Source organism: Saccoglossus kowalevskii, chromosome 16 (assembly GCF_978046115.1).
Source record: "Saccoglossus kowalevskii chromosome 16, keSacKowa6.1, whole genome shotgun sequence".
NCBI classification, from domain to species: domain Eukaryota; kingdom Metazoa; phylum Hemichordata; class Enteropneusta; family Harrimaniidae; genus Saccoglossus; species Saccoglossus kowalevskii.
The window spans coordinates 29,548,971-29,837,328 of record NC_140656.1 but is presented as its reverse complement, the minus strand read 5'-3'; the positions used below and the strand labels follow the sequence as shown (position 1 = coordinate 29,837,328).

At 34.9% G+C, this 288,358-nt stretch overlaps 9 protein-coding genes, 1 long non-coding RNA gene and 1 other non-coding gene across 13 annotated transcripts; 6 read left to right on the top strand and 5 right to left on the bottom strand.

Moving 5' to 3' along the window:
* Positions 1–12,972: 12,972 nt before the first annotated feature.
* Positions 12,973–13,073, top strand: Mir278 (microRNA mir-278). Its single transcript, NR_037554.1, has one exon. It is a non-coding gene; the product is annotated as a microRNA mir-278 (primary transcript).
* Positions 13,074–38,285: 25,212 nt separating this feature from the next.
* On the top strand, positions 38,286–51,321 carry LOC100374009 (atrial natriuretic peptide receptor 1-like). The gene is made up of 25 exons (XM_085490981.1): positions 38,286–38,437; positions 39,561–39,670; positions 40,428–40,666; positions 40,753–40,861; positions 41,112–41,311; positions 41,649–41,756; positions 43,507–43,642; positions 43,824–43,951; positions 44,048–44,162; positions 44,280–44,361; positions 44,757–44,886; positions 44,985–45,194; positions 45,520–45,624; positions 46,319–46,390; positions 46,559–46,734; positions 46,867–47,021; positions 47,189–47,381; positions 47,568–47,705; positions 48,707–48,830; positions 48,916–48,984; positions 49,110–49,383; positions 49,576–49,670; positions 50,070–50,143; positions 50,551–50,586; positions 51,276–51,321. Exons 1-25 carry the CDS (start codon positions 38,286–38,288, stop codon positions 51,319–51,321), a joined length of 3,276 nt encoding a protein of 1,091 aa, XP_085347107.1.
* Positions 51,322–58,762: 7,441 nt separating this feature from the next.
* LOC100373855 (atrial natriuretic peptide receptor 1-like) lies at positions 58,763–73,690 on the top strand. The gene is made up of 24 exons (XM_085490980.1): positions 58,763–58,996; positions 60,044–60,153; positions 60,382–60,620; positions 60,707–60,815; positions 61,102–61,301; positions 61,430–61,537; positions 61,695–61,830; positions 63,061–63,188; positions 63,285–63,399; positions 63,513–63,594; positions 64,028–64,157; positions 64,292–64,498; positions 64,871–64,975; positions 65,264–65,335; positions 66,692–66,866; positions 67,998–68,147; positions 68,467–68,659; positions 68,968–69,105; positions 69,386–69,509; positions 69,597–69,665; positions 70,524–70,797; positions 70,978–71,072; positions 71,377–71,450; positions 73,558–73,690. The coding sequence occupies exons 1-24, from the start codon at positions 58,779–58,781 to the stop codon at positions 73,688–73,690; spliced, it is 3,384 nt and encodes a 1,127-aa protein (XP_085347106.1). The 5' UTR covers positions 58,763–58,778.
* Positions 73,691–82,117: 8,427 nt separating this feature from the next.
* Positions 82,118–91,982, top strand: LOC146733822 (uncharacterized). Its single transcript, XR_014926733.1, has 2 exons — positions 82,118–82,211; positions 91,812–91,982. It is a non-coding gene; the product is annotated as an uncharacterized LOC146733822 (long non-coding RNA).
* Positions 91,983–112,781: 20,799 nt separating this feature from the next.
* LOC100373708 (atrial natriuretic peptide receptor 1-like) lies at positions 112,782–126,043 on the bottom strand. Its single transcript, XM_085490979.1, has 25 exons — positions 125,832–126,043; positions 125,577–125,686; positions 125,221–125,459; positions 124,005–124,113; positions 122,581–122,784; positions 122,336–122,430; positions 121,431–121,566; positions 120,545–120,672; positions 119,999–120,113; positions 119,457–119,538; positions 119,041–119,155; positions 118,737–118,946; positions 117,945–118,049; positions 117,508–117,579; positions 116,842–117,016; positions 116,539–116,688; positions 116,043–116,223; positions 115,811–115,951; positions 115,398–115,521; positions 115,101–115,169; positions 114,337–114,610; positions 113,989–114,083; positions 113,345–113,412; positions 113,202–113,231; positions 112,782–112,848 (listed from the first exon to the last, which is right to left on the bottom strand). Exons 1-25 carry the CDS (start codon positions 126,041–126,043, stop codon positions 112,782–112,784), a joined length of 3,306 nt encoding a protein of 1,101 aa, XP_085347105.1.
* Positions 126,044–130,010: 3,967 nt separating this feature from the next.
* LOC100373557 (atrial natriuretic peptide receptor 1-like) lies at positions 130,011–148,283 on the bottom strand. The gene is made up of 24 exons (XM_006814304.2): positions 148,069–148,283; positions 147,861–147,970; positions 147,399–147,637; positions 146,698–146,806; positions 143,286–143,485; positions 142,953–143,060; positions 142,645–142,780; positions 141,711–141,838; positions 141,509–141,623; positions 140,985–141,066; positions 140,472–140,586; positions 140,160–140,363; positions 139,883–139,987; positions 138,470–138,541; positions 137,593–137,767; positions 136,733–136,882; positions 136,278–136,464; positions 135,376–135,516; positions 134,984–135,107; positions 133,872–133,940; positions 132,654–132,927; positions 132,443–132,537; positions 130,751–130,824; positions 130,011–130,053 (listed from the first exon to the last, which is right to left on the bottom strand). Exons 1-24 carry the CDS (start codon positions 148,281–148,283, stop codon positions 130,011–130,013), a joined length of 3,270 nt encoding a protein of 1,089 aa, XP_006814367.2.
* Positions 148,284–153,441: 5,158 nt separating this feature from the next.
* On the bottom strand, positions 153,442–167,417 carry LOC100373407 (atrial natriuretic peptide receptor 1-like). The gene is made up of 25 exons (XM_002733017.3): positions 167,180–167,417; positions 165,998–166,107; positions 164,705–164,943; positions 164,486–164,594; positions 163,877–164,073; positions 163,451–163,558; positions 162,148–162,283; positions 161,506–161,633; positions 160,616–160,730; positions 160,429–160,510; positions 159,877–160,006; positions 159,212–159,418; positions 158,671–158,775; positions 158,369–158,440; positions 157,875–158,049; positions 157,296–157,445; positions 156,408–156,600; positions 156,155–156,292; positions 155,312–155,435; positions 155,137–155,205; positions 154,730–155,003; positions 154,491–154,585; positions 154,318–154,391; positions 153,897–153,932; positions 153,442–153,484 (listed from the first exon to the last, which is right to left on the bottom strand). The coding sequence occupies exons 1-25, from the start codon at positions 167,395–167,397 to the stop codon at positions 153,442–153,444; spliced, it is 3,327 nt and encodes a 1,108-aa protein (XP_002733063.2). The 5' UTR covers positions 167,398–167,417.
* Positions 167,418–182,952: 15,535 nt separating this feature from the next.
* LOC100373256 (uncharacterized) lies at positions 182,953–197,032 on the top strand. The gene is made up of 10 exons (XM_006814300.3): positions 182,953–183,035; positions 183,858–183,999; positions 186,494–186,649; positions 188,230–188,396; positions 188,788–188,897; positions 189,454–189,745; positions 194,539–194,614; positions 195,299–195,962; positions 196,343–196,533; positions 196,749–197,032. Exons 1-10 carry the CDS (start codon positions 182,991–182,993, stop codon positions 197,030–197,032), a joined length of 2,127 nt encoding a protein of 708 aa, XP_006814363.1. The 5' UTR covers positions 182,953–182,990.
* A 2,530-nt stretch (positions 197,033–199,562) lies between these two features.
* LOC100373108 (uncharacterized) lies at positions 199,563–215,687 on the bottom strand. 3 transcript variants are annotated; one of them, XM_006814299.2, is made up of 8 exons: positions 215,520–215,687; positions 209,445–209,862; positions 208,331–208,453; positions 205,131–205,289; positions 203,752–203,867; positions 202,227–202,329; positions 201,497–201,628; positions 199,563–201,075 (listed from the first exon to the last, which is right to left on the bottom strand). In XM_006814299.2, exons 2-8 carry the CDS (start codon positions 209,700–209,702, stop codon positions 201,007–201,009), a joined length of 960 nt encoding a protein of 319 aa, XP_006814362.2. In that variant the 5' UTR covers positions 209,703–209,862; positions 215,520–215,687; the 3' UTR covers positions 199,563–201,006. The 3 variants fall into 3 exon arrangements, with proteins under 3 accessions (XP_006814362.2, XP_085347459.1, XP_085347458.1); XM_085491333.1 differs by having other exon boundaries at positions 199,563–200,920; XM_085491332.1 differs by lacking the exon at positions 215,520–215,687 and adding an exon at positions 210,978–211,002.
* A 1,474-nt stretch (positions 215,688–217,161) lies between these two features.
* LOC102803331 (uncharacterized) lies at positions 217,162–225,062 on the bottom strand. Its single transcript, XM_085491331.1, has 4 exons — positions 224,329–225,062; positions 222,702–222,816; positions 221,050–221,195; positions 217,162–218,363 (listed from the first exon to the last, which is right to left on the bottom strand). The coding sequence occupies exons 1-4, from the start codon at positions 224,697–224,699 to the stop codon at positions 218,174–218,176; spliced, it is 822 nt and encodes a 273-aa protein (XP_085347457.1). The 5' UTR covers positions 224,700–225,062; the 3' UTR covers positions 217,162–218,173.
* Positions 225,063–225,269: 207 nt separating this feature from the next.
* LOC100372964 (centrosomal P4.1-associated protein-like) lies at positions 225,270–282,032 on the top strand. Its single transcript, XM_085491330.1, has 20 exons — positions 225,270–225,353; positions 225,508–225,593; positions 227,661–228,107; positions 233,953–234,153; positions 234,352–234,506; positions 238,647–238,865; positions 244,111–244,242; positions 245,135–245,413; positions 249,171–249,389; positions 251,776–251,880; positions 257,857–258,214; positions 258,331–258,605; positions 259,068–259,265; positions 259,932–260,105; positions 260,678–260,964; positions 262,757–262,934; positions 265,014–265,154; positions 274,669–274,742; positions 275,891–276,086; positions 278,946–282,032. The coding sequence occupies exons 3-20, from the start codon at positions 227,738–227,740 to the stop codon at positions 279,072–279,074; spliced, it is 3,690 nt and encodes a 1,229-aa protein (XP_085347456.1). The 5' UTR covers positions 225,270–225,353; positions 225,508–225,593; positions 227,661–227,737; the 3' UTR covers positions 279,075–282,032.
* Positions 282,033–288,358: the final 6,326 nt, after the last annotated feature.

Sequence of the window (288,358 nt, the reverse complement as noted above, 5' to 3'; positions counted from 1 at the left end):
GCAGTACGTATTTACTATAATTAGACATAGTCTTTACCTTGCCGTTTATTCGGTGTTATTTGCTTAATATGTATTCCCAGTTTATTTTGACTATAGAATATATGCATTCCCAGTTTGTTTTGACGAAAAAAATATATGTATTCCCAGTTTATTTTGACTATAGAATATATTCATTCCCAGTTTATTTTGACTATAGGATATATGTATTCCCAGTTTATTTTAAATATAGAATATATACATTCCCATTTGTTTGACTATGGAATATATGCATTCCCAGTTTATTTTGAATATAGAATATATACATTCCCATTTGTTTTGATTATGGAATATATGTATTCCCAGTTTCTTTTGACGATAGAATATATGCATTTCCAGTTTGTTTTGACTATAGAATATATGCATTCCTAGTTTGTTTTGACTGTGGAATATATGCATTCCTAGTTGGTTTTTGACTATAGAATATATGTATTCCCAGTTTGTTTTGACGATAGAATATATGCATTCCTAGTTGGTTTTGACTATAGAATATATGTATTCCCAGATTATTTTGACTATAGAATATATGCATTACTAGTTTGTTTTGAATGTGGAATATTTGCATTCCCAGTTTATTTTGACTATAGAATAAAACCATTTCCAGTTTGTTTTGACTATAGAATATATGCATTCCCAGTTTATTTTGACTGTAAAATACATGAATTCCCAGTTTATTTTGACTTTAGAATATATATATTCCCAGTTTGTTTTGACGATAGAATATATGCATTTCCAGTTTATTTTGACTATAGAATATTTGCATTCCCAATTTATTTTGACTATAGTATATATGCATTTCCAGTTTGTTTTGACTACAGGATATTTGCATTCCCAGTTTATTTTGACAATAGAATATATGCATTCCCAGTTTGTTATAACTATAGAATATATGTATTTCCAGTTTATTTTGACTACAGGATATTTGCATTCCCAGTTTATTTTGACTACAGAATATTTGCATTCCCAGTTTATTTTGACTACAGGATATTTGCATTCCCAGTTTATTTTGACTATAGAATATATGCATTCCCATTTTATTTTGACTATAGGATATATGTATTTCCAGTTTATTTTAAATATAGAATATATACATTCCCATTTGTTTGACTATGGAATATATGCATTCCCGGTTTATTTTGAATATAGAATATATACATTCTCATTTGTTTTGATTATGGAATATATGTATTCCCAGTTTCTTTTGACGATAGAATATATGCATTTCCAGTTTGTTTTGACTATAGAATATATGCATTCTTAGTTTGTTTTGACTGTGAAATATATGAATTCCTAGTTGGTTTTGACTACAGAATATATGTATTCCCAGTTTGTTTCGACGATAGAATATATGCATTTCCAGTTTGTTTTGACTATAAAATATATGCATTCCTAGTTTGTTTTGACTGTGGAATATATGCATTCCAAGTTGGTTTTGACTATAGAATATATGTATTCCCAGATTATTTTGACTATAGAATATATGTATTCCCAGTTTGTTTTGACGATAGAATATATGCATTTCCAGTTTGTTTTGACTGTGGAATATATGCATTCCTAGTTGGTTTTGACTGTGGAATATTTGCATTCCCAGTTTATTTTGACTATAGAATATATGTATTCCCAGTTTGTTTTGACGATAGAATATATGCATTTCCAGTTTGTTTTGACTATAAAATATATGCATTCCTAGTTTGTTACGACTATGGAATATATGTATCCCCAGTTAATTTTGACTATGGAATATATGCATTCCCAGTTTGTTTTGACGATAGAGTATATGCATTCCAAGTTTGTTATGACTATAGAATATATGTATTCCCAGTTTATTTTGACTTTAGAATATTTGCATTCCCAGTTTATTTTGACTATAGAATATATGCATTTCCAGTTTGTTTTGACTACAGGATATTTGCATTCCCAGTTTATTTTGACGATAGAATATATGCATTCCCAGTTTGTTATGACTATAGAATATATGTATTCCGAGTTTATTTTGACTATAGAATTTTTGCATTCCCAGTTTATTTTGACTATAGAATATATGCATTTCCAGTTTGTTTTGACTACAGGATATTTGCATTCCCAGTTTATTTTGACGATAGAATATATGCATTCCCAGTTTGTTATGACTATAGAATATATGTATTCCCAGTTTATTTTGACTATAGAATATATGCATTCCCAGTTTGTTTTGACGAAAAAATATATGTATTCCCAGTTTATTTTGACTATAGAATATATGCATTTCCAGTTTATTTTGACTATAGGATATATGTATTTCCAGTTTATTTTAAATATAGAATATATACATTCCCATTTGTTTTGATTATGGAATATATGTATTCCCAGTTTCTTTTGACGGTAGAATATATGCATTTCCAGTTTGTTTTGACTATAGAATATATGCATTGCTAGTTTGTTTTGACTGTGGAATATATGCATTCCTAGTTGGTTTTGACTATAGAATATATGTATTCTCAGATTATTTTGACTATAGAATATATGTATTCCCAGTTTGTTTTGACGATAGAATATATGCATTTCCAATTTGTTTTGACTATAAAATATATGCATTCCTAGTTTGTTTTGACTGTGGAATATATGCATTCCTAGTTGGTTTTGACTATAGAATATATGTATTCCCAGATTATTTTGACTATAGAATATATGCATTCCTAGTTTGTTTTGACTGTGGAATATTTGCATTCCCAGTTTATTTTGACCATAGAATATATGTATTCCCAGTTTATTTTGACTATAGAATATATGCATTCCTTGTTTGTTTTGACTGTGGGATATTTGCATTTCCAGTTTATTTTGACTATAGAATATAAGCATTTCCAGTTTGTTTTGATTATAGAATATATGCATTCCCAGTTTATTTTGACTGTAAAATACATGAATTCCCAGTTTATTTTGACTTTAGAATATATGTATTCCCAGTTTATTTTGACTATAGAATATATGTATTTCCAGTTTATTTTGACTATAGAATACATGTATTCCCAGTTTATTTTTACTATAGAATATATGCATTCCTAGTTTATTTTGACTGTAAAATATATGTATTCCCAGTTTATTTTGACTATAGAATATATGCATTCCCAGTTTATTTTGACTGTAAAATATATGTATTCCCAGTTTATTTTGACTTTAGAATATATGTATTCCCAGTTTATTTTGGCTATAGAATATATGTATTCCCAGTTTGTTTCGACAATCGAATATAATATGAGTTATGTTTTGGTCTGTAAAATATGAGCAATATTTATTTGCAGGAGCCACGTTATTATGTTACTATGTAGAACATATATATTATGTTTAATTATAGAGCATGTTGTTTCGTTGAAAAATATAAACTATGTGCTATGTTTTAGTATAGAGGATATACATGTGACATTTTTATAATTCGATTATTAATAATATTGGAATAATTGGATTAATTTTCTGAAAACAGAACGATGAGATAATAAAAAACATGAAAACAAAGTATTCTTCACTTGCATGTGACCTACTTAGTCGTGTAACCTCTATTCCCACACATCAATAATATATATGTCGTTTAAATTTTATGTCCAGTTATTATAAAACAGCATAACGTATGTAGCGTGGTACGAACAAACGGAAATAGCCAAACATTAATATTTGTTTATTTAAATGAAAATACGTGAGAACGACTCATATAACTGATAAATATCTAATTTTTTTTTATAAAAATCGTATACTTCGAAGTATCACACATGTGTTGTCATGGCAACACTTCTGTAGTAGGCAACATGGAAACTTAGCGAGTAGTGATGTAAGAATTCAAGTGTTAATTCGCATGTATGTGGCACGGTCTGGTCACGTTCTCACTGACTACGTATTCACTGGCCTTGATGTCATGCGTGCTAATCTATACGTATTCTCATGCAGTCAAAAGAAATATTTTAAAAATAGAATCCAGGACGTTTTTCTGTGTCGTCCAATACCGTCGACTGTGGAACGTGCCAAGAGCCTATGCAATATATGCGCGTGCGCATCAAAAGTACGATCGGATTATGACAATATGTAGGAGGGGCCTACTGTCTAATAAAAAGTGTAAATAGTCGCGTTAATTTAGTTGAAATAAACTCCTGCTTGCCTTCGTTTTTTTATAATACGATTATTCGTTTCACTAGTGGTTTATTTATTTCGATATCCGACCCCTTTCCGCCTCATTTCCTCTCTTATGTACAAGATGTGTATGCCCCTCCCTTAACATCGCCTGTCCACGCCCCTTTATTTCAATGTACAAATGAAGCAACCGCCGACTCACTGATTCTTCGTTTACGTGAGCCTGAGTGCATTGCCCTCTTTTTGCCGGTATATTGTCACTGTGACATTGCGTTCAAGGTCATTCTTCAGAGTCTCGTCATCGTCAGGATAGGAAGTCAATAAAATTACATTGCTATTGCCAAGTAATGTGAAATGACCTTGTACGGGGTCGCGTTGCAGTTAGGTGACAACTCGCTGCTTTACAATATATACTAAGGTAATTCAACAAACGCATGTATCAATTATTATAAATTAATAAGTTATACGCTGTGCTACTCACATCTCCACAATGACTCTGACGCTTCATCCTTGGATTTTAATATTATTCTAATCGTTTCAACAACAACAATTTTTTTTTTTCGTTTATGATTTGTATATAGTGAATTCCATGACAGCACTCTTTGTCTGGCGTGGCGTAACCTCGTGACCTGGATCGAAAGGAAATAACAAATATGAATAATCTTATCAATTAAACTTCGGGATACATATGATATATATATGTATGGAGGTGAAGTTCACAAAGTTTCGCTTTTATACAGGACTTGCACCCGCCTTCACGTGTGAACAACCAACGAGTCGAGTCGTGCCGTCCTTGGATAGTTTTCACCAATGACGCCATCGCTACATTATGATTGACAGGTGACGAAATTGACACCAGTCGGTTCAGTTAGATGAAATAAGGCAGATCATAGTATACCTGTACAAACGCATAATACCCATGCCTGCCCCGGGGCTATATGCCACGTAGATTATCGTCACACAGGGCAAGTTATCGCCAGATTCCAAAATCAAAATATGATATACCTTATACTTGGCACGGAATTTAACACATATAACAATTGACATTTTTGTAACAATGGTGCTGATGTCCATGACCTTTACATCCGTGAGGTCAATGACCGAAGTAATTCACCTGAACGTGCCGGCGCCTAGTGTATATTAGTTTATAATACTAGCATATTTTCAGATATAAGCATATTTCCACGCTGTTTAACGCACTTCTACCACTGAAGCAACAATTTGATGAAGGTGATGAAATGTGCTCCCGCTACTAAAAGTGTTGACACGACTACTATACCATATATGCAATAAGCATATAGGTGAGTGAATATCTGCGGGAAATATCTTTCCTTCAGAAAACTTTTTTGATTTAGTCGTGTTTAATGTTTACGATGACAAGAATTTATTTAGATTTATTACAGACATGGTTCTCTCCGAAAAGATTGAATAGCTGCGTTATTATAACTATGTTGAGCATATATATTGTTTCTTTTTGCTGTCATGGAAACGCTGATAGATGGTGACATTCGAACAAGATGTTATTGGGAGATTGGTGTGACTTTGTGGGCACATGAAATGAAAATAAGTATTTTTTGTAGAGCTAATTATATGAACATTTGAAAATATTCTTTTCCACAAGCAAATTTTTAGTTATGTTGACATTTCTAAAATTAATTGGCACACTGTACTACTCGAGAATTCCCCAAATTTCAATTTCATAAAGTGTTTAGTTAGCAGTAGATATCACATAGCAGCATAATTAGTGGATAATTTGAAACGTGTATATAAGTAAAATAATTATATATGAATGTAAATAGATGTGGACGTGCTTCTCATAAATTTGATTGTTAAATTACCACTAACTTCAGTTGTTTATCGTGGCTGTTTAGTTCCTCCAGGTAAGTACTTGAGAATGTAAATAATTGTATCTCCAAAACCACGTTGTATATTGATTTCAGGGTATATTGACGTGAAGGTTCATTGTACTTATTATCACAAAGAAATAAATCAATCGAGCATCGATCATATAAATGAGTTCTTAATATGGAAGTTATTTCGGTTTATTTAAAAAATGTTGCATATATTTACATACTGTATTAATGTATATTTTAAAGTTTTATAATTAATTGAATATACATTAAACACTGCATCATTGTTGAAGTCATGATGTTGGATATTATTGGACACATTGGTTCTTGCTCCTCACAGACGGTCGCCTGTAACAATAATTATTAAATAAGAAACTAAATATATTGTTAATTAATTGTTTGCTTATAGTTTGAATTGCTTCTCGCCTATTAGCAAGTATCATATTTAAACATCTACTTGTATGTCCTACAACTCCATGCTCGTCCGATTAAAATAAATGGTATACACATAAATTCTTATGACAGTTACAGACACTATACACCGCTGCTTCCAATCATTTACTTACCACACCCGTGCATAGAACGGGAAAACTAACATTTGATTTTTTTTTATTTCATCGCAGAATAATGTGTTTTGTTAACTCAATATCTAAATCACATGAACATGAATTTTACTAGATAATAACTATTTCCTGAGTTGTCACAAACAATATTTATTCCAGGTACAAGTACTTCTGAGTATTTATGTAATACTCTTACATTGTTAGAGGTATGTCTTTCTTTTTACTGTAGCCCATATTTCTACAATTTCGTATGAAATCTGAGACAGTTTACACACAAATAATTGTGGATTTACATAGAAGGTTTGTGTCTTAATTTCCGCACAGACGTATAATTGTTGATTGATAATACAACACATGATAATCACGTTATTTGTAGAACGGTTATCTCGAGACTCTTTCTAAATATGCATGAATCAGTAATTTTGCTGAATTGGAGCAAATACATATATACGGTCACAAGTCAATTGAAAGATTTTTCCTAACGGCTAATTTCAACCAATATAACTCTATCGAACTATAGTACTCTCCCTGCTTTATCAGCATTACATCATGAAACAACCTCTACAATGTTGTTGGCACACTACAGTAAAAGGCATAAAGCTGTACCTTGTAAAAAATGTAAATACCCAACAAATTTAAATATTTAATATTGATTTGCCCAAACTTTGCATCTTCAACTGCCTATTTATTCAACATGAGGCACATGCTGATTGGATAATGGTGAACTAATTAACATTGATTGGAACTAACGACAGTGTCCCAATACCATATTTCGATTGGTCAATTTGAATTCTTACATCCACTTTGAATTAAGAAAAAATATATAGTTAAAACACATTTATACACAGCTTTATGCCCTTCACTGTATTTTCTATGTTATATTTTAGACTCATGAAATACCTCATTATGGAATGATTCACAAAAACATTTTGAATTGACAGTCGATCTTCAGTTGAATGTGGGATGTAGAAACAGTCGGACAGACAGGCAGCCCTACACAACATTACACGTTGGTCTGTCAAAACAAATAGCCATACATAACACCACACGTTCAACTGTCCAGACAGTCAGCCTTAAAAACACCACACATTGGGCTGCCCAGACAGTCAGCCTTACATAAACCACAGGTTGGCTATCTGGACAGTCAGCCTTACATAACACCAGGCAGAGGGCTGCCTAGACAATCAACCTTACATAACACCAGGCATTGGGCTGCCCAGTCAGTCAACCTTACATAAACCACAGGTTGGCTATCTGGACATTCAACCTTACATAACACCAGGCAGAGGGCTGCCCAGTCAGTCAACCTTACATAACACCAGGCATTGGGCTGCCCAGTCAGTCAACCTTACATAAACCACAGGTTGGCTATCTGAACAGTCAGCCTTACATAACACCAGGCAGAGGGCTGCCCAGACAGTCAACCTTACATAACACCAGGCATTGGGCTGCCCAGTCAATCAACCTTACATAAACCAAAGGTTGGCTATCTGGACATTCAACCTTACATAACACCAGGCATTGGGCTGCCCAGTCAGTCAACCTTACATAAACCACAGGTTGGCTATCTGGACAGTCAACCTTACATAACACCACACGTTCAACTCTCCAGACAGTCAATCTTAAACACACCACACATTGGGCTGCCCAGACAGTCAACCTTACATAACACCAGGCATTGGGCTGCCCAGACAGTCAACCTTACATAACACCAGGCATTGGGCTGCCCAGACAGTCAACCTTGCATAACACCAGGCAGTGGGCTGCCCAGACAGTCAACCTTACATAACACCAGGCATTGGGCTGCCCAGACAGTCAACCTTACATAACACCAGGCATTGGGCTGCCCAGACAGTTAAACTTACATAACACTAGGCAGTGGGCTGCCCAGACAGTCAACCTTACATAACACCAGGCAGTGGGCTACCCAGACAGTCAACCTTACATAACACCAGGCAGTGGGCTGCCCAGATAGTCAACCTTACATAACACCAGGCATTGGGCTGCCCAGACAGTCAACCTTACATAACACCAGGCAGTGGGCTGCCCAGACAGTCAACCTTACATAACACCAGGCAGTGGGCTAACCAGACAGTCAACCTTACATAACACTAGGCAGTGGGCTGCCCAGACAGTCAACCTTACATAACACCAGGCATTGGGCTGCCCAGACAGTCAACCTTACATAACACCAGGCATTGGGCTGCCCAGACAGTCAACCTTACGTAACACAAGGCAGTGGGCTGCCCAGACAGTCAACCTTACATAACACCAGGCAGTGGGCTGCCCAGACAGTCAACTTTACATAACACCAGGCAGTGGGCTACCCAGACAGTCAACCTTACATAACACCAGGCAGTGGGCTGCCCAGACAGTCAACCTTGCGTAACACCAGACAGTAGGCTACCCAGACAGTCAACCTTACATAACACCAGACAGTGGGCTGCCCAGACAGTCAACTTTACATAACACCAGGCATTGGGCTGTCCAGACAGTCAACATTACATAACACCAGGCAGTGGGCTGCCCAGACAGTCAACCTTGCGTAACACCAGACAGTAGGCTACCCAGACAGTCAACCTTACATAACACCAGACAGTGGGCTGCCCAGACAGTCAACCTTACATAACACCAGGCATTGGGCTGCCCAGACAGTCAACCTTACATAACACCAGGCAGTGGGCTGCCCAGACAGTCAACCTTACATAACACCAGGCAGTGGGCTACCCAGACAGTCAACCTTACATAACACCAGGCAGTGGGCTGCCCAGACAGTCAACTTTGCGTAACACCAGACAGTAGCCTACCCAGACAGTCAACCTTACATAACACCAGACAGTGGGCGGACCAGACAGTCAACCTTACATAACACCAGACAGTGGGCTGCCCAGACAGTCAACATTACATAACACCACACATCGGGCTGCCCAGAAAGTAAGACCTCTCATAGCACTACATATTTCGATGCCGAGACAGCCAGATATTTCAAAGCGCTGTACATTCAATAGATGTCCATACGCTGCGCCCTCGCTTAGCACTGCATACTAGTATGTCGATGTTCAGACTGCCATACCTCTCCCAGGGCTGCACATTGGGATGTCCAGATAGTGAGACCTCTCATAGAACTACACATTTGGCTGTCCAGATAGTGAGCCCTATCATAACAGTGCACATTGGGATGTCCAGAATTTCTGACCCATTGAACTTTCAGCTGATCCATGGCCTCGGTTCACCGCGTAATTACACCACTCTCTCCCAAGCTATTGTGAACCGAGCGAACCCTTAATAATGCAACTCTTTCCGCCGCTAATACTTACTGAATTACTCTTATTATTGTGTGTGCGCATGGACGTCACATGGAATGCGTATCCATGGCAATGGGTGCACGGAGTACTTGGTGAGGATGCCTGTAACTATGGTAGCGCGCGTGTATTTGCTTATTTCAACTGGTAATTTTCTCCCACACACTGGACTTCATGTGCTACTGTACATTTTCTCATTTCATTCAGTTGAGCGCCTCAGTTGTATTGAGAAAAAAAATCAATAAATAAATTAATAGATACATCGCAAAATGACTTGGTTGAGCCGGTCCACTCGCTTTAACGGGATAAAACACAAAAGCGGGTACGATTCAAGGTTATTGGCCTCAGACACCTGTGGATTGTCTTTTAATTGTCAAATATTCCCCCTGCATGTAAAGAGACGGTTTTATTGATGGACCAAGTGACGTATACATTTGAAGTGTGAAAAACTCACGTTGTAAAAGCCAGCATCACTGAATCGTAAAATGCTTTATTATGCTCAATGCAAAGGATCAAAGTCGACACATCAAGTCTACGAAATTTACTGACCACTCAACGACAACAAAACATGTCTACAATTGTAGCGTCCAATAACATCTAATTAATTGAACTAATTGGGAAACCAAATAAATGGTTTCAAAAATTTCAAAGCTGTTGTAGTGTTCGGTATAACTACTGAGTACGATAATGATGTAGTTCAGAAAAGTTAAATATAACTATGAAACTGTATATAGGTGGCAAGTCTCATGTGTCGAAGTTTTAGTCACGTGATATAAGTTTAACTCTAACAAAAGGGCGTAATAAATGAGACGAATAGAATTACACTGAACTGCAACAAAATTTGCATGCATATCACCGTTCGTATGACTTGGCATTTTATAAACTTTTTAAAGATAAAGCTGAGAAATAGGGTTAAGATTTACTTTAAAAGATATACTTGGGCGTATTTTCTCGCTGAATTAGATGTTTGTTCTTTTTTTCTTTTCTTCTGTAGCAAACATAAATTCAATTTAAAACATATAAATACTGATTTTGTTTTTGTTCTTATTCCTTGTGTACTTGCCGATAGAAAAGAGCTATGTCTCAATCTATTCATCGCGTGTTAATGTTATTTTAGCTCTCCGGCTCTGAAGAACCGCATAAAAAGACGTAGGATGTATATTGCCATCGGGGTATTTGACGCTGTGTATAATTGGTAACGCTACCATTTCTATGCGTACCATAGAAAGGGGTTTCACATAAAGATCCCTGACCATTTCGCCATAATTGCAAACAAATGTGGACCACAACATGTCTGCTATATTGTCCGAACAGTTGTTGTTTGGCCCGTTTTTTTTTTTCTCCTGTTGACGTGTTCTTAGGAGCACGGCGACAAACCTTAATTTTGAAAGCAGTGTATTATATAATTTCACCTTCCACAAAGCATGTGCTGCTTTAAAGCACGTATACAAATTTATTGCTATTAGAAAAATGCTCTAAATGCGACCGATTCAAGCAAAACACGCCTTAATGTGTTTGTAGCAGATTGGGCTTTAGTCTCTTCTCAGAATAGGGGTCCCGTCCTGTGCTCGTTGGTGGCCACTTTCTGACGTCCAAACTACACACTACAGAAAATGGAAGACAAGAGAAGAAAGAGGATAACTAAAGTAGAAATGAATGGTAGTTGCTCGTCAAGTTACTGTCCCGCTGTGAGATATTGTCAGAACACCTGCCAATCAAATCCCGGACACCACGCTCGTCTCATGGTGCATGATTGGTGTGACGCTTCCCTGGCTGGTTCCACGGGAAAACATTGAGTTGGTACTCGCTTCAGGAAAGCTTTGCAACAATTACATGTTTCTGTACTTTGGCGATTCTTGTGCGCTCTCAAGTTTAGCCGGTCAGTTCTTTCCACAGCTGCAGACTAAAATAACATTGTGATAGCAGAGGTTTTGATGAGCAAATAAAAGACTATATGAATTGAAAGGGGTAGCACCCCACAATGGACCAATAGGCAATGTGTCCAGTTGAGTAAACCCAAGTATATGCTCGACATTGTTGCTACGCTGTACCTTTACAACGCTGATTACAATGCAACCGATTTATATGTAAAATTGCCGCCCTATGAATTCACACAGCACGTTAATTGAGGGGGACATCGGTTCAGATCATGCCAGAGTGACGGCAGCTATGGACACATATCAATTGCCTTCAAAATAACGGATAGTATATGTTTTACTAGAGTGGTATTTACAAAGTGGAAAAAATGACGGATTTTAATCGCCCTGGACCTTACGTCGTATGGTGCATCCTGATTTCTCTGCATACGGGACATCTGTATTTTCCTCCTCCCAGGAAAGTGACATGACGTTTGTCCGCTGATTACGGTAAACGTATGCGTGGAGTCTGTTTGTTCAGTGTCCATCCATTTGGGTTTGTTCTACAGCGCAGACACCAATTATTTCACGCGTGATACGTCTAAAACACACAGATAAATTGTTATAACTTCACATTGGTGGTTTTCGTTTGATCGTGGAGCTGTTATCGTGCTGTCACTCAAACGCCATTCACGTCCGAGTGTAATACAATGTATGTGAGTCATCTGTGCGCACTGACTGGCTCGTCGTGAAACTACCCAACTAGTCGCTGATGACATCCGCTCAAGCTACCGTCATACCATCATTGTAGCCAGTCACAGTTGTCTTCCATCTGCACCTCTCATTGGTTGGATGAATAGGTGGGGTGGGTGACATTTTCCTTATTTTTTTTTTACATTTTTTCAGTTTCCGTATTCCTATTGACTGTCTGCGTATTCCCATTTTTTATTTAACTTTTGATTTTTTTTTTCGACTGTATTTAGCACAAAGCCTTCTCATTGCGAAGGTTGTGTACCCACTGGGCGTTCGTATTGTACTTGTTAGTTAGTCGTGCTTGTCCAGATATTGTTCACACCTGTCTGTGGGTTTATATTAGCTGAGAGGGGGAGGACTTGCTAACTCCATGGTGGTTACAACATTAACAGCGTAAGCGGGCGGGGACAATGTGTCACATGTAGCCTACCCACTGTATGTATGGCAATGAATTGCAATTGGCTTGACATACTCGTCGTAAGTACACCACTCTTGCCACCCAAGCATGCACTCATTCACTGTCTAACGTCTGATCCGAAGGAATGAAAGTCTCGTCTAATCGTGATATTAATCGAGATCGGTGGGACTTTCGTTCGTTTGGAAGAGACGACATATCACCAAGTGCAATGAGCGTTTAGCCATCGATTGAATTTGGTAATTTGTATGAATAATTCTCACAGTTGTGTCTATAGTTAAAAGCGTCGGGTATGTAAGTACCATACACGTGTATGTAATAAGTGATATGCCACATATATAGAAGGTAGTGTAAAGTAACTATCAAAATTGTGTATTTTTTTTGTTTGTATTCAATAGTTTGTAACCATTTGTCTGTACGAACCGACACAACCCGGTGAGTACAATTAAGAATGAAAAAATGGCGACTGTACCATGTGACTCGCCTTCATCGCCATGGAGCATATTGGTCACTACGACATCTCGATTTTTTACTTGTTGGTAATGTTTGTAATATATTTTTTCGGTTTTGGAATTTGAAATAAATGGTGCGGTAATTCAGCCGTTCTTATTGAACAAAACTGGTGTTATTTTTCATATTGTCATTTTTACCGGCAATATAGGCGTATTTAGGGATGACTGGGATATACATCTGTGGACCACGTCAATGCTACCTGCTTGACATGTTCTTAAAATTCAATATTTTTAGCAGTTATGAGAACATCGAAGTATAGCAACACTAACAAAGAAGTAGGTTTTGGACTTACGTTTAATAACTGTATTTAAGTTCTGTTTTGAGTTATAGGAAACTATATTTTAGTTGCTGTTCGACTGTACATGAGAATAATTTGTCTTGAAAGACAGTCAGAGTTGTCAACATTCGGGTCCGCGGTGATTCCTTCATCTTTACAGGGTATACCGATACCCATGAAACAAACTTACTTCACTGTGACTGCTAATTCGATACATCAACGCCGGTCAATCGTGATTTTAAACTATAGTTGGAAAAAGTATGTACAAGTATTGATATTGTTAAATCACTGTTTTCTCTTTCATACGAAGGACTAAATAAATGTATATCCGACTAGATTGAGATTTCAGCACAACTATACAAGTGTGTTTGATTGTGGACTACTACATCATAGCCATCATAGAATACCTTAGTTATTGCTATTCTGGTTTAATTAATTAATTAATTAAATAAATATCATAGGTGTATGCTCAATAATTAATACTCTTTCTTATCACATACACATACAGACATCCAAGCATATAAAGCTATATAGTTTTACAAATGCTACGCAAACGTAGCGAACTTTGCTGCTAGAATAAGCCAAAATGTTGGCTGCCCCTGTTAGTTTACAAGTCGATAACGATAGTCAAACACCTTTGCCATTTATAAGAAACGAGGTCTTGTTATTATACTATTATGTACAATCGTGTATTCCCTCACGGCGTGCATGGTGCCTGTAGTCTGTCTGGTTTGGCCAAGAGGATGTGATGTTCCGTCCTGCTCAGACCAGCCGGACAATCGACTGCAGTTTTTTTTTATCAGGTCCACATTAAGAGAGGGTTGTTTAGCATTCTCGTTCGCGTTTGGTAGAACTCGGACATTTCTGTGGGAAATCTTCTATTCATTAACTAGTCGTGATCTGTGTTTTCTTTGGGATGAAGGTTTTCTATGAGTGACCTTATTTATGAAGCACTTTTGTCTTGTAACACTGACAGTATTTTAAATCAGTAGTAGTCTGCTCAAAAGGGGTCGCACCGGTATGGTCGCCCTGTAAATCGGTCAATACCGTCCCACGATCGCTTTGTATTCGCAAAATTCACCAGTAGTCAGACACAAAATCAAAAAATATATGTATTTAAAAAGAAACACATGAAGAAGAATTAAAGTAAAGAGTGTGTTATACATTTCAAAAAAACAGTTTGACTTAAATACGAGAAGTGGGGTTAGGATCCACTACGCGGCTTGTGAGGGAGATACCTCATCGGCCAACTGGTAGACAAGGAAACCTTACACAGTGAACCACCGAGCTAAAAAATATACTTCAACCGTGTGTTATGTAAACCACACATGTACATAGAAACTATCCTTGGCTGTGAGAAGTGACACAGCGTGCACGTCGCAACTAATCACAGTGTCTGCGTCGTACTGTTGTTACACGGCGATAACCCAGTTGATGCTTCACGGGTACAATACATATTTTTTTATCAATCCAATCAATTATTAGCTGTGTAGAAAAATCCCTCTCAATATCAGGATTATTTGGGCATTATATTTTATCGAGATAGAGGGAGTGGAAAAAAGCGAGATAATGAATCGCCATTTTGGATATAAAACACTAGTAGTCATATAAATTGGGTCGTCCTTGATATCAAACCGTGACTGGACGCTGCAGGTCAATTTACTGGTAGGCAGATACGACAGTCAAATGGAATGTGGTCAGCTTATAATGTCCACGCACTTCCAAGTTGTCGACCTACGATACTTAAAGTGTAGATTTTCCTATTGACAGTGTGGTATGCGCGTTTCCCATCTTGCCATTTTAGTTTCATATCCGGACACCTCGCGAAGGCCGTCCTGTTTCCCGCACGAACGCACTTAGAAGGTACAGGTTTTGATGTGTTTTATACTTTTTGACTTCATAGATGTATTTGTGGAGGGTTTCAGGATGAATTGTTGACGGTTGCATGAGTATACATTGTATGAACACGACACACGTAACCATGGAATTGAAAGTGAACGATAACGTACCTTGCTTGTTTCAGTTACAATAATAGAAACAGGCGATGCAATACGATCAATACGCCGATTACACACGTAAATATTCGATGCTTGTCGTATATTAACTTTCTGTTTATTTTATTTGTTATCAAATTATGCAGACATTTCAGGTAGATACGACCTTAAATGAAACATCAACGTTTGAAGTTTCTGTCAGGGTGCAATTTCAAACCATAATGTCGCCTCAAACGAAAGTGTGCCCAGGTTTTTATCCTTTTCGATTATTTTGTTAAATATACTCATATTCAATATGTAAAGGGCATGCCATGTAACGCATTAGTTTTCAGTTCACCCGCCCGTCAATATGGGGACTATTCCTCGCAGTGTTTCACCTAACAAGTAACGAGACATGTGTCCTCTTCACGTCGCGTTTATTTCATGAAATGAGCAACACCGCGGTGCATGGATGTTTTCAATATGTTTTCAATATGGGCTGGGCTTCGTGTAGTTCATAACACCCTCATCGATTCGCGCAATATATACTGTAAATTATGTGTATATGTAAAAGTTAAATAAACGTGTATCAAGCCAAGTTGAAACATGTCAATAACATCGGTAACGCAGTTTCTTTTCTATCTGTAAATGTATTACTATACCTAATATTTCGGATACACCGTGCGTACCTATCATCACATTTTATAATTACCCAGTAGAATAATTTGTTCTACGCATATACAGTATTAAAAATTGATTTATATTTTTATTTGGAAACATCATGCCTGGCAAAATATGTTATGGTAGCTTGGCTGCAGATAAAAAGATCATTGCTGCGATATGATACACAGCATATTGTGCTCTAACATTTCAGAGAAATATACTACCAACACAGTTGCATATTGCGGGCTTAACTGCTTATAAATCGATCACAGACGAACCGAACATTAACACACACTTCCTTGCTTCGTACATGCATACGCACGTGAGATTTGGTTAAAACATTTAAATATGCGGACTTTAATAGTTCTAGGTTCGCATAATAACTTATGTCTGTTGTATATTCCGTGGCGCGGGTTAGAGAGCAGAGCCGCCGGTGCAATGTAGTTCATACCTCCTGTAATCGAAAAGAACCACTGGTAATAGGACGAGATAACCCGAAGTGAGTTGTTCAGACAAGCAGCTGTATTTCAGCGGATATCAGCCACATAGCTCAACTCATGTCTACAGTTGTGGTTGTAAAAAATATGAAAAATAATAAGCTCAGTATATTGAAGAAAACATATGAATTGAGCTTTTCAATCGCGCCAAATTGTTATTATTTTTCCATATGCTAGGCATTATGAAATATTCAGCAATTTCTATGTTAGCCCTGACTTCATGAAAATCAATGACAATAGCCACAAGTCGGAAAATAAACGTTTGAATTTGGTCTCTGCTAGATCCGCTGGATATGTGTCCAGTTGTCGTTATTTCAGATGTTTCTGTACACTCTTATCCAATAAACTTGCCAATAGCTTGTACGCGAAACCCAAGAAATGTGGTTAGATTTGTTGGCATATAGTCAGGATTCGTGTGTGTGCGCGTATCATTGGTATCAGTTAAAATTGTTCATTCAGTCCAGTATTCGTGGGTATTGCTATTATGGACGGTATATGCACTCTTTGCCGGCATCACATCTTGTGATTAGTCACTCAAAACATATGAATTTCGACATTGCCCATTTTGATGATAGTCATAGTTCTAATAGTAGTCTATATATCATATCCAGAGAAATCTGAATTTCTATTCAGGATTAAAAAGTATCAACAAGAAATACTAAAAGCCCAGTTCGCATCCAACATTAAAAGTGCGTGCGAACAAACAAAAATAGTTGATGAATTATTTAGAAAGACAGGCTTTTGAACTTTTAGAGTTCTGAAACGGGCAGTAAGCTATAAATGATGTACGGAACTGTGACGACATGTATATGTGACTACCACTCACGTGTTTTATTGTTGGAAACCTGTAGGACTGTGCTTTAATTAACGTTTGTGGGAGGGTCTCAATCCAATCATCTATCTATTGTTTTGGTTTACTGTCTGATTAACTTTGGCGTTCATCTGTATTGGTATTGCAAATAGTAACCACCCAGCTAAACAGTGTTTCTTTTATGAAGACGCCCCCCCCCCCGTGTGTGTATCACACCCTCAACATTATGGGGGTCTGGGAATGGTTCTGTTGCATTGTCAATCAAACGCACAAAACAGTCAGTTATCAGTCTGTTTAACATAGCACTCTTGATTTTTTTAGTTTTTTAGTTTACTAAATTAATTTATTTGTCTGAAACAAATTAAAATTTAACGATGAAAATTTTTTAGAAACTTTAGGGAAATAATATGTGAATATATTTTGTATGGTTTTAATGAAAATTGCAGCGCCATAAAGTAACCCAAATCGCTGGCAATAATAAATAATTCTCTAACGTTAATGGCAGAAACAATGTACGGTGTTTGGATTTGTGGTCCCGTGTATGAGTTTGTGTGTATGTGTGCAAGATGGAAAACAAATTACAAATCAAATGCAACTAGCAATTCGAATGTGTTGAGTGATGTACATTTCATGAGATGGTAGAAGGCAATATCCGGTGTAATGGCAGAGGGTCTGCATAATCTATCCTATAGCATTATGACGAATAAATTTGCTTATGTGCACGGTTCTTGTCGTTAACCTTATCTCAGTTCATGTTATATCGATAGTTAATTTTGAGCAATAATAACTCAACAGTTTGAATGTAATATTATAGATCTGAACGAATTCAATTCAGTTTTCTATGTGCAGTATTGGTAGTTTTGGTAGGGGGTTGTGAAACCTTGAGGGAAATATTCTACGTGGATGGACGTCTACATGTCATGGATTTCATAATAGTACCGATCTGTTGGGCTTGATGAGGAAATAAGAATGACATTCATTTGTAGGTATTTAAAGAACGGTATACAATTCGATGTCATTCTTAACTGAGTTTTGTAAAATTTCCTGTGAAATAGATGTTCAAATATAGCGAAATATTACACGTATAATATGCCCTGATTCAGTTACTGAAAATTGCATCAAGTTGTAACGGTTTATGTGCAATTTTTAGTACGTATCTAATGACGTTTGCCGTCGATTTGGGGTATTTTGCAGGTACATGAATTTGGTACATTCATTTAAGGTCCATACAGCGATGTGTGAAATACAGACGCGTCCAGGGTAAAAGCTGACCAGACTTTGTCTTCTATGGCTGGATTATATTAAATAATGTACCATGCTGTGGTATTGTACACATGTAGTCACATTTTCAGGGGCACTTAATTGTCGTGGATGAAATCCGCTGTTACACCCAATTTATATACATGTCCACGTAGCCTGAAATTTACCATACCAGCATGCGTCTCGTGAAATCCATCGATATATAGAGAGGATATAATAAAATCTGGTGAGAAATGTACACGTCGGGAGAACTGAGTTTTCAGGTATGGGAAAAAGTAGAAGATAGCTCCGTGTTGTTTATAGTTGCAGTAACAATTGTGGCTTTACAAGGTAATCATGGAAGTAGCGAATTATGATGTTAGTTGGCGTTGAACTAAAATAACGGTAGATAGAACTATATCAAAGGAACAGAATGTTTTTAAACCAGGACGATATATCCAGGTATCCGTGCTCACAACATGAAACTCTGTCGGTAGATAATATCTACTAAAAAAATAACGCCTTCTATGACTTCTTATTTTGCCTATTTTGCATTTCATGTTAACATCTTTTCCACATCTGAATGAAAACGAATTCCGCCGCATGTCAATGTAACAGCGTGCGATTGGGTTCAATTGCGTCTCATGTACTGGTACTCTGCAGATTGGACGGAGAAGCACGTGGCATCCCTCTATATACACACTTAAGTAAAGTTCAACAAATTGTTATTGTACTTGCTTAGTTAGCGTTACTCTGACAACTTGTCCCGCCTGCTTCATCATCAAGTTCCACAGCCCCGGCAACAAATTGAAACGTTCAACTAACATATTTAAATTCGCACGTAAATCCCCGAATTTTTCAACTGCCACCTCCAATACTAAACGCATTTGTATTGTTCTATTGGCTGTACTCGTTGTCTGAGATGACGGACTACCGGATTTAGCGATGAATAGGTTCTATATCGGGAATAAAATAATTAAGAAAGAGAGGATCCGTGTCCATCCCCACCCTAAGTTGTATAAAGACAAAAACGCGAAATACTTTAATGAGAAAGGCGGGTATTTTCACTCAGTGGAATTGTATAACAATTTCCGACTTTCAATAGATTGGTCAAAGTAAAGCAGACCGTTATTGTCAAAATGGTGGCTATCTCTTCATTGTCACATTGTTCTCGGTGTGTACGCCACAGAATATTGTATGAACGTTGAACCGTGAGTAATGGTTCCACAATCGGACCCCATTCGAGCTTGATGCTAACCACGTTCGTCCATTCACTGGTGGCTCGCAATTGCTGCCAAAATCACGTTCTCCGTTGTCATGAAAGCGCAAGCGGTAAACAAAATCAATGTGGATTTCTTTCAAGGGCGACAAATGTCTAAATGATTTTCCTTATCTTTAGTGTCTGGTCCCAATTAAATGAATAAAAATACACCGTGTCATATAGATAAATTAAAACATTGTTATTTTATTATTTGTTTCGATGTAAATATATATTTGACTACAAACATCTCTGCTTCCCATCGAAAATCTGTTTCTCAAAGCAACGTAAATTTATACGTGTCGGAACAAACCATTTTGTCAAATTATGGTTACTTTGGTAACTGTATTCATGTTTGAAATGTACACATTTGAACAAATTTAATTTCAAACCCACAAATTACTGATATTTTAACGTAAAAACTACACTCACGTTTCGTAGAAACAATTTTTAACTCAATAAATAAAATTTTCCTCTGTTTTGTTCTAAATATTGGTGGTATATATCGAATTGACTATCTATCAACCCCGACCCAATATATTATGTAAAATTAGAATCTTGATGACATCACTAAAAGCAATTACTACATAAGAACAAATAAAGTTTGTTGACCGATGTAATCGTGTTCGTAATTCATACACGTGCTTGTCTGAATCGCCTACGGGGATCCGGCAATTACGAATGATACCACATCTTAATATAGAATTTGTTTATACAAGATCAGATTTCTTACTTACTTATTGTTTCTTTCCGTTTCTCTTGATTATTAGTACATCAACATAATCTTATGACATTAAAACATCCTATCTGTATCAACCTTTTTTCTGAATATTCAGCACCGATGGCGGAATTACAAGTAAAACTGACATTGCCCATTTAGTAATCTCACTGGTCAGGAATACCACCAATGTCCGTCAACAATTATTGGACGAAACAAGAAACCTCCTATTGTTTTGACACCATCATTACTTTTAAAAGCACGTTATTAATATGACTGAAAATCCAAGATGGCGGGCCATAATCTTGCGGTAATCCACGGCAATTACAACCGGTGCTTATAGTCTGACGATCATGAAGCTGATTCCCCACAGAAATCCAAATAATGGAGAATTGTTTTAATCTCTTTTTTTTTTATTTGAAGATATTGTTTTCAATAACCAAAAGCTTATAAACTTTATTTACGTTTAGTAGATTATTTTCAAGTTTAAATTTTCTCTGCTTAAAAAATGTAAACATGGCGGCCACAGCTGGTGACAGCAGAAGTTTAAACAGTGGCTACATGCCTTTGAAAAGTCGCCAATTTGTTCATACACATTTGGTCTCAGTTTACACATCCAATACGTTAAACATGACAGACCTAATGTATCTTTGTTCCCTAATACTGGGGGAATAAAGTATGACTCACATATTACGTACTTTTTTCTAGTAAAATTATTTGTTGATACATTTCCGAAGAGAGGCGCAAACGATCCGACATCCTCGTTTGTACATATATATATAATATACTAGTATATGGAAAGATTTATATTAAATCATTCGGTGAGACGACATCGGCAGCGAAAACGAGGACATAGTGTAACTAATTGACACATGCAGGTGGTGGCTGTGGCATTACGAGTGCGATGCTTGCATTTTAAAGACACTACTAGGGGATGTGTTTTGTGTAATTGAAAAAAATGGAGACTCTATCGCCATACTCTCTGGGTTTCCAATGTACACATTGAACAACGCCCGTCAACATGCGTTCAACGTTTTTGTTGAAAAATCGGTGGTGTTATTATTTAATGCGTTTTATAGGGAAGTGGCTAAAATATTTACTATTATAAATTGAAATCTACTGAAAAAAGTTAGTGCACGGAGTTCATAAAGTAAAACGGTCTGAGCAAAAAACAAAACTTAATATATAGATATCTAGTCAAGCTTCATTTTGAAGCACCGGGTTTCACCGCTGTTCGGCATCAACAAAGCTGTTTACTCTATTTTGTCTTTGTTTTCTGGACGTATTACATTAAAACCTAGTTCCCAATCAGAATATTACAATGATTTTAATTTTTTTCGTTGTAATAATTATTACATATCACGATATGACACAACACATATCGCTACGAAACTAGACAAATAGTTTACTCCCATTTCGTCATAGACACTCCTGAATGAGTCCTTTCAATACTAGATGGCTTGCGTACAAAAATAAAAAAAAATGTCGCTGATTTGAATTTGCTGTACAGCTTGTTAAAACAACGCTTTTAGACATATATTCACTTTTAAATTCGGATTTTTAATAACCCTGTATTTGAAAATAGATACTAGAACGCAGAGAAGGAGAGAGATGACATCGTGCAGGTAATTGGGCGTGGTTTGATATTTCATCCTGCATAACAACATGGAAGGCGTCCAGCGTAATATCCTCAACGCTCTCCATTCTTCTGCACCGAACAGTCTCATGTAATGATAATAATTTATGTCGTCACTTCAATTTTCATGATCTTCAGACGCTCTAGTTACAAATAGTTTTTTACATACTATTTTAAATCATATTTATCATTTAATACATATTTACCTAACGTGCCATGTATTTCATCTATCTCTCTGTAGTCACTTTATATTTGCGATTCCGTATTTCCATTTCAATCAGCGCCCATTTCTACCAAGGTGTTCACTCTTTTAATAACGGTGATATATTTTGTAAGCTAGCGCTTTTAAATCAAGTGTTTTACTCCTGATTAGTTTTTACCATGATTTTTTTATCCGCATATTTTATATCTGTTCATTTTACGAAAGTCTTCTTTGGATATTTCAAACAAATAAAACTGAAATAAATAAGGAAACTTGGATTTGAAGTCAATGGGCAGATATTATTTTGTCGCGTGTATATTATTTGTGAATATCCAAATACGCTACTTAACTTGTCCTTTTCCTAACGCACAACTTTGCGAACACACATGAATTTCTAGTAATTGCCAAAAAAAACGGAATTCAGCGACAAGAATCATAATTTGTCTATATATATCTAAAGTCATCAAGCATATTTTAAAAACAAAACACACAAGATGTTATTTTGTGGTTAACCGTGGTTACAATAATTATGTGTGAGACACACCTTTCATGTTAAAACTTGCAGAATACGGTATGTTGACTGTCAGGGCTCTATGAGGTAATACAGCGGAATTCAAGTGATATGTAGTCAAAAAGACATGTGTCTTACTATTAATGTTGTGCATACGACAATTAGCTGAATTGTGCTAATACACCGCCATGACTCACTACATGTAGGGACTATATGGTCTATTTTATGAAATTGTCTTGCATGGAAATCTTTTATCCATATATATGTGGTAAATACACCAAATCTTTCCAGCATAGAAGCTAAAACATAATTTATTAGTGAAAATTGAAATATAAGGAATCGATACGCATCATCCGTGTCGCGAAGCAACACATGAGGCAATATCTTCAATACTTTGTTCGGTGTCGTAAGTAAGTGGGTGGTTGAATCTCTGGTTATGGTAACTTTCTTCGGTTCACACCACGCACACTGTCGTACCTTTCCATACATCCACGTCAGTTGCACCCAACCAGTTTTCCATGTCACGTATACTTCGTCCAAAACTCTTTCAGATTAAAAAATTCGGTCTTTATTCTCAAAATTCTCGCTGAATAATTAGTTACACACAACTTACACGGACTCAATTTGAATTGCCACCTCTCTTTGACTTCACGGCGAGTGACGAAGTGAAACCAAATAACACATGTAGCACAGTATTATGCAGAGGGATCAACGCTCTAAAATCCATTTGCAGAATTACATCGTGGTGTATAAAATTACGTCATAAAAGGACCGTCTATACTTGAGGAAATATCGCCAGTATTTCATCAGTAATCTATTCTCGTGATATTGCTTCATAACTATGCGAAACCATTCACCTATGGCAGACTTGTGTATTAATCACTGTTTCATTTCACGGACTACCGCGTTACAAGATGATGACACGCAACTACAACCATCATAGTTCAAATTTTTATGGAAATATTTGATAATTTAATAATGACATTTATACAGTTGACGGGAAATATCTACAAAAATAGTGAAGGTAACGAAGCAGATACGTTATTACGAAATTATTTTTTTAAGCGACGTGCACACAACAAGAACAACAAAAACAGAACAAGGACGTCATTATATTATTTTGAAATTTTAGAGAATTATTTGCTTTCATCATTTCAGTGGAATTGCATTTTGAAATCGTCATTCCAGGACACATTTCGATAAGATAATACCTACATCTACAACTGTTTTGTAATTTCAGATTTGATGATTTTTTTTTTAATTCCAATTCTGACCATAATTCGATGCATTTCACCGTTGACCCTAAACAAAGTCACCTCTCGCAATTTCAGCCCATGTGTCAATCCTACATTTTTACGCCCCGTAACGTCACATTCAATTACTGCCTGCTGATTGGCTGTTGTGCTAGTCTGCAAACTGTCACTGTTCGTTGATATCAAAACACATTTTGTCTCCATCGTTGTATGTGTGCGTGTGCTTATCATATATTTGTGAGGTTTCTGTCGAGTGGATTTAAAAATTTTATTTCATCCCCCGAGAATATTGGGCTTCTCAGACATTTGCACTTCCGGTAACCAACGTAATATAACTCATGGAATACACTCACCTGACGAATAACTCGTTGATTTTCACTGGAGCAACTAAAATATACCCCTAATTAGTGACACGTGGGTGAATCCTTGTGGATATGGTAATAAGGCTAAACATAAAAGTATAGTGGTCCATGCCACGATTCCACCACAACTCGATATGAGGACTCAGAGATTGATTTCATTTTTCATTTGACAGAGCACTCCATCATATATTGTTCCGTGTATGCCCTGTTAGTTAGACGTGCATATTGGGTAAGAAATACAATCTCGATGTTTTATTCTGGCGTGGTACAAAACGTGCATGGTTACACCACACAATATGATGTTATACTCAAACATGCTAATATCGAACGTTGCGACAATCTTGTTGTACGCGGTATCGGGATTCGTTAGATTAGTACCAACACGTCATAGATGCTGGTGACTTTATGCAATATGCTACTTTGTCAGAAATAATCGTTTCTCAGTTTATGGTTTCGATATGCTATATACAATCTATATTATCAAATATATAAAAAAAAGTACGAAGAATTAAATTCACGAAACCGCCAAGTTCTGTACAGTTTTTCATCGAGGTAAGGATTGTCTTGTAGAGAAAGTCAGAGTCGTTAAAACTTAAATATGAGCTCACTTGGACGAGGCCCTTTAAGTTCGTGTTAATAATCAATGGTGCAATTAGGCCTAGAGGGACGTACATGTATATCATGTTACTGTTATATAATGAGGAGCATCAGCATAGGGACTTCACATATGCTTAGCCCACGTGTTAACTTACCGGTGAGTCAATCAGTCGACTCCTCTAGGAATGGAACAAGCTGCGATCTTTAGCTTCTAGACATAGAATCCCTGATTGGAATAAACATGCATTATTTTTACACCTGGTGCGACTTTTCAAATGGTTTAATTTTGTAGTGCATATTTAGAGTAAAGCGATGTGTGTTTCAATCGAGCCCCCCTCCCCCCGATATGTCACGGCTTCACGTGTCCCGTATTTATATTGATACCTATGGTCACCTAATTTGATAATAACGTCACAAACACATAATCGTTTGAATCACAATCTATCGAGTCCGAGTTTCACGTTGCTTATAGGTGTCATGAATGAACGTCAATAACAAAATACAACATGAGACGTCTGTCTTTGAAATGAAACTCGAAGGTTTGTTTAATACATATTTATGAAATATAATTCAAGGAGTGTGTGTGTTGCTTCATAGTACAGGATTCACAAATACGAATGATAATATGGGACAACCCAACGATATTTAGCTCCTAGCTTGTTGCCTTATCAACTGTGGAAATACTACTGAGGATTACAACAATTTGGATGTCTTGTTTCTGTACGTACAGTTTAGTGTTTATTACCCGAGACAACAGTTTTGAAATGACATTTATTCTATTGTTAATAAGATTTAAAAGAAATAATTTTTCGTATTTATGGACTGACGTGGCTCAGTACACGTGAGCTCCACTCTCAAAAAGCGCGGACTCTCATGACAACATTGCCACGTTTTCAGATACCATATTTTATTTACAAAAATACTTTTTGTCAAAAATAGACTTGTATTAATAACACAACAGTTATTATGTATGCGAATTTGGTTTTAGTATGAAGTGTGATTTTTTTATAATATTCAAAATTTTGTACTATCCTATATTAAATCAGGGTGGATTTCTATACAGGTATCGTAATGGCAGTCACGTGATGTTAATGATTGTGTGCAATGAGATATTTTCAGTATTAAAAATTTGACCAGCCAGTTGATGTTACACTACTATTGAGAAGTACTTGAAATAAGTGAGATTATATTATTTACATACATGACAATATTCGCTAAATACAAGCTGTGTTTTGTACAACATCATACAACAGGTTGTGGAATTCTTCAATCATCCCGAAATTTAACTTGGTTGGTGGATAGAGTCATCTTATCTCGATAATAAATAACACCACGCACTTCTCATTTCCCAAATTCAACGCAACGATATAAAATTAGCGTGAACACCAAAAATTGCAAAGTACTAGTATTACGTAACTACTAGTAGTACCTGGATGCAGCTTAACACGTCACCATTTTAAAGGCATTACAAATTATTCTGATAATTGCTGAGTGAAAGGTTTCCGCGAATCAGAAGCAAGTAAACTGGCGTCCATTTTGAATTGAAAATCAGTAAAATACTTACAATTGGGATTCGTATTTCAAAAGTGTTTTATTGTTGAGAATTGCAAGTATACACTCACAATGAATAGTTTAGGACAAAATCAAGTTAAAAAAATGTATCAGTCGGTCCATTACTTACTTGAGAAATGATTTCCACACATAAACAAATCAAACTTCAAATCTACCGTCCAGACTTATTACACGTCAACTAGTCCATATTCAGTGATAGTGAGTGAATGCGCCCAATTAGAAAACGTAGCATTGCTCACAATGTCCGGAAAAGTCAAACGCTAGTTTTCATGTTTGTTTGTTTGTTTTATCTTCTTTCTCACAGACCACCTTTTACTGATAAATGAAATTACCGATAAATCTCGATTCTGAAACAGTGTTAATGTGTCACAATCTCCGCATTATGACGTCACCTGCATTAGCCTCGTTCTGATATTTCGACGCTGGCAACATGAAACGTACTAATATCTGTGATATATATGTACTTTTTATCATTAATTTATCATTCCTCGTAGAAAATAATATACAAACTTGTCAATATAATGCCCTAAACTGACATCATAATTATACACAGATGTTCTGATGTATAATAAATAAATGTTACATGGATAATTACCATTTTAAAGTTTTTAATTGTAGTGTATAACTTAATGTCATATTACGTGACTTATAAGATGTAACACGGACAAATAACATCACGGGACCACCCGAATAAATTATTCATGTAATTTACCGGGATGAAGTATAACACTCGACTGATAACGTAATAAAGAACAGATAATATATAGATGTATATAACTGAGTACGCGAAAGAAATTATTGTATTCACTCGTGTAACCGACAAACAAATGATCTGGTCCTAAATGAAGGACAAGACCAGATAACAGAGCAGTTTTATATGTAACAAATAAGGGAGTGATAAAATCCGTGAGCATGCGTATTCATTAGACAATAGAAAACATCTGTCACAAGGCTATGTAATATCAGGGGTATGACGCAACACGTAACATGACGTCATTTAGTCGTTTCAGTCAACCACCTTTAGAACGTTTTTACTGGTTGTCGTACTTAGGGAGAATGACTTGAGGCAACGAATTTTAACAATTTAATTGATCTGATATTTTTTGTCAGAAATAAAAAAACTAACTACATTAATAATTTTACCTCTCGTGGGCCTCTGTTGTCATGACAACGGAATGTGGACAAGCAATTATTTAGATACCTCGATAGCAAAAATCAATAATTATTTGAGCTAAAAATGTGACACTACTTTCATGTTTTATCTCGATACCTACATAATATCCCTGCTGACACGCATTGGTGACAGCCATACTATTAGACCATATTAAGTAAAACATTATATTATATAAACATTACAATGTAAATAAATAAATAAATAAATAAATAAATAAATAAATAAATAAATAAATAAATAAATAAATAAATAAATAAATAAATAAATAAATAAATAAATAAATAAATAAATAAGATTTAACAAATATTACCCCCATGCTGTTTTCACTTTTATGCTCATACGACATTGGCGTGTTTAAATTATTCCATCATTATTATTACATGTTATGTTTTAGATGAAATCCATCCAGCTAGTGTATGTACATACTTCCTTCTATTATAAGGGTACGCAAGGAATCTTAGTCCACCCAATAGTCTCGATGACATTAGAATAATTCACAATAATATCTGACACACAAATATATGTAAAATTATGTAGCAAAGGCCAGTTTATAATCCTGATAATTTAGTGTCTCTATAAGGAAATAACCGTGATATTTCCCTGTAATACGTTAGTGACACAAACAAATAATAAACTTTCACTGATTTAACGTGTATGTGTGTTTTTTCCACCCTGGATTCGAATTATGCCAGCAATAGCAACACAATGCGTACCGATCTGTCTATTTCACATACTTGGCGTTCCTTGTCATTGCTTATTGAACCTTTGTCTCATAAGGTGGTGTGTGAAATCGTCGCACGAGTGTGTCAAAGGGTTGTCGTCACCAGGACACACACATTATTGCTAAGTACATTCAAAGTCAATGGAAAAACATTTTTACCAGCACTTGCCAGAACAGTACAACATTCCACAATCTTTCTCTAGACGTTAAAGGAAACAGTCGATGTGTTTGTGATCATCATGATTCCTTGCTATTTTTGAGCGATTATGTTATTGGCACACCCTTAAAATGGAATATTCCACTACAGGATGAAAATGAAGAAAAGATAACGCGATAAAATTGTCGAATAAATACAACCTGAAGACAACCCTGCGAGTTTCCTTTTTATTTTGCGTAATATGTAATATGAGGCATTTCGCGTACACTTTAAAGGGGAAATATCCTGACTACTGACAGTAAATCTTATCTTAGGAACGCAACTCGCTCAAAGATACAGTAATTTGTTAAGAGTTTGTGAAACGACAATATGCATTTACAGGATGTGTCAATTTCTGCTTGCAACTTGAATGAATCATGATAGGATACATTTCAGCTAATTTACATAATTTTTTTGTTTTTGTAAGAGTTCTAAAATGTGTTTCGAAATACCCAAACGCACTGAGCGCGTGACGCTCTAGCTTCATGATTCAGGACACAGAGTGGCCAAATTTATCTGATAAAATGATCTGCTGAACTGACTTGATGAATGTTTTTTTTTCATCTATTGTAATAGCAACTTCTGAACTTCCTGCACCAGTACATTTGATGATACCTTTATATTGTGATGGGTTACATCGTACGACGAAAAGTTCATGTCCATTTAGAGGTCTAAGCAAGGTATCATATAGGTTCTAATAGCGTCACATGCAACTGTGTCAACTCGATGTTCTGCCGATTTTGGACCTCTTAATACAAGACAGGGTTCCATTTGTAATAAAATACACATCATATATTGTTAATTCCTCTCAATGTTCACACTGGGACTCGCTACACGAAAATGTCTGGTCACTCGTATACAATGTCCGTTCATCTATAAACTATATATTCCCTGGCCACCACCTACAAGCCGATAACAAACTATTCCTGTTCTGTACAAGGCAGCTACCATTGTATGCCTGATAAAACTCCGACTGTATCAACACATTGAGATTTTGACCGTCATCCCTCCCCCTCTTTGGTTCAGGATACATTTACACACAATAATATTCACAAGGACAGTCCATGTGTTTTTAGTCCTATTTTCCCGCCAACATTGTCAATACAAATGAAGCCGGAGTTCAGAGTGTTCAAACTCCGTCTATTGAAAGTTCCGATAATCCATTGAACAAAGACACGAAAAAACACAGATAGCTCGGAGTGAATGGGTGGTAGTGAAGACTACAGCTGTCTACTGCACGACCCCAGACATTCACGTCTTTGTATTCAACAACACACTGTTTTCACCACTATATAAATATTTTTCTTTCTTTTGTGGTTTATATGCGCATGCTCTGTTTAACTCAGTGACAAACAGCCTGCCCTCAAATGCTAGAAAAAAACGAAAGAAGATTACAAGGTAGATTATAATTGAAGTTAATAATAGAATGTTATCGTAAGAGGATTGGGGTTTTCAAATTTCGGTTTAGTTTCTCCTGCCACTGTACAATATTAAATGTAATGTTATCCATCTATGGAAGGATTCCAGTCATAGGAAGACTAAGCCGTACTGTTACGAGGCAAACATAAGCGTTGAAATATACAGTCATATTTTTCCCCGTAAGGAAGCATATTTACACGAAAAAAACAAAAACAAAAAAAAATACATGGAGCCTCGCTGAACGAAAAAAAAAAATGTTACCGGATGATTTGGTTTCCAAAAGTAAGCGGAAATTTTTAACATTTGGGAATAGAAATTCTATTTTTATTTTGACCATGACCTATATCCCGAGCCGTGACCTATATCTGATTTTCAAATTGTTCAAAATATTAAAGTTGGACATTTTTAAGACTGGAAAAGATAAGCGTTCATCTAAAGTTTCACATTTTCCCAAATTTTTTGGCAAGTTTCTCACACAACAAGGACTGTCACGATTGGACTACGTTAGTAACCGCGCACAACGTTTCGTCAATTAATTTAAACCAGATGACAACTGTTCTTGAGTTTCCGACAGCTACGATTATCACAGGAAATGTAGGCTCCTGTGGCGAGAGCAGTGGAAGGCATCGTAATGAATTCATGATAAATGTTTTTAAAAAAAAACAAAGAACAATTACCATGAATTGACAGAGGGCGCTCTTCAACGTGCCTTCAGAATTTAAAACGCTGTTCACATTTATCATTGTGAAAAGATACCTTGTCCGAAACGCCTAATTATTTTGAATAATTATCAAGAATTACCTATAACAATTTTTATATTATATTCATCGGTCAGAGCAGCTTTCACCAATTTTAGAATTTAAAACCGGTAGGGAGGCGGCAATCTCGGGTCACAGTTCGAACGCATCTCACCAGTGAGCACATTCCATTCTGATACCTACTATGGTGCAAATTTTGTATTTACTCTCATTGCCCTTTGAATCTCTCACGCGCGTACACAGACACATCAAGAAACCGTACATGAATCGAACCCTCGCTACCGGCGAACATTCAGTTGTTTGTTTGTCTATAAAGTAGGTTTATTGATGGATTCTCAATACATTTTCTGAAATTTTGAGACAAAGGCAAACTTTTGGTCGAAATGTAGGTCCCCTTGCCATGGGAACAACAGTTTCGGGAAAGTTTTTTCATTTATAACTCAAATTGTTACATGTTGAGGAGACTTTTTTTTCAAAAAAAATATTATTCGGTAAGAGGTTGGTTAAAATCTGGAACACGTTACCATGGGAATAAAAAACATTTTTTTACAATTTGAACTAGTAAACAATGGATAATCATTGCCAAATAACTCCAAAATTGTCTTGATGTTGTCCTCCAAATTCAGACCAACCATTTATTTATTTTGCTATGGTAAATGACGGCCAAGTGTGTTTATCGTTTAACTATGTGTTTGTTCGTTTTACATTTTGTATTTCAGAAATCTTTGAAGTTTTAAAGCGAGGGGGGGATCGTCACCTGCGCATGCGTCAGATGGCCATAGCGTGTCATTGCGTTGTGTCGTCACAGGAAGCGCTGTCCCAGCACAGACGTACAAAACGCCGACCTGCAACGTCAATGGTGTCATTGTTCACAAACAAACGTCTACCCATGAGCCTTTGCGTTTTTAGCGTGTGTTGTTATCATCGCGTGCGCAGGTGACGACCCTCCCGCTTTAAATTTTAAATATATTATACCAACTGCCCGATATCTTTACAATATAATTTTTATATTTAGGTTCTATTTTTGAATATTCAAGTTACTAGTACGCCCATTCCTGTGTTGAAGGGCGACACCACGCGGTCATTGGCAGTTACGATCACTTTTATTATGTGAAGGAATTTTAACACTCGTTACAGGGCCTAACACGCATTTTAATTGAACGCCAACATATTTATGTTTAAAGGTTTTATAAAATGTTGGTCACATCTAAATTTTGGCTGAACAAACTATTTTAATAACATAATGGATATGGTTCTTAGTAGGTTGTTTCGTTGAATCTAGAAGCACAGAGGCCGAGGTGGAAAATTCTTCCACATGTAGCAAGGTTTAAAAAAGATCAATAACAGCGTGCACGTCATGGCATGGATCGTGATAGGTTGAATATTTTGTTTGGTAGGCGTATTCAAATACAATCCATATGCTCCGCCCTCCCATTGAATATTCCTATATTACTCTCGTATTTTGATAGATTACAGTCTTTGCTTTTCTTCTACCCTTGGGTGCAGGTGCACACAAAATTCTCAATTCCTATCAGTTGCCTGATCCATTTACTAGTAGTAAACACTTGTAGGTTCGTAACTTTCATGCCAGGACCGGGTGAGGGCGCCCTTTAATACATGAATATTGGAACCAATGATTGCAAAAAAATCAAAATAGTTGTGCAATATCAGAAACAAATTCCGAAGATGATATTGAACTACACTTGTATCTGCGCCAACAGAAAAATACACGTTGCCTTTTCGATACTATACCCAGTTTTAAAACCGTGCCATGTCATGGCAGTACAATTGCCCAAACACAAGAGGGCGGCATTTACAGTCTGCGTATATATACTAGTATACAATTAGCAAAAAAATCCTTCTACAATGAACAAAGACAAATACTCTGAGAGAAGGCGATGAACAATACCGTTGGTCTTTCCTGAGAAGAATTGACAAACACTATGACGTGTTCCCACAGAATGCGATGACGTACCTGATTTGAGAGGAGACTATAAACTTGACGTACCTGAAATGCTACTACAACGAAATGTATGCAAATTGGTACCGTCTCATGTTGGCGACGAACACTATAGGTTATTTAAATAAGGTTTACTGATTTCAGACAGCTTCGGAAAGTAAGATCAACAAGACCGAATGCAGCTCACTTTCCACACGGATATTTATCAACAGAAAGGCCATCTTCGCCAGCCAAGGACCGGACCATTTATTCGGCCGAAGCCTCAAAATTAACCCTTGGCAGATTTCAATACGATTTACTGTATGCCGCACGCCCTCAAACGAATATAAGATTCACTTCGGCTCATTTGCATCACCCAATCAGAACTCACGAAAGGAGCTTGGTAATGATAATAATAATATCCTTATTGCATAATCGTATTCTTATTAACTTATTGACTAAGAAAAAGAAAATCACAATAAAGACAATAAAGACGAAAATGACGGAATCAAATAAACATGTTACTAGCTTTTTCTCTAAACGAGCTTACTGATCATCGAAAGAAAGCGCTTAGAGGAAAATAACGTGTTTGTTACAAACACAGTCACAACGAAGACCGAATCGAACAAGTCGATATGTTATCAGTTTCGACTGTTTTGTTAATTACTAAAACACAGTTTGAACAAATATTTAGACATTCCTCATTCACTTGCCCACAAACAATTTTCAAAGTTGGAATAAGAAATTTTGAAAACGTGTCAACGAATATAGACCTTCTGTTCTTGACTCCCGGTGAATCAGCAAAACCTACACGCCGCCATTGTTTAAATCTGGATGAGCTCCTCGATCTTCAAATTTATGATACAGCAACTCTGATTGGTGGCGCCAGTTCTTTGGCGCGCCCAATCAAATGACTCAATTTAGCTGCAGTGAAATACAGCGTTTCCTAACATGATCACACACGGGTTCGTGGGCCGGTTATGAATGGCCGGCTTTAGCGAAACTCTGCGATTCGGACGATGCAGAAAGGCATGACTAAGATTTGTCATCATCATTATTTATTTGCATTTGCACTGATTTGAAATTTCATTTCACTTAGCATTTACATCGTGATTTTTGAATTGTATTGATATATTTTTGCTCTGGTATTTTGACTTTAGTAGTTGCGTAACACTTTCAATTGCAATTTCACCCCTGTTATTCCACTCACGGAATATCACACAAATATACGATTTTCGATACATCTTTAATGATTTTAATTTCACTTATTAAACATGGTCGGTATTTATCGCCCGGATGAGACACGTTCGGCGATGACATCATAGGCAACGAAAGTGTCTATGATTGGTTAAATATAATTAGTATAATCCCGATATAATTAGCCACCATTCACTTCCTGTCAAGCACAGGATTAATAGTTTAAGACGCTGTTAGTCAGGCTAATCACCGAAGAATATTGAAATGTCAAAATCAAAATCTCAACGCAAGCCAAAATTTCAGTGCATGCTAATTTTCTTAAAGCGCGGTAGTCGTCGCGCGGCGCATGTGCGAGATATATGGGTCTCATATAAACAAAGATGGCAACTTTGACTGTTGCGCAGATCAACGAGTACGAACTGACACGTTTCCAAGCTTTAATTAGGTAATTTTCATGTGATTGGAAGGTATCGAAGTAGTCACGGGCGGTAATTAGTGCAAGTCTGAGTCGCGCCCAGGTCAAACCTCATACTTGTGATTTCCATTTGAGAAGCGCATTGGATTGTGGGAAAATCAATGTTTATCAACACAAATGTCAAACATGCGCAGCGCGATGACTACCGCGCTTCAACGTCTAACTGTAATTGCTTTTACCGGACATAGACGCTTGGAATCGAAATTCGTACCACGACCTCCATAATAAAAATAGTGAGCTTCATCATTTATTCCGTGTACGTTATTGTATTCATGGTCGAACACGAGATTGTTGACAAACTTGAAAACCGAGTACATGTAGTCAACCTGTATAGACTGGCGCCCTCTGGGGACATCATTCTCCTCAAACTATTATTTTCTAGAACCTAAACCCAGTCTATGTGAATTATATTTTGTAACTGTATGTAGACATTCCCATGTTTCAAAAACATAGAAATAGCGAACGACTTCACACCCAAACATCGTTTTCGCTTCTATAGACGGTACTCTGATTGAAGCACTTCCATCTACATGTTCATTGCAGTGTCCCACCGTTCGAGCTCAATACTTACTCAACATGTGACATAACCATAGTTTAGCTGTCTTCGATGTCATACCACGCTATTGGTTAGAGTTACACCAAACATCTAGTATGTCAGTGACGGGGCACGGGGGGGGGGGGTCGAAACCCTTTGTGTCAGCGAAATTTACCCCTCAAAATGCAGGAAACAGATTTCAAACTTTGTAAGGGGGTGCATGCTCAGACCTCCTAGTAAGGTCGCGTCTTCGGCGCTAGGTTGGTGAGCAGACCTCGCCCTTTCATGTAACATTTCGTGCCGCCGCCCCTGTTTGTAGAAGATTTAATCTGATGTATTTACAACTGTGTAATCAAAGATAGATAAAGATGTACATATAAGGACACACCAATTTAAAGGGCGCCAGTCGTCGCGCTGCGCATGTGCAACATTTGTGTTTATAAACATTGATTTTCCCACAATCCAATGCGCTCCTCAAGTGCGTATCACAAGTATGAGATTAGACCTAGGTGCGACTCGCACTAATTACCTCCGGGAATTCCTTCATTACCTTCCAATCATATAAAAAATACTTAGTTAAAGCTTGGTAACGTCTCATTTTGTACTCGTTGATCTGCGCAACAGTCTAAGTCGACATCTTTGTTTATATGAGACCCATATATCTTGCGCATGCGTGGCGCGACGACTACTTTAAATAAATGTGTAGTGAAAAAAATCGATGAAATCCAGTCTGCCTATGTTCCACGCACGCGTCATTCGAGCTTGCTCTGACCAATAGCACCGCAACACTATTACCAAGGAACATAATTGCCATCACCGCTTTTCATTTATTTATTGGTATATGATTCAATATCCATGTCCGCTGGTTGGTAAGCGAGAAAAGTTCGATAAGTCTTGTTTTTCTTAGAACACTATCATTGTGTACATGTAATATGTATCGATCGCATAGATTAACTATTTTTGAAGTTCTATGTTCGCTGGAAGGTGACTGAGTTGCTACTATGTGTCCCTAAGGTATTATGAGTGTTCAATGTCTATCACCATCATTTTCTTGTCTCATGGTGGAGAATAGGGCCAATGTCTATCATATTGTCAAGTAATTGGCTAGTACATTTGGGTATCATGAAGTATTGAATTCTTGCTAAAAGTTACGTAATTAATGTTGGTGGTCATTCGCAGTTTTTTGGGTGAATTATGTTTCTGTTATGAACTACTTCAAGTTCTATATTTTAACATAACGTGAAAACGGTTTAACTGTCCAAACAAAATTACTATTTTAAGAGAGCAAAACGAATTTGAAATCAAAAATGCCCATCGCATTTTGTAGACCTTGATAATGCTTTTATTTTAATCTGAATCTGAATCTTCAATGGTTCTTATATAGCTGTGCCATGATTGCTGCAACTTGTTATTACGAATTCGACAGTATTCCTCAAATGTAATTACATCGTACATTTGATGTAGTCAGTATATGCTAAATATTTCCTTTACACAACTAAATAACAGGCTATTAATGAAATATTGAAGTTAAGATATAACTGCAAGCAGTAATGTTGGGGAAAGTACATGTTTCGCATAGTTATGTACCAGTACGAATATCAACTTGGTCAACAAGAATGTCAGTTGAATAAAGACAAATGTTTGGCTATAGCGCCCTCTAGCAATTGTGGGGAATTAGCTTTATTTGGAATCCTCTGATTGGATGAAAGTTTGAGAATTAGCCTGTCGGGCTCATAAGCATGAATTTGACAGGGATGTGATGCTTATAATGCACCAAGCTGTTTTAATTGTTTTTGTGATAGAGTTCTTGAATTATTCCTGTCAAATTTATTGTTCTCTGGAAGCATCAAAATAATGTTTCCCTGTAAATTAGACTTATATTGATCAAGACATTTTTAAAATTAGAGATGTTAACTCCCCTCAAGTTATGATCTGTGGTCCCTCAATAAGAAAATGGTTGCATCTATTATTAAAAAAATCAAAAAAATCAAGTCTGTGCACTGCAGATTACTTGGAGCAAATAATGACCTTAGATAGTTAGTATTTATATGCCTGTGTGTTGTTGTTTTTTTCAATGTCTTTGACTTTTTCAATATATTTGTGGCTACTCCTTGCATATTGAATGTATTAGTGTACTTTTGATTTTTGTGATGTAAGCCGTGATATCTGTTCAGGGTACTCCAGCTGGTCGACAACATTACGGTCTTTTCCAATGCTTCGGTACTAGTCGCTGCAGGACTGTGCTCATTAATCGCAGTTTGGGAAATGTTCTCTTCAGGACATTGATTGTGACGTGGTTAGACACGCGTGTGCCTACAGTGGCGAGGCGCTTACTGTGATTACCAGTTAGAGTCATGTGTGTTGTGTATGTTTCTTAGCTTGTAATTACATTTATATTTCTGATGAAATAAATATTCATTGCAACATAAAGCATAACATAATAACTGTATGTAAATGTGGAAAACCTAGTATGCTCAATATTACACAATTATCTAAATAAATATTAGAACACTTATTTGGGGGCATCCCGGACTCATACTAATCGAACTCGTTCTAGCAAGTTGGGAGCTCCTGGGTCATAAATACAGTACCATGCCAACCACAGTCAGTACCAATAAATATGTGATAATTACAAGGTTCCAACTGATAATTTCAACGTTCGTGGTAAGATAATTATTATTTTTCCGTTGATTTCCCCCTCCCGGGGAATTTTGACATTTATCGGGCACCAACCAATCGCTGCGCCATTCAAAACAAGAAAAAACTAAAATCAGATAGCCAAAGATATTAATTTCTAACGACACTGTTAAGTAAATCTGTCTTTTAGAATTTTCAACCGCATTTGCTGGACGAATGACAATGTCCTTTAAAACAGTGTTACGTTTAATTTTCTTCGTGACGTTCAGTATCGTTCCTTCAATGGCCTTACTAAAACTTAAACTAGGATTCCTAGCTCCTTGGACAAACACTCAAATAGCGAAGGATTTCAGTGGAGCAACCAGTGCAGGGGCAATAAACATCGCCATTGATAGAATTAAAGAGATGGATCTAGTTGAAGATCTCGAATTCGAGTAAGTGAATTTCTTTATGTTTTCATGTTTATACAAGCTATATTCAGATTTAATTCGCATACAAAGACGCAGATTTTGACTAATAGTAATCGAATTCTGAATCCCAGGAGAATGGGACAAGATTTATCATTCCAGCTAGGAAAATCTATTCGAATGCACGACGTTTCAAATTTAAGGGTATGTTACACCACATCACAAATTGTAATCCTGATATGTCCATAAAGCTAGAAATAAATAAGCAGTAATATTCTTTCTTTCTTTCATGCATAATATCATCCTATATGAATATATGAAACGATCTTAGGGGTGTTATTCGTAATGTTTTAGTAATTGTGCAAACAAATAACCTTGCTTTTTTACACAGACCCGCCCATTTTACACACAACTGTTTGTATATTGTTTTTGAAATCCCCATTTATTAACTACTTTGCTTTATGGAATTCCGTGGTTTGAAAACTCATATACATTGTCAGACAATGTTTTTATACCCGTATACAGTTTTCATATTATAACTTTATATTATATTTAATCACCAGTAATTTGTTTGTTTGTTGGCAAGGCCTATATTTCCGATTCTGTGAGTCAGGTAGAGCGAAACAAATATGGCATTTGACAATGCCGCCAATTATGAGGGTTTGACCGTTATTCATCGATGTTTTATTCAACCTTTTTCATATTTCGTCCGTCACGTGCTTAGTAAAATCTCTGATGTCTACGATAAGATAACACAATGAATCTGATCAAGGCGATTGTTTATTTTTGAATGTTAGAAATTCAAGCCAATCGCAGTTTAGTATTTTCATAACATCCTAGAACAGAATACAATATTTTGGGAATTGCCATCGTAAGAATAATAAAACAATCAGTAATAGCTATTGATAACTATGATACATATGAATTATTAGTTAGTAATTCTAGTCTTTAGTGACTATAGAAAATGTCCAATATGTCTATGTTGGTGTAGAAGCATGTTTCTTATAGTGTTATTTTATTATTTTTCCTAAAATAAATCAGTTTAACATCACGCGTTGTTGTCTCAATCCCTTATTTGTTTTTTGTATATTTTGTTCCTTATTTGACCAAATCAACGCATTTATAATAATCTTTTGTACTTGTATTACAGAATTGTAACTCGTGATTCGTCATGTGACAGCAAACAGGCTGCCGGGTACACAGTCGATATGCACCTCAAAGAGCACGTTGACGTAATCATTGGACCACCATGCTCCACAGGTAAGTTCATACTTCTAGTCACCAATGTCTGAGTGGTAGTACAACAAGGTGCCCATAACCCCAGATGTAGCTTAAAGGGTGCTGATCGTCGCACCGCGCATGTGCGACATTTGTGTCATTCAATATTGATTTTCTCACAGTTCAATGTGCTCTTCTTATGGAAAATATAAGTATAAGTTTTGACCTGGGTGCGACGTGCATTAATTACCGCAGGTGAACACTTCGATATTTTCCAATCATTATAAAAATAATATAATTAAGGATTGATAATGTCGCAGTAATCGTTAGTCTGCGCATCAGTCAAAGTCGCAATCTTTGTCACATAAGACCAATATTTCGCGCATGTGTGGCGCGACGACCACCGCCATTTAACAAAAATGGCTAAAACACAATTTCATTTCACTTACCGGGGAATACAAAACTTTCACAGCCAACAATCCTTTGGGGTAACATTGAGCCAACTGCTAATCAAATTCGATCGCAGTCGCCGTTTTTGTGTGAAAATACGAAGACCATAGAACACTTACCCGAGGTATAGCCATCCAACACATGGGCCAATCAGCGACGGCCTTAAAGTGAATCGCATTTATTTTGTTATCACTTGTACGCCAGCTGACTGTGTGGTATACATGCCATTTACACTACAGAATTGTTGTGAATTCACCACAACATCCTACAGTCTCGAACTCGAAATGCTCATCCACTCCTTAGCTGCACCCCAATGTGAATGTTTCTATGATGTTTCCTTATATTTCAGCCTGTATGATATCTGGACAGTTGGCAGCATTTTGGAACATTCCAATCATATCATGGGTAGCTACATCACCAGCCTTCAATGATAAAAACATCTACAGCACCCTCGGACGTTCACTCGGACCATTCACTAAACTTGGGGTGTTTCTGATGGAAATAATGGCTAGCTATAATTGGAATCGTGCTGTCATTGTATACTCTACATTTTTGTTGTACGGGGATGCTGGTAAAGCAATTGAGAAGGTAAGAACGCATTTAATAGAGAAAAGATATTTCCTAATTCTGTAAATCTTTCGTTTTTAATATATGAATGCATCTTAAAATTGCAGACATTCAATGACAACAATGTGAGTCTACCGTACGTGGCAGTATACAACAATAATCCTACACGGAAGAAAATTCAGTCAATACTCAACAAAATAAAGAAAGAAGGGAGAAGTGAGTACATTCAAGTATGCATTGTAGTGAGTCAACCCAACTTGTTCCGAAATATATTAGCCAATTAACAACACCGTAGGACTGATTGTGACCACTGGTTAAAAACAAACAATATAATCATTTCTTACATTTAAACATGGGCTACAGATATACTGTGTATGTGTATATGTGGGGGGGGGACTGATCCACTATAAACTTGATAAATTAGTTACTCACTATGAACTAATAAATAAATACATATCTCTCTAAGTTATTGTAATCTGCGTACCACAAGAAGATCGTCGAATGTTATTACTGGAAGCCTATGATATGGGGATGACAAAAGGAGACTATGTATTCTACACTGTTGAGATGTTACCAAGTGATGACGTCATCACGGCACAGGAAACCTACCTCGGATTTGATGGGAGAAACGATGACGCAAGAGAAGCATTTGAATCAGTATTTCACGTGAGTCAAGTAACAGTTGGAATAGTATTTTTTTGTTGGACATCAAATTTTTTTTAAAGAATTTTATTGCATTGCTCAATTGTCAATTCTATTGAAAACAGTCAAAGTAACATACGACATACTATTTGTCATTGAACTAATGATATATGTATACCTGACACACGATACTCTGGCAATAACAAGTTAATGTACTCTATGACTGACTGTTTATTTATTTATTTATTTATTTATTTATTTATTTATTTATTTATTTATTTATTTATTTATTTATTTATTTATTTATTTATTTATTTATAATTTATTCATTTATTGTTACTATCTTCATTCTCAATTTCAGATGTCGTTGGCAAGACTGACAGGAGCAGATGTTGACATGTTTACAAAGGAAGTTGCCAGACGTGCACAGGATCCTCCATGGGGGCTTACATTACCAGCAGGTGTACAGGTAATGAAATATAGTACAATAATTGAAATCAGAACGTCACGTGACATGGCTACTGTTTACAAATGTAGATATAACGATAGCCAACTGTTGGTACATGCAATAGTTTTAGAGATAACACACCAGAAGGCACCCACTCGAGCCAGCACACATTAGCCACAGATTACCAAATTACTTATCTCACCAATACTTGAACCCTATTGTATGTATTCCTATGACAAAACACATTTATCATATCTTTATTTTATCTGGCAATGGCGAAGAATCTATCACAAATTAGTGATCTATCCTAATATCTACTCGTTTGATTTATGTTTAAAAAACGTTTAAAAAAATGTGTCATCAACTTTTCACATTACAATGACTTTATCTGACAATAAATTATCATTTAACACTTTTTTGTTTCCATGGAACGCAACCCATCTTAATATGTCATGAACATCGATCATTTACTGCTCATTAAATGGATGAAAAGTCATTCCAAAAAAATGAAGTTCCCATGACAACCATAATCACATCTCTATCATAATGAAATTTGTGGAACCATGTGTGAAGGGGAATTTCACAAAAATCCAGCAACAACATTTTGAGTTATAAATGAAATTACAATTCAAATAGAAAGCGCCTGAACAAACAAACAGACAGACTATACACTAAATTGTAGTCACCCCGTGATAATATGACACAACCCTTCACCCTCCCCGTGGCTTTCGTTACATATGGAAGTTATTTTCACGAGTGATGCGGTGTATCCTGCGGCCGTACTTTCACGAGAGAAGCGAATACACCGCATCTCGATGTTGAAGTCTGTCTCCTACAAAAACAGTTCTAGTCCATACTTAATTTTTTCAATATTTTCGTAATTGGTACTAATTACATCATAAGTTGGACCATGTGCAGAGTCCGAGTCTATTAGTCAAGCTGATTTCTGACCCTGCTAACGCGATTCGATAAAAAGATATATAGTTATTAAAACGTTTCTATCTGCAAAGAAGAAGTTTAGTATTACTTACAAAGACCACACTGTGTTAGTATTTTTTGAAATGTGAGTCATTTTAAATTTACACTTACTTTCTTTTCCGAACGAAAACTGATATACCACATCCTTCAATTTGAAAATTAAATACGGTTCAGCCTCTGTATTCACTGCATTTAAATTCAGGCCATGTGCATGTACAACATTTTAATGGACTGCACGTGTTCACCAACCATATAATACATCACGTGGCCAATTTTGTCATACAGCACCTTTCAATGACTATATCATCATTATAGCTACACACATAAGATTATTGTCACTGTAAACTGTAAAGCTGATACATTTGAGTGTGTAATGATTGTTCCTATTATTTATTTATTCGTATGAAGTTGAATTCCTAATAGCATTAGTTAAACACACACAGCACAAAAACAAATTCATATTCCGATATATTGATGATGTACTTTCCATAAACAATCCTAAATATAGAGATTTTATTCCAAAGTTATATCCGAAATATATCTCTTCATACTTAAATCTGCACTCTGGTAAGATACTAAATAAAAAAAATGTTCCACAGCAATGGCCCCATTTGCTTTAAATATTTACAAGAAAGAGTATTATGAAAACAAGTTTACTGTGTAAAAGTTTCACACTAACTTTCTGACACAATACCTGACACTTACACATCATATATTCTAAAATGAGAAGCATGAAGACATGCTGCCCATCAAAGTGGACGACTCACCACATGTTTTATATGTTTTTTTAAAGGGCAATAAATATTCAGCGTTTCTTTATGACGCCATTATTCTTTATGCACTGGCACTCAATGATTCTCTATCCAAGGGAAAGGATCATACAAACGGAGTAGATCTCCTTCAATCAATGTCAAATATGTTCTTTAAAGGTATGGTGCGGTTACTGATGTTGTCATGTTTGTCATGTACAGCACATACACATTCTCTATTTTTCACATATTTTGGATCACTTAAACAATTTACTGAATTACAATAGACAAACTGTACAACCAAAATACAAGTAATATGATTGTAATATGCAAATGTGTTTGGGCACTTTTATAACTAAAGGTATGACTGGAATGGTCATGACGGATGCTTACGGTGACAGAGAACCAGATTATTGGATTACTGATTTACAGCCTAATGGAGTTTTTGAGAAAATAAGTGAAGTTGTTAATTTAGAAGACGGTACCCGGGTGAGAAAATTTAAAATAAACGATTATAAAATTGAACATGAGTTTAAATAATTGATATGATTCCTATTAATATTCTTAAACTGACTTTGATTGTAGGAATTTCGACAATTGAGAGATCCTCGTTGGCCAGGTGGTAAAGTGGGACACCAGTACGCACCGCCTGATGTACCTGTGTGTGGATTTAATGGAGAATTCTGTAAGGAAGATGATAGTAAGTAACTAGCAATAATGTAGCATTTGACAAAATATGATATATAGTACTTTTACTTCAAGTATAGGTTAAATAAAAAACAAATAATTATTAATCGCAATTTTGTTTGTTTTGCAGATAGCTATATTTACATTGTAGGGTTTATTGCAGGCACCATTGTCATCGTCATGGTAACGATTTTATTTGTCTGGCTGTACAGGTAAGTGTGATGGTTTATGTTGATTTATTCAACTGACATATATGTGCCCTTGGTTGGCAACTCTATACAAACTCTAAGAATACACAAACTAGCTCCTTATAACCGGAAGTGACCTTTATTCAAAGTATAAACACATTTAAATCTCAATTATTGGACACTGACTTTTCCCGTAGTAGTAACATCAAACAATCAGAGTACATACATTGATATATTTTTGCAGATATATGTCACTGTCTTCGTAGAAACATTGTTGTAGAAATCATACCATGTCATGAATTCTCTGGTCACGATTACATGCGTGATTTTATTGTTACACGTTATTCAAATTATTGCAATTTATCACATGTAATAAGGTTATTTTAGTCTATGACTATTTTCTCTTGTTTTTTTTAAAGACGAAGTAAATATGAATCAGATTTATTGAACATGAGATGGAAAATTCATTTGGAAGATCTGCACTTCACTGGAGGCGGATCACAGAAAATGAAGTCAGGGAGTATGGGTGGTGGCAGCAGTGGCAGTCATGTACGTACATTGCAATAACAAAAAACTAAAAATTCCAATGCTCATAATGACCAACTTTTAACAACACGCCTGACCAATATATAAACATTCGATTACAGACAAGTTTGATAAGTGGTGGTGGTGATTCGTTGTCGAAGCATTCCTCTAATTATTCTTATAGTACCGATGGGAAGAGTTCAGCGCCGTCTAATCGTACACTAAAATACTTTTCCAACACAGCGACCTATAGGGGTGTAGTAGTTGCTTTGAAGAAAATCAACAAAGAGCACATGCAAATAGACCGCAGGGTTCTCATCGAATTGAATGATGTGAGTAGATTGTTACATCAACTTATATTCAACTTTTGAATGATTGCTTACATACATAACATACATAATCATTATAACTGTCCTACGCACTGTGAGTAGGCCTTATAGACAAAATACCCATCCCCCGCAAAATTCATTACGGTGATTTGTTGTCACAGTATGTAAAATTGTAGAACACCCCTTTTTATGCAAAGCATTACAAGAAATACGCAAAAATAGATTTTAATATTTAAATATAAAAAAACTTAATTTGTGGATTTTTGATATTTAAAAATAAAAAAAAAACATTTTGAAAGAATTCTAAGGCATTAACATATCCATCAAGGTACGACAACTCAATCATGAAAACCTGAACCCATTTGTCGGTGCATGTCTAGAAAGCAACACTATCTTCCTAGGATGGCAGTACTGTGAAAGAGGAAGTCTTGTGGTGAGTTTATGTAATATTATTTCATGACGAGTTTTGAATGATTGTGACATTCCCACTAGCATGGTTTTTCAGTTTGGTGTAATACTAGAAAACATGGTCGTAGATTTGGTTCATGAATGTTAATATCAGAATAATATTTGTATGTATAGTTTGTGACAATGTTTTTATGGCTTAATTTAGTTGTTTCACTTTTTACTTATTTTCCCTGACAAGACTCCGGTACATCACGGGTGTGGCATGCATATCCTGCCTTCAAACGTCAAACAGACAATGCTGCTATGCGGCTTTAATTATTTTGCTTACGATTCCTTAATTAATTAAAATAAACAATAATTCCTGTCTATTTTGAGTGTATGTATTTTCTTTACACCATAATACATTTGTTTGTGTATTTATTTCACATTCCACTTCCTCTCAATCGCTACTACTATTTTGAAGAAATGTTGACTGCATAAATATTTGCCCTGGAATAATATGTAGAAGTTGTACTTCCTACAAATATAATTGATATAACGGGTTGTGTTAAAAATGTTAAGCACATATACATTACTGACTTTTTGAAATCAATTAATCTTGTACGCTTCAATTTTGCTGAACATCATCTTGTTTGCAATAAAGGTATTGCACATCCTATTTTGACTTGCTCTTTATTGTAAAATAACAACAAATGTATTGGAATTAACACATTTCACAGGATGTTCTGCAAAATGATGAAATACGTTTGGACGACACATTCAAATTGTCCTTCATGACTGACATTACTAAGGTTAGTATTTAAAGATGATATGGTATACAGCTGATATACGATTTATCCTTTGTGCAAATAACACGTCACATGAAATACTGCCTCTTCATCGTCATTGTTGGATTTACATTTTGATTATCATGACACAATTTCCTATGTATTAATGATATACCCATCGATCTCCGACAGGGCATGGAATATCTTCACAAGAATAGACATGGATGTGGTTCTCATGGCAACCTGAAATCGTCAAATTGTTTGGTAGATAATCGCTGGGTTGTCAAGATTACTGACTATGGTTTGCAGAGTTTCTACTCAGGACAAATGAAAGCTGAGAATGTTGATGATAATGACAAGTTTTTAAGTAAGTTTCCAATCGTTATACAACCGTTGTTACTTTCTAAGCTATTGTATACTCGATGTGGCGTTTTAACATTGAAATCAAGCACATTTGAGTGAGTATAAATATACTCATCTTACATTATGTCTTATTGATTACTATGTAAACTCTGGACAGCTCCGGAAATCCTACGTATGAATTTTCCCCCAGCGTGTGGGACACAAAAGGGAGACGTCTACAGTTTTGCTGTGATAATATTTGAGATTTTGGAACGAACTGGACCTTATTGTTTCGACAATATTACACCTCGAGGTTAATCATGATGAATGAATGAATCAATCAATTAATCGATTTAATTTGAATAAATTCTTTTGTGACCGATTAAGTGGTCAAATACATCGCTTAATATTAATTATTACTTAATGTAATGGTAATTAAAATTGTAATGTGTGTTATTACTACTGTTATTAACATTTCAGATGTTGTGAGTCGTATTCGTAATGGTGAAAGTATTCCATATCGACCAACGATACTGCTATTTAATCCCGATAATTGCGAATATGGATACAACATTATTAATTTGATGATGAAATGTTGGTCTGAAAATGTAGATAGTAGGCCATCGTTTTCCAGTATTAGACTCGATATAAAAAACATGGGCAACGGAAAAGAGTGAGTAAATTGCTGAATAAAGTCTTAGTGCTGTATGTACCTTTATTGGCTTGTTACATGTGAAATAGGCAGTGTTCACACCCGACATTACATCGCTCCATACTTTGATGGCTTTCTCACACTGATTTTACCACATATTTAATCTTATATATCACTAGTATCATCACAATCATCTTTGACTTTCAGAATCAGTATCATGGATAATATACTAAATATGATGGAGAAATATGCCAACAACCTTGAAGAAATCGTTGAACAAAGAACTGGTCAAGTTTTGGAGGAAAAACTGAAAACAGACCAGCTACTTTATAGAATGTTACCAATGTTAGTATATCTCTGTTGTTGCTCATTGTACATATGATATCAAAGTAATACACGTGGTGTAATGATATTACTCTTTTATGAAGACCAAATGAATATAGATTTGACAATACATTTTTACGCGTACACACAATGTTGGTCATCTGTGATAATTGTCCAAATATTTTTCACTGCAATATATACTTGAATTCCCGGTATGTTATATGGAAGCTGTACCAGCAAACATCCATCAATGAAACGTATTGTCTTTGGAAGGCGACGTGCCTGGCAGGCAACCCGATTAGACGGACATGCGCATATTGGACGGTACCTACGAGCGGGTGCATATGGCACGTGGCCCAAATAAACTGACACGTGTACATTGCTTGGTTGAGATCACTGATTGGATGTTACTTACAAACAGGTGAATGTGTCACGTGTTCTGTGATGATTGAACTGCTACTCAGTATGGACACTGCTCATTGGTAGATGTTTGCATATTATATTGGACGGGCTGGTAGTTTTATAAACTGTGTTGTGTTATTTCCATGTCACGCTCGTGTTTGTGTGTTTGTGAAGGTATTGAAGAACTACCATTTCGTACAAGATTACGCCGAGAGTAAACCAGGCTAAATACGTCACTTCTAGTCTAGTCTCAATGAAGCACGACTGTCACAATAAATCATTCCCTAATGTCTGGTTGAGTGATCTTGCGTATCGTTGTGCATGTTTATACAACTTATTTGAACGTGTTCCTTGTAACTGTGTAGGAATATAATACTCACCCGTGTGTTAATTGTGAGTCGCTCAGTAATTTTGTCATGTGATTGGTCATGTAGTATGCATAATTCACATAAGAGGGTGAAAGTTTAGTTTAACCGTAACACCTTATATAAAGACCATTAAAGCTTTGAAAATACATTATGCACGTACACACACATACATACACACATATTTACATATAGATCCCAATGCACTCCAATGTTTCGTCCACTAAATTTTACCTTTGTGCTTGGCGATTTCAGAACGGTAGCAGAAGCTTTGAAACTTGGTAAAACTGTTCCTCCCGAAGACTACGAATCGTGTACAATATACTTTTCAGACATTGTCGGATTTGTTGAATTGACTGCAGAAAGTTCTCCAATGCAGGTGATTGTTTTGCTATAGCGTACATACATTCACGAACATCGAGCAATCCTGATATAGACTTATTCTGACTACCTTGATATTTCAGGTTGTCAATTTTCTGAATGATTTATATGGTTGTTTGGATGAGATTATAGGAAACCATGACGTGTATAAGGTATGTTTTGTCAATCAAGAAGTTTAGTTGTAATACAGGTACAGCATCAGAACCATTCATCGAGTAATCATTTACCGTCACCCTGCTATGCATGTTGCTAACACATAACTCTCTCATTGTCATAGGTTGAGACCATTGGTGATGCTTATATGATCGTATCAGGTCTTCCACAACGAAATGGTAACCGCCATTTAGCAGAAATAGCTAATTGCGCTCTGGATATCCTCAGTTTCACTACCTCTTTTAAAATACGTCATCGCCCAAATCAGAAACTGCAGTTGCGCATTGGTTTACATACGGGGCCTGTAGTAGCCGGTGTTGTTGGGTTGGTTATGCCTCGATATTGTTTGTTCGGAGACACAGTGAATATGACGTCGCGAATGGAATCGACAGGAAAATGTGAGTAACTGTGTTGTTGATATTCAGTTTTGACATTTTGTTGTGATTCACATCTATTTTCCAGTTATATGAATGGATGCTTTGTTGTGTTGTAATATAAAATATATCAGTAATTAGATGTACTGATTACACATTGTGCTATCGAATCACCTAAAAGCAATGTATTGTAACAACACTGATGATATATTGCAGCATGTCATATCCATGTCAGTAAACAACTATATACATCATTGAAAGACCTTGATGAAGGATACAATATGGTACCACGTGGAGAAGTTAAAGTTAAGGTTAGTTTTCATCAGCCAGTGTACTATCAAATATTCCATACTCCAATAAATTTTACTATTATGTCATTTCAAGGCCATTTAAATATGATTAAACTGTGGTTTCGTATGTATGGCTAGATTTTACACCGTCTTGAGTATAACATAATATCGATGTTTCGCTAATATTAACACTAAAAGTTATAAATTATAACAGTTAACTGCACGATTATTTTGTACGCAATTTAAGAAACATGTTATGGATACATTTATTTCACTATATTCGTCCGCTCTTTTACACACAAACATGCTATCTTGTTTATGAAATTAATTTATTAGAATACGACCTATTTTGATAAGGATTTGTTGTCTTGATGGAACAATCACAATATATCTTTTATATATATATATATATATTTGAAGGGTAAAGGACTATTGACAACATATTTCTTATACGGAAAAGATGGATATGCAAAGCCTTTGCCTAAACTGTCAAAGTAAGTGTTTATACCTTCTGAGGACTACATTTAGGATTTTTTTTTCAATCATGCATTTATTGTTGAAGTGGTGTAATCTACATTTCAATTAGGTTTCCAATCTCACTTTGTAAATTGATAATTGTTCATTTGTCAAGAAAGATTTGTACGATCGATCACTATGTTGGAACCATTTATAGCTGGCGCTTGTATGTACTGGCGTAGAAAATACCAAACCGAATGAAGACACACAGACTGTCTAACCGACAGACATACACACACCGATGTAACTTAAATATTACACAAATGGCTTCACACAAATTACAGTGTACCTTCATCTCTTCAATTCTACAAAATATAGTGGCATTGCTTCAAACAATGTGATAGTGACAGCAGTTGCATAATTGGTTAATTATATTTTGTTTCAGTGAACAAATGTCAAGTGAAAAGTTTATAGGTGAACGGTAAGTAACGTATATGCTCTGTTTAATATTGAAAGATTAAACTCTGAGATAATACAGATTTATCTCGAAAAATATTGGATGGTTGCTAGGAATACTTACTACACGTTCAAATCTAAGTGATATTTGAGCTAAAACTGGGAATTGACTTCACATTTTTGTTTCATTCTTTTCAAATAACACTTTTGAATGGTGACCTGACATCCGAAAATTCACAAAGAATCGATTTTATTCTGAATTACTGTAACTCATAATATTCAGGAAAGTCCCCAGTAAAGTTAAAGAAATGTCCTAGAGTGCTTATTTAATGACGGGACTTACCTATTTTGTGAAAAACAAAAGACCCATTCACAGCTGTAAACTGCGACTACTGTTCACCTGACATGATAGCGAATAACGAACAGTGTCAGATGAACAGTCGAGCGGAAGCAGTTAACGGAAGAAAATGAAGCAATATTTGAGAGATACATCTTATGGCCCACTCGCTCTCAACAAGATCTCGGCGTATATTATTATGAATAATTGTGGAATATTTTCATTCGCATTAATGGGAATGTTAATCTGAATTATTGTGAATTTGAATTATTTTAGTATTTTCCCCAAAAAATATTAAACCACAGCAATTGATACCGACAAGTTTTCACGATTGGTCAACCTAGGTGTCTCACTTTTGATTTTATTTCTTTGTATAGGATGACTTCCGCTGATGTCGGTGGAGACTATGAAAGACCTCTGTAAGCATGATTTTACACGTCCGAAGTTTTTCCGGAGTCACTATAGTTATTAACATATTAAAATGATAACATCTTTTTGGACTGCACAAGTAACCTATTTTAACTGGAGCTGTGTGAGGAAGAATTGCTTGCAAATGCTATATTATAGTTTATGTTTAATATATACACATAACATGAAATAATCAACAAATCATAATGATAAAGCTATAATACTGTTATATTTTAAACCATACATAGCGTAAATGCATTGTTCTTCTGTTAATGTGGTTATCTGTCGTGAATATATACAATTTTACAGATAAATGTCGTTCAAGAAATGTTATTTATATAGCTTACCCGTTATGTTAATGAAGGGAAAGATATATGAGGAAATGTAGGTTTCGTCGTCGCCGTCATTAACTTTGTTTTTTAAGGTTACAATACATCAATTCGAATAATTGTTTTCCGATCACCACCACGATTAGATATCATATTAATTAGCATGAAATCTTGCTCAAGTTATATAGTACATCCGGATTAGTAAGTATTTAGTACCCCAGTAGAAAGTATGAACATGAATAAGTAAATATTTTATTGTTTTATTGTGTAACACTTCCTTAACTTTGAAGTTCATTAATTTAGTTAGTAGACTGTGCGCCTCTGACTACACTTAATGTTCAGCACTGACTTGTTTGTATATCTTCTGATTTGTAAATTTAATATTTAGATTCTCAACGGTCAATTCTACAACAGTTACGCTATGTATCGAAATACTGTGAATCATCTTTTTGTACTTTTTGATTTACTGTGTAATTTCACCAAGAGCTTGGTTACAGTAATCAATGGATTTATATTACTTCTGCTAGGTATTAGTTTGATAACTGTGAAAGTCTATTCATGAAAGTGTGTAATTGTAAAATAAAATATATATTTCATAAATATATAAATGATTATAAGATAAGTAATGCAATCCATGTATCTTATCCGAAACATACAATGATGAACATTTAATGAATATGCTTATAGCACACAAAGTATACGTTTCGTTGTATTGTATTGTGTTCGGATATAGACCGAACAATGAACAACTTGTGTGAAGCTGTTAAAGAATTGTCATTTGTCTCCAATATCCGTCTTATTTTAAAATAACAATTCTCAGTACCTTGTTTGTTCGATTCGGCAGTGGACACGTGGTTTCGAACTTCTGTGGTTGACAGGCTCCGTGTTCCACAATACCAATCATTAGCCATATTTATACAATTCATCCCAATTGATGTATTGCCGATGAACAAATTTGTCTCTAGGCAAATCTCAACTGAGTAGGATATACTATGCTTTATTTGTGTGCATATATATATATATATATATATGTTGTTTTGACGTCAGAGATTCGATTTGCGCATTTTTATTTAATTATAGTAAGAACACTGTAAATGTGCATGTATATTGAATATCATCAGTAAAACTATGACAAACAATGCATTAGTTGAATACAGGAATGTATGTGGATCAATATGTCATTTCCTAACCATTTGTTTTAACGATAATATTGACTTCACATGTCATATCCATCATTAGTTACAATGAATGTTTAAAGTTGCACGGTTACAGATTCACACGGTATCAAGAGGATAGTTTAGTTGAGATCACCTTTGAAGTGATACTTTAATCTTGTAATTTAGGAATTGATATGTTGCCTTACCAGTTTGTTATTGTTATTGATAATATGTGTCAGTCGTGTGTTTGTTTGATGCTTTCTGACTTGTAATACCACCAATATACTAATCTTTTCCATAAACAAATAAATATTAACACAATATCACTAGTGTTTATTTCAATTTACATACACAACAATTTTACCGCAGATAACACGTGGTAGTGTGAGAAGCAGTTGGTATTTGTTCAGGTTGCCTCCCAGAATGCAACATGCATTATCACAAAACCGCGAAAATTAACTTTTGACATTGGTGAAGCGTGTGCGTACTTTCTACTTTTGTGGAATGCGCACAAATTGTCCAGTGACCATGGATTCAAAATATATTTGTTTAAGGTAATCATGTCCCAATCTCGCATAAAATTAATTTTATAGAGAAACTTGTAGTCTGAGGTCAGGTAGGTATTACTTGACTTATAACTAACTCCGAATCTCCTATATGCTATATGCTAATCGCTAATAATGCCTAGTACTGGGCAAGTTAATATTAAAACAAATACCATGTGTAAATCTTTAATAACACCCACTCGTATGCACTGATGTAATGTTGTTAGTATTGTTACGAATGGAGCGTAGTGATTTGGTATTTTGACTCGTTTGGCAAATAAAAATTACACTGTAGATATACTAGGTTCGACCCAAAGGAATGCACATTAGCTTTATTCATTAACCAACCAGCCACAGTAACGCGCGGTTGTTAACTGATAATGCACTATCTTACATAGTTCATATAAAACTCTAAGAAATGACAGAGTGAAGATATGTTCAAACAATGGCTGCAGCCATTGGCACGATCACGTGATTACCAGGATAAATCGCAAACAATGTGTTTATAACATTCCTGTAATATATATTTATAATGTTCGCTTTAAACATGCAAGCTGTAAATTCTAAATAACCCCACAACATCATGCAAACCAAACGTGTGTATATGATGTCACTATAGAAATACATCCTCTTACGAACTATTCAGAGATGTCCTTTTTCTCGTGTGGGAGGGTATACAACCTACTTAACACAACTTTGCGTGGATCAGAGGTCAGTGGCTGCTAGTTACGAATGTCTTCACGACATATAGTTAGCGTTGTATATACCTGAGCTTGTCCCGCCAACAAGCGTATTGTATTGATATCAATAATTATTGTTTGTATATTACATGTTAATTCGACACTTTACTCTGGACAATTTAAGCTATTGTGGAAAATCCCGAAATTTGCACCGTCTCCTTTGTACACGACTGCAGACAGTGGCGGATCCAGAGGGGGGGGCAGGGGGCCAGGGCCCCTCCCATACGCATGACAATTCATATCATCTGGATTACGCATAGCTTCTCTGCGATTTACGCTCCGTATATTTTAAGCGTAGCTTGGACCCCCCCAATACATTTTGCCAAATTCGCCACTGACTGCAGACAAGGCGAATGTATCTAGTGTCTATGTCTTTTTTCACGTATCTTACGATCGGAAATGTCATGGAAAACTCAGCAACATTGTTCGGTAATTCGGGTAGTTTTGTGGGAAAGGCTCAAGGCGACCTGGGGCACCCAATGCGGTGCAACGAACAGAGCCAGAAATCTAACACATAATTTGAAATTGTGACGCGATTGTTTAGTCACCTTCAATTACAACAAAACATAGCTCGTTTTAATGACCATAACACTTTTGGTGAACAAATTTTGAAATATCATCAATCTGAATGTTCTTGCTATATACCGAATATGTGTTTTTACATCGCATTTGAGGATTTCGTCGTTTTCTAACTACAGCTTGCCGATTTACTTTTAAAATGCGTAAAAACCAATGGAAGAACTAGTTCATAAGTTAGTTAAACTGATGCCAATGTTTCTCTGTAATCATGAATTATTTGTTTAATCGCAGTCGATAAACTAGTCGCAACGCACGTTCAGAGTTTAACGAAGTTCAAGTAGCTCAAATTCTAGCATTTCACAATAATTTGGCATTTTAAAAACATATTCTTCGAAGAGTTCACGCGGTGCAGTTAATACTGTGACTAGTTTTTATTTCTTTTCGAAAATAGAGGTTGAGTAACCCTTCAATATCAGATATGTAACTTTGATTTGTTCTTAGCCTTTGTGTGCAGAGAAATTGAGATTTGAGGAATTTGAGATGAGGTTTCACATATATGCAGCTTTATATCATACACATCTTGAGCTATTGGTAATTTTGTGGTAGACAGCCATGACGTCAAGGGGGGTAATCTGCTTGCACGAACCAATCAGATTCATTTGCCAGGACTTTTGTTACATAAATATAGAAAATCATTACACTGAACTGCAAATCGCCATACAGATTATGCAACACCGATACGGCAACAACATTAATATACGAGGTGCATACAGTGATATATTTGTATTCGGTACTATTTCAGCAGGACTGTCAGCACTCTGGCGTATCACTACTAGTATGTCATATTGTTGAAATATGCATGTGATAAATAAATAATCCTACAATATTTTCACTCGGTTTCACGTCAGGAGACACGAGTAACTGCTGCTAGTAGAGTTATGTACCAAATTTTGCCCACGTGGGAATTAAAATATCGTGGGAGGATATATAAATACATTATATGAAATCTTAGATATAGGAAAATGCATTAGTTCATATGCCGTATCAATGTTCATTAAGAGGATTACCTAAAGGCCTCTATTGGGCTCGTTTTGTTACAATTCCGACTAAAACACCATTTTAACACTTCCAGTCACGCAAATGACCTGTTGAAAGATGTGCCTATACACAAACTTATCGTACAATGGTTAATTCATCATAATCTCTGTTTGAGAAGTCATTTCGTTTTACATTCTAACCAAATTATGATATAGCATTTACATACAATAGAAATAATTATAATTGAAAATGTTTTGTAATATCATTAGTTACCATGGCATTACATCACTACGAGAGGTGACATCCCATGGAGCATTGCACCGCAGATAATTACAGTGTGGTGTCATTAGTGGGTATCACGTGGTGTATGATTACTGTTTATGTTAGTTACATAGCAAGTGCTTGTAAACGAAATATTGGGTTCATTTTACCAACAAGCGCTCGTACGCTTATAGCGTGTAATACTTACATATCTATCTATCAATTATATAGTGTATGAATGCCTCACTCTGCTTACGCCGCCATGGTCCACGTTACTGTTACTTCAATGGATTTCCTGAGACAATTGTTATACTCCCGATGTAAAATATATAAAGCTAGTGAGAACAAACATACACAACATTTACTAGAAAACGGTTATACATTATTGCATCATTCATCAAGATGCAATTTTTTATGCAAGTACACAGTTAAACAAAAGCATATTATTTATTCGCATGTTGAATTAAATGTCCATCGTTCCTTAATTCTTGCCTTTCTAGCTCCTGGTATATGCTGTACATCCTGTAATTAATGCAAATTACAATTCACCTTTCTCACTGACACACTAGTACTGGTGTAGTACAGTATACGAATAAGGTAGTACCAGTAACATATGAGTGTTCATTCATACCGGAGGAAACCCATCTATACGCTGAGCCAGCATTGATAACGCGTTGATAGAGGTCAATTATTTAGTTAATAGTGTTCTTACTAAAAATTACAGGACGCACGATATTATCTGAATGTGTCCAGTTTTACAACAAACACATCACGTATAGATAACGTTTAAAATGACATCGTTATACTTACAGAACAATAACTGTACCACCTGAAAAAGATTTCAACTACATTCAATGTGCTCAAGAAATATCAACTATTTGAACTTGTTGAATATGTAGGTTGCCAATCTTCTTTTGAACAGCGTTTTTGTCGTGTGAAGCTGCCTTCATAATGTGAGCAAGGAATTCAGCGTATATGTCTACACTGTAGTAACTAAACAATCCAGGAATATACATCAACATCAAACGAAATGTTTACTGATAAACATATTCTAAGAAAACATTCAAGGAATAAAACCTCTTATGGGTTAATTGAATCAAGTCAATATAAACGTATCTCTCATGAACGAATCAAAATTCTGGGATAGGATAGACTCAATGCTCAGTCTTTAGCGAAGAAGGTCAGTATGTAAACACAATAAAACGAAAGGATTTTTCAGACAGAGATTTTGCCGAATTTACCATTGCACGCCATGCAACAGGTAATTCACGTGACAGGAAGTGTTAACATGGTGTTACCAATAGTCGGAAAAGTAAAAAAGCACAATAGCGGTACTGGCCTGCAGGTAATTCCATAAACAAACATTGGCACGTCGTATGAACTACTGTATTTGGCTATATCTAAGCTTTCAGATGATGTATTTATATATATATATTATATATTCTCCCGTGAGTACCTGTGGTGCGGAAAGATAAATGTGTACATAATTAATTGTAAACTAAGCTACTTGAAAGAACAGTATTAGAAAAAAAGTATTCACTTTCGTTTTTCCGTGTTACGTACTACACGTTTAATAATTGTGTTTGCCAGGCATGTCTTCTACAATAAACCAGTGAGCTACTTTACTTGATTCCAGTACTGTGTACGTTTTAGTACGTGTCTTCGAGAACTGGACAGTAAATATCGTTCATATTGTTAAACTGTATAAGAAGGCTTTGACCCAGTGCCGGTAAATTGTATTTAGTAACTGTACATAGATATCCCGATGTTTCAATGAATTAAAAATGACAAACGACTTTTTATTTAAAAAAATACACTGCTTGTACACTCTCGTCTACATCATCGCAGTGTACCCAATGGTTTTACGAAGCGAATAACTGAAATATTGGCATAACGATTATTGATTCGTTAATTACCAAAGACAATTACCATGTATCGGTCACTGCTGTATTCCGGTATTTTCAATATCCGCTGGTCCATATCAATACGTTCGTCGGTAAATGAGAAATGTTTAATTGGAACAAAAATATCAGACATAACATTCTGTTAAAATCACGCAATATACTCTCTCAACAAACAACAATTTAGTAAGAACCTTTTTACATCGTAATTCTAGGAATATATATTTGTGATTTTGTAATATGGGACCTGAAAGGTTTAGTATGTTTGTGTGATCATGACATTGGACATTGATTTAAAATACAATCACGTTAAAGCAATTAAATGTATACTTAGCAAGTGTTTCATCACCATATGTGGTTCTTCGATCGTTAGATGGTTTTAGTATAAAATTTGACATTTTGATAAGTTTACTTCTTACCTCTGCATATTGTCATATTTTAATGGGAAATCTTTCTTGTTTTTTATGTATAGATTACAAATAAGAAGGATATTTACTATCTCTATATTTTATATCTACCCATTTCAAATCGAAGAGCATGTTTGCGTATTTTTTATTTGCTCAGGACTGATCAAAGGCCGGGATTTGTTATTGTTCGTATTTATTTAGGTATTTTCGTACGTGAATTTCGCTAGGCATACACAGTGCATAACCTTATTAAATTGAACGTCCTCACGATGACGTCATTGGACTATGCGAAAACGTGTGGCCAATGCTTTGTACCGTGTCCACCACAGATAGTATCAATAGGTATGTGATAATTACAGTGTTCCAACAGATATTTTCACAGTTTGTGGTAAAATAATTATTATTTTCGCGTTGTCTTCTCCCTCCCAGGGATTTTTGCCTTGCGGCAGGTCCTAACCAACCGCTGTGACATTCAAACGAGGAACAAAAACCAGAAAGCCAAGGATATTAATTTTTAACGACACTGTGGTCTGTGAGTGCATCTTAAAAAATACACGTCGCATTGACTGGATGAAATGACAATGTCTTTTAACACAGTGTTACGTTTATGTTTTCTAGTGGCTTTGGGTATCGTTCCTTCAATGGCTCTTTTAAAACTTAAACTAGGATTCCTAGCTCCTTGGACAAACACTGAAATAGTGAACGATTTTAGTGGCGCGACTAGTGCAGGGGCTATAAACATCGCCATTGATAGAATTAATGAGATGGATCTAGTCGAAGATCTCGAATTCGAGTAAGTAATTTTCTTATGTTTTCATGTGTATACAAGCTATATTCAGATTTAATTCGGCTGTCATAATTAGTAGCACATATAAAAACGGCAAATATAATTATAGAGAATTCTCGAATTCCATTTACCGGGGCAAAGGGCGAGATTTATTACATTGTGTCCCTGGAGGTTTATATGCACGACGAGTCAAATTTAAGAGTTACTACTCACATCAGAAAAACAACATATTATGCATCTATATACATTTCATTCAGTACTAAGCGTAAGACCACCCGATATGTATATAAACTACTTGGCACTATGGTGGCATTAGGGTTACTTTTGTTACTGTTCTATTTATCTGAAACTTGCAAACAAAACATGTCATGTAAATACAACAAATGTTGTTGTTATACCCCATGTACAGTATTTATATATGATGACATTTATATTGACATTTTAAGTAGCTGTTATACATTTGAACATAATTTAGTCGAGTTTCAGACAATAGCAAAAGTTGTTATCAATTATTTAATTATCTGTATTTCTTGTTTATTTTTGTGCCATGATGGTTTAAATTCTAACATGATAACGCTTGAAAAAAAACAAAATAAATGTAAATATGCAATTTCATAATGATATGGATGCCAATTGGAGATATCGCTATTCAATCTTATTTCGTACCAGAAGAATCTGGTGACGTAGAAAACATCGAGTGCTTACTGAAATCCCGAATGCCCACACAATTTATAAACAATTCAAAACATCAATGATTGTTTATTTTTTAATCTTAGATTTTGATGACAATCGTTATACTAGTATATCACAGCTCGTAGAACAAAATACATTACAATAGTAACCAAGACAACTAGAAGTGAATTGACAATTGACAACTATGATATTTTAGTCATTGGTAACTGTCGAAAACATTCATAATAAGTTGGAATGTGTTCACTTTATTATTCATCCTCATATTCATTATTTAACATTACATGGGGTTGTTACTGTACGCCGTATATTTCGTTCCTTATTGACCAAATCAACGCATTTATAATATTATTGATATTTCAGAATTGTAACTCGTGATTCGTCATGTGACAGCAAACAGGCTGCCGGTTACACAGTCGATATGCACCTCAAAGAACACGTTGACGTCATCATTGGACCACCATGTTCGACAGGTAAGTTTATATTTCTTATAGGCCAATTATTCGCGAATATAAAACTGCATTGTTAACTTTGAAATATATACTACTTCATGTTTTTCTGAAAATTGTTCAAATACACAATTTCATCCTACTCCAGTTTAGTATCACTACCATCACATATACGGAAACGCCAACCTGATGATCCGCTCCTTAGATGCACCACCAATCTGAAAGTTTCTATTATGTTTCCTTATATTTCAGCCTGTATGATATCTGGACAGTTGGCAGCATTTTGGAACATTCCAATCATATCATGGGTAGCTACATCACCAGACTTCAATGATAAAAACATCTACAGCACCCTCGGACGTTCACTTGGACCATTCACTAAACTTGGGGTGTTTCTGATGGAAATAATGGCTAGCTATAATTGGAATCGTGCTGTCATTGTATACTCTACATTTTTGTTGTACGGGGATGCTGGTAAAGCAATTGAGAAGGTAAGAACGCATTTAATAGAGAAAAGATATTTCCTAATTCTGTAAATCTTTCGTTTTTAATATATGAATGCATCTTAAAATTGCAGACATTCAATGACAACAATGTGACTCTACCGTACGTGGCAGTATACAACAATAATCCTACACGGAAGAAAATTCAGTCAATACTCAACAAAATAAAGAAAGAAGGGAGAAGTGAGTACATTCTAATATGCATTGCATTGCATCAAAATTCGACATTAACTACACAATATGCATATTAATTATGATCCGATTAAATATGACTGACTGGTGGCTATTATTTAAAGCAAAATTGTTAATTCAAAGGCTGATTTTAATCATTTAAATATAGAACGCAGATATACATGCACATTACTGTTATTGAGCGAGCAATCCACTAGAATCAGCTGGGTAAATTAACGATTCGCTATAAACTAATTCAAATTCATATTTAAATTGGGTTAACATTTATCCTTGCAAGTTGTTGTTGTCTGCGTACCACAAGAGGATCGCCGAATGCTGTTACTGGAAGCCTATGATATGGGAATGACAAAAGGTGACTATGTCTTTTACACTGTTGAGATGCTACCAGGTGATGACGTCATCACGGCACAGGAAACCTACCTTGGATTTGATGGGAGAACTGATGACGCAAGGGAAGCATTTGAAGCAGTATTTCACGTGAGTTGTTTTCTAGTACACTATGCACTGAAAACTAAAACTAATGATGTATCTGACATACGCCTCATATCATTCAATCACCACATCTATACATTTACTATTGTTAGTAATTTCATTCTCATCATTAGATGTCACTGGCAGCGCTGACAGGAGCAGAGGTGGACATGTTTACCAAGGAAGTCGCAATCCGTGCACAGGATCCTCCATGGGAGCTTACATTACCGGCAGATGTACAGGTAATGAAATATAGTACAATAATTGGAGTCAGTACATCCCGTGACATGATCACTTTTTACATTATATTTGTGATTTTATTATATCTCTCCGACATAGTATATCCAGGAAATCTCTCTAATATGTACTGTGTCATTAACAATTTCTCTCACCATATAGGGAAATAAATACTCTGCATTTTTATACGATGCTATGATATTGTATGCTCTAGCTCTGAATGACACATTATCAACAGGTGGTAAATATAACGATGGTCAACTGCTGTTACAAGCAATGTCTTACAAGACATTCAGAGGTAGACACATGCATAAATAACACACCTATTAACATATATATATCGTATTTATTTTTTTATTTTAATTCAATACATACTGAATTTTATTTAGGCATGAACGTATTTTCGAATGAAATGTATAAAGCAATTAAAAAATTACATAGAAAAGATCTTTAATAGCGCTGATTATTCATAACACAGAACGTAGATTCCGCCAAAATGTATCTAAAATGCTTTAAACTAATATATTTCAAGTATTGTATATTGTTTTCTGCCAAACCTTTAAATTGTCATATTCAATTTAGGTTACAGATAAATTGTGTCACTGTGTCAAATGCCGATAGTAATTTTAAAATTGCCAAGGCATTCTAGTTACTTTTATTTTTATTTGAAATGTCTATGCAGTTGATATGGTTCATAATAACAGTACATGCCTAAATAAAATGCAACCGAACCAGCCGCCATTACACAGTTTAAGACGACACCTTGTGTGATACACAAAGGCAATATATTGGCGTGTATAAAACAAAAGCTACGATTTATTAGATTACATATATAAACGAATTAATGTTAGAGATGATCCAACGCACCTTGAAACACTGTCTAGTTTGCACGATATCTACTCGGCATATGCACACTCCCCGAAACAAGAGATGACACCTTTAGCTGAGTATGTACACATGTCACCAGTAGCAATAATAATATTAATGCTGGTCTATATTAAGAAACTAAATTAAAATGGCCCAGACTAATCCAAGTTGCATAAAATGCATAAAATAATAAGGGACATACAAGTGTACTGTACTTAAACTGTGTAAAAGGCTCTACACTAAGCATCTAACACACAATACCTGACACTTGCATATCATACTATAATGAGAAGCATGAAGACATGCTGCCCATCAAAGTGGACGACTCACCACATGTTTTATATGTTTTTTTAAAGGGCAATAAATATTCAGCGTTTCTTTATGACGCCATTATTCTTTATGCACTGGCACTCAATGATTCTCTATCCAAGGGAAAGGATCATACAAACGGAGTAGATCTCCTTCAATCAATGTCAAATATGTTCTTTAAAGGTATGGTGCGGTTACTGATGTTGTCATGTTTGTCATGTACAGCACATACACATTCTCTATTTTTCACATATTTTGGATCACTTAAACAACTGACTATTTACTGAATTTAAATATACAAAATATAATCAATACCTCTGTGTAATGTGTTTGGGCACTTTTGTAACTAAAGGTATGACTGGAATGGTCATGACGGATGCTTATGGTGACAGAGAACCAGATTATTGGATAACTGATTTACAGCCTAATGGAGTATTTGAAAAAATAAGTGAAGTTGTTAATTTAGAAGACGGTACCCGGGTGAGGAAACATAAAATAAATGATCATAAACTTGAACATAAGTTGAAATGATTAACATAATTCCAATTAATAATCTTAAACTGACTTTGATTGTAGGAATTTCGACAATTGAGGGATCCTCGTTGGCCAGGTGGTAAAGTAGGACACCAGTACGCACCACGTGATGCACCTGTGTGTGGTTTTAATGAAGAATTCTGTAAGAAAGATGACAGTAAGTAACTAGGAATATTGTAGCATTTGACCAAATATGGCATATAATTTTTGTTGATGTCAAGTATATTTCAAATTGAAAATAAATAAATTATTAATTAATGTTTTTTGCAGATGCCTATATTTACATTGTAGGCGTTACTGTAGGTGCTATTATTATTGTCACGGCAACGGTACTCTTTGTCTGGCTATACAGGTCAGTGTGATGGTTTATTTTGAGAATGCATTTGACCAATATGAGAGTGCTCTTTGGATTGACAGTTTTCCATGAACTCACGTCTCAGGCTTTGAACGCAAACACTTAGAATTACACACTCTCTATATAATCAGACTTCACGCCGAGAATGACCTGTATTTAACTTCTACAAACTATAAAACAAATGGATTCAAATATGCAGGCAATAAACTTCTTGATTTCAATCATCGAACACCGACTTTTGCTATAGCCTAAGGCTTAAATAAGCACAAAACATTAGCCTTTCAATTCCATAGTCATTGGATTCAATTGAGATTTATTGTTCAGCATGTCCGTTCAGCTCAAATCAGAAACCTTGTCATTTAGGCAACTACAACAGAAACAGTCTAATAATATTTCCATTGTCATTTTGTGCACACTATTATTTTTAAAGACGAAGTAAATACGAAGCAGATTTATTGAACATGAGATGGAAAATGCATTTGGAAGATCTGCACTTCACTGGAGGCGGATCACAGAAAATGGCGTCAGGGAGTATGGGTGGTGGGAGCAGTGGCAGTCACGTACGTATATTACAATAACATGCAACTAAACATAACAACGTCACAAATCACACGCATTTAATTACAATGATCAACTTACCTCCACACACCTGAAGTCTAGTGAAGGTAATTAACTATTTTATATTCCATTGCAGACTAGTTTGAAGAGTGGCGGCGATTCGCTTTCAAAGCATTCCTCTAACTGTTCTCATAGTTTAGATGGAAAGAGTTCAGCACCATCTAATCGCACACTCCAATACTTTGCCAAGACAGCTACTTATAAGGGTGTGGTAGTTGCTTTGAAGAAAATCAACAAAGAGCATATGCAAATCAACCGCGATATTCTCGTTGAATTTAATGATGTGAGTAGAATTTGTAGTAGAGATAACATTTTTATATCATCTTTGATGTGGATGAGCCGATATATCCTAATATCACACAATTTTTCTGGATTGCCCTACCACTTCTGTGTGTTAAAGTGGATAAGATAATCAAGAAAGTAATTCAAACATTTGCTTGTGCATTATATGTGACCATTCTTAACTGTTCAAGTGACCTTTAAACAGCGAACGTTTTCAATCAAGCAGATGAAGCAGAATACAAAAGAAGAAGAATTACAATTTAAATCCCCAAAAGACTTTGTCTATGTAAAAATGATGTGTGATGTTTAACCCAATGATTTGATAATTTGAGTAACTATTTCTTAATTCTATTTATTTTTATATTCAACCAAGATACGGCAACTTAGTCATGAAAACCTGAACCAATTTATTGGTGCATGCCTAGAAACCAGTACTATCTTTCTAGGATGGCAGTACTGTTCACGGGGCAGTCTTGTGGTGAGATGAAAAACATTATATATCGTCAAATTATGGATTACTATACTATAATATACGTTACTGTTTAACATATGTATGCATATACCCTTTAATCCACTTTGTATCGATAATTTTATTACAATGGATCAAAGATATATATTTATATAATGTTAAATTTTATGACAAAATAAGCAGTGTCCTTATTGGAAGGAAGTTCACTACTAGAAAGCATACTTGATTGTCACAGGTTATATGATTTAGAAAAAACATATAGTTATAATAACTGTTGATGTAAAAAAAAATTCACAGGATGTTCTGCAAAACGATGAAATACGCCTAGACGACGCATTCAAATTGTCGTTCATGACTGACATTGCTAAGGTTAGTATTTGATAAAGATAAAATGGTATACATTGTGATAGAACATTGAACAAGACAATTATATATATGAATTTTATTCAGTACAATGGCCTCAGGCCTATGGTACAATAAATCAAAAAAATAGAAAAATAAATACAGAGGGATTCTTTTAAATAATTGTTCAATCTACTAGTCACAACTGATTAAGTAGATTGACTCTGTGTTTAGAAGCGTAGAATACACATCTTGAAATTTGAAGAACAGATAAGTTGTCAAACTGCATTAAACGAAGAAATTTTTTGTAAGTCTGATTGGACAGATAAAATATAGGTAAATATTTTTTTCTAAGATTTACAAAACGTGGACATACAAGGCAAAAATGGTATTCATCCTCAACCAACCCTAAATTACATCATATTCCTCGGTATGTTTAGTTTACGATCAGATTCAACCCGAAGGTTGTGGGATGATGTTCTAAGCTGACATAGCGCAGAACGTAACTTGTTGTCTTTTATTAAATGCAAATATTTTTCACATCCAAAATCGATCTTAAAATCTCTGTATTTATCGAGTTTAGGATGATTGTTGAGATCTGTAAACCAAGTTTGTTTGTACATATCATGAATATAGACAAACAGGAACAGTTATCTTCCACGCCTTGGTTTAACCAAACAAAACCAAAACCGTGCGAAAATAGAAGTTCTTTGACTTGGAAAGCCCAACATTTACGGTTGTTTTCCGCTTCTTTATACTGGAAAAGGTAACATTGGTAAACATAACGCTGTGTTTGCATTTTTAAAATTTTCAACCAACATTTAATAATACGTATGTAACGCAAATGGATTAGTGGTAGTCTGCCTAATTCTCCATAAATTACCGGATTAGCTGTGGTTGTAAGCAAATTTAAAATAAATTTACAAAACTTGCGATGTGTTTCCTCAATATTTACCCCTTTGTCAAAACCCCAAACTTCACTGCCATACATCAATGCTGGTAAAATTTTACAGTCAAAACAATTTAAGTAAACCAACATATACACCTGAAAGTCTGTGCTCCAAATAGTCACCAAGGTCGTTTATAAACAAAGCAAACAGACGAGGTGACAAAATAGAGCCTTGTTGAACCCCACATAGACATTTAAACGTTTCCGTTACCCCTTTTGGGCTTCGTACACGAGACTTTATATTGCTATGCATAGACTGTACAATTTTGAAAAAGCGACAATTATATAGCACATATATAACGACATATACTAGTATTCTCATGAAATACTGCCTGCCTTCGAATCAAAAAGCAGGAGCAATTGTAAACGTGTTTGTATATTCGTAATATGCATGTAATTGTTATGATCTAGATATTCACATCCTCCTCCGACAGGGAATGGAGTACCTACACAAGAGTAGACACGGTGGTAGTTCTCATGGCAATCTAAAATCGTCAAATTGTTTGGTAGATAATCGCTGGGTTGTCAAGATTACTGACTATGGTTTGCAGAGCTTCTACTCTGGACAGATCGAGGGCGAGAATGCAGATGATAATGACAAGTTTTTAAGTACGTTTTTACTGACTTTTTTCTCACCTATTTTAAAACTTTTAGACACGTGAAAAGCAATTGACTCTAATTGCATTCAAAAATGTTTTTTAATGATCGTGTAGGTTATGATATATGGCGGATATCACTTGTAAAGCAGAATGGGTTCATTGCATATATAATATGAAGCCATATATCCTTCTCATACTGATTGACTATGAAGTGTGCCTTACTTCAGAATTGTTTTGTTTTGTGACTTCCGTGTGCAAATAACACACTATATCAGTTGTTGCTTTTACACTGTCAAGGTACAAGCTTGGTTGGTATTGGGTTGAAAATATATTCATATGAAATACCTAATTTGCATAAAAAAAATCATAATTTTCCGACTTTTTCACCGATATCGCAAGTCCTAATTACATTGGAATGAAACTTGGTACATAAATGCTCTGTAACATTGCATATATTAAATATTTGATTTGCAAGTAATTAGCAAGTTTTCACCTTTACCATTAATATCTGAAGTACTAATCATCTTATTTCAATGAATCTTGAAATATAATTACTAATTACTTATGATAATTTACTTTTCAGCGTCAATCAAATTATTATGAAACCTGGTACCTAAATGCTGTGTGACATTGCACAGACCATATTAGTTTTACGAAAAAATCTGCGTATAATAATTATTTGATTATTAGTCAGTTTTCAGCTTTAGCATCAATATCTCAAGTACTTATTTCAATGAATCTTATAAATAAATTCGACGATCTAATGAAACCTGTGCGCCCGGGACATGCCTGATCAGATTTGCGTTAAAATAATCTTCAACTTTATTGAAATTTGGTACATAGATTCAGTAATCCACATTAGTTTAATGTCGAACACTGCAGAATTATTATGTAATTTATTATATAATAGTTCTTTCTAAGTTTTCGTTGATTATGGACTGGACTTGATAAAAGGTCTACAGTTGCTGATGTTATTTTCACTTTTTTCTTTCTGTTCCTATTGTTACGTTCTAAACATATTTGTGTATGTTCTAACATTATCTAAAAAGTCACTGACGTATACATAATGACATCGAATATATTTTATTGTGTATATTTTATACTCATCTTGTATTAAATTATGTGTCTTATTGGTTACTAGGTAAACTCTGGACAGCTCCGGAAATCCTACGTATGAATTTTCCTCCAGCGTGTGGGACACAAAAGGGAGACGTCTACAGTTTTGCTGTGATAATATTTGAGATTTTGGAACGAACTGGACCTTATTGTTTCGACAATATTACACCTCGAGGTTAATCATGATGAATGAATGAATGAATGAATGAATGAATGAATGAATGAATGAATGTGTCACAGTGTAAGGCCTGCTTAAATAGTCGGCACCTATATTTTCTTTACCTTTCTGGCCTGTGCTCCAGAACTGACTATTCTGACTACCAGTGAAAGAACTCACTGTCCAGTGTGAGTTCTGCCCCCTCAATAGCATAAGCAGGCCTGACACTGTGAAAGAAATAATGAATTAATTAATTACAAAAATAACTAAATTACGTCAAATAGATCGCTGAATATTCATTGCTAATTATTGTAATGGTAATTCAATAACATTTCAGATGTTGTGAGTCGTATTCGTAATGGTGAAAGCATTCCTTATCGACCAACGCTAATGCTATTTAATCCGGATAGTTGTGAATATGGAAGTGAAGTAATTAGTTTGATGAAGAAATGTTGGTGTGAAAATGTAGATACTAGGCCATCGTTTTCCCGTATTAGACTAGATATAAGAGAAATGAGCAGCGGAAAAGAGTAAGTTAATTGCTCGATGACATGTTAGTAGTGTATAGTGTAGTCTATGTGTAGCAACAAGTGTTAAAACCCGATATCACTATTCGGCTTCCTGCATTGGATTCCATCATATTGCTTTTTGTCACTGACTTTTTGACTATATTTTGTAGCGAGCTTCTAATAATGGTTGTTTTCCAATGGTTTGTTTTATGTTCTTGGACTTGTAAACCTAAATATTGTTTGTGTATAATCGTATTTCAACACTTATTCATATATATTTGTGGCTATGAATCAGACTTTAAATCATTACAATCACGTTTGGCTTTCAGAATCAGTATAATGGATAATATACTAAATATGATGGAGAAATATGCCAACAACCTTGAAGAAGTCGTTGAACAAAGAACTGGTCAAGTTTTGGAGGAAAAACTGAAAACAGACCAGCTACTTTATAGGATGTTACCAGTGTTAGTATATGTCTGTTATTGCTTGTGGTGCATATTATATCAAAGTAATACACGTGGTGTAATGAGATTCATGTATAATGTACCATATGAAAATTGTTTAACTACAACTATAATACCAATACAGATTTGACAATACAATATTTACTCGCACACACAGTGTACGTGTACAGCGACCGAATATTTTACACGGCAAAACACATGAATTCCCGGTATGTTTTTAATACACTTTAAACATGTATGTCATGTATTCTATCCATCAACATTTACTTTTGTGCTTCAGATCGGTGGCAGAAGCTTTGAAACTTGGTAAAACTGTTCCTCCCGAAGACTATGAATCGTGTACAATATATTTTTCAGACATTGTCGGATTTCCGGAATTGACTGCAGAAAGTTCTCCAATACAAGTAATTATTGTATTTAAATGATTTGGTGTATTTAAATTTACTCCGAAACTCGCAAATATTTTTATTTTGACTCCTCTTGTATTTCAGATTGTCAAATTTCTGAATGATTTATATGGTTGTTTTGATGAGATCATAGGAAACCATGACGTGTATAAGGTAGGTTTTACTAGCTGTAATGTCATGAGTTTTCGCGTATCTGTTGACCGACTTATTTAGCTGTTTACTAGCGAATGGCTGTGTTATATCTGTCATCATTTAGGCTCATGCGAGGTCCTGGACGAAGCTTGACTCAGTGATTTAGAACTAATTACGATATAACCGTCGTCACCCGGACCGCTATTTCTGACAGTTAGTATTTGTAGTTTATTAATATAGTGGACGATTAATCAAAAGATATGACGTGTTCAGTACTTAGTTTGATTGGCTATGTGTAAGTTGAATGTGTGAAGGCCACGCCTTAGAGTCTTTTAACTGCTTTGTAATTGGTTACGTTTTGACACGTGATAAACAGTCTAAGTCCTTGGTCAGAGAGAGAGAGAGAGAGAGAGAGAGAGAGAGAGAGAGAGAGAGAGAGAGAGAGAGAGAGAGAGAGAGAGAGAGAGAGAGAGAGAGAGAGAGAGAGAGAGAGAGAGAGAGAGAGAGAGAGAGAGAGAGAGAGAGAGAGAGAGAGAGAGAGAGAGAGAGAGAGAGAGAGAGAGAGAGAGAGAGAGAGAGAGAGAGAGAGAGAGAGAGAGAGAGAGAGAGAGGGGGGGGCATTCTCGATGTGGCTAATGACTAGCTATTGAATCGTATATAGAGACAAACGAGAATTCCCCCTGACTCGGGTTTGAGAACCCCAGACCAGAAGATATTTCCCCGTGACACGTATTGAACAACACCGACCCCAGAGAAGAAGAATTTTCCCCTTGATAGTAATGCAGTATATGCCAACATCAGAACCATTCATCGAGTGTACTGTGTTGACCGTCACTCTGCTTTGCATGTTGTTAACACACTCCTATCTCATTATCATAGGTTGAGACCATTGGTGATGCTTATATGATCGTATCAGGCCTTCCACAACGAAATGGTAACCGCCATTTAGCAGAAATAGCTAATTGCGCTCTGGATCTTCTGAGTTCCACTACCTCTTTTCAAATACGTCATCGCCCAAGCCAGAAACTGCAGTTGCGCATTGGCTTACATACGGGTCCTGTAGTGGCTGGTGTCGTGGGATTGGTTATGCCTCGATATTGCTTGTTCGGAGACACGGTGAATATGACGTCACGAATGGAATCAACAGGAAAATGTGAGTGATTGTTATATGTTTAATCACATTTTATTGTGCAGTTGGTTGGGGTTTGTCTCGTATTGTAATGTGCATTATAATAGCCAGTAATCAGATGTACTGCTTACACGTTGCTTAATAGGATCACTCGGAAACAAAAACAATGTATTGTAACAAAGAAATAATAATGATATATTGCAGCATGTCATATCCATGTCAGTAAACAACTATATACATCATTGAAAGACCTTAATGAAGGATACTACATGGTACCACGTGGAGACGTTGAAGTTAAGGTAAGTTTTTGCCAGTCAGTTTACCTGTGATACATCTCCTTTAACAATCATTTATATTGTATAAATCATCATGTCACGATCACTTATGGTATCGTAATTATGTCTCATTGACCTGATGGCATATAACTTAATATCGATAACCTTCAGTTGAAACGCTATGATCTGCTTGAAAAGTGGTTAACTGCACGAGACTATTTAAAAACATGTTAGAGACGAATGTTTTCTTTCTGGTGTATTATACATACAAGCACAACATCTTGTTTTAATCCAACAATTATAATATATCTTATTTATATACATGAAGGGAAAAGGAGTAATGACAACATATTTCTTATACGGCAAAGATGGTTATAAAAAGGCTCTTCCTAAACTGTCAAAGTAAGTATTTATACCTTCGTTCAACCAAGTGATGCAAGCGATATTAGTCGTGGTTTATTGTGATATTATTTAATTTACATTTGCTGACAATACAAATCACCAGCTGATGTTTTCTAGGTGGAATACCAAGTAAATTAATTGCCAATGCTCGGATTTCAGTTTCCCGTTGACATCTGCGGCTCTTTCTCAACCATTCAACTGACCGACTCTCTATCTGACATACTACTTTCAAGCTACATGCCCAATGTGAGCAATTTTATGGCATCTCTGCAAGAACCAGACTTATTTTAGTCAAGATAGTTGAGGAGATTATGTGCCTTCAAACAAACATACCATCTTGCGACCTTTTAGACCTAATAATGTTTTTGAACTGTAGACGATTTTTCCATTCACCGTACCAATATCTGAAAACCAACGCCCTGTTCGGCAGAATGCTTGTTATTGTAGCCTCCACTTGGATTTGTTTATAGGGCAACGCCTACACCATGCCGCTTTGAACCTGCATAGTTCCCTGAAATATTTACACTGTGAAACCAAGACTGTCTAAATGACATTGTAAAACATCGTTTTGGGGGATGTAACTATGCCTTATAAAAGTATAAACAAAACACTAAGCTAGTTCCGCCTTCCTTTGCATCAGGCTAACACCGTCTTAATTATTTTAACCAACAATTGGGGGAAATTGTAGTGTGTTCAGTGAAAGCAAGACTGGTGTAAAATGGTTATATAGACCGGTTTTAGAAGGTTGCAATTAACCTCTACCTGAAGTACTTTCCAAATAATATTAGGATCTAGTATATATCCAACGTTTCGTGTTATTCGTAAATATTATAAATAGTACTGAGTTGTAAAAATTTAGGTCATATTATTCAGTGTGAAAACTTGTATACTTTTATAGTACATGTTCTGACTAAGAAACCACGCAACTAATGAAAAACATTCTGTTTCAGCGAAAGCAAAACTGGTGGCAAATGTATTAATGAACGGTAAGAAACATGTTTAATGTTGATTAAAGTTGCACTCTAAGTTTCTAAAGCTTTATTGATTGAGGTTTGGAATATTATTTGGTGGGCTGATTTTCTGCTAGATGTGAGAAATATTTCCTAAACGTTAAAATCTCAGGATTAATATTGCCGTAGTCAATCTGAACGAAGCTGAAACCTCTGCTACTTTAATACAATTCACACATATTCAGACCATCTAATATGTCTAAAAAAGACTAATGAACTCATACTGCAACATTTATGACTTATTTGTTGGAAAAACCTCTGAAAGACCGTTTGCTACCATAGGCCGAGGACACATAAATCAGTAGAACAGTGAACCTAATGCAAGGGTGAGGGAGGGAAACAAGATAGGCGGCACTCGATAATTTGTTCATACTAATGAATTTTTGGTAGTACCCTTGATAGAGAATTTTATCTGAATTGCGGTAGTGTTATTATTTTCCCCTTTGCTTGAAGAAAATTATTACATAATAAATAAACACGAAAAACTACACATACTATGCAGAATATTAACGTCCCTCTTTTGATTCACATCTATATATAGGGGGAATTCCGCTGATGTCGGTGGTGACTATGAAAGACCTGTATGATAAAGTGTCTAAAAGCCGCCGTAGGTTGATATGTAAATATGAATATGGTAAAATTGTTCAGCCTTGGATAAATAACCTATTATAACAGAGGCGATGTGAGAAAAAAGTGTTCGCAGTATTATAATGTTAGATATGTAAATATTCAATCAAAGTGATAAACCCAATAAGAGATATATATCTTTTTTAGACGGATATCCGTTTTTAAAGTGAAAATATGTAATTTTCTGTCAAAATATACCACAGTATAAAGTATGTAGATTATTTTTGAATACATTTATGTTAGTTTGATGTAAGTGTAAAATTGTGTCTTGCCCATGTGTAAAAATATGTAATTATAAATCTATCGTATCAATTATTTCACAATGATTCCACACATTATTAAAAGTTACGCAATCCATTTCATATACTTATATTAAGTTGTATACAAATACGTTTTTGTTGTATCTTTAAGATAGATATAGTCAAAACAAAACATGTAAAGCTTGTAATTGTCATTTATCTTCTTCATAGTCGTTGCAATGAAAAGTCAGATACCCAGTACCGTGAATACTTCGAGTCTGTTCCATTCGACAGTGACCACCTGATTTTCGATCTTCCAGAGACGACATATTTGATGTATTTTCATCGCAGAAATATGATGTAATCAGTTGTTTAGCATAAATGATATGTCATGTTAGAAATAAACGTTTTAAAAAATAAAGTTTGTAAATGGAAAAGTTGATGCGTGCGTTCAATTAGGTGAAAAAACTTCGTGGAAACAAAATGATACCGTCGTACTTACCAAGTGATAGTATACATTATTGCTATGCCCGTGACATGTCATTATTTGAAACAGTGATTGTATTGAAGCAATAAAAACATAGTCGAAATCTTCTTTTGTGTTATATAACATTGAATCAACAAACACTCGCAAATAAGAAATTATAAGTGGGAACTTCGAAATCCAAAATACAAGGAACGTGTTCCTGGAAGCAAAGACATTAGTTATTGTCTTTGCTGGGAGTTAGTATTTGAACGAACTTATTGCAAACAAATATTTTCACGTCGTAAAGTGACTGCAGTATTACACCTACAATTCTATGAGTATCGCCAAACTGAGCGCATGGTAACATCAAGTTACACGCAGAACGAGTATAAGCGTGTATATTATCAAATATACAGTGTCACTATTGGTTTACTCCTTACACCACACTACATTTAGTAGATTACTTTAGTGAATTATATGTACAAAGCATTTTCTATGCAAACATATAACATTACCCTAAACTGTCAGTGATAATATCGCCACACTAATATATCTGTTCTAAACCAATGATGACGGAATAAATTTACCTTCAGTTGTTATTCAAATTGACTCTAATGCAAATTACATCGCAATGTTTTTTTCTTCAAGCATCTATAATCTATACGTTTAACACGTGATCGACTAGCGAGATTCACACCCTCCTACCTAAACAATGCCACCAGATAGAAACAGCGTGGACGAGCGTATTACCATTATAATTATTATAGAGAACCATCGTCTCCTTTCTGTACCTGTTGCTTGAAACCACATCGTTGAAAAATACACTTGAATGTTGTATACCTGTAACACACAAATACAACAAATCAATGTGAATGTGCCGTAGAGATGACAAGACGATAGACAATGTTTCACATTGGTATTTTGCTTCTTTAAAAAAGGGTTCGAAGACATTATTTTTTTTCATAAAAGGCTGACCATCTGAAACAGACGAGTATGATGCAGAATAACTAATTCAATAGATTGTAATTTCAAGTTCAGCTGAATATAAAGTTGGAATGAATGTGGAAATTACATACATAACCATAGATTATGCGTGATCATCAACACAAAACTGGTCAAAAAAGTGAAATCATACACTGAGGTTTACCACCAAAAAGAGATATTAGGCGTCTCGAAAAGAGTAAACATACCCTGTCCACATTTGGCAACCCGGCCGCCATAAATCATTCCGAGCCATAATTCAAATAGTTTCTGCAAGTAACCTGAGGTATACATGAGACATGCTTGCGATCAGTGTAATAGTGTTACCATATTTAACTACAAGATATTATATCTGCCAAACAGTTTATTGAATGTAAAAACTAGTCGCTCTGTACAAAAGCAGGCCCTACGAATACGTATGGCACACACTGTCTCATACTGTTAAAAAGTGAGACTTCTGTATCATTAACAGAAAAAAAACTTAAAGTACCAGGAAAAATGCATATTTTTGAACGCGCTGCATATTTTTCAAGGCGGTACATTATTCATGGAAAATCATTTTCCAGAATCTCCATGTATTTTACTATGAATTCACAAACAACAAAGCTTTGTATGTGAGAGATATGTCCAGTTTATTAAAAATATCTGTAATATGTGCACTGGGTGAATAGTTATGCATATAGTACACAAATAATAGAGCTATTTAAAATTGAACCCTATTCATAACTGAAGAATCGAAACTGTCAAATTCCCATTGAGATTACGATGTATCACAATCGTTTTTTAAAAGTGAGATTGAGATAAAGGAATACATCTGTCAGTAAGGGGACACAGTTTGTACCCATTAGAATGACGAATCTTCCAAACTTTCACAATTATTTTGAATGGCCAGTACATGATTAATGTAGTAATTGAATGGTATATTAGCAGACTCAGCTTCACTTGTTTTACACTTCATATATTAACAAAATTAATTTACCTGTGATGGAAGATGGCACGATTTGTGTTGTTGATGTGGGTTTCCACAAATATCGATTGCAGTGCATAATTTTCAATGAGTTAATGCGGGTGGAGGACAAAGATTCGTGAATGCATAATGCTACATCCTTAGAATTGTAACGCCAATATCACTTAATTCATTTTGCAGTTCCGGAATTCCATGCAGTTTGACCTTGTTGCCCTTCGTATATTGTTCGCGTGGTCTTCCATGTTTGTACTGTATTCATCGAATATTTTGCTAATAAAATTGACAAATGTTTTAACTCTTCTACGTCTTTGCGTATTTATGGTATCTGGTCGATTTTCGGTCCAATGGAAGCAAGTGTTTTATATTTGCTAATTGGCGGTGTTTTTTTACCGTCTAACCCAGTCGTGCCATTATAAAACGTTTTAACGTACATTTCCTACAAAAATCGTTATCTCCTTGGTACAAACTTACACAGTCAGTGTGTATGTATGTGGTCATAACAGATGTAGTGATAACACGTTCTTTTCATTACATTGCTACTAAACCGGAGAAGGGATCGCGAATGAAAATAATGGTTCATGGACATTTTATTAACTGATTCGGCAACCAGAAATTGAGTGTGGAAAATGATAAATTCATTTTGAGAATGTGAACAAAACAAAACAAGGAGGTATACATGGTTTATATGGAGAAAGGGTTATTTCGGCATGGAGGAGTTTCACATTCTAAACTGCAATATAAAAACAACACTTTTACAGCAGTAATTGTTTTAAACATGCTTTACAATACCATTAGTTACCATGACATTAAATCACAACGCAAGGTGACATCCCATGACGCATTGCACCGCAGATAATTACAGTGTGGTGTCATTAGTGGGCATCACGTGGTGTATGATTACTGTTTGTGTTAGTTACATAGCAAGTGGCTATAAACAAAATCAATACAATCCAATCCTGAAGCTGGGTTTGATTTAGGCTTCATTTTCGAGAAACAAGTATTATATAAAATATATAATACTATTAAATGTAATGTATTCGTAATATTGAATAATTCTTTAAATGCTGGGGCCCTTGTTGGATATTCAGTGTATTCTTCACACAGCGCGAATCGTGTTGTCGTCTGCTGTCACTATTATGTAGGTAAGCAATTCACCCTGGTTGTGGTAACTTGGTACTCAACAACATGGTATAACGTAATTTACTCATCACACCACCATTGTAATGCTTTCTGTAGGTAAGACTAAATTAATTAAAACTTAATTTGAATAATAACAATATATTCTGGTTGTTGTGTATATTGTCAAACTCACACAAAGTATTTGGGTTTGCTGATATCTTATTGTATTATATTACTAGTGGTTTTGGCGTGGGGTTTTATTTTCACAGCATATTATTTGTGCCGCTCTGTGATTTACAAAGCCTATTTTGAGGTTACATACCGGTATCTAGTATGTCATTGTCAACAATGTTGTTTACTTCTAACACTATAAGACTAAATGGAATTCCCTATAGCAGGGACCTCCGCTTGGTAGGTCCATGCCCATAGTAAAATCACCATCCACCATGACATTCTCAATGACGAAATCAAACGCTAATTTGTCATACATCAGTGTCGATAAAGAATTACGACTGTAGGAAGTAATGTGGTATATTCGGATTGTGACATTGGGAAGACGAACCTGGATGACACATAGAATACATTGGTTGTCCCTGGGCGTTGGCCAAGCGGCGTGAACTCAGGAATATATGTGTATTTTGCCTGAGTCTGTATGATGTCTTTTTATAAGGTAAATCACGTGTTCCAAATTGATACATCACATGACTCAAAACACCTCTTATTCGCTTATGATAGGACAGTGATTCAATACACTCGCGTAGGTGTCCAGAAAATACATTGAATAAAAAAGTGATTTAACACTTTCACACCGTGGTTAATGCTTCACAAGCTGATTAGTCACAGGGGATAATGTTTTAGGAATTATATTATTAAACGTGGTGCCATACACTGTCAGCTGCTCATATACCACATACTTGCTAAGGGTTCAGACAGTTACTTCGGCCTAGGGGAGTCGGTGGATCAGGGGGGTGCTCTGTTTTTGATTTTGAAAATAGGGGGCTCACCCTGTTTTTGATATTACGAATAGGTGATTAGGGGGGGGGGTTACTATATTTTCCAGAATTTAGACACGCGCTTATGTATATATTTTCAAAAATGTATTTCAGAACAAAAGATAAAAAAGTTAATCGTACAAACGTGTTCTCAATAATTACTATTACCTATATTGCCTATACATTTTTTGATGAAAAAAAAGTTATAGGCTAAATATTTTGGGGTTGACGTTGCCAAATAACAGATTATGCAATGCGGCTTGAACCCCAATGATACTGTTAATCATTCCAAGTCTATGTGCTGCTGTTATCAGATTATTTTATTTAAAGTCTGAAGTCATCATTGTATATTTACTGGATTTATCCAATTATAACAGGAGAGGGAAAGACAACACAACAATTAGTACAAAGAGCTGGGACAGTTTTTGTCAGCAAATCAAAAAAAGTTAAATGTGTGAAAATGCTGATATATAAATTAAAATAAATGATGAAAAAATCAAAAAATATTTTTTTTACCTTTTAAATATGCATATTCTGCTCTGTAAAATGCCAAAATCTAACACAAATTTAAGCATATATCAGAGTTTACTTTGTTTTCATAAGTACACTGACTGTGCTTCGGGTGTAAAGCATTCTTGGTCTATAAGATATACATTTTGTCATCATTTTTTCAGTGGGGTTCAGCATGTTTTAAAATATAATGATGGGGTGGGTAACATACTTTTTTTTTATTTGATAGGGGGTGGGTCAACTGAGATTTACAGCTGGCAAAATGGAATCTGCCGACCCCCATAGGCCGAAGTAACTGACCAATCTCTAAAAGCGTGCCTGCTATTGTTTAGAAACCACGCTTGGTATGAAGATACGCTTGATTTTGTTTCAATACAAGCGTCACCCGTGGGGATTCTGACAATGCCCATGATGGGGATCCGTACGAGCGATACTACAGAAGACTAAATCAATCATAATAGTTTTTGTGTGCTTTGCTAACGCTGGACACACGGTGGTGAATGACCGCGAATTCAGTTTCAATTACCCTTTTATAGAATTTGATTGAATCACTCCCTAGTCTAATGATAAAAGTGTCCACGCTCCAAAATCTACATAACTTTAAAAAATGTACAAATCAAAACCATATGGGCCACGATACAAATTACCACTTCTAGGGTTCACAAAACATCAAAGCATAGAAATGTACATAAATGTCACAGATACTTTATAGGATTATTTATTCAGTTATCTAGAAACGGTTCTAGAATATTCACAGGATGGATGGTGAACCGACTGTGATTTTCAGATGCAGAATTACCACACTCGTATAACCACAAAGAGCCCAGGAATTATAATCAACTGTACGCGCAATCCATTTACGAACAATTAACGGTTACACAGAAAAGAACGGCACAATCGGAGGCGTGACCTATTCAGAATTTGTCAAGACCCAATCACAAGACTGGTTACGACTCGGTTAGCCTCGCTCAACTGGTTTGTAACAAGTCTTGTGATTGGATCTTGACAAATGATACTCTGGTATTCTTCAAGCTGGTATTTTTTATAGATTTTATTTTTTCATTATTTTAGTTTTTTTTCAGTTTAAAAAACATTTATTACACTAGATACCCCCCCCCCCTCGCTCATTGAGACTGCGTACAGTTGATTATAGGTCCTGGGCTCCGTGTGGTCTAACTTGTCTAACGTTGCACCATATGTGTTCACACCTAAAGCTGACCTGAATTGTGTTAACAGGTAAGCTATCAATCTAGATAATCATTAGACACCATTATTCATGCAGCTTATATAACCCGGACATGGTTCATGTTATTATTTACCAATTTTAAATAATATCAAACTAAAGTAAATATGTTAAAAGAGTATTCTTGTGTTTGGTTACTGATACGATATTACGCGTTTTACGGTAATACTTTAATTTCCGCCCTGGTTGTTGCATTGATTTTGCGGTGAAGGATATTATAGTGTAAAGTTTGTGTTTTCATGGGAATATATTTACCTCCCGTTACCTATACCTACATATATTTACCAACGTGTGGTGGCGATTGTATACGTTTTGTTCCGAATGGTTATTCATTAGTTAGTCAGTCGATAACGGTGTTTAAAGCGTGGTGGTCGTCGCGCAGCGCGTGTTCGAATTTCATGTAAATAAACAATGTATTTTACACGCGTTGCATACGTCGCTATGAGTCCCATATCGAAAAAGATGCGGCGCGACGACTGCCGCCCTTTAACAATCGCACTGTGTGTGTTAAGTATAGGGGTTGTGTTTTGTTAATTATTTCCTCCACTGAGACGAGAAGTCTTGTTTTGAACTTAGTTAATTATGTATCTTTATTTTACTTTAATGATTTGAATTCTTTTCTAATTTCACGAAATCAATGTAATGTATTTGAGAGACCGACTAAAATGTGGACTGTTTATGGCGTATAGAAACGTGAAGGAGAGAGGCCTGTGAACGAGGCTGTCATGAAACTGTTTCTTCGCGTGAACGACATTTTAAAAGTGATATTGGCGTTTTCGTTGTTGTGGTAAAAATCAAGTGAAGTGACGGCAATTGAGGAAGGAGGCCGACCTGAATCCGACAGAAGACTCACCAAGGGCCCCTCCATCGATGGTAAGAAATCGACGGGATGGTAACTTGGAATTCGCCGATATTTGTCGTTGACGAGCCTGGTACTGAGAACTACGTGCGCGTTGAGAACTTTGACGTGAGTACACCTGTGACTAGTAGCTGAATCGGTAGTGATCGTTGTTTCAGAGCTCTATGAAAGTGGGTTGGGCTGAAAGTGGTTATTATTTGATGTATTTTAATTGACATGTGTTTTATGAGTAACATTATTTCTATGGTGTTGTGAAGTGTTTTTTTTTTTTTGTGTGGAGAATGTAGATTTGCCTTGTTTATTGCTGATACTTGATAGAATGGTGCATTTATTGTTATTGATGGTGAGTGAATTTGTATGAGCCACTGTGAAACTGCCTCGATCCATCCCGGACCTATCACATTAAAGTGTTTGCCCTGGTTCATGTCCAAGTAGTTTAGAAATTGAAATCTGGCCGAGGTGTGGTATAAAACAGGTCGTTTATGGATTTTAAAAGTGGATTGAATCAGTGGCTTATCACTGTTATTGGTATACATGTGTTAGGAGTTCAAAGGACCCTTACGTTCAAAAGTCTCCCCTGTATATTTTTTATTTCTTAATTACTCACTAATTTATGACTCTTACATTCATATTTTAGCAGAAAGTTGTTTAACTTTATATTATCAACAGTAACTGTTGGCATTTCCTTATTTTTGCGAGACTCTATTTATTATTAATAACTCTTTTTCGTCGGAAACCCCGTTCTACTTCTTCAAACACAGGGAGCCCAGGAACTATAATCAACTATCAACTGTAGTACGCAGTCTCTATGAGCGGGGGGGGGGGGGTATCGGCTGGTATCTAGTGTAAGAAATAGACAAGGGATGAAGGCTCCAGCCAGCTCACATTTTTTAAACTCGAAAAAACAGACGAAAAAAATAAAAAATAAAATCTAAAAAAAATACCAGGTTGAAGAATATTAGTTGCTCCTTCGAATTTCGCCAAAGCCTTACCTACATTTTACCGATATCTGCAGAATAAATCAAGAAAACTACACAAATTGACTCCATTTAGGAATTCATAACGGTTAGTCCGAACGCATGACACCGTTGGAGGCGTGGCCTGTTCAGCATTTGTCAACAACCAATCACAAGACTGGTTACGAACCAGTTGAGCAAGGCTAACCGAGTCGTGACCTCGATGTGGTTCGTAACCAGTTTTGTGATTGGTTGTTGCCAAATGCTTACAGGCCACGCCTCCAAACTTTGCCGTGCGTTCGGGCAAACCATTAGGAATTCCTAAATGGAGTCAATTTGTGTAGTTTTCTTGATTTATTCTGCAGATATCGGTAAAATGTAGGCAAGGCTTTGGCGAAATTTGAAGGAGCAACTAATATTCTTCAACCTGGTATTTTTTTTAGATTTTATTTTTCATTCTTTTCGTCTGTTTTTTTCGAGTTTAAAAAATGTGAGCTGGCTGGAGCCTTCATCCCTTGTCTATTTCTTACACTCGATACCAGCCGATACCCCCCCCCCCCCCCGCGCTCATAGAGACTGCGTACTACAGTTGATTATAGTTCCTGGGCTCCCTGTGCTTCAAACGTGCGAAAAAACCCGTCGATAATTGACTACTAGCCTGAGGAGTATGAAAATGGCATCATGGGAAAACCTTAAATTTGTCTACCGGAAATCAATGGCCGTTCTGTTGCTGTTGAACCGTCCCGCGAATCTTCCACATAGATTGCTATTTTACATCACTGCGACTAAAAGGTGGGTAGTTATTGCATTCAATTTGTTAACAAATATGTACAAATACTAAATAATGGGAGGTAGGTGTTTCATGATTGCAATCGCTTCGTGGACAGTTGTCGCTGACGATGGTTCCAGTCACAGGCGCTCGGAACGTTTCTTGGCTAATAAAAAATGACCTAAAGTGGGATCGGCATAGTTAGTCAGTCGCCGGTAAATTCCCCTACTACTCATATAATAACACAAGGTAGGAAAGCGTTGACACCATGACATCGAAACTTCCCGAAAATAACACGATTTTCCAAATTATATTTCGATCCGCTTCACACAACTCAAGCATGATATCCGTAGAAACTATCGATCGACTTACATTTCCTTTATTCGAACTAAAACGGGTTAAATCCTGTGAAAATCGAAACACCAGAGCAATATGAATCAACCCGTCTACGCGGATATTTTGAAGCAGAGGCCCGAGCATGCGTAAATGTTTGGAACTGCGCATGTTTGGAGCTGCGCATGCACGAGCCTCTGCTTCAAAATATCCGCGTAGACGGGTTGATTCATATTGCTCTGGTGTTTCGATTTTCACAGGATTTAACCCGTTTTAGTTCGAATAAAGGAAATGTAAGTCGATCGATAGTTTCTACGGATATCATGCTTGAGTTGTGTGAAGCGGATCGAAATATATTTTGGAAAATCGTGTTATTTTCGGGAAGTTTCGATGTCATGGTGTCAACGCTTTCCTACCTTGTGTTATTATATGAGTAGTAGGGGAATTTACCGGCGACTGACTAACTATGCCGATCCCACTTTAGGTCATTTTTTATTAGCCAAGAAACGTTCCGAGCGTCTGTGGTTCCAGTGCCAAAGACAGAGTGCTCGTTTACTAGTGCAGTGATGTGATGGTGTGAGCTGCAGTCCGAGTGCTATGAATTGGGAGATACAATGTAATCAGCAATCATAGCTAACATATAAATTGTTCATGTTGCTTCTAAAATATGCCCGACAAACAGCTCGTCGCAGTTTAGTCGGTCGCCACTTATCCTGATCATGGAGGTAAAAAACATCCGTGTCCTGATAGACAATCTGCATGGTGCTGTCTCCAGTGTTTTTGTTATTTTGGTAATGTGTTTTGAGAAATCTGATTTTTTTAAAATATGCCTGTGCGTCGTACAGCTCTGAACACGAAAATTAGAAGCAGACTGGCAACGCAAGCCCCATCAAGTCATTCCAAGTGTGCCTCCAATTGAATGTACAATGATACGCATTATTAACTTGTCGAGATAAATTGATACACTGTAATACCTCTACCCAAAGGAGGGCAAGTATGTTTGAGTTACAAATTTTGAGTTACAAACAAGTCTTATCATAATTTAAAGGTCACTGTGACCTTATTCAAAATTATTTAATTTGTACCCCATAAAAGTATATACTGAACATTACCATATGTTTTGTGTTGTTGATGTAACATTTTCTGTCTGCATTTGGTCAAGATCTAAAGAAAAATATGTTTACTATGAATTTATTATTTTATTCTGTTTTAAAAAGAATGAGAACCTGTTTGTAACATTTTATATAATAAATTTAATTTAAGAAAAAACACAAACTGTACACACTTTATTCTTTTATCCAAGATTTTGTATGATCATATTTTTATAATTTATACTATTTTGAAGTACTGTTTTTGAGTAAACTTAAAAAACATTTTTTAGAGAAATTTAGAAACAATACAGCAAAGGAAACACAGGCGTACACTACTGTACACTATTATGTAACACATATTTACAACAGCATAGTATACAAAACAGAAAATGTTGTATTTAAGTTAAACAATTCTCACATGTTGCGCATCTCCATGCCTGTCATAAAAGTGGTATCTCCCAACTGCCTGCGAAACATGTATCTAAACTCAAAAGGCGCAGCCTTTGATCTGATTGAGTTTTGTCTAAACAATCATGTACATTTCATGATCGACCTGATCGCTTTTATCGAAGGTTCTAATTGGCAAATCTGCACGTCTGTGTTTCCGTGACTGATTTATCTGCATGATTGGTTGGAACTCCATTGACAATCCCTTTTCACAATGTTTGGTCCAGCATATTGGTTACAAGTGTACGAACAGTCATATCTCTGCCATTTCTATGCCAATCTTCTCCAAACTGGGTATGATTAGTGTACTTATGGGTCCGGTGCTGACAACATATAGTGTGTGTGCTAATTTGCATATTTGTAAATTGTAATGCTTATGGATGAAGTCATATCTCTGGCATGGCTGATGTTCTTCACACTTAGCATGATTAATGTAATTATTGATCCGGTGGTGACCATATATAGTGTGTGTGCTAATTTGCATATCTGAATATTATTTGTATATATTAATGTTCATGGACAAAGTCGTATCTGGTGTTTCTATGTTGATCTTCTCCAAACTTGGTATGGTTAGTGTACTTATGGTTCTGGTTCTGACAACATATTGTGTGTGTGCTAATTTGCATACGTTTGCATATATTAATGCTTATAGACCAAATTGTGTCTGGCATTTCTATGCTGACTTTTTCCAAACTGTATTGACTTTCACGCTTATTTTTAAAACTGTTGCTCTCAATTTACAAATTCTCTCTATTCACACTAAAGATTTTCAGTGTTTAACTTAAATTGCAAGAATAAAGAGTTCAAAAATTTCTAGCAACTACATACAGATTTGTTCAGTGTAATCAACCAGATTTAAAAATAGCATACACTGCCTTCTAGTCACTGTAATAGCAATGTAAGGTACCCAAAGCTGTAACTGCTAGTGAATGATTCCAATTTTCCATGAACAGCTTGGGAATCAACCATCTCTGATGGTTTTCTTGTTTTATTTACATATTAAGACATTTGAACAAAGTGATTTATTGAACTTAACACACAAAATCACCATTACCTGTAAATAGCATTTTATCTATTTGGAAACTGTACATGTATAACTAACCGGATGCAACACATACATGTGCGGTCAGAAGGGATTTAAATTTTGAGCAGTCTGTATGAAAAGGGGGATGATTTTTAGCAACGCTGTTGACTTTGTCGAGCGGAGCTTATCATATGAGTGATTGTCTGTCTTCGTCCGTCCGTCGTCCTTGTCAATGTTTTACTTTTTCGACTTCTTCTTGAAAACTACAAGCCTGAATGCTTTGATACTTGGTGTATATGTACCTTGGGTAGATCTCTCTCAGATTTGTTCATTTTGTATTGATATCTTCAATTTTCTAATTTTGGTGAATATTTTTGTCATTTTTGGTAAAAAGTGATATTTTCGGCTTCTTGTTAAAAACCACAAGTCTAATTGCTTTGATATTACATACATGTATATAGGTACTACATGTGGACCACTCTCAAATTTGTTCATTTCATGATGACACTTCAATTATCTAATTTTGATGAATATTTTTATCATTTTTAGTAAAAGTGATATTTTCGACTTCTTGTTAAAAACCACAATCATATATGGTGAAAAATGATATTTTTGAATTGTTGTTGAAAACAAGTCCCATTGCATTGATACTATGCATATTGTTCATTTTCTAATCATATCTTCTGTTCTTTAATTGAAATGTGCATTGCTAACAGCGGAGCTATCTCAACCAAGAGGCTGCTTGTTAAAAACTGCTATCTGAAAAGGGGTTTAGTTTTCTCACTTACAAATGTATTACTACAGCTGCTAACAATATTGTATAATTTTATCTTACCACTTTGTTGTAAATTCATATTTTACCCCCTTTATGCATTTTATCGTTTTTTCGGACTGCTATGTTTTTAGTCCCTGTTTGGACGAAGTCCGAAAACGGGGACTTATAATTCGGTCTCCGTCCGTGCGTCTGTGCGTTCGTCCAGAGTCATATCTCAGAATCCCATGGACCGATTCCGTTCATTCTTTGTATGTGCCCAGTGGTTTAGCGATTCGATTCAAAATGGCCGACTGGCAGCCATCTTGTTTTTTGAAAATGTTGTATTTTGGACATGCTTTGTCAGTTTTCATTCAAACTTGGTACATAGATTATACATGTTAGGATACATGTCCATGACGATTTATTTCACAATTGGATCAAAGATGGCCGACTGGCAGTCTTCTTGTTTTTTGAAAATGTTGTATTTTAAACATACTTTGTCAGTTTTCATTCAAATTTAGTACATAGATCATACATGTTAGGATACATGTCCCTGGCCGTCCGTGAGTTCCTGAGTCTGTCCGTCCGTGTGTCCCTCTGTCCAGAGTCATATTTCAGAATCCTGTGGACTGATCCCGTTCATTCTTTGCATGTGCCTAGTACCTTATGTGGGGCATATGCACATGCCGTGGTTTCGTGATTCGATTCAAAATGGCTGACTGGCAGCCATCTTGTTTTCTGAAAATGTTGTATTTTGGACATGCTTTGTCAGTTGTCATTCAAACTTGGTACATAGATTATACATATTAGGATACATGTCCATGACGATTTATTTCGCAATTGGATCAAAGATTGTTGACTGGCAGGCATCTTGTTTTGTCATCTGTCAGTTTTCATTCAAATTTCGCACATACATGTACTTTATACATGTTAGGAGTACAGTGAAAAAATAAATTATTCCAAATAGCTTTATTGACAGTATGACTTTGTTACTCAGTCAAAAAGAAACAAAACAAAAAAAAATTGAACAAAATTGGTTCAGTAGTTTTCAAGATATCGTATGTTGAATGTACTGAAAAACGTGCATTTTTGGTAAAATTGCTGGAAAAATCGTCAAATCAAGCATTTTCAAGTTTTAGATCACTGATAACACCAGGAAAATGTAATGTGGAAAGATGTTTTTTTTTTAACAACAGCATTATACTTGTTTTAATAAAATTTAACTAAGTAGTCTCTTACAATACACCACAATCTGCACAGAAGACAGGCAAAGTTTGACAAAATTCAGTTGAAAATTGGCATATTCATGAAGTTTGGAGACCTGTAACTCAAAAATTAGAAACTGAATCACAGTAAAATTTTGGCTTGGTGATGACATCAGTTTATAGACAGCATAAACAGTATGTTTTGATTCATAGCATCCTTAGTTTTGTGGAGACAGTTTGTGCAAAATTGAAATAAACATTAATTTGTCTTTTGCAAGGTGGCGGCCATTTTGGATTTTCAACACTTTTGAATGTAAATTAACATTCAATACTTAGAGTCTGCTTTATTAATAAGAAACCTTTATAATATTAAATTAATATTATTCAACTATTCAATTTTCATTTTAAAATGAAATTTAGGGGTTAGGGGTGACCAAGGCAGTTAGTGGGGGGGCACGCAACTTAGAAGGAAAAACCCATAACTATGGGTTGACTTTTATTTCTATCTCATAAGATTTGTACATTTAATTATAAAATGTGTAATTAGTAAACAATTATACATGTGAATCACTGGGCTATACAAAACAAACCCACCCCCTTAATCAACATTGAGGTGAACATGTCTTGTACAACAAGCATATTTTAGCATAGAAAATTTATATTTAACACCGAATAATTACACTTTAGTTTTCTGCAAAAATTGTCAGCCTATAACTTTATGAAAAGTACTTTGTTTTAAAATTGTTATACAGTGCATCAATCCTGGTTACGTTGTCCACTTTCCATGCCCTCAATAAAGAGTCCTTTGGAGCGATGTTAATTTCTGATAAAACAAATTTTATGTCAATGTCATCGATGTCATTACGTTATGGCCACCTAAATGAGTCACCAGTTTTCCTCTCCAGACAATTTACTGTTACAGTGGTAGAGTCAGAAGAAACCCCTATTATTTCACCAGCAAACCACTGTGCTTCATATGCTACAGCTACATACATGCCAACAGTCACATGTTTTATTCCAAAAGTATTGTGTACATTCTTCTTCACTCTTTTCTTGCTCCGTACTGGTACTGCATCATTTGCTTTTCTTTTCCTGATGTTATCATTTATTTCTTTCACATACTCTGGCATGCCTCCATTTGCTCTTATGATTGATTTCAGATTGTCTGTAAGTTCTTGTACAGTTAAAACAATTTTGTTACTTTGCCATTTTGCTAATTTCTTGTTTGGTAGATTTGATTTCAGTACTTGACAATGGTAGGATATTTGATCTTTTATTGCTTTCATTTGTTGCACTCTATTCATCTGTGTCAGCATCATGTCAACTTCTCTCTCTGTTTCCCAAATTCCCCACTTATTTTTTATTCGTAATTCTAATTGTACTTTTATTTGTCTTTTGCGTTCTAGCAGTTTACGTTTTTTTTCCAGTCTTTCAGTCTGCAGCAAAAGTCTTTTTTTTTAATGTTTCTGCTGTGAACAAAATCCTTCTTTCTTCTTTCAGGGGCTTGTTTTCGTGCGATTGATAAATATTTTCTTTTGATGTCTGTTCCCAAATTATAGAGATATAATGAGGTTTTGTTTTTGTTGAAACAGATACAACCAGCTTTTGAAACCCGACTTTTCTGTGGCGCCCTGTGAATGTTGCGATCAAGATCAGAGAAATCCGACTCTGATCTTACATTAGTTAAGGGTGCACTTGCAACTTCTTGTCGCAATGACTCAGAGGGCTGGTTTTCTAAACCACCAGGTAATTGATTACCAACCTGTCTCTCTACGATGACCAGCATAGCTTTGCAGATACACCGTGCACTTTCTAATGTTAATGTGTTTAGTTCTGGACTACATTCGTTGAATAGTGCAGCATAGATTTCATCCTTGTTTATTAAACTGTTGGTAATGTACTTTGTTTCTTTCAACAGTGGTGTTGCATCAATCGCGTTGTCTGCTAGGCAGGTTTTTAATTCTAACCAGTGTATGTTCATATCATAATAATTCATATCTTTTTCCAGAAGTCGCATCAAAGGTCCAGTTACCAGCTTAGAAATAATTCCAAGGGCTCTGCACTCTGCAATTATAACCTGTTCATCCAAAACAGCCTGAACCTGGCTTATGAGTTTATTTGTAGAATTACATCGTCCTGATGACAGAAAATCTGAAATGTGCTGTTTGTGATAGTACAATGCAGCTCCCTGGTAAAATGCAACGTTGAATCTATTGTGTTCAAACTTTATCAATCTATTTTTCTCTTTCAGCTCATCTTCTAAATATGGCCCAAAATCAGTGTACACACCAGATTTTTGACAACCCTCATCAGTAAAACCTTTACTCGCTTGATATAACAAATTAAAACAAAATGACTGATTAGATTTATACCAAGCAAGTTTTTCAGTGTTAATTTGATCTTGTTTTTCCTTTTCAAATTCAATGCATGCTGAACTGGCTGCGGCAGCCATATTTACCAATACATGCATTCCGCATAGAAGATGGTTCACAGTTTTCATTTTTGTCTTTTCATTTTCATCAAATGAGTCCCAGTTTTGTTCAACAATAGGCAATAAAGATTCACGCATTTCTTCCATCTTGCTTTTATATTTTTTGTTCACAACATGTCTGTCACTCATAATATTTTTGCTTCGAAGAATTAGTTGTGTGTATATATTTTTTTTTTCTTCATCGTTTACAGCTATTGACTGAGCTAGTTCTTCAAATGTTTCCATGGTAGCATTCATGTAGTCATCAGCTGACCCACTAAGCAATTCTTGGAAACCAAGAGACAATGATGACCTGTCTGGCAATGAAACCTGAAGGCCAGCATAGTCAATAAACTTTTTTCGAGTGCCATCACTGTGAAGTGTGTTTGGATCCTGTTGCTCAAGTATTGCAGTGGCAGCATGGGCTTGAGCCAATACCAGGGCTTCGACCTGCATCATGGATGTCAGGGACTTACTTGGCAACCTATCAACATCAACATTCAGGATGTTCTTGAGCACTGACTTTACAACTGCTGTGCAGTTTTGTACCGAAACATTGTGTGTCAAAAGATCATAATAAACCTGTCTTATACTATCTGTATACTTTCCATTTTCAAAGGGTTTAATTTCGTTTGCATCCATCAAATCTGGTCAAGGATGGCCGATTGACAGCCATCTGACTTTTTGGCCTTACTACTATATTTCCACAATTTATGTACCATTTTCATTTGTATTTGGCATACATCATACATATCAGTGTGTTTCATAATCAGATCATAGATGGCCGAATAACGACTGTTTTTATTTTTGGCCATATTACTACTACACAGAACACGTGTTTTGATGTAAATAAACAATCTGTTGTATACGCCACTTGGAACTCAAGTTTCAAGGACACGCTCGCGACAACTCCTCCACTTTAATATGACGAGCACAAAGAGAACTTTGAACAATTTTACGGGGACTGTGCAATTTTCAATGACTTGTTTTTAATTGTAATTTTATCATATTATTTCGTAGTCATTTTATTTTATACCCTATTTATGCATTTCTTTATTGTGTTCTCGTCATTTTTGCAGTGGATTATTCAATTTTATGTAAAATTTTATATCTATATGCTGTGCATGAAAAACCATTTATGGATGTACTGTTTTAAATGAATAAATTACAAATTACAATTACAAATTTTGACCTCAAAACAAATCGATTTGTCCATGGTGTCAGCGATTATTTCCCCCAGCACATTTATCATCCCTATCCAACCACATCTGGTCTACTGGTAACTTCACTGTCCCTTACATGTGTTTAACCATTACACAACATAATTTTCAATATGCCACTATTAAACATCTGAACTCTGCCCCCCCCCCCCCCCAACCCTAAAAAGCATGGGCAGTAGAAGCATTTTCAACAAGAGCTGAAGAAAATGCTTCTCAGTGAGTAATATTTATCTATGTACATAGAGCATATTCATTTTAAAAGTATGCAAATTTGAATACTCTTATTAAATAATTTTAATATCATTCATTCATTGTGATGATTGATTATACTATTTACTGGTTGATCTCATTTATTTAATTCATTACTTTTGTTTGTTTACTGTGACTTTTATGACGACTTAATTTTTTTATTTAATATTAAGCGCCATGGACTAGACTAGTCCAAATGGGCTATTTCCTTGGTCCCCACCAGTATTATACAATTTTGTCCCGTACATGAACATGTAAATATTTTGTTTGTATACTGGTGAAATAAATAAATATAACTATAAATCTAGGATCAGTGATCATATTCAGACAAAACTCGGCAATCGGATAGTATGGGACAAACGAAAGGTTTTGTTACAAATCTGTGCATATTTAATCAGGAAAATTGGCATTATAATGAATTCTTCTGGTGCTAATATCTCAAAACAAAATCGCCACATACAACCCAGAACACAGAAAATTATATTTCTAATATCCAGATGAAATCACAGATAATTTACGGCACTTATATAAGATCTAACTAGTTGTTGGTGTCAATCTGTGCATCATTAATTCACTTTAACTTATAACTTTTTTGTATGAATAAATTCTTGTTCCAATTGTACCTTGATAACTAATCTTAAAATTTAAGTAGTAGATATGCAGTAACCGTATGTCAACAAGCTATTCTGATATCTGCATTAGGAGCATATATATTGCATGTTTTATATTATATATTTACTTCTCAAGAAAGCTGGCACAAAATAAAATGTTGTAGTATATTTCTGTACGGTTTAAATTAAGGTTCATTATACATTTCTTTTTATTCACAGGATAAATGCAGTACACCAATTAACTAAGGAGTTGTAATGAAGACCGGATTGGTGGAAATTTGTCAGATCCTGACCCTCCTGAACCTTGCATACATGCAACCTGATATTATTGTTTTGTTTTGCAAATGTGTGTTTAATATTAACTTGAATAAATGATTGTCTCAAATGATACATTTTAGGTGTTTTGTTTCCCCGTCTACTTCACGAATAGTTCAATAATTTATAAAACATGATGTTCGAAAGTGCCCTCAATAAATGTCTACTAATATTAATTATAAATAAATGGAAGTTCAAAAGTATTCTATTTACATTCAAAAGTATACTGGTAATATCTTACAGTTAGGTAATAGAAGATTTCAATAAATGTCTACTAATATTAATTAGAAATGAATGGAAGTTCAAAAGTATCCTATTTACATTCAAAAGTATACACGTAATATCTTACAGTTATGTATTAGAAGATTTCAATAAATGTCTACTAATATTAATTAGAAATAAATGGAAGTTCAAAAGTATCCTATTTACATTCAAAAGTATACTGGTAATATCTTACAGTTATGTAATAGAAGTTTTCAATGAATGTCTACTAATACTAATTATAAATAAATGGAAGTTCAAAAGAATCCTATTTACATTCAAAAGTATACTCGTAATATCTTAATGTTATGTAATTTAAGATTTCAATAAATGTCTACTAATATTAATTATGAATAAATGGAAGTTCAAAAGTATCCTATTTACATTCAAAAGTATACTCGTAATATCTTACAGTTGTGTAATAGAAGATTTCAATAAATGTCTACTAATATTAATTAGAAATAAATGAAAGTTCAAAAGTATCCTATTTACGTTCAAAAGTATACTCGTAATATCGTAATGTTATGTATTAGAAGATTTCAATAAATGTCTACCAATATTAATTATAAATAAATGAAAGTTCAAAAGTATCCTATTTACATTCAAAAGTATACTCGTAATATCTTACAGTTGTTTAATTGAAGATTTCAATAAATGTCTACTAATATTAATTAGAAATAAATGGAAGTTCAAAAGTATCCTATTGACGTTCAAAAGTATACTCGTAATATCGTAATGTTATGTATTAGAAGATTTCAATAAATGTCTACCAATATTAATTATAAATAAATGGAAGTTCAAAAGTATCCTATTTACATTCAAAAGTATACTCGTAATATCTTAGTTAGGTAGTAGAAGATTTCAATAAATGTCTACTAATATTAATTATAAATAAATGGAAGTTCAAAAGTATCTTATTTACATTCAAAAGTATACTCGTAATATCTTACAGTTGTGTAATAGAAGATTTCAATAAATGTCTACCAATATTAATTATAAATAAATGGAAGTTCAAAAGTATCCTATTGACGTTCAAAAGTATACTCGTAATATCGTAATGTTATGTATTAGAAGATTTCAATAAATGTCTACCAATATTAATTATAAATAAATGGAAGTTCAAAAGTATCCTATTTACATTCAAAAGTATACTCGTAATATCGTAATGTTATGTATTAGAAGATTTCAATAAATATCTACTAATATTAATTATAAATAAATGGAAGGTCAAAAGTATCCTATTTACATTCAAAAGTATACTCGTAATATCGTAATGTTATGTAATAGAAGATTTCAATAAATGTCTACTAATATTAATTATAAATAAATGGAAGTTCAAAAGTATCCTATTTACATTCAAAAGTATACTCGTAATATCTTACAGTTGTGTAATAGAAGATTTCAATAAATGTCTACCAATATTAATTATAAATAAATGGAAGTTCAAAAGTATCCTATTTACATTCAAAAGTATACTCGTAATATCTTAGTTAGGTAGTAGAAGATTTCAATAAATGTCTACTAATATTAATTATAAATAAATGGAAGTTCAAAAGTATCTTATTTACATTCAAAAGTATACTCGTAATATCTTACAGTTGTGTAATAGAAGATTTCAATAAATGTCTACCAATATTAATTATAAATAAATGGAAGTTCAAAAGTATCCTATTGACGTTCAAAAGTATACTCGTAATATCGTAATGTTATGTATTAGAAGATTTCAATAAATGTCTACCAATATTAATTATAAATAAATGGAAGTTCAAAAGTATCCTATTTACATTCAAAAGTATACTCGTAATATCTTACAGTTGTGTAATAGAAGTTTTCAATGAATGTCTACTAATATTAATTATAAATAAATGGAAGTTCAAAAGTATCCTATTTACATTCAAAAGCATACTCGTAATATCTTACAGTTGTGTAATAGAAGATTTCAATAAATGTCTACTAATATTAATTATAAATAAATGGAAGTTCAAAAGTATCCTATTTACATTCAAAAGTATACTCGTAATATCTTACAGTTGTGTAATAGAAGATTTCAATAAATGTATACTAATATTAATTAGAAATAAATGGAAGTTCAAAAGTATCCTATTGACGTTCAAAAGTATACTCGTAATATCGTAATGTTATGTATTAGAAGATTTCAATAAATGTCTACCAATATTAATTATAAATAAATGGAAGTTCAAAAGTATCCTATTTACATTCAAAAGTATACTCGTAATATCTTAGTTAGGTAGTAGAAGATTTCAATAAATGTCTACTAATATTAATTATAAATAAATGGAAGTTCAAAAGTATCTTATTTACATTCAAAAGTATACTCGTAATATCTTACAGTTGTGTAATAGAAGATTTCAATAAATGTCTACTAATATTAATTAGAAATAAATGAAAGTTCAAAAGTATACTCGTAATATCGTAATGTTATGTATTAGAAGATTTCAATAAATGTCTACCAATATTAATTATAAATAAATGAAAGTTCAAAAGTATCCTATTTACATTCAAAAGTATCCTCGTAATATCGTAATGTTATGTATTAGAAGATTTCAATAAATGTCTACTAATATTAAATATAAATAAATGGAAGTTCAAAAGTATCTTATTTACATTCAAAAGTATACTGGTAATATCTTACAGTTGTTTAATAGAAGATTTCAATAAATGTCTACTAATATTAATTATAAATAAATGGAAGTTCAAAAGTATCCTATTTACATTCAAAAGTATACTCGTAATATCTTACAGTTGTGTAATAGAAGATTTCAATAAATGTATACTAATATTAATTAGAAATAAATGGAAGTTCAAAAGTATCCTATTGACGTTCAAAAGTATACTCGTAATATCGTAATGTTATGTATTAAAAGATTTCAATAAATGTCTACCAATATTAATTATAAATAAATGAAAGTTCAAAAGTATCCTATTTACATTCAAAAGTATCCTCGTAATATCGTAATGTTATGTATTAGAAGATTTCAATAAATGTCTACTAATATTAAATATAAATAAATGGAAGTTCAAAAGTATCCTATTGACGTTCAAAAGTATACTCGTAATATCGTAATGTTATGTATTAGAAGATTTCAATAAATGTCTACCAATATTAATTATAAATAAATGGAAGTTCAAAAGTATCCTATTTACATTCAAAAGTATACTCGTAATATCTTACAGTTGTTTAATTGAAGATTTCAATAAATGTCTACTAATATTAATTAGAAATAAATGGAAGTTCAAAAGTATCCTATTGACGTTCAAAAGTATACTCGTAATATCGTAATGTTATGTATTAGAAGATTTCAATAAATGTCTACCAATATTAATTATAAATAAATGGAAGTTCAAAAGTATCCTATTTACATTCAAAAGTATACTCGTAATATCTTACAGTTGTGTAATAGAAGTTTTCAATGAATGTCTACTAATATTAATTATAAATAAATGGAAGTTCAAAAGTATCCTATTTACATTCAAAAGCATACTCGTAATATCTTACAGTTGTGTAATAGAAGATTTCAATAAATGTCTACTAATATTAATTATAAATAAATGGAAGTTCAAAAGTATCCTATTTACATTCAAAAGTATACTCGTAATATCTTACAGTTGTGTAATAGAAGATTTCAATAAATGTATACTAATATTAATTAGAAATAAATGGAAGTTCAAAAGTATCCTATTGACGTTCAAAAGTATACTCGTAATATCGTAATGTTATGTATTAGAAGATTTCAATAAATGTCTACCAATATTAATTATAAATAAATGGAAGTTCAAAAGTATCCTATTTACATTCAAAAGTATACTCGTAATATCTTAGTTAGGTAGTAGAAGATTTCAATAAATGTCTACTAATATTAATTATAAATAAATGGAAGTTCAAAAGTATCTTATTTACATTCAAAAGTATACTCGTAATATCTTACAGTTGTGTAATAGAAGATTTCAATAAATGTCTACTAATATTAATTAGAAATAAATGAAAGTTCAAAAGTATACTCGTAATATCGTAATGTTATGTATTAGAAGATTTCAATAAATGTCTACCAATATTAATTATAAATAAATGAAAGTTCAAAAGTATCCTATTTACATTCAAAAGTATCCTCGTAATATCGTAATGTTATGTATTAGAAGATTTCAATAAATGTCTACTAATATTAAATATAAATAAATGGAAGTTCAAAAGTATCTTATTTACATTCAAAAGTATACTGGTAATATCTTACAGTTGTTTAATAGAAGATTTCAATAAATGTCTACTAATATTAATTAGAAATGAATGGAAGTTCAAAAGTATCTTATTTACGTTCAAAAGTATACTCGTAATATCGTAATGTTATGTATTAAAAGATTTCAATAAATGTCTACCAATATTAATTATAAATAAATGAAAGTTCAAAAGTATCCTATTTACATTCAAAAGTATCCTCGTAATATCGTAATGTTATGTATTAGAAGATTTCAATAAATGTCTACTAATATTAAATATAAATAAATGGAAGTTCAAAAGTATCCTATTGACGTTCAAAAGTATACTCGTAATATCGTAATGTTATGTATTAGAAGATTTCAATAAATGTCTACCAATATTAATTATAAATAAATGGAAGTTCAAAAGTATCCTATTTACATTCAAAAGTATACTCGTAATATCTTACAGTTGTTTAATTGAAGATTTCAATAAATGTCTACTAATATTAATTAGAAATAAATGGAAGTTCAAAAGTATCCTATTGACGTTCAAAAGTATACTCGTAATATCGTAATGTTATGTATTAGAAGATTTCAATAAATGTCTACCAATATTAATTATAAATAAATGGAAGTTCAAAAGTATCCTATTTACATTCAAAAGTATACTCGTAATATCTTAGTTAGGTAGTAGAAGATTTCAATAAATGTCTACTAATGTTAATTATAAATAAATGAAAGTTCAAAAGTATCCTATTTACATTCAAAAGTATACTCGTAATATCGTAATGTTATGTATTAAAAGATTTCAATAAATGTCTACCAATATTAATTATAAATAAATAAAAGTTCAAAAGTATCCTATTTACATTCAAAAGTATCCTCGTAATATCGTAATGTTATGTATTAGAAGATTTCAATAAATGTCTACTAATATTAATTATAAATAAATGGAAGTTCAAAAGTATCCTATTTACATTCAAAAGTATACTCGTAATATCTTACAGTTGTGTAATAGAAGATTTCAATAAATGTATACTAATATTAATTAGAAATAAATGGAAGTTCAAAAGTATCCTATTGACGTTCAAAAGTATACTCGTAATATCGTAATGTTATGTATTAAAAGATTTCAATAAATGTCTACCAATATTAATTATAAATAAATGAAAGTTCAAAAGTATCCTATTTACATTCAAAAGTATCCTCGTAATATCGTAATGTTATGTATTAGAAGATTTCAATAAATGTCTACTAATATTAAATATAAATAAATGGAAGTTCAAAAGTATCCTATTGACGTTCAAAAGTATACTCGTAATATCGTAATGTTATGTATTAGAAGATTTCAATAAATGTCTACCAATATTAATTATAAATAAATGGAAGTTCAAAAGTATCCTATTTACATTCAAAAGTATACTCGTAATATCTTACAGTTGTTTAATTGAAGATTTCAATAAATGTCTACTAATATTAATTAGAAATAAATGGAAGTTCAAAAGTATCCTATTGACGTTCAAAAGTATACTCGTAATATCGTAATGTTATGTATTAGAAGATTTCAATAAATGTCTACCAATATTAATTATAAATAAATGGAAGTTCAAAAGTATCCTATTTACATTCAAAAGTATACTCGTAATATCTTAGTTAGGTAGTAGAAGATTTCAATAAATGTCTACTAATGTTAATTATAAATAAATGAAAGTTCAAAAGTATCCTATTTACATTCAAAAGTAAACTCGTAATATCGTAATGTTATGTATTAAAAGATTTCAATAAATGTCTACCAATATTAATTATAAATAAATAAAAGTTCAAAAGTATCCTATTTACATTCAAAAGTATCCTCGTAATATCGTAATGTTATGTATTAGAAGATTTCAATAAATGTCTACTAATATTAAATATAAATAAATGGAAGTTCAAAAGTATCCTATTGACGTTCAAAAGTATACTCGTAATATCGTAATGTTATGTATTAGAAGATTTCAATAAATGTCTACCAATATTAATTATAAATAAATGGAAGTTCAAAAGTATCCTATTTACATTCAAAAGTATACTCGTAATATCTTACAGTTGTTTAATTGAAGATTTCAATAAATGTCTACTAATATTAATTAGAAATAAATGGAAGTTCAAAAGTATCCTATTGACGTTCAAAAGTATACTCGTAATATCGTAATGTTATGTATTAGAAGATTTCAATAAATGTCTACCAATATTAATTATAAATAAATGGAAGTTCAAAAGTATCCTATTTACATTCAAAAGTATACTCGTAATATCTTAGTTAGGTAGTAGAAGATTTCAATAAATGTCTACTAATATTAATTATAAATAAATGGAAGTTCAAAAGTATCTTATTTACATTCAAAAGTATACTCGTAATATCTTACAGTTGTGTAATAGAAGATTTCAATAAATGTCTACCAATATTAATTATAAATAAATGGAAGTTCAAAAGTATCCTATTTACATTCAAAAGTATACTCGTAATATCTTAGTTAGGTAGTAGAAGATTTCAATAAATGTCTACTAATATTAATTATAAATAAATGGAAGTTCAAAAGTATCTTATTTACATTCAAAAGTATACTCGTAATATCTTACAGTTGTGTATTAGAAGATTTCAATAAATGTCTACCAATATTAATTATAAATAAATGGAAGTTCAAAAGTATCCTATTTACATTCAAAAGTATACTCGTAATATCTTAGTTAGGTAGTAGAAGATTTCAATAAATGTCTACTAATATTAATTATAAATAAATGGAAGTTCAAAAGTATTTTATTTACATTCAAAAGTATACTCGTAATATCTTACAGTTGTGTAATAGAAGATTTCAATAAATGTCTACCAATATTAATTATAAATAAATGGAAGTTCAAAAGTATCCTATTGACGTTCAAAAGTATACTCGTAATATCGTAATGTTATGTATTAGAAGATTTCAATAAATGTCTACCAATATTAATTATAAATAAATGGAAGTTCAAAAGTATCCTATTTACATTCAAAAGTATACTCGTAATATCTTACAGTTGTGTAATAGAAGTTTTCAATGAATGTCTAATATTAATTATAAATAAATGGAAGTTCAAAAGTATCCTATTTACATTCAAAAGCATACTCGTAATATCTTACAGTTGTGTAATAGAAGATTTCAATAAATGTCTACTAATATTAATTATAAATAAATGGAAGTTCAAAAGTATCCTATTTACATTCAAAAGTATACTCGTAATATCTTACAGTTGTGTAATAGAAGATTTCAATAAATGTATACTAATATTAATTAGAAATAAATGGAAGTTCAAAAGTATCCTATTGACGTTCAAAAGTATACTCGTAATATCGTAATGTTATGTATTAGAAGATTTCAATAAATGTCTACCAATATTAATTATAAATAAATGGAAGTTCAAAAGTATCCTATTTACATTCAAAAGTATACTCGTAATATCTTAGTTAGGTAGTAGAAGATTTCAATAAATGTCTACTAATATTAATTATAAATAAATGGAAGTTCAAAAGTATCTTATTTACATTCAAAAGTATACTCGTAATATCTTACAGTTGTGTAATAGAAGATTTCAATAAATGTCTACTAATATTAATTAGAAATAAATGAAAGTTCAAAAGTATACTCGTAATATCGTAATGTTATGTATTAGAAGATTTCAATAAATGTCTACCAATATTAATTATAAATAAATGAAAGTTCAAAAGTATCCTATTTACATTCAAAAGTATCCTCGTAATATCGTAATGTTATGTATTAGAAGATTTCAATAAATGTCTACTAATATTAAATATAAATAAATGGAAGTTCAAAAGTATCTTATTTACATTCAAAAGTATACTGGTAATATCTTACAGTTGTTTAATAGAAGATTTCAATAAATGTCTACTAATATTAATTAGAAATGAATGGAAGTTCAAAAGTATCTTATTTACGTTCAAAAGTATACTCGTAATATCGTAATGTTATGTATTAAAAGATTTCAATAAATGTCTACCAATATTAATTATAAATAAATGGAAGTTCAAAAGTATCCTATTGACGTTCAAAAGTATACTCGTAATATCGTAATGTTATGTATTAGAAGATTTCAATAAATGTCTACTAATATTAAATATAAATAAATGGAAGTTCAAAAGTATCCTATTGACGTTCAAAAGTATACTCGTAATATCGTAATGTTATGTATTAGAAGATTTCAATAAATGTCTACCAATATTAATTATAAATAAATGGAAGTTCAAAAGTATCCTATTTACATTCAAAAGTATACTCGTAATATCTTACAGTTGTTTAATTGAAGATTTCAATAAATGTCTACTAATATTAATTAGAAATAAATGGAAGTTCAAAAGTATCCTATTGACGTTCAAAAGTATACTCGTAATATCGTAATGTTATGTATTAGAAGATTTCAATAAATGTCTACCAATATTAATTATAAATAAATGGAAGTTCAAAAGTATCCTATTTACATTCAAAAGTATACTCGTAATATCTTACAGTTGTGTAATAGAAGTTTTCAATGAATGTCTACTAATATTAATTATAAATAAATGGAAGTTCAAAAGTATCCTATTTACATTCAAAAGCATACTCGTAATATCTTACAGTTGTGTAATAGAAGATTTCAATAAATGTCTACTAATATTAATTATAAATAAATGGAAGTTCAAAAGTATCCTATTTACATTCAAAAGTATACTCGTAATATCTTACAGTTGTGTAATAGAAGATTTCAATAAATGTATACTAATATTAATTAGAAATAAATGGAAGTTCAAAAGTATCCTATTGACGTTCAAAAGTATACTCGTAATATCGTAATGTTATGTATTAGAAGATTTCAATAAATGTCTACCAATATTAATTATAAATAAATGGAAGTTCAAAAGTATCCTATTTACATTCAAAAGTATACTCGTAATATCTTAGTTAGGTAGTAGAAGATTTCAATAAATGTCTACTAATATTAATTATAAATAAATGGAAGTTCAAAAGTATCTTATTTACATTCAAAAGTATACTCGTAATATCTTACAGTTGTGTAATAGAAGATTTCAATAAATGTCTACTAATATTAATTAGAAATAAATGAAAGTTCAAAAGTATACTCGTAATATCGTAATGTTATGTATTAGAAGATTTCAATAAATGTCTACCAATATTAATTATAAATAAATGAAAGTTCCAAAGTATCCTATTTACATTCAAAAGTATCCTCGTAATATCGTAATGTTATGTATTAGAAGATTTCAATAAATGTCTACTAATATTAAATATAAATAAATGGAAGTTCAAAAGTATCTTATTTACATTCAAAAGTATACTGGTAATATCTTACAGTTGTTTAATAGAAGATTTCAATAAATGTCTACTAATATTAATTAGAAATGAATGGAAGTTCAAAAGTATCTTATTTACGTTCAAAAGTATACTCGTAATATCGTAATGTTATGTATTAAAAGATTTCAATAAATGTCTACCAATATTAATTATAAATAAATGAAAGTTCAAAAGTATCCTATTTACATTCAAAAGTATCCTCGTAATATCGTAATGTTATGTATTAGAAGATTTCAATAAATGTCTACTAATATTAAATATAAATAAATGGAAGTTCAAAAGTATCCTATTGACGTTCAAAAGTATACTCGTAATATCGTAATGTTATGTATTAGAAGATTTCAATAAATGTCTACCAATATTAATTATAAATAAATGGAAGTTCAAAAGTATCCTATTTACATTCAAAAGTATACTCGTAATATCTTACAGTTGTTTAATTGAAGATTTCAATAAATGTCTACTAATATTAATTAGAAATAAATGGAAGTTCAAAAGTATCCTATTGACGTTCAAAAGTATACTCGTAATATCGTAATGTTATGTATTAGAAGATTTCAATAAATGTCTACCAATATTAATTATAAATAAATGGAAGTTCAAAAGTATCCTATTTACATTCAAAAGTATACTCGTAATATCTTAGTTAGGTAGTAGAAGATTTCAATAAATGTCTACTAATGTTAATTATAAATAAATGAAAGTTCAAAAGTATCCTATTTACATTCAAAAGTATACTCGTAATATCGTAATGTTATGTATTAAAAGATTTCAATAAATGTCTACCAATATTAATTATAAATAAATAAAAGTTCAAAAGTATCCTATTTACATTCAAAAGTATCCTCGTAATATCGTAATGTTATGTATTAGAAGATTTCAATAAATGTCTACTAATATTAATTATAAATAAATGGAAGTTCAAAAGTATCCTATTTACATTCAAAAGTATACTCGTAATATCTTACAGTTGTGTAATAGAAGATTTCAATAAATGTATACTAATATTAATTAGAAATAAATGGAAGTTCAAAAGTATCCTATTGACGTTCAAAAGTATACTCGTAATATCGTAATGTTATGTATTAAAAGATTTCAATAAATGTCTACCAATATTAATTATAAATAAATGAAAGTTCAAAAGTATCCTATTTACATTCAAAAGTATCCTCGTAATATCGTAATGTTATGTATTAGAAGATTTCAATAAATGTCTACTAATATTAAATATAAATAAATGGAAGTTCAAAAGTATCCTATTGACGTTCAAAAGTATACTCGTAATATCGTAATGTTATGTATTAGAAGATTTCAATAAATGTCTACCAATATTAATTATAAATAAATGGAAGTTCAAAAGTATCCTATTTACATTCAAAAGTATACTCGTAATATCTTACAGTTGTTTAATTGAAGATTTCAATAAATGTCTACTAATATTAATTAGAAATAAATGGAAGTTCAAAAGTATCCTATTGACGTTCAAAAGTATACTCGTAATATCGTAATGTTATGTATTAGAAGATTTCAATAAATGTCTACCAATATTAATTATAAATAAATGGAAGTTCAAAAGTATCCTATTTACATTCAAAAGTATACTCGTAATATCTTAGTTAGGTAGTAGAAGATTTCAATAAATGTCTACTAATGTTAATTATAAATAAATGAAAGTTCAAAAGTATCCTATTTACATTCAAAAGTATACTCGTAATATCGTAATGTTATGTATTAAAAGATTTCAATAAATGTCTACCAATATTAATTATAAATAAATAAAAGTTCAAAAGTATCCTATTTACATTCAAAAGTATCCTCGTAATATCGTAATGTTATGTATTAGAAGATTTCAATAAATGTCTACTAATATTAAATATAAATAAATGGAAGTTCAAAAGTATCCTATTGACGTTCAAAAGTATACTCGTAATATCGTAATGTTATGTATTAGAAGATTTCAATAAATGTCTACCAATATTAATTATAAATAAATGGAAGTTCAAAAGTATCCTATTTACATTCAAAAGTATACTCGTAATATCTTACAGTTGTTTAATTGAAGATTTCAATAAATGTCTACTAATATTAATTAGAAATAAATGGAAGTTCAAAAGTATCCTATTGACGTTCAAAAGTATACTCGTAATATCGTAATGTTATGTATTAGAAGATTTCAATAAATGTCTACCAATATTAATTATAAATAAATGGAAGTTCAAAAGTATCCTATTTACATTCAAAAGTATACTCGTAATATCTTAGTTAGGTAGTAGAAGATTTCAATAAATGTCTACTAATATTAATTATAAATAAATGGAAGTTCAAAAGTATCTTATTTACATTCAAAAGTATACTCGTAATATCTTACAGTTGTGTAATAGAAGATTTCAATAAATGTCTACCAATATTAATTATAAATAAATGGAAGTTCAAAAGTATCCTATTTACATTCAAAAGTATACTCGTAATATCTTAGTTAGGTAGTAGAAGATTTCAATAAATGTCTACTAATATTAATTATAAATAAATGGAAGTTCAAAAGTATCTTATTTACATTCAAAAGTATACTCGTAATATCTTACAGTTGTGTATTAGAAGATTTCAATAAATGTCTACCAATATTAATTATAAATAAATGGAAGTTCAAAAGTATCCTATTTACATTCAAAAGTATACTCGTAATATCTTAGTTAGGTAGTAGAAGATTTCAATAAATGTCTACTAATATTAATTATAAATAAATGGAAGTTCAAAAGTATCTTATTTACATTCAAAAGTATACTCGTAATATCTTACAGTTGTGTAATAGAAGATTTCAATAAATGTCTACCAATATTAATTATAAATAAATGGAAGTTCAAAAGTATCCTATTGACGTTCAAAAGTATACTCGTAATATCGTAATGTTATGTATTAGAAGATTTCAATAAATGTCTACCAATATTAATTATAAATAAATGGAAGTTCAAAAGTATCCTATTTACATTCAAAAGTATACTCGTAATATCTTAGTTAGGTAGTAGAAGATTTCAATAAATGTCTACTAATGTTAATTATAAATAAATGAAAGTTCAAAAGTATCCTATTTACATTCAAAAGTATACTCGTAATATCGTAATGTTATGTATTAGAAGATTTCAATAAATGTCTACTAATATTAATTATAAATAAATGGAAGTTCAAAAGTATCCTATTTACATTCAAAAGTATACTCGTAATATCTTACAGTTGTGTAATAGAAGATTTCAATAAATGTATACTAATATTAATTAGAAATAAATGGAAGTTCAAAAGTATCCTATTGACGTTCAAAAGTATACTCGTAATATCGTAATGTTATGTATTAAAAGATTTCAATAAATGTCTACCAATATTAATTATAAATAAATGAAAGTTCAAAAGTATCCTATTTACATTCAAAAGTATCCTCGTAATATCGTAATGTTATGTATTAGAAGATTTCAATAAATGTCTACTAATATTAAATATAAATAAATGGAAGTTCAAAAGTATCCTATTGACGTTCAAAAGTATACTCGTAATATCGTAATGTTATGTATTAGAAGATTTCAATAAATGTCTACCAATATTAATTATAAATAAATGGAAGTTCAAAAGTATCCTATTTACATTCAAAAGTATACTCGTAATATCTTACAGTTGTTTAATTGAAGATTTCAATAAATGTCTACTAATATTAATTAGAAATAAATGGAAGTTCAAAAGTATCCTATTGACGTTCAAAAGTATACTCGTAATATCGTAATGTTATGTATTAGAAGATTTCAATAAATGTCTACCAATATTAATTATAAATAAATGGAAGTTCAAAAGTATCCTATTTACATTCAAAAGTATACTCGTAATATCTTAGTTAGGTAGTAGAAGATTTCAATAAATGTCTACTAATGTTAATTATAAATAAATGAAAGTTCAAAAGTATCCTATTTACATTCAAAAGTATACTCGTAATATCGTAATGTTATGTATTAAAAGATTTCAATAAATGTCTACCAATATTAATTATAAATAAATAAAAGTTCAAAAGTATCCTATTTACATTCAAAAGTATCCTCGTAATATCGTAATGTTATGTATTAGAAGATTTCAATAAATGTCTACTAATATTAAATATAAATAAATGGAAGTTCAAAAGTATCCTATTGACGTTCAAAAGTATACTCGTAATATCGTAATGTTATGTATTAGAAGATTTCAATAAATGTCTACCAATATTAATTATAAATAAATGGAAGTTCAAAAGTATCCTATTTACATTCAAAAGTATACTCGTAATATCTTACAGTTGTTTAATTGAAGATTTCAATAAATGTCTACTAATATTAATTAGAAATAAATGGAAGTTCAAAAGTATCCTATTGACGTTCAAAAGTATACTCGTAATATCGTAATGTTATGTATTAGAAGATTTCAATAAATGTCTACCAATATTAATTATAAATAAATGGAAGTTCAAAAGTATCCTATTTACATTCAAAAGTATACTCGTAATATCTTAGTTAGGTAGTAGAAGATTTCAATAAATGTCTACTAATATTAATTATAAATAAATGGAAGTTCAAAAGTATCTTATTTACATTCAAAAGTATACTCGTAATATCTTACAGTTGTGTAATAGAAGATTTCAATAAATGTCTACCAATATTAATTATAAATAAATGGAAGTTCAAAAGTATCCTATTTACATTCAAAAGTATACTCGTAATATCTTAGTTAGGTAGTAGAAGATTTCAATAAATGTCTACTAATATTAATTATAAATAAATGGAAGTTCAAAAGTATCTTATTTACATTCAAAAGTATACTCGTAATATCTTACAGTTGTGTATTAGAAGATTTCAATAAATGTCTACCAATATTAATTATAAATAAATGGAAGTTCAAAAGTATCCTATTTACATTCAAAAGTATACTCGTAATATCTTAGTTAGGTAGTAGAAGATTTCAATAAATGTCTACTAATATTAATTATAAATAAATGGAAGTTCAAAAGTATCTTATTTACATTCAAAAGTATACTCGTAATATCTTACAGTTGTGTAATAGAAGATTTCAATAAATGTCTACCAATATTAATTATAAATAAATGGAAGTTCAAAAGTATCCTATTGACGTTCAAAAGTATACTCGTAATATCGTAATGTTATGTATTAGAAGATTTCAATAAATGTCTACCAATATTAATTATAAATAAATGGAAGTTCAAAAGTATCCTATTTACATTCAAAAGTATACTCGTAATATCTTACAGTTGTGTAATAGAAGTTTTCAATGAATGTCTACTAATATTAATTATAAATAAATGGAAGTTCAAAAGTATCCTATTTACATTCAAAAGCATACTCGTAATATCTTACAGTTGTGTAATAGAAGATTTCAATAAATGTCTACTAATATTAATTATAAATAAATGGAAGTTCAAAAGTATCCTATTTACATTCAAAAGTATACTCGTAATATCTTACAGTTGTGTAATAGAAGATTTCAATAAATGTATACTAATATTAATTAGAAATAAATGGAAGTTCAAAAGTATCCTATTGACGTTCAAAAGTATACTCGTAATATCGTAATGTTATGTATTAGAAGATTTCAATAAATGTCTACCAATATTAATTATAAATAAATGGAAGTTCAAAAGTATCCTATTTACATTCAAAAGTATACTCGTAATATCTTAGTTAGGTAGTAGAAGATTTCAATAAATGTCTACTAATATTAATTATAAATAAATGGAAGTTCAAAAGTATCTTATTTACATTCAAAAGTATACTCGTAATATCTTACAGTTGTGTAATAGAAGATTTCAATAAATGTCTACTAATATTAATTAGAAATAAATGAAAGTTCAAAAGTATACTCGTAATATCGTAATGTTATGTATTAGAAGATTTCAATAAATGTCTACCAATATTAATTATAAATAAATGAAAGTTCAAAAGTATCCTATTTACATTCAAAAGTATCCTCGTAATATCGTAATGTTATGTATTAGAAGATTTCAATAAATGTCTACTAATATTAAATATAAATAAATGGAAGTTCAAAAGTATCTTATTTACATTCAAAAGTATACTGGTAATATCTTACAGTTGTTTAATAGAAGATTTCAATAAATGTCTACTAATATTAATTAGAAATGAATGGAAGTTCAAAAGTATCTTATTTACGTTCAAAAGTATACTCGTAATATCGTAATGTTATGTATTAAAAGATTTCAATAAATGTCTACCAATATTAATTATAAATAAATGGAAGTTCAAAAGTATCCTATTGACGTTCAAAAGTATACTCGTAATATCGTAATGTTGTGTAATAGAAGATTTCAATAAATGTCTACTAATATTAATTATAAATAAATGGAAGTTCAAAAGTATCCTATTTACATTCAAAAGTATACTCGTAATATCTTACAGTTGTGTAATAGAAGATTTCAATAAATGTATACTAATATTAATTAGAAATAAATGGAAGTTCAAAAGTATCCTATTGACGTTCAAAAGTATACTCGTAATATCGTAATGTTATGTATTAGAAGATTTCAATAAATGTCTACCAATATTAATTATAAATAAATGAAAGTTCAAAAGTATCCTATTTACATTCAAAAGTATCCTCGTAATATCGTAATGTTATGTATTAGAAGATTTCAATAAATGTCTACTAATATTAAATATAAATAAATGGAAGTTCAAAAGTATCTTATTTACATTCAAAAGTATACTGGTAATATCTTACAGTTGTTTAATAGAAGATTTCAATAAATGTCTACTAATATTAATTAGAAATGAATGGAAGTTCAAAAGTATCTTATTTACGTTCAAAAGTATACTCGTAATATCGTAATGTTATGTATTAAAAGATTTCAATAAATGTCTACCAATATTAATTATAAATAAATGGAAGTTCAAAAGTATCCTATTGACGTTCAAAAGTATACTCGTAATATCGTAATGTTGTGTAATAGAAGATTTCAATAAATGTCTACTAATATTAATTATAAATAAATGGAAGTTCAAAAGTATCCTATTTACATTCAAAAGTATACTCGTAATATCTTACAGTTGTGTAATAGAAGATTTCAATAAATGTATACTAATATTAATTAGAAATAAATGGAAGTTCAAAAGTATCCTATTGACGTTCAAAAGTATACTCGTAATATCGTAATGTTATGTATTAGAAGATTTCAATAAATGTCTACCAATATTAATTATAAATAAATGAAAGTTCAAAAGTATCCTATTTACATTCAAAAGTATCCTCGTAATATCGTAATGTTATGTATTAGAAGATTTCAATAAATGTCTACTAATATTAAATATAAATAAATGGAAGTTCAAAAGTATCTTATTTACATTCAAAAGTATACTGGTAATATCTTACAGTTGTTTAATAGAAGATTTCAATAAATGTCTACTAATATTAATTAGAAATGAATGGAAGTTCAAAAGTATCTTATTTACGTTCAAAAGTATACTCGTAATATCGTAATGTTATGTATTAAAAGATTTCAATAAATGTCTACCAATATTAATTATAAATAAATGGAAGTTCAAAAGTATCCTATTGACGTTCAAAAGTATACTCGTAATATCGTAATGTTATGTATTAGAAGATTTCAATAAATGTCTACCAATATTAATTATAAATAAATGGAAGTTCAAAAGTATCCTATTTACATTCAAAAGTATACTCGTAATACCTTACAGTTGTGTAATAGAAGTTTTCAATGAATGTCTACTAATATTAATTATGAATAAATGGAAGTTCAAAAGTATCCTATTTACATTCAAAAGTATACTCGTAATATCTTACAGTTGTGTAATAGAAGATTTCAATAAATGTCTACTAATATTAATTATAAATAAATGGAAGTTCAAAAGTATCCTATTTACATTCAAAAGTATACTCGTAATATCGTAATGTTATGTATTAGAAGATTTCAATAAATGTCTACTAATATTAATTATAAATAAATGGAAGTTCAAAAGTATCCTATTTACATTCAAAAGTATACTCGTAATATCGTAATGTTATGTAATAGAAGATTTCAATAAATGTCTACTAATATTAATTATAAATAAATGGAAGTTCAAAAGTATCCTATTTACATTCAAAAGTATACTCGTAATATCTTACAGTTGTGTAATAGAAGATTTCAATAAATGTCTACTAATATTAATTATAAATAAATGGAAGTTCAAAAGTATCCTATTTACGTTCAAAAGTATACTCGTAATATCGTAATGTTATGTATTAGAAGATTTCAATAAATGTCTACTAATATTAATTATAAATAAATGGAAGTTCAAAAGTATCCTATTTACATTCAAAAGTATACTGGTAATATCTTACAGTTATGTAATTTAAGATTTCAATAAATGTCTACTAATATTAGTCATAAATAAGTTTACATTGAAATTCTTATTTTTCAACGAAGTTAAAAAGCATTATTTTTTGGCGTTTTAACAAATCCTAGAAAGGGTATTGAGACCAGAAATAAAAATCTTGTACTGAAGCTCAAAAATTACAGTTGTACCAAATATGTCAAAACTCAAGATTGTTCTAGTTAGCTCATTGATATACTTAAAATAAAATATTCTGATATGTTTTTCATGCATAGGTTCTCTCTAGAAAATGGGGGAAACATTTATCATTCACCATTTTTCATGAAATTAAACAATCGTTAGTATTGTAATTTGCATATTCAGATAATTACCACTAGTAATATGGATGCAGACTGCATCAATGTATGTGCCTATCATATTTCGTCCAAATCTGTCGAGTTGTTGAGATAATCCATATTTAGTAATGTGCAAATGAATCAATTTACATATGCAAATTATCTCTAAAAGTAGGGGCCATAGAAATGATGTCAATGTATATCCCTACCAAATTTAGTTCAAATCTGTTGATGAATGAATCCAAACTTAGTGAAAAAATGCAAATTGGCTAATTTACATATGTAAATTACCCATTAGTATTATTGCCTGCAAATAACATCAATGAGCACCCGTATCAAATTTGGTTCAAATCCGTTGAGTTTTTATGAGATAATCCCAATTTACTAAAGAATGAATATGGAAATTGTCTAATTTACATATTTAACATGAACAGATTTTGTGTAAGTATTCATGTTTCTTTTCAAATGTCTTCAAATTTCATTTATCTTCCTTTTAGACAACCTCAGAAAGTGAAGTTTATGTGTAAAACGCCTGCATTTGTGGTGAGCAGGCAGTAACATGAATTAAATATGCAGTACCTATGCAGTACCACCTAAGCTTCTGTTCATTGGGACATGGGACCCTTTTGAACACAAGGACCCTTTGAACTCCTAACATACGTGGACGTTGAGGCTACATAACTGGCGCCTACGTGTTGGGGTTATACTTACTCTATTTTAATTGTAAATTGGATTAGGTAATAACTCCTTTCAACATTTGTGCTATTGTTAGTTCTCATTACCTCTGTTTTTTTCCATTGCACCATGATCCCTTGAAAAACACTCAACTAATTATTAGTAAATATACATACTTTATTCGATTCTGCATTTGCAATGTTACAATTTAAATGACTAATCCGCCTTTTACAAAATAAACTCACGTAGGTGTAATAACACATATTTACCGAGAGTGTGTAAAAACTTCACCGGAACCCTTCGGTTGTTTTGCATATATGTCATTTGATATGGTAGATCGTGCGAACGATGCCTTACTTCCTTGATGTTCACATGCAATGTGCAATATATATGTCACAGTCAAATTGGACAAAAGAAATAATAAGAAACTAATAATAACCTGAATGGTAATAATTGCAAAATCATGTATGAAGGAATATTTTCTATAACGTCAATAACACTTGAAAGCAACATTATCATGTATCACCAATATTTCAAAAACTAATATTAATATAATACATAGCAACAAACCAAGCATGTAAATATCAAGAAAACTTTTAATATATAAATATAGTGTGTTTATCTTTAAATTAAACATTAGAAGCACATTCACTATATTGAACTGACATGTCAACACACATCAATAAAAATAGTTTTCATTATAATGTTATAATAATATGATATGGTTCCATCTATTTATGAGTGTGTCTGATGCACTCACATTGGATATCAACTGAGACTTCACTTGTATGTTATGACTTTTGACCGACATTTATTTTCAGAAGTTGGAAGGAACATAGAAGCTAATTACTTCAATTTCCCAAATATACAAAATGTATTTGTCAAATTACGAAGACCATTAATAACAAATCTTTTGAAAACAAGTGATTAACATGTACACATCGAGGACGACGTACAAAACAATACGGATTATAAATTATGATACCGATGTTGACGTTTTTAAGTATCTATAAACGTATTATTTGTAAAATTAAGTTGAAAGTTTTTTTAATTTGTGGCGTTCTAATGATCGAATCCAGACATATTTTCCTGTGTAACGAATAAATAATAAATCTGGCCAGGCAATTTTGCGTCGGTGCGTGCCTAAAATAGCTTTTAAACGGACAAATAGCAATGAATCTTAGTTACGCGCATTTTATAAATACTTGATAGGAAATGCTTCATAAATATTGATTTTGTGTATTGACTATTTTTGGTTGACAAACAGACAAATCCGTGGAATAGAACCTTAAGATGCTGAGACCCAATCATAAATAAATCTGCGATAATGCTACATAACTTTTGAAGCTACTTTCTTGCTGGTTGCATTGTTTAAATTACACAATTGACTAAAAGCTATAAAAAACAATGTTGCCAATAATGCAACTTTAACATTTGTGGCTGAAACTCAATAATGTTTGTGGGCATACGCGATATTGAAATTACAAACCGAATTTATCATGAAAAAACAAGAGAAATCATGTGTTTATAAATGATATAATGGATCTTGATAACATACTACATTCAACACTATTTCCTATATGAGAACATTTTAGTACAATATGACTTGCTTTTTCTCTTTAGTTTTTAATTATTGAGTTAATTATATTTATGCATTGATGACGCTTCATAATCTCCACCATATTCTGCAAAGTTATCATTCTGCCTGTTAAAATAAGAACAACAAAAACATTATTATTGTACATAATAGATTAAAAATGTATCTGAAACGTTATTAATGTGAATCCCCATTAAAAATTCAATTTAAAATAAAACGCTGAGCTAAACTGTGAAAAAATAGTAACATTGATACGAACACGTCCACTGAGAATAATTAAAATGTAGAGAATACCAAAAATGTATAATATAGTGGTCCACAGTGGATGTGAAGTAATTATTCATCTCAGTTCCCAGATTCGTTTGTCCCATTTAATTATTTGTGGGATTGGTTTCTATACAAATATGGTGATTCTTCAAACTCAATTTGTTGTGATTGTTGTGTATGTTAACAATTCCTACCTCATATCATCGCTTTTCTTTATGTCCTCACTACAATGAAAATAAAAATCTTAGTCAAACAATATATGTGAGTCATTCTACATATGGATTATCATTAATTTTAAAGGAATAACCATGTCCAGGTTATTAATTTCTCTACGTACCGCTGGGGAAGCGTTCCTTTGTACCCATCTTTACCGGTAAGAAAATATGTCGGCAATAAACCTCTACCCTGCAGTGTAGTGTATGAACAATGTTAAAAGTAATTAATGTGCATTTATACAAAGCATTGGTACATAACACACATGTATATTGAACAGAAACTATAAGACGATACAAAGCAATTATTCTGAATATCACTTCGTACAAGTGAACAACTATGCACTTATATAAGTAAGACTAATCTTGGATAAGATTATATTAAGCTGTAGAATTTACAGCGGCATCCTTAAAAATTCAACGGCAGATGATCAAGTTTACAGATCACAATAAATAAATGCATTGTGGATCAAACTATCACCGAAAAAAATGGCACACACTACAGATTGACATTGTGAAGAAACAGTGGACTGAATATGTCGTTATTTCTACTTGCTAGAAACGTGATGTTATATCAGACATATTACGAAATATCATGAAAGTATTATTTCATTACTCCTCATAAATAAAAAAAAAATGAACGCCTATATTAACTTTTTTAATTAGTTGGTATAAGTATATTCTTTGAAAGGATCATGGATTAAATGCACATATGCACGATAAGCCTCGTAAATATTATTCATTTTTCATACACACCCACTTAACGTACCTTTATATGCATCTCTCCACGAAGATACATGCGATAACCACAATCCAATGCGACCAGAGCAAGGTAGGTTTGCTTGCTGATGTGAACGTGTAATGCTGATAAAACATAATGGTTTAGAGTGATTATTAAATTATGCAGTTTCACCCACGGTATTAACGCTAATTGCACATATGTAGTCTTAGGCGAAAAGGTGGTTCACGCAAAATATGCGGTTAATTCTTTAAATGTTCTCCATCTGATTTAAATAAACGTCATCTTATATAACTCCAAATGTGTTGGCTTGAATATGAAAATAAGGGATGATAGTAGAAAGGAAAACTGGGAAATTGCAAATATCAAGAAACTCACGTTTTCCATTGGATTCCAATATAGACGCTAAATTGACAGTATCCCCGAACAGACAATATCGAGGCATAACCAAACCAACAACTCCAGCCACTACAGGACCTGTATGTATACCAATTCGCAGTTGCAGTTTTTCGTCAGGACGATGACGTATTTTAAAACGTGTGATGGAACTAAGCAGGTCCAATGCACAGTTGGCAATCTCAGCACTATGACGTTTACCATTTCTCTGTGGCAAACCGGACACTATCATATATGCATCACCAATGGTTTCAACCTATGTGTATACATTTCAGTGTAAGAGATAATATCAATAATAATGATTATATTTTTACAGACTGATCAAGAGTGTATAACAAAATAAATAAGTACTTTACAGCAAAAGTAAATAAATAAATAATAAGTAAGAAACAACATGGCTTAAAATACTAAACTTATAATCAGAAAAATAATGAGGTTCGCGGGTAATAATGGTATTGGTATTGGTATGTTGGCTAAATATCAATGTGACCATGACAAGTGTTGAAACCAAACAACATCTCGATTCCACGAAAACATGTACAACGATCTCAGTATTGTTGATGGACCGGCAGTGATACATTCAGAAAATAATAAAAACAGACGTGACGGTACATAAATTTAAGAAAATGTAAATGTTGTGTACTTAACGTTCGAACACTAAAATTTACACAAATTTAATTCACTAAATAGATAAATTTCATCTGTTCTTTTTTGAACTCTAATCAAAAAATCAAACACACACATACCTTATATACGTCATGGTTTGAAATCAATCCATCAAAACATGTGTAAAGATCATTCAAAAGGTCAACAACCTGAAAATATGTAAAAAAAAATCTGAATATTCGAAAAACGTAATAAAACCAAATTTAAACAAAAATAAACTAATATTGTGATCCAAGAATATATAGATAGATAAATATACGGGTTTTCTAAGATCTAATACTTAAATTTTTTAACAATTAATCTTGTGTTAAATATACTCATTCGTTGCAATGTATCACAATGTTGCCCGCACAATATAATTATTTGAATGATGTTACCTGTTTTGGTGTGCTCTCAGAGGAAAGTTTAGTAAAACCTACAACATCAGAAAAATAAATAGTGGCGCATTCGTAACTTTGTGGTGGAACGATGTTTCCAAGCTTTAGGGCATCTGCGACGGTCCTGAAATAAGCAATGTATCCACACATATCACATACTAACTAACAAGGCATGATTATTTGCAAACAAAACTATTACTACATAATGTAATTTATGGAACAACTGAGACTTTCTTTATTTTTAGAATTTTGGCTTTGTTGTTAGTGACTAGATGATTCACGACACAAACCGAACATGAGCTATTTCTTACACGCCACGATGTGCAAACGTTGATATGGTTACAACATAACAGTAGAACCAATTAAGGTAGAAACCAATTATTTGTACGTAACAAACGAGAGTTAAAACTCACGGAGGTAGCATTCGATACAGCAGCCGATCCGTTTTTCGTTTTTCTTCAACAAGTTGCTCGGTTCTTTCTTCGACAATTGCTTCCAGGTTGTTGGAATATTTTTCCATCATGCTTAAAATATTGTCCATAATACTGACGTTCCTGAAATATGACAATGACATATATCACCTGAGTTATCGAACATTTGTAAATACATAATATATATTACCGACAACGAATATGAAACACTTACTTTCCACCATTTATAGAACGAATAACAGATTTGATTTTGCTGAAAGATGGTCTCTCTTCTTGATTTTCGCTCCAACATTGTATCATTAACTGGCGAATGCGTTCGCCCATAGAATCGTTCTCAGCTGACATTACTGGACGATATGGAGTACTCTCGCCACTGCGAATTCTATTCACAACATCTGTAGTTATGAAACAATACAAATCAATGCGCTGTTGTATTCTGAGTTTTCAAATACCGTTCGATCAGCCAGTCAGGGTCCGTGTTACAAACCATATACAGAGTATTCTGGGGTTTTTTTCTAGTAAGACGTTTTCTAATTGGTTGACAAATTCCGGAAAAGTAGAGCGTTGCTACTTCCTTGTGCCAGGCTAATCAGATTATAACTTATTTTCAAACATCTGAAGAAATAAGAAGTACACTTTGTACACACTTTTATATGCATAGGCACGATTATTAATCAAACAAAACGTTTGTATTGTCGATGGTGTCTTACCTCTAGGTGTTATGTGGTCAAACGTGTATGGCGCAGAACGTTCAATAATTTCAAACAGTACAATAGCAAAGCTGTAAATATCCCCTTTTTGAGTGCCACATGGAGGTGGAAAGTTCATACGCAAAATTTCAGGAGCGGTCCATAATTTACCTGGAACAATTATAACAAATCTTTTTCTGAATATAGAACGTAAACAATATTCAATTATCTTCTTTAGAGACGTGAAACACGCAATTGGATAACTAAATATATGGATTCATTAAATTAAATTATTTACTATAACCCCACTTCGTTCAAACATACGTAAAAATTTATCTTGCTCTTCCGTTTCATCAGATTGAGACTGTCCCTGCATGAAGCTCGGCAGACCATAGTCGCTAATTTTCACAACCCATCGATTGTCTACCAAGCAGTTTGACGATTTCAGGTTGCCATGGGAACAGTACCCATGTTGGCTTTTGTGTAAGTACTCCATTCCCTGTGTAAAACAATGTTAATTTAATTATTCTTGAATGAAATGTATTGCCATCCCAATTCAAATGAATTCAATAAAATTACTGATAGACACGGAGAATTGTATTTGCTTGTTGCTTTTTCATGGTCTGAAGCACACAAAACAATGCAATATACACTTTGAACAATGTAACTCGAAAGTATTTCTCTAACACCGGAATATTATAGAAAGCTACTGTAGAAAACATGGGGAGAAATAAACAACGCATATATAAAAAGAAACATATTCGGCTTCGTTAAATTGAGCATATTCCCCCAGGTGGGAAGCATTTAAATTAGAACTCAATAGCTGCATCTGATTTCGGTCATCAGCCAATTATGTTTTATTGTTTTTTTCTGCCTTATGCGAACTATATTTTCATTGTCAACACATTGCATATTTTAGTTAAATAACAATAACCAATAAAACTACTAATGGTAAAGTGTGTGTACTATATTAACATATCGGTACATTACCAAATCGATATCAGAAATAAAAGACATCTTAAATGCTGTATCCAACTTCACATCATCATTCTCCAATAAGTCCTACAGGAAAAATAAAAGACAAATAAATAAACTTTATAGTAAATAATGCAGCAGTAATTTCTTTCAAACAGCTCTATTCAGTTCGCATGCACTTTCCGTACAAAGGTACCGTAAAAGTACACACAAACGATGCAATGTAGTGTTACGTGCATAATTACAATACATATTATTATGAATGTACATATTAAAATATGCATGCTCACTGTCATATTAGTTATACACTGATGTAATACAACTCATCAGTGATTCCAGGGTGCAATTTTCGTTACAGCAATTATAAAGAATTAAATAATATAACCATTATTAGCAGAACGAGAACGATACAACACAAATACCTTAAATTCAAAACTGGCTTTTAACTATACCTGCAGACTTCCTTTATGACAATATTGCCACACAAGACATAGTTTGGGACTAATTATACAAGCTCCCAAAAATATATTGAGGTTTTCATGAGTAAGTTCACGTATCTGATAATATAAACATTGTTTTCATTAGTGTAACATGAACTACCTGAAGACTTCCTTTAGGACAATACTGCCATAGTACGTAAATGTTTCCCACATCCACCGATGCTCCAATGAATATGTTCAGGTTGTCATGACTAAGTTCCCTAATCTACGTGAAAGAAAATACACACAGTAATCAGACTCATTTCTGTCAAAATAGAAGACTAGTGGAATTATTATATTATAGTCAAAACAGATTAGTTGCTTAGTCTAGTCCAATAGCAATGGATGCCTCAGTGTACCATAGTTCAATGGAAGGTTTTTGATTCTCAGAGCATAGATAATAATTTTGTCGCTTAGGCTTATCGAAATACACACTATAAGTTGGAATGTACGTGACACGCTGTGAAAACACATCTTTGGAATATATCATGTCACATCCTATACTTTGAATTCAAACTGCACATTTGAGTTATTCATTTAGCCATTTCACAAGATGGACATTATGTGTTTTATGTTTGGAATATTCCTGTAGTTGTACATGCAATTTCAATCCCAGAAACAGAAGAAAACATTGGAGTAATTCAAATAAACTGAATTATCGACACGGGCAATAATAATGAGTATAGAATATGTCTAGTGTTTTCTTTATCATGAAAATTGCAATGATATGCACAAAGAACAATAAACACTAGTACTTTGACTTACCTCACTGAATTCAATCAGCACCTTACGGGTGATTTGCATGTGCTCCTTGTTGATTTTTTTCATAGCCACAGTCAATCCCCGATAAACTCCGACTTTGCAGAAGTACTGTGTACTTTTAGCAGTAGTCGCACTTTGTAGCCCACTCGAACATTTCGAAGATAGTTTGGATAATAAAGAACCTGATCCAAGACTTCCAGATTTAGCACTTGTCTATAAAAGCAACATTAAGACATTTCGGTTAAAATACATTTTTTCTTACTCGTTGTCTATTAACGCTTCTACTATGCAAGTGAGTGTATCTCACCTGGCTTCCATGTCCGGTGATCAGTTTCGGGTGTGACGTATTAGAAATCATTTGAATATCTTCAAATTGAATCTTCCATCTCATACTCATCAATTCAGCTTCATACTGACTCCGTCTAATAACAAAAGTCGGAAACATTTGGTTGTATTCATGTTGACTAATAAATTGTTTATTTGCTGCTTACGGATTCATTTTGCCGGTATCGTATTCTTCAAGTTTAAATCGGTTTGGTATATACTAATGTGAAAAAGTAGCCTATCATGGACGGTCACTACTGTATTAGTATGGCTTGTACTACCAAACATTTTCACTGATATTATCGCAGGAAAACACAGTAAACAGAAACTCCATCATTCTTATTTGTCCACCTATCTCTCTACAGCACTACTAATATTTAACACTCAATCAAAGCATACCTGTATAAATAAAAGCCAAGTACTACCATTAGTACAACCAGCAAAACCACAGCAGAAAATGCAATAACGTAAATATATACATCTATTTGAAAAGAAATAAGAAATTAGTCACTGAAGTAAAAAAAGATCATTGCAAATACAAGATACGTGGCAATTTAAAGTCTGGGTCAATTTACCCCCCCCCCCCAACCAAGCAATTCACCGACACACTGTTCACCCCCCCCCCCACACACACACACACACACACGCACGCACGGCAATTTATTCACTCACGACCCAAACAAAAAATATCGACCCACCAACGCCCAACCAACCAACCAACCAACAAACCAGACTCGCAACCATCTGCTCACATTGTGTTCAATGAAGTAGACATTTCCTTTTTTTAAATATATAAATGTTGTTTACATAGGCAATTTAATGTTGCTTTATTTGAATGTTATCATGCTTAGACGATCATCAAATGATCTGAATTACGTAGTGTACATTTAGCCAATGTAATCCTTGATGCAAAAATATCATACAATAATAAAATGACTTACTGCTACTTTCCTGACAAAACTCTCCTTCAAAACCACATACTGGGATGTCTGGTGGTGCAAACTCATGCCCAACTCGCCCGTCGCCCCATTGCGGCTCGCCAATCTGACGAAACATCTGAAAATGAACACAACAAATATAGTACAATCAACACTATATATACCACGGTTGTTCGTGTACAGCAAAATGTTAGTAGATAAATATTATGAAATAATTAATAAAGCAACGAGTATAAGACGATCGAACTTCAATAGAAATATTATTAAATGATACATAACATGATATATAACAGGAGACCACGAAAATATTAATGAAAATAGTATTAAATAATTAATAAAGAAATGATTATCAGAGAATACATTGGCAAACTTATTAAATGAACAAAAAAGTAATGATTATCAGAGGAAACCACTAAAATACTAGTGATCAGATAAGCAGTGAGTATCAAATGAAACAAATGAATCAATCTATAAATAAACAAAAAAGATGAGGTAACCAAACAATAAAATTCTGTTAAATTCATCATATATATGTTAAAATACACTTACCCGAGTTGCATTGTCAATATTGACAACTTCTGCGATCTTCTCAAAACGTCCATTTTCTTTCAAATCAGAAATCCAGTAATCAGGTTCTCTATCTCCGTCCATATCCATTAACACATTTCCAGTTATACCTACATTGTGAAGCAAATAAACTGCATGAATTTCATCACAATGAGAAGCATTACCAACTTTTAATTTTAATAATATTTTTTAACTTGTATCTGATTTAACTCTTGCATTTAATGTGAAAGACTTCATCAATCTTGTTTTAGCATAATTAAAGACACGCACTCTATCAGTACGATTCAGGCAATTCAAATGTTGGTACAAAATAAGAATAATGTTCCAGTGTTATCATTACATTTGTATAATTGACGTAGCATCATAACAATTAAGAGAAAACTAACACGTTTTTGAACACATACAAAGTAAGACAGTTAACTTTCAACCTCAGTATGTTATGTCATTGTACAAACAGTGTACTGCATTCTTGAACACCCTGCTATGACGTAATGTATTAATCATGAGAATTGATTGGACACTCAGACGTAAAGAACCGTACTACATGGTACAAGGCTTCCAGTGAGTACACTCAATGCCATGTTGGTGTCTTCTCACAGTGGTTTCTAGATAACCATAGCCATGTTCACTTTCATTTGAAATTAACTACTTTAAATAACCCCAATACAAGTCTTGCTCAGAGGCATCTACTGCTGCATGGTTTCGCATAACGGTAGTCCTTACAACCCTAGCATTACACTCCAGTCTCCGTCTATCAGCCAAGGATCTATCTTCAAAGAATATTTCTATAAATTTAAAAAAGACATCACATGGTTTTGAACGATTATCATCATTCCGTATGTCTAATTTGTATCAGACAGGCACTCACCTTTAAAAAACTTGCCTGCCATTGCTCTCAACATTACCTCACCATCACGATAATCAAAGCCATTTGACACCGTGTCGTTCAACGCCAAAGCGTATAGTATCATCGCATCATGTAGAAAAGCGGAATATTTATTTCCCTGAATAGAAAAACAACTTTAATCAAAAAGATCCCATGCGCTACTATAGATATTTAATATTAATATTACATTTTAGGCATGCATTCGGTTTTATTACCATTACAAAATGTCGTATTCACTAGAATAATACATCCCATCGTTTATGCAAATCACACTGACGTTCCACTCCAATGGCGTCTGCACAAAGAATGAACAACACCAACACACCGTACAGGCTGTTCATCGAAATGCCAAAACGGAAAACATGAATACTGCGTGGCACGAGTAGCTGAAAAGATTGCGCCTATTCTAATCGCTGGTAACACAACACAAAAAAGTTGAAAAATTGAATACGTAAAAAAAACGTGCAGCCATGTCTGCAGCGGATCGGGGATCGGCAGATGAGTATATGATGTCAGTAAATTCGTTGAAAGAACGATAATATGTCCATGTACAGTTTATATCGAGAATGTTGTGCTAGATTGTTGGATGCCACACTCTGATACTTGCTGGTGGATTCACGGACATTCAAATCACACCGCGATTTTCACAAAGTAAAATTGCCGAATTCAAGAAGTCAATTAGTTTGTCTGGTTATTGCGCATGCATCTGCAAACTGTATGAAATGGTTGGTTCCGGGTGGTTCTAATAATACAAACTTACTGAAATGCATGGTCACATTCTTTAAATTTACAGAAATAATACATGGACCGCCATCAGTCACCCCATCCCTCTTCCCTACAAAAAAAATAAATTTATTCGTAAGACTTTTACAACATCATCTCTATACCTTAATGCTGGTATCCAATGTTATATTCCATGGCGGGTCTTTCAAACGCCGTACTACATCAATGGTGAATTGGTCTACCTCTTCGCCGCTCAATGCTGCCAACGACATCTAAGAAAACGAAAAAGTGCTATATCTATTTCTCAAAATCTGAATACGATATTAGCTATTTAAATGAAATATTTGCTTTTCGTGTGGTGTTCCGTCTTTGCTGCGGAAATTTATTCACCTTTTTCATATATGTGCACTTACATGGAATACGGCTCCAAATGCTTTCCTGGCGTCTTCGTCACGACCATCATCTCCTAGAAACGTTTCTTCAGCAGTGATGACATCTTGTTCAGGTAACATTTCAACTGTGTAAAACACGTATTCACCCGTAGTCATGCCCATATCGTATGCTTCCAGTAACAACATGCGCCGATCCCGTTTAGGTGCACAAATAACAACAACTGTAAAAGCATTAAATAATACATATACACCGCAGATTACTAACAGTCATTACCGTTGCAATACCATTGGTAGTATCAAGAGCTTATATGCAAATGAGATAAAATAGCACGTTTTACAGTTGAGTTTTCTTGGAATTAGGAACAATGAAGAACACTGAATATGACATTATCAGTATGCTGGATTTATTTTATTGACATCATTATCAAGTTTGAAGGATTTTGCAACAAATTATGCTTCTTCATTGACTAATTTATTTCTTTATTTCTATAAAACTGAAGTTCTATAATTAGGCAAATTAGTCACGTGGCGAAAATGTGTTAAACTCGCCGTAGATGTGAAATATATTCTCTATTCATCTCTTTTAATCTAATATGCCAAGCGTAGGGAAGAACCGTTCACGTGAAATTGAGTAAACAACAATTCACCCATCACGTTATGCAAGTCACGCCGACTTTCCATTCTATTGACGTTTGCATTGGTGGTAACACCAAATGAAATGAAGCGCACAATTCGCAAAGAGTGCAACGAGCGCGCGTCTGCCAACGTTTGCATATGATTAGAATAAAAACCAGCATTAACCAATTAATATACAGAAGAATAAACAGAACGCTGTTCATAAAAACTTCTTAGATGATGTGGTTACGGCTTTTTCTATCTAGGAACACTTGTTGTAACAGTGCGCTATGGCCTTTTCCCGACGCTCGTGTAAATATGCCGCACTGCATCAATCAAACTTCTACAATTTGCAGACGTCGGGAGAAATCATTACGTCCTGGCATATATTTACACAATTGTCTTGTGACTTAGCTCTACCTCGAAGATGTTGATAGCTTGGCCAAGAAATAAGCAATATGATTGGCTGTTGGTAAACTGATTCTAAACTGTAAGGATATTGTCACATACACATAGTCCTAATGAAATACGTCAAGGTGATAGTGGAGTGCCGGAACATTCACCTTGAAAATTCAAGATACGAATACAGTAACAAATTGTATTTCGACCACCAAGTCTGGTTTCTTTGATTAGGTTAACAATGATTCGACAAATAAGCGATAGTCGTCTTTTATTAGTCCAGATGGAAGTGTATATGTTAGCCACGAATATGTGCATAATGAATTCATATTTCTTGGATATATTCCATATTCCAAAATATTTGGGAAAATGTCATATGGTAGATGCTGAAATTTAAATACAAGTATATAATTAGATTGTAACTTACTTCTTCCCTCTCTCTTTGTTTTTGTCAAAATATTCTGAATAAACTTCTGTGTTGGGTTGTTATCGTACGTAGCATAATATGCCATGGTTACGTTATTTTCTTGAAATGTCTGTAATGCAAATAATCAATGTCAATAACCTAGTATATAGTGCTATGCTAAATGTGTCTGTGAAATCTACTACAAATTCATCTGTATATGTCCCACAGCAAACATAGATCGTGAAAACATAAAAGATAATAAGGTTATTACACTACAACTTAAAATAATAAAATAATCCCCAAGCTAGCACTCAGTACACATTACACAGTGGCATCGACTTCTATTACTCCCACTGTATTGTACGTCCTTGATATCCTTTCATTCTCATAAACTCAAAATTCTCATATCTATAAAAGATAACAGCTGTGCCTATTTGCAATATCCAACTCAGGAGAGACGCTTATTGAATAGTTAAACGCGTATTTTAGTAGTGATACATTCTCCTTCCCAGAGATCCTTGCGACCAGAAAACCGAAAGTGTCTCTGCCACCATACATCGCCATTGTGGTGAAACTCCACCAGAGTTTTTCCACGCGTATTTGCGTTTTTTTTATTATTATATTATGTATTTTTGTTATTATAGGGCTTTAGTGTTGATTTTTTTACTAATAAAGACGTTTCAAAATATATTATCGATCTCTGATAATGATCGTTTAGTAAACGCAGTGAAAAGTGTGAAATAATTTTACAAAATAAAATGATTTCATCGCGGAATAACGGTTACTAAGGTGTTGTTCCGTTCATCAAGCTGACTGTTCTGTCTATTGCCAGGCGATATAAACAAACGAAAGGTATTGACAGCTAACTCGTCTTACTGCCTCTCCATTTGTGTTACAAAAAGTAAAAAAATGAGCTTCTCACTTTGAAAACATCCAGAATCTACAAACAACGCGTACGCTTTCATTAGGTTCGAAAATCGAAAATATTGTTGTATGTAGTGCCACTGTGACGCCTCGACCAATCAACGACAAGCATAAGATCGCGTGGTGGCAGAGATATATTCGTAGAAATACAAGTCTGCGTGGGAGATTTGTACTGATGTTGAAAAAAGAGATACTAGTTGTTTTATAGGACATTCTCGACTTCTTGCTATTCAAATTTGGATAAGACTCTACTTTAACATATTAATATTAAGATTTAGTTTAATACAAGAGTTAAACCATCGAGTTAACTCACCTTCACGATAGCATTAGCCGCGTCTTTGAACAGAAGGTATGTAGACGCAATAACAACAACTCTGTTCCAATTATATCTTTCCATTATTTCCGTTAAAAATGTACCAAGTTTGGTGAAAGGACCTAATGACCGACCTAGAGTTGTATATCTTGTCTTGTCATTGAACTCGGGATCTGTCGCTACCCAGGAAATGATTGGTAAATTCCAGAATGAAGCAAGTTGTCCGGCGGAAAGACATGCTGAAAAAAATCACACATAAGGTTAAAAAAACACATCACTCCTTCTGACCATTTTATATCGGTTCACGATACGCAATCGTTGTACAATACTTCTCGACAAAATATCTGAAAACTAACCTTGTGAACATGGTGGTCCTATGATAACATCAACGTGTTCATCTGCATATAGTTCTACTAATCTACCACTTGTCTGCTTAGTGTTACACTCTGAATCACGCCAAACGATCCTGTTAAAAAGAGAAAAAACGATAAACCGCAATTTGTCACATTAACTAAAACCCTTCACATTTTATAGATATCAATCAAGGATAAAGTATATATCAGAAATCAATGTGATTTATAAAGAATTAAATAAATAAATATCAGTCTTACTCGAAGTCAAGTTCTTCAACCAAGTCCATTTCCTTTATCCTGTCGATTGCTATGTTTATTGCACCGGCGCTCGTTGTCCCACTGAAGTTGTCTAATAAATCGAATCCTGACGTCCATGGTGCCATAAAACCCAATTTGATATGGATTAACGAGTATGCGGGGATTAGGTATGCAAAGAGAGAGCTCAGGACAAACAACCATGAGAGTGTCATGGTGGAATGAGTATACACTTGATGATGAAATTGAAATCAATTGAAACATTACATGTGTACTCAATTTAAATATCCCTATATCATTTCCAACTTGGTCATAGTGTCGGTTGCATGGTAACGAAATAAAAACAGTAATCATACACCACGTGATAACCACTAATGACACCACACTGTAATTATCTGCGGTGCAATGCTCCATGGGATGTCCCCTCTCGTAGCGATGTAATGTCATGGTAACTGTACATATAGCCAAACACGTTTGTGTCAATTAAAAATGCAATATAGACGCGATAATTATGCTGTAGTATTAGTAATCATTCGAACGTCCGAATTTTATATTGATTAAACTACCAACATTACCGATATTGTTATTAAAGTCACATTCTAACACTTCCCTTTCTTTATGTTGGATGTAGATATAAAGCTATAGCGCGCGTCGGAAATAGAATTCCGTCACTGAACTCAATTGTTCGAACAGCGCAAAATATTTCATTAAAACATAACATTTCCTGATTCGTTATCCATGTTTAGTTATCCGAGAAACTACAAGCATACAGCAACCACAGAGTGTCGATTCAAATATTTGCGCAATAAAGATAACAATTTAATTTAATTTAATTTAATTTAATTTAATTTAATTTAATTTAATTTAATTTAATTTAATTTAATTTAATTTAATTTAATTTAATTTAATTTAATTTAGACATAGCTTTGGTTGCCCTGTTTGTCTTTAAACAATGCCTGACTTTAAAAGTTTACTATGCTGCAATACCTTATTAGTGAAATCTTGATTAATAATGTGTTTGTAATCATCTAAAGTTTCCATACTACTAATATCATTTACAATAGTCTGTGAGAAGCTTTTATCTTCCACGTTAACTTTATTATTTAAACATTTTAAATGATTTAACCATGACTCTACACTGATGTTGTCATGCTTTTGTGGGTTTTTATCTAAATCACCAAGTTCCTCAAGTAACTTCCAGAAACACTTAGGATTAGACTCCTTAAGCATAATGATTCTATTACATAAATTAGCTTTATATTCTATTTTTTTAATTAATTTTATATCGTTCTTGTCTAATACTATTGTCCTTAGGAAACTTGTCTAATAAATGCGAATATTTAATTAGGTTTCTTCTTACCTCACTGACATCATTGTCAAACCACTTTTTATGTTTTGGTTTATTAGACTTTTTTTTTATTTTAGGATTGATAACTTTAAGAGAACTCTTTGCTGCTTTAATAATAATTGAATTGAAGTTAGCCACTGCTTCATCAACATCTACAAAATTAGAACTCTGATAATGTTGAAGTTTTTCCCCTATAGTCTTACTAGAAATTGCTTTAATATAATTTACCCGGCTGTATGAAGTATGCGGTGCTTTAGCTTACTTGAAATATGATACACACCAGATAACAGATTTGTAAGGCATTATGTATTGTTAAATGAAATGTGATATAAAACACTATGACATTAATTATGATATTTCGTGGAATTCACGGAAAGTGACTTTTTATATTTTACTAGATGCTTGCCAAAATCCTCCCTCTCGGTTAAAAACGGAAGCTCCTTAACCATGTGCGGTTGTAACGATAGCAACGTTACCGGTAAATGACGTCGATGTCACGATCTATTTACATACGATTCAATGCACAATAAATACTATTTGACTTCGTTCAAATTGAGCGTTCGTGTTGGATTTGGTTCATTAATCGATGGTTGTGTTCTATCACTGATATGTTCATAACAACCTCATGAGGAAGGGTTCTGTGAACTTCAATAAAGAACCCTAATTTCCTTGTTTTAAATCAATTAATCTATATACTTACCTTCCACCTCACCTCCCCAAACACTTGAATTGAATTTTGCCAATAAATTAGGAGAATAAGTAACTCGAGCAAACTAGTCTGCATTGTCGGAGTATTTACAAAGCTGGTAGGTTATTTTAGAGATATGTTTCTTTGTATGCACTGATATACGTGTAACTGACCCAGATTTATATAGTTACGTGCTGCACTAATGCCACAGCCAGTAATGTTATTAGCACAACTTTAGGCTTCTACGACGAGTTCAAATCAAATTGTGATACGCTACTGTAACATTACAATGTGCGTATATTTCAAATGCATTCTCGTAATTAATACATCAATATGCAAGCTATGGTTTCACTTAATTACCCCAATCGGATCAACGTAGGGATCAATTATGTCACAATTATTTTGTCATTTCAATCCCTGTTCTTCACTTTTAAATGTGTTATTGCCTGTAGAGTATAAATAATTCGTGACCAATCCATTGCTGTCATTACCATAATAAAGTATATACTAACAACATAATTCAAGATGTTTTAAACAACGTTTTTATTTCACAAACTCTATGAATACATAACATACATAGTACTAATAAAATTATTACATGGCAAATTTGTCTATTTTATTAATCAGACAACAAAACTGAAAGCCTGAAAAACATTTTCCAAATGATTGCGTAACATGATTTGTACTATTTGTTGCATTACTGCATATAAAAAAAACTAAACAAGCATGTAAACGAATACACAGTTATTACAACATTAAATACGGGATTCGAACACGAGATCACGATAAGTACCTCCCTGATTCAGACAGGCGCGTTAACTACCACACCATTTTCTCAAATTGACATTTCGAAATGATGACTAGTAAACACCGCCCGCAGCGACGGGATGGTACTGCACAAGCTAAATGTTACCTTTGCCACCGTAAGACGGCAATTTTTATGATTTTTTTCTCCTAACTACATGAGTGATAAACAAAGGAAAAGATATCAAACAATCAAACTTGGGAACACACTCAAGCAGAGTAGAATGAGATATGTCTAAGATTTTTTTCTCCGAGAGATAGACAGACGTAGTGATTAGAAGGGCCATCCTAGCTGGGAGCGGTTTGGCAATAGGATTACAGGGACATAAACTGTTATCTTTTTTTTTCTCATTTGTTTATACACACAAATGGGTGAAATATTGCAGCATTTATGTTATGTAAATACAAACAGCATTCGAATTTTATAAAAGCAAAGCTTCATTTTTCAGCTATTTACATGTTGTTACCATACATGACTTTAATGTCCATTTGGTATAAGAATTATAATTTCCCTCAGAACTACAATTGGCAAAAAACGAATCTCAAGCTCAAGTGACAACTGAGCGAAATCACGCCGCTTACATATATGAAAATTATATAAAACAAACTGACTAGAATGCAAATTAGGTAAAACGATACATATAAAAATCATAAAAAGCAAAACATTTGCAAAATTTAAATGAAATAAAATCAACTAAATTATGAAAAACACTCACGTAATTTATGTATATCAGCAATCTAAATAAGCAGATTATTCTAATCTTCCTAAAACCAACCATCTAAATATTCAACTTAAGTAAAATGATGAAATTACAAGCAAATTAACTTAAATAAATTACAAGACGACATTCGTTGTCTCACTACACACATATAATCTTAGTATCGTGGTTCAATACAAACCTGGTCAGTCAGGATTGTACTCGGAAACTGTACATGTCCACCAGCAGAAACAATCAATCGCAGGTACTCATTGATACAAAACAAGTTTGATCGTATATTATATGCTTCGTTTGCAGGTAATTGACACTGCTTCCATCACACGATTGTGTTTATTAATACTTTTATAACATATTTAATAATAATATCCGATCCTTACTTACTCAACATTATTCACCTTTTCGACCGACTTAGCAAAATCGCTGAATACATTAGCAGCCCCCTACTAGTTGTTGTGACATTATGATTCATATGGATGCAAATATACGTGAATGTTGTTGCATAATGTGATGGGTTTTAGTGACGCATTATATTAAATTATTCTTGTAAAATTATTATGTTTAATAATTGTCTTGGACAGTTGAAACTTGTTTGCTCTTTCTGTAGCTTATCAAATCAATCAAATTTATGCGCAATCACCACCATACTCCCCAGAGGTATCACCTTGGCTGTAGAAATAAAACAATATTATTGTACGTCAAATTAGAGTCATAACTGTTCATTGTTGTATGTCAGTATCTTGTATGAAATGTGTGAATTTCATCAAGTTGCAGGACGTTTTCACAGTCGGGAAATACTGTATTTGCTTCATGTTAAAAACGCTATGTATTTAGTACAGCGATTGAGGTATAGTGAGACACAAATACATAATACAAATATTGCATTTACTATATATATACATACATACAAGTAGTTCCTAAGTTATACCAGTAAATCAGAAAACGATTTGTATATCTAAAACCTAATGGTAATATCAACAAAACAGATTCGAGTTAGTATATAGTTGATTATTTACAAAGAAAGAGTAGAAAGTGTTGTAGGTCGAAACCATCACTATTGATCTAATCAAATAGTACCAGTCATATCATGTTTTAAAGTTTCTGTCGTATTTGAGCACGTGGTGGAATTAAACAAACATATTGTTTTTGCAATATACTAATTATATGGCTCTCAAGACACATCATATGGAACTAGAATTTGCATTTTCTGTGTCTGCCCGTTTTTTCTCGCTTTTCCCGGTGTGTATGTGTCGAGTCTTTCGCCATTGTTAGTTTAAACAAATGGTTTCAAATAATCGTACCCTCACACACATCACCGGATTTGCGGTTGATCTATACTTTGACAAATCTAATTTCACATACATACCTAAGAACTGCAGGCAGGAAACCTTTGTATCCATCTTTACCAGCAAGAAAATATGTGGATAGTAAACCTCTGCCCTGTAATGTAATACCAGTTTGTCAGCGATGTGTCTCTTATTTATTAACCCTTTGTCCGTTAATTGAGCAACGTACACCAATTAACTTTCCATCGATGTTCGATTTGCATCTGATTCACATATATGTGGTAATAATTACATTGACATGACCTCCACATTACCCAGGCCTACTCATTAGTGTAATATATTGATTAGTGTATTTTAAATCTGTCGTGAGAGCATTATCAATAATCAAAAAAACAATGCAAAGCCATATATGACATCAATGATTTTCTTAATTTCGATAATTCAATAAACTCCCACATCTTTTGACATGATAAAGAAATAAGTAAAGAAGTAGTTCCCAACGTACGCGGACTCTGGGCACTTGAATATTGTGTTGTCGATGACAATCAACTTATTTTGTCAAATTTGCCTATCACATTATGAGATGCACTTCGGTGTGTAGTAGCAGGTTGTGACGAATTTAATAACATAATTGTGTACATTTATCTTGCGATATTATTTATTGTGTCAAGTATGCCATTCAGATATGTAAATTCATTTCGTTTTGTACTCTGTGAGCAGTCGTTAAGATAATCAACTACGCTGTCAAACGCTATCTTTTTGTTAAGCTGAAAAGTGTTACAATCAGACCTAGTGACACACCAAACAAACACATGTACAGCAAACCCACTCCGGTTGGCTAGATTCATGTACCAAGTTACGAATGGGAACAATATTTTAATGTGAAAACGCCACTATTTGGTGAGAAAATTAATCAAATTAATTTTAAATAGTCAATTACGGGCGCATCACTAATCAAGTCTGCTGCAGAACTACAGAAATAAATTTATTTCATTGCGGTCCCAATGATGGCTCGCGTGAGATGTACACAATACAGTATACCACAGTATACCACTATAAAATAATAGCTTTGATAGCGAGGGTTTGAAAAATATCTAGTGGACTCAAATTGTACGCTGTTCAGCAAGAGCCTATTAAGGTCTTCGTACATTGATACAATGTTTGTAATGTTCCCTTGTTTAATTCTGGAATTCTTATATATGGATCTTCTCGACGCTAGACAGTTCGCTTGTTGTTTCAATTTTCACAGGTGATCGGCGTTAAACCGATGCCTGTATGAGTATGAGTGTTAGTTTCTACTACGGCCTTGTCAACCGTTGGTTAAATTCACGAAGAATTTTTAATTAAATTACAGCTTCTGAACTGTGTTGTTCACTGGCCACAATGCATTATTCTTCCTCCATACCACACTATCTTATGGGAAGTTCAAATATGTAGGCAATAAAATGACATTTCACAAATGAACGTGCATAACGATTCAAAACTACATAAATGATAAGAAATAAATTGCACTATAATAATAAATCCCCAATTGTATTCATCACTTTAAAATTATGTCAGTTTCCAAAATCTATTACATGATTGAAAACAATTGTCCCTTTATAAAGATCGTCAAATTCACACAAGATAAGCTTTGTTAATTAATTAAAAAGGCTTACTAGGTGTATTGGGAAATGTATTTGACAAGTAGTATGAAAATTACGATTGACTGTCTCATATACCCTCTAGTGTCACATAAATGCTTTTGTGGATTATTTACATATTCAACGTACCTTGACATGTATCTCTCCACGATGATACATACGATATCCACAATTTAATGCGACCAGAGCTAGGTAGGTTTGCTTGGTGATGTGGATATGTAAAGCTGAAAAAAAAAACATGTGCTTATTATTTACAAATGTAAACATGATAGCATTATTTACCAAACGTCTCTTCGAATAAACCGTATACAAAATATGTGGATCTAATTGATAAACTCACGTTTTCCATTAGATTCCATTATAGACGCCAAATTGACAGTATCCCCAAACAGACAATATCGAGGCATAACCAAACCAACAACACCAGCCACTACAGGACCTGTATGTATACCAATTCGCAGTTGCAGTTTTTCGTCAGGACGATGACGTATTTTAAAATGTGTGATGGAACTAAGCAGGTCCAATGCACAGTTGGCAATCTCAGCACTATGACGTTTACCATTCATCTGTGGCAAACCGGACACTATCATATATGCATCACCAATGGTCTCAACCTATTTTTATACATTACAGTGTAAGTATATTAATATCGGAATATCGCGAGACTATCATAAAACAACATATAATTGATATTATCATATACAACTTCCATAAAAAAAACATACAGCAGTTCCGAGCCTTTTACCATCAACACCTAACAATTCAATAAAATGAGACGGACACTTATATTGTCAATTATTTACATCTATGACATAAACGTTTGATAAAACCAATCGCTGTGAACATATATATATATATATATATATATATATATATATATATATATATATATATATATATATATATATATGCGACTCGCTTCGTCACGAAATATCACGATGGTGTCAACCAAAAATATTGCTGTAGACGTTCGATGGTGAAATTAAAATCATTTTGTTGTCATAGAATCTGGTATCTCGTAAATATGTTTTAGGCACACGAAGTTGACTGCATGATTTGATACCTTATGATCAGTTGGATTATTGAATATATTATTGGAAGATAATCACTAAAATTGCGTTTTTTGATACAAAGCACATCAGAAATGTATCTAAAGGTCAAGTTGAAATATTAAGCTTTCATGAATTGAATAGAATTTGATCTGTATAGATAAATATATTGGAGATATAAACAAATATGTGTTTACATTCCACATACTGATAATGTCACCTTATTTGTAGAAGTGTTTTTTCATTAGTTTTGTTCTTATTACAATAGGTATAGTATATTACAGATGACATCAGTATCATCTTTCTGATCTTTTGACAGAGAATGATATGAAGCGTGTGCCACGTGTACGGCAGGTTGTGTTAACACTTTTCTAAACATCTGACCACTTTGTTCACATATCTTGTAGACTGACTGACAAAATAACTACTCGTCTATGAGTTATTAGGTAGTCAAACATGTATATTTTGTTAGGTACACTTTATATGATGAACATGGTAAAGAACATTACCTTATATACGTCATGGTTTGAAATCAATTCGTCAAAACATGTGTAAAGATCGTTCAAAAGGTCAACAACCTGAAAATAATAAAACATTCAAGATAGCAGGTTTTTTTTTTCAATTTCATTGCATCAGCAAGCTGACCGAGTATTATTCACATAGCATTGCATTATAGGAGTGTTCTTGAATGTAACGCCCAATAAATTCATAAACATTGTTTTCTTTTCACAAACTTCTTTAATATCAGCTTAAAAAGAGCTCTCGTGTGCGAACGTTATGGCTGTCAACTAATATAGCTCCGCTCCTTGAGGTGATTCAAGTCATTATTACTAACAATTATAGTAAGGAATGAATTTGAAGTAAAATGAATAATTTATGCAAATTGAGCAATTTATATTGCATGGATTTCACTCCAAAGTAATCTGATATGGCCATTATCCAAGAGAAACCCTGTACCAAGTTTCATTGATATCCCACGTGTAGTTATTAAAGATGCGCGGAAGACTCCCAATATTGCCTATAAAGAAAAACAAGGACTGCGTTGTACCGACTAACCAATGAGAATACGGCGTTTCAATAACTAGCAGAACACGTTTTTGTAATAATATATAAATGGAACGGACAAGCATACGTGCATACATACGGTCAGTCAGAGACAGGATTTAGTTATATCTTCATTTGATTTCCTGTGGCGCGAATTTAGTTTATTTTGGGGGGAAAGTCCAATTCTAAGAATGGCATCACGGTTAAGAATGTTTAATTGAAAATGTTGACATTGTTGTACATAAATGGGACAACATATTCCAATCCATAAGACTAGCACCTGGATTTTCAATATGAGAGCATTCACCATCACTGACAACTACACACACTTTCCCATTTACAGTAAGCCCCAGAGTGCATTATAACGACAAAAGGGCTCACATTAGTTGCATTTTCATTATTTAATAATCTTTGCATCCACACATTCTGTATTCATTGAATACTTTGTGTCGTATTTTGTATAGAAAAAGTAGCAAAAATGTCAAGAAAGTTGTGAATAATAAATAAATCGACATTATTTGAGAAAATTGTCATATCATTATATCCGCCAACGTGTTTTTAAAAAAAATCGTGTTACCTGCTTTGCTGTGCTCTCTGAAGACAGTTTAGTGAAACCGACAACATCAGAGAAATACACAGTGGCATATTCATAATGCTTGGGCTCCACAATTTTCCCCAACTTAAGGGCGTCAGCTACAGTCCTGCAATATATATTGTACATAAGTGTGAGAATACTGCTAAAGTGTATGTAAGAAAAGTAACATCATTCATACCTTTCATGACGGTACTTTGAAACCTACTAAAAGGTGATTCAGGAATTGAGATCTAATCAGATATGTGAAAATGTCCTGCTAAAATCGCTATATATGCTCGCTTCTACTGACACTTGGTGGAGCAGTATGGGTACACTACTCCCTATTTATTTTTCCGCATGTTATTTGCTATTATTACATGTATATTTGAACTTACGGAGGTAACATTCGATACAGCAGCCGATCCGTTTTTCGTTTCTCTTCCACAAGTTCTTCTGTTCTTTCCTCGACAATCGTTTCAAGATTATACGAATATTTTTCCATCATGCTTAAAATATTGTCCATAATACTGATGTTTCTGAAATATAACACACACTGATTACTTTACCACTGTCCACGTTATCATCGTTATATAAGTAATTAAATGCATGCACGGCGCGTTGTTTGATATAATACGACGAAGTGGGCATTTAAGACAGTGAACACGTAAATTCAGAAAGCCTGCTCATGAAGAAATAAAAAAAGTAATTTATTTACCTCGCTTTTACAAAAAAGTGATTAACAAATTTCGTTTATTCACAAGTGACCTAAAAATGTGTCCAACTCCTTGAATTTGACTGGTTTTTCAACAATATTTTGACACATACCCGAGTTATCAGTGTAAATTTGATATACGATTAATGGTATTATTTGTGTAGATAAACCCTGAAAATAAAGCTCTACGTAGATTGATCGGATATAATATTATAATCTAATAATATTATCGGACAATATCAATCTTTTAACAGATTATAAGACGTACTTCTGGATCTATGGTATTGAAAGACATTATAAGTGTAACATATAAGTACACAATGATAGCCATTACACAGAACAAATTTATTAATGATAGTATAAACACATATATTATCTTTGACAGCTAGTATCAACAATAGATGAATATTCATTACTATGACGATAATCACATTGACTTGTTGTAATGATTGAATAATGCAACTCTTGTTGCCAGCGGGGTGTTGAGTAGAATTATGTTTCACCAAACAAGTGATTTATTCAACATTTTCATTAACTAATCTTGTTGTGGATGGATGAATGAATGAGTGAATATAAATCACTAACTTTCCGCCATTGATAGCACGAATAACAGATCGTATTTTGCTGAAAGATGGTCTCTCTTCTTGATTTTCGCTCCAGCATTGTGTCATTAACTGGTAAATACGTTTGCCCATTACCTCGTTCTCATCTGAGACTGATACGACTGGACGATACGGAATACTCTCACCACTTCGAATTCGATTAACAGCATCTAGAGTTGCGAAACAAAATACTATGAACAATACGACACCATATCGATAGTGATCTATCAGTAATGTAATTTCTGAATACTATGTGAATATGTAATGTTCCAGTCAAAAACAACTTCAACCGAGCTTGTTTTTTGAATTAAAATTAGTGTAGCTCGAAGTTACAAACTTCACTAAACAAGACCTGTGTGCGTACTTCCCCCTGTGACTAAAGACGGTTTATTGATCTAAAACCAACTACACAGATATGTTCTGTCGACTGTGACTTACCTCTAGGTGTTATGTTGTCAAACGTATATGGCGCAGAACGTTCAAGAATTTCAAACATTACAATAGCAAAGCTGTAAATATCTCCTTTTTGAGTGCCACATGGGGGTGCAAAGTTCATACGCAAAATTTCAGGAGCGGTCCATAATTTACCTGGAACAGAACGGATTATGCTTTATGAATTCATTAGCTGTGACGTCACATACAATTATCCCATACCCAGAGGATGTGGGATAGTTAGCAATCCCATATCGATCAATAATATTACTCAATCAGTTGAGTGAGAAAAAAAATAACTATAAAATAATATGTAAAAGAAATAATATTTCGTTCTCAATTTCCTGGTGAATTACCAGATGACAATGACTTACTGTGCGTGACTTACTTGTTCAATGTACTAGACCCGCACGCTACTTGTAAATAACTTTAATATACTATTATGTGCAGATTTTGTTTTTGGCAATTTAACAGTAGTTTATATAGACAAAACAGTTTTTAAACCGATTTATTTAAAATTGACGTGATGATAATGATACTGATAATGATACTGATACTGTGGTACATTTTAAATTTACATTTGCATTTTTAATTTTAGAATATTATTCATTCGTTATGCGATATAGAATATTATTATACATCTGTCACCGTAACGTCATAAGTTACAGCGCGTCGTAATTTTGCGGTATTTAACGGAGTATTATCATCCTACCATATTAGAAAATGCGAATTCCAAATATGGAATGTAAGCGTCCTCTAATAATACTTTGAGGTATTCTCGTAATACCTCGTATTACATGACAAAATGTTCACTCTCAGTATCATTCCACTTTAAGCGATGAGTGAGCGCACTTGTAAAAACTTACGTAAGAATTTATCTTGCTCCTCCGTGTCGTCAGCTTGAGTTTGTCCTTGCACAAAACTCGGCAGACCATGGTCAGTAATTTTCACTATCCACCGATTGTCTATCAAGCAGTTTGACGATTTCAGGCTGCCATGGGAACTGTATCCGTGTTGGCTTTTGTGTAAGTATTCCATTCCCTGTTATATACAATGTAAAATATCATGAACACAAAAATTCTCAATCTAAAATGTCATGTGGGATTGGAAATTTTGAACTATTTTGATTTTAGCAAAATACGTGTTTTATTGTTATTCGGCAGATCTTAAGTTAAGTTATGTTATGTTATTTATAAAAATAATAATTTATTTACGTAGAAAATATTTCATACAAAACACAAAATTGTGCATGCAGTCTAGGTAAAATGGAATCTGGAATAGCTTATAAGCTAGTCGAGTCAGATTCCTGACATAACTTGAATTTAATGACTTAATTTTAGACTGACAGTAGGTTACACCTCAATATATTTCAAATACACAAATATGATAATATAATATATTTGCTGTATGTGTGTTTTGCAATATCTATATATTTTTGTGGTGCGTGTGATTCAACTCTTTCGCTTCATGTGATTGTAGTAAATGTGTTCACACCACGAAGATCACCCGTTCATTCAAACAGGCTGTGTTGATACTACGAAAACAAGTCACACTAAAAAGTATCTCCAAAATATAAATTTGCGTGGTAACTCAAATGGTCACCATAGTATTCGAAACAGTACCCTCGATGAAGGGAGACAATAGAAGACAATTTGAGGGCAAAGACGAGATTTCGGCTACCATTTGTCTAACGTCTAGTGTCCAATTAAATGAAACATCGGTGGAATATAGGTAATATATTACCATATTAATATCCGAAATAAATGACATCTTAAATGCTTTATCCAACTTCACATCATCATTTTCTAACACATCCTGAAAAAAAAATAATAAAGAGATAAATAAATCAGTTATACATTCAGTGGATTACAACATTCAACCATTATTCATTTTCTGGCATCAGAGATTTAAAGCAGAAGATTTTCCCACAACAAAATAGAAAGATATTTAATATTATATTAGCATAACCCGACATACAACGATTAGTATTAATTTGGCCACCCTTCTAACGAGACTATCATTGAAATAAGGATGTCAGCTCCCCGGCGGGTAACTCGAACGACCTCACCTTATCATTTTCAGAAGCCTGAATGTCATGTCTATCATCTCGCATCGCAGATTTCTAAGTCCAGTTGCAAACAATTGATACTATATCATGAAACCAACGCCACCACGTATATGTATGAGCATGTTCAATTGATCGAATGGTTGAAGGAATGCTCAATATCAACAACGCCACGTCACCACATTGCCATTGACCACTAACAAATATAATCTGGCTGCATAAGCCTTTAAAATTACTAGCCACAAATAAAACACTGGGTTGCTATAAACTGTCCAATGAGATATGTTCCTATCTACAACGTCTTTATAGACGGGATACAAGCTTCTACTTATTTTCCAGTGAATACATGCATTAGCGTGGCTCAGCAGGATAAACGAAATGACATTTTTATTCATTATTTGCAAGGTTTCACTCTGCCAAGAGAGACACATTATTAGTTTGATGTTCACCAATTTAACACAGTTGTTTAATTCCAAGCAATTTGTCAACATTAACACCGTGATTTAACAAACATATTATTTTATTTTCAGCTAAGGATGCTGTAGAAAACAAACATTTCTTGTAATAATTTGTTTGCAGTTATTCAGTTGCGGAATAATTCTACTACTACTAATAAAAATAATATTAATTTAATATTCCAAATAATAATATACGACCATTTATTATTATTGAAACAACTGTACCATACTTCCTTTATGTCAATATTGCCACACAAGACACAGCTTAGCGGTAATTACAAATACAATATTTAGGTTAAATAAGTAATACACGCCTACGTACATGACAACACTTAATACGGGATTCGAAGCACGTGTTCACGGCAAGAGCCTCAACATTGCACACAGACTATTTACCTGCCATGCTATACTGATAGTTCTAAAAACTGTAAAGAACGACACAACACATATCCTTGAATTCAAATTAACCCTGCTTTTAACTATACCTGCAGACTTCCTTTATGGCAATATTGCCACACAAGACATAGTTTAGAAGTTATTATACAAACTCCCAAAAATATATTGAGGTTTTCATGAGTAAGTTCACGTATCTGATAATATAAACATTGTTTTCATTAGTGTAACATGAACTACCTGAAGACTTCCTTTAGGACAATACTGCCATAGTACGTAAATGTTTCCCACATCCACCGATGCTCCAATGAATATGTTCAGGTTGTCATGACTAAGTTCCCTAATCTACGTGAAAGAAAATACACACAATAGTCAGATTTTATGACATTGATCTGATTACGTATAGTGGGTTGATTGAAGTTCAATCAAATTTATTGATGATATGTTGATTGTTGAATGTCGCGCATAGAGTCTAATTTCGTAACACATGTTCTATTTGTATTTCACTGTGCCTTACCTCGCTAAATTCGATTAGCACTTTACGGTTGATTTGCATATGCTCCTTGTTGATCTTTTTCAAGGCCACAGTCAATCCCCGATAAACTCCGACTTTGCAGAAGTACTGTGTGCTTTTATTAGTAATTGTACTTCGTAAATCGGTGGATCCTTTCCCGGAAAGTCTTGATAGCAAAGAACCTGAGCCCATATTGTTACCACTAGTCTAAGGAATTAACATATACATTCTTGTGGTTACAGCTTCGTTCGCTTTTCTGTTCATTTAAACATGCTGATGGATAATGACAATTGTATAGGAAATACGTGATCTCACCTGGCTTCCATTTCCGGAGGCCATTTTCGGATGTGACGTATTTGACACCATTTGGACTTCTTCCATTTGAATTTTCCATCTCATACTCATCAGTTCAGCTTCATACTGACTCCGTCTAATAACAAAAGTCAAAAACATTTAGTTGTGTTCATGATAACAACGTGCATTGTGTTTTAAAACTGACACTGTTTAACTAATTGAATTGTTAATTTCGGAGTTGTGTTCTGTCTTTGTTTTTCTATTATATACATTTGTATGGGAGGAATATGGTTCTGAGCAAAGTGGGTTAATCAGCTTCAAGACTTTTAGTGCGCATATGTTAGTATTAGGAATTTTGAAAACGCAAATCATGAAGCACATTACCATTGTCTGTTCGCAATTAACATGCAAGAGCATTCAAACAATACAGAGGTAAGAAACAATCTACCATGTCTTACTATGCTCTGCACATTATTGAATTGAATACACACTTGCATACATTTATACAAACCATTCAGTTCATGAATTACATACCTGTATAGAAATAAGCCAAGAATGACTACCAGTACAACCAGCAAAGCAATGGCAGAGAAGGCAATAATGTAAATATATACACCTATTAAATAAACAAAAATAAAATGTAGTTTAGGAATTAAAGTATTTATATTTACACATTCCAATATTTCAGCCACACCGTGAAGTTGTTGAGTTTGATGTCATACGATGTGTACAACGCGTGAAAAATACATTGTTTATTCATATGAAATTCGACTGCACGACTGCGACACGTGAGCATACAGAGTATATAAGTATATGCATATTCAAGATATCTGTAATTATTTTGAAAGTGATTTAATTCCCACGCAATATTCATTCATCTGCGCGGTGTTATTGCAAATTATGGTATTTGAAACATTAACATTCGCTCAGTAATCAGTGTCACAGCTCAAAAAAAGTTACACATGTACTTAAAGTTTTAAACCGTTTAAACATATTCACGATTGTCTCGTTGTTCTAACTACTTTCGTTCTTTATAAAATATACAATAATTATCTTACTACTACTTCCTTGACAAAATTCTCCTTGAAACCCACATACTGGAATGTCTGGCGGTGCAAACTGGTGTCCAACCCGTCCGTCACCCCAACGTGGCTCGGCAAGCTGACGTGTGATCTGAAAATGAACACCAACATTAGGACTAACATAGCGACTACACTGACAATGAACATTTGAGTTTAATATAGTTTATTTTACACTTACCCGTGTCCCATTATCAACATTCACAACTTCTGCAATCTTCTTGAACAATCCATTTTCTTGTAAATCTGAAATCCAGTAATCTGGTTCTCTGTCTCCATTCATGTCTATTAAAACATTCCCCGTTATACCTGCGTGGTTATACATATAAACTGTGACATTCTCACGTCTATAGAACAGTGTCTTTGTATCTGTCTGTGTCTATATGAGACCAGTGTGCGAATAATATGAATCATTGTTTGGTTATTTACAATGTTCTGTTATGATGCTAATCAGTTCAATATCGACTTCCAATTTTGTGTGATGGTTTTACTTTCTATTCGAGTTGTCGAACTAAACACAAAATTGTTACGGTCATCAAAAAGGAAACCAGTACAATACCATTAAGCAAGATGAAAAATCAAGTGCCATCTCGGATTACTTGAAAGGTATGTAATTAAGTAGTTATAATAGGTATTAAGGTGACCAAATATATGATAATATCTAGAAAATATCTGAATTGCAGGAATAGTATTTACAGTTATTGACACCAAATTATTACCACCTGTAATCGTATATAGCTGTTGTCTGCCTGCCCAACCAGCCACAACTCAGTTAATTATCACTGATCAGGCAATAAGGATATCCATTGTGAAAAATATTTAGTTACAAAACTATTTAACATTGTAATACCCCACACACACTAACAAAATTATTATGTACGAAAGAACTGAAAACTTGACGAATCGCCATGATGAATTTTAATTCACACATGCTTTGCTCAATGATTTGTCTTAACACATTGTACAGACACAGGACCTATTTCGTGAAGTATCTTTGACATCAGAAGCACATTTTTATAAAAAAAAAATTTCGCAAACTAAACGTAGTATTATCACAAATTACTATTATACATAATCACGGGTCGTTCTTATTGTACCAATTGGTAACCACTGACCTTTAAAAAACATTCCTGCCATTGCTTGTAACATCACCTCACCATCACGATGATCAAACCCTCTTGACAGTGTTTCATTCAACGCCAGGGCATATAGTATTATAGCATCGTGTAAAAAAGCTGAATATTTATTCCCCTACAATAACAAATCATGTGTAACTATGAATAAAATGTAAATTATGAGTAAAATGTTCATATATCTAGTGTAAGCCCTGGGTGGTTATTGATCTGTTCGATGAATATGACACAGTGTGGTCGTATAAAATAAAATACATGTGTCAAATAATAATGAATTATACACATCTTACCTTAATTTCACTATTTAATGTTAAATTCCATGGTGGGCCTGCTAGACGACGTGTCACGTTTATGGTGAATTGGTCTACTTCTTCTCCAGTCAATGCAGCCAATGACATCTAAGGTAGTGTGAAAATATGCCATAAATTACATTTCTCTTCCCAGAAAAGACAGTTTTAACAATGTTGTCCTAAAAAACTAAAACACTAAAATTTGCTGTTCATAAATGGGGAATATTTAGTTTGCAGAAACCTTATCAGCGAGCCCCGAACACTCTCGAATTATATCAACTGCCATCCTTTCATACGGCCACATTCCAGTGGACAGGTATCTTATGTACTTACATGGAATACTGCTCCAAATGCTTTTCTAGCGTCTTCGTCACGGCCATCATCTCCTAGAAATGTTTCTTCAGCAGTGATGACATCTTGTTCAGGTAACATTTCAACTGTGTAAAACACGTATTCTCCTGTAGTCATGCCCATATCGTATGCTTCCAGTAATAACATGCGCCGATCCCGTTTGGGGGCACAAATAACAACAACTGTAAAAAGATAATTGCATGAATTTTGAAATACATCTGTATATGTAAGAAAACCATTTATTGAAAGTGAGTGTATTCAAAAACGCGAAGACCGGGTGACAGATTGTTGAAACATGATGTGTTAGATATTTTAATGGTTACTAGGGTTATACACATTCGCAAAATGAAATTATTTTTATTCGAAGTAAAGACATATTTGCAATAGATATTGGCATTTGAAGGTAACATGTTCAGATAATAGTTTATTCAGATATCTTTATTTGTGTGCACAATATTCAATTAGCAGTGAATGTGCATCTACAATAAATAATTCCACAACATTCCTGATATTCATGACACAAATACGTGGCGAAATGATACCATGCATAGAAACATGCATTTGCATATGTTTCCAAGTGCGACAAAACCTCATCGAAATATGTGTAACTCAATAAATAACCACACTACTCTTACAGTTCCAAAGATATGAGAATTTCAATATTTAACACATTTCCCATACTATCTAATGGGGAAATCATAATGGCTTAGGGCTTAGGGCAATACATTGCAATATAGGACCATTCTTCTCCCTAGTGCGTGATCAAATACAACCTTGTAAGTTCTTGCGATACATTGACTCTAATAAGGCCTTTCACCTAATTAATTGAAATATCCATTAATTAAATACTATATGACGTACGATACTTTTGAGCAGTTAGAATGTACATTGTGTAAGGAATAGATACACACAATTTAAAATAAAAAGATATGTGGTGGTGGATTCGGCCATAATTTTAAAAAAAATCTTCACATTCTTTCAAACCTAATGGCAAAACTCGTAGGAAATAATTTCAATAATTTATCATAAAAACATAATTACAATACTGACAGTTTTAATTTATGTGAAAATGTTCAATACTGGGGTTTGAAGGAGTTGATTACAAATATAGCGTCTGTTAAGGTACCTAATCTCATCATTTCAAACAAATCCTAATTTCAAACAATTTGGTTGTCTGTGCCTTAATTTTGTATTTATTCTTTTATTGTCTTCTTGGTGGGCAGATTCAGTGTTTTTGTATTGCTGTCTTTGTCAGATGTACCACGAAATGAGTCATTTTTACATCATCAAAATGCATCGATGTGCAGATTTTATGTTAACTAAGTCACACTGGTATTGAACTCCATCGGTGTACCTGCAGCTTGATTATCTTGATAATTGAATATGGATGCATGGGATATGCATGAGAGCCAATCTGGAGTGAAATTATCAGAATCTGTAGTTGGTTGATGTATGTATTATATAAAAAGTGGACTTGTATTGAGATTTTTCTGACATAAAACAGTTTTTTCCTGTTTTTAAACGATTCCTTCAGCATGGATTTGACCCAGTGTTTCTTTCAGCACTCTAATTAGAGGACTTTCTATTTAAATATAGACGTGGTAGCCTGCAAGGCTACAGTGTGTAATGTATACTTATAACCACTGAAAGCTCACATGGTACATAGTTCGTGTAAGTAACATAGACAACCAGAAAAGCTTACCGAACTAGAAACAAAATGTCTCCAGCATTAAGCAAAGTTGTCACCTTGCTATCTAACAAACTTCAGAACCACAATAAAAAAGTGTAATTGATTTGACCTGACAAGTCTATATATATATATATATTATACATATGTATCATAATTGTGTGACACTCATATTTGGCAATAATTTGTCATGTACTTCCTTGTAATCTTGCAATTTGCATAATGACATTTTTTTCTTATTTAGATAGTATTGGTTTCATATCGATAAAATATCATAAGCGATACAAACTGAAAACCATAATCAACTTGGGAGGAATAGTGCAGAAAGACATTTTTGTTGAACACTTCTTTACGAGAAAGTTCTTCCCTAGTAAACACTTAATCTTAAGAACAAAAAAACTGGTAAACATATACTGTTTGGAAAAACGGACTACTTTTCTAGTAAACAGGTACTGTTTGGAACAAAATTCTGAACGAAAACTGTTTGTTAACGACGGTTATTGGACTAGTAGAACAATAATAACAAGCCAAGCAGTAGTAATAATGTGTTGTAACTACCTTGAAATGAGTCTGTAAAATGTATACACTGGCTGAAAGATTATGCAACTTAGTCACTCCCACCTTGTGTTTTACAGTTGGTCAGGAAAGTCCAACATTTGATAGCTGCTATAGATTTTTGTGTTATGTGAAACTTTCACACTATGTTGAAATCTTGCTTATCTACACTTGACCGTCTGGTATTGTTGATAATGTGTTTTGCTATCATGTAGCAAATGTGACGAACAGTGCGATTATCATCTACGTAGTTAAGCCGACTCAAGTATTTCATACTCCTGACATCATTATCTGATAACAGAAAAAAAACATTCTTTTCTGGAGAAATATGCCTATATACGTATAAAACAGAATGGTTGAACAACTCTAGAAGCTCTTTAAGTTTGAAACTTCCCCCACCATCTGGTGAACTGAAAAAAATGATATCCACTTAAAACACAATAAATCATATGTACATCAATGCTGTTTTGATATTTTTGAATATAAATTCTACTAATGGAAGAGCGAATATTGACAAATAAAAATGTGATTTTAAGGTTTCGAGAACCACAAACCTGCAATGGGCAATGTCTAAGAAGTAAAACGTCATACGATCAACATGTTCTGCAATATCGACAAGTATATTCCATAATTCAGAGTGGATGGAATGTCTCTCCGAAAAATATGGTTAATTGATTATTAATTCACTATTTTGTTATCACACTAGTATGTAGCATATAATATGTATATCTATCCTGTAATACATAAGCTTGGCGAAAGTAAAACTCAAATTGAGGTTCAGTTGTACACTTAATTTCCAGTTCTTCCGGGGCACCAATACGCCCAGTCTATGGAGTATAAGTGCTACTAACTACATCAACATCAAATAGATGGTGAACAGATCGACGTTTGACAGACGAGATAATTGGCTATTTCCCTCAGAACTGGATTGTTTTGTAATACAATATTGAGGTGACATGAGGTCGGTTTTGTTTGTATATGTAGCGTTTATGATTCTGTGTTATTTAGAATAAACTCAATGCACTACTGTAAAATAATATTTAAAATAATATTTAAACTTTCTAAAAAGACCATGTTACTTTTAGCATTCGTTTTTTAACAAATGTGATCCTCAAATATGTGAATGGAATATAGAACTAAATCATTACTTACTTCTTCCTTCTTTCTTTGTTTTTGTCAAAATTTTCTGTATAAACTTCTTAGTTGGGTTGTTATTGTACGTAGCGTAATATGCCAGGGTGACGTTATTTTCTTGAAAAGTCTGTAATATAATCATGATTCGTAGATTATTGTTATGTTGATGTTATGCGTATTGTTGATATTGTAAACAGATGTACAACATACGTTGTCATTCAGTAGTTTAATGCGATCAATTATATTTATTGAAGCCACATGAGAAAAGCGGGTTAAACATTACTGAGCATGCTAATGTAACAATATATACATTATCTATAAGCAAATACCATAGTACCGTGCCAATGTTTGTCTGAGGGATAACCAATGTTGTGGGTCAACAAAATCTAAATGTAGTTTTACACTTTACGAGGTTTCCGGCTTTACATTGTTTTTGTGACAATGTATAAAAACCTGTCAAAATTGCACGTTGATTGTCAGTATTGTTGTTTTCACTTATTTGGTTATCATTAGACTAGAAAACAGAGGCAAATAAAAAAAATATCAAAAAACAGTCGTCCAGCACATAACGTGCAACTCACATGCCATTCGCACATGCACTGCCGTCCAGATGATGTATATGTTGTTATAGTAGTATTTCCTCTGTTGCTACTTTATATTATAAAATATATTAAGTATGATGCGCAGTGTCATGAACGGACAACTTGTTTTTATCTTACCTTCACAATAGCTGTAGCAGCATCTTTAAACAAGAGGTATGTAGATGCAATAACAACAACTCTGTTCCAATTATAACCTTCCATTACTTCCATTAGAAATACACCGAGTTTGGTGAAAGGACCCAATGACCGACCTAGAGTTGTATATCTTGTCTTGTCATTGAACTCGGGATCTGTCGCTACCCAGGAAATTATTGGTATATTCCAGAATGAAGCAAGTTGTCCAGCTGAAAAACATGCTGTAAACAAATTCAAGCAATAATTCAAAACACAATGCAAAACACTAGGAGACTAGATGTTCTAGAATAATCATCATTAGCAAAATAAATGTGATATGTCACATTTGAATGATTTAGTTCAGTTATTACAATATTGTTTTAAATCAGCAGTTTTTCGACATAGAATTATTAAATTATATGACTGGCAAATTTTCACTTCACAAAGCAGCATTTAGTAACATACCTTTTGAACATGGTGGTCCTATGATAACATCAACGTGTTCATCTGCATATAGTTCAACTATTCTACCACTCGTCTGCTTACTACTGCACTCTGAATCACGCCAAACGATCCTACATGGACAAGGTGAAATGTATTCGATCATAATAAATAAATCTCACCACCTGATACAATTTGTGTGTCGAAATGTTTTAAAATTAATTAATCTTACTCGAAATTAAGTTCTTCAACCAAGTTCATTTCCTTTATCCTGTCCATTGCTATACTTATTGCCCCCGCGCTCGTTGTCCCACTAAAGTTGTCTAATAAATCGAATCCTGTCGTCCATGGTGCCATAAAACCCAATTTTATATGAACTAACGAGTATGCGGGAATGATTAGGTGTGCAGAGAGAAAACTCAAGACAAACAACCAGAAGAGTGTCATCGTGGAATGACCATACAGTTGGTTAATACTAAAATTGCACAAGTTGAGTTACTATATGTGAGCTTAATTTACATATTCCTATAATGTTTACCATCCTTGTGGCAACGTTACTTCCTGTGTGACAAACCAAAACAGTCATTACTCTCGTAATTCTCACTAATGATACCTCCCTGTGATTATTTGTGGTGCAATGCTCCATGGGATGTCACCTCTAGTAGAGGCTTTATGTCATGACAACTGCACATACTGCCATACACGTTTATACCAATTAATTTTTAATTTGTCTTTTTTCAAAATTATTTCGTAATTCCAAATACAAGTTTTCTCTACTCGGAGCTTGCACATATGTGTATATATCCTTTCCGTTAGTTGAATAACTACTTGTTAATTCACTGTCAGTCTTGCAGTCGTGTAGCTCGACTTTCACAAATATTGTCTTTGTATAAAACCGTGGATCTCTTTATAAAGGTCGAATGGGGAAATTTACAAGTCGAACAACACAAAACAAACTACCACAACATTCGATAACCCACAAAAGCAAAACAAGTGTTCTAAAAATATAGTCAAAACAGTAAGCGAAAGATATATAGACCCCATTGTGTACATAAGCGTACTTAATTAATATTGCACATTGTGGGTGCTAGTAGTAAAAACAGAATACACCTTGTTTTACTCAAAATTTAAATTAAGGTTGTAAATGAGGCTGAATATCATTAGATAATGCTGTCCGTATTCAATTGTTGTCTGACCCTATTCTGAATCAAGTTGCAGATGGTTCCATAGACCATAGATATTGTGGGCGATGCTTCTCATTGACAAATCTCTCACAAATTGACTAAAAATACAAAGCTTTTGAATCTCATGCTATATCTTGTTATTTCATGCGAAAGGTTCATGTAAGCTGGCAACAATAGCTGGTGATGAACAATATTGATGAATGTAGTCCCACAGAAAGCGTGGAAATCAATACTTGTGTATAATTATCCAACATACCCCAAGATAAGCTGGGTAATTCGAAGACATTCCCAACCCCCAAGGGAAATGAACTTCAAAACCTTCAATGAAACATGAGAAAGAGACAGGACACTATAAGGTCGATGTACTAGCTTGGAATGTAATAAAAAAGCTAACTGGGTACACCAGACACACCATATTCATCATGTATTTTAGCAACAGGTTCTGTATATCATTTCATCCAAGTGGCTGGTATCTAGTCAGCCAAGACAGGACTACAATGAACAATTTAACCTAATAAGTGGGGGGATTAATATCACAATCTCTAGTTTCAAAAATATCACATAGTTATTGATTGAGACACATTACTAAATATGTTTTAGCAAAGTAAAATTTCAAAAAAGAATTAATATAATTCATCAGAATTTCATAATAAATGCTTGACAGCAGTATGCATCTTATGTAACCAAGCACAACTTATGTATAATGACACTTTTAGCATAGAAACCAATAGTGAATATTTTTGCAAGATTTTCTGATTAACTGCATAAAATTAAACCATATTGTAAACATCAACAAATGTTAAGGTAGCCAACATAAGTTTAGCTTATGGACTGTTTTAGATGGTCTTTAAGATGGTACAGCTTGGCCACACTGGAGTCTTTAATCATATCTTGGCATTATACGCTCCCACATGTAGAGCACAACATTAAATAACAATGAGAAACAAATACTGGATAAAAAAGATTAATGTATTCCTTTAAGATAATGGTCAGTGATAACGATCACAGTCAGTACTTCATTGAATATTCAGTATATACATCAGAATAGTTAGTATGGATACTTAATACAACACAGAGTATAAGATATATGAAGCGAAACAATTAACAATAAAGATTCAGAATACAGAACATAAAATACAGATCCAAGCAAGTATAGATATGATGTATAAACATTATCGAGGGATAAGTGCAAACATACATGTAATGTGTTGGACAGGAAATGGGTAGGAAATGTAGTAAAATACATTTGAACATTCATAGAAATAACAGATGACACGTTTACCCAATTTAAGCATTATATATATAATACATAATTATATTATATATATGCGCCCTCTAGCATCTTTATTTGGAATGCTCTGATTGGATGGAAGTTCGAGCCTAGCAAGGTGTGATAGAATTGGTCTGTTATGTATTCAATTCGGTTTCAAATAAGCAGGACAAAATGTGATACTTTTTAATCAGCAAGCTGTTTCAATTTCTGTTCTGATAGAGTTTTTATATTATTCTGTCAAATGCATTTATTGGTCCACTGAAAAATCAAAATAATGTTTCTCTGTAACTTAGACATAGGTGTGTCCGCCATAAGATAATGGTTGCCTCCAATATTGAAATAAAGATGCCAAACTATACAGCCTTGATTCATCTCGTTCTACTCTGGATTACTAGGAGCAAATAAAGATCCAAGTAAGTTAGTATTTATATACCTGTGTGTTTTGTTTTGTTTTCACTGTATTTGACTTTTCCAATGTGTTTGTTGCTATTGACAACAATTCAGACCTTTGCAGTCAATGTTTTTCTTGAATACCCATCTCCATGTCGGGAGCTATGTGGCTGGTGTGGCATATTTAGAGTGGGTTTAACCCACCAAATCAACACAGACAGTAGGGAGATTGTCAAATTTAGTGCTCCAAGTAAATATTTTCTGTCCATGTGTATTTATATAAATAGATGCAGTTTCTTTGGCTTGAATAACATTCACTGGCTTCATACATACGGGTATACTGGTTTATCTGTTTCTAGTTAAATGTATCCAATCTTATTACCCAATACAATTGGACTATTGCCACATGTCACAAGACTCATTTTCAAGTGTCATACCTTAGAACAGGTAGTCAAATCTGATATTGGCTGGAGCTTTTATTTATATGGAAATAGACATGGTGAACGGCAAACTCTGTGGTCAGACACTAATAAAAATAAGCACCGTATACTCCGCCCACTGCCCCACTATGAATTGAATGGCTCTTTATAAGGCCACTTTTAATGATTTCATGTTTCTTCTGAATAAAAATTTTAATTCTAAACTTCTATGCTCTTGTACCCAATTGTGGGGATCCATCATACCAAACAACAAGTGTCAATAATACTAAGAATATTGTACTTCAATTTCATTAAAATTACTGATATATATTTATATAATTATTATCGTTCACTATAATATGTAAATTGACAAACTGATCCTCTGGCCATCACTATACTAAACGGAAGGACTTTAATATGTATTTTCACAATATCCAGTTTTTGCATAAATAATAAGGTCAGTTGACCAGCTGACTGTTTATCCAAATATTCACTTAGTAGCAAATCCGTATCTGTAATATATCCCTGGTAATTTATATGATCATAATTTATCAGGTCAGGTGTTCAGCTAATAATCTCTTACCATTTGCACAATACCCAATTTATGAGCAGCTAATAGTTTCACCAAATAGATCTTTTGATTTTTTTCACAAACAACTATTGTCTGGTGTACTTGCTAGTTGTTGTCGACTTTTGTCTAGGGGTTTCTGGTTGGGTATGTTAAGAACAGGGGGGTTGTATACCTGCATCCATAGTTACCATGACATGACAATATACCCTTCAAATATGGGATATTAAATGATTTATTATTCTCGATTATTATGCAATTGCTTCTATTCGTCAAGGATTTAATTAATGTGTATTGTAATTCCATTTCCAGTAGATCATAGTGTTGAATTGAATGAGATACATATGTTTCATACTCATATTAACAAGACATATTCACGCAACTAGATTCAATTTTACTTTACAACGAACAATTTAATTTCTCAAACAACACATCAAATACATTATATTATATTATATTATATTAAACACATTAACATGAACTTTTATTTGACTGTCCATTTTTAGACGAGAAAATGTTTTCAAATTTAATGATTCATTCAATATTTACAAGTGAAAAAATCCCCTAAAAGTCCATAGTTTGTATTTGTTAGTTGCATTGCCTATACTGCACAATCAGAACAAGCATTTGAAAAACATAACATAACATAACATAACATAACATAACATAACATAACATAACATAACATAACATAACATAACATAACATAAAACATAACATAACATAACATAACGCTGGATATGCGTACATGGATAATATTTACATTTCGCTTGTGACAACACACCAATAACTTAATCATATATTTAACATTTTTATATTTTGCAAGTTATGTTTTGAGCTATTCGTTGAAAGTCGTTGCTCTTACAGTGAGATAGCATTGAATACAATGTACAATTACTGTCGCAAGGCACTTGAAACATATCATTCAAAGTGATATTAATAAGATACTATAACAATTTAGAATTAACACAAGATGCAAAGAGATCGAAGCCACAGTATTAGAAAATTATTATATTCATCTCGAATATTGCTATTGTAATTATTTATCTAACTGTGTGGATGAGACACAGTCTTTTAATTAGCTGTGAACATATGGTACACATTATGTATGATCCTGGTCAATTTATTGCTAAAAAGTATAATTTTGTTCAAACGTGGGGTTCATCACAATAGCCTCGTCACTAGCCACGATTTTCGGTTACATGCGTAAAATGCTTTCAGACATTGTTTTCAATTCACCATAGTACGTACACTAGCACTTCTTCTTGATGTTGTTTACTTTTAACGGGAATACAGCGGACATTACTTATTCGAATGATGATCACTTGATGTAATAGTATTTAAAGACAAGTTGTGAAAGCTAGAAACATAGTAATCTATATCAGAATATATATATATATATCAGAATATTTATATGTAAATACAGCTAATCCAAGACATTGCTTTCAAATATGTGTCGCTTTATTGATTCTAAAAAATAATGTCAGTTGCAAGTTTTGACTAGTTGTTTTCCCCTTCGTAGATCATTCTTAGATTATTCTTGGACTAGTAAATTCGTATATACATAATATGTAACGTATCTACATTTGAAAATGTTATTTCTATTTCAAAGTAACAAGGCATTTACAGTGTTTAGATAAGGTAATAATTACAAACTATTTATCAAATTGTTTCTACTACATTACTACTACATTCTTTTAAGTTGAATCGTATGCACATCTTCGATTAACAAGCTCCTGGAAAGTAGTCAAAGTAGATACCTTCATCATGCTCAAGATTTTTCATAATCGCCTCCTGCTTCAGCAGCATGCATCCTGCGAAAGGTAAGAACGAAAATGCCGTAGTAAGTGGACCCGTCATGACAAATATGTAAACAGTATATAATAATATAGTGAAGTGAAATAACGTTCGTTGTGTATTTTAGAAATCAAAACAAAAAGGTAATATTAATGATTTTCTAATATTAATACATTGCTGAAGCATTGTGAAATTTGAGTATGTCGCATTACTGTGGAATAATGAATATTAAATAATGGCCTGAAATGTTTAAGCGATTTATTAATTATGCACCATTTATGAATACTTTTTAAATTGTGATCTTTGACAGTCCACACCTGGTCATCAACATAGTCATAGTTCAATATTTTCTAAGTATCGCAGTGAATTTATTTGTCTTAAATAGGACATTCAATTTCACGTAACATTAAGAAGTGTAACGTGTCTTACCGTTCACCATTAGGTTTTCCACTCAATTTGCTAGCACTGTAATCAAAACAAAATCCATTCATTGGGAGTAAAACGTATATGAGTGATCATATATCTCAAATCTTTGCAATCACCTTTAACTGTAATATCGTATTTTATTTTCAAAACGTTATATAGTCTGTAGTGTTCACGCGTGCATTGTGATGATATTCATGTTGTCCAAATCGGTTAATTTTATATTCTGTTCTCCAAAAAGTAGTGTTATGTTTAGAATATCTGTCAACAAATTCTAAATACGGGAATTCCAAATAGTTTGCAATCCAAAAAATATAATTTAGTTTTTCAATGAATAAAACATTGGAATGTTGGGCTTAATTTTGCTAAACATGCTAAACGTACTTTTGAACGTATGTATTTCATAATTATAATAAAAGTAACTTACTTTGAAAGGTTAGGCAGAGGCTTTTTATAGCCATCTTTTCCGTATAAGTAATATGTCGGCACTACTCCTTTGCCCTGCATTAATATATTACAATTTTTGTATAGTAAATAACATGAAAATATTTTATTAAAATAAAGAGTAAACATCAAATGTTAATAGGAAGATGACATCACCTTAACATTTATATCTCCTCGTCTCGCCAGATGATATTCTTCATTAATGTCTCTCAGGGATGTATACAATTGTTTGCTCACATGAATATGAAGTGCTGTAATTAATAAAATAATTGCATTAATATGTAGTTGTTAAATGGTGTTTGTGGTATTACCCATAGTATTTTGAATGCAAATGTTTCAACTGTTGCAGTGTAATGCACGCTGTACTACAATTTGTAACTGAAACAAAGCCTTACGTTTTCCCGTTGACTCCATTCGTGAAGTTATATTCACTGTATCCCCGAACAAACAATATCGAGGCATAACCAACCCCACGACACCAGCCACTACAGGACCCGTATGTAAGCCTATGCGCAACTGCAGTTTCTGGCTTGGGCGATGACGTATTTGAAAAGAGGTGGCGGAGCTGAGCAGATCCAAAGAACAATTGGCTATTTCTGTTAGATGGCGGTTACCATTTCGATGTGGTAGGCCAGATACGATCATATAAGCATCACCAATGGTTTCAACCTAATTTTAAAAAGAAGAAGGTACTCTATGGTTTTTGAAAATTGTGTATGCAGTAAAATGGCCAGTAAAACGGTCAATGGGCCTGCAAAATGCCGAAATGTATCGATTTTACGTGAAATTGAAAGTCACCTACCTTATACACGTCATGGTTTCCTATGATTTCATCAAAACAACTATATAAGTCATTCAAAAAATCAACAATCTGAAACAAAATAAGCGTATTTACAAGGTGTTTAAATGTATAGTTTGGTGAATAATACATTATTTGTCATATTCGTTAACAATAATAATTCAATTCAAATAATCACCTGTATTGGAGAACTTTCTGCAGACAATTCTGCAAATCCATCAATGTCTGAAAAGTATATTGTACACGATTCGTAATCTTCAGGGGGTACATTTTGTCCAAGCTTCAGAGCTTCCGCCACCGTTCTGATAATCAAGATTAACAAACATAAATGGTATATTTAATATTTCTCCCATATCACCACCCGTTTAACATTTACTCGTAGTGGATTTACTTATTTCTGAATTCTCCACCAAGATTAATAGAAATATATCTCACGAGGCATACACATAAAAAAAATGATTGGTTGAAAAAGAATGTTAAGGTTGGGTGCAGTTAACATATTTTCTAAAGTTTAATTCTTTCCGGCAACGCGCTATTTGAAAGTTCCAAAAAAAAAACTGGAAAAACCAAACTAGTTTTATTTAAAATTATATAAACGCTAATTCTGTGTATTTTGACTACTGTCAATTCAACATGGCCGCAGAATTTGTGGTTTAACGCTAATCACAGTTAGTAGCATTCCTCCTCCTTTTACTTACTAAATTGTTCCTCATTACTCTTTGAAAATAATTTTGTTTAAATCAATAATCTACAACCAAAACCTTGAAATAATTCAATACAATATAGTATATAATGCCAGTAATTTATCTCATCTTAGTGTGCTAATTATTTATAAAAAAAAAAATAGTTTGTGAGCAACACTATTTGATTCCCTAGTCACGGTGAATCCTTTTAAATTAGTACATCCCAATGTCATTACATTTGTCGAGGCATTCATAACATACACGTCCGTATAATTCACCCAATGCAACAGTTACATTGCCGATTCACATTATTTGATGTCATTGATGCTTATACTAACACTGGCAACATCCGATATAATAGTTGATCTGTCTTTTGTTTTTCTTCTAACACTTGACCAGTTCGTTGTTCAACAATTTCTTCAAGGTTGTTGGCATATTTCTCCATCATATTCAGTATGTTATCCATGATACTGATCCTTATTAAGCAAAAAGTGAAAGATTAATATACATTGGCTTACCATAGTATGATTAAAAAGAATTAATAGTACCAACTGTTTCATTATTGAATATTTTATCAAACAATTTACTTACTCTTTTCCTTTACACAAAGCTCTTATTTCGAGTCTAATCCGGGGAAACAATGGTCTATTATCTACATTTTCAGACCAACATTTCACCATTAGATTAATCAATTCACGACCATATTCGCAACTATCGGGATTGTGTAGCATTATCACTGGTCGATAAGGACTGCTTTCGCCATTACGAATACGATTTACTACATCTGAAATATGAATAGTATTGTAATGCTGAATTTATTTGACATTATGAACAGTATTATTTGTCTCATCCTCATTGTTCTGAGTGTATTATTCGATAGCGTTTAGTTTTATTTAGTTCTCCCGCCCGCTCTTACTAGTACAGAACGGTTCCTTTGTTGAAAACAATTAATTACCGTGTATTGGTCGGGAACGCATATACTAGTAATCCGACTAAGTTGTACTTTCAAAACCGAAGTAAAGAGTGCGACCTCCTCCCTACTTAGAGCTAGTGTTTTTTTTCAAAACGGCGATTTTCATATCGATGAGCCATACTCTTGGTTACTCCACTGTCTCAGCGTTATGAATCCAATGGGTGGCTCATTATAATTTAGTCAGGCCATCGGCCAATTGTCTTTCAATACAAGATTAATTACGTAATGTTGTCAAGAGACAACTCCACATAAATCAAGACGGGCCGTAGGAAATGTATATCAAAAACTCGCTATCTCCTGACCTTTGTTATGTTAAATTACATTTATAAGTGCTGATGGTACACATGGTGTATTTGGTTAAAGCGGTGGAGCCGTCACCTGCGCATGCGACTGGTGGTCATAGCGTCTACCCATGAGCCTTTGCATTTTAGCGTGCCCTGTTATCATCGCTAAGAACCCAATTTTCGCATGTACACTGGTGACGGCTCTTCCGCTTTAATGTTCACCTCTTGGTGTTATATGGTCGAAGCAGTAAGGTCCAGTTCGTTCCAAAATCTCGAATATTATCACAGCAAAACTGTAGACGTCTCCTTTTTGTGTCCCACACGCTGGAGGAAAATTCATACGTAGGATTTCCGGAGCTGTCCAGAGTTTACCTATAAGTATTCGGATATTTTCAAATTAAATTAGTGTGCTCACAGTATTCAAGTGTTAAAAATATTCATATTAAGCGTTACGAATAATTATCGTACAACGTTTCAATAAAACAGCAACAATAATGTATGTAAAACCCGGAATTTAACGCATGCAATGTCAAAAAAACTTGTTCTTAACATAATTTTTTTTCAGAGACGTGACGTGAAGTATTTCTAAGAACTTAAACTGATAGTGTCACAAAGTATTTTGTAGTAGTTGTAATTAACATATTCAAATATCATGTATCACTTTTATTCTTTTATTTATTTAATATATCGTATTAACTTGAACATGGCGAATTATCAGCTGGGTGAGTCATGACTGGAACTTGAATTATTTCAGGTACATACATAAATATCAGCGAAAGGGGTAAAAGTACCTGTACTTACGTAAAAACTTGTCATTGTCGTCAGTATTCTCGTTCTCAGTCTGCCCCGAGAAAAATGTCTGGAGTCCATAGTCTGTAATCTTGACAACCCAACGATTATCCACTAAACAGTTTGACGATTTCAGGTTGCCATGGGAACCACCGCCATGTTGACTCTTGTGTAGATACTCCATACCCTATCGAGGAGTAATTATTTTAAAATCACATATGTAGAATTTATACTTATAAATGTATTACCATCTTCGGTTTATTGTTTATATCTCGGCCTGAAGTAGCAATCGTCATTAGGAAATGCAAATAATAAACCTCATTTTTATTTTGTTTGTACATCCAACAAAACAAATGCAGCGCACATGGTTTATTTTATTAAAGTCTGCTCTATAATTGAAATTTACAGAATAAATATCCCAGAACACAAAACAAGGCGTGAATTGATTTCAAATTATTAAATCATATTTCAATTATTAAATCATATGCCTTTTAAATAATACTAACCTTGACAATGTCTGTTATGAAAGACAACTTGAATGCGTCATCAAGGCGTATTTCATCATTTTGAAGAACATCCTGTAAGATATTTACCAAATGTTACGCACTCCAAGCAACACATGAATGGCAAATATTCTGAGTATCATAATGTCATATAATACAAGGTATTTTTAATGCATTTGTACAAATACGACTACTCTATATTAAAATCAGATTGAAACGATCTTGCAAATATAATACACATTGGTGACCTCTTGTGTTAGAAAAGCCGTTCCCATGTAATTCCACATGCCACTCGTTTATCTCACCACAATACTGCCTCTATCACAATATTGCCATCCCAGGAAGATGGTATTAGATTCTACGCAGGCACCAATGAACTGGTTCAAATTTTCGTGGCTGAGTTGCCTCACCTAGAATAAAAGTAAATGTAAAGAGAAACATAGGTATGTATGAAGATTATATTGAATGAACTTGTTGTACAACTCCTCTGTGTATAGGATACGTGACGCTCCATCCTTGCATTTTCTAATAGTTGCATTCCCACTGTGTATTATATACAAAAAACTCACATTGATTATTTCGGTTATTATGAAACATTATAAATGCTCGCCTGCAGAATCGCGGTATTTAATTGCCAAATAAAATATAATTTTACAATGCTTCAAATCGTAATATTTTACTTTAAATACACCTTTAAGTTCAAAACTTGAATTTTCACGTGGTGGATTTCCAACGTCGGATGTGAATAATTTGAGTTATGATACACTGATTGGATTCGAAACTCCAGATTTATGGTAGGCGGCATATATTGGAATTTATTTTAATAAAAATATGAACTTCACTCACGTCATTGAATTCCATGAGAACATTGCGGTTGATTTGCAAGTGCTCTTTGTTGATTTTCTTCAAAGCAACTACCACGCCTCTATAAGTAGCTGTCTTGGCAAAGTATTGGAGTGTGCGATTAGACGGCGCTGAACTCTTTCCATCTAAACTATGAGACAAATTGGAAGAATGCTTCGACAAAATATCGCCGCCGCTATTCAAACTTGGCTGTGAACGAATAAATACAAAGAATTTAGTTCAAGCATGCTGAATTGCACTTTTAAAGCGCGGTAGTCGTGTTGATAACATTTATTTTCTCACAATCCAATGCGCTCTTCAAATGGAAATCACAAGTATGAGGTTTGACCTGGGCGCGACTTGCACTGATTACCGCCGGTGACTCCTTCGATACCTTCAAATAACATGAAAATTACCTAATTTAAGCTTGGAAACGTCTCAATTCGTACTGCGCAACAGTCAATGTCGCCATCTTTGTTTATATGAGACCCATATATCTCGCACTTGCGCAGCGCGACGACTACCGCGTTTTAATGTAATTTGCCGCTGTGACGGAGATTTGCATTCTCAGGGTACCTTCAAGTCCAAACTGATTTATAAGTAATATATTTATTTATGCTATGAGCATATAGCCTCCGCAGTAGAGTTTGTTATTGTAATGTACGTACGTGACTACCGGCGCTACCGCCACCCATGCTCCCTGACTTCATTTTCTGCGATCCGCCTCCAGTGAAGTGCAGATCTTCCAAATGAATTTTCCATCTCATGTTCAATAAATCTGCTTCGTAATTACTTCGTCTTTAAAAACAATAATGTACATGAGTAAATAGTTATAGTTGTCGTAACCACTTTAAAAAACTTTGTTGTGTTAACTGTCCATGGCATCTTGGATGTCCAGACGCTATTTAAACTGGTAATATATGCAATAGCTATAAATCTACAATGTAATCATGTATACATGGAACATCGTAAGATGACTTCTTCGGATCGTTAATTGACTTGTTGTAGCAGTCAAATATCAAAGTGTATAGTGTCACTGTTTAACGCCAACGCTACAGGAAAAGCCAATGCCCAATAATTGAGATTACATATTTTAAATTCATGTTTCATACTTGATAGAAGTTAAATAATGGTCACGTATGGCTAAGGTGGGACTTTTTTGTTCGAACCCTTGGACCGATGTTCTCACCACAATACACTACACACAAAATCTCACTAACCTGTATAACCAGACAAATAGAAGCGTTGCCATGACAATGATAATGACACCTGCACTAAAACCTACAATGTAAATATAGGCATCTGCAAAAAAACATTAATCAATAATTACTTTTTTTCAATTTCAATTTACTTGAAATAAAAAAAATGCATATTTGGTCAAATGCTACAATATTCCTAGTTACTTACTATCATCTTCCTTACAGAATTCTCCATTAAATCCACACACAGGTACATCAGGCGGTGCGTATTGGTGTCCTACCTTTCCACCTGGCCAACGAGGCTCACCCAGTTGTCGAAATTCCTATAAACAAAAGTACCTTTAGTAAGTCAATGTTATATGAAAAGATGTCTATCAATCTGATTGAAATACGATATACAAATTTTTGTGTGTTTTATTTATAATTTATCTTATTTCAGTTACTAATCATTTGGATTCTATTTGCTCAGATCTGAATGCTCGTTCACCACACAATCACTGAGTTTCTTACAGAGTGTATTCACCCACACTATAAGCATGAAGATGATATAAGTAATACGGTTCAACACTGTATTTCTTTAGTGGATGAGATCGTCTTGAAGCTTTTATGATTAGACATATTTAAATCTTCTTGCACATAAAACACTGATAATAAAGATAGCAATGGTCTGATTTAATCTATATGTGTGTTAGGTATTATTAAGTGTTGACTAAATTGAATTGTTAATATAAACGCCCACTTCTCATGCATAACACATGGCAAGAGGAGAATTTGGCTAATGAATTATAATTTACATACTGGTAGAGAAATAAAATAGATGTCCCGTATGATTCATTTTTATAAGATTTAATAAGATTTTTAAGATAAATTTATAGAAACCCAATAAAGTGACAAATGTAAGTATATAACCAAGTAATCTATGTATTTCATGAAAACTTAAATCCTGTAAGTTGTTAAATTTCTCAAGGTGCTCCGCATGTAATATGAGATGAGTACAATTCTTATAATTAATTGGCTACTAGCAAGTTAATTGTAAACTAACAGGCCCGTGACAACCTATGTCGGTTTCATAGTAATATGAACTATATTGTTTCTCACCCGAGTACCGTCTTCTAAATTAACAACTTCACTTATTTTCTCAAAAACTCCATTAGGCTGTAAATCAGTAATCCAATAATCTGGTTCTCTGTCACCGTAAGCATCCGTCATGACCATTCCAGTCATACCTTTAGTTATAAAAGTAATGTGTGTTTATAAACATAGTGCTGCATCTAGACGAATTCAGGTATGAATCAAATCAGTGGATCCCACGCAAACTTTTCTCGCACAAAATGGTTTGAATGAACATATGCAAATCCAAATCAAGCCTTAGTTTTTTTCTAGTGTTTCTAAAATTAATCGCAAAATAAAATCCAGCATATCACACCGGGGTCAGCGTTATAAACTCAAATGGTGATTAATCATTGTATTAGCTCGTATAGTGATGCCGTCTGTTCTATTTCTGTCTGTGAAGACACTTGCATAGACAATCCAATTGATTTCGAATAAAAATCGTTGGGTTTATTCATTTTCATAATTATATTAATAGGAATAGGCATGCTTTTGCTGTTTCACTGTATAACTAACGTAATTATGTATCATCTCCTGTTCATTTGCGCAAATCCAAAATGGCGACTATAACATGCAAATTTATATTACAGTAGTACATTATACGAAATAACAACCCTGTCTGGGTCATACCTTTAAAGAACATATTTGACATTGATTGAAGGAGATCTACTCCGTTTGTATGATCCTTTCCCTTGGATAAAGAATCATTGAGTGCCAGTGCATAAAGAATAATGGCGTCATAAAGAAACGCTGAATATTTATCGCCCTTTAAAAAAACAAAGATATGTCATATAAAATAATGTCGCAAGTCATAAATATGGGTGGATGTTATGTATTCTCGCTATACCGCAGTCGCTAAATGACGTCACTGAGTATTAGGTCCTGTTGTTACATTGATTGTTTAGTGTCATTATGACTGGATGCATGCACCGCAAGAAAAGACGCACTTTGGCGCATCTTTAATCATCTGTGCATATTGTTCGCCGTGTTTCACGCGTTCTCTCGGACTCGGATTTATTTAGGTGGTGTCAACTTGTACCTAGTTGGATTATGCCTCCAGTCAGATTTATGTAAGATGTTCGACAAGGTTCACATCGATATCACAAACTATGTGTAGTAACAAATCCGAAGTTGTACTTTTACTATTTGCAATAAAGAAAAGAACCATAAACGATAACAAATAATTCTAATCTATTAAAATTTATTTTGTTGTTTTTTACTAAAATACGTCAGGCTAGCTTTGTTTGTGTTAGAAGCCTAACCATTTTTTCTGAACTGAACAAGACACCCGAATCCGTACCTTATCTGGACAACTAGGAAGGTGTCATAGGAGGCATTCCAGAAACTTCATGAACTACTCAGACTGGTTTATAACATGTAAGCGTCCTGGGCAATATACCCATATTTCTTTATGTATACGGTCATTTATGTAATATTCTTCATTGTAGTTTTTGAAATGTTGGGGTATAGTGATCCAACAAGGTGCTTCAACGGATTTCTGATCGGATATGAAACCGCGCGAACGAAAGCTACGACAAACGCGAGAATGATATTTAAACGACACATACCTACATGGTATATTTTAAAGTTATACCATGATATATATATGTTAATAGGTGTGTTATTTATGCATGTGTCTACCTCTGAATGTCTTGTAAGACATTGCTTGTAACAGTTGTTGACCATCGTTATATTTACCACCTGTTGATAATGTGTCATTCAGAGCTAGAGCATACAATATCATAGCATCGTATAAAAATGCAGAGTATTTATTTCCCTATATGGTGAGAGAAATTGTTAATGACACAGTACATATTAGAGAATTTTTAAACTAATAAATTTACATATTTCAGCAGGGTCGCATTCATTCGAAATAAACAAACGTACTATGTTTTTCTGACATTCATGTTACGTAATTTGTAGTTGTTTTTACCTGTATTCCTGCCGGTAATGTAAGCCCCCATGGAGGATCCTGTGCACGTCTGGCAACTTCTTTCGTGAACATGTCGACATCTGCTCCTGTCAGTGCTGCAAGTGACATCTAGTAGATACATGTTAAATTTAATAAGGTTAATTTATGTTTCAAATTCTGACGATGATGTCATGAGATCAATACTGTCAATATTACAGTCACAGGACCACTTATGGGAACAAAAATACTGACGTGGTCATACCAAAAACACGTGTCAGACAAGAGTCCAGGACATATATAACATTTATAAAGACCTGACATGGAGCAGTCTGATTGGTACTAAGTAGATTTTACATTAACAGAAAGTGTATTTGTTTCACATAGTATGTCTGTTTTAATACAATGATTGAATTTACGGAATATTGATAAATGATCTATTATACTCACATGAAATACTGCTTCAAATGCCTCTCGAGCTTCCTCGTTTCGGTCAATGCCAAGGTAGGTTTCTTGTGCAGTGATGACGTCGTCACCTGGTAACATCTCAACAGTGTAGAATACATAGTCACCTTTTGTCATCCCCATATCATAGGCTTCCAGTAATAACATTCGGCGATCTTCTTGCGGCACGCAGACGACAATGACTGTAATATGTATAAAATAACCTTACTATTTAGCTTCCACAAATGATAACAAAATATACATACAATTATTTCACTTATAATAATTTTGTCATTACTTAACAAGTCGACTGAATATTCATTTGGCAACTGAAATTAGTTTAAATTGTAAATTGGCTAAACAATATACCTGAGAATGCTAAAAATAACCTGCTTACGTTGGGAATTATGAATCATGGGGATTAACCATGCACAAAGCAATCATCCAATTGGCAGGCATGGCGTTAAATGAAAAATGTATAATTCGGAAAGAGAATACACGAGAAATCAACGTGGGAGTAAGAGAATTAATTTATCAAACTCTATAATGCTCTATAATGCTCTAAGAAAACTGGCGTTGGAAAGGAGCTAACACATTGGTATTTAAATTACTTACTTCTCCCTTCTCTCTTAATTTTTCGAAGTATTGATTGAATTTTCTTCCTAGTGGGATTACTGTTGTATATTGCAACGTACGACAAAGTCACATTGTTGTCATTGAATGTCTGAAAAATTGAAGAACCATTATATTTAATATATTATGAAAAAAAGGATAGAATAGGCGGCGTGGTGATAAGTACGTAAGTACGTGATGATATATTGCACATCTTCTTACCTTCTCAATTGCTTTACCAGCATCCCCGTACAATAAAAATGTAGAATATACAATGACAGCACGATTCCAATTATAGCTAGCCATTATTTCCATCAGAAACATCCCAAGTTTAGTGAATGGTCCGAGTGAACGTCCGAGGGTGCTGTAGATGTTTTTATCATCGAAGTCTGGTGATGTAGCTACCCATGATATGATTGGAATGTTCCAAAATGCTGCCAACTGTCCAGATATCATACAGGCTGAAATATAAGGAAGTATTGGACAACACTGTGATGAGGAGTATGAATAGTATTGAGTCGAAGATTTGGAGAGTACATGGTTAGAGGGCAGTGATCACACCATGCCGTGTTCGATATGGCACTCATACATACGCGTGTGAAATACATTGTTTGTTTACATGAATTTCGAACTCGGGCTGCGCGAAGACCATCGCCTTTTAAAGTCAGTTGTTGAAAGTTTAGAGTAATGTAAGAGAATGACGAGTATACAGTTATAGCATGGCGAACATAGAATTCTAGTACTGTAAAATACTGGAATTCATTTTCGCCGAAAAGATGTTTTGGGTGTGTTGTATGGAATTTATTTTCACTGAGTTTTGGCGAGTTTAATATAAAATATATGACAACAGGTATATTCGCTGGATTTTATTTTCACTGAGTCCCTCCTTCAGCGAAAATAGCGAAAATTAATTCCAAGCGAAAATAAAAAGTATTTCACAGTATATGATTGAGTATAGATTCAGAAAGTGTGGGATATATGGCTGAGGATTATACAATGCAGTCACACTATGGAGAGTGTATCCATTTAGTATGTGTCTGAACAAGTGTACAAGTATGGAATAACAATACAAATAGTATATCTGTAGCGGGCAGGACGCGAAGTCGTACACCTTGTAGTGTTTAAGAAGCAGTGTTTGGCAGCGTGAGCACAGTTCGGCAGTTTATCGACTTACACAAATTAAGACTAATGTAAATATTGAAGTGGATTGAGAGTTCATGTGTGAGTTTAATGGGATGGTGCAATATGTGACTTGAGTGTCGACGCTGTTCAAACTGACTGAAAACAAATACTCTGGGTTAAAATATGGGCAATCCCTCGCATAAAACGATTACATTTCTGGAGATGTTTCACCGTGTTAAACAACAACGCCGTCCATGTACTGGAAGTGCACCATTTCAAACTGTTCGGGTTATTACACATGATATCTGAATATTTTGGTACAATCTATAGGCAAAGTTCAAACATGTTATTTTCATGGCATTTCTGTATGGATTATACTCCATTTATACTCACCAGACGAGCATGGTGGCCCAATGATTACGTCAACGTGCTCTTTGAGGTGCATATCGACTGTGTACCCGGCAGCCTGTTTGCTGTCACATGACGAATCACGAGTTACAATTCTGTAATACCAAAGGTTTATTATTGATTAACCCAAATAATTGTCGAAGTGTAATAAAATATAAACAATACAAAAATGTTCCAAACTGTCTGCTCATGTTGGACAAAAAGCTATATTACTCAAATGATATAAGCAGTATTGATATGGGGGATACTGATTATTTTGATAATCTTGGTCTAAATCTTACCGCCGGTATATCGAATACTGGCGAGTTTAAGCAATGTCTAACTGGAAATCAAAATAAATCCTTTTAACCTGGTTTGTGAGAAACACATTTTTCGTCAAATCAATAGACGCTAAGGACCCGCCGGACTCGACCTTATTCGTCCCACAATTATAGCCTATATCATCAATTATTTATTAAGCTAAGGTGTGTTTCCCGGAAAAGGTTACCAGCGAAGACCGGCAAGTATTCGAATCAGTTGTAAATAAACAACTCGTTGATTTCGTCATAAACGTAGACACTATCAATCACACAATTTGGTTTTCGCAAACAATATAATACTAAACTTTCTATAGCTATATATCAAGTATTGCAAATACACTTTTAATGGTTGCATCACGTTCGAAATGTTATTGACTTTAAAAAAACACAGTGGGTTGGAAATCGGCAACAATCAGTTACTGGTAATATTAAAACATTGTCTTCCTATAAACAAATAAATCCGATGTTCTACAAGGGTAGATTTTGGGTCCTATTTTATTTCCAATTTTGTATTATAAATTTGTTAATCCATTAACCAATTTCCTCTTTTTGCAGACGACACAACTCTATTCAAATCCCTTAAAGGCAACACAATATTTATAAATCACACACGTGGTTTGGCACTTTTCACTGGATAGTGAATGCACAAAGCGAAATGCAAACTTGCAATATCAAGTTCAAATCCAATCAATCTATCTACTCTTTTCTACTTGAACTAGCTTTCGAAAATGACGTAACGATCAGGAATAAATATCTCTATGTCAGTGGAAAACTATTTGTATATATATGCCATGCATTAGTTACTTGCAGACGAATTAAATATGAACATATCTTGTATAAACACGAAACATAAAAGAAATTTACTTACTCGAATTCGAGATCTTCGACTAGATCCATCTCCTTAATTCTATCAATGGCGATGTTTATGGCCCCTGCACTTGTCGCGCCACTAAAATCGTTCACTATTTCAGTGTTTGTCCACGGAGCTAGGAATCCTAGTTTAAGTTTTAAAAGAGCCATTGAAGGAACGATACTCAAAGCCACGAAAAAACATAAACGTAACACTGTGTTAGAAGACATTATCATTCCGTCCAGCCAATGCCGCAAATGGAAAGAACCAGAAACGCGTTCGCACAAAAGTGTCGTTAAAAATCACATTATTTTTTTTTCGGCTTTTTGATTTTTGTTACGTTTCGTTTTGAATGTCACTGCGGTTGGTTGGGACCTACCGCATGGCAAAAATCCCTGGGAGGGAGAAGACAACGCGAAAATAATAATTATCTTACAAAAACATTGAAATTATCAGTTGGAACACTGTAATTATCACATACCTATTGGTACTGTCTGGGGTTGGCATGGTACACAGACTAGTAAAATACTCAACTGCTCGAAAATACCGAATTGTTTACACATCAGACGATTTTGCCTTGCTTTTGAATTGTAATTATCTATGCAGTAAGCTATTGATTCGTGCTAATCTGGAGCCATATTTCTATGAATGGATAGTAATAATAATATAACTGCCTCAACAACAGATACTCTCAATGATAATTCAGGTTGAACTCGGCACTATAACACAGGTATTTTCAATAGCTTCACTACTGTCAACCAAATCATCACTCATTTATTAAACAATTCAATTATTAACACTTTACATTAGCGCCAATAACAGAAAAAGTTGTAATGAAAGCCAAATGGATTGGATAAAAGTCAACAACCTGGCGGTTCAGTTATTTAAAACTCGTGATATAAAATGAAATACGAAATGTAGGAAACATCACGGGACAGACTGGTGATGTGAGGTCGTAACCCCAAACAACTCCCAGGTGTCCCGTGGTGTTAGCTGCTTATACACTGGCTATTAAATAATTCCACCCTCTCAACAATACACTGAAACTTTCAGGCAAACTGTTTTTAAGCTTACAGTGGGGAATTGTGCCCAGTAACACCATGACATGTCCCTCATTAATGCCAGAAATCACAAGCTGCAATTAGCTACACACGCTGTCAATCACGTAATAATATAGAAACAAATACACAAAAGAAAATACGTTGCTATCAGTCACATATATGTTAATATGATGTTTGGTTGGAGAATAGCCAAATTGAGTATCGACAGCTAAGTTGATAAAAAGACGAGACTGACTAAGCTATACTAGTTTGGTTTTGTCAACCGATTTATCTAAATTGTTTAAGAATAATTATAGATGTGATGTTTTAGTATGGCCTACTCCTATAGTTTAGCCTAAACGTCGGTTCTAGCTTATGCTGTGATTTACTGTATTTAATATAAATTATTGTGGTCGTGTGAATGTGAATGAAATGTACCAAATAACATCGTTACATCTGTGAAGCGAGACATATCGCGCGAATGGTCTTGTTATTAATTGATTCTGAGAAGTGGTAAATAAGTCTATTAACTAACACAGCGTGCCCACTGTGTGTTAGAAGTCAACGCGAAAACAATAATTATAACACCACACAGTGCGGTAAACAATGGGAAACACACCATGTTGCACTGTGGCTGGTAAGATACTGAAATGATTGACAAATATGTTTCCCAATTAAATTGTTCCTAATACGTTATTTACCATTTTGCAATTAGCACGAAAATCTTTCAGATGCCGTGACGTCATTCGGGTAATGTTTGGAGTGTTAAGGTAGAAGCCTACTCATAATTTTTGACAAAATTGGTCATAAAACACATGTTCATGTGTTTATTATGTACAATCATGAAGCTAATGTTCCATGGTATAATGAAATAGCATTATTTTGTGTGTTAGTTAAGATTTTTGAGAAAAGTGTCCTAATATTTCTTGAAAATTGCTATTCCATAGAGCACAATGTTAAAGAAAAATTGCATTTTTTGATACTTTTTAAAACCCAGATTTTTTAAATAATTCACAACAAAAAGTACTCCATCATTCACAATATATGATTTTTTCAGCCTATGTCACCAGGTTAGATTTTGAGATATTGCATAATATCTCTGCCATAGAAACCTATGGTAAAAGCATGATAACAGAGCCAAAATGGCGATTTTCAACTAAAATACAACCACCAGTTTCTCGAAAATAAGGCTGGTGACCCCAAACTTGTTTTAAGTCAATAATCTTATATTGCAATGGAGTACACTTGCAGAATGAATCAATTCTGGGTACTAGTATTTTAATTTATGAGTAGGTTTCTGCCTGAAATGTGCATGTCCTAACAAGTACAAATATGTGATTTTGGAGTGTATTATGCTACAGACTATAAATAAAATAGAAGATATTTTTAGAGTCTATGGTTACGCTAACGTGACAGTCCGCGGACTTTTACAGCCTAATCTACCGCCCCATCGGCCAGCAACTAAACGAATATCTACTGTGGGGTTTCTTATAAGTTGCGCCCTCAATTGGTGCATTGAGATGTTATGGTGTAACAACTGAGTAGCTGAGTGAAAGTGTGTCTTTTGTTCCCAGCGGAAAAAAACTTCATAAATTAGTGTGGAGTGTCACCATGCCTACAAAGGTGTGGTCATATTTCTTCCAAGGTAACTTATATTATAATATGCAAATACTATGCTGGAAGTTAAACTGAACTTCTTTGTTCATGCCGCTATGCAATATTCACATACAAACCTTAAAAATATGCCCGTGTCAGAAACTATATCACATATGTACGTGACTGAATCTATATCACCTATGTACGTGACTGAATCTATATCACCTATGTACGTGACTGAATCTATATCACCTATGCCCGTGTCAGAAACTATATCACATATGTACGTGACTGAATCTATATCACCTATGTACGTGACTGAATCTATATCACCTAAGTACGTGACTGAAACTATATCACCTATGTACGTGACTGAATCTATATCACCTATGTACGTGACTGAATCTATATCACCTATGTACGTGACTGAATCTATATCACCTAAGTACGTGACTGAATCTATATCACCTATGTACGTGACTGAATCTATATCACCTAAGTACGTGACTGAAACTATATCACCTATGTACGTGACTGAATCTATATCACCTAAGTACGTGTCTGAATCTATATCACCTAAGTACGTGACTGAATCTATATCACCTAAGTACGTGACTGAATCTATATCACCTATGTACGTGACTGAATCTATATCACCTATGTACGTGACTGAATCTATATCACCTATGTACGTGACTGAATCTATATCACCTATGTACGTGACAGAATCTATATCACCTAAGTACGTGTCTGAATCTATATCACCTAAGTACGTGACTGAATCTAGATCACCTATGTACGTGACTGAATCTATATCACCTAAGTACACCTAAGTACGTGTCTTTCTCTATATCACCTATGTACGTGACTGAATCTATATCACCTAAGTACGTGACTGAAACTATATCACCTATGTACGTGACTGAATCTATATCACCTATGTACGTGACTGAATCTATATCACCTAAGTACGTGACTGAATCTATATCACCTAAGTACGTGACTGAATCTATATCACCTATGTACGTGACTGAATCTATATCACATATGTACTTGACTGAAACTATATCACCTAAGTACGTGACTGAATCTATATCACCTAAGTACGTGACTGAAACTATATCACCTATGTACGTGACTGAATCTATATCACCTAAGTACGTGACTGAATCTATATCACCTATGTACGTGACTGAATCTATATCACCTAAGTACGAGACTGAATCTATATCACCTAAGTACGTGACTGAATCTATATCACCTAAGTACGTGACTGAATCTATATCACCTAAGTACGTGACTGAATCTATATCACCTATGTACGTGACTGAATCTATATCACCTAAGTACGTGACTGAATCTATATCACCTAAAAACGTGTCTTAATCTATATCACCTATGTACGTGACTGAATCTATATCACCTAAGTACGTGTCTTAATCTATATCACCTATGTATGTGACTGAATCTATATCACCTATGTACGTGACTGAATCTATATCACCTATGTACGTGACTGAATCTATATCACCTATGTACGTGACTGAATCTATATCACCTAAGTACGTGACTGAATCTATATCACCTATGTACGTGACTGAAACTATATCACCTATGTACGTGACTGAATCTATATCACCTAAGTACGTGACTGAATCTACATCACCTATGTACGTGACTGAATCTATATCACCTATGTACGTGACTGAATCTATATCACCTATATACGTGACTGAATCTATATTACCTATGTACGTGACTGAATCTATATCACCTAAGTACGTGACTGAATCTATATCACCTAAGTACGTGTCTTTCTCTATATCACCTATGTACGTGACTGAATCTATATCACCTATGTACGTGACTGAATCTATATCACCTAAGTACGTGACTGAATCTATATCACCTAAGTACGTGACTGAATCTACATCACCTATGTACGTGACTGAATCTATATCACCTAAGTACGTGTCTTTCTCTATATCACCTATGTACGTGACTGAATCTATATCACCTATGTACGTGACTGAATCTATATCACCTAAGCACGTGACTGAATCTATATCACCTATGTACGTGACTGAATCTATATCACCTATGTACGTGACTGAATCTATATCACCTATGTACGTGACTGAATCTATATCACCTAAGTACGTGACTGAATCTATATCACCTATGTATGTGACTGAATCTATATCACCTATGTACGTGACTGAGTCTATATCACCTATGTACGTGACAGAATCTATATCACCTAAGTACGTGTCTGAATCTATATCACCTAAGTACGTGACTGAATCTATATCACCTATGTACGTGACTGAAACTATATCACCTAAGTACGTGACTGAATCTATATCACCTATGTACGTGACTGAATCTATATCACCTATGTACGTGACTGAATCTATATCACCTATGTATGTGACTGAATCTATATTACCTATGTACGTGACTGAATCTATATCACCTAAGTACGTGACTGAATCTATATCACCTAAGTACGTGTCTTTCTCTATATCACCTATGTACGTGACTGAATCTATATCACCTATGTACGTGACTGAATCTATATCACCTAAGTACGTGACTGAATCTATATCACCTAAGTACGTGACAGAATCTATATCACCTAAGTACGTGACTGAATCTATATCACCTATGTACGTGACTGAATCTATATCACCTATGTACGTGACTGAATCTATATCACCTATGTACGTGACTGAATTTATATCACCTATGTACGTGACTGAATTTATATCACCTATGTACGTGACAGAATCTATATCACCTAAATACGTGACTGAATCTATATCACCTATGTACGTGACTGAATCTATATCACCTATGTACGTGACTGAATCTATATCACCTATGTACGTGACTGAATCTATATCACCTATGTACGTGACTGAATCTATATCACCTATGCCCGTGTCAGAAACTATATCACATATGTACGTGACTGAATCTATATCACCTATGTACGTGACTGAATCTATATCACCTAAGTACGTGACTGAAACTATATCACCTATGTACGTGACTGAATCTATATCACCTATGTACGTGACTGAATCTATATCACCTATGTACGTGACTGAATCTATATCACCTAAGTACGTGACTGAAACTATATCACCTATGTACGTGACTGAATCTATATCACCTATGTACGTGACTGAATCTATATCACCTATGTACGTGACTGAATCTATATCACCTAAGTACGTGACTGAATCTATATCACCTATGTACGTGACTGAATCTATATCACCTAAGTACGTGACTGAAACTATATCAACTATGTACGTGACTGAATCTATATCACCTAAGTACGTGTCTGAATCTATATCACCTAAGTACGTGACTGAATCTATATCACCTAAGTACGTGACTGAATCTATATCACCTATGTACGTGACTGAATCTATATCACCTATGTACGTGACTGAATCTATATCACCTATGTACGTGACTGAATCTATATCACCTATGTACGTGACAGAATCTATATCACCTAAGTACGTGTCTGAATCTATATCACCTAAGTACGTGACTGAATCTAGATCACCTATGTACGTGACTGAATCTATATCACCTAAGTACACCTAAGTACGTGTCTTTCTCTATATCACCTATGTACGTGACTGAATCTATATCACCTAAGTACGTGACTGAAACTATATCACCTATGTACGTGACTGAATCTATATCACCTATGTACGTGACTGAATCTATATCACCTAAGTACGTGACTGAATCTATATCACCTAAGTACGTGACTGAATCTATATCACCTATGTACGTGACTGAATCTATATCACATATGTACTTGACTGAAACTATATCACCTAAGTACGTGACTGAATCTATATCACCTAAGTACGTGACTGAAACTATATCACCTATGTACGTGACTGAATCTATATCACCTAAGTACGTGACTGAATCTATATCACCTATGTACGTGACTGAATCTATATCACCTAAGTACGAGACTGAATCTATATCACCTAAGTACGTGACTGAATCTATATCACCTAAGTACGTGACTGAATCTATATCACCTAAGTACGTGACTGAATCTATATCACCTATGTACGTGACTGAATCTATATCACCTAAGTACGTGACTGAATCTATATCACCTAAAAACGTGTCTTAATCTATATCACCTATGTACGTGACTGAATCTATATCACCTAAGTACGTGTCTTAATCTATATCACCTATGTATGTGACTGAATCTATATCACCTATGTACGTGACTGAATCTATATCACCTATGTACGTGACTGAATCTATATCACCTATGTACGTGACTGAATCTATATCACCTAAGTACGTGACTGAATCTATATCACCTATGTACGTGACTGAAACTATATCACCTATGTACGTGACTGAATCTATATCACCTAAGTACGTGTCTTTCTCTATATCACCTATGTACGTGACTGAATCTATATCACCTATGTACGTGACTGAATCTATATCACCTAAGCACGTGACTGAATCTATATCACCTATGTACGTGACTGAATCTATATCACCTATGTACGTGACTGAATCTATATCACCTATGTACGTGACTGAATCTATATCATCTAAGTACGTGACTGAATCTATATCACCTATGTACGTGACTGAATCTATATCACCTAAGTACGTGACTGAATCTATATCACCTAAGTACGTGACTGAATCTACATCACCTATGTACGTGACTGAATCTATATCACCTAAGTACGTGTCTTTCTCTATATCACCTATGTACGTGACTGAATCTATATCACCTATGTACGTGACTGAATCTATATCACCTAAGCACGTGACTGAATCTATATCACCTATGTACGTGACTGAATCTATATCACCTATGTACGTGACTGAATCTATATCACCTATGTACGTGACTGAATCTATATCATCTAAGTACGTGACTGAATCTATATCACCTATGTATGTGACTGAATCTATATCACCTATGTACGTGACTGAGTCTATATCACCTATGTACGTGACAGAATCTATATCACCTAAGTACGTGTCTGAATCTATATCACCTAAGTACGTGACTGAATCTATATCACCTATGTACGTGACTGAAACTATATCACCTAAGTACGTGACTGAATCTATATCACCTATGTACGTGACTGAATCTATATCACCTATGTACGTGACTGAATCTATATCACCTATGTATGTGACTGAATCTATATTACCTATGTACGTGACTGAATCTATATCACCTAAGTACGTGACTGAATCTATATCACCTAAGTACGTGTCTTTCTCTATATCACCTATGTACGTGACTGAATCTATATCACCTATGTACGTGACTGAATCTATATCACCTAAGTACGTGACTGAATCTATATCACCTAAGTACGTGACAGAATCTATATCACCTAAGTACGTGACTGAATCTATATCACCTATGTACGTGACTGAATCTATATCACCTATGTACGTGACTGAATCTATATCACCTATGTACGTGACTGAATTTATATCACCTATGTACGTGACAGAATCTATATCACCTAAGTACGTGACTGAATCTATATCACCTATGTACGTGACTGAATCTATATCACCTATGTACGTGACTGAATCTATATCACCTATGTACGTGACTGAATTTATATCACCTATGTACGTGACTGAATCTATATCACCTAAGTACGTGACTGAATCTATATCACCTAAGTACGTGTCTTTCTCTATATCACATATGTACGTGACTGAATCTATATCACCTAAGTACGTGACTGAATCTATATCACCTAAGTACGTGACTGAATCTACATCACCTATGTACGTGACTGAATCTATATCACCTATGTACGTGACTGAATCTATATCACCTATATACGTGACTGAATCTATATTACCTATGTACGTGACTGAATCTATATCACCTAAGTACGTGACTGAATCTATATCACCTAAGTACGTGTCTTTCTCTATATCACCTATGTACGTGACTGAATCTATATCACCTATGTACGTGACTGAATCTATATCACCTAAGTACGTGACTGAATCTATATCACCTAAGTACGTGACTGAATCTACATCACCTATGTACGTGACTGAATCTATATCACCTAAGTACGTGTCTTTCTCTATATCACCTATGTACGTGACTGAATCTATATCACCTATGTACGTGACTGAATCTATATCACCTAAGCACGTGACTGAATCTATATCACCTATGTACGTGACTGAATCTATATCACCTATGTACGTGACTGAATCTATATCACCTATGTACGTGACTGAATCTATATCACCTAAGTACGTGACTGAATCTATATCACCTATGTATGTGACTGAATCTATATCACCTATGTACGTGACTGAGTCTATATCACCTATGTACGTGACAGAATCTATATCACCTAAGTACGTGTCTGAATCTATATCACCTAAGTACGTGTCTGAATCTATATCACCTAAGTACGTGACTGAATCTATATCACCTATGTACGTGACTGAAACTATATCACCTAAGTACGTGACTGAATCTATATCACCTATGTACGTGACTGAATCTATATCACCTATGTACGTGACTGAATCTATATCACCTATGTATGTGACTGAATCTATATTACCTATGTACGTGACTGAATCTATATCACCTAAGTACGTGACTGAATCTATATCACCTAAGTACGTGTCTTTCTCTATATCACCTATGTACGTGACTGAATCTATATCACCTATGTACGTGACTGAATCTATATCACCTAAGTACGTGACTGAATCTATATCACCTAAGTACGTGACAGAATCTATATCACCTAAGTACGTGACTGAATCTATATCACCTATGTACGTGACTGAATCTATATCACCTATGTACGTGACTGAATCTATATCACCTATGTACGTGACTGAATTTATATCACCTATGTACGTGACTGAATCTATATTACCTATGTACGTGACTGAATCTATATCACCTAAGTACGTGACTGAATCTATATCACCTAAGTACGTGTCTTTCTCTATATCACCTATGTACGTGACTGAATCTATATCACCTAAGTACGTGACTGAATCTATATCACCTAAGTACGTGTCTTTCTCTATATCACCTATGTACGTGACTGAATCTATATCACCTATGTACGTGACTGAATCTATATCACCTAAGCACGTGACTGAATCTATATCACCTATGTACGTGACTGAATCTATATCACCTATGTACGTGACTGAATCTATATCACCTAAGTACGTGACTGAATCTATATCACCTAAGTACGTGACTGAATCTATATCACCTAAGTACGTGACTGAATCTATATCACCTAAGTACGTGACTGAATCTATATCACCTATGTACGTGACTGAATCTATATCACCTAAGTACGTGACTGAATCTATATCACCTAAGTACGTGTCTTAATCTATATCACCTATGTACGTGACTGAATCTATATCACCTAAGTACGTGTCTTAATCTATATCACCTATGTATGTGACTGAATCTATATCACCTATGTACGTGACTGAGTCTATATCACCTATGTACGTGACAGAATCTATATCACCTAAGTACGTGTCTGAATCTATATCACCTAAGTACGTGACTGAATCTATATCACCTATGTACGTGACTGAAACTATATCACCTAAGTACGTGACTGAATCTATATCACCTATGTACGTGACTGAATCTATATCACCTATGTACGTGACTGAATCTATATCACCTATGTACGTGACTGAATCTATATTACCTATGTACGTGACTGAATCTATATCACCTAAGTACGTGACTGAATCTATATCACCTAAGTACGTGTCTTTCTCTATATCACCTATGTACGTGACTGAATCTATATCACCTATGTACGTGACTGAAACTATATCACCTATGTACGTGACTGAATCTATATCACCTATGTACGTGACTGAATCTATATCACCTAAGTACGTGACTGAATCTATATCACCTAAGTACGTGACTGAATCTATATCACCTATGTACGTGACTGAATCTATATCACATATGTACTTGACTGAAACTATATCACCTAAGTACGTGACTGAATCTATATCACCTAAGTACGTGACTGAAACTATATCACCTATGTACGTGACTGAATCTATATCACCTAAGTACGTGACTGAATCTATATCACCTATGTACGTGACTGAATCTATATCACCTAAGTACGAGACTGAATCTATATCACCTAAGTACGTGACTGAATCTATATCACCTAAGTACGTGACTGAATCTATATCACCTAAGTACGTGACTGAATCTATATCACCTATGTACGTGACTGAATCTATATCACCTAAGTACGTGACTGAATCTATATCACCTAAAAACGTGTCTTAATCTATATCACCTATGTACGTGACTGAATCTATATCACCTAAGTACGTGTCTTAATCTATATCACCTATGTATGTGACTGAATCTATATCACCTATGTACGTGACTGAATCTATATCACCTATGTACGTGACTGAATCTATATCACCTATGTACGTGACTGAATCTATATCACCTAAGTACGTGACTGAATCTATATCACCTATGTACGTGACTGAAACTATATCACCTATGTACGTGACTGAATCTATATCACCTAAGTACGTGTCTTTCTCTATATCACCTATGTACGTGACTGAATCTATATCACCTATGTACGTGACTGAATCTATATCACCTAAGCACGTGACTGAATCTATATCACCTATGTACGTGACTGAATCTATATCACCTATGTACGTGACTGAATCTATATCACCTATGTACGTGACTGAATCTATATCATCTAAGTACGTGACTGAATCTATATCACCTATGTACGTGACTGAATCTATATCACCTAAGTACGTGACTGAATCTATATCACCTAAGTACGTGACTGAATCTACATCACCTATGTACGTGACTGAATCTATATCACCTAAGTACGTGTCTTTCTCTATATCACCTATGTACGTGACTGAATCTATATCACCTATGTACGTGACTGAATCTATATCACCTAAGCACGTGACTGAATCTATATCACCTATGTACGTGACTGAATCTATATCACCTATGTACGTGACTGAATCTATATCACCTATGTACGTGACTGAATCTATATCATCTAAGTACGTGACTGAATCTATATCACCTATGTATGTGACTGAATCTATATCACCTATGTACGTGACTGAGTCTATATCACCTATGTACGTGACAGAATCTATATCACCTAAGTACGTGTCTGAATCTATATCACCTAAGTACGTGACTGAATCTATATCACCTATGTACGTGACTGAAACTATATCACCTAAGTACGTGACTGAATCTATATCACCTATGTACGTGACTGAATCTATATCACCTATGTACGTGACTGAATCTATATCACCTATGTATGTGACTGAATCTATATTACCTATGTACGTGACTGAATCTATATCACCTAAGTACGTGACTGAATCTATATCACCTAAGTACGTGTCTTTCTCTATATCACCTATGTACGTGACTGAATCTATATCACCTATGTACGTGACTGAATCTATATCACCTAAGTACGTGACTGAATCTATATCACCTAAGTACGTGACTGAATCTATATCACCTATGTACGTGACTGAATCTATATCACCTATGTACGTGACTGAATCTATATCACCTATGTACGTGACTGAATTTATATCACCTATGTACGTGACAGAATCTATATCACCTAAGTACGTGACTGAATCTATATCACCTATGTACGTGACTGAATCTATATCACCTATGTACGTGACTGAATCTATATCACCTATGTACGTGACTGAATTTATATCACCTATGTACGTGACTGAATCTATATCACCTAAGTACGTGACTGAATCTATATCACCTAAGTACGTGTCTTTCTCTATATCACATATGTACGTGACTGAATCTATATCACCTAAGTACGTGACTGAATCTATATCACCTAAGTACGTGACTGAATCTACATCACCTATGTACGTGACTGAATCTATATCACCTATGTACGTGACTGAATCTATATCACCTATATACGTGACTGAATCTATATTACCTATGTACGTGACTGAATCTATATCACCTAAGTACGTGACTGAATCTATATCACCTAAGTACGTGTCTTTCTCTATATCACCTATGTACGTGACTGAATCTATATCACCTATGTACGTGACTGAATCTATATCACCTAAGTACGTGACTGAATCTATATCACCTAAGTACGTGACTGAATCTACATCACCTATGTACGTGACTGAATCTATATCACCTAAGTACGTGTCTTTCTCTATATCACCTATGTACGTGACTGAATCTATATCACCTATGTACGTGACTGAATCTATATCACCTAAGCACGTGACTGAATCTATATCACCTATGTACGTGACTGAATCTATATCACCTATGTACGTGACTGAATCTATATCACCTATGTACGTGACTGAATCTATATCACCTAAGTACGTGACTGAATCTATATCACCTATGTATGTGACTGAATCTATATCACCTATGTACGTGACTGAGTCTATATCACCTATGTACGTGACAGAATCTATATCACCTAAGTACGTGTCTGAATCTATATCACCTAAGTACGTGTCTGAATCTATATCACCTAAGTACGTGACTGAATCTATATCACCTATGTACGTGACTGAAACTATATCACCTAAGTACGTGACTGAATCTATATCACCTATGTACGTGACTGAATCTATATCACCTATGTACGTGACTGAATCTATATCACCTATGTATGTGACTGAATCTATATTACCTATGTACGTGACTGAATCTATATCACCTAAGTACGTGACTGAATCTATATCACCTAAGTACGTGTCTTTCTCTATATCACCTATGTACGTGACTGAATCTATATCACCTATGTACGTGACTGAATCTATATCACCTAAGTACGTGACTGAATCTATATCACCTAAGTACGTGACAGAATCTATATCACCTAAGTACGTGACTGAATCTATATCACCTATGTACGTGACTGAATCTATATCACCTATGTACGTGACTGAATCTATATCACCTATGTACGTGACTGAATTTATATCACCTATGTACGTGACTGAATCTATATTACCTATGTACGTGACTGAATCTATATCACCTAAGTACGTGACTGAATCTATATCACCTAAGTACGTGTCTTTCTCTATATCACCTATGTACGTGACTGAATCTATATCACCTAAGTACGTGACTGAATCTATATCACCTAAGTACGTGTCTTTCTCTATATCACCTATGTACGTGACTGAATCTATATCACCTATGTACGTGACTGAATCTATATCACCTAAGCACGTGACTGAATCTATATCACCTATGTACGTGACTGAATCTATATCACCTATGTACGTGACTGAATCTATATCACCTAAGTACGTGACTGAATCTATATCACCTAAGTACGTGACTGAATCTATATCACCTAAGTACGTGACTGAATCTATATCACCTAAGTACGTGACTGAATCTATATCACCTATGTACGTGACTGAATCTATATCACCTAAGTACGTGACTGAATCTATATCACCTAAGTACGTGTCTTAATCTATATCACCTATGTACGTGACTGAATCTATATCACCTAAGTACGTGTCTTAATCTATATCACCTATGTATGTGACTGAATCTATATCACCTATGTACGTGACTGAGTCTATATCACCTATGTACGTGACAGAATCTATATCACCTAAGTACGTGTCTGAATCTATATCACCTAAGTACGTGACTGAATCTATATCACCTATGTACGTGACTGAAACTATATCACCTAAGTACGTGACTGAATCTATATCACCTATGTACGTGACTGAATCTATATCACCTATGTACGTGACTGAATCTATATCACCTATGTACGTGACTGAATCTATATTACCTATGTACGTGACTGAATCTATATCACCTAAGTACGTGACTGAATCTATATCACCTAAGTACGTGTCTTTCTCTATATCACCTATGTACGTGACTCAATCTATATCACCTATGTACGTGACTGAATCTATATCACCTAAGTACGTGACTGAATCTATATCACCTAAGTACGTGACAGAATCTATATCACCTAAGTACGTGACTGAATCTATATCACCTATGTACGTGACTGAATCTATATCACCTATGTACGTGACTGAATCTATATCACCTATGTACGTGACTGAATCTATATCACCTAAGTACGTGACTGAATCTATATCACCTAAGTACGTGACTGAATCTATATCACCTATGTACGTGACTGAATCTATATCACCTAAGTACGTGACTGAATCTATATCACCTAAGTATGTGTCTTTCTCTATATCACCTATGTACGTGACTGAATCTATATCACCTATGTACGTGACTCAATCTATATCACCTATGTACGTGACTGAATCTATATCACCTATGTACGTGACTGAATCTATATCACCTAAGTACGTGTCTTTCTCTATATCACCTATGTACGTGACTCAATCTATATCACCTATGTACGTGACTGAATCTATATCACCTATGTACGTGACTGAATCTATATCACCTATGTACGTGACTGAATCTATATCACCTAAGTACGTGACTGAATCTATATCACCTAAGTACGTGACTGAATCTATATCACCTAAGTACGTGACTGAATCTATATCACCTATGTACGTGACTGAATCTATATCACCTAAGTACGTGACTGAATCTATATCACCTAAGTACGTGTCTTTCTCTATTATATCACCTATGTACGTGACTGAATCTATATCACCTATGTACGTGACTGAATCTATATCACCTATGTACGTGACTGAATCTATATCACCTAAGTTATTATGACCAGTTTTTCAGCTGACTTTCCATATTTGTGGAGTAAATTTGGTTTAACCATTGTTTAAACAGATTGCAAAAATTTGCCTGATTAGTATCCGTGTTTGTCATATTTGTAATTTGTAGAAGTTTTTGGACAAACTTATACCAAGGATCGTATTTAATAAATGCAGCTTCGATAATTATGTTTGTTTTCTCGTGTGACAACCTTTGATAAAATGTTCAACATGTTCAACTTCAGAGGGCGCAGCACATCACGTGATTTCCGATACCGAGGCAGGCAAATTTCGCGGGGAAATACAAGATGGCTCCAATCGAGCTGAAGTATGTCGTCTCTTTTAGTTCTCAGGTACGTTCAGCAATCCATAATGCGGCTAGTTTCGCTCCATAAAGTGCGTATGTCTACAACTGCTTTAAGAATGTCAAATGCTAGTTTCTTGTCAGGTTTGATTTTCAACTTGTGATGATGATATGGTGTTTGTTTACATCACGCTTGCTGCAGTTTAGCAGCTTTTATTGGCCGCTTAAGCTATTTTGATATTACGTTGAATTGCAGCTTGAGCAGCGTGTAGAAATATATTAATACCTCATGTTATGGTACATCCGTACATGTCCCTCGAAACCTTGCAATGATACTAATACCGACACTGAAAGCGATGCCAAAATTTGTATTCAGACTTGTCTTAGGTCTCCGAATAGGGCTGTGTTATTTTGGCGTAAGCGTTCGTCTGTCACCTTATTCATGTGTAAGATCAAAAAGTGAGACACTTTAGTGACTTGCCGGAAGTCTGACAGTATTCGAATTGTGTGTGTGTGTATTGTTTTCTTGCCAAGTTTGTGAACTTAAAACCCAGAGTAAAATTGCTCAAAATAGTGAAATTGAATGCCAGACAATAAATGGTTTCACAGTATGATGAGGGAAGTCAGGAAGAATAATGGCAATTCAATATGGAGTCTCTAAGACCAGATATTGAATCATGATTGGCTTTTGCTCAGTATACTGTTTCACTACATGTCATGTTATTCAGTGTTTAGTCTTGTGTTGCACTAACTGGCCTCGGTCAGAGGGTCCACATGACCTACAAACAATTGGAATGGTGCAATGTCTTAACCAGGCCTAAATTTTAAACTTTTTCATAAACTTACATTGATATATGTTAATTTTGATCAGGATACTGTACACAAAGCTGACAATTTGCTGAGCAATGGGTCAAGTTGGAGAAAGTGGTTGTGCGCAAAAGATGACAGGAGTGGTCACCTAGAGGCAGAATTTGAATTAAACAAAGTCACAAAAATTGGATATATTGATGTTGGTAAGTGTTTTTGTGATAAAGATATCTACATCACTAAACCAAACATTGCTAACAACAAGTAAAAAGATAAGATCACACAAGTGTTTTTTTGATTGACATCTTCTCGTTCAACCCTATAAATGATATAATTTTTTCAAGGATTTCAATGTGACGATAACTTGCTATATTACATAATGACCTTTGCATGTCATTCGCATTCTTCCAAACAGAAATTATGTTGATTAATATACTGTGAAATACTTCATTTCGCTGGAATTAATTTTCGCTGAAAAAGCTTTTCGGGCATTTTGTGTGGAATTTATTTTCACTGATTTTTTATGAGTTTAATGTGAAATATAGAAACAAAAGTATATTCGCTGGATTTTATTTTCACGGCATCACCCCTTCAGCGAAAATAAAAGTATTCAACAGTACTCATTAAAAGATTTGCAAAGTTTTTACAAAGCTCTATGCGGTATCAAAAGATCACCTAGGTGCTGACACATCGCCCATTGGCCTTCTTTTGCAAAGGCGATTTTTCAGATATTAGAGTACCGTTAAAACTCGATTAATTCGCGGTCTCTATTAATTCGCGCACCCATTTTATTTTTGAACGCTAATTTTTAAATGTATCCTTTTAATTCGCGGCGTTCAAAAACATGTTTAAAATTGTATCCTTTTAATTCGCGGGCCAGAATAAAGTGGATAACTCAGAATATATTGCATGAAGACATTAAAAATATACATTTTGTTTGAGTTTTTATGTTATCAGTACTTGGTGTTGCCGCAATCGCAGATGATCTCCGTCATCACAGCCTTTCAGTTAGCAAGCAGTTTAGGTTCAGTAAAGATTTGACCTGAAAAAATCATTCCCCCACGACACTACAGATGTTGGACAAGATTATTACTTAGTCGATAAAAATCTATCGGTCAGCACACCGATTACAAATTTTCTTGATGGAAAGCTTAGTACAGGGCTTTTCGTCGCTGGTCCACAGGGTTGATTCGGATTCGGTAAAAAACACAGGGTTAAGCGGTCATGTACGTTCTATAAATCTAACCTTGCACACATAATCTTGTACTGACGTATTTTTTGTCCAAGGATAACGTTCCTTTTCATTTAACCCCCAGTTAACTCTTCGCGTCCATGATATTTGTGAGAGTTGAAAGACTTTTTGAACAAACGACAAGTAACTATATTGATTTGCGTCAAGCTGGGTGGCCCGAATTTAAATATCAGTGCATGAACTCCAGAGGTCATTGCCCAACGCCGCACGTAATTCAAACGCGTGGTTAAAAAAAACTAATTATCATGAAAGCAATACATTACGAAGTTGAAATATTCAGAGCCGGTACAATATTGTATACAAATTTGCGTAATTAGAAAAGCAGTGCACTAAGTAAACGATGTTGATATATTCAAAGCCAGTACAGAGTTGCATACAAGTTGCGTAATTAACAGTACCTTCAGATATGATAACAATTTTACTAGATTGACGCGCGAGGCACGAAAGAAAAAGGTTGCTAAGGTAACGCGCCAGTTCAGTGCGTGACTTGGGGTCAAACTTCGGCCAACACACACTTGATGTCAGCATCGCCACGCAGCAAGTTTCGCAAAGAAGTACTTGAAGTTCAATTGTGTCCCAAAATGATGTCGCTGATCACTCAGTTGTCGCAGCGTGTGTTGTGTCATGTCCATGATGCACCCCGTTTCGACTTTGGCTTGCTTTTCCTTCTTGGTGCATGTTCATGTTCACGTAAATTGCGACCTCTCACCAATGTATTGAAACACTTTGAATTTATACTTTGCATGATTATATTTGGTCAATGCGAAACATTTTTTCTAAACATTTTTTGAGATCATTTTTATCAACGCAGGGTTATTTTTCCAGACAAGATGGGCTTCGTAATATCTGCCATAACATCGCCCGGGCGATGCCTAGAAAAATAAAAAAAGGGAGTGCAGCCAGATGGCTACTTTGTAGTCACGTGTTCATTGTTTGTGTACAGAGTGACCTTTGCCATTTCACTGTTTCATTTCAAGTGTAACATGCTGCATGGTCCTTGACGCAGTGCGTGTTCTCTGCCCGATTATACGCCATGATGAATCGATCTAAAAGTACTCTTTTAATTCGCGCACCAAAAAACAATATATTCCGTTTTGATGCTATTAATTCGTGCACTTGAAAAAATAATTATTTTTACTACCGCGAATTAATCGAGTTTTTACGGTAGTAATTTTTGGAAGATAACCTGAGCATTGAAGAAACATTTAACACTTTTCACGGTGATAACAGCTAACTGTGCCCAATTTTACATTATATTCTTGGATATTCTTGAAAAATAAAAACGAGACTCTCATTTTAGACGCCAGAAAAGATTGAAATGTTTTTAAAATGTCTCCTAAATTAGAATACCCACACCACATTTGATCTGCACTAGATATTTTTTGTAATATTCGGCCAATGATACAGCATGTGTTATGTCTGTAATATTTCATGTTGATTTATTACAGGTAATGGTGGTAGTGCATTCGTTGAAATTCTTGTTGGTAGATCGTCATGGCCACGAAATAAAGATTATTTGTGTCTATTACCCGCTACATCTCTTATGACGATAATAGACAGTAAACAAGGCAAGAATAGAGTGAATGTCAGGATGTTTGATAAAGGTAATCATTAGTCATGTTTTGTCCCTCTGATCTGATGACTACATGTACTGGTCTAGTACATGACAATGTGATATCTTGTTACCTCTGATCTGATGACTACATGTACTGGTCTAGTACATGACAATGTGATATCTTGTTACCTCTGATCTGATGACTACATGTACTGGTCTAGTACATGACAATGTGATATCTTGTTACCTCTGATCTGATGACTACATGTACTGGTCTAGTACATGACAATGTGATATCTTGTTACCTCTGATCTGATGACTACATGTACTGGTTTAGTACATGACAATGTGATATCTTGTTACCTCTGATCTGATGACTACATGTACTGGTCTAGTACATGACAATGTGATATCTTGTTACCTCTGATCTGATGACTACATGTACTGGTCTAGTACATGACAGTGTGATATCTTGTTACCTCTGATCTGATGACTACATGTACTGGTCTAGTACATGACAGTGTGATATCTTGTTACCTCTGATCTGATGACTACATGTACTGGTCTAGTACATGACAATGTGATATTTTGTTACCTCTGATCTGATGACTACATGTACTGGTCTAGTACATGACAATGTGATATCTTGTTACCTCTGATCTGATGACTACATGTACTGTTCTAGTACATGACAGTGTGATATCTTGTTACCTCTGATCTGATGACTACATGTACTGGTCTAGTACATGACAATGTGATATTTTGTTACCTCTGATCTGATGACTACATGTACTGGTCTAGTACATGACAATGTGATATCTTGTTACCTCTGATCTGATGACTACATGTACTGGTCTAGTACATGACAATGTGATATCTTGTTACCTCTGATCTGATGACTACATGTACTGGTCTAGTACATGACAATATGATATCTTGATATTGAGTTCATTGTCAAATTATTCATCTTGCATTGTATCTTTCACTAAAATATCTCTGAAAGTTGGGAATTAGTGGAACACATGCCTGGCCAGTTATACAGGTCATGTGTCTGACCTCTAAAGGTTATACATCCTGGTACTTTGTGTGAGTATTGTTGCCCTGTAAGCAGCAATCATTTCTTGTAGTATACATGTTTAACAGTTTTTGAAATCAATGTCAACTGCTAGCATTTTGGGGAAAAGCAGTTGAGAATCTCCCATTGATAGTGAATATGTACCTCCAGAAAGTACTAGTACCAGGATGTGTGACCTTTGGAGGTCGTGCATATGGGTAATTGCGTAAGACCTTGACACTTCATCTTTTTTATATGCCCCACCCCAGATGGCCAATAGCGTCATGAAACATTTCTAATTACTTGTAAACAGTAAATTTAACAAAAAAACTTTTCCCAAATGCTTGAACATAATTATGACATTTTGAAAAAATACCAGCAACTTTCTGATGGCTGGTGAGCACTGTGATTGGCTGTCTCATCAATTTCAAGTTTAGTATGACTACAGCTCAGAACACTAATAACTATATGAATCATAAGAAAACTTCATCACAAGAAGGTGCTGTATTATATGTGAAGTGGCAATAGAATGTAGTGACTAGGCACAGTTGTAAAAATGTGACAATTGTTTTCAGATCACCTCAATATGGACGCTTTGTCCGAACAATGGGATAGGATTCGAGTGATCTGTCGTCAGCCGTACAGGAAAGATGTGCAGTACGGGTTAGCGTTTTTACGATTGCGTACACCAGACGAAATCAATAACAACACTACGGTGTCTTTGTCACCTGTTAATGCTAAGGTACAAAACTGGTGTTTTAGTTGAATCTATTAAAATGTTATTTAAGTTCGTAATTCAGAATGTCTGTGTTGCCACAAAAGTATGTGTGATGGCAAAATATGGCATGTTATTTTCTAAGGTGTAATTCAACTGTTCATGGGACTGGTTTTGCTGATTTTTATTTTATTTTTTGTTACCACTCACTGGGATTAACATACTGAATCCCACGTTTTGCACTAAGTGTCCTTTATATGCCCTTTTTAATTATTACTGTATGGAATCTTTCAACCAGCAAACAAATTTATTAAATTGACTAAGCTGTAGAGCTCTGGACACATTATGAAACAGATGTAAATTATGAATTGTTTATGCTTTCATTCAATAATCTTGTCATACTGTATCCATATTACAGCAATCTCCAGCTAGGCTATCTGGATCTGGCACAAAGAAGAATTTAATGACATCTCCAGCATGGAAAACTGATAGTAAATTTTATTCCAGAATTTTACCTGACCATAGCGAGTAAGTTTCACTTTACCACTAGAGGGCTCTGTTCATTAGAATTAGATACATATCTCAATATTACCAAATGGAGATTTTCTAGGGTCAAATTTTTCAAGAAACGATAGATATTATATTATTCTATTTGAGATTTCAAAACCTCCAGCATATATTACAAATTAGATGAGTACATAAATAGTGGAGAAAGCTGAATTAAAAGACCAGCACAAATATGAAATTATAATTAAAATTTTCTATGAAATACAAATTTGACCCAGTCGTCACTGGATCTCGCCTCATCTTTGTACTGACAACAAAGATGGCTTAACGCAGGATCTCGCAGTGAATGGAAAATGATCATTTATATGATAAGTAATCGCCATGCTAGGTACCATTTTGGGATGAATCTTCTTAGCACTGTATTTTATTAAAAGCAGATCTCCTAAATAGACCAAAGATTTTGTTTCTTGTGTACATGCGCCATTAATAGAGTAAATATGGTATGTGCCACATGTTTCTTACATATATTTGACATTGTAGTCACAATTAATTTTAAAATATGCGTTTTTATGGATAGAAATGAAGGGGATTCTGAAGTGAAAGCCAAGTTATTGAAAATGTCTGCAACATCAGAAATAGGAACAGAACACGGCAATATACTCAGTAGAAGTCATAAAATGGTGATGGCGGCTGCTGCAACTCCAAATATTAAAACGACGATGAAACGTACATGTGGCGAGATTAATGATGGAGCATTAGACAACTCGACAAAGAAGATAAAACAACCGCAACGAATTGTTAACGGTATTCTACACAAACCTGGTGTCTCCCCCAGTGGTGGTTCAAGAAGACGGCAAGAAGGAATGAGCGTAAGTTGGCATTACTAGAGTACAAACGCAACAAAAGGTTACAAAACTGAACTCTGTAAACCTAACTTTATATAACCTAAATTTTACAAATATTTGTTAATTTCATGACTCTTCGAATCTCACTGAATTTTGTAACATTTCACTAGCAGGGTTCTCCTTTGGTAAGTCTAAAACATTGTGGCTCATTTGCATAATAATACACTTTAATTTGCATAAACATTTTGTAAAAATATAGATACTTGACAAATTAATAACTACTGTTTCTTTGAAGTTCAAGTATGTCATTTCTATCATGGTAAAACTGCTATGCTTATAACGTCTGAGGAGAACACTGAATATAGTTTTTAAGGTAGCAAGAAGGGAAATAAAACAGTTACTTCAGACCTTGATACATCATCCCAGGTTTACAAAAGATCGACATTGCAAAATAACGTTGCTTAAATTAGTGTTTTAAAACGCTAGAAGAAAAGACTACAACTGCCGTTTCGTGCATATTTGCATAATGTTTATCTTTGGAAGGGTTTAAATGATAACATCTTATCTGTATACTCTGTTGTTGACGATTCCGATTCTGAACGGGTGATAAGCTTCCAGTTGCAAACAATGCGTGTTTATCTAACGTTCATTGCCAGCATTATTGTCAGTCGTGACTTCGTCGGAGAAACATGGTCATACAGTCCAGGCATGCAGTACTCCTTTCGTCCAACCTTCCGCTTTTACATCGACCGCTTATCGCTTAATTTCCGACCATGCGGTCTTGTCCTACCGCATTTTAATCGCGTTTTTTTTCCGCTAGCTCGCTCATTGAAACACCGACCGCTTTCCCAAACACAGATCACTGGCACATGAGTGGTCGAAATGGTGGTTTTGATAGTAAAGTGTGAACATACAACTAGTATTACCGGTAACTATTATTAAATTCTGAACGACACCTCAAGTCTAATAGTTGTATGACACTTGTATCGTGAAAGCAACTGAACTGTGATCCCTTGTTACATGTTTTGGGTGCTTGTTCTAGATGTACTATTTTTTATTATTTTAATGACAGTTACGTGAAAAAAGCATAGGTAACTCATTTTGACAGAGTAGAGAAACGAGGAAATGTTAATGATTAATTCCGAAAATAACGATACCGAATCCACGTCGGTCCATGTCTGGTAAAATTTGACATTCAATTTTCAAAAATAAGTCACGATCATTGAATGAGTACCGTAAAAGTGTTCCCACAACAAATATTTTCGACTAAAAACGGCCTGAAAAAATCGAACAGACGTGTCAAATTTAGTTATAGTCATAAATATTTGGTGGCCAGTCGATGAACAATTCGTAACTCAGGATTCACACGGAAGTTCTTCAGGGCTGAAAATCATCGACCCTACTCTGGTTTACTTTATTTCCCAACTCGCAGAGATAACTGATTCGCCGTGGACTCTAAATGTATCTAAGCCTAGTATTTTCTTTCTGAACTGAGGTCAAATTCCATCCGTTTGTCAAAATATACCGATGTTTTTCAGCGAATTTTGAAGCCGGTCACAGCACAAAAACACTATGTGAATCGACGCCGGAAATTGGATGTTACGACGACCTTTCAATTAGCGTCAAATATGCTTTGTTACAACATCATTGATTGGTTGAAAGTCACATGATCGGAGCACAACCTGGGTCACAGAACCATATTTGTCCGTATTATCAACAGGACCTCGCAAAAGAACCACACCCACATTTTCAATCTTTTTTAGAGCGGAAGTTGCCAACAAATGTCAAAAAACTCATGAATTTCGTGGATTCGAATAAAATAAAGCAAGCGATTGATAAGAATGATTATTAATATTTTCCCCGATGCTCTTCGAATTTTTAGTAAGAAATGGCTAGTTGCATCGACTTCAAGGCGGTTGTTTCACCGCGAACAACTCCAGCTCTGTTGTAGTTTTGCGATGTAATTAAAATATATATTATAATAATAATAGTACTTGTTAAATTATTTGGGGTCTCAGCCCACAAATTACGGACATGATCCCCATGAATTACGGTAAATGTTTGTCCCGTTTCGGCTGATTGTGTTGATCGATGCCCTTCCTAAACTCAGTATGGAGAAACCAACTGGAATCGACATTCCAAACAAATTATTGGGACACGGTAAACAGACATTCCAAACAATCAAAATTATCAACGAAAACGAGATTTTTCTAGATATTTACAGACATACTGTCATTAAAAACATATGTAAAATAAACAAATACACACTCAGCCCTTGCATGAAACTGCCATTTAGCTTCATGGTCCTTCAGCTTGTCTTTGCCTCGGGGGGAAAAACAACAATAATTATACAAAACACATTGCGAAGACTCAACAATCAGGAAAGAAAACCCAGACAACATGTCGTACTTGTGTTGAAATACATTTCACATCAGAATATTGTTCAAAATAAAATATTCAGTCCAAGCCAAATCGTTGACAGACGAGGCAAAGAAAAATCTGCCACTCAGTGTCGCAGTCTGAAACAGCAATTTTTTTCAAACATCGGCCATTTTGTTTCACCATGAAAACCGTTTTATTAGATCTCTTATCAGAGACACTTGAAGGATTAGCATGTTTGTAAACTGTCAGCGTGTACAGTGGGACAGTAATGTTTGTCAGAGGATTATCCCTCGTTGTGCGTTTGCATAACAATGGAAACCCAAACGTTCCTGGAGTACGGACTCAAATGCCAGCAGTTTTCTTCATTTTTCATGCTCGAGCATGAAATTATTCATTATCTGACATTTTATGAGTTCTATTGTATCAGAGGTTAATATTTTTGGCCATTTTTAGTGTATATTTATAATAATGCAGCAAATCTACAGTGTTTCATTAACCAAAACTGTGCGAAATATGTCTGGGTTTTTAAAGAAAATGCTTTGTCACAGAATAATAGTCTGTTAAAGGTGCCAAGTATGAAATAATTTGGGGACAAAAAAACAAACCTGCATAGAAATCGGAATAATAGGTCTTTTGATTACCGGGGACACATTTCAATGGACTTGATTACGGACAATGCATGACGTAAATTTCACCAGGAAATTCCGCAGTGTGCTCTCGCAATCGCGGACTTAGTCATTTTTACAAGGTTCACCATTTTTGATGTCATGTGATAATTATGTAAACAATGACTGTCCAGTTTGTGCGAACTTGTACCTCTATACTTAGTCTTTTGAAATATATAAGCTAAATTACTGTTCTGAACGAAACAACAGACAGAGAATGTTTTATTCGAAAACGTCACAAAACCTTCTCGCTACCTTAAAGGTACAGAAAATAAAGGTGACAGATTTCACCCTCAGCAATGCTCTCATATAACCTCTTCAAACAGCAGAATTTTTCTGCCAAAATGTTGAAGCAACAGTTTCTCAGTTCCCATTTGATATAATCCATAATTGAATTTTTTATAAAAATTATACACTTTTCAGGGGATTCTCTAGAAAAAGAACTGCAAGAGGGAGCATTGCAATTTAGCGGTGCCACCAAGTGGACGAGGCAGGGTTCTCCCTACCAGTGGAGTTTCTGATAATTCTGAGTTAAAATGGAGCATTCTATGGCTTCCTTGAGACCAAAATTACTATCAGGTCACAGTTGAAGACATGTGATCCCTGGTCAATCAGAATTTTATGGTTGCTAGAGGATCTGTTCCCCAGGGTAAGGGGACGCATGGCATGAGGGCGTCCTTGTTCCCTTGTTTAAAAAAATCCCTGCTTTTGTTTGGGGAAAGGTGACAAAAGTTGACTTCAGTGCTCTAATTATTAATAAAATGTAGTCATCATGTTCTATTACCGTACTCGACCGCGTCAGCGCCCAGGGTCCTCAACTCATAAAATCAAGATTTTTTAGGGGAACTGACAATTTTAATTCACTGTGTGACAGATTTAGGGGGATATCTCGTCTTTGAAAGTTTGAGGGAAAATAAAATTACGAAATTAGGTGAGTCGTCATTGACTCTTACAATGAAGAAACAGAAATAGTCAAATATGCACATTTTATTACAATATTAATTACGTACCATCCGAATTAACAGATTAAAAATATTTGAGTCTGTTGAAACACAGTTAAAGTCAAAATCTTCATAATTATCGCCACTGACAAATGTGTCCGATCGTACGCAAACTCTTTCCGCCATGATGTATTTGCATTTGACCTGCATCAACGTCGTTTGACCTAACAGGTCAAGTCTATTGTTATCCAATCAAAATGCTGTGTGGTACCGGCGCAATTCTTCAGAAATTCCTGAAGACCCTCGGGTAACGCAATGCGAAAGTGAATTATCGATGTAGAAGTACGATCTGTTGGAGTTGATTTCGGCGAATAAACTACATGTTTTTGTTTTTTTAAATGGTAAATAGCAATTTTTATCTGTAAACTGAATACGGCATGAAATATTTACTGCATTTTACTTTTATTAACAGGTCATTGTCGAAGTTTACGCACCGTTACCGTGGTCTACGCATTCACAACATATTCACGGCGGTCGATATCCACGCTGTATCATATAAAAACGATAAATTATTGGCATTTTTAAGGGGTGCCCGCTTTGCCGAATGTGACCCCGAATATAAAAATTGCGCAAAAGTGGGGGGTGGGTGCTTGACCGAGCATGGGCGCTAACGGGGTCGAGTACGGTATGTGTAAACAATACTCATACATTGAATGTTCATGGTCAAACTTGAATGAAATGTTCAGGATATTTAAAGAGATAATAAGTAGTTATTCTGTGTATAAATTTTGTCTACCACTATTTACAATTTACATTCAATTATTTTCAGTTTGAAATGCAAGTTAACACTTATTTGAAGAATATTGATTTTTCCACGATGGACTTTGATAATATTACTTATGCAGGTAAGAATTACTTTTCTTAATGATGCGTAATGTATTCACATCCATTTATTTATTAGCACATGGCACACCAGGTTGTCGATGTCACAGTAAACAAAGACCTCTCAGAAAATACTGAACCTTTTGACATTTTTTTCGGTTTGTACTTTGGGTGAATCAGAGAATCAGATCTGTTGGTTTTGTGTGTAACTTTAGTCATAAAATATTGTTTTTAACTACCGTAAAAGTTTGCAGCAGTAAAAATAATTCATGAATTCATAGTATGTACATATAAATGGAAATTTTGCATAACTTTAAAGGATATTTTTTAGTTGATTCAATTAATAGTGATTCATTATTTTAGGATAAAATCAAATAACATAATATTTGCCGCGATTTGATCGTGTTGATGGCATGATGGTATCAAGTATATATATATATATATTTGTTTAACTGCTCGCCTCATACTAGCTGGTGAATAAACAAGCTATTAGTGTGTTACTTACATGAATGTACATGTAAAAGCCAGTTGAACAATTTATAAGGAGCTTGACACTAAATGTAGTAAAATTACCTTTTTGTACAACTAAATAGTATCGTAGGTAACTATATACCCAGTAGGCAACATACATTACAGACAAACGAGTCTTGTCATGGAGAACCGTTCTCTTTCTGACATGATTGGATTTTTCTTTGTACTTCTGACAGATTTGCGTCGTCGGTATGAAGATAAAGCTCAACGTAAATTCAATAAAGAAGAAAAAAAAATATTCATGGCCCTTGCTCAAGAGTTTGTGATTAATGCCATGGAAACCAGAGACGAAATTGAACCCAGTAACAATACAGCTAGGATAGATTCTAACTTTATGATGAGTGACATTGCCTCCAGAACACCGGAAAGAAATGCCAGTACAAGTAATGCTAGCACTTCTTCTTGTACACCTGTGAGAAATTACAGCTGCCATAGCACACCAACAAGACGTTACCTAACACCTGAAAGAATTGGCCGTGCTATCGGGACATCATTAAGAAACTCTTTCAGTACAACAGCAAGGAATTACTGTTATTCTGATTCACTGACAGAAAATACTTCCAAGACAACAATGAGTAATGACAGCCCTTCCAAAACACCAGATAAGAATGGACTCTCGTCTCGCACACCCAGCACATTCAGAACGCAATCAAATAACACCAACATCACTTGTAGGACACCAGCCTCCAACAAAGAAACCAATCTGAAATCGCCTGTCACTAGCAAGATGTCAACAGATGCAATGTCATTGTGGGATACAAATAATAATACCAGCACTCCAAAAGCAAGGGGGCGTGGCAGGGGTAGAGGTAGAGGAAGGGGGCGTGGCAAACAGAATAGGTGAGTACATGTATACAGCCATCTGGAATAATAAACACTAGCACAACACAAAAGAGATCGTTATATACACTGGTTAGACCAAAAAACTATTACAAATGTGACTTTGAGTATAGGAGAAGCTTAGATAAATATTAATTATTAGTGTTTGACCATGGCTGGTATGTGCCGTTAATTTAGATCATGAAACTGTATATACCAATCTATCTCATTGTAAGTGTCGGTATACAGTTCCTAAATATTTAATCTATATAGTTTTATAAATTGCTGTACATAATTACCGCTATTGGTAGCGCATGCACTTTTAAATATCACAACAGTCTTATTTTATTTCTTGGCAATGACGCTTTTGTAAATCATATTTATTTTTCATTTGTTTGCAGCTCATCAGTTCCATCCCCTAAACCAAACAATACTAGTAGAGGTGGTAGGGGAAGGGGCAGAGGAAGAGGAGGCAATAAAGAAAAACAAAATCAAGCATTCTCAGGTATTGATTTAACTACTGATGATTGCTGTTCGTCTGTATTAACCGATAGCTCGACTACAGACGACGTGTCATGCCCGCTATGCCAAGGTAAGATATTCTGTCACGGGTTCTTCATATGTTCAATTGTACATTAATACTGCTTCAATTAACACTGATCAGACATGTAGAAAACAGTAGAAAAAAACTGTTCACTCAGCTAAAATTTATACTAATTATCTAACCCTTGCATCTTAACAAAGTTTTGATCTCTGACCCAAATTTATTACTGTAAAATTATTCATATTATCTCTTTTTTTTATCAGGTCTGTACTCTACAAACTTAATAGAAGCCCACGCCGCCATGTGTATTGGTTCTCAGCCTACCTTGGACATGAATGACAATCGTGGTGTTTCGACTGCTAGACAGTCAAATACTGGAGGCAATGTTTCTACTGTGGATCTTGTACCATGCCCGTTATGTCAACAGAAATTCCCAATCTATGACATAGAAAGTCACAGTGACATGTGTGCTGATAGGAATATGTATGTGCTCAATGCCGAGTCGTGGAGTGTTCGACCCCCTACGTCGATTACAGTGCCGTGGTAGGCATATTTACGTGCTCAATCCCGAGTCGTGGAGTGTTCGACCTCCTACATCGATTACAGTGCCGTGGTAGGGATATTTATGTGCTCAATGACGAGTCGTGGAGTACTCGACCCCCTACGTTAATTACAGTGCCGTGGTAGGGTTATTTACGTGCTCAATCGCGAGTCGTTGAGTGTTCGACCTCCTACGTCGATTACAGTGCCGTGGTAGGGATATTTATGTTCTCAATGACGAGTCGTGGAGTGCTCAACCTCCTATGTCCATTACAGTGCCGTGGTAGGAACTCGTACGCATTGGTCTTAAAATCTCATATCATGATAGAACTGACTATCCATTGCCGAATGAGATAACCGTTTCTGTTCTATTTCATTTATTTAAGTTATTTCATATTTTTAAATTAATGTTCATTTGTTTTATCTTGTATATTCTAAACTTTTATCTATTTTTCACTCCATACTGCAGTCAAACCTGTTAATACTGACCACCCAAATTACTAGAAAAAATGTCCGTTATAGACAAGAGGTCTTTATATGAAGGCTAATTAAATATTTGATTTATGAATATGAATACTGTGGAGACTAGTGTGAAACACAAAACACCATCTATCATTTTGGCCTACAAAGGTTTATTTGAACAAATAGGCCGGTCACTGGTTCAAGACTGCAGGTGGTCATTAGCCCAGGTTTGAGTGTAGTACTAGTGTAGCATGTGACAATGCATTGCCAGATGGTAAAAAATGTTTCAATCAGTAGAAAAACTAGGTTTTTAAAAATGATAAAAAACGCTATATTATTTTCTTCATTGTAATTTTAAATTTTCTTTGAATATCTGGCTCATTTTCTAAAATTGCAATACTGTTACACACTGGTGCAGTTTCATGTTGCCATGAATATATTCCATATGAATAATAAACCAATGAATATTAACATGCCATTTATGACTAACTTTTTCAACAATTTTGAATATCCATCTTAATCTCAGCAGTATAAATGTGATACGATGTTTGTGTAACCAGTTATTATTTATTTCTGTTGTATCGTGCATTTATCACTTTCTATCACTCTCACATTCTCATCATTATTTTAACCACTGCACTAGGTTATCCATGTGTAATAAAAGAATGGTCCCCAGTGTGGTGCGATACAAGTTAAATAAGGGTGATGTGAAAGTGATAATACACAAGTTTATGGTTAGACATTAGTCACATGTTCATACATTAGATAATTCTAAGCTTTTCTTCAAAGAACAGCCTTTTTTTTTAAATTTTATTACTCATACTATAGTGTGACACTAAAAATTTGTTTTACTTACTTGCTTCTTGTCCCATTACACTGTATGCTCTATGTACAAGGGAGCAGTGCTCTCTTTTTATTACAATAATTACATTATCAGACGATAGAAAATTATTCACTGTGTTCTATTGGCTTTGCATTGCTACATTTGTGATGTAAAAATAAAATCATATTTATTCAAACTAACTTAAATCACTTCACATCGGCTTCTTTTCTGTTTCAGCATAGTCATACAGGTGTTTATGTTGCACAGCCAAAGCGTTCTATGCTGCTTAGTAGCATGGTTTGAGGAGTGAAACACAGGGATGAGAATGAGATTTTCAGCTGAAAGTAAAGTAGCCGGGGTCTGAGAACCGGAGTTGATCAAATCGTTACAATACAGACACTGTTCTCGGGACCTCGCACTTGCCGATGTAGTCACTCAATTTTCCAGTTACCACTTCATCTTTCTTCCCGATTCACACGTCAAAGTCACTTTCTTGTCAAGCCATGCCCATCGATCTTTCGCACAGCTGACTCATTGTTCACCATTATCGCTGCATGAAACTTGTAAACAATGATCCAACGCAGCTAACAATTGAAACAATAAAATTGTGCCGTTGGTGAAAAGAAGAAATGAAAGCTCTTCACTGATTGGCGTGTCAGAGCAAACCCAGTCAATTATGTTAATTGTCACATATTACTTCGAACACTTCAAAACCACTTCGGATTTTACGCACTGATGGAAAGAGTAGAACATTCCGCATTGGAGACGCTGCAAGTTGTCTCCCTTCGACCATACACTGATACAGGCCTCTTGCAGCCTACAAAAATGACATCTATTTAGTGTTTCTGTGAAATGTTTGTGCTTTAAATTTCCATAATGAAATAATGCTTGAAGAAAGACACACAGGCCTGTTACATAGTCTCAAAGATGTACTATATCTGAACATGGTCAATTGAATTGCCAATAACTTGCGTGTCGGACTATACTGTCTGTACTGTACTGTCACTCAACCACATCATGCTAACTAGTTGACCTGTCAATCGACCACATCATGCTAACTATCCCGCAGCCACCTCCCCCACACCTAAATGGCATAGTCCGACACGCAAGTTATTGGCAATTCAATTGACCACGTCCCTATATCTTGCAATTTGCTAACTCGTGTAATTTCCTAAACAGCTCTATAAATTACAATTACCAAAATTCATTAGCTAAACAGTTACATGTACTAGGGATAAAATGACTCATTGCATTTTTACATTGGACATGTAAATAATTTATTTAACAGAATATACAAATCACTAAATCTTAGCTGTGTATTAAAATAAAAAAATACAACTGGGAAGACATTTATAAAAATCAAGATACATGTACTTAACAAATGAATCTATTCAGAACTAAGGAATGGTTTGAAGTAAATTCCACTCCATAGATGGAAGAGCAACAGAATTTTCACTGGATTCTAGTGCAATCTGGTAAACAGCAAAATATACCACACATACTTAAAATTGCAGTAAAATGAGCCATGAACCAAAATCAGTAGCAATGATGTCTGGGTGGAAATTGTGCTGTGTTGACGACATTTTTTTTCTGAACTATGGGGGTACTATTTCTCAGTGATGCTATTTGAACAACATAAAATCCAGTCGTGCGGTTTCATATTCTGATTCGAAACTCGCCCTAGAAAGTATGAGTTATATAAATTTATAAGGAAGGGGCATAAATGCATACGGATACAGGAGTGCCTAAAAGGTAGATGTTTATCGTATTCTATGGGGAATGCTTCACATTGAAGAAGGCCATATTCACCTATCAGTTGGAAATTACATGTGCGATTCAACTGTTGGCTACCGGTATTTGCCAACATCTAATTACTAGTATTGCATTTGGCACATACTACTTCATACAATATGTAATACAATTTCAAGGGTTAGTACATCTGATTCACTTTTTAAATTACAATAATTCTGTTGAATACTGCTTCATGCTTCAGAAGTTCAATACATGTACATGATAATGTGATTAAAAATCACCAATCTTTTTTTTAAATGCATAGATAAATTATTACTGGAAGAGTAAATTCTGTGAAGACAGAATCATTGGGTCACAATTTTATAATGAATCTTAAACTAAATATTAGCACATCATGGACGGAGTGTAATAAACCAACTACAGGCTATGTTCACAGATTTGTTCACGTAGAAATTCAACATGTATTATGAATAATTTAAATAGCTATTTGACATTTTAAATATTCATCAATTAATACTTAAGTTTAATTGGCTTTAGATTCAGTTTTGCATAGTTATGAGTTAATTAACGAATTCGCCAAAGTCTGACCTGAATCCTCAGGTAACTTGCTAAGATTTGGCTCGTGAAATATGGTGAATGTTCTAAACCATCAGTTGTGACTAGCTCAAATTATACTGTACTGTATGGTAACCATACTGATGTTTTGGTCATCATTAGTTGTAACTTGTTATCATCAGCTGTGACTGTTCATCATAGTTTATGACGTTATCAGCGCTGGTCGTCATCATCAGTGACTTGTAATAAGTGAACTTGTTATCAGTGTTTCTGTACCTTCTTGGCAAGTATTATAAACTCTTCCTATGGAAACAAACAGGATTAAAATATTCCTCAAATGAGAATTCCCATGATTTTTCAGAGGAACAACTTGGACCCTTGTAATATGTTCATCTTTTGTTTGGTACAGTCCCAATTTTATAACCTTTGCTGTCTGCCCACTGCTTCAAAAGGTCGTCCTATAACAAAAGGAGACACGTCATCATAAGACATTTTGAAATCAAAATGAATGAAATGTGAATATTGGGATCAGTGGGCAAAATATCATGCAAGGGTAATTTATTTATTCAAATATTTGAAATGAACATGTATTTAACTCTACTTTAGTAAATTTTATGTTGAATAGCTCATCTATATGCAAAGTACCAGAAATCGACACAAGCACCACAATCCTTGCGTGATTTGAATTGTGTGTACACAACATGGGAGCTATATCCATTTTGAACAACCATTTGTGTTGTCTAAACATAAGGGTAATCAGGTAATGAAAAGTATGCACAGATTTCAACCAAAAGATTATTCGAAAAAGAAGCAAGCATAGCATTTGAATGAAGTTAGACCTGAAAGGAGCCGAGTATAGTGTCATCTTTTATATTCTACCTGTTGTGTTAACTGAAGTTCAAATTTTTTGCATAATGTTGCTAGTTGTTTAATTGTGGCTTCTTGGTTCTCAATTGTGGTTCTCTTATGTTCGACTTGTTTCAAAAGATCTTGACAATTCTGACAGTTTTCCTGAAGAAAAAACAAATTAACAAAATGAATAATAATCTTGAATTAGTATGATACTTAGTATTATAATACATCTGTCACCATAACACCATAAGTTACAGCGTGCCGTAATTTTGCGGTATTTTCATCCTACCATATTAGGAAATGCAAATTCCTAATATTTAGTGGTAAGCGTCTTCTAATCATAAAAACAAACATGGCTGCCACCAGGGTTTGAAGTTCGCCGATTCTGTTCTAAACGTTTTGGATTTCGGCATTCCTATGATGTATCATTGGGAGGAAAAGATGTATAATAATAAGCTTATTACGATGATACCTCAAAGTATGCACTCAGACAGTACTCCGCTGCACGATGGTAGATACTCCAGCTGTTCTGTTTTTGTGCATACTTTGAGGTATCCTCGTAATATTATACACCTGTCAGTGTATCTACATGTACATACATTATTATTTGTATCATACCGTATTAGGAAATGCCAACTCCAAATATGGAGTAATTTCGCAATTTTTATAAGGCTTGACCTTTTGCTATGTGTTGTATACTCTCGCTATAAACTATCTTCAGGGGAAATTGTGACAGGGAATTGTAGAGTGAACTCACATCTCTAACTTTTAAAGCTCTCATCTTTGATTTCAGAAGTCTGCATTCCTCATTTATCCTGTTAAGTTCTTTACTCAGCTCTTCCAACTGTTGCTGTCTCTCCCTGTGGAAAGAAGTCATAAAAATGAAATTCACTCCTGGACCCACACATATTAATATGCAGTCCATAATGTGTTTCAGTGACGTTCACGGCTTATTTTTCTCCACAAATAATTTGCAACAATCTTCAAACTGTTCTAGTGTGCAGTCAGCTGCCCTAAAGAACTATTCTTACAGGACAGGGATAATTACAAGTTTTATAGAACAGGTTATGAATATACATCAAATATTGTTGACCTCGTGGTGGTAATAATAATGAAGAACATTTTGTTGTTTCAGATTAAAAATTACAATGGGACTAACATTATTTGTGCAGGAGCCAGGAGGATCAGATTTTGGGGGTAGATTATTTTTTACTTTTTGTTTGTTCCACCTACCCCTCATTTTCGTCATTAACTTATACCTCTCACTTACAGCTTAGCTTAAAGCGCGGTAGTCGTTGCGCAGCGTGTGTTCGAATTTCATGTAAATAAACAATGTATTTTACACGCGTTGTATACGTCGCTATGAGTCTCATATCGAACAGGACGCAGCACAACAACTGCTACCCTTTAACCCATTCCTTCCTTAATTCTCTACACAAACACACAGTAATAATGGTACAGTCCAGGATTGACTCCTCATGTGTCACTACAATTATGCTATCATTTCAATGCCTTGAAAAATGTTTCAAGCTTATTTTGACATGTTTTTGGCATATTATTTAATTAACCTTTTAACTGTCACCACATGGTTTTGTCACTTTCCAGAAGATAGACTACTATCAATGCTGAATTTATAACATTTTGGTAAAAACATTCAAAAACAATTTGTGTTAGATGTCCATTGTGTCCTAAGCTATTATACGAGTAACAATGTTGATCTTGTACACAAAGTGGGTTGCTGAAAATGTGTAACCTTCGTTCAATGAGAATATACAGATTTACACTGTATCAGCTGCAATTTGCATGATAGAACCAATACATTTGAACAAATTTTACCCAAGGACTCCATTTGTATTTAAAAAAACGGCCACATACAGTCAGAGTAACAAAGGATTTTCTGGTTTGCAACTTTTTCATTTGCTTTTGATCATATTGATTCTGAAAGTTCAATGCTTTTTTTGGTAAAATATAAGAAACACATTTTTGTATTCATGTACAAAAAATATAATTTGTGACAACTAATCACCAATTATACATATACATGTACATTTCAATACACCTGGGTAAGGAAATGTTAATTAAAGTTGCAAGTAAACTAAGTAAAATAAACCAGCCATAAAATAAACTTTTCTATCATGGAATCAACAGGATATGTACATTATATTTTATTATTTGTAATTTCAACTTTGAAAGTTTTCAAGAAAAATTATTTGTTTTTCCTTTAAGTATACCATATTTACTACACTGGCAAAAACTAGAACATCACTGCCAGCAATACATACCAAGAATTGTCTTTTAGTGCATCAGCCATTTTCATTTTCAGCCCATGTAGCTTTGTATCTCTTAGAGCAATTTCTTTGTCCTTCTCAGCACGAAGGTCAGCCAAGCGCTTTTCATACTATACACACAAAAAAACAAACAATAAAAGTAATGTTCATTATAAATTAGGCAGTTACTGTTTACCGTTGCCGTGATCTATAGATGAGATTCCCTGGCAACGATCATCAGCAAGGTTAAAAATGTATGCAAACAATAAATATCAACTGGCCTTCACCTGACCTTATCATAAAGTGTATACACACATGGATTTAACTTGTTGGTATATACACATTATATTATTGATTGTTGTTAGCTTAACAGTTATATTCAATTAACGTATGTCAGGTTTTTCCCCTAATGAACAGGTAAACTCTGTAATATTAGTTGGAAATCAGAGAACCACTGTAAATCCATTACATGTAATTATTCACTGGTTTTTCATTTTGTAAAACCTACTATAAAATTAAATTCATTTACCGGTAAACGTTTAATATCACAAGTCTCACTGTTTTACAGTGAAATACTGTAAAACACTTTATTTTATTTGGAATTAATTTTTGCTGAAAGAATAATTCAGTGAAAATAAAATCCAGCAAATATACCTTTTTTCCTATATTTTGCATTCAATTCGTCAAGTATTTTAGAGTACATGTATGTGAATTTAAAAATTATACCAAGTGAGTATATACCAAATAGTAAAATTTATATATTGACGTTTTACAGTATTATCTTATTCTTTTCTTCTTCTAGTTTACTGCCAAAATACACCTTACTTATGAACACACTGTGGAACTGTAATTTAAGTTTTATGCAGTGAACTATGTGACAGTAAAATATGTCATACTCCAGTAGTTGAAAATATGAAATTTGCATATTACCAATTTGGGAGCATTGGACTGTAGAACCCAGGATTTATCTATCAAATGGAAACCAACACGGAGAGAAGATTGAATTGAAAAATTATCATATTGAAAGTCTTGTTATAATAATTTGATAAAAGAAAGTTTTAGGGAAGTGGCAATATATAATGGATGATACTAGTCTTTAACTCCTTGAACATCATCATTCTTCAGCAAAATATTGATGAAAATGTTTTGCACATTTTTATGTGCTTTCTAGATCAAAAATATTTCTTTTTTTTCAAAGAAATAGGTAAACAACAATTCAAGCGTTTACAAGTTTTCCTAAAGATGTGTTTAAGTGAGAAAATGTGGATTGATGATACACACTGTCAAATAAATAGTTTTGTCTTATTTCACACTAAATAGCAGTGATACATGTACATTGAGATAATTTTAGTTTTCAAGATATTCAACTTGTATGATTCAGTCAGTATGCTTACCATAAAAGTTAGATCTTTAAGTTTAACATCATGTGCTTTCTTCATCTCATTTAGAATACTCTCTTTTTCTTTGACTAACTTCAGTGCTTCAGACAGAGCTGTCTTTGTTTTTTCATGCTCCGCCTGTTCCCCTTCAAACAACTGTTTATATTTTTGTTCCTGCAATATAAATAAAAACAGGTTTTCATTTTACATTGTCAGACACAATAACCAGCACAATGGAATGTTAAATCAAAGAAAGCCTAGAAAGAACTCCCGTGTGCTGAGAGTATTGAAGACACAGTAAAAATTAATTCAAAATTACTTGTACTTGAGATATTGATGGAATAGCTGAAAACTAATTATGTAAATCAGGTAACTGATATGAACAGATTTAAGTGTAAAACTAATAAGGTCTGCACAATGTACCAAGTTTCATTGAAATGTGATTAGAACCCAAAAAATATTAATTATTATGCTAATTAGAGAGTTAATATGAACAGATTTTAACCCAAAATTAATCAGGCTGTCTATTGTCCTAGAGCATTTATGTACCAAGTTTTATTCAAATGTGATGATCAATACTTGAGATATCAGTATTAATTAATTATGTTAATTAAGTTATTAAGAAGCATACATATTTACCAAAAACTAATATGGTGTATAGTCCTAGGTTCATTGAAAGTTTCATTGAAATCCAATGAGTGGTTTGTAGACATCAGTGCAACAGCCATAGAACAGCAAAAAATTAACTAATTATGCAAATTAGGTAATTAATAGGCACAATTATTTATTCCAAAATTAATCAGGTCTCTGCATAGTCCTAGAAAATGTTGCAAGTCTCATTGAAATGTGATGATTAGTACTTGATATATCAGGTGAAAAGCTGAAAATTAACTAATTATGCTAATAAGGTGATTAATATGCACAAATATTTACCCCAAAACTAATTAGGTCTCTGCACAGTCCTCAAGTAACTATGTACCAAGTTTCATTGATATGTGATCATTACTACTCGAAATATCAAAAGCTGAAAATTAATTAATTATGCAAATTAGGTAATTAATATGTACTGATATTACCCTAAACACTACCAGGTCTGTGCAGTGTCATATGACATCTATGTACCAAGTTTTATTGAAATGTTATGATTAGTACTTGAGATATCAGTGGAAAAGCTGAAAATTGATTAATCATTATGTAAATTAGGTAATTAATAATATTAACAGATTTTTACCCAAAACTAATCAAATCTGTGCATTAGTTCAGAGCATCCATGTGCCAAGTTTCATTGAAATCCAATGAGTGGTTCTTCAAATATCAGTGGAACAGTCATGGAACAGCTTGGAATCAGTTAATTATCATTCAAATTAGATAATTAATATTCATAGATTTTTACCCAAAACTAATCAAATCTGCGCACTAGTTCAGAGCATCCATGTGCCAAGTTTCATCAAAATCCAATGAGTGGTTCTTCAGATATCAGTGGAACAGTCTTGGAAGAGCTAAAAATCAGCTAATTATCATGCAAATTAGGTAATTAATATTCATAGATTTTTACCAAAACCTAATCAACTCTGCGCATTATCCCAGAGCATCTATGTACCAAGTTTCACCAAAATTTGATTAGTGGTTCTTGAGATAACGGTGGAACAAAAAAAGTGACATACATACATACAGACATACAGACAGGGTAACTGCAAAGACTCCCTTTTGTGCTTCGCACACGGGAGTCAAAAACTAAATCTGCTAATACTTGTCAGGTGGAGGAATTAATTAAACCAAGTGATAAATTTTCCCAGTGATTCCACAGATGTAGATGATCCAAATAGTCAAAACATCTGATTAAACCTGCAACCTTTGTCAAGCTTTCTGTTTAGATTAAAACTTTGAATATTCTTTTAAATCAACTAATTAATAAGGTGAGCGAACTCTAAAGGAAGAAAGTTTGATAAGGAACCTTTAGTTGAAACATTTTTCTACCTATTTTTACAAATTTTGATAAAAGATTTACTGACAAAAATTGTTTAAAGGTATCTTGTAGAAATCTCTTCATGTATGATAAACAACTTATAGAACCTTTTTAATTTTTAGACTGGGTGTGAAACATAAAGTGCTATTCTAGTGACTGTATGAGTATAATATACATGCAACTTTTGTTCAAGTTAGGTATTTTGTCAATTGTGCTATTTAATTCTTTTAATCTATTGACTGAAGCAATTATTTTTTACTCACACTCTAGTTGAAGGCTAGTAAGCTGATGTAAATGTAAGCAACTCATTGTCAGTTGCGTTTATTGACCATAAATGTTTATCTGTCAAAAACACAGTTTTATCACAGTTTCAAATAAAAGACTAAACAATTAATTGTTGTAAAACATCAACATAAAATTATTTCCATAACAACCATGTAAGCTGTTTTTCATTGTTTACTAATTGTAAAGTAGTTTTTCATCCAAAATATTGCCCCTAGTGATGAGCCATGCTCAATTAATTATGACCTGACTCAACCCTGTTTGTCTCATTGCTCGAACTGTGTGGCACGTTTTGTCATTCACAGGACCTGGGTGATTAATTTAGTTAATATTTTACTAACATGACAATTGCAAATGTATACTGTACCCGGTAAACCACTTTTTTTTAGTTTCAGAAGAGACAATGTTCTTGAGTTGGGGATCCCAATAAAATCTTCACAGCTACAAAAGTCACTGTGGCTTACTGTTTTAATGATTCCTTTTTAATGCAAATTAACTGTGGCTATTCCACCAATGTGGTAATTTGATGTAATGTAATGTAGTGAATGACCAGCACTACTAATCTAATACTACTAATATTACCTCTGGGCTCTCTATGGTTTAACATTCTGCTGACCTTCAATATCATAGTCACTCTACTGAATAAACTAAGTAGGTGATTTGTGGTTGAATGCAACAAGTAGCGCACTATGATTTTATTTGGCTCAACATCAAGTCTTCCTGTGATATGTAGTGTTTTCTGTTAAAATAACTACTATTGAAATCTGTAATTTTACAATCATGTTACCAATATCCCCTCAAGCCTTTAAAAAATATAATTTTAATGTTTCTTTTAACAACTGAGACATCTGAACAAATAGTTACTCTTTCAAAATATAATTAATGAAAGGATTATAGTATTATCAGTATCAAACTTCATTTCAAATTTGTACACAGCCTGAAGCAAAAATAGTTACAGAATACTTACAACTTCAGCCATCTTTAAAATAAGATTATCAATTTCTTCTTGCTTGACTTTTAATTCAGCTCTTAATTGTTCTATAAGTTTTTGAAGTGATGATAATTTATTTTTATACTGCTTCTCTCTTACCTATAAACAAAAATTGAAAAGTTAAACCATGGTGGAATACCAGACATTATACTCTTGATATCCAATCCCTACCAGTACATTCCCTCAGCATTTGTACTATCCCCAGCAACTGCCGGTACTTTTTTTTCTGGAGATTATATCATTTGGTATACCTGTTTATTGACTGTTTTACCATCTTTCACCCATTAACAGTTCTCCACTCACTTTCATCTCAGTAATTGCTAATTTCATGAATGTCCTTCCTTCTTGCACTTTTTCTTGGTCTTAAAATTCCAAATATATTCCTTCTCTTTCTCAAGCAGCTTAAATTTTCTTCCCAAATAAACTTCCCGCTCTACTCTTCTAATATCACCTTCCCTTCTCCCAAAATGTATCTGTTCTCCTTCCAGTAACATCCCACCATTATTTATGATCTCAGCAGCTTTCCTACCAAAGCTCCCTCCTCTCAGCAGCTTTCTTACCCAAGCTCCCTCCTCTCAGCAGCTTTCTTACCCAAGCTCCCTCCTCTCAGCAGCTTTTCTACCCAAGCTCTCTCCTCTCAGCAGCTTTCCTCCCCAAGCTCCCTTCTTCCAGCAACTTTCCTACCTTAGCTACCTCCTCTCAGCAGCTTTCTTACCCAAGCTCCCTCCTCTCAGCAGCTTTCCTACCCAAGCTCCCTTCTTTTAGCAGCTTTCCTCCCCAAGCTCCCTTCTTTCAGCAACTTTCCTATTTAAGCTCCCTCCTCTCAGCAGCTTTCCTACCCAAGCTCCCTCTTCCTAACACTTACCCCTCCACTCATTAGTTTTCTTACCCATGCTCCCTGCTCCCAACACTTACCTCTCCACACGGTCATTAGTGTTCCTACCCATGCCCCCTCCGCCCAACACTAACCCTCTACTCATTAGCTTTCCTACCCAAGTCCCCTCCTCACGTCCTCCTTTCAGTTCCTACCAAAGGTCCATCCACCATGCTTACCCCCTTCCTTTCCCCTTCTCATCAGCTGCTTTCTCACCTGTAAATCCTTTAATTCTTCTAACTTAGCAGAACTGATCTCAATTCTAGATGAAGAACTCGCTGTTCTTGATGATGCTGGTTCAGGTGTTTCCGTTTCAATACCCGTAATCTGTAAAGCATCTTGCAGACCATTATGATGTCCCCTTTGACACCGCTGCTCGGACAATGATTTCCTTGACAACGGAGGAAATTTCGTCTTTTGATAAACACTGTTTATAGTTCTTGGTGATCCAAGACGTCTCCTTGGAGATGCCATGATTAATAGTTTATCTTTGTTTTGTCTGTTATACACAAAGACTAGGCATATACAATGTAGCGTGTAAACGTAATGAAAATCATTGAATCTCTGTTACCATGGAGATTAGATATGTAATACTTCATCTTCTGAAGTAAAATAGAGAAGTAAAGGTTGTGATCTGAAAAAGAAAAACAAATGCATTAGCATACCATATTTGAAAACAATTCACAAGATTTTTTTTATTAACATATTCAAGAACACAAAGAACACAGTTTCAGGTCAACATGTTTATAAAAAAACATGGCGGATATCGTATCGCATCAAGCTTACAATAAAACTATGTTGAATTTACCTTACATTTCATAACAATACAGCAAATTTATTTTTTGTATGTTATTATAATCACAACTGAGTCCCAATCAACAATTGCAACACTTCGAAAACAAGTAAGTTATTCACTTGTGAAACACAGCATGACCGGATTGCGCTACTGTACCGTGATCATTTGCTACTAAGCAATGCATTTGTGTTTATTTTTTATTTATTTTACTTCTAGAATATACTATTCGTTAACACAAAATTAAAAAAAAAAAATGCATATTACATTAAATATACTCAGTATTTTTTTGTTATCATGTGAACAGTTTTTTTGATTGACTGCAATTTTTCAACATTTCGTGAAGCCTATTTTAGAACCAAATTAAGGCCTTTCACTCTTCCCTGACGCCTGAATTAGAGTGATGCCTACTAGAAATTATAAAGTAGCCTAATTAAAAAAAGAAATCTACAACTTGCAAGGATTTTTGGGACCAACTAAGATCAAAGAAAGTTTAGAAAGAACTCCTGTGTGCTGAGGTATTGGAAGCATGAAGTAAGTATCTCCAATTCACATAAAGCAAAGACAATAGAAATGTCTAATGTCTTTGCATATTAAAAGCAAATATTGTTTATTGCGTGCAAAATCATTGAAATATGTCTTATTTTGTCTATGCACTTAGCTTTGTCATTCAATACCTTCAATACTGCAACAGTACTTATTATTATAATTATGCATAACATATTATAATTATGCATATTAATGAGGTCATATAACCCCACTATACAAACTAGGTAATTAAATGCACACATTTCAACCCTGAAGTAATCAGATCTTTGGAATATCTGAAAGCACTTATGTGAGTTTCATTGACATTTGATGAGTATGTGGTATTCAAGATACCTGTGAAACACCTGTAAATTGGTTAATTTATGCATGCAAAATAGGTAATTAGTAAGAACAAAATTTAACCTTACCCTAATCACATATATGGCTTATCCCAGAGCACCTATGTAACAAGTTTGATTGAAATCTGATGAAAAACCACTTTAGTTATTGGTGGAAAACGCTAAAAATTAAGCATTTAATATGCACAATTTAAACCAAAGTTGGTGCATTGTCCTCAGGCATATTATTGAAATGTTATTGAAATGCAATTACTAGATTTGAGATATTGGATATTGCTTAATTAACTGCAATGGCTTCGCACACGGTAGCCAACAACCAACAACAACATTGTTATTTGTGACCATACAGATGAGCAAGTAAAGGAATTCAACAAGCAGCCTGTCGGCTGAGATAGCTCCGCTGTTAGCAATGCACATGGCAATTAAAGAACAGAAGATATCATTAGAAAATGAACAAATCTGATAGAGGTCCACATGTAGTACCTATATGTATAATATATCAAAGCAATTGGACTTGCGGTTTTCAACAAGAAGTCGAAAATATCACTTTTTACCAAAAATTACAAAAATATTCATCAAAATTAGAGAATTAAAGATATCATCATGAAATGAACAAATCTGAGAGAGGTCCACATGTAGTACCGGTACCTATATGTAATATCAAAGCAATTGGACTTGTGGTTTTTAACAAGAAGTTGAAAATATCACTTTTTACCAAAAATGACAAAAATATTCACCAAAATTAGAGAATTGAAGATATCATCATGAAATGAACAAATCTGAGAGAGGTCTACCCAAGGTACATATACACCAAGTATCAAAGCATTCAGGCTTGTAGTTTTCAAGAAGAAGTTGAAAAAGTAAAACATTGACACGGACGTCGACGGACAACGACGACGGACAATCACTTATATGATAAGCTCCGCTCGACAAAGTCGACAGCGGAGCTAATAAAGAGGACATTATGATGCAAAAAAGATATGATATGACCTTTGTATGACACCTTAATCCTACAGATTACATGCATTGTCAATTTTACATATTGAAATAACTAAATTGTCTTTGTTTTTTAACAAAATATTTTTTAAAACATAGAATTCAATCACTGTATCTTTAACCAAGAATACTGTTTTTCAAATTATACAGATACACTGCTACATGTATAAATAATACTTTGTGGGACAACTGACTTGTGATTAAACCACTAATGGATGTATATTGACGTGATCCCTGTCAACTGACACATGAATTCCACCCATACAATACAAACATAACCATGCTGTGCTAATAAAACCAAACCATTGTCAAACTAACAACACAGAATTCCTTGTAGTTTTCCGGCTCAGCATTTTTGTGAGCGTGACTATCTTTGGTGTGCATACATGCATGTTTTCAATAGGCTATGAAATGAACCTGACATTTTATCAATTATTCAATACTGATGTCCTCATCAGTGTGTCCTCTAATAGAACTGATTTTGTAGGGATACCCAAAATGGAATCCTACCAATCAAGTTTAGTCAGCTTGTAAAATAAGATCTTCAAGAAAAGAAAAAAAAATTATATGTATGTATAGGGGACTTAAGGCACAGCCAAAAATGTTTTACATTTACAATGTATTTTAAACTTTTTTTTAAATATAAAATGTGAATTTCATTTTACCAAATTACAAATTCCAAAAGGCCAGACTTTTTTTATTCCTTGTTTCTAGAGTTTTTATAGGGCAAAAAAAAAAAATTCTTTTTTTCCATTAGATTTGTGTGATTCTTAAAAGAGTTGTAGGTGAGATCATTGATCGGAGAGAAGAAATGAAATAAAATAAAATTTTATTTCATTTATAACCTTGTTTCTCATCTGCACGAGACTTCGGTACTTTGATCATGATACTCCCACGAAAAATGCAACTTGGGTTTGTTATGCGGCGGGCGGAACAAAAATGAAGATAAAAATAAGTGTTTTAGCAATTTTTTGCACTTACAAGTCGGCGGGTGCGAGAAATTACGCCAAAATAAAATTTTATTTTTATTTCATTTTCGACTCCTGTTCATTCGGCGGGTTTGCGAAACAAGGGATAATAAAAGTCTGGCCTAACTGTACTAAGATGTTTTTTCAAGTTCACTATATCACTGTATGATTTTCTGTTATTGAGAATTAACACTAGTTGTGTCACAGCAAATCTTTGTTTGTCATTGGTGCGTCATATTGGCTTAGACGACACATTGGTTTTCATACATAGCCAACAATGTACAGACTCTTAGACAATACACATACACAAGGTGTACTAAAAATACAAATTCCATCATTTTTCATAGGATAAAATATTCATGACGATCAGTTTAATACATTCTAAAAGCTCAAAGTTAATATAGTTCAGTGTTGCCCATGCTTTTCAGTTACAAGACATCAATCTTGTAATTTGCATTTGCAATTATTTGGTAGTCACATTCTCATTTACATTGTTATTGGATTCAAACACTGAGAATCACTGTACAGTGTATCGCCATGGGTTACAATATTATTAAGGCACATACCTGCAAGTGATACAGGCTACCATGTTTCCTATATGTACATGTAAGTGCAATATTATAAACCCTTCAGTTATAATAACAATTTATTAATGTCTTTATAAAAGCTATATTTTCAAGATATTGATTTAATTATAGACCTGTCTTTTAAGTCTATGATATATATAGTTAAAGAAATATTATTTCAGTCTTTCAGGTTTCTTTCAGTCATTGGCCATGTATCCCACAAGCTGAGTGTGGTGATTAGTCAAACATATATGAATATTTAAAAAACAAATTCATGCCTTCATGAAATGCATAGTAATCAAACAAGAAAATAAGTTTAACATTTATTAAATAGTATTTTTGAATACCTGCATTAAAATTTGATTTAGATCAACAAAACATCCTCTGAAACAGACAATAAACACTGAGGCACACTGGTATGCAAAATTGTCACAACTTTCAAACTGACGAGTGTGATAAAAACCATTAAATATGGGAAAGAGTTATTATTTAAAGCGCGGTAGTCGTCACGCATGTGCGAGATATATGGGTCTCATATAAACAAAGACGGCGACTTTGACTGTTGTGCAGATCAACGAGTATGAACTGAGACGTTTCCAAGCTTTAATTAAGTAATTTTCATGTTATTGGAAGGCATCAAAGGAGTCACCGGCGGTAATCAGTGCAAGTCGCGCCCAGGTCAAACCTCATACTTGTGATTTCCATTTGAATAGTGCATTGGATTGTGGGAAAATCAATGTTTATCAACACAAATGTGGCTCATGCGTGACGACTACCACGCTTTAACTGTATTAAGGTAGAGATGCAGTTTATCTGACAGGTTTTGTCCACAAAACTATATATTTTCGGAAAGCTTATTGTATGAATTTAAAAATTTTGTTAGTATTTTTTTTTATGGACACTGTATTTTGAAATATGCACAAAAATGTGCTTTAAAAAAAATAGCTTCTAAACCATGCTTCTGTTCCCTGTCAAAATTGGTTTATGGGTACATCTGTTTGCTATGAAGAAAGTGCCATCTTGAAAACTGTTTTGCAGGGCAGCAGCTCAAATTTCACTACTTCAAGTTTATGCATAAATTAACACCCAGGCTAGTTGTTGTACGATTGTTGTAACACTGTTCAACCAAAAACAATGCCCCAACGGTGTTTTGAAGATAAACACATTATCAATCATTTGTGAAAATTTCAAAACAAAAGGTCACAGCGTTTAGGAGCTATTTTTTTTAAAGTTCTGGGATGTGCACTAAAAAGAAGCTGAGATAATTGCTAATTTGCATAACAATTCACTCAGTAAGAAGTTTGCTAATGCTCATAATTAAAATGGCTGTAAGAGTTCTAAATTTAGATGTATTATCGTTTTGTAAAAAGTTAAATATAGTGCATAATATGGAGATCCCGTCATTTCTTTTTTTCACCATGTTTTTTGTTAACATCTGGCAATACTTAGTGTCAAACTAAAATCAAATGAATCCACTGTAGCAAGTAACAGTGTTTCCAAGGAGTTCTGTAGTGAGGCACTGATTTTTTTTTAAATTAATGAAAAATTATTATCATTTATAAATGAACTACAAGTTTACTAACGATGTTTTTTTTTCGTTTTTGTAGTGTCATCGTTACAAAAACGTCTATTACACTGATTTTCTATACAAGTTTACTTGGTCTCTTTGATAAATGTCGTATACAACTCTATGTACTGCACCGCCACAAACACAATACATATAAAACAATGCCCAGGGGAAAAGGAGCGACTAAACAGTAAACTTCCACAAGAACAACAAAACAACAACAACACCCGATGACCAACTTGAATAAAAACAGCTGAGCATGGTCGCTTGTTGGTTCAGAAATCTTCCCAAAGTTGTGGTCATTTTTTAAAAAAAATAATAATAATAGTTTTGAATGAAATCGTGCGAATCTAAATTATGGTCAGTGCGAGTTCCAGTTTAGTCTAGCTGGCCACAGTCTATCGGGGCTGTGAGCTGGCAAACTGACGATACGTCTGCTACCACCGCTATCGTGTTCGCTGGTCCCTTTCCTCTGACCGTTGTTTACGTTATCAAACGAATAAGTAGAATTTACCTTTTCAGCACAGGTCGGAAGTCAAACTAACACAGGTGGTTGTCAAAACTATCGTGAAAATCCTTGCATGATACGATGTTGTTGACAATCAGGCTAACAGGAGAATGGATGAAAGAGACCAAGTGTCCCAGAAGACTACGAGTTTGTCACAGTGGAAGCCATTTTGGCGTTGAGTAACTAAGCTCGATGATATTGATATGCAAATGAGGTGTTTATAGTACGAGGCCCGACATTGGTGAAAACATTGAAAATTTGCACTTTTCAAACTTTTTTGACCCAGGAACTGGAGACACTGTTTTTATTTGTTTATAAACTTAATATTTATCAACCTGATTTTATATCATGATATCATTAATAAGGTTGATGGTTTACTGTTAGTGTGTCGTTCTACAATCTGTCGAAAAAGTTCTAAAATTTCCTATATTTTTTATAGCTTTGATTGATATAAAACTTCTTGTGCAAACCATTAAATATATTATTATGTGTAAATATACAACAGTTGAATGACAAGATAATTACGTTATTGACTACGACCTCTGCAAGAGACGACGTTTAATGATTACTTCCCTCTAGTGATACACTATGGATATTCTTTTGTTTTCACGCATCGCATGATTTGTTTTACCTCTAAAATATGCGAGAGAAATAGTAGTGTCTTCGGTTTTATGTACATGATTTCAATGCTATCTTGCTTTATATATTACAGTATCTCTTGACCTACCAAGGAGTTTGTTGAAAATTAAATTTGGTGAAAACTGCAAAAATTATTTCATTTTGTATTTGATACCATGCAAATGAGACAATTTCTATACATAGATTTATTGCATCATATTGTTTTCCTTTTCAGGTTTGTTGGTAATTTCTAATAGAATGTCACAGTCCATTCAGTACTTTAATATATAACAAATGAAATGTCAGTATTTACATGCTTGTTTTTGTGGGATAGTCACATCAAATTATGGGAGCAGAAACACTTTATGATTGGCGAGGTTGTTTGATTTGATCATAACTGTCCCACAATACACTATGATTTGGAATTGTGATTGTATTGAGGCACAAATCAACTGTTGTTGATATGCTAGAACAAAATTGTCTCTAAACCAAGGTTCCACCTATATATATGGATAGTTTTTAGGGTATTTTGGGGTCTAATATGTATCTGAACAAAAAAAAATCTTTTTTTTTTTTTATTAACCATGTACCAAGTTTGGGGTAAATCGGTCCATGAACTTCTGATATAATGTGACGGACGGACGGACGGACGAACTGCTAAATGTTAAAATAGTGAAGACACTGACAGTTTCTCTAATTATGACAAAAGTAAGAATTTTATAAAACTTGGACAGCTTTATTAACTTAAATAACAAGCGGGCACTCACAAACAGAGCTGTTTTGAATACAATGAAACATTGTATTAGCCTAATTATTGATTAGCCTAGTCGTTACAAATTAATGAGATGCTGAAGTGAATGACCCCTTAATCACATCTCCCAACATGACTGCCTGAGGGCATTTGGGACCTGTTAACTCATTTTTCCTTGCGATCCTGTACTGCCGTACTGTATACTTTGCAGTATTCTCTGATAACCATATTATATATCTTTTTCTGCTTGTAGTTATAATAATGCGAACACAGCTTGAATTGACAACAAAAAATCGTTGCGTTTATTTCTGACACATGCTTCTGCGCATGATGTAAACGGAAGGGTATTCACATGCGACTTCAGTGATTTTGAACATTAATGTGTTAATGTTGGTAGTACAGTTTTACTCCAAATAAAGGGAAATTCAAACAAATGCAGATGTATTTTAAATGTAAAATATTGTTTATTATCAGAAAACCTTTCATCAGGCACATCCACCACATTTACCATACTCTTAAAAGTCTTTGCAATAAGCTGTATTGTGTACACTTTGAAAGCATAGAATATACTATTTGTCAGTCAAACACAGATCTTTAATTCAATGAGCGTGCATGTATAAATCACATTAATATAATACTTTGGTTGGCAAGACAACCAAACAAAGTACTAGTGCGACATGGGCTGATATCATTCCGAACATTTTTTCCCCAAGACAATTTCATTAAATTTTAGCGAGTTTCCATCATAATATTTTTGCATTATATTCAATGAAATGTCTCTCCCATCACGCATTGCACACATATTCAGTGATACTCTTACCTGTTCAAAATTGTAATCTTTCCCATTATGCATTGCAAATATGTTTAGTATCATTCTGTCGTACAAAATGTTAATCTCATACAATGCATTGCACATATACCTAGTACTACAAAATGTGAATTTGGATCAAACTTGTGATGACAATTTTCAAATATATTTTCCAATATTCTATACCGGTGAATTGCCATCACTCTACCCCTTCTTCTAAAATCAACAAACATTTGTAGACTTTAAAATCATCATAGTTTTGAATTAAAATAATCCATTATCCCATCCCTGCAAATTTCTATTGTATAACTTTTAAATCGGGAAATACTGTTTTATTAACCAACATCTCTGTATTCAACTAATAATTTGTCAGCCTTTAGTTCAGTGTCAAAGAGCCTGTACAATTCAGTCATTGTGATCTATAGCACAAACCCATTGACTGTTATTCCATTTAATTTAAATAAAACTTCATTCATCGCACCATCATGGTGATTTCAATGTATTGTCTGTGGCAACTATATGCAATATCTCTGAGGTTTGTTTGTTTGGTGCTATGTACAGTCCTTTTCTCACACCATAGAAGTATCGAAGTCTATGCCAAGAGCCTTTGCACATTGTTTGAAGTCTTGTATCATATGCGCTTGCTGCAGACATGGAAAATTCAAACTGCTTCCTGTCAAAACAAAAAAACAGGTATTAGTGGCGATAATTCATTTCCCACTTAATAAATTTGTTTGTTAATATACAAGTTACAAACCAGGCAACTTTCTAAATGTACATGTACCAGTACTTTTGTTAAGGCAGTATTAGAATTTTGCACTATTGAGCATGTTATTGCACATATCGGTATATGAAATGCATTATGGGAGAGAACAACCCATGCAGAACTAATCCTACCAGAAACGTGCAGTTAAATGTTAAAATTTATTTTTTAGTTTTTTTTAAATATTTGAATTTAAATCAATAATAACATACGACTTCTTCATCCCGTGTCACTGAGCAAATTTTCAAGACATGAAGAAATAATAATAATAATAATAATAATAACAATAGAAATCAGTGTCAATCAGTTTTCCATGACATTTTGGGCTCATGTTTCTTGAAAAATTGTCTGGTGATCCTAATTTTTTTTTTTTCGGTTTTGGTATCATTTAATGATCCCATAATAATAAAATTTTGATGAAATGTCTTTAAATTAACCTCTGATTATGTAACATTATATTGCACTTTCTATTTTTTTTAAGCCGTTCCACATAAAGGGTTTTAAATAAATTAACGACATAAAAAATGTCATCTTGTTCAAGTTCTCTCTCACTCCAATTTCAAAGATTATTAACTGGTAAGATAATAGTTACTGTTAGTTACTAGTTACTAATAGTAAATACTAAGGTTTATGGTAACTTAATCTTCTAAACAAATATTAATTCAAAAAGTGCACAATCGTATTCTCCTACATCCTAACTTTCAAAAAATATACATATTGCCATTGTTACATTGCTTAGTAACTGGTGGTAAATGCCCTAATCGCAAAACTATTTCTCATTTTTTTCCCATCTTGCTACTTTAAGACATGTTTCATTGTACTATGTGAACTCTATACTAAAAACTTGGTTGTGAAAAAGTATTTAAACTTGCTTTTCTAAATAGTATATCAATCTGTATACAAGTCATTGAAAATGACACAGTCCCCGTTAAGTTCTCTTTGTGCTCGTCATATTAAAGCGGAGGGGTTGTCGCGAGCGTGTCCTTGAAACTTGAGTTCCAAGTGGCGTATACAACAGATTGTTTATTTACATCAAAACACGTGTTTTGTGTCATAGTAATATGGCCAAAATAAAAACAGTCGTTATTCAGCCATCTTTGATCTGATTATGAAACACACTGATATGTATGATGTATGTGCCAAATACGAATGAAAATGGTACATAAATTGTGGAAATATAGTAGTAAGGCCAAAAAGTCAGATGGCTGTCAATCGGCCATCCTTGACCAGATTTTGAAACAAATTGTCATGGACATGCATCCTAACATGTATAAAGTACATGTATGTGCCAAATTTGAATGAAAACTGACAGAACACGTCCAAGATACCGCATAAAAAAACAAAAACAAGATGCCTGCCAGTCGACCATCTTTGATCCAATTGCGAAATAAATCGTCATGGACATGTATCCTAACATGTATAATCCATGTACCAAGTTTGAATGACAACTGACAAAGCATGTCCAAAATACAACATTTTCAAAAAACAAGATGGCTGCCAGTCGGCCATTTTGAATCAAATCGCTAAACCACTGCATGTGTCCCACATAAGGTACTAGGCACATGCAACGAATGAACAAAATCGGTCCACAGGATTCTGAAATATGACGTTGGATAGACTGACGCACGGACACACGGACGGTCGGACGGACAGACTCAGGAACTCACGGACGATCGGGGACATGTATCCTAACATGTATGATCTATGTACTAAATTTGAATGAAAACTGACAAAGCATGTCAAAAATACGATATTTTCAAAAAACAAGATGGCTGCCAGTCGGCCATCTTTGATCCAATTGTGAAATAAATCATCATGGACATGTATCCTAACATGTATAATCCATGTACATGTACCAAGTTTGAATGACAACTGACAAAGCATGTCCAAAATACAACATTTTCAAAAAACAAGATGGCTGCCAGTCGGCCATTTTGAATCAAATCGCTAAACCACTGCATGTGTCCCACATAAGGTACTAGGCACATGCAACGAATGAACAAAATCGGTCCACAGGATTCTGAAATATGACGCATAGACTGACGCACGGACAGACGGACACACGGACGGTCGGACGGACAGACTCAGGGACTCACGGACGATCGGGGACATGTATCCTAACATGTATGATCTATGTACTAAATTTGAATGAAAACTGACAAAGCATGTCAAAAATACGATATTTTCAAAAAACAAGATGGCTGCCAGTCGGCCATCTTTGATCCAATTGTGAAATAAATCATCATGGACATGTATCCTAACATGTATAATCTATGTACCAAGTTTGAATGAAAACTGACAAAGCATGTCCAAAATACAACATTTTGAAAAAACAAGATGGCTGCCAGTCGGCCATTTTGAATCGAATCGCTAAACCACTGCATGTGCATAAGTCCCATATAAAGTAATAGGCACATGCAAAGATTGAACGGAATCGGTCCAAGGGATTCTGAGATACGACTCCGGACGGATGCACGGACACACAGACACACAAACGCACGTACGGACGGACGGAGACCGAATTATAAGTCCCCGTTTTTGGACTTCGTCCGAACGGGGACTAAAAATGTATTTATAGTATACAAAGTTCACAAACCTGATGATATTTTTGGCTAATTTCAGAAATCCTCTTTGCATCAAACTCTGAGCTAGGAATAACATAGATCTTGCTTCCAACAATTCATCACCTAATCTCCAAGCCAAGCGCAGCTGCTTCAGTGAAATCTGCCCAGCCTGCATTGACTTTGAATAACAGATATGATATACAATCAGTGTTGGCGCCCTCTAGAGACCAATTCAGTAAATCTCTTGTTTACAAAATAAATACTGTAAACAACTTTAATTTTCCACAGCTCCCTTTATAAATGCCATAAAATCCTGAAATCTTAAAAATTTCTAGCAGTAAAACTCAAATAGTTTACAGTAGATCATACAATTATCAATGCAGTTTTTTTATTAAGGGTAATTGGGTGTTTCCTGATGAAACAGGTTTAACAAAATACTTCTGAAAATGATTCTTGTAAATTTGAGCTTATAAGGCTAAATATACAAATTTTATGGTTCCTATAAGATGCTTTTCAAAAATAGAGTAGTAGATAGAGATTTATTTTTCTATATATTTTTTCTTGCGTTTCAGTTTTTGCAGATTGTATGAGTGTCATAATGTTTGAAGTTGTTTACATTACCAAGTTTTGTGAATCACATTCAAAGCCTGCCACAATTCTTTCACGTTTTTTTTTTTTCAAATATGGTCAAAAAGAGGCAGTAAAAAATAGGGTAGGTCAGGTTACAGTAACCACACAATATATTTTTTGGTCTGACATGCTCGCACAAGAAACCTGCTACAAAATAGCTGTTTATATCACGTTGCTATGTGTAAATTTCCATTTTCAATGTCTTTTCTTGGTTTATACTACTATCAAAAGGAGTGACAAAGAGGCATGGTTTTTTAAAAACGTCCAACAGCGTGATAATTCTGAAAACACAGTACCCTGATTCAATATATTGCATTATATAATGTCTTCCACATAGACTTTGGGGTAAATTAGAATTCCAATACATTTTGAGGGGTTAGAATTAACCGCTGTGCAGTCTACATTCTACTTTTTGTATTCCAGGGCTAAAATGCACTCCACAGAACATAGACATAGATGGGGATGGTGCATGAAAGAGTCAATAACAATTCTAGTATATTTCAATGAGCACAGGTCACATCAACTACCACTATGGTTTATATGATTTCTGTACTACCTTCAGGCATATATATGCAATATTCTTGTATCGTTGTACTTAACTGTAAAACCTGTCATTTTACAACAAGTCATGGGATACAAAATACGTTACGTAACATACAATGTACATACAGTGCATGATGTGATAAACATTAGGTCATATAATAAACAATACAAACAAGAATCAGGAATCCTGACCATTATTCCCCATTTTATAGTATAGCGAGACAAACAACTTATAATAAACAGACAAATACATCATGTAACATACTAGTACATGAATGTTATACTACAAGGTTGTTATGAGGAAACCTCAAAGTAAGCATGAAGACAGCTGGAGTATCGACCGAATGCATAATCATTCCATATTTGGAATTCGCATTTCCTAATACGGTAGGATGAAAATACCCCGTAAAATATGCAAAATTACGGCACGCTGTAACTAAAGGCGTTACGGTGACATATGTATAACATGTATATAAGTAAATGTATAACAAAATAGGCAATTTTTACTTACACAATGATGGTACTTGTCCCCTAGAGATGAGTATGCACCTCCTAGTGTAGACAACCAGGAAAAACTATCTTCTAAATGTAGACGTATATAAATCTGTGGTATTAGGCGATAGGACCTGTAAAATATAAAACACTTATTACCGGTACTACCGGTATATGCATAATGCAGCGCTGTACTAGTTAAATTAGGATCATGTGATAGTTATAGGATCTAAACCAAAATTTGTACCAAGGCTGATGCGAATTGGGGAGTTTTTGGCCAATCAAATTAGCACTGTGAATATGCAAAGCTTAATTAGTAGCCAATGTGTTGCATGTTTTCAGTACTTATCTTGTATATCATGCCATAACCAGGTTACAACACAAAATCACAGAAATTCTAGAATATACCCATTGGCCAATTTGAGACAACTGTGGTACAATTAATTGCTTATGAAAGAGTCCCCTATTAACAGAACACCTCTATAAAAATGAACATTTTTATATGCAAAGAATGGTTTCACACATTCACAACCACATTACTGAGCAGGTGTTTCATGCAATTTAAAAAAAGATTGCCATTGCTGAAGAATAATATTCAGTTTGCCTCAATGTACAACTGTATATTACTGAAATTGTGTGATAGCTAATTATAAATCAAACCTGGATGTTTATGTTTATTCGTAGTATAATTTATAAAGATTTTTTGTTTTAATATTTTCGTGACAGGCGACATTTCTAAACATTGGGGTCACTGCTGTCTTAAGTGCATGTTTGCAAATCAGTCTCTCAAACCTAATACCATGTGTTTTGAAGGCAGGGCAGACTGTGCTTAGATTTATACTGCTGAGTGAACAGTTGGCTCCAGGAATCTACCCTGAATCAATGTGCCACTGTCACTGTCACATTGTTCCACATACCAAAACAGAAACATTGCTGACTAGTTTGCTATGGATGTCTGGTGACAGTTACATGATTAGAACCAGTCAGGCATAAATTTATGAGTGTTATAAGCACTAGACACACTAGCAACTGTGTCCTGACATTTCAGATTATGTCAGTACATACATTCTGTTTGGAAAATGACTTTATGTTGCCATGTATTAATAATATATCAATTCATATGACTGAATGAAAAAAACTGCAAGGCAATTGCATCATGCCCTTTTATTTATATTCAACGTGTTCAAGGACCCCACTATTAAGAATGATGTTCCATGTTGTTGACCCAACTTGTCCAATCACGTAACAATCTCAAGATTCACATATAGCAAATCAGTCAGCAACTTAGCTAGCAATGTTGCTGTTTAAGTGTTTGGAACAATCTGTCAATGACAGATTGGAAGGCATGGCAGACTATACTCTGATTTACAATCTACTCCAGAAATTGAACCCAGAAGCTCCAAGATGCAGGGTGAACATGTTAACCACTGTATAATCACCCAGGTCATATGTACCTTATAATATAAAGTTACCAAACCAATTATTACTTTGCCAATAACAACTAAAATTAATATGATCAAATTTGAGTTGACAACTCCATGACTTCATCAAACCACAGCGGGATTGTGATCAAACTTTAAATATTAGTAAAAGTAATATACGAGACTTTCTGCATATCTGCAGCATAAATTTACAGTTTCCCATACCATGTCAAATCTTGGCCTATTCGGAACGTCCTTGGATCAACATCTTTACTCGGTCTTAGTAGCAAAACCAATTTATCGTTAGCTGTTCTCCGATTGCAGTTATATTTGACAACTTCAAATGTTGAATGAGTTATTTCACTAATTCGTCCATCAAACATGAATCTCTTAAAATTGTTGCGAAAGTTTGTCGACCTTTGTATCTCGCACAAAAGACAAGAAGCAAGGATGGGGTCCGTCCTCATCACAATTTTTAGTATGTTTGACGCGATTTGGGACTCATCATTTAACGGAGTGGTGCTAAGGTGAGACCTATTAGTTAATGCGTCAACACCTTGCTCGTCGGACACATTTGTTACCATGGTAACGTTCATGCAAGATTGGGAAACGCTCAAAATAGTCGAACTTCAACACCATTTATCCAAGATGACAACCTCCATAGAAACTGAAGTCTCCCTGGCAACGTCTCAAGACCGGTAGAATTATTTGTTAAACAAACAGAAATTCTGGGTGTGACGTGCACTGGACCACTCCCCGTGACGACCTGTGAAATGCTGGTGCAAACGATACGATACGAGAAATAATTCAAGTCACAAACACAATGTCGACATTTCCCAACCAGCGTTTCTTGATTACATCATCCATGGAAGACCCGAGAAGTTTCTTTCGATGGAAAACGTCAAACGAAGCTGAAGAAGTTTTTCTTGAACAGCGCCACCCCTTACGAGAAACAAGAGGTCATTGGGTTACCCTCGTTCAGAAGAATGTTTTTTTTTGTTGAGCAAAACTTAATGCCAACTCAGATTTCTCACTTTTTGGGGGAGATTATTTGCATATTATTGTATATATTAAATTATAATTTAATTGTACCTGTCATTTGAGAAATTAGATGATAAATTTAAACTACCAAATGCGATGCAGCATTCAAAACTTGTGAGAGGTTCAAAGGTCGCAAGTTGAAAAATGGCGCGGCGTGGTGCGTGTTTACACTGAAACCGTGTGCAGACATTTGAATGCTAATTACGCAGGTAAAATGTACATATCTGTGATTTGATCTAGTGTGAAATCTTAAGCTGTCGCCTGTGTTGCGTACTTATTTAACTGTTTACGACATATCCATATATTTTGTTGCATACAAGTCAATTGTCGGAGTCGCGTGTAACTGTAAGTTAACTTTTACAGAGCCGTTACGAATCTAACCCAGCGTTGGACTATTGTGGTACTTCACTGCCCGGCTTCACTGCCGAGATACCTCCTCCCGACGCAAGGTAATGTCGTAAGCTTATGTTTGGGACAAATGACCAGTGCACACATATTACTTAAATAATTATGTTGTTCAGTGTTTACGTATAAAAAGTTGTAATTGTAAAGTATGCATCAAACTTCATTGAGTATAACTTACACAGCGGATCTCTCTTATGATAATAAAAGTTGGACTCGTGTAGTCGCTACCCGTATGTTGCCGTGTATTGAACCGCTACGTTATGGTCGTACCGCGAATTGCTACTGGTATTACCTCTGTTTAACCATGGATCTAAAAAGAGACTTGCACGTCGCTGATTTTTAAAGTAAACGCTTCTGACTTGCCGAGGAAAAAAAACTTAATATCTGGGAGCCATAGGGTCACTGGTGTAGACTGTAGTGTAAATGTTCATGTACTGTGAACTTTCTCGTTTACGGTATTTCAAAGAGGTTCAGTTTTCCTTGTGGCATTAAGTTACCAGGGCATGTTGTTATAAAGAAGTCAACACATTTGACAGTGTAGAGTTGCGTCCTGGGTATGCCATGCAAAGTGCAGCATTTAGTTCAAGAATTGATCTTTTTAGGTACACATTGAACACTCACAAACATAAAATTGTCAAAAAAAATAATCTTGCATACATATTACATGTAGCTGTCACTACGATAGCACAAAGTGGCTGCAGGAACTGTTTGACTGAGTATGTGTAAATTTAACTATGATTTTCACCGATTTATAAAGGCTTTAGCTGTTAAAAATATTAAGCACAATAGATTTAACTGATCTTCATTAATTTATTTATCCAGGATCTTTTGTTACCCCTAGTTTGTGTTTAAATGCGTTTTGTTTCAGTATAATAGAAATTTCAATGACTTGTAAGATGCCCAGTGGCTGATCAGCTTTACTGAGTCTGTGAAGTAATTACACATGTCACAGCACTGCTAATACTATGTCTATTGCTGAGTTCACACTGTTATCTTTCAATGATATGTACATACCGGTAAATCCAGTGTAATCTCTTGGTCTTTAACCACAGCTGCAGGGATTGTAGGTCCACAATTGAACTTAGGACCAGTTTGAGATTATCAAAATGAACTTACCCTGTCAGTGAAAGATGTAGACAGGCTGGTAGAGTTTGATATACTTGAAGTTTATTATATCAGATGTAGTAGTTATATTTGTCAATTGTCGGCATCAAGATATGAATGAAAATGCAGTCTAGTCTCACTTGCAGACATGTTGTTGCCCAAACTACCTTGTATCTCTTAACCTTTTTGTGAACTGGTGCCAAACTGTCGGAGTAGGTCTCACAATAATGTGTAAATATTTCAGTTTATTAGTGTCGTTGTGTCTGTGTAAATTAAACCCTGCTACATTTATAGTTTGTTTGATTCAAATTGACACTTGATGTTGTGAACTCCTTTTTTGTGATTTTTTAACATTTAACGATGTATCAGGAGATGCAGGGTAATGCAATGTACATATAAGTATTTCTAATAAAATCAATTTAAATTAGAAAAATAACCATATGATAAGAATCAAATGACAATGTTGGTAAAAATATGGTTTAGATGTTTCCTTTGGCAGAAATTGTTGGTTTGGTCTTATTCATTGATAGTGAAAGTACATATAGCCTGATCTAAATGTAATTCACCATTGGTGACTGGTACTGGGCTAAGTCCTTAATATTGATAATTAATTCACAATCACTGTGCTGTACTATTTCATTGTTTTAATAATGAAATACAAATTGGACTGATTTACTTGTTTTATCATTTATCATTATTATTAGTGTTGTTGTTGTTGTTATGTTAGAGCCTATTTGTAATTCTATTATGACCTTTATTGTACTTTGTGTAGCTATGAAATGCATCAGTAACATTTATTTCAAAAGAAAACTAAGGTGATCTTTCTTTCTCGTTCTTGGCTATTGAATAACTGTTGATGCATGTAGACAAAAGTAATATTGAATAGAGATAGGAACCATGAACTCATTGGTGCATAGTATACATTCACATGCTAAGTCATAACTGTGTGTTCCATGTGTTGTGTGTGTGTAGGGGTCTGACTGGACATGCTTTTTTTTATTTTGCAGGAGTTTACCCATAGACATAGTAGCTTGATGAAAACTGAACAAAGCTGACATAATATTGGCATAATGCTCTAATTAAGATGGAATCAGAAGACACTGGCCAAGATAACCTTAGTAGGATGCCAGTAGCTACATCATGTATACCTTCAGGATTTATTACTTCATCATCCAGGTGGACTTCAAATAGCCGAGCTGGTGTAGTATTGGATTTTAACCCCCCTACTTTATCTACAATGCCAACGAAAGATTTGTCACATGTGCATACAAACTCAGGACAAGAAGTAAACTTGTTGCCAAAACAAGTGGACATTAACTCAAAACACGAACCTCTCAGCATGGATGTGAATATCGAAACTCATACGGACTATGACGCGAGTGATAATTTTCAAGGAGCTTTACCGCAGTTCTTTAATAAAGAATTTCAAGAAAAGATAGCATCTCCCAAATTAGGTAAGTGATAATGCCATGCAAGATTGTTCCATTCAAATCGATTCTAGTTGTAGCATGGGTGCGCTGGTATATAGTATATGGTAATGTGAAGTTCACATGACTGAAGATTGGAGAGATTGGTGTGTGACTAACCTTGGGGACAATGGCCCTCAAGTAGGTGTCTGCTAAAATCTGGGTAATTGAAATATACTTGACAAAAGAGTGTATTGAAAGCATTGAATTCTTGGTTTTAGGTGATCAGTAGAATTAAACTGAGGATTGTTATTCCCCACATTCATGCCATGTGAGGAGGACTAATCAGGAATTCAATCATACTATGATGTGTGTAAGAACAAAATTACCCACTTGCTGTGCAAGAATGTAGTCTATGCTGGGGAAAAAATGTAAAAAAAATGGTGCATTGCATTTTGAGACTCTGCCACTCACAAGTTGCATAAAATATGCTTTGAGAGGGATATTCATAATCTTTTATGTATGCTTTATAGTTCTGTTAACTGACTTGCGATGAAATCCTGTTCATTTTCTCTCATTTGATGCAGAACTAAAACAATTAACTTGATGAGGGTATATTGTGTTTAAGCTGTCACTAAATACTGAATAGAAGTAGTTAATGAATCTTTATGTGGGTTGTTTTGTTGAGTTTCTATAAATGCCTCCTTCTCACCTGAGTGCCAATTCTCTCTTAGAACATAGTTAACTTAACAGGAAAATCAGAACTTTATTAATATTATTAGTGATCGTCAGTTTATTTCACAGCTATGCATGTGTTTTTTTATACTGTTTACTATCTCCCGATTGGCAAGTGCTTACCTGTTTTTTCCCAAGGTCGTGTGTGAAACCATGTACAGTATAGACACAAAGGCGGTACATTCATGTATTGAAGTGCCATTCTCACTACCCACAAAAGCTAAGTTTGTTTCATTAAGGCATGGTGGTAGAAGATTCTATCAGTGCTTATACAAGCGCTATGTATGATGTACTAATGAATCCTATTCAACACATGGTCTCTCTCTGATGGCATCCACTCGTGTTATTCACACTTGACTGAAGTCAGAATTAAACTTGGCCATCAAGGTGTATTTTTATTACAGTTTGAATTTCTTCAAACATGATCACAAGTAGCTGACCTTGAATGAGGTCAGATTATACATATACTTGTACATGTATCTAAAATTATGTTTAATAATTTTCACTTCGGGTTTAACAGATTATGTTAAAGGTACAATGCTTTAACTTCAAAATAACAGGTATTTCAGGCAAACCTCACTTCTCATGGTCATAATTTCAATATTTATTGCTGTAGTATTGACATTTCTACATTACTATGGTTGAAATAAGTAATATTTTAATGATATGCACTTCTATTAGAGATGTGCTTTTAATACTATAAAGTTGGAACTATTTTCGCAGAAGGGTTGAATCAGTGAAAATAAAATTCAGTGATAATACCTTTTTTTCTATATTTTACATTCAACTTATCAAAAATTAGTAAAAATATGTTATGTTTTTAAATGATGCCTATTTTCTAAGAGTAATTCATAGTTGGTTACCAATATTTGCCCTAGTGATAAAAATGGTATAATGCATTGTCACCAAATCTAAAAGTAATTCACTGTTGGTGACTGGTGAAGGGGAGTTGGCCCAGGTATTATTCTGCCACTGTACTGTCTTTACTGTGACTCTTCTCTAGTATGCAAAACTCGCTTTGTTGCTAGTGGGGAACATTATTTTTTCTTGGCTATCTAAGTTATAATCAAAACTGGTGCTAACCTAGTTTAGCTTGAAGGTCGTTTATGTATGATGATCGAACAAGGGCGATACAACCACTATTTCAACCATTTTAAGTGTTTGCATTGATTGTAAATGAGGCAGAATCACTGAATAAACAAAACTATAGTAAGCGTCCTAGTTTGCACTATGAGTGTGGCACCTAAAAGCTGGAACTATTATTTTTAGGGGTGGGTAGAAATAAAAATAGAATAAGTTGTTTGCACTGTAGTTGAATACACTCTTTCGGTGAAAGTGAATGCCTTGGAAATGCAAACTTTTAGCAAAAAGAATCAAATTCTGAAAGGGAGAAAAAATGTCATTGCTCTATACAAAATAATCTCTTGGCAATTTGGTAGAAGATTATCTGGCTTAAACTCACTCAATCTTTTTAATGGATAGTCTAATATACATAGATAATGACATTGTGATTGTTAGGCAATAGTGGGTGGAGTTTTCTCACTTTGCAAGACAATTCAAACAGTGAATGGTTTCGCCATGTGTTCTAAAACAGCACTTGTTTTAGTTTTTGTGTGCTTCACTTATTAAACCCTTATCCTGCCAGCTACATGTACTTTTACATTGACTTGACCAGATAGAAGTTAAGGCCAACAATATTCCCCTAACTAAAACTGGGCTTCCACTGAGGGTGAAATAGATGTATTGGTAGTCATGATGACTTGATTATGGTGAATCAACATAAAAAAGTTAACATAAATAATCACAATATTCATATAACAAATTAAAATATGCTACACTGATGATGAATTTTCCTTTTTGTGTGAATGACATATTTTTAAATGTCATTGGTGGTGAAAAAGACTTGTAGCCAAATCTCAAAGTATTTCACCATTGGCACTGAAGTTATGCTGTTGTGTCTTCATATTATAGTAGCTACATGTGTCACTGCTGGTTTTCAGTCTTTGTTCATGAATATAAAAAGAATAATAGGGAGACGCTACATGCAAAGACAAGTCAGTATGTCAGCTATTGATCTCAAGGTAGGGAGGGGGGGTTACATGTGTAAAACACTGGTGTTCTAGTCCTTCCCCAAACTGGCTTTTTTATCTGGGTTCAAAGGTCAGCTTACATCATTTCATTGACTGTGTGCAACAGTTACAAACTGACAAAAAATGATAGCAACACATCATCCTACATCACTGAAATACGCCCACTGTCCCAACATGACGTGGAAAGCTAACCAATCAGTGCAAACATTCATTATCATTATTTACCTAAATTATTTGATCTGATTACCTGTGGTAGTTTATAACCGAAATGTTCAGAAGTACTGTAGGTTTATTGTATTGCATAGGGTGGGAATATTATCAGAAATAATAATAATAATAATAATAAATTTATTGCATCCTTAGAAATAGTTTCTATTGGTTGACAACAATAAAATGTTAGTAATAAAATAAATTCCATATTGACATGATGATCCAAGAAATATTGAATAGTAGTGCTGATCCAGTAACCAAACCTTTTAGAAATTTTATGCAGGTGGTTGATAAATTTACAATGTCTGTGTCTGGTGTTTTAAAATATGGAGACGATTTATTGAAGAAGATTGTAGTGTTGCAAGGGGATCTGATCAGTTTTCTGAATTGATGAGAACTTTGAGAATTGTATAGACGATCGATTACATATGAAACTATATATAAAAATATATCTCAAGCGTTTTTTCTGTAAATGCGGTTATAGGAACATTGAGAACACTATGACAGATGTGTGGGCATTAAAAAGATTAATTTTGGTAGTGACGGAGAGATTGGCCTAAAGTAATATTGCTTACTGCAATGAGTTCGCCAATATTCTTCGCATCATAAACCCCCACAAAGATGCAGTTTTTGAAATGAAACTAGAGTACGAGTTAGTGACGTAGAAGGGCATAGTTTGCTTACATTTTTTTGACACATCAACTTTTCACAATCAAAGTTTCATGACAGATAGTGTTCAGTTGCATGACAGTCAATCGATTCATCAGATATGGCCGTTGCGAGTCAACAGTTGAAAACTCAGTTTAGTAGTTTCTACACTAATATTCATCACTATTCAAGGGCAATATCACTTTGTAAATATTTTTTATCAGTGGACTAAATCCGTGTTCTATCAATATGTCGCAGCGGTTTATATTTAACTTTTATTCATACATTTTCAAGCCACATTACATAGGGTCAATGGAAGTTGTTTTAGTCTTGAGATCTTGTTCACACATATCTCACCTCGGGGTTAAACAGTGAATTCAGAGTTGAGACCAGACCTTTGATTTAGCTGAACTAGCCTGAGTCAACACTTGGTTAATTTGTTCACACATGTAAACACCATAACAGTTGGTATCTATCAATAGAAATGTAAATAATATTTTATCTTTAAGTCTGAATGTGCATTTATTCCCTTGATTATATCCCCTGCTTATGTTTTTGTTGATCAGTCTATGTTAAAGAATCAATAAAGCAAATGCAGTTACCATTTATTGTAGCATGGCCTTATTTTTAATTCGAACATTCCTACACGTCATAGCAAGATAAAAACCAATATTTCACTCATCGTGACTTCCTAACTATTGTGTGCACTACTCATTCAACCAGGTATTCAATTGCATCTGCATTGCTGCTGTTTGTTTGACTATGAGACCCTCATCTGTAACTGAATAAGTGTGAATGCAAGTACTCCATTTTGTACATTTTATTTTGAAGACAACTTTTAGTAGGGGATTGCCTGCTTGTATTTCAAAAATTATTTAATACGATATCAGTATAAGTATCGTCTTAGATTTGTTACTGGAATTGACACATTTTATTAACACTTCAATAACTTGTTATATGAAACAAAATAAAAGCAATAATGAAAATGAATAATATCAGGGTTATTACGAGGATACTGCAAATTATGCATGCATGAAGGTAGTGCAATGATCGTATTGATCAACGAGTAGCAGAGACTGATGCGATACTGTAATTTCTGATTGCATAGTTAAGAGTAACTGTGGCTGAAAGTAACATTTACTGTGTGTATTTTGCAGTTTTTTCAGCAAACAATGTATGTTTACTATCGAGTATTAAATGTATCACTTGTTATAATACATGAAATAAAATATTGCATACTTCAAATATAAGTGTTATTTTGTAGGAGAGCGGGTGTGATGTATGTATGGTAGATGTGATTGTACATGGTATATGTGATTGTACATGGCAGATGTGATTGTACATGGCAGATGTGATTGTACATGGTAGATGTGATTGTACATGGTAGATGTGATTGTACATGGTAGATGTGATTGTACATGGTAGATGTGATTGTACATGGCAGATGTGATTGTACATGGTAGATGTGATTGTACATGGTAGATGTGATTGTACATGGTAGATGTGATTGTATTGTACATGGTAGATGTGATTGTGCATGGTAGATGTCTATTTGATGTGATAAAATAATAACACATGGTCATTCAGACAAGATCATGATTGTTTACTGCTCAGGCTGATGACAAATCATATATAAACTTTAACATGACAAATTCCAGGAACTCCTCTGTCTACTCAGTTGTCAGTTTGGTGAGTTCTCATTATTGTATGCATGATGTGCATCTCCACAGTGTGGCATAATACAAGACAGATCAAAAATGCATATCATATGCACAGCCTGCATGCACGGTGTATTAACTACAAATTTTGGTTAAATTGGTTCATTTCAGCAAGCTTGTGTGTAAATTTTCAGAATTATAATTCAGTAATTCAATTCTTCAAAAAAAGATATATATATATATATTTGAGCAAATATCATGAATGAACAGAATCGTTACATAGCGCATGTAAAGCGTTCATGTGAAAAAGAACATAGGTGTTGATAAAATTAGCATATGGTGCACATGCAATGATAGTTCCACTTTCAGCACTTCGCAGTCACATTTTTCGGAACATGGAACTCTTGATTACCGTTAGTAGCCGGTAGCATCAATTCTCATCTGTGGCTCAGATTGAATCAAAACTCTGGCAATCACTTGTTTCTGCTGACATCAACCTAGGAAAAAATATTGTGGGATTATATATAGTGATCTAATTTCTTCTGACTACAGATACAAGTATAGATGTTCTAGAACACCAGGCTTCCAAAGAGCAAGCTAAATTATTACAGAGATTTAAGCAGCTGAAACAGTGGCAACAAGAACAACAGGACAAATTACTACGGCAACAAAAAGATCAGCTAGAGCAATTTAAAAATGAACAAGAGAGAGTAAAAAGTATGATAGCATTACAACGACAGATACAATGGGGAGGTAAGAAAAATGCTTTGTACACTCATTTTGTCACTTTCTGCAATTATTCCCAATGTTATATAGCAACTTTTGTCATGTTAAGCTTATTATATTTCCCAGATCAAAAATACAAGTTGATAGCATTCTGTGACATTTTATCTATCAATGTTTTCCTCCTTTCTTGCTTCAAGGGTTTGATGCTATCTTGATATTTTACAGGTTCTTCTAGTTCTCAATCATCTCATAAACCAACACAGTTATCATCACAGAACCCTAGTACAATACCTCATATTCTTGCCAATGCTGCTTCTGGTGGTGCTAAAGGTTTATTTCCTCCAGTGCAAGATGATGTCTTACATCAGTACCCAGCACAGGTGAGTTATCTAGATGTATATCAAGGTATAATACAGATAATAATTAGTCCCCTCAACCTCCAGGTCTTAAACTCTAGTCCTCTCAACCTCCAGGTCTGATACTCCCTCTAGTCACCTTAATCTTCGTATCTTTGACTCTGTGTCCACACCACCACTAGGTTTTCCACTCTAGTCACCTAAATACGTTGGTCTTCCACTCCTGACATTTCAACCTCTTTTTCTGCTGCTCTACTCACGCCAGTGTTCTTTCTAGTACAGTAGATTACTGTAAAAGCTAGGATGTAACAATCACATACAAGTGTGGATTGAATAAAGTTCAGTTCATGAACAATGCTATTACCAACTATAAACCTGTCTGAACATGAAAAATTCAAATATCAAGTATCAAATAATTTATGTTAATTAATTATAATCTAACATTTCATCGTTAAATGACTTTTACACTCAAGTAAATTGTGTGTACAAGGTTTGAAAGTTCGTCTTCATTATCTGTTTACCTTTTTGAAATGAATGGATATGTGTGGGTGAAAAAATGTGTCACATTGTGTAACACTGAACACTATGTTGCCATGGTTTCATTATAGACTGTGTCTAAGAATGTCTAGAACTGTATGTTTGTTGAATGATGTTGATATTTAACATGGTGTCTACTCAGTAAATGCTGCTATGATAGGGATCGTTACGTTGCCGTCCTTTACCGTTATTTTAATTGCTCGCCCTACCTGCATACAATCTCGTTTCGCATTCTAAATCTTCACTATAAGTAGTGATCATAAAAAAAAGTACAAAGTAAAGGAGGTTAAGCTATAAACATCTGAGAGTATTTGAGGGCTTTCAATCTTATTCATGCGTTCTATTCATCATGCCTTTGTTCGTTACCATCTGAGCACATGGCTCTTGCCTTGCAATGCACATCTTATTTCCCTCCCAAACACCTTCACCCCTTTCATCCAGGCATTGTCTGTTGGTATTTCTCGTACAACTATTGATTTGATGTTGCAATATATATTACAGGGCTCGAAATAAAATTTTTCTTCATGGAAGCCTGACTAGGCAACTGTCGAACGTCTGGTAGTCTGACATTTTGTAGGCAACGAATGCAAAAATTTTAGATAAATAATCTTCTCATTTGTGGTAGAACATCTGTAAATGTTTTGTATATCTACAGTTTCTCTTGCAATATTATTTGTAAACATTGTTTTGACTTTCGACATTGAAACACCAACGCTCTGGACAAAATTCAGTCACTATTTTCAGTCACTGTAGATTAATTTATGTATCATTGCCACACAAAAAATGTTGCTATTTTGAATATCAGGGGTGTGTAAATATATTGTGACAGATGTAATAAAATGTATGGTAGTGTCTGATGATCAACCCTGACTTGATCTGAAGGTTTTTGACATTTGACAGTTTTTCTATTTCAGTTTGTCTATAATTCACTAATTATACTGATAAATGTTGTCAGTTTGCAAACCATTTTGTACCATTTTGCACGGCTAATCCAACAACATTGAGTATATCCCGTCTTACCGGTACACATTTTGTACTTTTTTTAGTTGTGACTGTGTAACAAAGATTATACATATAAAGGTGATTTCATAGCTTTAAGACTATCACTATTCTTACAGTATCCTATTCTACAACAACTGGACATTTCTTTAATTCCGATTTGCTCTCGTCCAGCCCGTGTTTATCTGTTCTGTACGTATTCACTGACCCTGCTGCAACATGTGCCTGACCTGGTTAAGCTTCAGATAATAAAGTTTTTCATACTGAAAGAAATCAGTGGAGCATGAAGAGATGACACTTTTCTTGTCTGGTTGGTTCAATAACTAATGATTTGGACTTTGAATACGACCACTGTGTATGCTTTATTCTGTTCTGTTTTCTATAATGGCAAACTCATTGCATTAATTCTCAATTCGTTCAAGGACTTTTCCAGTTCACTATGTTATACGTTTTATTTTAATTATTCGTTATTTTCCATGACTTGAAAATTTCAAACAAACTACAGTGTAAATTTTGTGAGATTATGCTTTTTATGGCATCGGGGAAATTAAGTAAATTGGATCAGTGAACATTTCCATGGGTTTCCCCCGGACATGGAATCACAGTGATTGTTCCGAATTTTACTCCCCAATAATGCCATCAAATTACTAACAATATCTAACATTCAAGTATTGGTTTCTGAGGGTGGTGATGACATAACAGTTTTCTCCAACAATATACGCAAAATTAATTATGTGTATTTTTTGTATGTTAAAAGTGAGACAAGTAATGACATAATAGGTGATTTTCTGTTCACACCTAATTTCTGCTGAAAATATTACATTTTTGAGTTTGAATTTTATAGCTCAATATGTCAATCATTGTGTGGGGAATATTGGTTTGAAATATCCTCCCTTCATCAAAATTGATCATTATCAAATGTGTACATCACATTATTAAGCGTGAAAAAATCCCAATATATTTGCGTATTTGTCAAATCCCACAGAATGCTTTGACGTCATTACAATGTTTGTCCTGTTTTTACATTCATGCATTATACAGGATCTTGCAGCGAATGGAAAATGGTCTTGGTGGTGCAAAATTTTGTACATTTTAATGAATTTTTTTTTTTTATTAGTCCCCGTTCGGACGCAGTCCGAAAACGGGGACTTATGTTTTGCCCTGTGTGCGTCCGTCCGTGCGTCCGTGCGTCCGTGATCACCTGTATCTCGAACATGCATGGACCGATTAAGTTCAAACTTCACTCATACATCACACATTATATGGGACATATGCACATGCATTTTTTTCATGATCCGATTAACGATAGCCGAATAGCGGCCATTTTAAGGCCGAAAATGCATCAAAATCGCACATTTTCACCATTCCGGACCCGGATCTCAGTTATGCATGGACGGATTTCATTCAAATTTGGTACATACATTAAACATAATAGGACCTTGATGCACGTCATTTTTTTTTTCGGATCAAGTTCGAAATAGCCGACTGGCGGCCATTTTGTTTTAAAGAATTCAGTTCTGGATCCGTATCTGAGACATGTCTGGATTGATCAAGTTCAAACTTCACACACACAAGGTACATCATGTCACAAATATGTATGTGCATTTGTTTCATGATCTCATTAACGATAGCCAAATGGGGGCCGCTTTAAGGCCGAAAATGCATTGAAATCGCACATTTTCACCATTCCGGACCCAGATCTCAGTTGTGCATGGACGGATTTCATTCAAATTTGGTACATACATTAAACATAATAGGACCTTGATGCACGTCATTTTTTTTTCCGGATCAAGTTCGAAATAGCCGACTGGCGGCCATTTTGTTTTAAAGAATTCAGTTCTGGATCCGTATCCGAGACATGTCTGGATTGATCAAGTTCAAACTTCACACACACAAGGTACATCATGTCACAAATATGTATGTGCATTTGTTTCATGATCTCATTAACGATAGCCAAACGATAGCTTTAAGGCCGAAAATGCATTGAAATCGCACATTTTCACCATTCCGGACCCGTATCTCAGTTATGCATGGATGGATTTTGTTCAAATTTGGTACATACCATTAAACATAATAGGACCTTGATGCACGTCTTTTTTTTTCGGATCAAGTTCGAATTGGCCGACTGGCGGCCATTTTGTTAAAGAATTCAGTTCTGGATCCGTATCCAAGACATGTCTGGATTGATCAAGTTCAAACTTCACACACACATGGTACATCATGTCACAAATAGATATGTGCATTTGTTTCATGATCTGCTTAACAATAGCGAAATGATGGCCATTTTAAGGCCGAAAATGCATCAAAATCACGTATTTTCACAATTCCAGAACCGGATCTCAGTCATGCATGGATGGATTTTGTTCAGATTTAGCACAATGTGTTGTACATATGCAGGTGCATTTCGGTCATGATCTGCTTTGAATGTATATGTCACTCAAATATGAACGGAACGGGGACGTGTCATTGACAATGACTTGTTTCTTGTTAATTTTGATTGTTGTGATAGTTGACAAAAGTGTTGTATTCATTGGGATGAAAAGTAACGTGATCCAAACTTCCAAACTGTTTTGGAAAGATTTAAAAAGTCTGTTTCTGCCAAACTGATTTCAGCTCTTCCATTTGCAGCCAACCTTCCCCTCATCACTGCCTGTTGAGGATGACCAAGAAGAGTCTGAATTTGATTCAGCCAGTGATATACAGAGTAGCACTGTAATGGAGGGGGTAGAACCACTCCCTGACACAGCTTCTGAATTCAGTGACATGCCTTCAGAGGACAAGCATACCAAAGAACAGACACAAGTAACCATGGCAATCAGCTCTGATAATGAAAGGAATTTGAATAAGGTATGTTTGCAATCAGTTGGGCAGTTCTATTTCTGAAGTATATTCTTGCTACTTTTGCTAACTCATTCTTATGTAATTTAATTAACTTTGGGTCAATGCTTGTACAGTGCCAATGTTGAAACTTGCATAAACTTTTAAAATGTTAATGTTTAATATATTTAAATATGTGTTTATGCTGTGTGTAATATATGACAGTATTCCTCATGGTTAGAACTTCAAACATTGGACAATAATTTAGAACTTTGTTTTAATTCAAGATTTTTACAAAACTGGTTTTTAATGAACATTGTTGTTGCCAGAATTGTTGTTGTTTAATGGTTCCTGGCTACATATCGGTTCAGATTTCTGGGTAGAGAAAGGTCTAGATTTCTGGGTAGATAAATGTCCAGATTTCTGGGTAGACAAAGGTTCAGATTTCTGAGTAGATACAGGTCCAGATTTCTGGGTAGATAAAGGTCCGGATTTCAGGGTAGATAAAGGTCCAGATTTCTGTGTAGATAAAGGTCCAGATTTCTGGGTAGATAGAGGTCCAGATTTCTGGGTAGATAGAGGTCCAGATTTCTGGGTAGATAGAGGTCCAGATTTCTGGGTAGATAGAGGTCCAGATTTCTGGGTAGATAAAGGTCCAGATTTCTGGGTAGATAAAGGTCCAGATTTCTGGGTATATAAAGGTCCAGGTTTCTGGGTAGTTGAAGGTCCAGATTTCTGGGTAGATGAAGATCCAGATTTCTGGGTAGATGAAAGTCCTGATTTCTGGGTAGATGAAGGTCCAGATTTCTGGGTAGATGAAGGTCCAGATTTCTGGGTAGATAAAGGGCCAGATTTCTGGGTAGATAAAGGTCCAGATTTCTGGGTAGATAAAGGTCCAGATTTCTGGGTAGATAAAGGTCCAGATTTCTGGGTAGATAGAGGTCCAGATTTCTGGGTAGATAGAGGTCCAGATTTCTGGGTAGATAGAGGTCCAGATTTCTGGGTAGATAGAGGTCCAGATTTCTGGGTAGATAGAGGTCCAGATTTCTGGGTAGATAGACGTCCAGATTTCTGGGTAGATAAAGGTCCAGATTTCTGGGTAGATAAAGGTCCAGATTTCTGGGTAGATAAAGGTCCAGATTTCTGGGTAGATAAAGGTCCAGATTTCTGGGTAGATAAAGGTCCAGATTTCTGGGTAGATAAAGGTCCAGATTTCTGGGTAGATAATGGTTCAGATTTCTGGGTAGATAAAGGTCTAGATATCTGGGTAGATAAAGGTCTGGCTAGGTTGATGGGTAGATAGAGTTCCAGATTTCTGGGTACAGATACACATTTTGGTAGAAAAAGGTCCATATTTTTGGGTAGATAGATATCAAGACTTATCTATACTTGGTACCAAATAAAATTGCGGTCTCTACTAACAAAAAAATATTGAATGCATTGTATTAATTTAATTGTTCAAAAAAAAGATTTAAATTTCTATTCACTTAATTCGTGGTCTAACTATGCAAAACATAACACATAAATAATTTGCAAGTGAATTTGTAAAAAATACATCTCCAGTGATCCCAACTGGAGATCACAACACATCCTACCAACAAAACATTAACTTTTTTACTCAGACATAAACGTAACTACATGGCAAAGAAAAAAAGTGCTTTAAAACAATGGATATAAAATATTTCCCCGATAGAATCAGAAAGTATCCGACAGTGTAATGACTTGACGCCAAGTTGTGAAAGGTTGAAAATTCATCACTGCTATTATATTGATGCCATAAGTGACCTGATGGGTAAATTCATGTGTTAGTACAAGCCTGCCAGATCGTCTAAGTTCTGAGTTACGTAATTTTGGATTTCTGATTGTGCCTAAATTATTCTAATCATATTAACTTACATTATATATTTTTGGGAAAACAAGAGTACCTTGTTTTTCAAATGTCCATCTTGGCCATTATTTCTGGCAGATTTGAGTTCTTGCTAAACCTACAGCTGTTAATTTGTATTCTATTAATTTGTGCTCTAGAAAAACACTTATTTATACTAGCACATTAGTTTTAAAGGTAATTTTTACGTTGGATTATGTTTCAGATAAATACGTTACTTTTAAATTAATATGTTAGACATTTATTGGTAGGTTTATATGAAAAAAAACATTTGCAGTATAAAATAGCTTGAAATCTAAAAAAATATAGGCCATACAAGGTCAACAGTTGTGGTTTAAACTTTATTTGGACAAGTCATGGGGCTGGCTGAAGGGGTTAAAGTTATTTGCTTTACTCTCATATAACCAACAATATCATTGTGCTAGTTTGGACATAAATACACCACAAACTAAACTATCCTGAATGGCTTCGCCTTATTGTACATATAATGTTAGGGCAGCTTGGATCGTTTACACATTAAGCACATGTGCTTCTAGTCTAGGAAATATGGTATGGTTGACTTACTTAGTGTAAGGTGTTCATTTCAACTTGTTTGCATTGCTCACTGTGCCAAACTTGGTTGGGTTTTTAAGTGGTCATGAATAAGATACGATGAATAAGATACGAAAAATTGGGTCAAACTATAAAAGGTCATTGCATCAGTAAAGAGGATGGTCGAATTTTTTTTCATTGAAGTACTTTTCTTGACCCAATGAATGTTGACTGAGATTCCCTGTAACTGAAAGCACTATTATTTATCATTTAATTAACACTACTTGAAGCAATCAACTTACAAACTTTAGAATTTTTTTCTGAATCGGGCAAGCCTTTCGTTTATTCCACTTTTGTTTATACCTTATAAAAAAATTAGTTTCTGACCTTGAGATTACATTTAACTGAGGTTTAGAATAAGCGGGCTTTTATAATTAACTTCCACAATCCAATGGGATTTGTGGTCAGATTGTAGGATGGGAAGTTAGTTCTTATTCAAGATGTAAGTATCTGGATTGTTAACTGGGTGGTACCAAATTTCAATACACAACTAAGATAGTAGACAAAGCGTTTGACCTGGGTACAATAGTTTATCTATTTGAAGGCAATTCTTTTTCTACTTTTAGTTTCTGTTGTTCCTTTGATATGCATCTGCCATGTCGCTTCTTCTCCCTGCCTTGCAATGCTTCTTAGTTTAGCAGATGCTCTTGCCATCAGAGTGTACTTATCGTGTGCCTGCACTACTATATACTACTCTATTTTCTACTCTAAATATGTCAGTTTACGTTTTATTGAAATTTTAAGACAGCACATCACAGTGACTCAAGATTTTGAATGCTGTAAAATTATATTTAAAAAAATGTTTACACTGAAAAATCAAGATTGATTTGGAACTTTTTGATGACAAGCAAACGTTTTAATTTTGGGAAATATAAAAGGTGTGAAACTGAAACTACTTTCAAGTCTCTCTGTAGTCTCATCTCAAGGTTGTTGACCCCACAAAATATTAAGTTATGGTAATCCTTCCATTAATTGGTCCAAAAATAATGAAAACAAAACATACAAAGTTTTGAGGTACATGTGTGAAATAGTTCTATTTATCCTCTGCAGTATCCAGGATTACTCAATACATGTTTTGTTGTATCCTCTGCAGTATCCAAGATTACTCAATACATGTTTTGTTGTATCCTCTGCAGTATCCAGGATTACTCAATACATGTTTTGTTGTATCCTCTGCAGTATCCAGGATTACTCAATACATGTTTTGTTGTATCTTCTGCAGTATCCAGGATTACTCAATACATGTTTTGTTGTATCCTCTGCAGTATCCAGGATTACTCAATACATGTTTTGTTGTATCCTCTGCAGTATCCAGGTTTACTCAATACATGTTTTGTTGTATCCTCTGCAGTATCCAGGTTTACTCAATACATGTTTTGTTGTATCCTCTGCAGTATCCAGGTTTACTCAATACATGTTTTGTTGTATCCTCTGCAGTATCCAAGATTACTCAACACATGTTTTGTTGTATCCTCTGCAGTATCCAGGATTACTCAATACATGTTTTGTTGTATCCTCTGCAGTATCCAGGTTTACTCAATACATGTTTTGTTGTATCCTCTGCAGTATCCAAGATTACTCAACACATGTTTTGTTGTATCCTCTGCAGTATCCAGGATTACTCAATACATGTTTTGTTGTATCCTCTGCAGTATCCAAGATTACTCAACACATGTTTTGTTGTATCCTCTGCAGTATCCAGGATTACTCAATACATGTTTTGTTGTATCCTCTGCAGTATCCAGGTTTACTCAATACATGTTTTGTTGTATCCTCTGCAGTATCCAGGATTACTCAACACATGTTTTGTTGTATCCTCTGCAGTATCCAGGATTACTCAATACATGTTTTGTTGTATCCTCTGCAGTATCCAGGATTACTCAACACATGTTTTGTTGTATCCTCTGCAGTATCCAGGATTACTCAACACATATTTTGTTGTATCTTCTGCAGTATCCAGGATTACTCAACACATGTTTTGTTGTATCCTCTGCAGTATCCAGGATTACTCAACACATATTTTGTTGTATCCTCTGCAGTATCCAGGATTACTCAATACATGTTTTGTTGTATCTTCTGCAGTATCCAGGATTACTCAATACATGTTTTGTTGTATCTTCTGCAGTATTCAGGATTACTCAATACATGTTTTGTTGTATCCTCTGCAGTATTCAGGATTACTCAATACATGTTTTGTTGTATCTTCTGCAGTATCCATGATTACTCAATACATGTTTTGTTGTATCCTCTGCAGTATCCAGGATTACTCAACACATGTTTTTTTGTATCCTCTGCAGTATCCAGGATTACTCAATACATGTTTTGTTGTATCCTCTGCAGTATCCAGGATTACTCAATACATGTTTTGTTGTATCCTCTGCAGTATCCAGGATTACTCAATACATGTTTTGTTGTATCTTCTGCAGTATCCAGGATTACTCAATGCATGTTTTGTTGTATCCTCTGCAGTATCCAGGATTACTCAATACATGTTTTGTTGTATCCTCTGCAGTATCCAGGATTACTCAATACATGTTTTGTTGTATCCTCTGCAGTATCCAGGATTACTCAATACATGTTTTGTTGTATCCTCTGCAGTATCCAGGATTACTCAATACATGTTTTGTTGTATCTTCTGCAGTATTCAGGATTATGCATTCGCCATGTACGAATGATTTGTCAATTGAAAATACAGGCACATACATGTATAAGTAATGACTATAGATAATGAACTAATTCTGAAGAATTTATATTTTTCATCCTTCTCAGTATTCTGTTTTTGTTTTGTTTTTATACTAGAAGTTAGAAGTCAATAAGGAAGCCAAGGATCAGATTGAGTTTGATGAACTTCCTGTCAGTGCAGTGTCTGCTGGGGGCAGAATAAAAACATTTGAAGAACTCCTGGAGGAACAACTACAGTTAGAATCACAGGTAAGAAAAATGACAGTTTCAGATGAGAAGTGGGTGGGTGGGAGGTCTCAAGATTAATGTGGTTTGGCTTTCACATATCAAAGCCGCATCATTTTTTGCATTTTTTTTTTTCAAAAATGTTAACAAGCCCTGCAGCCAATAAAAATTATTAGGTTCAAAATTAACAAAGAAATTATAGAAAAATACATACAAATTTGCAATATTATCATTTAACTTTTGGTAGAAAAAAATATTGCACTCATTTTAATAAATAGTAATGAAATTAGTATTGACAAATGAAAAGAAAACATGGATGGCATGACATTTTGACATATTGAGTGAGCCCCCAAAGTAACTAATTTGTAAAACGTGTTTGTTTTTGTAGTAAATCAAATGCAAATATTAAATGTCAAACTGCTAGTTGCTATATATCCCAAAAACATAGGAATTATCGTTGGTAATGGTGACGACCATCAAATACAACTGTGGGGTTGAACTGTGAAAATTAAATGCTAAATACTGTAAAATACTTTCGCTGAAAAGACTTTTTGGTGTTTCGTATAGAATTCATTTTCACTGATTTTTGACGACTTGAATGTAAAATATAGGGAAAAAAGTTTATTCGCTGGATTTTATTTTCACTGAATCATTCCTTCAGCAAAAATAGCAAAAATTAGTTCTAAGCGAAAATAGCAAAAATTAGTTCTAAGTGAAAATAAGGTATTTTACAGTATTTGTTATCATAAATGTTGAGAGAAAAGGTCTGTCAATTCCTCTCACATGAGAATGAGAAATTAAAACACTTCTACTCCTCTCAAATAAAAACAATAAAAACTTGCACCCAATTATTTTCAGAAACTTGAGGTAACGAAAAGGGCCAATAATCAATTAACTGGGTGTTTTTCTCTTGTAGAGTAAAGACATCAAATCTGTAGACACTCAATCAAAAAAACCATTTCTTAGAAAAGGACAAGGTATAGGTCGATTCGGCCTTGCAGGAAAGAAATCCAAAATATCTTCACAAAATTTATCAACTGCCAAAGTTCAAGACGCTGTTGTCAAACAAGATACTGCTGAAAAGAAATCAACTGCCAAGTTTGATCATGATCTGCATAAAAAGGGAAATGGATCCACTGATCAACCAACATCACTGCCAAAAAAGATGAAAGATTCACAGAGTACATCACCAAAGGTGAGATTAATATTTCACTGCATTAAAATCTCACTTGCAGAGAAAATCAAGTTTTAAAAAGGGTTTGAAATAGAACGCCTTCTTGCATTTCAATGTACCTAATTGTTTCTTGTTGAGAGATAAATGGAGGGAAGGTCAGGGTCAAAGGTCACATGTTCAACTTTTTATAACCTTTGGTCTACAAGACTGCTGCTATCCTATTTGAAGAGTTTTGATTCATGCTATTGTTCTTTCATGCCATTGCATTCTGTCTCATCTGTTCATTCACACCGATGTGTACAATGTTGTGATTTCACACTAAAAAAGGCTACACACACACATGTTCAGTCAAGCCTGGCTGACTTTGAGTTCTCAGAGTTATTTAAGAAGGGATGTGTTGAAAATCAATCTTTTAATTTTCAGTTTCTGAAGGAGGAGGGTTGCACATCTGTTTCATTGAAGGAGTCATGTTTGTACATTACCCTCTGACCTGGCTGTAGGACAGTCTTGTTTTTTCTCCTGTACCTGACGTACTATTTGCGATTTATAGAACAAATGCAGATTATTGATTGCATGTTGATATTCGGTAATTCTACATCAGTGGCAGCTTTATAGGAAAACAAACTTCCATGATTTTGCATGTCAGCATAGGTAAAAATGTTACTGAGATTGGAAGTCACAGTGGCTTTCATAAAATTAAGTTTAACCCAAGAAACATGCTTCGTATAGATAAAATTCAGTTCACTTTTTCAATTGTGTTAACTATTACCGTATTTGCTCTATTACAAATATATGTAAGTAGGGGAGAATAGGAAATCAAACCAGTGGTGCAGCATGGTCACCAGTTCTAAGGCAAATTAAATAAATTCAGCTACACCAGAAGCTTGGAAACTACCGGTACCCGGTACTCTATATTTGAGTCCCGGAATGACATCGTTAAGTGATCCAGAAAGACATAGAGATCAATATAATGGGTTTTCATCGGCGCTCTACACAGAGCTGCTCCTGCTCTTCCTTTACATAAATTACAGAAGTGTTTTTGAGGTCAAAATATGTAATATTTTAATAATTTAGTATACAATATGCACTTGTATTGTAGATGCTCTTGTATTGGTACTTACCTCCCAAATTATATAGCATTACACTGCAATATTTGCCTCACTGGACAGCCAACTAGACTACGACTCTACACCAGTGACCTTACATGCCTATATTTGCCTCACTGGACAGCCAACTAGACTACGACTCTACACCAGTGACCTTACATGCCCATATTTGCCTCACTGGACAGCCAACTAGACTACGACTCTACACCAGTGACCTTACATGCCTATATTTGCCTCACTGGACAGCCAACTAGACTACGACTCTACACCAGTGACCTTACATGCCTATATTTGCCTCACTGGACAGCCAACTAGACTACGACTCTACACCAGTGACCTTACATGCCCATATTTGCCTCACTGGACAGCCAACTAGACTACGACTCTACACCAGTGACCTTACATGCCCATATTTGCCTCACTGGACAGCCAACTAGACTACGACTCTACACCAGTGACCTTACATGCCCATATTTGCCTCACTGGACAGCCAACTAGACTACGACTCTACACCAGTGACCTTACATGCCCATATTTGCCTCACTGGACAGCCAACTAGACTACGACTCTACACCAGTGACCTTACATGCCCATATTTGCCTCACTGGACAGCCAACTAGACTACGACTCTACACCAGTGACCTTACATGCCCATATTTGCCTCACTGGACAGCCAACTAGACTACGACTCTACACCAGTGACCTTACATGCCCATATTTGCCTCACTAGACAGCCAACTAGACTACGACTCTACACCAGTGACCTTACATGCCCATATTTGCCTCACTGGACAGCCAACTAGACTACGACTCTACACCAGTGACCTTACATGCCCATATTTGCCTCACTGGACAGCCAACTAGACTACGACTCTACACCAGTGACCTTACATGCCCATATTTGCCTCACTAGACAGCCAACTAGACTACGACTCTACACCAGTGACCTTACATGCCCATATTTGCCTCACTAGACAGCCAACTAGACTACGACTCTACACCAGTGACCTTACATGCCCATATTTGCCTCACTGGACAGCCAACTAGACTACGACTCTACACCAGTGACCTTACATGCCCATATTTGCCTCACTGGACAGCCAACTAGACTACGACTCTACACCAGTGACCTTACATGCCCATATTTGCCTCACTAGACAGCCAACTAGACTACGACTCTACACCAGTGACCTTACATGCCCATATTTGCCTCACTGGACAGCCAACTAGACTACGACTCTACACCAGTGACCTTACATGCCCATATTTGCCTCACTAGACAGCCAACTAGACTACGACTCTACACCAGTGACCTTACATGCCCATATTTGCCTCACTGGACAGCCAACTAGACTACGACTCTACACCAGTGACCTTACATGCCCATATTTGCCTCACTGGACAGCCAACTAGACTACGACTCTACACCAGTGACCTTACATGCCCATATTTGCCTCACTGGACAGCCAACTAGACTACGACTCTACACCAGTGACCTTACATGCCCATATTTGCCTCACCAAAAAGCCAGCCAGACTACGACTCTACACCAGTGACCTTACATGCCCATATTTGCCTCACTGGACAGCCAACTAGACTACGACTCTACACCAGTGACCTTACATGCCCATATTTGCCTCACCAAAAAGCCAGCCAGACTACAACCATTAACCAAAGACCATTAAATGTAATATTGACTAAAGTGTTAACACAAGCAATTTCTAAAATATTTAAACCAACCTGAAACAATACGATTGTTTGTACTTTTGTGATTTATCTCTCAGTTATAAAGTATTTGAAAACTATTGAATGGCTCGTTTTTATGTCGTACTTAATTCTGTGTATAACGGACAGGCACATGTTTATGATGAATTCAAGCCGTAAGACCTTAGTTTATTAGGTTCAGGTTGGGTTTACACTGCCTGCAGGATATGCTCCATTCATGGTAGGAATGCTTTAGAGTATCAAACAATTCTCATCTCATTTGCACTGTTTCACACAGGTGTGCTTCTACCATGTAAAATCCATTATTTTCATTTTTAGCTCCGCTGTCAACTTTGTCGAGTGGAGTATAAGTGATTGTTCGTCGTCTGTCTGCGTCCGTCGTCCGCGTCAACTTTGTCGAGCAAGCTTATTATATGAGTGATTGTCCGTCGGTGTCGTCCGTGTCAATGTTTTACTTTTTCGACTTCTTCTTGAAAACACAAGCCTGAATGCTTTAATACTTGGTGTATATGTATCTTGGGTAGACCTCTCTCAGATTTGTTCATTTTGTGATGTATTTAATTCTCTAATTTTGGTGAATATTTTTGTCATATGTACTTTGGGTAGACCTCTCTTTAGATTTCTTCATTAAATGTATAGGTACTACATGTGGACCTCTTCCAGATTTTTTCATTTCATGGTGATATCTTCAATTATCTAATTTTGATGAATATTTTTGATGAAAAGTGATATTTTTGAATTCTTGTTGAAAACAGCAAGTCTGATTGCTTTGATACTATACATATTGTTCATTTTCTAATGATATCTTCTGTTCTTTAATTGCAATGTGCATTGCTAACAGCGGAGTTATCTCAGCCAACAGGCTGCTTGTTTAAATATATAATGACCATTATTATTTGATTGTGTTGATGTAACATAGGATTGATGGATTTATTGTTTATTCACAGGTACCAAGGAAAGTAGTTTCCAGACCACAGCAGGATGACCATGTGTTCAAACATCCACTGCCATTTAAATTAAAATTAGTTCCAGAAAATAGAGCCAAAAATGCTGCCATATCTAAGTGTGAAGATGATTATATTTCACAAGAAACCCCATCAAAACACAATGATACCATGGAAGTATCTTTTCAGAATCGGATGAGAGATTTGCAACAACAAGCTGAGGTAATGTTGGTGTGATGTAGATGAAGTGGGATGTTTTGCATGTGTCGTTGTTACTTTCAAAATTGATTTGAGTGTAGTTTTGGATCACACAGGTTGGTTTGCATGTTACATGTATTTGTGCTAGTTTGGAATCGTTGGTGCTGTCGGGTGGGAATGTATGTTGGGTTGATTACTACAAGGTACACATGGTATTACTACATGGTACACATGGTATTACTACAAAGTACACATGGTATTACTACAAAGTACACATGGTATTACTACAAGGTACACATGGTAATACTACAAGGTACACATGGTAATACTACAAGGTACACATGGTAATACTACAAGGTACACATGGTATTACTACAAGGTACACATGGTATTACTACAAGGTACACATGGTATTACTACAAGGTACACATGGTATTACTACAAGGTACACATGGTATTACTACAAGGTACACATGGTACTACTACAAGGTACACATGGTATTACTACAAGGTACACATGGTATTACTACAAGGTACACAATGTATTACTACAAGGTACACATGGTACTACTACAAGGTACACATGGTATTACTACAAGGTACACATGGTATTACTACAAGGTACACATGGTATTACTACAAGGTACACATAGTAATACTACAAGGTACACATGGTATTACTACAAGGTACAGATGGTATTACTACAAGGTACACATGGTATTACTACAAGGTACACATGGTATTACTACAAGGTACACATGGTATTACTACAAGGTACACATGGTATTACTACAAGGTACACATGGTATTACTACAAGGTACACATGGTACTACTACAAGGTACACATGGTATTACTACAAGGTACACATGGTATTACTACAAGGTACACAATGTATTACTACAAGGTACACAATGTATTACTACAAGGTACACATGGTACTACTACATGGTACACATGGTATTACTACAAGGTACACATGGTATTACTACAAGGTACACATGGTACTACTACATGGTACACATGGTACTACTACATGGTACACATGGTATTACTACAAGGTTCACATGGTATTACTACAAGGTTCACATCGTACTACTACAAGGTACACATGGTATTACTACAAGGTACACATGGTATTACTACAAGGTACACATGGTATTACTACAAGGTACACATGGTATTACTACAAGGTACACATGGTACACATGGTACTACTACATGGTACACATGGTATTACTACAAGGTACACATGGTATTACTACATGGTACACATGGTATTACTACATGGTACACATGGTATTACTACATGGTACACATGGTATTACTACATGGTACACATGGTATTACTACAAGGTACACATGATACTACTACAAGGTACACATGGTATTACTACAAGGTACACATGGTATTACTACAAGGTACACATGGTATTACTACAAGGTACACACGGTATTACTACAAGGTACACACGGTATTACTACAAGGTACACACGGTATTACTACAAGGTACACACGGTACTACTACAAGGTATTACTACAAGGTACACACGGTATTACTACAAGGTACACACAGTATTACTACAAGGTACACACGGTATTACTACAAGGTACACACGGTATTACTACAAGGTACACACGGTATTACTACAAGGTACACATGGTATTACTACAAGGTACACATGGTATTACTACAAGGTACACACGGTATTACTACAAGGTTCACATGGATACCTCATATTCTGGATAGATAGTTATCAGTGACCCAGGGAATACATCACCATTAGTTTCCCCGTTGCCATGGCTTTATTAATTTGCTTGAGTAGCAGAGGGCCATACTGGTAAATTGACCTTACTTTTATCAGTCACAAAAATGTCAAGCTCTTATTGAAGGCTTATTGTAAATCTGTCAGCCTTCTAGTACTGTAAAGTACAGTACAGTCAGGATGTAACATCTAACCTGGCTATCATCTGGCTATACCTTTTTCATAGAAACTTATAATTTTTAGAGTATCATTGTCATCCATAATTTCAACTTACCGGTAATTTTTTTAGTATTTGTCTATGTTATTATGAGACATTTTATATATATAGCAATTTTAAAATCAAGCTAAGCTAGCTAAATGTTAAGTTATGCTCGGATCTTGATGGCTTTTTTATTAGCTTTTCTGTTGACAAAGTTATTAGTATTAATGTAGTAATACTGAATGCCCGTCCACTCAATTTTACATGGACTTCTTAAAACAGTCACATGTATGGTTTTCCTACTTGCTGCATTTGGGACTGGGGTGGCTTATTGTTCGTATATTCTTGTGACTTTTGTAGGTGAGTGCATGTTTTCTTTGTTATATAACCATTTTAATTCCTTTCGAGGAGTTTTAAGCATTCTTTAATAAATTGGTGTTACAGGTAGAACAAGAGGAACTGAAGGAGTTTGAGTTATTAGAACAAGCAGCTGATGACACATCATTTACCAGTAACTCTTCTATGGTGGCGAGAATGCTCAATAAACAGGTAATATTATCAATAATTATAACAAAACCACCTTAACTGACACCTTAAAGCGTGGTGGTCATCGAATTTCATGTAAATAAACAATATATTTTACACGCATTGTATACATCGCTATGAGTTCCATATCGAACAGGACGTGGCACGACGACTGCCGCCCTTTAAAATTTAACAAACATTGCAAGCCTGTCTGCTGCTGAAATAAGATAAACTCAGGACATCAATACACTTACAACACCTTTTGTGGATTGTCATCGCTGTTGCCTTTGCCATATTTATGTCGCTCTGTGCTGGTGTAACATGTTCTCTATGCCAAAGAACTTACATCAGAGATGAGTTTAGCATAACTTGGTCTATATGTGTAGAAATGTGGCACATTTCCATGGCAACTTATTCTGTTGATATTCAAAATATAGTCTCATAATATGAGATATGTGTATTTGGATTTTCTTTCTCAATATTACATACATGGTATGTAGGTAGAATGAACAATTTAAAACAAGTGTATATTGTAGATATTTTCTTTTACATTGTGCAAATGAAGAGGCGATGAGCAATACCATTTTTACAATAAACGCCCCTTGTGAAAATGGTCATTTTGTTTGAATCCCAATCACTGAAGTCCTAAAAAACAACATTGGCAACTATGTTAGGGAAATTGCAATGATCCATGGGAAATTGGTTAGAAGATAGCGGTATTCATGGTCAGTTTATAGTGATTTTTACTGGTACTAAAATTTTGAAAAATTCCAAGGTAACTGGCAGTGTTTGATTTATAATTATGCTTCAACTGAAAACCCCCTCGATAGTAAATCATTTGAACTCCTCATCTACGTTTCCAGGCAACGGGAGATGCTGTGTTGCCAAGCAATAAAATATCACTGCATTTAAATGATTGGACTTTGCTTGAAGGATTTAAACGCTTTTAATGTGTTCTGTTAATAGTTCTAAGTTGATACATTGTATTTGCCAACCATCATTTTAGACAGTGGAACAAGTAATTTCATACGAGTATGAGTATGTCATGGGAGTATGACATCAATACACGTTGGGTAATTTGTAATCACCTAAGAACGCCAGTACGTGATGTCTGCTTCGGCGACACCAAGTCTACGGGTTAGTCTACAATGTTTCAAAACTAATAACAGTCATGTCAATGATTATAAATCATCAGTAACTTAGTAAACCAATTTATGATTAAGAACTATATGAACATTTGGAGACGTAATTTTTGTTCTAAGTTCTACTGTAATGACCTTTACATGTTGGCTTCCATACAATAATTATTCCATGCTTGTTTATGTATGGTGTCTACTGCCTCCATAAATACAGCATATATACAGACTGTTGCTGTTCTTGTGTCATAACAGCTCTCCGTATCCTATCTTTTACTGCATCATGAAAATCACCATAATATACAATTGATCTGGCACTTGAGACATGTTAACTCTCATGTTGGTAAATCGGTATCTGTATACTTGGGAAGATTATTGACCATGATAGTCAGGATAGAACCTTAAGGTCATGGTCCCTCAGGGTCTATGGTGTCTTCATTTCAAATACATGGAATGTACACTGCTGTAGTCTCAACTGAAGTTGGGTATCGGTAGTTGTTCTCTTCTTGCATCTCCAAACGAGGCACATGTGAGTCAAAATATTGTATCGATAAGGCACCTAACTTGTACTGATTTATTTTTTGTACCCAATGGGTGATTTGTATATTAACCACCTGTGCTTCTAATAGAGTAAATATGGTGATTCGGGCATTAAACCACTATAAATTAGTTAAATAATTTAAAGGTTTAAATTATGCTTTTAAATAGTTAGTGCGACAAATGACTTAATACAATCATCTTTGACAGCTGAATTAAAATTCTGAAAGATGATCGGCCTTGTTGTGAACTTGTCATGAACACAAGCAATTAACCCCTTTGACTGGATGTAAGCTCACTTTGTTGACTCTCTTCACCTGTTCTCGTTATCAAAAGTGTTGACTTAAAGTAAATACAGGTGTATATGCATTGTCGTATTAGGATTTGCAACTGGAACATTTTCTTCTGTTAAACTTTTATATAAAACTGGTTTTAAACTACATGTCAAAAATTAAAACAAGATATTTATTGCTAGAGGATTTTGATCATATCCCGTGCACTTTTTTAGATTTCCCTCAATTTACAACATCAAATAAGAATTACTATTAGTAAAATGGTTGACACAATTTTCTTTTATAGTGGTTTTACAATTGTTAAAATGATCAGTGCACTGTAAACCACTTTAATTTAATTTCGCTAGAAACAAATTTTTGTGAAAGAGTGACAAAGTGAAAATTCAACAGGTTTCTTTGAGTCACAAATTTTGAACATTTAATGATTTATAGTAGTCTTGCTGTATGATTTTATCACTTTATTGATTTAGTAAATACACGTAACTGGAATTTAGAATACCCTCAGTCCATTGATTGGCTACATCTATACCATAAATTACTTAATTTACAGTCAATTTCTGTAGTACATTATTATATTACTATGATATTTATACACTGTGTTGGTAGATTGTACTCAAGTTTAGTTTAAGTCCAAAAACAGAGATCATTAATTTTGGTCACTTTATATTGTGTTATTTTATTATACATGTATTGTGTTTTGTGCTTCTGTATTTGATTAAGACTTGTCCTTTACCATTGTCGTTTTTTCTATTAAATGCAAACTGTTGCTCTTACGAGCGTGTGGTGACGTGTTACAAACACACACACACACACACAACCAACCAATCAATCTACTTGTTAAAGCAGACAGTCTCCCTGTTCTAAAACAAGCACCGATTGGTCATCTTTTTCATGATATTTACTCTGAATATGCAAATCATGCCTTCCTAATATATGTTTTTTTCGTATTTATTAGGAGTGTACCAGAAATATTTGTGTCAAACAAGAATGTTTTTGCCCCAAAGTTCATAAATTTGAACATTTCATTGACGGTTTTTCAGAAATTCCTAGACTGATTTCATTGTAGGTTACCAATGCATATCATTTGGTTTTATGATTTAATTCAAAATGACGACCTATATTTGTGTCCCTTTTCTGACCAATATTGGGTCAAACTTGGCAAGAAATTATGATTTTTCCATTTGTTGTTTCGCAATTCAACATTCATAAGTATTCATTTCATTTAAGCTTGTCATCAACATACTAGAACTAGATATGGGTGTATAATGAGGTATAATACATTTGTAATAATAATAATAATAATAATAATACTGTAGGTCAATAATCATTTGATAGCCCTAGTTGTTCCCGCCATGTTTTACAGACAGTGCAACATTTTAATGTATTTATTTTGAGCCACATGGACATAATTGCCCATAACTTGGCTGTAGGTCTTGATTAAATTTTGTGAGAAAATGTTTTAAAAGATATCTTTTTGTGTGTTAATAAAAGTTAACTTTGTCTTTTAAAGTGTGAATTATTTCACCCACTTGCCGGACTCTGTGTGAGTTTGATTGGTTGTCTGGCTTCAGTGGCATTGTATTCTTATCTCTCATTACACTGTTGGTGATATCAGTAGCTTCCATCAGCTTCATAGATCGTAACCTTGAAAGCAGAGTGTTTACTCTACTAATCCCACCAGTCCTGTCTCATGAAACATGTATGCTAGTGACATACCGGTAGTATCAAAATCAGTTCAGATCACATAATTCAGTCCCATTTCAGGCAAAGTCCAAAACAGGGACTTATAGTTTAGGCCACACTGATTTAATTTTATGGATGACATCCTCTGAAGACCCCAAAACTAATGCGAGAGGGCGAAAAAAAAAAAAAATTCGGCCAAAAAAAAAATGCTGCTAAAACCACAGGACTACGGAGCTATTATTACGAATTTAACCATAGTGTATCAAAAAAACAACAAGTCTTTATTTGTAGGAGGCACATGCTGATGTACACATTTCGTACTGTATTACTGTCACAGGTATCATCACCTTTGATTTTGAAAAGGCAATAGGGTAAGGCAGATGTTAGCTTTGTCAAAGGCATATACATTAACTCAATAATAAAGAAAAACTTACTGTGTTGTATTGAAAAAAAATAATTAAAAATGAACAATAAGTTTGTCAACAGCAACCTGGAAATTAACTTCTTTGACATTCAAACTACAGCTTTTAAAGTGACACTTCAGATAGACTATTAAGTGTAGACACAAATGCTCAAGAACTACTTCAACTCTGTAACAAATTATAAGAGGCTCGATATTGAAAAAAAAACACCAACAGTCAACAAAAATTTGGATGCAGAAAATTATGTACATGTATCTTGATGAAAATGCGTCATATGATCAAAATATTACTGAATGTGTGTGCAAGCAAATTATTCGAATCAGAAAATGAAAAAAAAAATAAGAAAATTTTCTTCACCCCGTAAGGGGACTTCGGCCAAGGAGCTTCTGCTGCTTTTGTTGCAGTTTTGTCGACTTCAATGCGGACAAAGCAACCGAACTGATTTGTCGCCTGACCGACTTTTAGGCCACCATACACCTCCACTCCTCTCCCATTTCTCTCATCATTGCAGAAGAAACGCGAGACAGCCACTCTGAACAATATGTTCTCAAAGTTGTCTGGGCGAAACTCGCTTGCCGCTACCGACCTCTTGTCTAGCTGTAAAAACGTCTCCCTGGCCAATGTCAATTGCGTACCAGTCTACAACAATCCCTCCGTTTCACCTCTAAACTTTTATGCTCACGTATTTTGGTGGTGTGGTCGCCATGTTGGACCATTTATGGCAAAATTTGCATGTTTTGAGGCAATCTCTTTCCCATAGGTCTTTGCGCTTTACGTAAGGCGCATCTAACTGTGCGGAGTTTGGTTTTGAGGTTGGCTGGTTCCCGCCTCAAGTGTCATGGCGTACCAAGCAAAGGACGCTGGAAACCAGCGAAGTTTTGAGGTAGTCCAAAACGAGTTTTACGACAAGTCGGCGCTTTGCAACAATATGAGTCGGCAAGTTCCGGACAGAAAACCGATCTGTGAAGACTCGTCGTAGGAGATTTTTTTTTTTTTGAGAACAGGCGAAAACTAGTGCGCACGCGGATGTCATCCATAAAATTACATCGGTGTAGCCTTAGTCTCCATGCATTTTGCTGTCTGTGGGTACAAGCTGTATCTTAGACACTCTTCAACCAATTTTCTACAAACATCACAAATACTTAATATCTTATTCATGTGTGATTATTTCATGACTCGCAGCCATTTTTGTTTTGAAAATACATCATAATCAGGTATTTGACATGTCTGGAACAAAATCTCTGGCATGTGTTGGCAGATTTATATCAAACTTGGTGGAAGGATTAACAATGGATTATGGGTAGTTGATGCACACCATTTTGTTTTTTAAAATCACCTTAAAATGGCCGACTGTCAGACGTGTATTTCTTGCAGTTCACTTCAAACTCTATACGTAGACAGTATATCATGGCATACATTCACCTAAATAATAAATTTTGTCAACTGATCATAGACCACCCGACTGCTGACATTTATAGTTGTTGTTAAAAAACAATAAAATCGGGTATTTTGACATGTTAGGAACCAGAATCGTGAAGTCGATTTTAACTTGGTGGCGACATTAACCAATGTAGGTAGTTGATGCACATACTGCAACATCATATGCTTTTTGCATATTCACAACACTTTGATAGATACCATGAATTCACTAACTCTATACAAGAACTAAACCATTACTACATTACTACTACCATTAGATTACTACAATAAGTTTACTGTCTTAGTTTTGAACCCTACCTCCCTATGTAGTTTATGTATATTTTTGAAAACTCGCATAAATAATTTGCTTATTTCCATTTACCATTTTCATTGCTTGTAAGATGCAGATCAGCTCTCTCAAACATTTCTTTTTACTTCAACTTTCTTCAACCCCATATACTTGTACATCCCTGACTGAAAATTGTATATTCAAATTCTTTTTATATCTAGAAAAAATGGACACCTCCAACCATACATGAACGAGATGACAGAGAGGATCTTAGGAAAACAGGTAACGATGACAGAGGATCATCAACAGAGGAAGAAAATGATTATGATGAAAATGATAGAACATTAGAGCCAGAAAATTCTCCCTCGGCCAAACAATCATCATCGCATGAATTAAGTGTAGACTTTAATGATGATGAAAGTTGGGGAGATTTTAGTCATGATCTTAAAGACAGTGAGGAAGAGGATGAAGAGGAGGAGGATAGTTACCATGACAATGGGAAGCAAGAAGAGAGCATTATAGCTGGATCTGAGAACTTGGTGACGTCTACTCCTCCACTTCGAAAGCTTGCATCAAGTGGTATGTATATGGAACATATAATTGCACACTGTCTGTTGAAACGTGACAAAAGTTATTTTTAGTGTTTGAAGGATTACAAAAGCTTATGAATTTTTTTTTTTTTTCCCATCTCGTAGCATTCACCAAAGAAACACTTAAAGACTCTGGTTCCACTCCGCCGACATCTGGGCTCATGACGAAATTATTCCCGCAACTGAAACCTGTGGAATCAAAGGAGAGTCAGCATATTCATCAACAGACACAAAAGTTGCAGCATGTAAATGAGAGGGTGTACAACGATGGTATACAGTCTAAAGTATTGAAAGAAAAATTAGCTGAACTTGAAACAGAAATTGAACGATTTCGAAGAGAAAATGCAAATTTATTGAAACTCAGGGATGAGAGAGACAAGGTACGTTTTGATTGGCTGATATATCTGAAAATTTTATACTGATTGGTTTGTTTCCCATCAAACCTATGCTTTGGTTCTGTCCATTAGCATTTGTTGGACTTGATGGCAGGGTTTGCGCTAATGTCTCGGCAAGATGAGTCCCACTTACAAAATTTTAAGAAATAGAAATTTTATCCTGGATAACCTTATTAGAGATTGGACCCCAGCTTGCCTGAAAAACTGGGTCCCTCTTCAATAATTGGAGTCAGGGAAGCAAAATATAAGGTTAACGCAACCCTTGCTTGATGGATTTTGTTCAAAAACTTGTTACGATGCCACTATAATGGTATACATCATACACGAATTAACATTACTTATGGTAGGTTAACTGATGTATGTCGTTTGTTCTCGAAATCCATCATTTGTCTGAAAATGAATAATTGAAACAGTATAATGAGATGGCGTTCATCGTTTCATTGACAGGCGATGAAGCAGCTACAGAAAGAGATGCGAGATTTTGATAAATTGAAAACTGAAGAGTTGCAACAGTTGGAAGAGTTTAAAGATGAAGAGATGAAGAAACTAAGAAGAGAGAAGAAAACTTTTGAAAAATATCAGAAAGCAGCAAGAGCTGTTCCTGATAAAAAAGAACGTGAAGAGATAGAGACTTTAAAAAAACAGGTAATGTGTAATGTAATCTTGAATATCATAATTCAGTGGATAGTTTTAGATAATTTGAGAAGAGATAAAGAGTCCTAATTGACATATTGAATAGTAGAACACTGTGTCATAAATTGAGTGGAACCGAATGTAGATAAGGAGATGCACTGTGTATGTGACATGTAATGAAATATTTCACTGATTGCGTTACAGACACATGTTTCTACTTTTGTAAAGTCTGTATTATGATATTTTAGTAGGGTATTTTGACCATGTATTACTATATTTAGCAACACACGCATTGTATTTATTAGATATCTAGTTTTTCTGTTCTCTAATATTACTGCTGAAGGTGTATGTTAAACTTAATCTTATTTCAGTTTGAGTATCTGATTTTTCAATTTTACGCATATTCACTTTTCAATGAATATTACAGCTATGCCTACCATATTTACTTTATTAGCATCACACATATTATATACTAGATAATTAAAATATGATTGAGTTTGACTACAGCTATGCACTATTAACAGAGTAAATACAGTAGGTGTGAATTTTCATTTGTCATGCTGGTTTCAATGACACAAATTCTTTCACTGGTCTCTTTTTAAAAAAGTCGGTTGGCGAGTTAAATAAATTTAGTTTCTGTTTGTTACTGTGGAATAATGTCTATTATGTAATTTGTAGCTATTAGAAGTTCAGGATGAGATGAGGCGGAAAGAAACACGATGGAATTCAAGCAGTGTACGTTTGCATACACGGATAGAAAATCTTGAAAAAGACAACCATGAATTGCGAGATGAGTTACAGATATTAGAAAGGAGGAGGTTGGATTCCTGGAAACGAGATGAGGAAGCAAAGGTAACCATAGATATTATGTCTACAAGCATAGTAGTAACTATTGGCCTTTATCAATTTACTGATAGTTAATGGATGGCATTGAAGACGCAAACTGTAGTTAATGGCTGGTATGGGGGGGCTGAGGTTCTAGTTTACCAGAACTGATACCTTAAACAGACCGCTAACTACCATTAGTGTTCAGTTGTGGTACTTCAACAAAGTAATTCTGTGCATTTGGCGAGTTTTAGGAGATTTTGCTTTGCAGTCCCATTGCCGGTTGTGTCACAGTATACGTGTGTCACGTAACTCCTTTGAGTGGCGGACTGTTAGAGATAAGCCAAAAAGTGGTATTACTAGAATTGACCTTTGAATTGTCAGCCATTATGGATTTATTGGAATTGACCATTGAACTGTCAGCCATTATGGATTTGTTGGAATTGACCTTTGAACTGTCTGCCATTGTGTATTTGTTGGAATTGACCTTTGAACTGTCAGCCATTATGGATTTATTCGTTAATGCTTGATTGAAATTGAAAATCACTTGTTGAATTATTCTTATATTTGCATGCATTTGTGTATATCTTGTCTTCCAGTCAAAAGAGAAAAAATTACACAAGCGGTCTCGCAGCCGTGAGAAAGCGCCCTCACAGGACCAAACTAAGAATCAGGAAACCCCTAACCATGACAGGCTGCATGAGCACATTGATGAACCTACCTCACCCCTACGTCACAAAATGGAATCACCCATACGACAGAAAATGGGTGACAAACCCAACAAGAACACAACAAAACAGAATGAAAGGGAATATGAAGTAGATGACTTATTACCAGAAGACACACCACGAAAACAGTTATTGATAAATAGTCTCACAAAACAAAGGTGAGTTAAGAAGTGCCTATCATATTATCAGTTTTTAAAAGCACTTGGTATATTAATTCATAATCTAAATACAGTTTAAGTAATAATAAATTCAGTTTGGTGAACAAAAATCATTGCTTGCTCATCTCTGAATCATCTATTTTTTCGGCACAACTTTTTACTGGAAGGAGCCATTTTGGAAATATTTGCCTCCAGCTAGGCTGCCATCTTTATGAAATGGTGAATTTGCTCCACCTTTGACTCCCTTGGTCACTTTTTTTCAAATCCAACGTGGTTTAAGCCAATGTCACAATCTATTTCACATTTTAGTTTGACAAGTTCACCAATACAATAGAAGTGTCAACTGTTATATTCAGTAACACTTGTTTATAATTGATTGCATTATGATCACAATGATTCTGATTGGTAGATTTGTTTGAATAGATTTTATAGTCAAAACATTTTTACTACAGCCGTATTAGGGAACTTTGCTATTTTTGAATTGTTATAAACACAGAAATCTCAATGAGAGGGTAGATTTGTAATCAGGGTGTGTTTAATAATCATATTTTAATGATAGTACAGTAATTGTTACATTAGCACAGTATGAGCCACTTTTCATATCTGAAGCACGAATGAAGACAAAGTCCAAATCATTGGTAGAATCTAACACATGTACACAAGTTATTGAGTATTTAATTTGCAAACTTTTCTGCGAGATTGCTGATGTACCTGATTCTAATTCTTTTTCTTCTTTTCTAATTTCACTGAAAGAGCATTACATCATCTACGTAAGTGGACCTCAGTTTCATTTCACCGCATGGTTATAGGATTGCTCAGTATATTTATTATACTTAATGAACAGTTTCTTTTCAATATAATATACATTTGTATCTTGCTACCAGCAGAATTTCTAGTTTTATAGGTGTTCTAGTTTTCAAGCTTGCATTTCTGTAATGATGTATTTTACCGTATTGTAGCAGTAGTTTTAATGATGTGCTAGTATTTCGTCCTGTATTTTTTTTTTTTTTTTCAATGTAACATTTTTATTCCTCCATCGAAATTTTGGGCATTTTAAATAAATTACTGAGTAATGTATTATTCCAGATCAAAGGTTGGTTTGTTTCGTGTAAACTGAGGCCTCAAATCTCTATAAGCATGGGGGGGGGGGCAGATCTGATGTCTGAACACTTTTTGTTGTATCTGAAATTCAAAGTATCTGTATGTTAGACATGCTATCTATTAACAGAATACAAAGGTTTCTGTGATGAAGTATTTTAAGAAATGGGCATGACTGTAGAAACTTAATTATAATGTGTATTATCCTTTTCACCACCAGTTCCCTTTTTTCATCACAAATTCACAAAATAGTCAAATTTTTGAGTAAAGACTAAAAAAATTTGTGTTGGCTCCAAAATTAGAGTTCATTTATGGAAATATTGATAAATATTTGAAAAAAGTGCAGAAAAATTTGAGCCTAGTGGTTAAAAGGTTTAAGTGATCAGTGAGCAAGAATCTTAATTTTGATTCATGCTTTAGAAAGAAAAAGTAAAGTGGATGTCTTGTGAATTACCATTTCATGCAATGTACCTGACTGCTAAAAAGTGCTCAGATCTAAACAATATTACTCATTTTTACTGCCTAGTCTTCTAGGATTCAAATTAACATCAGGTCAAGACACATAAGCCAAATAACTTGCTTTGACAAACGTGTTTAAGTTCAAGCCTTAGTAACATTGCACTTGGTTCAGCAACTACTTCTTGTACTGTATCACATAAAATATTTATTTTATTTCTTGCACGATTCTTGGTAGCTCTGAAGTTGATGGATTTCAAGGTTATACCTCTGAAAGTAACCCACCACGGAGGCCGGTACACAGAAAGCGAGCCATCAAGTTTGATAGCAATGATAGTAATTATGAATTAAAAGTATCGACACAAACTATTGATAATGACAGTGATATGGAGGAGATTTCACATCCTGATGGAAAGGTAGGAACAGGATATTTGATGTTATCTTTTAAATAGCAAAATATAACAAACTCAGTGCAGTTGATCATCTTAAAGGCGCCTACCCTATGACATCCTATTCATTTAACTAGTGACCAAGAAAAAGTATTACCGTAAAATCTGTATTAGAAGCCGCATCCCTAATAGAAGTCGCACCCATTCTTTTTGAACAATTGAGACCAAAATATTCATAATTTCTCATATTTGTAGATGCTCGAATACAAGCCGCATCCCCTCTGTTGCATTGTACCATTTTTACCTTGCCCGTACCATCAAAGATGGAAGGGAAAGGTATATTAAGGGAAAAATTTTGTCCGGCGTCGTCGTCGTTGTTGTTGTTGTTGTCGTCGTCGTCGTTGTCGTCGTCGTTAATAATTGTTATTGTGTGCATAATAACTTTACTAATTCTATTCCAAACTTTATCAAACTTGGTCACCTTATTCATCAGTATAAAGTCTTCCCTGAGTTTGAACAACAGATGTCCTGTATGAAAATATCATGCAAAAATTGAGAAAATCTGATAAAATATTTTGACTACTTGACTGATCACTGGTGATACACATCAAAGGTCACTGATCTCAGTGGAAATATGCATTGTTGTATGTGTTCAATGAAGCAAATGATTTATCTTGTAATAATATCCTTGGTAATGTATCTCAGAATCCCATACTGGGTTTCAAAACCAACTCATGGAGAGATTGCACAGTCTGATACACATTTGCAAACCTACCAATAAAATCTTTACAGAAAACAAGATGTCAGAAAATCAATATAAGCACTGCTATGAACTGGGTGCCAAACTTTGATCAAGATCTGAAGCTAATAGATAATCTGTTTAGTCAAAAGTTATCAAATCAAAAACAATACATAAAAATACATTAAAAGCAAAACATTTCATCCACATTTTAAAAAGAAAATTATTCTAAAATATATGTATTCTGTATTTGACAAACAGTTCATTCGACAAATGAAAACTCACAGGAATATGTTTCAGCTATTAGAACAGAATGATAAAGTTTTTATAATACTAGTTTAAAAATGCACTTCAGAGATTGCAGTGTTTGAAGATGTAGTTTCTCAGGAGGCAACAGTACTGTTGACTTCTCCCTCCACTGGACACCAACTATTTAAGTTGATTTGCATACAAAGCAGAGCTTGCAACATGATAGTTATTCATAAAGAGTGTTTTTTTTACTTTTCATATAATACAGTAGTCAAACAATGAGGCAGTTCATATTTGTCTCAGTGAATCATTCATTTTTGACAGACACCTGTACAAAATACTTGAACTAAAGCCAGCTAAATTTTTCTGTTATCTTGCATGTTTTATGAATCTATTCACATCTAAATGCAGCACTTTTTTTTTGCAATGAGACATTTGTTTTTATTCTAAAATATCTCAATTACTTTCAATAAAGCTGGAAATTATGTTCCTTAAAATAATTAAACAAATAAGGCACCAATGTTTTTGTAAGATATTTACATCTTTTAAGGACATTCGGTAGACTGATTTCCCACTGTTGGTTCAACCCCAAAACTTGTTTGTATTCAAAATTAATTATGACAAACATATTTATATTGAAACAAACTATGATAAAGGGAATTATATTATATAACAAAGGGCAAGGTCACCAGAGTTCAACTATGTTAATAGAAGTCGTGGCTTCTAACACAGATTTTACAGTGAGGCTCTCATGATCTTGAAAGGACATGGTCTGGAGAAACTCTGAGGTAAAATAAAATATTATAAAATTGCATTAAAAATATCAAATTTATATAAATATAAAAACATTTCTATTAACACAGGAATTTTAGACCTTGTTACCAGTACTTTAAAAACATAGGTCCACTGGTTCACAATAAAGTCTGACTATGTACATTATCTCACTCTTATTGTAGAGTGTCATAAACACATATCTGAATGCTCATTCAATTTAGGTCTTCTCTACTTCATCTCCAGATGACAAAAAAAAAGCAATCTGAAATCCCATTGACTCGACAGAAAACTAGATTAGTTGAAAATGCTTTGTAATGTATTGAAGATGTACGTTTTCACTTCAGGTTGAGTGTAGATACCCGAATGGAAGAAGAGTAATAACGTTCACGAATGGAACACGCAAAGAGATTAGTCCCGATGGTCTGACTATTATTGTGTCTTTCTTCAATGGTGATATCAAGCAGATTATGCCAGACCAGAGAGTTGTAAGTTAAACAAAATCTAGATAATAATTAAGTCTTATTCAGAACTTCGGGTTTGTATCTTATCTGAGAAACCCCCATGATATCTCCCCACAAGCTGACATGAGGTACATATTTGAACTGAGAAACCCCCATGATATCTCCCCATGAGTTGACATGAGGTACATATTTGAACTGAGAAACCCCCATGATATCTCCCCATGAGTTGACATGAGGTACATATTTGAACTGAGAAACCCCCATGATATCTCCCCATGAGTTGACATGAGGTACATATTTGAACTGAGAAACCCCCATGATATCTCCCCATGAGTTGACATGAGGTACATATTTGAACTGAGAAGCCCCCATGATATCTCCCCATGAGTTGACATGAGGTACATATTTGAACTGAGAAGCCCCCATGATATCTCCCCATGAGTTGACATGAGGTACATATTTGAACTGAGAAACCCCCATGATATCTCCCCATGAGTTGACATGAGGTACATATTTGAACTGAGAAACCCCCATGATATCTCCCCATGAGTTGACATGAGGTACATATTTGAACTGAGAAGCCCCCATGATATCTCCCCATGAGTTGACATGAGGTACATATTTGAACTGAGAAGCCCCCATGATATCTCCCCATGAGTTGACATGAGGTACATATTTGAACTGAGAAGCCCCCATGATATCTCCCCATGAGTTGACATGAGGTACATATTTGAACTGAGAAGCCCCCATGATATCTCCCCATGAGTTGACATGAGGTACATATTTGAACTGAGAAGCCCCCATGATATCTCCCCATGAGTTGACATGAGGTACATATTTGAACTGAGAAGCCCCCATGATATCTCCCCATGAGTTGACATGAGGTACATATTTGAACTGAGAAGCCCCCATGATATCTCCCCATGAGTTGACATGAGGTACATATTTGAACTGAGAAGCCCCCATGATATCTCCCCATGAGTTGACATGAGGTACATATTTGAACTGAGAAGCCCCCATGATATCTCCCCATGAGTTGACCTAAGGTACATATTTGAACTGAGAAACCCCCATGATATCTCCCCATGAGTTGACCTAAGGTACATATTTGAACTGAGAAACCCCCATGATATCTCCCCATGAGTTGACATGAGGTACATATTTGAACTGAGAAGCCCCCATGATATCTCCCCATGAGTTGACATGAGGTACATATTTGAACTGAGAAGCCCCCATGATATCTCCCCATGAGTTGACATGAGGTACATATTTGAACTGAGAAGCCCCCATGATATCTCCCCATGAGTTGACATGAGGTACATATTTGAACTGAGAAACCCCATGATATCTCCCCATGAGTTGACATGAGGTACATATTTGAACTGAGAAACCCCATGATATCTCCCCATGAGTTGACATGAGGTACATATTTGAACTGAGAAGCCCCCATGATATCTCCCCATGAGTTGACATGAGGTACATATTTGAACTGAGAAACCCCATGATATCTCCCCATGAGTTGACCTAAGGTACATATTTGGACTGAGAAGCCCCCATGATATCTCCCCATGAGTTGACCTAAGGTACATATTTGAACTGAGAAGCCCCCATGATATCTCCCCATGAGTTGACCTAAGGTACATATTTGAACTGAGAAGCCCCCATGATATCTCCCCATGAGTTGACCTAAGGTACATATTTGAACTGAGAAGCCCCCATGATATCTCCCCATGAGTTGACATGAGGTACATATTTGAACTGAGAAGCCCCCATGATATCTCCCCATGAGTTGACATGAGGTACATATTTGAACTGAGAAGCCCCCATGATATCTCCCCATGAGTTGACATGAGGTACATATTTGAACTGAGAAGCCCCCATGATATCTCCCCATGAGTTGACATGAGGTACATATTTGAACTGAGAAGCCCCCATGATATCTCCCCATGAGTTGACATGAGGTACATATTTGAACTGAGAAGCCCCCATGATATCTCCCCATGAGTTGACATGAGGTACATATTTGAACTGAGAAGCCCCCATGATATCTCCCCATGAGTTGACATGAGGTACATATTTGAACTGAGAAGCCCCCATGATATCTCCCCATGAGTTGACATGAGGTACATATTTGAACTGAGAAGCCCCCATGATATCTCCCCATGAGCTGACATGAGGTACATATTTGAACTGAGAAGCCCCCATGATATCTCCCCATGAGTTGACATGAGGTACATATTTGAACTGAGAAGCCCCCATGATATCTCCCCATGAGTTGACATGAGATACATATTTGAACTGAGAAGCCCCCATGATATCTCCCCATGAGTTGACATGAGGTACATATTTGAACTGAGAAGCCCCCATGATATCTCCCCATGAGTTGACATGAGGTACATATTTGAACTGAGAAGCCCCCATGATATCTCCCCATGAGTTGACCTAAGGTACATATTTGAACTGAGAAGCCCCCATGATATCTCCCCATGAGTTGACATGAGGTACATATTTGAACTGAGAAGCCCCCATGATATCTCCCCATGAGTTGACATGAGGTACATATTTGAACTGAGAAGCCCCCATGATATCTCCCCATGAGTTGACATGAGATACATATTTGAACTGAGAAACCCCCATGATATCTCCCCATGAGTTGACATGAGGTACATATTTGAACTGAGAAACCCCCATGATATCTCCCCATGAGTTGACATGAGGTACATATTTGAACTGAGAAACCCCATGATATCTCCCCATGAGTTGACATGAGGTACATATTTGAACTGAGAAACCCCATGATATCTCCCCATGAGTTGACATGAGGTACATATTTGAACTGAGAAGCCTCCATGATATCTCCCCATGAGTTGACATGAGGTACATATTTGAACTGAGAAACCCCATGATATCTCCCCATGAGTTGACATGAGGTACATATTTGAACTGAGAAGCCCCCATGATATCTCCCCATGAGTTGACATGAGGTACATATTTGAACTGAGAAACCCCCATGATAACTTCCCACAAGCTGACATGAGGTACATATTTGAACTGAGAAACCCCATGATATCTCCCCATGAGTTGACATGAGGTACATATTTGAACTGAGAAACCCCATGATATCTCCCCATGAGTTGACATGAGGTACATATTTGAACTGAGAAGCCTCCATGATATCTCCCCATGAGTTGACATGAGGTACATATTTGAACTGAGAAACCCCATGATATCTCCCCATGAGTTGACATGAGGTACATATTTGAACTGAGAAGCCCCCATGATATCTCCCCATGAGTTGACATGAGATACATATTTGAACTGAGAAGCCCCCATGATATCTCCCCATGAGTTGACATGAGGTACATATTTGAACTGAGAAGCCCCCATGATATCTCCCCATGAGTTGACATGAGATACATATTTGAACTGAGAAACCCCCATGATATCTCCCCATGAGTTGACATGAGGTACATATTTGAACTGAGAAACCCCCATGATATCTCCCCATGAGTTGACATGAGGTACATATTTGAACTGAGAAACCCCATGATATCTCCCCATGAGTTGACATGAGGTACATATTTGAACTGAGAAACCCCATGATATCTCCCCATGAGTTGACATGAGGTACATATTTGAACTGAGAAACCCCATGATATCTCCCCATGAGTTGACATGAGGTACATATTTGAACTGAGAAACCCCATGATATCTCCCCATGAGTTGACATGAGGTACATATTTGAACTGAGAAGCCCCCATGATATCTCCCCATGAGTTGACATGAGGTACATATTTGAACTGAGAAACCCCCATGATAACTTCCCACAAGCTGACATGAGGTACATATTTGAACTGAGAAACCCCATGATATCTCCCCATGAGTTGACATGAGGTACATATTTGAACTGAGAAACCCCATGATATCTCCCCATGAGTTGACATGAGGTACATATTTGAACTGAGAAGCCTCCATGATATCTCCCCATGAGTTGACATGAGGTACATATTTGAACTGAGAAACCCCATGATATCTCCCCATGAGTTGACATGAGGTACATATTTGAACTGAGAAGCCCCCATGATATCTCCCCATGAGTTGACATGAGGTACATATTTGAACTGAGAAACCCCCATGATATCTCCCCATGAGTTGACATGAGGTACATATTTGAACTGAGAAGCCTCCATGATATCTCCCCATGAGTTGACATGAGGTACATATTTGAACTGAGAAGCCCCCATGATAACTTCCCACAAGCTGACATGAGGTACATATTTGAACTGAGAAACCCCATGATATCTCCCCATGAGTTGACATGAGGTACATATTTGAACTGAGAAGCCCCCATGATATCTCCCCATGAGTTGACATGAGGTACATATTTGAACTGAGAAGCCCCCATGATATCTCCCCATGAGTTGACATGAGGTACATATTTGAACTGAGAAGCCCCCATGATATCTCCCCATGAGTTGACATGAGGTACATATTTGAACTGAGAAGCCCCCATGATATCTCCCCATGAGTTGACATGAGGTACATATTTGAACTGAGAAGCCCCCATGATATCTCCCCATGAGTTGACATGAGGTACATATTTGAACTGAGAAGCCCCCACGATATCTCCCCATGAGTTGACATGAGGTACATATTTGAACTGAGAAGCCCCCATGATATCTCCCCATGAGTTGACATGAGGTACATATTTGAACTGAGAAGCCCCCATGATATCTCCCCATGAGTTGACATGAGGTACATATTTGAACTGAGAAGCCCCCATGATATCTCCCCATGAGTTGACATGAGGTACATATTTGAACTGAGAAGCCCCCATGATATCTCCCCATGAGTTGACCTAAGGTACATATTTGAACTGAGAAGCCCCCATGATATCTCCCCATGAGTTGACATGAGGTACATATTTGAACTGAGAAGCCCCCATGATATCTCCCCATGAGCTGACATGAGGTACATATTTGAACTGAGAAGCCCCCATGATATCTCCCCATGAGTTGACCTAAGGTACATATTTGAACTGAGAAGCCCCCATGATATCTCCCCATGAGTTGACATGAGGTACATATTTGAACTGAGAAGCCCCCATGATATCTCCCCATGAGTTGACCTAAGGTACATATTTGAACTGAGAAGCCCCCATGATATCTCCCCATGAGTTGACATGAGGTACATATTTGAACTGAGAAGCCCCCATGATATCTCTCCATGAGTTGACCTAAGGTACATATTTGGACTGAGAAGCCCCCATGATATCTCCCCATGAGTTGACCTAAGGTACATATTTGAACTGAGAAGCCCCCATGATATCTCCCCATGAGTTGACCTAAGGTACATATTTGAACTGAGAAGCCCCCATGATATCTCCCCATGAGTTGACCTAAGGTACATATTTGAACTGAGAAGCCCCCATGATATCTCCCCATGAGTTGACCTAAGGTACATATTTGAACTGAGAAGCCCCCATGATATCTCCCCATGAGTTGACCTAAGGTACATATTTGAACCGAGAAGCCCCCATGATATCTCCCCATGAGTTGACCTAAGGTACATATTTGAACTGAGAAGCCCCCATATCTCCCCATGAGTTGACATGAGGTACATATTTGAACCGAGAAGCCCCCATGATATCTCCCCATGAGTTGACCTAAGGTACATATTTGAACTGAGAAGCCCCCATATCTCCCCATGAGTTGACATGAGGTACATATTTGAACTGAGAAGCCCCCATGATATCTCCCCATGAGTTGACCTAAGGTACATATTTGAACTGAGAAGCCCCCATGATATCTCCCCATGAGTTGACCTAAGGTACATATTTGAACCGAGAAGCCCCCATGATATCTCCCCATGAGTTGACCTAAGGTACATATTTGAACTGAGAAGCCCCCATGATATCTCCCCATGAGTTGACCTAAGGTACATATTTGAACCGAGAAGCCCCCATGATATCTCCCCATGAGTTGACCTAAGGTACATATTTGAACTGAGAAGCCCCCATGATATCTCCCCATGAGTTGACATGAGGTACATATTTGAACTGAGAAACCCCCATGATATCTCCCCATGAGTTGACATGAGGTACATATTTGAACTGAGAAGCCCCCATGATATCTCCCCATGAGTTGACATGAGGTACATATTTGAACTGAGAAGCCCCCATGATATCTCCCCATGAGTTGACCTAAGGTACATATTTGAACTGAGAAGCCCCCATGATATCTCCCCATGAGTTGACATGAGGTACATATTTGAACTGAGAAGCCCCCATGATATCTCCCCATGAGTTGACCTAAGGTACATATTTGAACTGAGAAGCCCCCATGATATCTCCCCATGAGTTGACATGAGGTACATATTTGAACTGAGAAGCCCCCATGATATCTCCCCATGAGTTGACATGAGGTACATATTTGAACTGAGAAGCCCCCATGATAATCTCCCCATGAGTTGACCTAAGGTACATATTTGAACTGAGAAGCCCCCATGATAATCTCTCCATGAGTTGACATGAGGTACATATTTGAACTGAGAAGCCCCCATGATAATCTCCCCATGAGTTGACCTAAGGTACATATTTGAACTGAGAAGCCCCCATGATAATCTCCCCATGAGTTGACATGAGGTACATATTTGAACTGAGAAGCCCCCATGATATCTCCCCATGAGTTGACATGAGGTACATATTTCAACTGAGAAGCCCCCATGATATCTCCCCATGAGTTGACCTAAGGTACATATTTGAACTGAGAAGCCCCCATGATATCTCCCCATGAGTTGACCTAAGGTACATATTTGAACTGAGAAGCCCCCATGATATCTCCCCATGAGTTGACCTAAGGTACATATTTGAACTGAGAAGCCCCCATGATATCTCCCCATGAGTTGACATGAGGTACATATTTGAACTGAGAAGCCCCCATGATATCTCCCCATGAGTTGACCTAAGGTACATATTTGAACTGAGAAGCCCCCATGATATCTCCCCATGAGTTGACCTAAGGTACATATTTGAACTGAGAAGCCCCCATGATATCTCCCCATGAGTTGACATGAGGTACATATTTCAACTGAGAAGCCCCCATGATATCTCCCCATGAGTTGACATGAGGTACATATTTGAACTGAGAAACCCCATGATATCTCCCCATGAGTTGACATGAGGTACATATTTGAACTGAGAAGCCCCCATGATATCTCCCCATGAGTTGACCTAAGGTACATATTTGAACTGAGAAGCCCCCATGATATCTCCCCATGAGTTGACATGAGGTACATATTTGAACTGAGAAGCCCCCATGATAATCTCCCCATGAGTTGACATGAGGTACATATTTGAACTGAGAAGCCCCCATGATATCTCCCCATGAGTTGACATGAGGTACATATTTGAACTGAGAAGCCCCCATGATATCTCCCCATGAGTTGACATGAGGTACATATTTGAACTGAGAAGCCCCCATGATAATCTCCCCATGAGTTGACATGAGGTACATATTTGAACTGAGAAGCCCCCATGATATCTCTCCATGAGTTGACATGAGGTACATATTTGAACTGAGAAGCCCCCATGATATCTCCCCATGAGTTGACCTAAGGTACATATTTGAACTGAGAAGCCCCCATGACATCTCCCCATGAGTTGACATGAGGTACATATTTGAACTGAGAAGCCCCCATGATATCTCCCCATGGGTTGACATGAGGTACATATTTGAACTGAGAAGCCCCCATGATATCTCCCCATGAGTTGACATGAGGTACATATTTGAACTGAGAAGCCCCCGTGATATCTCCCCATGAGTTGACATGAGGTACATATTTGAACTGAGAAGCCCCCATGATATCTCCCCATGAGTTGACATGAGGTACATATTTGAACTGAGAAGCCCCCATGATATCTCCCCATGAGTTGACATGAGGTACATATTTGAACTGAGAAGCCCCCATGATATCTCTCCATGAGTTGACATGAGATACATATTTGAACTGAGAAGCCCCAATGATATCTCCCCATGAGTTGACCTAAGGTACATATTTGAACTGAGAAGCCCCCATGATATCTCCCCATGAGTTGACATGAGGTACATATTTGAACTGAGAAGCCCCCATGATATCTCCCCATGAGTTGACATGAGGTACATATTTGAACTGAGAAGCCCCCATGATATCTCCCCATGAGTTGACATGAGGTACATATTTGAACTGAGAAGCCCCCATGATATCTCCCCATGAGTTGACATGAGGTACATATTTGAACTGAGAAGCCCCCATGATAATCTCCCCATGAGTTGACATGAGGTACATATTTGAACTGAGAAGCCCCCATGATATCTCCCCATGAGTTGACCTAAGGTACATATTTGAACTGAGAAGCCCCCATGATATCTCCCCATGAGTTGACATGAGGTACATATTTGAACTGAGAAGCCCCCATGATATCTCCCCATGAGTTGACATGAGGTACATATTTGAACTGAGAAACCCCCATGACATCTCCCCATGAGTTGACATGAGGTACATATTTGAACTGAGAAGCCCCCATGATATCTCCCCATGAGTTGACATGAGGTACATTTTTGAACTGAGAAGCCCCCATGATATCTCCCCATGAGTTGACCTAAGGTACATATTTGAACTGAGAAGCCCCCATGATATCTCCCCATGAGTTGACATGAGGTACATATTTGAACTGAGAAGCCCCCATGATATCTCCCCATGAGTTGACATGAGGTACATATTTGAACTGAGAAACCTCCATGATATCTCCCCATGAGTTGACATGAGGTACATATTTGAACTGAGAAACCTCCATGATATCTCCCCATGAGTTGACATGAGGTACATATTTGAACTGAGAAGCCCCCATGATATCTCCCCATGAGTTGACATGAGGTACATATTTGAACTGAGAAACCTCCATGATATCTCCCCATGAGTTGACATGAGGTACATATTTGAACTGAGAAACCTCCATGATATCTCCCCATGAGTTGACATGAGGTACATATTTGAACTGAGAAGCCTCCATGATATCTCCCCATGAGTTGACATGAGATACATATTTGAACTGATAAGCCCCCATGATAATCTCCCCATGAGTTGACATGAGGTACATATTTGAACTGATAAGCCCCCATGATAATCTCCCCATGAGTTGACATGAGGTACATATTTGAACTGAGAAGCCCCCATGATATCTCCCCATGAGTTGACCTAAGGTACATATTTGAACTGAGAAGCCTCCATGATATCTCCCCATGAGTTGACACAAGGTAGATATTTGTTTGAAATCTTAAATGCATGTACACCGTGAAGTAAAGCACTATGTATGTTGGCAACTGGATGCTAAAAATTGAAATTGTCTAATATTCTGGGTTTGCTGATCACTTGTTACATTCACATTTTATCTCTCTAAGTGAGGTGTGCGTTTGTGATTCATTTTTAGTAGCAAACAAATAATTATAACTGACCACTAGAGGGCACTGTTTGAATACATATGTTTCTTAATTCCCTTCAGATCTATTATTATTCAGAAGCTAAGACAACACATACGACATACTGTGATGGGCTAGAAGTGTTGCAGTTCCCAAAGTAAGTAACACCCTCTTCAATTTGTTCTCTTGTAATGAAGAATTGGGAATCACCTAATACCGTAAAATCTGTATTAAAAGCCGCATCCCTAATAGAAGTCGCACACATCCTTTTTGAATAATTGAGAACTAAAAATTCATCATTTCTCATACGTGTAGATGCTCTAATAGAAGCCGCATCCCCTATATTGCATTGTACAATTTTAATAGAAGCCGCGGTTTCTAATACAGATTTTACAGTAGGTGATTTTCCATTCAACTGCGAGATCTCGCGAGATGCACGAAAGACGCGCGTCGAACGTCTGCCGCAAAAATCGAACGATTTGATTTTGAACTCGAATTTCTTTATTTCGTAGCTCACATCGACCGGCCGATCTTCGTCAGAGGAATATTGCTTTTGAATACCCTCACTTAATTGAAATTGTCTATCATCAAATGTGTATAGCAAATTATTAAGCATGAAAATGCCCCCAAAATATTTATATATACGTTTGTTGAATCCCACGCGATGTTTGACGCCACTACGACGCTATGACCTTTGTTTGTCCTGTTTTTACGTTTGATTTCACGCACAACGCGTGATTCTCGCAGTGAACGGAAAATGATCTATTGAAAAGTAATGTGATTAATTATTTATTAAACATTTACTTCAAAACAAATGAGTAAAATTAAAATAGGGACAGAATTATTTAGAACTTCTGTAGTAAAATAATTCTACAAGAACTTTGGTAAAGCATTTCCAACACAAGTGTTAGTGAATTAATATAGTTGAGGTAGAAATAAACTTTATTATCTGTACATGGTCTCCCTGTTTGATCTGTCTTATGTAACCCACCATGTTCTATAATTATGTTAGTAATATTTTAGTGAGATCATCACAACCAAAATGAAACTGAACTTTTTTGTTATGAATATTTATTTATTGCTTATAAGCAAATTGTGATTTCTGATGATCTATGTCAAACTGTTGTCAACTTTCACAAAATATTTTTTTTTTCTGAGCTGGAATTGTCAAATGATGTCTAATAAACCCAGAATTTAGAAAGAAATGATTTAATGGGTCAAAATATCCTCAATGTTGTACAAAAAAAGGTATGTATCTGAAATAGTGATCAGATGAGCTGACTTTATACCTCATTGTCTCTATAGTAACCAGATTGAGAAGCATTATCCGGATGGCACTAAAGAGATCACATTCCCTGATCATACTATTAAATATCTCTTTCCAAATGGCTGTGAGGAAAGTATATTTCCAGATGGCACAGTCTTGAGGGTTGATAAAAACAGTGAGAAGACGATGGAATTCCCTAACGGTCAGAGAGAAATCCATACTGCACAATACAAGGTAGGTCCTCATACATTTTTGATTTGCTAAGCACACAATGGGAGTATTCGTGTATTAGTTTGCAGGATTTCAATGAAACTTCAACACGCTACATAGATGTTCTGAGACAATGCACCGACTTGATCAGTTTTTGGTTGAAATTTGCATATTAATTATCGTAAAAACTCGATTAATTCACGGTCTCTATTAGTTCGCACACACCCATTTTATTTTCGAACGCTAATTTTTAAATGTATCCTTTTAATTCGCGGCGTTCAAAAACATGTTTAAAATTGTATCCTATTAATTCACGGGCCAGAATATAGTGGATAATATATTGCATGAAGACATTAAAAAAATACATATAATTTTATATGATCAGTACTTGGTGTCGCCGCAATCACAGATGATCTCCGTCATCACAGCCTTTCAGTTAGCAAGCAGTTTAGGTTCGGTAAAGATTTGACATGAAAAAAATCATTCCCCCACGACACTACAGATGTTGGACAAGATTATTACTATAAGATTATGATGGAAAGCTTAGTACAGGGTTTTTTCGTCGCTGGTCCACAGGGTTGCATCGACCATGTGCCCGCCATTATTCTATGGTCGGGCGATTGACCTCGTGCCACATTTTCATTATACCGGATTTGGTAAAAAACACTAAGTTAAGCGGTCATGTACCTTCTATAAATCTAACCTTGCACACATAATCTTGTACTGATGTGGTTTTTGTCCAAGAAAGACATTCCCTTTCATTTAACCCCCAGTTAACTCTTTGCATCCATGGTATTTGTGAGAGTTAAAAGATTTTTCGAACAAATGACAAGTAACTATTGATTTGCGTCAAGCTGGGTGGCTCGAATTTAAATATCAGTGCATGAACTCTGGATGTCATTGCCCAGTGCCGCACGTAATTCAAACGTGTGGTTATTAGAGTTCAGTCGAAATGTACGTGAATAATGCGATCGAAGTCCGCTGCCCAGAGTTTATTATATTATAGTAAAATTTAATTTGACGTATGGTATGTTTATGTTTGCGTAATTATTACGAATGCAACGCATTATCAAGTCTGTTAGTGCCCTAACAATAGTTAAAAAAACTAATTATCATGAAAGCAATACATAACGAAGTACAGAGCCGGTACAATATTGTAAACAAATTTGCGTAATTAGAAAAGCAGTGCACTAAGTAAACGACGTTCAAGTTGATATATTCAAGCCAGTACAGAGTTGCATACAAGTTGCGTAATTACAGTACCTTCGGATATAATAACAATTTTACTAGTTTGACATGTGGGCACGAAAGAAAAAAAGGTTGCTAAGGTAACGCGCCAGTTCAGTGCGTGACTTGGGGTCAAACTTCGGTCAACACACACTTGATGTCAGCATCGCCGCGCAACAAGTTTCGCAAAAAAGTACTTGAAGTTCATTTGCGTCCCAAAATGATGTCACTGATCACTCAGTTGTTGCAGCGTGTGTTGTGTCATGTCCATGATGCACCCCGTTTCGACTTTGGCTTGCTTTTCCTTCTTAGTGATGCGACCTCTCACCAATGTATTAAAACACTTTGAATTTATACTTTGCATGATTATATTTGGTCAACACGAAACATTATTTTTTCTAAACATTTTCTGAGACCATTTTTATCAACGCAGGGTTATTTTTCCCGACAAGATGGGCTTCGTAATATCACCCGGGCGATGCGTAGAAAAATAAAAAAAGGCAGTGCAGCCAGACGGCTACTTTGTAGCCACGTGTTCATTGTTTGTTTGTGTACAGAGTGACCTTTGCCATTTCACTGTTTCATTTCAAGTGTGCGTGGTCCTTGACGCAGTGCGTGTTCTCTGCCCGACTATACGCCATGAATGTCGCTAGCCACGAGTCTCAGAGGCACTAAAAAAACGTCCTGTAATTGTGTTCATTGGAAAACAAAACAAATCACTAATAAATTTATGAAAACGGCTCCTTTTTGAATCGATCAAAAAGTACTCTTTTAATTCGCGCGCCAAAAACCAATAATTTCCGTTTTTACGCTATTAATTCATGCACTTGAAAAAATAATTATTTTTACTACCGCGAATTAATCGAGTTTTTACGGTACCTTATATGTATAGTAAGTTTCTAATGTTCAGCTTTTCCACTGATATCTCAATAATCACTGATCAGATTTCAATGAACCTTGGTACATACGTGAGTGCTCCGGGATAAGCCACATTTATGTTTATTTTCGGTTTCAATTTTGTGCATAGTACTATAATCATCACTAATTTTGTTTCATGATTTTATTCAAAATGACTTATTAGTGGCTATTTTGTATTTTTATCAGTTTCTCAGATATACTAATTATTAATTTATAGATTTTGTTTAAATTTGGGACAAGGACAATACATAATGCATTACATGTTTGCTTTGGTAATGTCAAAACAAAACTATAATCACAAAATATTGTTAGGGCACCTCCAGGGTAAATTTTAGAGCTGCTCGTCAGTTAACACTTTAATAACTATTCACTAATTTAGTTGTTGGAGAGCTGTGCCTGTGTTCGCCAGTTTCCTCAACCTATTCAAAATGGGGACTTTTGTTTTGGGTTCCTTCCATCCGTCCACACATAATTCACATGTTCTATGTGATGTCTGTTGTATGCTCATTGGAGATCAATTTAAAATAATACCAACAGGGAGTACGTCATTTTCAATGTTTTATCTAATTAGGCCACCCTATATCATAACCAAATAAAAACATGAATTAGATACTTTTTCTCTACAACACGGCTTTTATCAACACATTTCGCTTTATACATAAATTTGATATTTTGGGAAATTGTTGCAAATGACCCATTTCACTTTAGACATGTATCTTGTTTAATTTCTTCATACAGAAACGAGAATATCCTGATGGAACAGTGAAAACTGTCTACCCTGATGGCCGTCAAGAAACTCGTTACTCAAATGGTAGAATTCGTGTAAAGGACAAAGATGGACGTATTATCGTAGATAGATTGTGTTAAAACTTTCGTATTTTTTTTAAAGAGATACTTGTACTTGTGTATTCATGGTAATAAAAAGGCCAGTCCGTCATACTATCATGTGAATATATTTGTTAAATACATGATATGACAGCATTTTAAAAACTGGGGATTCCAAATAGCCTTGCCCCTACCTTATATTGTATATCAGACCAGTGTATAAAGTCTGTATCTGGAATTCTTTATAGAAATGAGAAAAATGTTTTTTATTAAAAAGATCTTCGAAGGTACTAATTGGTAATGTAGATTGGGTAAGGTTAATGTAGTAATTTATAAATATTATTGAATACCATAATAATCTTTTTGTACCAAAGAAGTGGTCCCAGTCTTTTTTCTATAGTTTTTAACAATTAAATTAAAGAGTTTAGTATAAAAGGATTATTTTACGGTTATGCCTATGGTATCAGACAATGTAACATTATGTTATGCGAGCATGTCTATCCTTATTTGAGCTATATCGTTGTAGATGTACGATTATTCTGTCCTTCTGATCTTGAATAAAAGAAAATGCAGGGTTCTTTCTTTTTTCAAGTTTAATTCCTTTTTCATTACAGTTTCTTTGTGCTTTGATTAAGCACATGTGCTTATATATATATCTCCCATTCAGCTGAATAAGGCCGAGCGCTTCTCATACAGGTCTGTGACCCCAAATAATAATGGTATAACCCAACCATGGAGTGCAGTCAATATGAAATGATACGATGTGTATTTATGCTGTACTTATGAACAGTTTCAGTTTAGCTTTAAAAATCTGCCTTCTTCAATACACAGTATAACTGTTTTTGGGGTATTGGTTCTGTTGTGTGGTATACAATGGATTTTAAAACTACTGTAAAAGGCTTAATTATTCACGGGGTTTTAATTTTGCTTATTTCGCTGACTGAAAAATGCGCTAAATTAAGACCCAGTGAATATGTATAATTTAGCATAGAACACATTATCTAAATGATAAAACTGTGAATTTAAAACCCACTGAATATGCCTCAAATGGTAAATCAGTGAAATTTAAACCCAGTAAAAATTAGTCATTCTACAGTAATTCAAGACAAATCTGCTTGTTGTAATTGTTTGTCCCAATGGCAAACAATTTTGAGAAATGTGATGTTTTCTTTATCAGAGAAACCAAATGATGAAAAGCTTTTAAAACAACAGCTGTTGTTTAATTTACTTCCGCCTACCCCACCCACCTCATATGAATATTCTTTCATTTTTGTAAAATGTGTTGTTGTTTTTTATATTTTCAGATTCAATTATTTGTTCCTGTTCTTGTTGCTTGCATGCAAAGAACATGCAAAGAGCCCGTACTCGCATTAAAAACCATATGATTCAAATAATTTCCACTGTCAAGTTGTTGATTTCAATGAAAAAAAAAACTGCCAACATCAATGATAAAATCCACCAATGCCAGGATTCATTGTTTCTCGTATTTTCACTGCCATGTTTCTTCCTGTAAGTCCTGCAGGGTTTTTACAATGTTAACTTTATGCAATGTAATTAGGTTGTACTGTTAAAGTTGTTCAATACTTTTTCATTAACATCTTTAGAAATTCCTGTAACTTTATGAGTAAATTGGTCAAAGGTCATGAGGGGTTAATTATCATAGTAATGGAGTTAATACATATGACTATGAGGGGGGGGGGGGGGGTCAGTCTTTCAGTTCCAAAAATTCTCACAATTTTTTGGAAGCAAATTATCAAAAAATTAAGGTTCATGGACATGCTTATTTTAGTTTACTCTGTATGGGTAATACCTACATTAAAAACTTCTGTTTCAAAACAATTGAATTTCTGTTGAGTAAAAATAAAATAAATTAATATCAGTATTGCATCATAATTCATTTTCATTCCAACTTTGAATTTGAAAAAGAAAATGTGCAAACAATGACAACGAAATTGTATTGATCAATCTTAACATGCAGTGTTTTCTCCTTTCTAAACAATATTAATTGTAGCGTATTAATGAAACAAGACACTTATCCTTATAATTACAAAAAATATGGAATCTTCCTGATCATAGTAAAATACGTAAACTTTTTATATCAACAATGTTAGTATTTTTGCTACAACTTGTTGACCGTGGTGACTTGCTCAAAGATGTATGATAATCAGTTATTTAATCTTCAATATACATTTGACAATGTTTTTCATGAGTTTAAGGTTATATTTTTTTTAAATAAGGGTGGTGTCCTTCTGAAAATATGTAAATGTGATCTATAGTTAGCCATAATCACTAAAATGCTTTGGTAAATGGCTGAAGATGTTAGTGATTGGTTAATGAAAATATTCAGATTAGTTAACCAATTAATCACATAGCTACTTTGCAAATGTATGCTCATTGTCTTGATCCTTGCATTAAATGTCCTTCTAAAAGTCAAACTATATCTATTGTGTAAATTGCTATTCATTTTCTAATTAAGTCTTTTTCAAATTATCATCATTAATGTGTTGTATCTACTTTGTTTTTTGTCGTGAGATAATTTGCTGATATAATGCTGATACATGACAAACTAGTATTATTCTATATTTTTAAGTGAAATAGTTGAATGTTTCCAATTCTTGAAATCTATTATTTTATGTCCCCTAAAGGTTGCACATCCTTGTACTTTATATATTCAACTAGCAATGATTTTACAAATAATTTTTCAAAAAATGTAAGTACTTGCCATTGAAGTTTAAAAAGTATTGGAAATTACTGTTATAGGACAACCCCCCGGAAATGCCAGGATGTGTGACCTTTTAGGGGTCATCCATGAGGCCAATCAGGAAGGTTCCATACCCTGCTTATTGATCAGTTCTTGACACAGCATATTTACATAACAATACTGGTAACAATTATCCTTTGTTTTCAAGTTTCTTTTGTGTAACATTTTAAACACTATTTTTGAACAAATGTAAGTTTTCACAGTTCTGTACATTTAATAAATCTGCATCTTAATGGAAAGGTGATTACTTATCTTTATATCTTGATGGCTGGTTGAATGGTTGTCATCAGCACCAATTCAAAACCAGTTAGTTTATGATGTCACACCAATTACTTGCACTTTAAGTTAGATATTAGCAAAATGGGTCTTACTACTTTAAAATTAACTAATACCAGTAAAATCTTCAGTTTCCCGTTTTATTCCGGCAGAAGACAGACTGGAAATTAGGGAGCTGTTAGTCAGTTTAATGCTTTCATTAGTGTGTCAGTTTAGGTCTGCCTGTATTCACCAGTTTCATCAACCCATTCAGTGATACAGTTTGTATGAAGTTTTCTCATCCCTTTCTAAGGCTTTGTACAGTTTAGCACTTATTCTGTGTGGGGCTTCTGAAGTTCCTGTATGTTTCTCAAGCCAGGACGTCTCGGGTTCTAAAAAGCTTGGCATGGATTCTATGCAGGCTTGCTCAAGGTCCTGTAAATTTTCCAAACCAGTGTGTACGGAATCTGTACCTGATTCAATTCCCACACGGAATTGGTGCAAACTTGTCCGGGGTCCATACAAAAAGAACCATCTATCCTATATGTTTGCCTCACCGCTGAAAACCACAAACCCAAAACTGACAGCACTGGCCAGACAGACATAGAACATTTAATCAGCTTGGACAATAACAATTCATATACTTTTCCCCACGTTTCCACTGATATTCGCGACACTCTGAGGGTTGGCTCTGTCAAGAAACGCACCATGAAACTAATAGCGTTGCCCTGGCCAAATCAAGGGTGAACAACTCTCTGGTCACTAGTAATAGGCCAGCAGAGGAAACTACCCGATGACTCTGGACTACTGTAAGTTCCCCTGTCTGCATCACCGGAGCTGTCCTACTTAGATCAGTACTAGTAATAGGCCAGCAGAGGAAACTACCCGATGACTCTGGACTACTGTAAGTTCCCCTGTCTACATCACCGGAGCTGTCCTACTTAGATCAGTACTAGTAATAGACCAGCAGAGGAAACTACCTGATGACTCTGGACTACTGTAAGTTCCCCTGTCTGCATCACCGGAGCTGTCCTACTTAGATCAGTACTAGTAATAGACCAGCAGAGGAAACTACCCGATGACTCTGGACTACTGTAAGTTCCCCTGTCTGCATCACCGGAGCTGTCCTACTTAGATCAGTACTAATAATAGACCAGCAGAGGAAACTACCCGATGACTCTGGACTACTGTAAGTTCCCCTGTCTGCATCACCGGAGCTGTCCTACTTAGATCAGTACTAGTAATAGACCAGCAGAGGAAACTACCCGATGACTGTGGACTACTGTAAGTTCCCCTGTCTGCATCACCGGAGCTGTCCTACTTAGATCAGTACTAATAATAGGCCAGCAGAGGAAACTACCCGATGACTCTGGACTACTGTAAGTTCCCCTGTCTGCATCACCGGAGCTGTCCTACTTAGATCAGTACTAGTAATAGGCCAGCAGAGGAAACTACCCGATGACTCTGGACTACTGTAAGTTCCCCTGTCTACATCACCAGAGCTGTCCTACTTAGATCAGTACTAGTAATAGACCAGCAGAGGAAACTACCCGATGACTCTGGACTACTGTAAGTTCCCCTGTCTGCATCACCGGAGCTGTCCTACTTAGATCAGTACTAGTAATAGACCAGCAGAGGAAACTACCCGATGACTCTGGACTACTGTAAGTTCCCCTGTCTGCATCACCGGAGCTGTCCTACTTAGATCAGTACTAATAATAGACCAGCAGAGGAAACTACCCGATGACTCTGGACTACTGTAAGTTCCCCTGTCTGCATCACCGGAGCTGTCCTACTTAGATCAGTACTAGTAATAGACCAGCAGAGGAAACTACCCGATGACTCTGGACTACTGTAAGTTCCCCTGTCTGCATCACCGGAGCTGTCCTACTTAGATCAGTACTAGTAATAGACCAGCAAAGGAAACTACCCGATGACTCTGGACTACTGTAAGTTCCCCTGTCTGCATCACCGGAGCTGTCCTACTTAGATCAGTACTAATAATAGGCCAGCAGAGGAAACTACCCGATGACTCTGGACTACTGTAAGTTCCCCTGTCTGCATCACCGGAGCTGTCCTACTTAGATCAGTACTAGTAATAGACCAGCAGAGGAAACTACCCGATGACTCTGGACTACTGTAAGTTCCCCTGTCTGCATCACCGGAGCTGTCCTACTTAGATCAGTACTAATAATAGGCCAGCAGAGGAAACTACCCGATGACTCTGGACTACTGTAAGTTCCCCTGTCTGCATCACCGGAGCTGTCCTACTTAGATCAGTACTAGTAATAGACCAGCAGAGGAAACTACCCGATGACTCTGGACTACTGTAAGTTCCCCTGTCTGCATCACCGGAGCTGTCCTACTTAGATCAGTACTAATAATAGGCCAGCAGAGGAAACTAACCGATGACTCTGGACTACTGTAAGTTCCCCTGTCTGCATCACCGGAGCTGTCCTACTTAGATCAGTACTAGTAATAGACCAGCAGAGGAAACTACCCGATGACTCTGGACTACTGTAAGTTCCCCTGTCTGCATCACCGGAGCTGTCCTACTTAGATCAGTACTAATAATAGGCCAGCAGAGGAAACTACCCGATGACTCTGGACTACTGTAAGTTCCCCTGTCTGCATCACCGGAGCTGTCCTACTTAGATCAGTACTAGTAATAGACCAGCAGAGGAAACTACCCGATGACTGTGGACTACTGTAAGTTCCCCTGTCTGCATCACCGGAGCTGTCCTACTTAGATCAGTACTAATAATAGGCCAGCAGAGGAAACTACCCGATGACTCTGGACTACTGTAAGTTTCCCTGTCTGCATCACCGGAGCTGTCCTACTTAGATCAGTACTAGTAATAGGCCAGCAGAGGAAACTACCCGATGACTCTGGACTACTGTAAGTTCCCCTGTCTGCATCACCGGAGCTGTCCTACTTAGATCAGTACTAGTAATAGACCAGCAGAGGAAACTACCCGATGACTCTGGACTACTGTAAGCTCCCCTGTCTGCATCACCGGAGCTGTCCTACTTAGATCAGTACTAATAATAGACCAGCAGAGGAAACTACCCGATGACTCTGGACTACTGTAAGTTCCCCTGTCTGCATCACCGGAGCTGTCCTACTTAGATCAGTACTAGTAATAGGCCAGCAGAGGAAACTACCCGATGACTCTGGACTACTGTAAGTTCCCCTGTATGCATCACCGAAGCTGTCCTACTTAGATCAGTACTAGTAATAGACCAGCAGAGGAAACTACCCGATGACTCTGGACTACTGTAAGTTCCCCTGTCTGCATCACCGGAGCTGTCCTACTTAGATCAGTACTAATAATAGGCCAGCAGACGAAACTACCCGATGACTCTGGACTACTGTAAGTTCCCCTGTCTACATCACCGGAGCTGCCCTACTTAGATCAGTACTAGTAATAGACCAGCAGAGGAAACTACCCGATGACTCTGGACTACTGTAAGTTCCCCTGTCTGCATCACCGGAGCTGTCCTACTTAGATCAGTACTAGTAATAGACCAGCAGAGGAAACTACCCGATGACTCTGGACTACTGTAAGTTCCCCTGTCTGCATCACCGGAGCTGTCCTACTTAGATCAGTACTAATAATAGACCAGCAGAGGAAATTACCCGATGACTCTGGACTACTGTAAGTTCCCCTGTCTGCATCACCGGAGCTGTCCTACTTAGATCAGTACTGGTAATAGACCAGCAGAGGAAACTACCCGATGACTGTGGACTACTGTAAGTTCCCCTGTCTGCATCACCGGAGCTGTCCTACTTAGATCAGTACTAATAATAGGCCAGCAGAGGAAACTACCCGATGACTCTGGACTACTGTAAGTTCCCCTGTCTGCATCACCGGAGCTGTCCTACTTAGATCAGTACTAGTAATAGGCCAGCAGAGGAAACTACCCGATGACTCTGGACTACTGTAAGTTCCCCTGTCTGCATCACCGGAGCTGTCCTACTTAGATCCGTACTAGTAATAGACCAGCAGAGGAAACTACCCGATGACTCTGGACTACTGTAAGTTCCCCTGTCTGCATCACCGGAGCTGTCCTACTTAGATCAGTACTAATAATAGGCCAGCAGAGGAAACTAACCGATGACTCTGGACTACTGTAAGTTCCCCTGTCTGCATCACCGGAGCTGTCCTACTTAGATCAGTACTAGTAATAGACCAGCAGAGGAAACTACCCGATGACTCTGGACTACTGTAAGTTCCCCTGTCTGCATCACCGGAGCTGTCCTACTTAGATCAGTACTAATAATAGGCCAGCAGAGGAAACTACCCGATGACTCTGGACTACTGTAAGTTCCCCTGTCTGCATCACCGGAGCTGTCCTACTTAGATCAGTACTAGTAATAGACCAGCAGAGGAAACTACCCGATGACTGTGGACTACTGTAAGTTCCCCTGTCTGCATCACCGGAGCTGTCCTACTTAGATCAGTACTAATAATAGGCCAGCAGAGGAAACTACCCGATGACTCTGGACTACTGTAAGTTTCCCTGTCTGCATCACCGGAGCTGTCCTACTTAGATCAGTACTAGTAATAGGCCAGCAGAGGAAACTACCCGATGACTCTGGACTACTGTAAGTTCCCCTGTCTGCATCACCGGAGCTGTCCTACTTAGATCAGTACTAGTAATAGACCAGCAGAGGAAACTACCCGATGACTCTGGACTACTGTAAGTTCCCCTGTCTGCATCACCGGAGCTGTCCTACTTAGATCAGTACTAATAATAGACCAGCAGAGGAAACTACCCGATGACTCTGGACTACTGTAAGTTCCCCTGTCTGCATCACCGGAGCTGTCCTACTTAGATCAGTACTAGTAATAGGCCAGCAGAGGAAACTACCCGATGACTCTGGACTACTGTAAGTTCCCCTGTATGCATCACCGAAGCTGTCCTACTTAGATCAGTACTAGTAATAGACCAGCAGAGGAAACTACCCGATGACTCTGGACTACTGTAAGTTCCCCTGTCTGCATCACCGGAGCTGTCCTACTTAGATCAGTACTAATAATAGACCAGCAGAGGAAACTACCCGATGACTCTGGACTACTGTAAGTTCCCCTGTCTGCATCACCGGAGCTGTCCTACTTAGATCAGTACTAGTAATAGGCCAGCAGAGGAAACTACCCGATGACTCTGGACTACTGTAAGTTCCCCTGTCTACATCACCGGAGCTGTCCTACTTAGATCAGTACTAGTAATAGACCAGCAGAGGAAACTACCCGATGACTCTGGACTACTGTAAGTTCCCCTGTCTGCATCACCGGAGCTGTCCTACTTAGATCAGTACTAGTAATAGACCAGCAGAGGAAACTACCCGATGACTCTGGACTACTGTAAGTTCCCCTGTCTGCATCACCGGAGCTGTCCTACTTAGATCAGTACTAATAATAGACCAGCAGAGGAAACTACCCGATGACTCTGGACTACTGTAAGTTCCCCTGTCTGCATCACCGGAGCTGTCCTACTTAGATCAGTACTGGTAATAGACCAGCAGAGGAAACTACCCGATGACTGTGGACTACTGTAAGTTCCCCTGTCTGCATCACCGGAGCTGTCCTACTTAGATCAGTACTAATAATAGGCCAGCAGAGGAAACTACCCGATGACTCTGGACTACTGTAAGTTCCCCTGTCTGCATCACCGGAGCTGTCCTACTTAGATCAGTACTAGTAATAGGCCAGCAGAGGAAACTACCCGATGACTCTGGACTACTGTAAGTTCCCCTGTCTGCATCACCGGAGCTGTCCTACTTAGATCCGTACTAGTAATAGACCAGCAGAGGAAACTACCCGATGACTCTGGACTACTGTAAGTTCCCCTGTCTGCATCACCGGAGCTGTCCTACTTAGATCAGTACTAGTAATAGGCCAGCAGACGAAACTACCCGATGACTCTGGACTACTGTAAGTTCCCCTGTCTACATCACCGGAGCTGCCCTACTTAGATCAGTACTAGTAATAGACCAGCAGAGGAAACTACCCGATGACTCTGGACTACTGTAAGTTCCCCTGTCTGCATCACCGGAGCTGTCCTACTTAGATCAGTACTAGTAATAGACCAGCAGAGGAAACTACCCGATGACTCTGGACTACTGTAAGTTCCCCTGTCTGCATCACCGGAGCTGTCCTACTTAGATCAGTACTAATAATAGACCAGCAGAGGAAACTACCCGATGACTCTGGACTACTGTAAGTTCCCCTGTCTGCATCACCGGAGCTGTCCTACTTAGATCAGTACTGGTAATAGACCAGCAGAGGAAACTACCCGATGACTG

Coding starts and splice junctions, on each gene's coding strand:
- LOC100374009 (XM_085490981.1), top strand. CDS start 38,286: ATGGCCTTACTAAAACTTAAACTAGGATTCCTAGCTCCTTGGACAAAC. Junction 40,862..41,111: donor AATAAAGAAAGAAGGGAGAA/GTGAGTACATTC, acceptor TATCTCTCTAAG/TTATTGTAATCTGCGTACCA. Junction 47,706..48,706: donor CTTTATAGAATGTTACCAAT/GTTAGTATATCT, acceptor TGGCGATTTCAG/AACGGTAGCAGAAGCTTTGA.
- LOC100373855 (XM_085490980.1), top strand. CDS start 58,779: ATGACAATGTCTTTTAACACAGTGTTACGTTTATGTTTTCTAGTGGCT. Junction 63,400..63,512: donor ATTCTGTAAGAAAGATGACA/GTAAGTAACTAG, acceptor TGTTTTTTGCAG/ATGCCTATATTTACATTGTA. Junction 66,867..67,997: donor TGATAATGACAAGTTTTTAA/GTACGTTTTTAC, acceptor ATTGGTTACTAG/GTAAACTCTGGACAGCTCCG.
- LOC100373708 (XM_085490979.1), bottom strand. CDS start 126,043: ATGACACTCTCATGGTTGTTTGTCCTGAGCTCTCTCTTTGCATACCTA. Junction 125,687..125,831: donor GTTGAAGAACTTGACTTCGA/GTAAGACTGATA, acceptor TCTTTTTAACAG/GATCGTTTGGCGTGATTCAG. Junction 124,114..125,220: donor CGGCTAATGCTATCGTGAAG/GTGAGTTAACTC, acceptor TTTGCATTACAG/ACATTTCAAGAAAATAACGT.
- LOC100373557 (XM_006814304.2), bottom strand. CDS start 148,283: ATGACACTCTTCTGGTTGTTTGTCTTGAGTTTTCTCTCTGCACACCTA. Junction 143,061..143,285: donor CATTTGGAGCAGTATTCCAT/GTAAGTACATAA, acceptor ACACTACCTTAG/ATGTCATTGGCTGCATTGAC. Junction 137,768..138,469: donor TTATTTCGGATATTAATATG/GTAATATATTAC, acceptor TGTATATAACAG/GGAATGGAATACTTACACAA.
- LOC100373407 (XM_002733017.3), bottom strand. CDS start 167,397: ATGATAATGTCTTCTAACACAGTGTTACGTTTATGTTTTTTCGTGGCT. Junction 166,108..167,179: donor GTCGAAGATCTCGAATTCGA/GTAAGTAAATTT, acceptor TTGGTATTACAG/AATTGTAACTCGTGATTCGT. Junction 158,050..158,368: donor TCATAACAGACATTGTCAAG/GTTAGTATTATT, acceptor ACTCCTCGATAG/GGTATGGAGTATCTACACAA.
- LOC100373256 (XM_006814300.3), top strand. CDS start 182,991: ATGGCTCCAATCGAGCTGAAGTATGTCGTCTCTTTTAGTTCTCAG. Junction 188,898..189,453: donor ATTTTACCTGACCATAGCGA/GTAAGTTTCACT, acceptor TTTTATGGATAG/AAATGAAGGGGATTCTGAAG. Junction 194,615..195,298: donor TGATAATATTACTTATGCAG/GTAAGAATTACT, acceptor TACTTCTGACAG/ATTTGCGTCGTCGGTATGAA.
- LOC100373108 (XM_006814299.2), bottom strand. CDS start 209,702: ATGGCATCTCCAAGGAGACGTCTTGGATCACCAAGAACTATAAACAGT. Junction 208,454..209,444: donor AAGAATTAAAGGATTTACAG/GTGAGAAAGCAG, acceptor TTTTGTTTATAG/GTAAGAGAGAAGCAGTATAA. Junction 202,330..203,751: donor GCACTAAAAGACAATTCTTG/GTATGTATTGCT, acceptor TTCTTTCCACAG/GGAGAGACAGCAACAGTTGG.
- LOC102803331 (XM_085491331.1), bottom strand. CDS start 224,699: ATGAACGTTACCATGGTAACAAATGTGTCCGACGAGCAAGGTGTTGAC. Junction 222,817..224,328: donor ATAGGCCAAGATTTGACATG/GTATGGGAAACT, acceptor TATATTTTACAG/GTCCTATCGCCTAATACCAC. Junction 221,196..222,701: donor GGGACAAGTACCATCATTGT/GTAAGTAAAAAT, acceptor TGTTATTCAAAG/TCAATGCAGGCTGGGCAGAT.
- LOC100372964 (XM_085491330.1), top strand. CDS start 227,738: ATGGAATCAGAAGACACTGGCCAAGATAACCTTAGTAGGATGCCAGTA. Junction 244,243..245,134: donor AACTACAGTTAGAATCACAG/GTAAGAAAAATG, acceptor TTTCTCTTGTAG/AGTAAAGACATCAAATCTGT. Junction 249,390..251,775: donor ATTTGCAACAACAAGCTGAG/GTAATGTTGGTG, acceptor TTGGTGTTACAG/GTAGAACAAGAGGAACTGAA.